The 288,358-nt window shown below is 42.7% G+C and overlaps 2 protein-coding genes across 13 annotated transcripts; one reads left to right on the forward strand and one right to left on the reverse strand.

Moving 5' to 3' along the window:
- The first annotated feature begins 29,361 nt into the window (after positions 1-29,361).
- Positions 29,362-78,676, forward strand: DPL1 (dihydrosphingosine phosphate lyase). 5 transcript variants are annotated; one of them, XM_087699088.1, is made up of 17 exons: positions 29,362-29,702; positions 29,788-29,830; positions 29,923-29,968; positions 48,107-48,258; positions 48,785-48,844; positions 55,369-55,593; positions 55,683-55,824; positions 56,009-56,059; positions 56,533-56,624; positions 56,828-56,954; positions 57,314-57,329; positions 59,123-59,230; positions 59,335-59,389; positions 74,604-74,750; positions 77,565-77,643; positions 77,761-77,895; positions 78,249-78,676. In XM_087699088.1, the coding sequence occupies exons 1-16, from the start codon at positions 29,549-29,551 to the stop codon at positions 77,881-77,883; spliced, it is 1,620 nt and encodes a 539-aa protein (XP_087555214.1). In that variant the 5' UTR covers positions 29,362-29,548; the 3' UTR covers positions 77,884-77,895; positions 78,249-78,676. The 5 variants fall into 5 exon arrangements, with proteins under 5 accessions (XP_087555214.1, XP_087555216.1, XP_087555213.1 ...); XM_087699090.1 differs by having other exon boundaries at positions 77,761-77,890; XM_087699087.1 differs by having other exon boundaries at positions 78,305-78,675.
- Positions 78,677-97,008: 18,332 nt separating this feature from the next.
- On the reverse strand, positions 97,009-242,496 carry LOC148021248 (ABC transporter B family member 1-like). Of its 8 annotated transcripts, XM_087699091.1 has the most exons (11): positions 241,969-242,496; positions 234,409-234,463; positions 198,676-198,851; positions 198,124-198,324; positions 190,653-190,912; positions 173,675-173,988; positions 158,887-159,110; positions 128,284-128,627; positions 127,609-128,138; positions 98,747-98,988; positions 97,009-98,596 (listed from the first exon to the last, which is right to left on the reverse strand). In XM_087699091.1, the coding sequence occupies exons 1-11, from the start codon at positions 242,299-242,301 to the stop codon at positions 97,352-97,354; spliced, it is 3,924 nt and encodes a 1,307-aa protein (XP_087555217.1). In that variant the 5' UTR covers positions 242,302-242,496; the 3' UTR covers positions 97,009-97,351. The 8 variants fall into 8 exon arrangements, with proteins under 8 accessions (XP_087555217.1, XP_087555220.1, XP_087555219.1 ...); XM_087699094.1 differs by lacking the exons at positions 234,409-234,463; positions 241,969-242,496 and adding an exon at positions 231,057-231,492; XM_087699093.1 differs by lacking the exons at positions 234,409-234,463; positions 241,969-242,496 and adding an exon at positions 230,153-231,491 and having other exon boundaries at positions 198,676-198,807.
- Between the last annotated feature and the right edge of the window lie 45,862 nt (positions 242,497-288,358).

Genomic DNA, 288,358 nt, shown 5'->3' on the forward strand with positions numbered 1-288,358 from the left:
TCTAATGTTGATTTGCAAGTAAGCTAGCAACTATAGTGTGGAAAGCTACTAGCAACAAGTATCTATACATGGTAACTACTGTTCTCAAGTTTTAAAAGTGTAATCAACAACGTGTTTTTAAAAGCATACCAAAGCACTTTTGGCATTGAACTAGATTAGAATGTAGTTTTATGTAGGATATCTTTCATTAGGGCTCATATAGTTGCAAGCGATTGGTGCCTTGAAGACTTTCAATAGCCTATGATGCACCCTCATGTACACTTTCATCATATCTTACTATGGCTTTACAAGCATAGTCTACACTTGAAACATTCCAACATGAACAAACCATTGAATTTCTTCTACAAATGATTCCCAATATAGAGGATGTGCAAAAGTGCATCACACATTCGGAAACTATAAATATAACAACTCTTTCGGGCTAAATGGAAACTATTATAAAACTAGCTCCACCAAATCCTCCATCATCTTACCAAATAATGGACAACTTTTTGTACTCTTTCCTAAACTTATAGCACCAACCCTCAATTCTGGTGAATTTGATGCCAAGTCCAACCCTCTTAGTTCAAGCAACAATAACCCCAATATCAAATTTGGCTTTAGAGATCATGCCTAAGTGAGCTCTCTCTCTCTCTCTCTCTCTCTCTCTCTCTCTCTCTCTCTCTCTCTCTCTCTCTCTCTCTCTCTCTCTCTCTCTCTCTCTCTCTCTCTCTCTCTCTCTCTCTCTCTCTCTCTCTCTCTCTCTCTCTCTCTCTCTCTCTCTCTCTCTCTCTCTCTCTCTCTCTCTCTCTCTCTCTCTCTCTCTCTCTCTCTCTCTCTCTCTCTCTCTCTCTCTATCTCTCTCTCTCTCTCTCTCTCTCTCTCTCTCTTTGTGATGTGCCTTATGCTTTTAAGGCTCTCTCTCTCTCTCTCTCTCTCTCTCTCTCTCTCTCTCTCTCTCTCTCTCTCTCTCTCTCTCTCTCTCTCTCTCTCTCTCTCTCTCTCTCTCTCTCTCTCTCTCTCTCTCTCTCTCTCTCTCTCTCTCTCTCTCTCTCTCTCTCTCTCTCTCTCTCTCTCTCTCTCTCTCTCTCTCTTTGTGATGTGCCTTATGCTTTTAAGGTAGAGGAAAAAAGGGCTAGGATGCTAGAGATGGTGCTGGTTGATCAAGCCATTGGGCATCTCTAAACTTCAGGAATCTTATGCTTCATCTGAGCAATCTCTCGTATAATTGTATGTTGGTCCATTTTGAGTTGTTTGATCTTATGTCAACATATCACTTGCCTAAACTCACTTTCTATACGTTGTTCTTTAAGCTCATAAGATTTCATAACTACAACTTGAAATGTTCGCATAAAGCTTATCATTAACCTAATCTCCATTTCAAATGTGCAATGTTTAAATACAATGGTTAGTACTTTTATAAATCATTAATCATTTGATTTTTAATGTAATAAGTGTTATCTTCTACAATTTATTTTAGAAAATACATAACTAATTCTAAAAAGTTCCAAACCAATAACAGCATATACTTATATGAGATATACGTATAACAATCGTATACCTCTTCTTTCTTATTCATACTAAGAGAAATTCCATATTTTGAACTTGTATTTAGTGAGAATATTGTCAAGGTTTTGAAATTTAATGTTTAGAGTGGCAAAACAAGGCTATGAGGCCATTGGAGCACATCAAGAAGGTTGCACAACTATTGCCAACTTGAGACTCAATATACATGTATCTTGTGGTATATTAAACAAAGTGAGGGCCACATATACTCATCTATATAAGGAAAGGAAGAAAGAGAACCTTGAAGGACTACAAATAACTAACATGGAGAAACTTAAAAGAGGCACCATTTAAACCTTTTCCTCAAAAGATATGTCATATTGTCATAACCAAATGCCATCTTCTGTGACATGGGTGGCTCCACTACAAATAAGCAAATCTATGGAAGAATATCTCTTAATAAAATGCTTTGCAAATCCTATAGTCAGTATCTCATCCATCATTACCACACAAATAATGGAAAAATTGCTAGCAAAAACTTTGGGCAATTCAAAGAAAAAGATAATTTGAACAAGTTAGATAAAGACACCTTAAATGGTTTCCTCTACATAGTTTGATAATGACCTTACAATTCAATATGTTTTTAAGCTCTTTATTTTCCTACTGTACTACATTATAGTCTCCAAAAATGATTAATAATATTGCAGTAATGATTCAAACCATAATTGTAATGGATGATTTTTGTCACTCATCAACGTTATGGTGCTTATAGTCATTCCCTCTTTGCAAGTCCAAAAATTCTAACAACTATTGATGACATTTCATTTTAATGGAAGAACTAAAGCCAAAGGTCATAGGGTAGATGGGCCAACTATATCATACCTTATGTATCCTAGGTCTTTAGCTCTTATCATGTGTGAAAATTATGATGATGAAAACCATGCTACAACTACCCTTAACAAAAATATGTCTCTAGTTCTTTGATGGCTTTTACTAACATACTTCTATCCCACTTCTAGAAGTCATTCATTTGTAATTCCAAAAAAGTGAGTCTCCTTTTCAGTACAAACAAGATTCCAAAAGACATAATTGACATCATAATTATGGCAAGGTGATGTCATATCATCTCAATAATATGGTGGAGATGATTGCATAACACTTCATGGATGTGCATGTTGATGCATGATTTGGTAACATAGTGCAACTTCATGAATCTATGTAGACTCATTCATACATATAAGCAATATGGAGACATAAAAGTGCTCTATACTCGTACTATTGTCTCTTGATAGACCCAAAAAAGTGTCATTAGGCTAACCCTTTTAATGATGTTTTTGCACATGGCATAGGGTGGGCTTCCAACATTTCATGGTGAAGAAATTCAGGAACCTTTCTTGTTGTTGTGTCGCAGTATCCTTGTGCAAAAGGCATGCCTAGAGTAGATGCAAATGAATCCAACAAGGGGATAGTTGGTTCATTTTCTTTTTGTTTTCTCCTTTGAGTATTTGATGTTGTTTGACTGGACTTTACTTTTTATGTATAATAACCACCTCCATACAATTATAATTAACATAATAATAAAATATTAAAGAATGTTAATGTGCAAATAAGCTGTATATTCAACTCCTCTTGCCATGACATGTGACTACGCAAACAGAAAACCAATTATGATAATAGCTGGTATGATTCTCTCCAAATTCCATAATACTTGTTGTAAGAGAGTGCAAATTTCTCTTATTTGAGAAAACTCTTACAATGTCCGAACTAGTGTATGAGTGGACACGTCATGTATGGTGGAATACATGGATATAAAGATTTATTAATAAGCCAATGTCTATATGCAAAGTCATGGATGATTGGCTCGGTATTAAATATTTATATATGAAATTTCTTAGATGAACTTAAATTCAAGTATGATTTCCTCAAAGTTCCACAAAAAATAATCATGCTTATGTATCCAACACTTATATACAATAAATGTAGTACAATTATATTTTGTTTCTTATTGAGACTAGAAGAGATTCACATTTTGGGCTTGTTATCAATTAACAACTCTAATTATTAAGGTTTATAGTGGCATACTAGGATTGTGGCAATCATAAGTGATTCCACATGAAGATATTGCATAATTGTTGCCATCTTAATGCAGACTGGCATGGTATTTAGTGGTACACAAAATAAATTGAGGGCCACTTATACTCATTTGTATAAGGAAAGAGAGAAAAGATGCATTGAAGGAAGTCAAAAACCAATTGCCCATAATAATGATAGGATAAAATCACACTTAAACATTATCATTTATATGAGTTCCTTTGCTACAAAAGATGAATAAAGATATGTGGAAATACTTTTCAATTGAGTTTGCACAACCCAACAACATTATGGGAAAAACTTGGGAATAAAACAAATTAAAATATTTGGAAGCTCATAGAAGAAGAGAGTTTTAAAAACAATTAACTAAATGACCTCTACAAGGAGTATCTATCTCTTTTGAAATTTTTACTCTTAAATTATTATATAATAATCCCAAATAAGTTCAATATTACTATAGTGAGCATTATTGATCTTAACTTTGGCTGATATCTTTGGCTAATCTAAATCAATAGCACAATCTACTTCTCATTCTTTGATAGAATTTAATACTATACTTCTAAACATAATTATTGTAATTCTAGAAAGTAACACTCACCACACGTGACACATCAATGCATGATTAGAGTTACTACAACAATTGGTGACCTCAATTTATTTCGTTAATATCAATTAGCGTTCCTTATGCACTTCGCCAACATAGAACACTATGCTACTTTGTGAAGTGGTGTTGTGAGGGAAGCAAAGTTGCAACACGCCTTCGTTTTTCTCTCTCCCTCTTTTTCCTTCCCTCTCCCTCTCCTCTTTTCCTTTTTTTTCTTCTCTTTCTTGTTTTTTCCTTCTCTCTTTTATTCTCTCCCGCCCCCGCTTCTCTCTCTCTCTCTCTCTAACCTCTCTCTTCTTGAAACATACACACACTCTCCTCTGTACCTTCTTTTTTGTTCTCTCTCTCTCTCTCTCCGTGGCTACTTTTTTTTGTCTAATACTATCTAACCACTCACTCTCTCTACTTGCTTTTTTTCTCTCCTCTCTCACTATTTGTCTCTCTCTAATTTTTCTTTTTTCCTTCTTTCTCTCTCTCTCTCTCTCTCTCTCTCTCTCTCTCTCTCTCTCTCTCTCTCTCTAAATTTCTCTCCTCTCTCTCTTAATTTTTGTCCTCTCGCTAAGTTTGTCTTTCCTTCTCTCTCTTTGTCCCTTTCTATTCTCTTTCTACTCTCTCCCCATAATACTATTATAAACTCTCTCTTTTCGTTTTAAAAAACACCCTTTTTATAAATAATAAATCTCTCTCTCTCTCTCTCTCTCTCTCTCTCTCTTGCCGTTCAATCATCGGTCATCTGTCCTCGATGCCTCTCTGCCGTTCAATCACCCGTCTGTCTGTTGCCTTCTCACCCATTTGTGCCACCTCGCTGATCCGTCTATGCCAGCTGACCCACTAAGCACAAAGGCGCCTGCCAGCCGGCTCGCCAACTTAGCACAGAGCCACCCGCTACCTAAGCTCAAAGGTGACCGCCTTGCTCGTCCATCAATTCACCCGCCAACTCCTGGCTCACTGCTATCCTCCTATGAGCCGCTATCCTCCACGCTACTTGTCTCCACTAGCTATTTTAGAGAGAGAGAGAGAGAGAGAGAGAGCACCTCATCGGCTGAGGATAAATATGAACATGGGCCCCCCTCTTTGATCGACGTGGAAGGGGGGGGCCCTGCTGATCAGCGCCCGCTCAGGAAAGATGATCTTTCCTCTGCGCCCCCACGGTCCCACCCCTCCCGTTTCCAGCACATACATGTCAGCAGTTAATACCCACACAGGGCCCTCTTCTTCTCCCTCGTACTCCGCATCCCCTTATTCTTCCGGGACAGCGCCTTTCTCCTTCTTCGGATCCACTTAACCCATTTCCTTCATTCTTGCTGGCTTCGCACCGCATCTCACCATTGCGTGCAGCGGTTTGATCCCTACCATACCTTCCCCTTGCCTCATTGAGTTCACATTCACTTCATTTGTTTGCTTGTTATCGACGTCCTCCCATGATGATCACATGTTCATTGATCGGTGTTTGCTGCAGGCAAAGGATGGTTTGGTGCCGTCCTCCCTGTCTGTCCTCAGTACCGCCCCCACATGCTAGTGTGTCTTGCCGCCAAGGACGATGTGATTGCGTTGCCCAAGGGCACTATCTCTGCTCTTCAGAGAAAACTTTCGACTCGAAACCAAGACAGATGTAGGTGATGTACTGCCTAATGCGGAATGTATACACATCCACGCCCTTGGAGCTCCACTAGTATAGACTAAATTATGATTTTTTTCAGAGGCACACTCTCTAGAAAAGCGCAGTCTTCAAAAACAGCTTTGTCCTCCCTGTCCGTCCTGAGTACCACCCCCACATGCTAGTGCGTCACGCCGCCAGGGACGATGTGATTGCGTTGCCAAAGGGCACTGTCTATTGGTGGTACAATGATGGCAACCATTGCCATCGTGTGCTCTGCTCTTCAAAGGCAACCTTCGACTCGAAACCAGGATAGACGTAGGTGATGTAATGCCTAATGTGGAATGTATACACATCCACGCCCTCGGAGCTCCACTAGTATAGACTAAATTACGATTTTTTTCAAAGGCACACTCTTTAGAAAAGCGCAATCTTCAAAAACAGCTTCGTCCTCCCAGTCTGTCCTGAGTACCGCCCCCACATGCTAGTGCGTTGCGCCACTAGGGACGATGTGATTGCGTTGCCCAAGGGCATTGTCTATTGGTGTTACAATGATGGCAACCGTTGCCATCGTGTGCTCTGCTCTTCAGAGACAACCTTCGACTCGAAACCAAGATAGACGTAGGTGATGTAATGCCTAATGCGGAATGTATACACATCCACGCCCTTGAAGCTCCACTGGTATAGACTAAATTACGATTTTTTCAGAGGCACCCTCTCTAGAAAAGTGCAATCTTCAAAAACAACTTCACCACATCCTCTTCCCTTAGCAACTCCAGCTCCTAACGCAGGTAGCCCTACATGTCTGCTCCAACTATCTCATCACATCCTGAGAGCGAGAAGTGGTCACAATACAACTCCCACCCGGAAGCACATTGGGGAGCTTCTTTGGCAACAGCTCCTCCAAATGCTTACGCTCTCAGACACTATCTAGGAAGTTGCAAACCGACTTCTTGTCTGATTGTTGTTTTGCAAAGAGGTCTTTCAATCCAGATTGTTATTCAGAATGGTCAATTACTGAAAATAAATGTATAATTTATGTACAATTTTTTTAAAAAAGGAGTGATATTGACTCTAATGTGTTTTGCAATACATTTTCCTTCCATTTCAATTGAGCTCTCAAAGTACCTCTAAATATGGATGTACCTTTTAAAATACACTGTCCAACTTCAGGGCCTTTTAATGCATCGGCTCTAACATGGATGATCAAATTAGATCCAATGAGACAATACCATGTTCAAGCATATGCGCACATTTACTGGGATCGAGTGAGTGATTTCATTTCTGGGGAGAGTAGTTCAGAAGGCACACTGTTCTCATGGAAACACAAACATTAGAGTGTGTTAGTTGTATTTTTCAGAATACACACATGGCACCATCCTTTTTGAAAGTAAACCTATGCATTTCGCCCAAAATACATCCTTCACATATATGGGGAGGTGGGATCTCCACAGGAGGCAATGCATCTACCATCTGACACCATTGAAGCATCAAACTTCAAGAGACAAATTTCTCAGAGGCGGGAACAAGGAACCTTAGCAGAACCCATTGAATTCTCATGGATAGAGCAAATATAGTATGTATACAAATTTCATGTTCTTGTTGACTTCTAGAGGCTTGATTATTCATATGTACAAACTGATTCTCATAGATATCATTTGCTTCATATGCCTAGTTTTTTGTGTGCTTTTGGACCAAAAGACTTGCGTAGTAAACCACAAGTGACTGCTCGTGAAAAGCGACCAAATGCTAAAGGTGGCAAACATTTATTGGGTTGTAGATGTCATTTCTATGTGTATAGACTCTATTTATGGCCAACTATAGCTCAAATAAATTATGTGGAGCATAATCATGTGGATTGGGAAGGCCATATTTACCATGGGATACATTGTGAAGGTTTGTTTGATTCAAGGTTGCTTGTTGCACCTTGGTTATCTGAAGAGAAAAGAACATGGGTCAAAAACTTGCTTCATAGTGGGTTTACCCCACTACAAGTATTCCAACAACATATTCCATTGGTGGAGAGACATGCAATGCAAGACTTGAATATAAAGTTAGGAAGGGATGCATTTATGACAATGCGGGATATTTTGAATATAGCATCAAAGATGGAATTCCTTATCTTCAAGTCCAATAAGGATGATGCATGCAGTGTGCATAATTGGGTGCTAGAGAACATTTGTAGAACTTTCATCTACTAGCAGTATAATGCTTCTATTGGTCAACCTTTCATCTTGGGTATCCAAACAGAGTGGCAGCTACATATGCTTGATAAGTATGGAAAGGATGGTATACTTTCTATGGATGCTACATTCTGTACCAATAAATACAAGGTAAGAAGTTTATATGTTTTTCACTTGTATATTTGCAAATACAATGTATTTTTAGAGTTTTTTTTAATGCATCTTTGTTTTCACCCTCCTATTTTATGTTTGATTTGGTGCATGTTTGAATGCAGTTCTCTCTATATTCTATACTTGTATTTAATGCACATAGAAATGGGGTGCCAATAGCATGGATCATTGCCTCCTCAATGGACACTACATGCTTGATCACTTGGCTAAAAGCATTTCGAAATCGCATATTGGATTTTAATTCTTCTTGGGAGGCAAGTGTGTGGATGGTAGACAATGCACAAGCGGAAATTAATGCCATACAGTATACATGCTTCTCATTATATTAACTAAAAATTGCATGGGAATATTTTTAATGCTTCTTTTCAATGTACAATTGAATCTCACTCAATGAATCATTGGTTAAATTGTACGGCTATTTTTGGATCTCCTATATATCTTTGTATATGGCATGTTAGAAGATGTTGGTTAAAGAATTTGATAAAGAAAGTTCCAGATCATCAAGTATGGGCTAATATGTTTCTAGATCTTGGTCACATTAAGAACATGAAGTGTAGAGGATTGAGTAGTGAGGCCAAAAGAAAGGAGGATGCTACATCTCTTATTGATCAGTTCTTCAAAACTTATGCTAGTGAGAAAAACTTCCTCACATACTTCAAGGAAAATTGGGTTCCCAAACTAGGTAAGGCTTTCTAATTTATAAATTCATCTATTCTTGAATTCATAGGAATGTTGATCCTGTAAGTTATTTTATATTATAGGAATGTGGGTTAGAGCCACGCGAATAATTCCACATGCCAACCAAGATACAAATGGATTGATTGAATCTTACCATGGATTGCTGAAGTCTCGATTCTTGATTGGAAGGTGCACAATTCATGGCCGTAGAGTAGATTGACTAATCCACAAGCTCCTCACATTTTGCCATGATCCATATTATTGGTATCTAGAGGCTATGAAAGAGGCAGGCTTTAGACAAAGCTTCAATGTTCAAAAGATTGTATTGTCATCTCTTATACGTGCAAGAGGCATTCTAGATCAATTTTTCAAATTTATTGGAGATGATCATAGTCTTGCAAAGGTTAAGAGCATGAGCAATGCAAAGCTCTAGTATACAATACACAATGCACATTGTGAGTGGGCATGTTGCAACTGTGATTGGGCCATGTGAGGAAATATATGCAAACATCAAATGAAGGTCTTAATATTGTCAGGTTTTGATATTGACACCATTGTGTCAAAGAGCATGGATATATATTACAAGAATTTGAAGGTACATGGACTTATTTTTGTGAGCCATCTTTTGTGAATACATTTATTCGATGCTATTATCAATTCTTATCAAATAGGATCTTCTCTAAGTATGAATATGGAACAACCTACCAACATTGTTGAGAGTAGTCTTACACCTATACAGAATGATGCAAATACGCTAGACGACACTTATAGTGACATACAAGATCATGGTAAGTCAATCAAAACTTTAGTATATATGGTATTTGCTATATTCTATATATATATATATATGTATATCATATCTATCTCAATTTGCAGGCCAAGCATTGCAAGGTGCTAAAGAAAAGTTTTGTGAAGTAATGGCTTTGGCAGGTAAAATATAGTTATAATAGAATACACCTTGATTTCTTATATTTGAAGTATTAAAACATATACTAAAGATGTTCTCTTTATGATAGAGAAAGATCCTGAATTAGCAATGCATCTTGAGCGCTTGAGTAGTCATTTGCTTGCCTCCTTGAAACAAATCAAGTCTAGCTTACAAGGACAAAGATCCTATCCCTTAGCTCCCTTGCAAAGGATCAATGATGGATTTAGTAATTCTATCCAACGTGCCAAGCCATTCATTGAGAGACAACTCTCCAAAACACCACGACAACCACAACCCAAAGATGTCACACCATTTCCAATTCCTCCAAAGCATAAGAGGGTATCTATGCAAGCACGCCTTGATTCAAACGCAACTTCTGAGGCAAATGTTGTGCCTGATACAAATTGAAAAGAGCCTCACTAACACTACCCATTTTGTGATTGATTTTGGATTGTTGTTCTTTATTTTTTTTCATTGTGATAGCAAATTATATGAAGTACGTGGAACAATAGTTGTGAGATGGAGGGTTTGATACAACACTGCAAACTATCTTCTTGGAAATGATACAACATTTTGTGATTGATGGTGCATTATTCTTTTCAATAGTGTTTTCATTGTAAAAGTAACTTGTATGAAATACTTAGAAAGGCCACTTTTGACTTAATACTTAGATGGGCCACTTGTGAGGGATGGAGGATTTGATATAGTATTGCAAACTATCTTCTTGGCAATGCATTTTCAACTCCTTGTTTTTAGAAAGGGTATTTGTTGCGTTAACTGATATATGCCCACATAAAGTCTAGCTTGCAAGGACAAGACCATGTCCCTCAACTCCCTTGCAAAGGATCAATGATGGATTCAATAATTCTATCCAACGAGCCAAGCTATTCATTGAGAGAGAAATCTCTATTAAACCACAACAACCACAACCAAAAGATGTGACACCATTTTCCACATTGGCAAGAAGATTATTAACGCTTTACTATTTCGCACACTTAGATGCTTGATTGTTGCTCATAATTAATTGAGAGAAGGTTTGTTCAAAAAGAGTGGGAGATAACATTGTGATTGCATGATAATTGTTTTTCACCACTTTTTACATCCTACATAGCTTTCTTTATAGTTAGAGTATATACTAAGATGACTTTCAAATAACATTCTACATCCACATCAAACATGAATTTATTGAATAAGTTCTTAAAGACTAACTTGTATGTTTTTTTCTCTCAAATATACCAATTCCAAATGGACATCATGCCTCATCAAAAGGATAATCATTGAAAGGCATAATGCCATAAAATAGTTGCTAACACCATTTCCATTTATTCAAAAAACTTTCCACATAATGCCAATTGATCTCTACTTTCCACATAGCATTGTGGTTCTAGAGTAGGGATATACCTCTTCTTCTGCCAAGTTTGCACCTTATCTCTCCTTCCTATACCTAGATCTCTACTTTCCATGTGCCAGAGTCAAACTAGGTTCCTTTATGATATAGATAGAAGAGCAATGTTGCCCATAGCTAATTAAGGGTATTTCAAAATATGCAATCAACACAGCAAAAGCATCTTGCCCATAGTCTAATGCCCCAAGCCTCCATTTTGCAAAGTTATTTGCATCCACACTACATTTTGCAAAGTAACCTCCATTTTGCATCCACATCCTAGGATAGAAAAGTCCTACTTATCTTGAAGTGGGTACCCACACCACAAGTAGATTATTGCTTACCTTAATGCTAATGAATCCAATCATTTTGGGACTAGTTAAGTCTCATCTCCCCAACTACACATTCCAATCCAAACTAGCAGCTACAACATCCTTCCAAACATTGGGCAATATATGTCCTGCTTTCTATACCTAGAAAGCTCACTCCATGAAACTTTTTATGGACAATGTATGTCCAACTTTCTACTACTACTGTTGTAGTTTTAGTAGGCCTTATGAGCCATGATAGCACGAGGTACGTTTGTGTCTATTTTCCTTCTCCTTGTATATTCTGTAAAGAACACATATTTGAGCTAAATTTCTCCAAAGTCATTGACAAGTTATGTGATGACTAACTTGTAGAATAAACAAGTATAATGTATATTGTAGCAGAATGACATCATAAATGAATTAAAATCTCCAAGTATACACAAAAAATATCTATTTTTTGTGGAATATCAAACATCAACCAACATGGAGTAGCATTTAATCAAATGAAACCCAAAGAGGCAACCTTCCGTGGGGAAAAAGGGAGAATGAGAAACATGTGTGACAATGAAGACAATATGATTAACATCTTGGCAAGCAAGATCAAAATTGAACTACCATCCATGGTTGAGGTAGTGTAGACAATAAAGTGAACATATTCTTTACCTACCATCAATGGTGTAAACACGAAGAGGGATGACAAAATGTTGCCACATAAGAACATGGTTGCATGTGCAAGTGGCCATAAACATTTCCATAACTCAATCATGGGAAGTTTTGTTTTTCAACTCTACAAATTTTATCATGTATACTTCATTAACCAGTGGAAGTTTTCCATGTAGATATACTTAGTAACATATTAACAATTCCATATTAACAATTCCATGTAGATATCCCATATTAACAATTCCATGATGTACATAGCGAGAGAGAGAGAGAGAGAGAGCGCTACCTCCCTCAACTCTTACTTAGTGTTTCCCTCTCGCTCCTAGACACAATCCACTTCGTGACTCCTCTTCATGGCGTGCGGGGAGAGAGAGTGTGTATGCGCACGGGTGCTCCACTTTTGAGAGAGAGAGAGAGAGAGAGAGAAGAGAGAGAATTTCAAGATGGCTATAGAGATGTTAGAGGGAATTTTGATAGGCTTGGTGGATGTTTAAAGTTCACGAGGCTTGTAGAGGTCTTGAGGCAACCCCAACCAATAACCAAAATAATATATAGTATAGATATATATATAGATTGACATAATCAATAGTGGATCAAGATGATGGAAAATAAATCAACACAATGAACAATGTCTAGACAATGGAATGTATTTGTATTATTTTGACTATGGGAAACTATATGTTAATTGTGTCAACATAAGCTCTTATGGTTTTGTTTACTACAATAATCAGTATTGTACTACATTGGAGTTAGTATAACTAAGAAAATCTCAAAAAACATTGATGTGCAAATGAGATCTACATTCACATACTCTTGCCACAGCAAGCGAGTAAATAAACATAGAACCAAACATGATGCTAATAACTAGTAAAATTCTCTCAAACATTTCTAAAGTTGTAGGGGAGTGCATATTTTCTCTATTTAGAAATGCTATTGTAGTTGTTGGAAGTACAGTATAAGTGGACTCATTGTGCATGCATCTGCATGTGACCATCACCCTCAACCTGCACCTCTCTTTTGGCCCCTTGGACTATCCACATGCCACATTTTATATGTTGCTCTCTCACTCAAGAGGAGCTCTCTTCCACCATTAAATAGCCTATACCTTCAATTTCTTGCCTACCTCCTCCCTTCCTTCTCCTCCATTGATTGCACCCACTCTAGTAATTCCTAGTAGCATTCTTTTGATTCCTATCAATGGCCTCCACCCTTTGCTCCTCGATCCTTCCTCCCCCCTTGATGATTCCACAATCTTATCAAGTCTTTAAAAAATCAAGAAATGTAGAAACTTCACAATAACAAATTAAGGGGAGAACTCAATTTGCAAGATAACAACCATTGATGCCTACCCCAAGGGACTTTAGTACAACCCCCATTGTTTGGACAATTGGTGGTTCGCTACTAATCGAGTTTAACATCGACATGGAGCTAGACATAAAATACATTGCCATCATATAATATAATTCCCACTCTATCATTAGATTTCTTCCTTGGGTCATTAAGATCCCCAATCTACATTGGAGACATATGATTGATCTAGTCTACTACATAGATTTCCCATGGTAATGCTTTGCCTCAAGCCCACTTACAATAGATTATCCCAAGACACACCAATATGGCAACATCTTAGCAAGTCTCCTTGTAGAGTGGAGGAGGATTCCAAGCATGCAGATGCACATGCATTGCTAGACAATGGAGGAGATAATGATAGATGCAATGAGAGAAATGCCAATATGAATAGTGATACGAGTGCTATGCAAAGGAAAGGTAGTCATAGATATGGTGGAGAGTTCTTAGAACCTCAACCCAACTACCTATGAAAAGGTAATAGAAATTGTATCGCCTTAGTCAACTCCGCCCCCCCAATCATTAGCATAGCATATATAGTTGTTCTTGGACTATCATCTCACCCCAATCACAAATAATTGAGACAACTGCACCCACCCCTCCATCTTTCTCCCAATAATTAGTGTCCAAGGTAGATACACTTGCCCCCACACCTCCATCTTCCCCTAACCACCATCAATGGCCCTAATAGATGCATTTGCACCTCTAGCGTCCCCATCTACTAATGATTGAGATTGTTGTACCTACACTTCACTTCCTACCCCTCAAAACATTGTAGCTAGCCTAGTCCCCACAAATGTTGCTTCCACAAATAAAGAGTTATTAGCTTCATAGGTCCATGGCACTCACTAAGTGGAAGGGACTCTAGAGAGGGAAACATGAGGAGTTGGAGCATGTGCCTTTGGAGTTTATTTCACATATGATGACCACTCAGTAGAAGGTGGGATGTTGCCTCATAACAGAGAGAGAAGCATGATAGAATCTAAATAAAAGTATGGTCTATGGAGCCACGTTGATTTGAGACACTTAGAAGTTCCCCATAAGGATCCTCTCATAAAGACATTGGCATGTGTTTATTTCATTAAGTTCAAAACCTTATGAAACATGATCTTCATAGAGAACTATTTTGAGAATCGATTCATTTTTTATGAGCCACGAGCATCCCCTCTTGGTAAAGAGCATGTCCTCATTATAGTGGGAAGTCACTACTAGGACAAATTTAGATTGGGGCTTCCTAGGTTTAGGCAAAACAATAGACGAGGCACGCATTGAATCACCAGACCCGAAATGGCCAAAGTTGATATTTGCCCCATGTTGATCACTTGGTTCATAATTTGGTTGACCTTTAGGATCTATTTAGTTCTCTAGGAGAGACATGGAAATAGGGCTAGGATATTCTCTAGGATATATTGTTATCTAAACAATTGGGCTTGCAATAGAGGGGGCATAGTTGGCATTATTGTTGGCTCCATTTTATCAGAGTGTTCAAACACATAGCTACTTCTCCTCGAGGGAGTCAAGTGACCTGCTACTAGTGTCGTGGTTTCTAATCCATTTATTACGAGATGGATCTCAAATGGCTCATTATCAAAATTTGAGGGGCAAGGCCCTTTTTGGCTAGTAGGATAGTTAGAAATGAGATAAGTGACTTCAAGAGAACAACTCTATATTAATAGTGAAATCCTAGAGGACAAGAAAGGGCGCGCGCACGCATGCGCACACACACACACACACACACACACACACACACACACACACACACACACACACACACACACACACACACACACACACACACACACACACACACACACACACACACACACACACACACACACACACACACACACACACACACAGAAGGGGGGAGGGAGGGACACACACACACACACATCCTCTAAGACACCTCAAGAGGTGTATAGGACAAAGCACATAACTCTAAAATTTAGATATAATCTACTTTAGGGTGCCATTGGCACAAATGAAAATGAACTACTAACATTATAAGAATTTTTAGGTAAGTTAATTACCCTAAATTAGCCTAATCCTCAGGGTTTTTGAACTCTTCTATGATGGCTTTGCCACCGTGATAGATTTCCCATTTTCCATCTTTGGCAGCCACTTTCATCTTGGCAATCTCACTTGGTCATGCTTTGAGTTGCACTAGTGTGAACTCATTTACCATTCACATTTTGGTTCCCTTGAAACCTCAATGAATTCACTATATGTATATCCTCTATATCACATGTGTTCAAGTCTTATTTATATATACCCTTATCTACGAATTTTCCTTTAAAAAAATACATCCTTTTCTTTTTAATTTGTAAATAATCCCTTTATATGGCACCCTTCTTTATGTAAAAAATTGTGTAAAAATGATATTTTAAAAATCCCTTATGTTGAACCAATGTGATATGTATAATATTTATGAGTAACACCCCCTCGCAAAATGAGTTTGAAACATTTTTATTACTTTATTACTTCGGCTTTACCTTATGTAACTTCAAACTCCAAAGTTGCTTTTATTACTTTATTACTTCAACTTTACCTTATGTATCTTCAAAGTCCAAAGTTGCTTTGTTATTCCCTTGTTTTGTGACACTTCATGGCAACACCTAATTGAACCCTTGATTTTCCAATATTGGCCATAGTTTGATTTCTAGTATGCATGACTCCAAACATTCTTTGCGGTTTCTTTGTACCATCCGATAGTAAAAAGTCATGCATGAGATTCACTTTTCTTTTGCAATATAGCTTCATTAACTATTTAAAAAGTACTATTTGTCATTCATTGTTGATCTTCTTGTTTCTTTGTTTTAATTTCCTTCTTTACCTCCTCCTTCACTCTTGTTCTCATGTCCTTGACTTCATCTTCAATCTTCTTATTAGTTGTAGTTAACTCCATAGTCAACTTCTTATTAGTTGTAGTCAACTTCCCCTCTAGTTGAATTAAGTGCACATGTACCTTGGAAAATAAGTCCTTCAAAGCCATGTTTTTTTCTTATAAGGTGTAAACTCATCGACATAGGTATTCCTCTCATGAGCTTGGATCTTGGGTTGGCTTGGGTGGTTCTACCAATATGTTTAAGAAAGTCTTTGGGTGCACCATGCTATTAGGGCAAGAATCCAAGTCTAATCCTCTCCCCTATGTGTTCTCTATGTGTTGCCCTTGCACTACAAGGGAAGTTGATGAAAGGATTGAAAGAACTCCTCTTCTATGCATGTAAACAAACTCTTATGCTATGTTCGGTGCACACACACACACACACACACACACACACACACACACACACACACACACACACACACACACACACACACACACACACACACACACACACACACACACACACACACACACACACACACACATGCACGCACACACATAATGTTGCTTACCTTCATTACATAATAGCCAATAATTGAAAGAAATATACAAAGAGAACAATTTGCACAAGAGAATAAAATTTCAAAACTTGCATAACACATGAATGGATACAATCTCGCAGCATGCATGGATGAGCACCTCCCCCATGCATGTATTTATAATATCGAATTAAACTTTTGTGCTTAAAATACATTAAAAGCATCCTTTTAAGACTTATTACTCTTTTTTTTACACGACTTGCTTTTGTGAAAATAAATCAAGCATATCCTATTCTAAATAGCTTTAAAATAAATAATATGTTATCTCTTCTAATAAATACATCTAAAATAAATCTATTATGCGTGTGCGTCCTTGTGCTTGACACATACAAAACATAATATTTTTATAATATGTTTTCACATTGTGCAGTGCATAAATTTCATACATTTAAATACACACTCTAAAATAATAATTTCGCCTAACTCCATCTAATTATCTACTCACCACAACACAAACACATTAGTATCCTTCCATCTATCTGCCAAGCATAATGCAGCCAATATCACGTGTGTACTCGCATGATAAGTCACAAATCATGTGGTAAATAAATAAAATTAAAATTAAATAAATAAAATTTCCTAACATTTTCTAAGGGCTAAAAAACGATTGTCCTAAGTTGATGACTCAAAGAAATATATACAAGGGTAGTCAATCACATGTCAATTGTACTACCTCTTGTGATGAATTTGCATTGTATACTAGTGTCACCTCCCATGGCAAATCTACACTATAAGATTCCATGAATTTTACATGAAACGTCACCTATTGCGGTGAATCTGTGGCCATGGAATATTTAATGTGATTGTGAGTTGTAGGCCACATCAATTAGATCGGAGTTAGCACTGATTTTTAAATCCATTATGATTCTTCGATAGTATGATTTTTGTACCTAACTAAATACCTATGGTATTGATTGCTTGTTCTAATGGTGGTTTGGTTTTGGGCAAGGATTACTTCACGAACTAAAATTTTAGTATTGGCCTCTAATAAAAGAGGGTCATCAACTCTGGGAGTAAGTGGAGGTGTTCCCTTGAATGGTTTCAACAGAGTAATGTGAAAAGAATTATGCATTTGCTAGTGTGGAGAGATGCCCAATCTGAATTTGAATTTTGAAACTAAATTGAACTTTGGATGCCTTTCAATGTTTTGTAGTCTCTTATTTTAATCAAAAGTCACAATAAAGCTATATTCATAAGAAAATGTAAGGATAGGATCTATCAAGACATGGTGATAAAAGAATATAAGGATAGGATCTATCAAGACATGGTGATATTACTTCAATTGGACAATAGTTTCAATTCAATTTTGATATTCTTTATCATAAAGTAAAGAGAGATTATTAAATTTGAATATTAATTCTTCTAGAATGTGTCATGGTTGATGGCTAAAACATTAGTTGCTAGAATACAAATGGCCATAACAATTTGAAAATAATAAATTTCTTAGCCTAAACTTCCTTATGGATGCTTTGCGAGTATTTGATAGACAAATGGTGATAGTTAGATACCTAGAGACATATGGACATTGGTCACTTAAATATCTAAACTTCTTGGATGTATCCTCTTAATAGTAAGCATTAATCATAGCACAAAGACTCAATCCCTCAAATACATATAACCTATACTTTGTTCTAGCAATGTATCAATGTTAGATCACAATAATAATTTTTTGACAAGCACCCTAATAAATAAATGATTAAATCTCTCAAAGCAACACAATTACATAGAAAGAGATGCAATGTAACCACAAACTACACACCACAACTTTTACATGCTAACAATGAAAGCAAGAGAGTAAAACAAGCATTAGACCCCCTTTGGGAATAAAACAACCACTAAAGCTCAATCACAAATTTTGAGTAATTATTATTATTACCAAATTTTTTTAATGGATTAAGCTTCTTAGTTGAACAATTCTCTTGCATGTATTTAATAGTTGGTAGTAGCAACCATCTCCTAAACTTGCGGTAAACTTAACACTACAAGTTTGTTGGGTAAGAAACCAAATTTTAGTAGCGGCCAATTTTTAAGGTCATAAAGATCATGATATCAAATATAACTAAGGGGTATTCTTTCTTATGAAGCTATAATAAATTCCAAATATGTTAGACAAATGAAAATATAATGTAGATATGCATAAGTATTATATTTTATTGAAAGAAATATAAGGAAATATAGGATTAAAGACTATAATGATAGGAATCAGTGTAATGTTTAACAGATTACATGCCCTAACTTCTGAAGAAAATAAGACAACAAAATATCCTTGAGAATAAGAAGATCACTCAATCACAATGTGATTTTTAAATCCTAAATTTATATACCTAGAAACCAAATGTTCAATATTTTATTTTATGAAATCGAAGTAATTTTAATCTAAAAAAGCTAGATCTTAAGGTTATCTTGGGAGTATAATGCATGCACATGTACACACTTACATACATGTACATGTAGACATACATTTATGCATATTTCTAAGATAAAGTTGTATGGTCTACCATGTTAGGCAATATGCTAACTGTAAAATGTCTTAGAAATACTTCTTTTTATTTTAAATTAATGATTTCTCTATTATTCGCTTAGGAGTTTTTAGTGACATTGAAGGTCTTAGCAATACCTCGAAGTTGAATTCAAACCTGGACTTGTTTGGATTAGAAGGGATGGTTGACTTGTCATTTGTGTCCCCTCAATCACCTTTGTAACTTCTCCTCCATAGTATTACACATTCCCAACATATTGAGATTGGTTTCTTTACATAGAAACAAAGTCTAAATGGTCATAGAAGACAAAGTCAACTCCCATGCAAACTAATAGTCTCTTGGAGGGTTTTTAATTCATTACACAGGAATAGACATTAAGGTATTACTGCATACAAACATGACCTTGCTGGTAATCAATGGTGGTTTCAAGGTTTGCAATCATGGAGATGGACATCATGAGTGGCAGCAAGCTAGGAGAAAATCGTCGTCGAGTTGCTGAGGCCGAGAGTGAGGGGGTAATAACGATTGCTCCCCTCCCTATCTTTTGGAATAATCAGTTGCCCCCTAATGAATGGTTATAAAGTTTTTTAAGCTTTATAACAAAGCTTAACAAGCTTTCATGGTGTCAAACTGCATAGGTGTAGATTAAACAACGGCCATCCAACAAATCTGTCGGCTCCAACAGCATCAATTTGGAGGTATAATGGCAGTTTTGGATGCAAATTTCTTGCCCGATCAGATCGATCAAGGGTTGTTGGTTTGGTCCTCCCTCTTCATAGGCGAAAATCACATTCTCTCCCAAAACCACTATCTTTCCCGTGTCATGGGTTTTGGACTTAAAACAAAAGCCTTTGAGAATTCCACTTTACTAATAAATTATAAAGATTCTAATAAAGGTTTAAATGTTGATAGGAGGTTTTTCCTTCAAATCCTTGGAATAGAGTCTTTAGCCAGTAAGTAAAAGAAGGATGTTTGATGATGAAGATGATGTAGATAATGTAGAGGTCAAAGTATAGTTGATAGCTCTTTCTCAATGTTGACATGTAGACCAATCACCTTGCTTCAATACCAATGTTGCTTGCCTTTACCATAAGCCAATAATTAATGGCTCTTCCTGAATGTTGACGTGTACACCAATCACCTTGCTCCAATACCAATGTTGCTTACCTTTACCATATAATAGGCAATAATTTTGAAAGAAAAACAAAAAGAGATCAAATTGCATAAGAGAAGAGAATTTCAAAACTTGCACAACACAAGAATGGGTACAATCTCCCCCCATGCATGGGTGATCACCTCCCCCCTGCATGTATTTATGATATTGAATTAAGCGTTTGTGCTCAAAATACATTGAAAGCATCCTTTTTTGAGTTGTCGCTTTTCCTTTTCTTGTACAACTTGTTTTTGTGGAAATAAATCAAACATAGCCTATTCTAAATAGCTTTATAGCCAATAATACTTTATAGCTTTTAATAAATACATAAAAAATAAATATATTGTATACGTGCACATTTAAAGTCCTTGCACTAATAGGCCATATAAAATATAAAATTTTTCGATAATATTTTCATGCCATGAAGTGCATAAATTCCACGCATTAAAATGTAGACTTCAAAATAATAATTCCACTTAACTCCATCTAATTATCTCCTCACCACAACACGAAACACATTATATCCTTTCGTCTATTTGCCAAGCATAATGCGACTAGTGTCACATGTGTGCACTCGTGCAATAAGTCACATATCATATATAAATTTAAAAACATTCACAATAAATAAATATAATTCCATAACACACACACACACACACACACACATAGAGAGAGAGAGAGAGAGAGAGAGAGAGAGAGAGAGAGAGAGAGAGAGATGTGGCTTATTGTGAAGGGAGTGAGCCCTGATGTGAAAGCACAGAGCAGAAGCAAGAGCTATGGTGGAAGGAATAAGAGCAAGAGAGAGAGAGAGACACAAGATGGGGAAACTCGAACAATCGCAATGTGTGTCCAACCTTCCCTTTATTTGAATGTCATTGAAAGAATAAAGAATGAAGTGACAATGCTAGGCACCCGCCACCTGCAATGTACAGGTGTGCGGATTCTGTTAGTGTAACTAATACATGGGCAACTAGGCAATGGCACCTTTGCTCCCAACAACCTCCCACTTAAAGGCGAATGTGCCCCTAGTGAGGAGAGAATAAGAAAAAGAAGTGACAAAGTACAAATATGCATAAGTACAACAAGATAAGGAAATACATCATCTCATCCAACACCTATCAACTTCCTAAGGAAGGCAAAATGCTCCGCTGAGAGACTTTTAATAAGCAAATCTGTAGGATTATGGTCTATTGAGATCTGACAAGCTTAATGGACTTGTCCTCAACAACGACTTCTCAAATAAAGTGGTAAGACACCTCAATGTGCTTCATCTTTGCATGGAAGACCATTCTTGGCTAACTGAATAGCACTCATAGAATTCGAATGCAGTGTAGGGATCACATTAGTAATGCCAAGGTCTACCACCATATGGACTAACTAGAGAGTCTCCTTGCAAGCCCCAATGGCTACAACATACTCTACCTTTGTAGTAGATAGGACCGTGCATTTCTACACCATGGACATCCAAGAAACATTACCTCTAGCAAAGGTGAAGACATAGACAGAGGTGGACTTCCTACTGTTTGCATGTGCTGCATAATTAGAGTCAGTGTATCCCACGACTCTTGTATCCTAGCCACCATAAGAGATGCACATAGCTATTGTGCCCTTTAGGTACCTCATCATACCCTTGATGGTATCCCAATGTCGTTGGCTAGGTGTAGCCATATAGCGTGCCACAACTTGCACTGCAAACACTATGTCAAGACGAGTGGCTATCATTGCATACATCAAGTTGCCCACTACATATGCATAAGGGATCTTGGCATCTCGGCTTCTACTCATCGGACTATAGACAATCACCCTGACTAACCTTCACGTGAGAAGGTAAAGGACAGCCAATAGGATTAATATCCTACAGATGAAACCACTCAAGGATCTTTTGGATGTACCCCCTCTGTGATAACTAGAGAAGCTTGCGTAATGGGCATCCCAAGAATATGTGAGGCCTGTCCCATGTCCTTCGTCTTAGAGCTCTTCTTGAGCTGACCTTTCAAGGCATCCAACTCATCATGAGCACTCCCAGCAATCAACATATCATCCACATAGAGGATCAAAATCATAAGGCTACCATCACAAGCCTTCTTCATGTATAAAGACGAATCCATATCACTATGGGAATATCTTTGCAAGTGCATAAAATCATCAAACTTGTGATACCATTCCCTAGGTGCCTACTTAAGGCCATAAAGGCTCTTCCTCAATCTACACACTAGGTGTTCCCTACCATGTTCTGCAAAGCCCTTAGGTTGCTCCATGTAAATCTCATCATGCAAGTCCATGTAAAGCTATCTAGCTAGCTGTACAGTAGCAAGAGGCTCCTCCGCAAAATATCACCATGCACACCTTAACAACATGCTCAGACGGCTTATACATTTTCTCTTCATGGAAAACAACATCATGGTTATGGATAACCTTCTGAGCAGCGTGCGGATCCCATAGGTGATAGCTCATCTCACCTACATCTCCATAACCAAGAAAGATGCATTTCTTAGACTTAGGATCTAGGTTATTGCGCTTGTCTTTGGGTGCATGGTAGAAAGCCTCACAACCAAAGATGTGCAAATGAGCATATGAGGGAGGTTTTCTAGACCATACCTCATTTGCAACATGATAATAAGAGCAGTACATGGGGACCGATTGATCAAGTGTATGGCAGCACTAACTACCTCAGCCCAAAAATGTTGTGGTAAGCCTATCTGGCGAAGCATATTCCAAACTCACTCCTGAATTGTTGTGTTCATGCACTCAACCATACCAATTTGGAGTGGGGTGTATGGGGCGGTGGTCAACTAATGCTTAATATCCCTCTCATCACAAAACTGCTCAAAGGCTTTAGAGACATACTCACCCCCATTATCTAACCTTAGGCATTTCAACTTAGAGCCATATTGGTTCTCAACCAAAGCAAGCCAACGCTACAATGTAGCTAAGACTTTCAATTTCTGCTTAATAAGAAATGCCCAAGCATGCGCCTAGTCATCAATGAAGGTAACGAAATACTTCGTGCCACCTAATGACTTGCAAGGCATGGGATTGCATACATCCAAATGAACAAGAGAAAATGGCTCACCGATGCATATCATACCATACTTTTTATGCATATTACGTGTCTTCTTGCCATATAAACAATGATCACAATACTCAAAGCACTTATAGTCAAAGGGCAGAAGATACTATAAACGAGTAAGCATTTTTATTTCTTTCAAGGACATGTGTCCAAGGTGACAATACTATAGGGATACGTATGGAACTGTATCCACTGCCAAAACATAGTTAATTGACCAAGATACAAGGAAAGGGTAGAGAGTATTGGACTTAACACCATGTGCAATGACAAGATTCCCATGGGTAATCTTCCATGAGGAATCATCAAAAGAAACTAGATAACATGTATCATCCAAAGTGCCAGCAGAGATAAGGCTCTTCGTGAGAGTTGATACATGACCTACATAATGAAGAGTAAATATACAACCTGAACCAAAGTACAACTGGACATCACTAATACCAACTATCTCCAATGCCAAGTCATTACCGAGACGAATAGATCGAGTCAAACTACGATAGGAGTGAAACCACTCTCTATGAGAGGTCACATGAAAATAAGCCTCTAAATCTATCAACCAACACTGAGTATACCCTGACAAAGCATCAATCAGTTGTGAAGTATCAAGAGAAGAAGTTGCAAGTGTGAAATCATCATCTAAATCAGTCTTCATAACATTCATCTCTTCAATCTTAACACAACTTGCTAGGGACAATGTTACAATCATCATTTTTGTCGTGTGCTACCCTTGTCCTTTTCTTTGCACTTGTCTTCACGTATTTTATGGCATTGTGGCTGAATATGCCTTGCTTTTCCACAATAATGATAAGTTAATGAGGGCTTATGGCCATGAGACTTACTACAAGATTGTCCATGTGACTAAGAGTGAGACTGCTGAGAGTTTTTGCCATGACGATCATTATCGCCCTTACCACTATTGCCTCTAACTGTCAAAGCATGAGAGGACCAAGAAGCATTGGCATTCTTCTTATTAACCTCTTCAGTCCAAGAGTGCACCCTCTACGTCCTACAACTATAACCCATTAGTAGGTATATTGGCACACATAACAATATGAAATGTATCTCCCATGATTTAGCATTGTAACTAAGAAGAACAAGGGAAGAAGAGTGCCCTTGAATTCAATTCCCCATGAAGATAAATGGCTGATAATGGAGTGAAACTCATTTAATTGGACTAACATGGAAGTACCCTCCTTCATGTGAAGGTCCATGAGTTGCTTCAACCAATAAATTTGAGAAGCAGAGCTTTGCTTGTCATAGACATTGCGAATATTTTCCCATAATTCCCACATGTGGACTGCCCATTAGAGACAACATTATAGAACAGCTCCTTAGAGAGAGATAATATGATGGTGGACTTACATAGCTCATCTAATTCAGCCCAATCATCTGCATCAATAAGTTTGGACTTGACACCCTTATGTTTCAACAAGGGCTAACCCGCATTTTTTGCACTAAAACTTGCCAAATTTGGGCCTTTCAATAGCTGTAGTTGGTGCCATCCAACTTGTCAATATTAAAGGTAGCACTATTAGTTAAGCCACTAGTCATAATGAAAGCAAACAAGTGTATAAGCTGTCAAAACATACTACTGTAATTACTACAAATAGCCCTAAAACAATTGCTAGATTAGGCTAAAAACAAGGGTGCAAGTAATGAACTATCCACAAACTCAATGCAAAGAACTGTCAAATGAAGGTGATTGCTTGCATAAACAATGCAGTAAATTGCAATTATGACATGCTGAAGATAAAGTATATTAGTAAGAGATCAATGCAAAAGAGGGCAATCACTGATATGAGTCAAATTGCGATTGCCAGGGGATAACTCCAACTAATAGTGAGTGAATATGCGGCTAACACTAAGAACTGTCAAAAAATCAGTGTGTCAGACTAAGATATATCCCATAGGCATAACCATCATGCATAGAGTGGATCTCATGGGTAACAAAAGAGACCAACTAGAGGCACAATGGATTGAGCAATGTAACAAAAGCTCAATACATAACCAACCAAGATGTATACATCACTAACAACATCATGATAGAGATAGGTGTCAGTCTAGAAGTAATGTCAGATCAGCCCACTAAGCATCAATTGCATACATAAAGCATGACAAGAGCATATATATGTCACCAAGTCCCACAGTCTCACTGTAAGAACCTCAAGCTTAGCTCCGTAACCAAAAGCTCAATGTAATATCCAAATGTCAAGAAGTGGCACCCAATAGAACAAAAACTGATTTGCTAGACAAGCAAACAAAGCTCAACACATCATGTGGAAGGCATCCATACATTCAAGATCCAAGTAGCATATATCCGAGAGTATCCAACCCAAATATCTTGCAAAGCTCTTATTGGAGCATCAAATAACCATACATAACAATGAATAACAGCCAACGTCAAGATTCAAGGGCTCCAATCTCAGTTCAAAGGCAATCCAGAAGTATAACCAAGTATATAACATAAGCAATAAGCATTAGTGCATCACCAAAAATAATCAGTAAAGCACTCATGAGCAATAATCATATGCTTTCACTAATAAAATAGGCTTTAGCCCTGGTTATTATAGTAGTAAACAACCTTTGTAAAACAAAGCACATGAGTACTCAAATCAATCCCAAAGCATTCCAATACATTAGCATAACATCCCCAAATGATCAGGCATCAAATAAACGTCCCAGGAAGCATAACCGACCTCCAAACAATGAATGAAGTGCTATCCTGAACTATATGACAACAAATAGTCACAAAATTTGGATCAATGGTTGATCTCGGGATCTTCAAATGATGCCTAGAATCACAAGACCAATGCTGGGGAAGAGTTCACAAGGTTGCCAGGTGCCGAGAGCAATGCCTTCAACTGGGAAGAGGTGGGATGAAGTTAGAGAAGGAGTAGGACATCCAGGCACAAATCACAATGGTTGTCCCTGCTATTGTGGCTACTACTGTTGATGATACTAAGGTCTTGGGGAAGCTCAATAGGTCTTCGGAAAGCCTTGGGATAAAGCCTTAGCTAATAGGAAGAAATCAGGGAGAAGGTAGAGCTATATGTATATATCGGGGTGAAAAGCCATGGCTACCATTGAAACTATGAGCTAAAGCTTTTCTCCACAACTTGAAGCCATATTGGGTTGGGTTCAAGCTCTTGGGGAAGATGGCTTTGATACCAATTGAAGGGAACGAGCCCTGATGTGGAAGCATCGAGCAGAAGCTAGAGCTATGGTGGGGAGAGAGAGAGAGAGAGAGAGAGAGAGAGAGAGAGAGAGAGAGAGAGAGCGAGAGAGAGAGAGAGAGAGAGAGAGAGAGAGAGAGAGAGAGAGAGAGAGAGAGAAGATGTGGGAACTCCAAGAGCCACAATGTGTGATGGTCTTCTCTTTATTCAAATATCATTGAAAGAATAGAGAATGAAGTGACAGTGATGGGCGTCAGCCACTTGCAATTTATAGGTGTGCGAGTATGCGGGTACTATCAGTGTAACTAATACACAGGTGGCTAGGCACAAGTGCCTTTATCCCCAACAAGTTGAGGGGGTGCACTGTACCAAAGTAGAGATTGAAATGACAAAGAGAACCATATTGGAGTATAAGTATGTGCGAGCTTCCTTTTGGACTTAGGGAGCAGGGGATATGATGAACATAAATTTCTTTTGCACTTATATATATATATATATATATACCACCCCGGTAAAATCCATGAAAAATCCTCCAAGATATGAGAGATAAAGAGACCATTGGCCCTGAGGGGTCCACCTATAAGAAATCATCTACACAACGTACGTTCAAATGATATTAAGAAATACCCTTTCTTTACATGCTATAAGACCTTAAAATGACCCCTTTTACTTTACAAAACTTATGGATTTTTCAAATTGGAATTAAAAAGCCCCTTTTGTAAATATAATCTTATAAATTTTACTAAATATATACCCTTTCTTTTTCAATTCAGGTGGTATCTTACATGTTCTATAAGGTGGACCCCTGGGGCCATTGGCAAATTCTCAATGGTCTCTTTCTCAAAAGGAGCTTGCAAAAGCTCTACTTGCCTGTCCTCAAGCAATTGCTCAGGCTACTTGAGTTATTGTGATTTCATCGATGTAGGACTCCTTATAACCTTCCAATAGATTATGGTGTTAGGCAATACGACAAAGAGGCTATTTGAGCATTCATTCACCTCACTCCCAAAGGCAATGGAGACAAATCGGAGATCACACATAAGAAACTAATTATCTTGTTAGGCCACACATAGGATCCCTGTAAAGTGATCAGTCTCAGATTATCTCTTCTCATGCCAAATACTATCCAATCCACCTATTCTTTCTTTGTCATATAGAAATAGAGCTACCTCCTTGCCTCTTTACACTTTATTTTCCAAGCAAAGGCCATGAGCTATTTTTTAGGGATAATCTATAGGTATTCAAGGCACTAGGTTGCATATCATAGATTTCAAGTCCTTTTAGATGTGGCATTTGTGCAGATAATGTAGCTATTTACTTAAATAGAGATGAATATAACTTTTGGGTCTATGGATATAATAGAGACTTTTTGTTGAGTCTTAGGAGCTCACACTTGCCAATAACCTATTGATTTTGGGTTTCTAACCCCCAATAATTGGATTGGGGGCCATGTGAACACTTTACTTGGGGTTCCCTATGGGACTTCGAGGAGGTATCTTGGATGTCATGTAAGCATTCACATTACCTTTGCGGAGTAGAAAGCACCTACTCCAGAGAAGTAGGCATAAGTTCCTATATTGGAGCATGACAAGACTCTTTGTAGCATGGCAGATGGTGGTGGCCAATTAAGTTCTACTCTTCACCATACGGTATGTCACTTCTTGTTGGGCCTCAAGTCATGCATTGGCTATGTGAAGCATTGCCGCATTAGGAATTTTATGTGGCTAGGTTGTAATGGCAGTCTAGTTGCGATCAAAGTAACTTGGGTTCCTTCTCTCTACCTTTTGCTTAGTAGTGTGGTATTTCCTCACTTCATTGAATGGTAAGTGCAGTTGCAACTAATGTGCATCTTAAATAAGCAAAATTTATGTGAACTACTTGTCCTCAAGCATAATATTGTGAATTGACATAGATGAACTGTTCATGACCACATTCAAATTAAAAAATTACTAAATGCCCAATTCCATATGTCTTACTATTTTCGAAGTGTTGAATGACATTTCACAAACATATAATTCTATAGTGGACGAAACTTCATCGAACCTTCTTTTGCAAAAGTTTAAACTATTTTCTTGTGGACTTTGCATTTTACTAGTCAATGAACCTCAAAAATTTCAGAGCCTCCATTCCAATCTGCTATTGCAATAGGCTAGGACCTAGGTATTTGGGGTGGTAGCTCTCTTGTAATGTTCTTTGCAATGCGTTTTGGTGATTAGGCCCGGTTCAGACGGCCACATAAGTGCAGGCTCGTGATGCTGACGTGTTGAAAAGGGATTCATCAAGATGATTTCAGCGCGAAGACATACATGTCCGACCTTAATGTACCAGACAAGGCTCATTACCTTTTCGGAATAAAAAGGAGCCATGAGATTTGAACTCCCGCCAACATCGTGCAAGCTCTATCTAGTCACATAAACCAACAATCCAACCAAGATTCTTATGGCCGGCCGTTAGATATATTCACACACAGTGCAAAAAAAGCGTGCATCCGTCCGCCATTGTCTGAACCGGGCCTTAGGGTACCATGCAACATCAATAAACGCATGGCCACTACCCGAATCCGCCATTGGAGGAGGAGGCTAGGTACTTTGGGGTATTTCATAAAGAAATTCTGTAACACCCCAAGTACATTTGCAGGAGGGTGCCCGGTGCCAGGCAGGCGATATCGAGGCGAGGGTTGGCGGGCAGCACAAGGAAAAGCAGAGTAGACGAAGTCGAAGAAGAAGAAAAAGAAGAAAAACAAAGAGAGAGAGAGCGTGAGAGTCAGTCTTCCATCGCAAGCTCCCTTCTTCAGCATCGTCGTGGCTATGGAGTTTCAGGCGCAGGCCCGGTCTTCGATCAACCAATTCCTGTCTCATTACGAGCCTTTTACCCTCGTCCTCACCCCCATCGTTGCTTCCCTCGTCATCTTCGTCATCGCACCTCACTTCCTCTCTCTCCTCTCTGAGTTACAGCAACACGGTAAAGGCTTTTGCAGCTAGCATCTAGTCAAACAAGTTTGGATCACTGGCTGCTTAATGCTTTTTTAAAAAATGTTTTTGGACAGGTCTAAAATCAGCCATCGCCTCCGTTGCGATGACGCTTTTGCAGTACGTCGCTCTGTATTTTGTTCATGGATTCCTATTCAATTGGACTTTCAAGGGTCATGTGAGCTCATAGATGTGTCCCTTTTTTGTGGCAGAAAGATACCGGCTGTCAATGCACGCATTCAAAAACAAAAGCAGGAGGTGAGAGAGAGAGAGAGAGAGAGAGAGAGAGAGAGAGAGAGAGAGAGAGAGAGAGAGAGAGAGAAGTCATCAGATAGTATGTTACATGAACAGATGTAAATGCAAAAGCTAGGGCAATTGGTCAGGTTTTTAGGGGTACGTCCGGATATGGGGTATAATTCCCTTTTATCCAGGGTATTGCTCAGCTAGGGAGTAGGATCATCTTTACTAGCGGATATGTTGAGAATTGAGAATGAGACCAGAAGGAAGTCTCTATGGGCAGGTCTACAGGTAGAGGAGGTCCTTCTTTGGCATCCCATTTTTGCAACTTGCACTATGATGCCTGCCAAGCAAGTGTGCTGCTTACCAGTTGTTAGATTGCGCTTATTGACTACTTGTTTAGTTTTCTATGATACGAGCATGATCGAGAACATTTTTGATGAAAAATGCTACTCACAAAGCTATTGCTTCTCTTGTGCTTGTCCACATGGATTTGTGTGGCCCCAGGCGCATACTCCATTTTTGGGTAATACTATCTACTTGTAACATTGTGTTGAGTGTTGTCGCCTTCTATAAATATGGTGCTATATTATTCTCTTTGGGTTAAGGAAATTTTCATTGCAGTATACATCCACAACCAATCTCTAACCATGGTTATTCTAAGTGCGGCTCATTTTGTGGCTTGTTTTGAGCATAGGTTGCATGTTGCTCAATTTAAGGCCTTTGAATGGAATGTCTTCACGCATATCCCAAAGGCTGAGATGGCAATTGGATACAAAGTCCAATCGCTAGATTGTGTTGGTTACAACACAAAGACTGGATATTTTTGAATCAAATCAACTTTGACTCCATCGATAAGACAACACTTTGGGCCTCTTTTAAGAAAAGGAAATTGTAGGTAACTCTCACTTCCAAAGATCTATCTATAAAACCATGCTTAGTAGAAATTGTCTACACGACCAACTTAAAGGTTTTCACCATACCTTTAGAGAGCGCTCTCGCAATGTTTACTCTTAGCAACAAGTTTAAAGTTTCTTGAAATTTGAAGTATTTTTTGAAACAACTCAACACAATGATGTGTACTGTCTTATACAAGAAATACGCAAGTAGCTTAGACCTGTTCAATATGTAGAAATCCACAAGTAGCTTAGATCTCATGTCCAATATTTCTATCCATCAAGTTCGGATGTTGGATTATTTTGCAATAAGTGCGTATGTGACTTAACAAAAAGACTCTCATAGTAGCAAAGTCAAGACAAAGCAAGTAGGATGCACAAGTTGAGTTTTTGTGGGGAAGTTAGAGTGTATAGAATGCCCAAGGGTAGAGCAATGAAGTGTCGAAGAGTGACGTCCACCAGAGACGAATCCCAAGTGTTGTGACCACTAGTTGGAGTGTGGAAGATGAGGGAAACACTAAATGCTGATCACGAGGGAGTTAGAAGATGGAGGAAACAACTGAGATGATGCTTGGAGCAGAGGATGGCGGTAGGAAGTTGCAAATGCAGCAATAGAGCTGCTCCTTGAAGGAGAAAGACCACGACCAGCTGTCGCCTGCAAAGGGGAGGGCCAAACACAAGCTTTAGAAGATTGCTCGGAGGAGTGGAGGGTTGTCACTTGATGCTTGGGATTGTAGAGTCCAAATGCAAGCAACAGGAGGGACTAGCGATGATAGGGATATTGAATGCAGCCAAGTGTGGGGTGCCAAATAGTGGGCGACAGCAATGGATGTATATGCCAGGCGTTGGAGGAACTACGGAAGGAGTGGCAGCAGTCTTGAAGAGTAGACCTCCATGTGGGTGAAAGCTGATGGTTGAAATCTGCACAAAAAGAATGAGGCTGAATGGTAGGTAGTTGTCTATTTGTAGATATTAAAGGGTGTCCAAAAAAATTAGGATTTTGGGGACCATTGAAAGTCTCCTGAACCATGCATTAATTTTGCATTTTCATTAATTAAGTGTGTTTTGGGGCTGTTTAAAGATGCTAATCAAATGTAAAATACCACCTTTGAAGACCAAAATCGAGCCTAAAAGAGAAGGTTGACAATGTTTATCCCAAGGCATCCCACCCCAAAGCAGTTAGGTCATTGGACAAAGAGTGCATGTCGGCTGCCTAGTGGCCTGCCAAGACTATAGAGGCGATGGTTATCTTACCAAGCGAGTCCCAGTAGTCACCCTAGAGAGGATAGGGCATCGGATAAAGGGTACTTGTCGGTTATCCAATAGCCTATCAAGCCCTACAAAGATGAATGGAACCAAATTGAACTTTTTTTTTTTGGGATGGAAAGTTAATTTTAGGGGTGGCGATCGATTAAGTAATAGTGACCCAGAAGATGAGAGGAGGGATGGTGCACCCAACACATTGCAAAATAGTACAAGCTTACCCATCCACTCGACGATGCTCATGATGAGAGAAAGGTGATGAAGTAGAATGTGAAGAAGGATGGTGGTGTAATTTGTCGATGGAAATAGCTTGGGATCTGTCCAATGGTGCTTTGCACAATGGGATGCATAGTATGCTACATGTTGAAGAATGCTCATGCAGTAGGTGTCACTTGGACAATGTCCCTCGTGGAAAAATTATTCACTTGTCCAAGTGCCCTTTACAAAGATGATAAATTCATGCAATGCAAAGGATAAGGTACAATAAGGGGGAGGCCGATGTCAAAGACAAGTGTCGAAATCTATAGAATACCAAGAAGGGTAGGAACCCCCTCTCAACTTGGATGTCGATGCCAAAGAAGGAAAAGGAGCCTGAGGATGTTGGTCTTTGTGTGGTGTTGAGAACCATGTGAATAAAGATAATGAAGCATTCTTATTGGAAGAGCAAGGATAGAAGACACCGCCATGATAGCATCAAGAAAGATGCTATATGATTTGCTGCAGGAGGGGAAGTCTCCATGTTGGTAGAAGAGCAAAACTCCAAGTAGATGGAACCATGAAGGGAACAGTGTGTAGCTTTTGTCTCCAGCTCAGCAAGGATGGGTGCAAACTTGAATGCTAGCCCTACATTGAAATACAAAAACCTGCAAAAGAGATCAAAATCTGCAACCAGAGAGGCGAGTAGTGAGATACTCTAAAAAACAAAACTGAAAATAACGAAAAGCAAAGCTAAGTGCAATGCAATGAATATGTAAGTATGCAACAGAAGTCTAAAGAAGAGAAAAGCTAAATGTGGGGCCATCATTACGTATGCTGCCCACTAGCAGGGCTTTGCTAATGAAACACCTGATGAGGTAGTGAAGTGGTCCTACAAAGTGCAGTGGATGCCCTAGGAATGGATGCATAAAGTGCAATAGATGAGCCACTAGCAGACCGATCAGCTAATCCTTCAGGAATAGTAAAAGATAGAGGTTGCTGAGGTTGTCCCCGTGCCACATGTTGTAAAGAAAAATACCTAACACAGAAACATAAACAGAAACCGTACGACAAAGCACAGACTGATAAAAAGAACACAGTTAGGGTTAGGGTTAGAGTAACTCAGAGACAATGAACACAATGAATAAATGAAATGATATGACTACTAATAATATGATGCTCATGCAGCAAACACACTATGCAATGAATGAATACTGAACCTCGAACTTCTGTATCTCTAGGATTAGGACAGAGGTAATGAGCTGGAGAGTGTCATACTCCGAACGGATCTCAAATCGCAGCAAGGCAGTCTCCGGATGTCGAACACCAGCAAACGCAGCAGTGAGAAGGTGGATCTGATGCAGACAGCAGCGAGGAGAGAGACTAAAAACGGAGTCTGTAGGAGAGAGAAAGACAAAACGGAGCTTGCAGGAGAGAGACTGAAAACGCAGACAAGGCAGCCTGCAGGAGAGAGAAATACTAAAAACGGAGCCTGCAGGAGAGAAAAAGACTAAAAACGCAGGCATGACAGCTTGCAGGAGAGAGAAAGACTGCAGACTGTAGATAGGAGAGAGAAAACTGTTAGGGCGGTAGCTGGAGCCTGCAAATGCAGTAGTTTGCTGGCGTGGCAGGCAGTACGATAGCAATGTAGATGAATAACAGTCAGTCGCCAGGCAAAAACAGCAGCAATTAGCGTGTGGAGGACTGGAAACAGGCGCTAGACTGTAGGGAACAGTGATGGACAACAAGGGCTGAGATGTCCTCCGTGATCGGGGTGTGGGCAGCAAGCTGGTAACACCTGAAACTTGGAAAAACGAGATTGTGAAAGAGTGGAGGGCTGGCTGCCAATTTATAGAAAATTAGGGTTTTAAATCCTCTCCCACTTAACTTTCTCGATCCGCTCCTCGTTTTAGGGTTTTGGCTAAAATAAGCCTAAAATAAGCATGTTTTGGGGTTGTTTAAGTGGCTAAGTGCATTTCTTAGCACAACACCTCCTCTCAAGCCCAAAATAGGGCGAGAAAAGTAGGCCAATCTAAATTTTGATTTACCCCAAGGCGTCCCACCCCAAAGCAGCCAAGCCATCGGACAAAAGGTGCACGTCGGCTGCCCAGTAGCCTACCAAGACTATAGAGACGATGGATATCTTACCAAGGGAGCCCAAGTGATCACCCCAGAGAGGTCAGGGCATCGGACCAAGGGTGCTTGTCGGCTGCCGAAGGGCCTACCAAGGCCTACAAAGGCGGATGGAATCAACAATGGACTTGTTTGTTTTGTTTTGTTTTGTTTTTGTTTTTTTTTGAAAAGTGTTTTGAAAATACATAAGTAATATAAGGGCAGCGGCCGATAAAGTGACAGATAGGAAAAGATAAAGAGAGTTTTAAACCCAAGTTATTCACAAAACTAGCAAGCCAATCCCTTGCACTGACGAGGATAAGTGCCTAAGGATGATAAAAGTGAGTGTATGTGCCAATCATGTGTTGAATATGTGAGAGGCAAAAAAAACGGTGGGCTTAGCAACACAAGCAAAGCAAGCAAGCAAGGTTAGGGAAACTGCCTTTAGGAGAACTGCCATGTGTTATGCTACGAATATGGTGGATCCTAGAGTCGACCGCTCCAAAAGACCGAAAAGGGATAAATGTGCACAGATGCATGTTGACACGAACAGAATGCCAATGCATAGGGTAATGCAAAGGGAGATGTAAGATGTCATTCTCATGCAATATGCTATGCAACGGTGCCACTTGGACAGTGCCCTCGCAGGGAAAGTGTTCACTTGTCCAAGTGCCCTTTTATAATCAGGTCATCCTGATAGTGTGGATGAAGTTACAAATGCCCATAATACAATACAAAAGAATAAGTGAATGTAATGTCTAAAAAACTGTAAGCATCATCACTATCACGATCAAGAGTAGGAGCTACCCCTTCTCAAACTGGAAGGGAAAGCAAGAGGGAAGCACCCTCTCCCCGTCAAGTTGAAGAAGTAGGGGAGGGTGTACCCAAGCTGATCTTGGGTAGCAGGGACTGAAGAACCGGCCGGTTGACCACTTTGGTCAAGATATTTGCAAAATTATCTGATGAAGGCACAAACTCTAGGTGAATAGTGTCTAGCTCAACCTGCTCTTTGGAAAAGTGGAAGTGGACTCCCACATGCCGTGTCTGTGGTGTGATGATCGGATTGCCCGCAAGGGCAATGGCACTTTGGTTATCGCAGTAGACAACTATGGGAGAGCCACGTGGAAAATGAAGTGCCACAAGTAAACTTCTCAGATAGATGGCCTCAGTGGTGCCATCGAAGAGAGCCCGATACTTAGCCTCGGCCATGGAAGCTGCCACCGTCTCTTGCTTACGGCTGGACCAAGAAATGGGAGCCGTGCCCTAGGTAAAGAGGTAGCCGCCATGGGAACACCAGGTGTCAGGATCTCTTGCCCAATCAGAATCAGTGTACCCTTGCAAACATAAACCAGAACCATATGTCAAGCCATAATAAAAAGTACACCGCAAATAACGCAACACACAAAGACATGCAATCCAATGTGACATCCTAGGTGATGTGAAATACTGACTGAGTATGCTAACTGAGTAAGCTAAATCTGGCCTAGTATGAATTAACCAAAGAAGTTTTCCTACAACAGAATGATAGGTGTGTGCATTTAAGGGCTGTCCTAGGGTATCCCTCTCGTCAAAAACATCCCGCCTAACGATCACCTTGTTTGTGCGAGGATCGAACAAACGATAGGCTTTTGCTTTAGAGGAATATCCCACAAAAATAAGGAGATTAGCTCGGAGAGTACACTTACCTATCTTGTCATCAGACGTGTGTGTGTACGCACGACACCCGAAGACTCTGAAATGGAAAATAACAGACCGAGAGCCAAAAAATGCCTTATACGAGGTCTTCTGAGAAAGAGCCGCAGTCGCGTATCAGTTGAGGATGTACACCGAAGTGTTAATAGCCTCGATCCAAAGGCGTCAAGGTTGCGTAATTTTTGCCACTGATAAGGGTCCGGATTTGGCTTCGTTGGACAATGTATATTATGTCCCTCAGCTTGAGGTGAACTTGTTATTTGTTCAGCAGCTTTGCCGGTTGGGGCGAGCAGTTTTCTTTACAGCGACCACATTCGAGGTCCTAGACTCTTTGACTGGTTTAGTGATTGCTCGCGGTGAGGCACAGTCTAATGGCCTATACCACAGGACACACTTTCTGACCGAGCCGACCGCCGAAGGTTGCGTGTTCCATAGCTTCCATGCCTTAGCCACATCTCGAGAGCCTATGCAAAATGAGTGTCTTTGGCATTTTTGCTTAGGGCATCTTGGTTATGACTCACTTTATCAGTTGTCACGCCGCGAGCTGGTTGAGGGCCTTCCACGGTTGAAGCTAGCTCGAGATGTCTGTAAAGCCTGTCAGCTCGGGAAGCAGCACCGTACCCCATTTCCTCAGCAGTCTACACATAGAGTTGAGGAGCCTCTTAGATTGATTCACGTTGATCTTTGTGGGCCGACATCCACTGCTGCTTTGAACGACGCGCTGTACTTCTTTTTTATAGTGGATGATCATTCTCGATGTGGCTAAAAGTCGTTCAACAGGGATAGGAATCCAAGTCTTGGAAAGAGTTTAAGGAGATGTTCAACAAGAAGTTTTTGCCTTCATCCTTTGAAGTTGATGTGCAACAAGAATGGGATAAGCTGAAGCAAAGCCATGGATTAAAATATATACCAATAGGTTTGTAGTTGCTTCTCTTAAATTTATCTCTCTTAATGAAGTTCCTTTCAATATGGAGATAAGAAAGTTTATCCATGGATTGTATCCAACAGTATGGCTTCATACTTCAGAAGTAGCCTAAGATGCGGCCCTAGAAGTTGAAGGACTACATATGCCATGGATGCTTGGTAAAGCTTCCAATGGAAGGAAACTCTATTTTCATCTTATCCCATGTACAAATCTATAAAGCAATGGAAAAACCTATTTTCTCGTACTTGATTTTTGTCAAAGATTCTAACAAAGGCTCTAAAATCGAAGAGTTCATCTTAGATACAAACGAGGAGCAAATGGGTTTCTTAAAGGAGTATGAAGATTGTTTTGTAGACACTTAACCTAATGAGTTACCACCAGAGAGGCCAGAAGACTATCATATTGATCTCATTCTTGGAAACTCACCTCCAAGTAGGCTACCCTATTGTTTGAGTCCAACACAACAAAAGGAGATTATGAAGCAAGTGAATGAGCTCTTGGAGAAGGGTCTATCCAGTCCTCTTAGTGCAAAAGAAAGATGGATCTTAGCATATGTGTGTAGACTACAGGGGCCCTTATCAAGATTACAATTCGGAATAGGTCTTCCATTCCGAGAATTGATGATATCTTGGATAGATTGGATAGATCCAAAGTATTCAGCTGGATTGACGTGAAGAACGGCTACCATCAGATAAGGATTGCTCCTCAAGATATTCATAAAACAATATTCAAGACAACTTTTGGTTTGTATGAGTTTCTTGTGCTACCATTTGGTCTCACCAATGCTCTCTTGCACTGAACTGAATGAAAGTTGAATGCAAAATAGGACTAATTAGTCTTTGCATACAGCCCAAGGTGTGGCACTGGATTGGGCTGATGATGGAAGGCAGCACAAGGAGATGGAGAAGTGTCCTTCTACATTGGAGTGTGCAAACCTGCAAAGGGGGAACTTAAGAATGACCAGCCAAGTGTGGAGGACAGCTATAAATAGCTGAAATATGCCAAATCTGGCCGACTTGCTCTAGGAGGGGCAAAAAATGTTGGCTGATTGATCAACATGAATGAAATAATCAAGAAAATGTTGATCGCCATAATAAATGCTAGTTGCCCCATCCTGGCTAGTGTGAAGGCAGTCCAAACCCACTGAAAAAGAAATGCATTGAGCTGGAAAATAACCAGCTAGTGTGAACACTCCTAAATCCGATTGAAAAAGAAATGCATGCTCTAGAAAGAGCAGCTGCCTCTGTTAAAACATAGGACAGACAATGTCAAAGCTCCTAATGTTCCCATTCGAGGCTTACAAGCAAGAGATGACTATGCATAACACATGACTGCTAATAAATTATTTGAATAAAAATTAAAGCAACATATGATTCACCAATATTTGAATCATATTCCAATCGTACTTTCTTACCTGTCTACATTTTTGTACGGAAATGTATGGAAAAAACTATGATTGCTTTTGTAAGGTAACCCAATGAGGAAAATTTGATTTGTAGGGACTCACAAATCCTAGCAAAATCTCACGAACAAGATATCCACTTAAACACAAATATGGAGTGCTCCTCTGAGGCTGAAAATGCAGTTTTCTAGCATCACCAGTCTGCTGGGTGGAGAAATAAGTTGCCTAGAAGATGTCAAGGCATGTGTAGTGAGCAAAGTTGGTCAATAAAGTTTATACAAAGGCAGCCCCTGCATGACAGAGTGTGTATCAGCAATGAGGGCATTGGAGAAATAAGTTGCCTAGGAATTGTCAAGGCATGTGTAGCCAGCAAATTGGTCAAGAAAGTTTATACAAAGGCAGCCCCTGCATGACATAGAGTGTGTACCAGCAGTGAAGGCATTGGGAATGGAAAAGACTAGAAGCATTCAATATAGATTTGCTGCAGTTGTGCTGCCCAAGTATTCATATGCACATGACGTAGTGACTTTGAGTAGCGTCCTAGGCCCAAAATAAAGTGGATTGGCCAAAAAGTGGACAGTGACCTGAATTGGATCGAACTGGACAGAACTCCAATGTCCCTTGCTTATTCAGTGTAGAGCTCACAAGGAGGATGATTATAACTGCTAACATGCAGCACATAGTGTAGGCAACGATTCCAGAAGTGGTTCTGCCTGCATGTACTTGTTTTGGAAACTGCAACTTCTTCAGCATTTGATTCTTGGGACAATCCTTACATTTCACGGGCATGCTTGCCATAGTGGAAGCAATCACTTACTTTTTTGGCTTTATCCAGGGAGAGCACTTACACTGCGTGATTTGAGAAGTCCTCAAGATTATTCATTCCATTAGTAGGAATGCTGACATTACCTTCTTATATAATAAAAATGTCTAACCTCCAAGAACTGCTTCTTCATGTATTGGAACTCGAGATTATCAATTTCAAACTACAGCTATCTCAATATTTCGTGTTACACACATTACAGATAATGTAACCGGTCTATGACTCACATAAAGCAGTAGTCCCTTCAATTAATACCTAGTCTTTTCACATACACACACAACCAGAGACCTCAGTCCCTCGCTCAACACCAGATTGGCCCCGAAGTCCGGCGCCCCTTTCGGTATTTCTTTATCAATTAAAAGATAGAAGTTACCAAAAAAAAAAAAAAGAAATGTTCCAAGTACAAAGCCTGTGAACACTTGGCTTTCATATTTTGTGAGTAAATTTCAGCTGCGTAAGGATAGTACAACATATCCAGAACAACGTCCCAAGTAGGAATACACTTTCTGTGACCATAACTCAATAATTCAAGTGTAGAATTGCAATATGCAAAACTCTGTATTTACTGTTTTTCACCTGTTTCTTGACTTGTTCTCAGCCTATTCCAGATCTGTTCCATACGAGTTGGACTGCAAACCCTTTGATCCTGGCATCATTCCAGCAGTAAAATAGTTCCACAAACAACACTAAATCAGAGCTGAAAATCCTGTTCTTGTATGGTGTGGTCATTATTTTCTTTAGTTCCTGCATTGGAGAAGCAACAAGCTGCTCCTGAACCTGGACAGTGAGGCTCTTGCCTCAGCAGTAGAGAAGAGCAAAGAAAACACAGAACTGTACATTCGATTGAATCAGCCCATCATGTAGAGCATTTCCTCTGAGAATAGAGAGAGAGTTGACTAGAGGGAGCAAGCTCTACTTGCGTACATGAGTCAGAGACGAATAAATACTCTCCATAGCTGATGTACTTGCAGCAATTTGCCCTCAGCCCCCATGAATTTTCATGCTCAGATCTGCCCCTCTTGCATTCAATGTTTGTTGCTCTCTCTCTTTTTGGGAATTTATGCCCAAATTGTGACACATGGCATACACGTAACAATTTTCCTGTTTAAACCTTCTGATCTAAAATTCTTCATGATCGGTGCAGAATTTGACCTCGGCACAGACCAAAGCATTAATCTTCGTGCAAAAACGAAGATAATGACATGAACAGATTTCGGGGTCCAAAAATAGTAACTCCTTAAATTTTAGGGTCGGTGACCCTTGCATTTCTCAAGTTGTTATGAGCAACTTTTATCATTGCAACCACATTAAAAAGTGTAATGTGGCTCAGTTACGATGACTTTTATTTCGTGGGCATTCTCACATGTCCATCTTTTGTCTTGGCCAGGCTCATTGTCCTGCACCATCTCTAGTGGCTAAGCACATAGTCCCAAACCATTGGCATTCTATTCTTCAGTGCCTATTCAATCTGGTCCCAAGGCTTAGACAAACCATTAGTCCAATTTGTCTCAATGGTTGCCTCTTCTGGCCATGCAAAGATCCTGGCTTAATCCAAGAGAACTCTGGGGGTAAAAAGCAACAACTAAAGAAAAGAAAAATAAAATATTTATATAAGTAAATAAGGAAAGCAATTGCAAAAAGTATCACTATCTAGTGACATATCTCCCTCTTGAAAGAAGCAAGCGACCTCGATTGCATGCCACATATGCTAATGGATGACACAAGACGATAACAAGATTCTCCATGTTATTAGTACCTTGGCATGTTTCACTTGCTAACAGATGACACGGGGTGATGGTAGAACTTTCCCCACTACCATTTGTGCCATTGCAAGTTCAAGTCTCACATAGGTGGAGGATCACATCGTGTATCCAACTATGGTTACTAGGAGTCTTTCCAATATACATGTTTCCGGATGCAACATAGGGTAATAGCACATATCCTCGAACTATTAGTGTCACAACATGTATAATCATTCAATTGAAGTGTAACGAATACAACTTCAAAGCACTGAGATTTCATTCAATGATACACATGTTAATACTAAGTGTAAACCATACATTGTGCACTTTTCAATGATATGCAGAATTCAACTGTACAATAGAGAATGTACATTGCTTCAAAAAGCATTCTAAGTCACTGTAGGTTCCAGCAAGAAAGCTTCTCAGTAAAGCTACAATAATTGAGGCGAATCTGCCAATTCAGCCTTTTCCATCCTTTTGGCATCCATTTGTGAATAGTTCTTGATCTTCACCAAAAATCTTCTTATAACTCTATCTTTCACTTTCCTATCCTTATGTGTCAGGATCTGCTCAAGAACTAGAATCTCATCTAATTCCTCTACTTCAGGCTGTTCCTCTTGAACCATATCTTCTGGCACTTCACCAATAAAAGGCCTCAATAGGCTCACATCGAATGCATTATGAATTTTCCAATTCTCTGGCAATTTCAGTCTATATGCCACATCATTGATTTTCTATGAGATTTGAAAAGGGCCATAGTAATGCATGCTTAGCTTTGGAAACAAATATTCCTTGCCCTTCTGTTTTCTCAAACGTGCCTTTTCAAAATGAAATAAGACCCAATCATCCTTTTTGAACAAGAGTTCTCGACTATGACTATCTGCAGCTCTTTTCTGTTTAGATTGTGATTTTTCTAAGGCATACTTCATCTTTTTATATGCTTCTTCCCATTCTTTTACATAATGATACGCTTTAAAAATGTTATCTTTTGTCTGCAAAATGGGAGGCAGTTTCTTTCCACCTTCCACAGTCTCAAAATGTGCTTTGCTAGTAGATGAGTGCATTGTATTATTGTATGCATACTCAACCAATGGCAAGTAGTGTTTCCAAGAAGTCTTATGGTATGAAACATAACACTTCAATAGATCTGAAACAATCGAATTTGCTTCTTCAGACTGTCCATCAGTTTGTGGATAAAAAGAAGATGAAAATTTCAGTGTAGTGCTCATGTTTTCAAAAAATGCTTTCCAAAATAAGCTAGTCATTCTTGGGTCTCTATCATTGACAATTGACCGTGACATTCCATGGTACTTGAAGATATTATGCAAAAATATCTTTACTATATGTTTTGACTTAACCTTTTTCCTTATGGGAATGAAATGTGCATGTTTGCTGAATTTGCAAATGATAGTCCAAATTCCATCATTCCTCGAATAAGTTCTTGAAAGATAAAAAATGAAATCCATGGCAATACTTTCCCATGGCCTTTTCTGGAATAGGCAGTGGTTGCAATAACCTTGGTGCTTTAAGTCTATCAAATTTGACCTTTTGGCACACAAGGCAAGAGCTGACATATGCATCAACATTAGATCTCAAGGCTGGCCAATAGAAGAAAGTCTCTACCACTTTGGTTGTAGCATCTATACCACGATGTTCTACATACGGTGGAGCATGACTTTCTAATAAAACTTTTGACTTTAACTGTTTTGTAATGCATAGTCTTTCGTGCATCATGACAAAGCCTTCTTTGAACACATAATGATCATGATGTTGGCCATTGATCAACTGTTCATAGATCTCATATCATTCAATTCATGGTGATAAGAAATTGAAATAGCTGACACTTGTGGTTTGCGAGATAAAGCATTTGCAACTACATTTTTCTTGCCTTCCACATGCACTATTTGAAAATGAAACATAGATAGGAAATTTGCCCAACGCATGTGTTTCTCTTACAATTTAGCTTGTGTGAGAAAGTATCTAAGTGTTTGATGATCCGTTTGCACTACAAAATCAGCACCAAGCAAATAGTGCTTCCAACTAGAAAGTGCATGAATCACAGCCAATAACTGTTTCTCATAAATTTGGTAAGTCCTTTCAATGACAGAGAGTACTCTACCCTCGTATGCCACAACTCGGCCATTCTGCTTTAATACAACACCAATGCTGTTTCCACATGCATCACATTGCACTACGAATGGCTTAGATAGATCTGGCAAAATAAGTATTAGGAATGTAGTCATTTTCCCCTTCAAACATCTAAATGCTGATTTCTCTTTGTCAGTCCATTGCCATTTGACATTCTTCTTTTCAAGCGCATGTAAAGGAGAAGCAATTTCTACAAAGTGTCTTATAAATCTTTTGTAGTAAGAGCATAGGCCAAGGAAATTGCGGACATTATGAACAGTTTTTAAGTCTGGCCAAGAGACAATTGCTTCTATATTTGCAGGATCCATCTTCACATCATCTTTAGAAACTATATGCCCAAGGAAGTGAATCTCTTTCAAAAAGAATTCACTTTTCTTTCCATTAATGAGCAATCTGTTACGCTTAAGCTCATTAAAGACTGTTTAGGCACCTGGCTCAAAAAACAAAAACAAAACAAAGCAATCTGTTACGCTTAAGCTCATTAAAGACTGTAACTAAGTGTTTTCTATGCTCCTCTTCATTCTTTGAAAAGATAATCATATCATCAAAAAATGTGCCAATGAAACTTCGATAAGGGTGGAAAGCTCTATCCATCATCTTGTTAAACGTGGCAAGAGCATTGGTCAATCCAAACGACATGACTACAAATTCATAGAGACCAAATGTTGTTCTAAAAGCAGCCTTATGGATATCCTGTGGCCTGATTTTGATCTGATGGTACCCTCTTTTCAAATCTATCCTACTAAACATTTCTGCTCCTTGTAATTGATCAAGAATGTCATCTATCTTTAGGATCGGAAATCTATTCTTGATCGTGTTCTTATTTAAGGCTTTGTAGTCAATACACATTCGCCAAGAGCTGTCCTTTTTCTGAACTAGCAACATAGGTGAACAAAACGAAGAACTACTCGGCTGAATTAGTCCCTTCGCTAAAAGCTCATTAACCTGTGTCATAATCTCTTTTTGCTGCGCTGCATTGACCCTGTACGGTGGCCTATTGGGCGGACTAGTCCTTGGCATGAAATCTATGGTATGATCTTTAGGCCTCTCAGGGGGTTACTCTCCTGGTAAGGAATCCGAGAAATAGACACTGAATTTATCCAAGAAAGCCCTTCTACTTTCTACTAGTACAAATACATTACTGTCAACTTCATTAACTTGGTTTGCAAAAACCAAACACATAAAAATATGATTTTTCATTACAGAAGTAATTGCAGAAGTAGAAACAATTGGGACAAACTCTCCTTTAAGCTTCGTATCTAATACGTGAGTCTTGCCCCTATGTACAAGAGTAATGGTTTTGTTGTAAGTATCCAAGATAGTATGCTTTCTGTGGCACCATGGAATACCCAACAGAACATCACAGCCCTCTAAAGGCATAATATGGAACTCCTTTGTGTCCACATAGCTTTGAATGTGCATACAGAGTTTCCCAAGAATGGGGGTGACAGGTTTAATATGTCATGGGCATGCCAAATCAGCCTGTCCAACTGGTCCCATTTTCTCGGGACGTATATCTAGCTTAGTTGCCAATGCCGGTGAGATAAAGTTTGCACGAGCTCCAGGATCAATGAAAATAAGCATTGTGGAATCTCCGATCTTTCCCCAAGCTCTACACAATTCTGTAGCATCATCAGCTGATTGATCTCCCACCATATCAAGCACTAAGCCAATGTTGGGCTTCTTTTTACTTAGCGCATCTTTATCCTCCGCATCTTTAGAAGATTGCTGTGGGCACTTAGAAGCAATATGGCCTTTCTGTTCACATATAAAGCATTTCCTTTCTTTCTTCAAATGATTTGCCAAAAAGGGGTCTTTGTTGTCCTTTGCCCTGTTGAAAAGAAGTCTGAGGTTGTTGCTCAAAACTTTTTTTCCAAAAAGTCTTCTTTGTAAAGCTGGTCTTTTTTGAAAATTACTTCTTCTTCTTGCCAAGATCCTGCTTAGACTGAGAATCCTTCTTTTCAATGCCTTTAAAGTTGTCAGCTTTTCCTTTCAACAATGCATTTGCCACACCAACATTTTCAATTAGCTGTACCATATTTGTAACCTTGGTCTTGGTACAATAATCCCTGATGGCTTCGGGCAAACCGCAACAGTACTTTTCAATTTGTTCTGACATGGGCACTGTCCTATAAGAACTCACGGCCTTAGAAGTCTCAGTAAAATTCCCTCTAGTGTAAGCTACATCAAACTGCCGTATAAATGTCAAAGCTTTCAACTTATCTTGCATACCACTAAAGGTTTCAAACTTTAATGTCAGACCACCCTCTTTATAGTCTTTAGGCTTTGCACTTTTTGGTGTCAGGCTGTCATAGACAGGTGGCTGTAAAAAGGGGAGTCCCTTAGGCGCATTATCGACATTAATTTCACCAGTCTTAGCTGCCATATGTCCACTAGGCTGAGAAAAACCAGCCGTTGCATTTTGTACTCTAGGCATCAAATAAGGACTCTGCAAGTCTGATAATTGGGCTATAGACCAATATTAGTCTAAAGTGGGTTCACTGCCTCAATAGGCATCATTCTTGATGGCCCTATGTGCAAGTATCCTTGATAACCAATGGGTAATCCAACCATTGCTTGAAAAATGACCCACCACCAAAGTAACCAAGATAGACAGCAAATTGAGGAGGAATAAATTGCTGTGCCACTTGTGCATTATTGCCTTGACTATTCACTCCTTGGTCGTGTGCTTGTGCTTCTTGTTGCACTGGACGTGTCTCCATGCTTGCTGTCTTTTCCACATGCTCACGCACATTAGAGGTTTGCCTTTTTGAGCGCTCCATGGTATGATGTGATGACTCAGCCTGAGAATCCTCATTACGTGACTTTAAAATTTTTTGCATCCGAGGATTCTTTACAAGCTGTTTGAAAGAGTGAACCATACTAAGGAGTTGTGCCATAAACAAGTCCTCCTATTCTTGCTCATCATCCTGTGGTTCAATCTCGGTTCTAGAAGGTGCTGACACCTGTGCGTCAATAGTCTCTCTTCGGCGTCTATGAGCAGAAGAAGAACTCTCTTCTTCATGAGGGAGTTTTCCTTTGCCTTTGTCCATGTTTGCCATCTCTCTAGTCCTGTATCCAGCAAATACTGTATCCAAGAAAAATCTCGTAGTCTTTCTCACATGTAATCTCTGTAAAACCTATGTATGGCCTTTTCACCCAAAACTGTTCGAGCTTAAATTCTTATAGAAAAGAATTCAAATCCCGGGGATGAAACCATGTAACCGGTCTATGCCTCACATAAATCGATAGTCCCTTCAATTAATACCTGGTCTTTTCTCACACACATACAAACATAGACCTCACTCCCTTGCTCAACACTAGATGGGCCCCCAAGTTCGGTGCCCCTTTTGGTATTTCTTTATCAATTAAAAGATGGGAAGTTACAAATAAAAAAAAAAAGAAATGTTCCAAAGTACAAAGCCTGCGAGTAGTTGGCTTTCATCTTTTCTGAGTAAATTTCAGCTGCATAAGGACAATACAACATATCCAGAACAACATCCCAAGTAGGAATACACTTTCTGTGACTAACTCAATAATTCAAGTGTAGAATTGCAATCTGCAGAACTTTGTATTTACTGCTTTTCACCCGTTTCTTGACCTTTTCTCAGCCTTATTCCATTCCAGAGCTGTTCCATACCAGTTGGACTGCAAACCCTTTGAATCTGGCATCATTCTAGCAAGAAAACAGTCCCACAAACAGCACTAAATCAGAGCTGAAAACCTTGTTTCTGTGTGGCGTGGTCATCACTTTCTTTAGTTCCTGCATTGGAGAAGCAATTAGCTGCTCTTGAAGTTGGACAGTGAGGCTCTTGCCTCAGCAACAGAGAAGAGCAAAGAAAACACAGAACCGTACATTCGATTGAATTGGCCCATCATGTAGAGCATTTCCTTTGAGAATAGAGAGAGAGTTGACCAGAGGGAGTAAGCTCTACCTTCGTACATGAGTCAGAGACGAAGAAGTACTCTCCATACCTGATGTACTTGTAGCAATCTACCCTCAGTCCCCATGAATTTTCACGCTCAGATCTGCCCCTCCTGCATTCAACATTTGTTGCTCTCTCTCTTTTTGGGAATTTATACCCAAATTGTGACACATGGCATACACGTAACAATTTTCCCGTTTAAACCTTCTGATCTAAAATTCTCCATGATCGGTGCAAAATTTGACCTCGGCATAGACCGGAGCATTAATCCTCGTGCAAAAACGAAGATAATAACGCGAACAAATTTTGGGGTCCAAAAATAGTAGCTCCCTAAATTTTAGGGATGGTGACCCTTGCATTTCTCAAGTTGTTCTGAGCAACTTTTATCATTGCAACCACATCAAAAAGTGTAATGTGGCTCAGTTACGGTGACTTTTATTTCGTGGGCATTCTCACATGTGCATCTTCTGTCTTGGCTAGGCTCATTGTCCTGCACCATCTCTAGTGGCTAAGCACACAATCCCAAACCATTGGCATTCTATTCTTCAGTTCCCATTCAATGTGGTCCCAAGGCTCAGACAAACCATTAGTCCAATTTGTCCCAATGGCTGCCTCTTTTGGCCATGCCCAGATTAATCCAAGAGAACTCTGGGAGTAAAAAGCAACAGCAACTAAAGAAAAGAAAAATAAAATATTTATATAAGTAAATAAGGAAAGCAACTGCAAAAAATAAGGAAAGCAATTGCAAAAAGTATCACCACGTGGTGACAAATAATTTTATAAGTTAGGGATGCAAGATTACTGAAAAGAATATACGGAAGTTTATAAGGATTATTTGCACTGTTGAGAGCAGCGGTCTCACAGCTTGAATTGAATATGAGTGCTCAATAATCTCCATATAAATTCTTCTCTTTTCACTATTAAGTTCTCTCTTTTTTGCTATAGAAAAAAGCTCTCTTTCGTAAAGCTAAGTCTAGGTAAACTTTCAAGTTTGGCAAAGCCTCTGCATGGTTCCAACTTCCAAATGTTTTGTAGGTGGTAAACAAACTTCAATCAGGGGGAAAGTCTGGAAAGGAAAGTTGGTTGTCAGAACTCCCTCAGACAGGATTGGGGAGTGAAGTTCTCCATAAGTTGACACAAGAGAAATCAAAAGATGGAGCCTGGCAGGGCAAAAGTTCTGGTGCAGTGTAGGTACTACAATTTAGCTTTCTTTTGTGGGGTACTTGCATGTATGATAAGTTTGAGATGACTCGAAGTCCTTCAGTGGCTGTCTTATGGGACATTTTCTTTTTTTTTAATGTGCCATCATTTTCCTCTGTCCCAAAAGAGTGATCTTTCTATTAGTTAGAAAGGAAATGCTTTACTTCCTAGTTCAAGATCAACAGAGTGCACCAAACTTTGCAGAATAAGGAAAACTAATCTCAGAACTTGTCTATGTCTCAACTAAGATGGTGGCTCTTTGATCTTATTTTCTAATTGAAAGTTAGCAGTGTTTTAGAAGAGCGAATGACGTTTGGGACTGATGCAAATAATAGAATTGTGGAAATAAATTGCTTTAAGTATATGTAATTCACATCTACTATCATTACGTGTGCTGTCCTGATGTGTGATAGTTAGAAGTAATCAATTGGGGTCCATGAGATCTTTGGTTCTTTAATAAAATGCCATTTAATAAACAGGAAGTTAATTGTTGCTATTATGGAAATTGTTCAGGTACATTGGGGGGGACGAAACTGAAGGTCATTTCAATATATTGAGTACAGCTTATGCAATGTAAGGCACTTCAGAATGAGTATCACTGCTTTAAACTTCTGGCACTTCCTTCTCTATAGTATGTTGGCAGGCACTACATCTGCTCTTTTTCTGCAACATTTTATACTTTTTTGATTCTGTGGCAACTGTCATCTTCTCTTACGTTTTTGGCTTTGTATGATTGTGAGTTGAGATGTACTGTCAAGGGCTTGTTCATGATTGCTGTTATTCCAGTCCTAATCTAGAGAGCAAGTCAGTTTATTTTACCAGCACATATGTATGAAAGTCTCAACGCATACAGTGGGAGTGCTTATCCAAAAGAAGAGAGCTAACATGGCTAGGCTGGCTGCTGTCTTTCTAAGTATGGCACTGTAGTGATCGTGGTCTGCATTAACAAGTTCATGAGCATTTGGATTTTGCTAGCCATCTGCATCTGGCACATTGTTTACTCTTTTCACTTGCAGATCGCTATTAAAGGTGAATAACATGACTGGGACTTCTGATTCTTGCGATACTTTGATGGCTTGAGGTGTGACCCAGATTACTGCTCTACTTTGCCCACCACATACTAGTATCAGCAGGAATTGCATCAAACATTAAGGCTTTACAGTTACTGTCAGGGCAGAGACAATCTCTGCAAGAGGTAGCTGTCATGTCATAGCTTGGCAATCTCTGCAGGAGCAATTGAATCAATTGGGGGACTGTCCTGCCTCTCCTTTACTGAAAGAACAGGCTGCTGGAATTCACTCTGTTATGCTCCAGAGGTGGGGCAGGGTGGGAGGAGGCTTATCTGTATTCCATAATAGGTACAAGTTACTGTGATTGTCCAACAAAGTGGTGTAAAGATTAGTGAAATTGGCTAAGCATCACCAAAGTTATCTGGGAAATCTGCTACCTCTTGATGTCTTTGAAAGGGAAGTCATGCAGCATCTCATAAAATAGTGGCAATTTAAGCAATATTGTCCTTGTTTCCTGTCTTTTAAAAAACCGAGCAATGTATGAATACATTCAGCAAAACAACCAAGCAACAGAACTTGCAGAGGCATTGTCAGTTTTTGGGTGGATCCTATGTAGACTGAGTAGCTTGAAAATCCTTATGACATATGAGCATTGAGCATTATGCGATAACAAGATGCACGAAATTTTAACCTTTATGTCTGCAGGCTCATCCTATGATTGAAAGTTTTGTTGGAACATCTGATTGCATGAATGACTCGAAAAGGAGATGCCTCTTTTGTGTAGTAGTTTGAATCTCTTTCTTTAGTAAGATGAGCTTTCTTTTTAATGCTTAAGATGTCTTAAGTAGCAATGACACTTTGTCTGTGTTTGAACTTATGGAAATAAAAAATGAAGTATACTAGGTCTCAACAGAGGTATTGGCACTTGATTTCTAAGTGTGGTCATGGCTAGTATCTATCCATGATGTACCATGGGCAAGGCGTAATGGTGATCCATCTTGTCACCATAAGTGTCATCCATAAAGCCCAACCTTAAGAACCTCCCTCAATCACCATCCGGGTAACCCTTCTTGTACTTGAAATTGCTTTCTCTAACAGTTAACTAAGTGGCTTAAACCACATTGTGCAAGCGCTATGAACTAGAATCTCCATTGGTTAGAAGCTTAGGAAGAGGTACTGTACTCAAGTCATGTGAGAAAACGAATATCAAACTCTTGCTTTTGGTGGATGAAACAGAAGAGATGTAGTTCATGAATGTGTAACGATGACAAGGCAGAATAATACATGCCTGTGGTACTTGTAAATACTGTAGGGTGTTCACATAGTTCCAAGACGGCTTCTAACGCAAAAGAAAGCGCAGGTTGGGTTTGTTGTGATATGAAAGCATAGGGCTGTCCCACATACTGCTCTGCAGATTCAGCTCCTTTTTACTCATAAATGACCTTTAATATGTTGCCTACATACTGCCTTGATTGCTGCCTCTCCTTGATGGAAATGAACATCTGCTATAGAATGCTTTCCCTATAAAGGCGTAAATCTGGCTGCTTCTGGGTGACTGTCCACCCAAAATGGAAATCTGGCCACTCCAATGCTAAAAACACAGCTGTTTGGTAGCAGAACGGGCAACAAAAAGTTCCCTTGGGGATTTCAACCTTGACCTAGTAGCAAATGCAAATCGTTCAGCAGGCAGTGTGCTGAAACACAAATGTACAGGCCTGACCAGGTGACTGGAAATTGCTCAAGCTAATGGAAATCACTGACAGGAGACCAGTTATGCTGAGCAGGACCTCATCCGAGACAGTAGACACCTTGCCTAGATGAACCCAAGCTCATCCAGGTTGAGGGAAGACGAAATGTGGCAGCAAACAAACGCAAGTTTTGGTGATGGTACCATGTCAAATTGTATTTTAATTTAAGGAGGAATGAACACATGAAGGCATGAAGCTATGGAACTACATAGATGCCAAAACAGTGAGACATGGCAGCCCTGAGCTTGTGTAGCATGCACATGTGAGGGTGATGCAGAGCGAGAGCATGACAGACTGGCCACATGATTTGTGAGTTCCTTATCCTTTCATTCTTATCTTTGTGCATTCATTTATTAGTTGTGTTGTTTGTACATTATGTCTCTTTGCTAGCCCTACTGTTATCTCACACAACCCTTCCGTAACTGGATTCTTGTTAGAGCTTTTCTGAAAAGGCAAATGATTTAATTTTTGTTAGTGCCAATTTGTGTGTGTTGGTAGTGCCGCTTTTTGTAGTGGGAGAAAGTAGGAGAAAAGCAGGAGTTTGGAGAAGAGTTAGAATTGAATTTTCAAAGTAGGAGAGGCTTCGGAAGTACTTATGGTATGAGTTGTTGAAGGACAAGAGATCCTTGAGGCGTGGGAGCCTAGGAATGTTGGTATTATATGCACAAGAGGAAGATTGTTGGAGAAACAACTCATGAAGGACAAGGAGCAATCCAGGAGTGAGTAGATGTGCTAGCTAAATTCTGTTTTTTGAGGTGTGAAGCTGCCACATGGCAGATTTCTGGCTATTTGATTTGGACTTTCTCTTCCGTTCCGCAAGAAGCTATATCTTCAAGATTTGCATAAACTTTTACCGACTTACTAATGAGTCCAAGGTAACCATGAAATGCGTTTCACCAGGGATGAAATACAAAACACTGTTCCCTAATGAAACATTTCAGTATACAGTGTCTTGTCTACCCTGTCAGTCTGAGAAAAAAGAAGATAATTCCTAATAAAATACTGCTAAATATATATATTTTGATGTGACATCTTGCCATTTCATGTGGCATCTCACTTAGAGCCTACTGAAATGTTTCATGCTGAAATGCAACGATTTGGGTATGAAATGTTTCAGGGGCAAAGTGACACCTTGCCATTTCATGTTGCATCTCATGTAGAGCCTATACAAGGGTGAAACATTTCATGCTGAGATGCAATGTTTTGGGTATGAAATGTTTCAGGGGCAAAGTGTTTCGCAGTTATCTTGCTAATGACTTATTTTCAAAATCTGATTGATTAGGAGCGAGTAAGCTCTCCTTCTCCAGCCTTATTGTTTCACTTTTAACTAGTAGAACAAGGTTTCATGGGAAATGAATGTTGCCATAGTACCTATGTAGCTTTTGTGAGATCAATGTAGCCAAAGGAATCTTCTGCCTATCACTGCATTTGTATGTGAGGAAGTAAGCTGGAAGTATGGGAAAAAGGATTATCAAGGGTCAATCTTACCTTCAAACTTACTTGGATGGTAAGGCATGGAGTGTGTCCTCTTGGCTAGTAACTACCTCCTCACACAGACTGAGTTGCTGCCCATTAAGTATGCTCGGCAGCCTTCAACCTTAGCTTTCTCCTTGCAGTACCTGTTCCAAGCCTCACACTCATGTTGTAGGGCAGCTAGTGTTAGCAGAGTATGTTAGCTCATGTGTGAGTCTGAGCATGTATTATGGCTGGGCACTTTATGTAGTTATTTTAGGCATTTAAAGTGTGTAGCATTTTATGCTATTGTGGCATTTATTGTTGCTAGTCAGCCAACATTAAATGCTGGTCGACCTGACATATTTTATGGCATTATTCATGCCTATATATATTTTGGGCTCCTCCTCTTTAGTCAATTCAATTCACCACTTGGAGGTCCCGTGGAGAGAGGAGCTGGTGCCAGTGTCCACGCACCCAATGACTCACTGCCGTATGCGATAGTCTCATGTCTGATATATGGATTCCATTTCCTAAGCATACATCCGAGTTCTCATCTGTATTGTGTTCTTTCTTTCCCTTTCTCTTATGTCTTGTATTTCAGCAGTTTATTACAGCTTATGTTTGCGCTTCCATTGCTGCACCACTTCTGACATGGTATCAGATTTCAGGATTTGTGCTCTTTTTGTGTTTTCTTACTGATTTCAAGACTGTTTTCACCCTTCCTGATTAGGTGACTGTTGCTCCATACAGGCGACCTGTTTTATTTGCGTTTTCTGCAGATTTGCCATCGCTTGTTGTCTACAACCCCTTTGCTGCCTGTGTTTTCAGTTTTCAGGCTGTTGCAACAGTTTTCCAGCCTATTTGTGGCGGTACTCAGTTTGCGTTTTGGTGTTCCTGACTCCTTCCTAGCTGGGCAACTGTACCTTCAGGCTGTTTTTGGCAGTTTTGGCTTGGTTTTTTGACTTTTTGCAGCAGCTTTTGTCTTCTTTTGGCCAGATTTTGGGTTACACTGCATGTGAACTCTTGTTTTTTGCAATTTGTGCTTGTGTTTTGACTGTGTTCCCTCTCCAAATACCTTTTTTTCTCTACTCCTCTTCTAAATCCTCTACAGATGGCTCCTCCGTACACATCCATTGATGATACATTACATGGAGGTTCAGGTGAGGCTCTTGCCGCTTCAAAGAGGGGTTCGAAGACGAAGAAGTTGAAGGCCCTGTGTTACCATTGTGGCAAGAAGGGCTGTTTACGGAAGGACTACAAAGAGTTAGCGGCTTCTAGGAAGAAAAAGGAGCAGAGATGAAGCGGGATGTGGACTCCTCCGACGAGCCATCATTTGCCTCAGATTTTGACTCCAATCCTCTGGCCAAGATGAAGTCCAAGGCGTGAAAGGCCCCTTCTTCAGATCGTGGGAAGGGCTTGGTGGCCCCTTCCCTAGCTGCTTTCTAGTGGTGGTGATGAGGTCATCCTTCATGACTCTCCAGTGCCAAAGAGGGAGTGTGAGAGGGTGGTGAGATGGGGCAGCTTTGCCTCATCTATAGTTCTATATAGATGCACAGAATCTAGAGAGGGACATCCCTGACGCATCGATCGAAGTTTGGCATTACAAATCCTGAAGCTAGGATTGCCATCTAGGTTCATGATGGGTTGGTTCTTTGAGAGAGAGTGGGTGGCTTTCGTCTGGAGCTCACACGAGGGGACACTTTGGCGGTTTAGCCAAAGAAGGGGAATCCATGGTCATTTATGCGCTGCGGCATAGGTGACAGGATGGTCACATGTGCTACATCAGAGGCATCGTTGACAGACATTGAGAGTTGCTATGATCTTTTCTATCTTCAGGAGCTGGTACGATCGACATCGACATCAGGTTCTCTCCGAGGCACCTTAGTTGTGGCTTGATCACCCAGCACTTGGGTATCCATGGTTCTACTTGGTGGTTCTATGTTGTATGGTTTCTAATTCATTCTCATTGTACCATTGTATTGTATCAGATCACCCATGATCTGAGAGAGGGTGTTAGTAGAGTATGTTAGCTCCTTCTCCTTAGTCAGTTCAGTTCACCACTCGGAGGTCTCGTGGAGAGAGGAGCTGGTGCCGGTGCCCACACAGCCAGTGACTCACTGTTGAATGCGACAGTCTCGTGTCTGATATATGGATTCCATTTCCTGAGCATACATTTGAGTTCTCATCTGTAATGTGTTCTTTCTTTCCCTTTCTCTTATGTCTTGTATTTCAGCAGCTTATTACAGCTTATGTTTATGCTTCCAATGCTGCACCACTTCTGACAGCTAGCTACTTTGGTTAGGCTGTTTTGGTGCCACACTAGTGCAATCAAACCCTTTCCAAAGGCAGACTTCAGGGTTCTCTTTTGGTCTCCTTTTCTTTAAAAGGCACTTAACTTTTTATGGTTTCCTCAGGTTGCTTTCATCAACTGTTCCATTTGTATCATAGCGTGGATCTTTGTTGTTTTGATTTGGGGTAGAGAGGGCACTTGTATCCATTATGAAAGCAGATGTACTGTCCATGAAAAAAACATCTTGCACTTTGGGGTGACCTTATTGTTCCTGGTTTATTAATTCTCTAAGGTTGCCTCCTTAGAGCCCCTTGTTGTATCTCTGATATCAGTAACTGAGTTCATCAGCATAGTTTTCCAACAACACCTTCCCAATTCTTTGTAGACACAAATATATGCACATTTTGACAATATATATGCTAGCTTCTCTAATAATATACTCGAGTTCTCAATTTAAGCCATTTTTAGTGATGTTGTACTCAATCAACTTACTGATTTGTGACATGTATGAAAATATTGCTTTTGATCTTTGTCATGTTTTGAATTAACTGGATTACTTGGATTTCTCACACCATATTCTTGCCAATCTTGAAGGTTTGCGCACACAAACCCCTTGCATGCTGATATCTTTCCAAGCATAGCAAAATTTGAGGCAGAAGTGGTCGCAATCACAGCATCCTTGCTTGGTGCGAAAGATAAATTATCTGGGGGCCAAATCTGTGGAAACATGACCTCGGGGGGTACTGAGAGTATTTTGATGGCTGTTAAGTCCACTCGAGATTACATGAAGTCAGTGAAGGGGATTACAAAGCCTGAAATGTTCGGATCCCTTCTTACTCAACTTGTTTACATTCAGCGATGTGACAAATAGTTCTCTAACTTTATGTTACACTGTTTTTCATTTGCAGGGTTATTCCTGAATCTGCACATTCTGCTTATGATAAAGCAGCCCAATACTTTCAAATCAAGTTATGGCGTGCAGCTGTAAATAAAGATTTTCAAGCAGACATTCGAAGCATTAAGCAGCTAATGAACAGAAACACTATTCTAGTAGGGTTGTTTCTATATTCCCTTTGCACATGCTTGCTGTTAGTACTTATATGTCTGATAAGAGATTTTCACTGAAATATTGACATGTTAAATTAGATGCTTGTGGAAGCTGCAGTTAGGTTTGCAAGTTTAGCGATTGTCCTTAACATGAGCTTTACCTTTGGTTGTGAAATGTGCTTTGCAGATTGTGGGCTCCGCACCTGGTTTTCCTCATGGAATTATAGATCCTATTGAGGTAATGTCAAGTAGTATGAGCTGAAAGGCTACAGAGTTATCAAGTTAGTTTTTGTTAGTCACAAGTTCAAAGGCTTATTAAAGCGTTTTTCTTGGGCTGGAGAAATATGAAAAACCATGGACAATAATGGTTTATATTGAAAGTGTGCACAGCCTGTCTTAAGTACTTCACCTCAAATAGCTAAGATTCATTACCATCAGAAATTCTTGTAGATTGTTTTGCAAACTTGACATAATCTACGGCCCCATTGGGTTATTATGCAGAAATTGGCAGGATGTTTCTGCTTTTGTATTTACCTAATTGTTTAATTGTCTCATTAATCTCCTTGTTATAATGGTATTTGCCTGAGTATTTGATGTTTCTGCTTTTTTATTTACCAAACTACTTAAGTAAATAATTATTAATGCATTATTTATCTGAGGATTTAACTCTCTCACAATACTATCACAAGCTCAGCTTTTTGTTGGTGGCAGGAATTAGGTGCACTAGCCCAGAAGTGTGGTATATGCTTTCATGTTGACCTTTGCCTTGGAGGCTTTGTGCTGCCATTTGCACGAAAATTGGGGTAAATATAGTTTGAAGTCTTGGTTTTGCTGCAGAAAGAATGAATGCACCTATTTTAGCAATAATATTTAATGTTAAGGTTGGTTAATTTAAATTCGAACCTTCCTTCCTTTTGCATAAACAACAGAGATGATAGGATGGTGTATGTTAAGTACAGTTACAGTAGTAGGCTTGATTATTTGCGTTTGGTCTTGGCTTTTCCAGATATCCAATTCCACCATTTGATTTCAGAGTGCCAGGTGTGACATCTATATCAGCTGATGTACACAAGTATGGGCTAGGACCAAAAGGAACAAGCATTGTACTTTACAGGAATCATGAAATACGAAGGGTGCCTCTCTTAGCTCCAGCTTCTTCCCTTCCATTAATACTTTGTCTCTTCCATTTATACTTGGTTCATATGTTTTTTAATTAAGACACAAGTATCTGCTGTGACATGAGCTATGATTGAGTGGGTGCAATTAGCAGTACAAACAAAGTTTTATTTTCGAATGCTTTTATATTAAATCTGCTTGTCAAGGCTTTACTGAGCTCTTAATGCATAAGATGTCGGCTTGGTCAATTAGTTTGTACAATTTTTGCAAATCCTAACAGAACAGATGGCGAGCATTGCTTTTTGGCTTAATCTTCCTTTACTCTTTGTTGCATGGTTGCTCGGGGTTGTTAATTGTTGCCATTATCCTACTTCAGCACCAGTTTGTGGCTGGTAAGTTGTATAACATAGCTTTGGTTCAATTGAATGGTTCTTATCTTGTGAAGAACTGGTTTATGAAAGAGCAATTTTGTTTTCTATGTCTCCTTTTAAGTAGAAGACTAGGTATGTACACATTACTCAATTTGTACCTCACAGGCACCAGCACTGACATAGCTGCACATAAAGGCACTTGGCAACCATTCCAATGAGTAAACTCTATGAGTAGGTCAGACTCTAAGCCAGCCCTTGTGCAGGTGCTGGGTGGCAGCTAGCAGTGATGCCTGTGATATAACCATTGTCATCTAATGACTAAACTTTGGCTGTGCATACCTAGTTTGACCAGTTTCTCATGTTATTGCAATTATGGGGCTTATGAAATAATCTACCACCCAATGGCCTTAACATTACTGAGAGTGAGAAGGCTTGTATGTGCTTCAGTATTGAGGTTTCTGGTCTCCATGCATGTATAGGTCCCTTACATGATATCTCACGTGATCAAGTGCTATGTTGTTTCTCTCTAGATGCATGGAGGAGAACATCTCTTACTTCCTAACTTTGACACTCATTCTTGCATTCTAGGCTTTGAGGATGTATTTGCCTGTGTTTTGGATCTGATTGAAGTTTCGGATGCTGCGTAATCATTAATGCTTGCATGCGTGCTCCCAAAACAACTAGGGGATAGAATTCGTTTTGCATCTTGTAATTTGCATAATTAGGGGGTAGATTTCGTTTCGCTTGTGACTAAGTTCAACTAGGAACCACTTAGCGGTGTGATTTGCATCACTCACTATGCCACCTATCCAAACCGTAAGGAAATGATTGGACTACCTATCCTTGTTGGAGACTAAAATAAAGGCTTGACTTTTGCACAAGAATTTGAAGAGTATTGTTCAAAGTTTAGATCAGAAGCCAGTGAGACCTAACAAGAGGACGACTAAAGTCCAGCAAGAGTTGTTCGAAGGCTTAGAGAAGTGGGTAGAGATGGATATTTTGGTTTATTCTACTTTGGTTTTGAGATGACACCTGTTGTTTGGTCTTTGGGGACACCTCTTGAGGTATGGGCAGATTTAAGATCATCCTGCACCATTACCCCTGGAGTCCAATTCTACAACCTACGTTTCAAATCTTTATTCCTCTCCCATTTAGCTACTCTATCGAGCTTCCCAGCCTTCTTAGTATTTACCATCACAGATGCACATTTGGCCCTGTTTCTTGCTAGTTCTCCTGACATACAGTTGATGGGTTTTGAGTTGCACCTCTCAAACTTTTCTCTTCTCCCATGTACTCCTAAATCCACAGTCGTAGGTGTCCAAGCCAGAGGACCCACTGTAGCTCTCAGCTTCCCTTCTGTAAGTCCCAATAAGTCTGCCCTTTTTGATCTGTTTTTAAGGCTTCATTTGTGCCATGGCTGCCTTCAATTACTCTCCAGGCCTAAAAGCCCATTTGCAACAAACTGCATCACCATGTTTTTTGTTGCTTTGTGATCTTCGCCACCACAATCCCTAGGAGTTAGGTGGTGTACATATGATATGATCACATAGGCAATAATGGGTCGAGTTAAGTGCCCAAGGGATCCTATGTCAAGAACAAGTCTCTCATCAATGATATTGGAGCTTTTCAAAGCCAGCCTCATGCTACCTGATGCTCAGAAAGTATTCCTCAATGCACCACCTATTTGTTTGACCAACTTTAAATTTCATAATTCTGTGGACAAATTATGACTTTTGCTTTTCTTTGAAGCTGTGGATTGATGATTTCTGTATGGGGCTAAAATTTATGATCTTTTTCGTTTTGGTTCATGAAAGTAACGGAGTGGTCTGGTGGACTCTATATTTCTCCCTCCATGGCTGGTAGCAGACCCGGTGCTTTGATTGCTGGGGCTTGGGCTTCTTTGATGTCTCTTGGAATGAATGGTGATCATGTGCATTTGGATTAAATGTTCATTACACATCTTAAATATGCATAACTTTGTTGTTTAGAATGGTGATTAATTAGAAGCATCCTGTTGGCCTTGTAGGATATATGGATGCTACACGACAGGTCATGGAAGCAACAGAGAAGCTTAAAGAAGGGTAAGCTTATGGCTATTTTCTTAAAGGCAGTTTTTAGAACAGCAGTCCAGGCAAATACAATGATGATTGTAGAGATTTGGTTTTGGATTGATAGTGACCTGTGTTAACTCAGAATCTTGTTTCATGTGTTTTTGTTTGCGGATTGTGTTCTGTGTGTGTCAAAATTATGAGAATTGTGTATAGTTGTAGGATACTGGTTAATTTAAAGGGATCTGAAACTTAACAGTTTATGCTGACCATTACGGAATTTTGATAATCATGGAGTGGAAACAGATAAAAGGTATTCTGGGTATTCGTGCCTATCTGAAACCAACCTACAGTGTCATAAAATTTTGCCTTACTAAGTTTTTGCAATTTCTCATGCCATGCAATTTAGTGCATGCCGTGGACTTAGATGCATGCATGCAAGAGTTATATTTGAACTGATTGAACTGTAGTTATTTAGCATGCTAGTCAGTTCTATTCCTGGTAGTGGTGCATGCATCTGAACCAAGGATTGTCAGGTGCACAGTTCTTAGTAGAATAAACTTTGGCTGTCACAAGTTTGCATGTCTTTCGTGCAACATTTTTTGATTATATCAAATGCTTGGAAATGTAAACTTGCATAGGAGCTGTATAGCTTTGCATCATGGTCCATACTTCTACTGCATGTACATATATGAACTGAACGAGTTTGTTTGTGTTTTAATAAAATTGAGTGATTGTCAGTTGTTTAAAAAGTCAAAGTTCAAGATTCACTTGTCATCCACTTTGGCTTATTCTCACCCACTATGTTAAAACTCTTTGTAGCAATGAGCCTTGTTCAAATTGTCATTCTGAATTTTTCTTTTTGTCAGTATATTGTAGTTCAAAACAGCCCAATGGCCTAAATAAATTTTGAAAAGGGTCCAAAGGGTGCAAAAGGCTCCTACAATAATATACAACAGGCAACAAGAGCTCCTAGGCAAGCTGATCTTAATGTAGCATGCATGCCTATTCGAATTTGTTTTTTGGGTTTCTTTCCAGGGAGAGGGCAGACTGGTGGCTTGTAGAGCAACTCAATCACCCCTCCTTTGGCAGTGGGAAAAGGAATTGGCTACCAAGCGCTTCTCAGCTTTCCCTCATCTAGAGCTTACCCAGTTAACCTACTAATGAACAGATAATATCAAACAGATCAAACAGGACGGTTGAGATGCTGTTTCTAGGACAAGTCTTTTGCTGCTCAATGGCATGTCTGCATCTCTCTGTTTAGATATGTCACACCACTATGCTGCTACTGGTCTTCCATCTTTGGTTAATTTACCACTTCCATTGTGGAAAAGTCCAGAGCAGCTGCGATATCCATGGAATCTCTAGAGACTTTGATGGCTATATGATTGGCATGGTCCTTATAACACTGGGCTGGTGTTAGAGTAGATGACCATGCAACTGCTCCACAACTAGTGATCAACTCTCCATCCCATATCACCTGAGCTAGGGTAGGGGGTAGTGAAACCAGCCTTCCTTCAGTGGATGGTGGTAAATCCCTGATTACAACTTAATTACAGTAGCAAACAATAAATGCAAATCTGAAAATACAAATTTACCTACTGATCTTGGACAATGCACATCTGATTGGCCCCAAAATTGGCGCCCCTTTCGCTATTTCTTTAGCTTTATTGAAAAAGAAGTTGATTTACAATGGGATTCTCCCAATCCCATTCACAATCCAAACTCCCCTTGCTGTCCAAAGTGACCAGCTTGCCCTTTGATTCGGGCACCTAATTGGCTTTCATCCACTTCATAGACGATGGAAATGCCCCAAATTCAATGGTTGGCTAGTCCTCCACTTGAATTTAGCTGAAATTCACCTTTAGCATTGAAAAATCCAAGTCTTGGAGCTTTCAATTTTTGGCACGTCTCCTGAGGCTAATGCCAAGCCCTAATTTCTATTGTAAATTAGGGTTTACAGGAGAGAAATTTGCAATTTCTTAGCCTCCAAGGGTCCAAATGTTGAGATCTTCGAAGCAAGGTTGTGAAATGGCTGGGAGATGAGAGAGAAAGTTGTAGAGAGAAAATTCAGAGTTTTATCTCGAAGAATGATTGAGAATCAGTCAAATGCAGCGGCTATCGTGCCACAACAACATTAAATGCTATTGCCTACAGTTGAGACATCCAAATCAGCTGTCACCTTGTACCTGGATGCAATCGCCCAACTGCGGAGGGTCCGAATTTGCAATCGCCACCTCAAAACTCACTCGTGGCTGGCTGCAATGGCTGAAAATAGGTCGGCCATGGTTATTCACAGCTCTCCCGCTTTTGTTCCAGGCAGAATGATCTCGTGTTTTTTTCTTCTTCAGCCTTTAACCAGCCTGTATGGGCAAGTTTGCCAAAGTGGGAGTCTTTCTAAATGGTTTTTCCAACATTATCCATCATTAAATATTAATTTTCAGTCTTTAATTACTAAGAATTAATATAATAATTATTTCGGTGCTCAGAAAAATAATGTGACTCGCCTATAATTAAATTGGCTAGGCATCTTCCACTCCTGAGTCTCTCTGTGCCATCTTTGACCATTAGATCGGTGTGAGGTACTATGAAATGCCACTTCTCTAGTGTCACCAACTAATACTCATGGCCAAATGAATGATCTAGACCATACTTGTGCAACATAACTTATAGTAACTTTTGCCTTTGACATCCCGTGATTTTCTCGGGTCTCGGGTTCGTAAATTTACTCTAACCCCTGTTGCACCTCACATGTGCAGCATTTACTCTAATCATGTGATTAAAAATTAATCCACATGTTAAGTGAGGTTTCAAAAATACATGTCCTCATGATAGGCAGTCAGTCCAAATGCTGGTCTGCAGCCTCAGAGAGATACTCACATCTGAGTTAGGTGGCCTCTTGCTAGTCAAGCAGGTATTTCCTTTGGGCCCTTGGCAGTAAGCATAAAGTCATACTCCAGGGTATAAAATGGGTTCTGATTTCTCCAATGCTAATTAGAAACTAGGTTGGCCATCTTGCATCTTTTTCCTATGTGAGTTGAGTACGAGATGAATAGTCTGCTTGGAACATTTGGGTGTCTCAAAACTATTCTCTTAGATCACAACGGGGTTTACAAAAAGATCTCGACACCAAATGTCAGTCTAAGATATCATCATTGCATTAAGAAATCAATATTCTTTTGCCATGGTGTCATGCAGATTGCCAGTTTTTGGGTGAGAGCAGTGTATTGCTTTAGAAGTTTTATCACCTACACATGGTAGTGTGAAACTGGCCCTTGGGTGAATCAAAGGGCAGTGAATCTTAACCTTGAAAGCACTTAATCTTAACCCCAAAGCAACAGGAAAACAGAATAAACAGTGGATCTAGAATTCTCCTACACCAGAACATGAAGACAGATTTTCCCCAAAGCTTGGCACCCCTTGCGGTATTTCTTTATTGCTATTGAAAGACCAATACAATTGTTTATGGATGTTTTGTGCTTCTACACCTGTGTACAACTGTTCTCACTAGCTGAGACTGAAAACACCAGGTTTGTATTAAACTGGCTAGGATTCCATGGAGGCATGTGAAGACCAGCCTCCCTGACACCAGATCCTGTGGTAGTAACAGCCCTGACAATGCACATGCATCTCCAGAACAGCTTTGCCTTGCTGTAATCAGCTTTCTCCCAGCTTAAACAGCCTTTGCCCAAGTTCCAGATGCCTTTGCCCAGCTTAGGACACTTTTGCCCAACCTTGGATAATTCCAACTAGGCTAAGCACACCTCTGCCTAAACTGGTATTGGCTGCACCAGGTCTTTATACAATATGAACAGCAATGGAGAACTCTTGATAGCTTTTGTAGGTGATGGGAGTTGCTTTTGCTGGTGATAGACTTGCTCTTGCTGGTGATGGATCCTCATGGACAGCCCTGTCCAACTTTATAATGGTTCTTGTCAGTGGCAAAGCTGCATTCTCCCTTTTCTCTTGTGTTTCCAACTTTTCCTTGCATTAATACAGTTTTTCAAAATAATAATCAAATGACTATTACCATTTAATTCTTGAGCCGTTAATTCATTAGATTTAGGCATCCTAGCTTGAAAGGTTAACCTGTGTGGTGTGTAAAGAAAATACCCTAACAAGAAGCATAAACAGAAACCGTACGACAAAGCACAGACTGAAAAAAGAACACAGTTAGGGTTAGGGTAACTCAGAGACAATGAACACAGTGAATAAATGAAATGATATGACTACTAATAATATGATGCTCATGCAGCAAACACACTATGTAGTGAATGAATACTGTACCTCAAACTCCTGTATCTCAAGGATTACGGTAGGGGTAATGAGGTGGAGAGTGTGTTGTACTCCGAACAGATCCCGAATCGCGGCAAGGCTGTAACCGGCCTGTTCACTGGAAAGAGCGGTAGTGTACAACTAAAATATATAAATGCTTTCACCCAATTTACAGTCGTCCACTTTACCTGAACTTAAAGACACAGAATCAAGAAGAAAAACAGGAAGCTAAAATGCTCATGTTGCCACACAGACACCCTGTTGGTCCCTAAGTTAGGCGCTCCTTGCGGTATTTCTTTATCTTTAGAAAGAGAAAGTACAACGGGCTGTCTTTCACCTATTTTGGGTGAAATTTGACAACATAACAGTACAATTACTGACCCAAAACAAGTTGATCAGGAGGGGAAACTTTGCCCAAGTCTGAAACATCTGGTTGGAGTGCAGAACTGACCATTTCAGCCTGCTGTAATTACTGGTTGATACCTGTTTTGAGACCTGTTTACATCTCAAACTGTTCCCTGTACTGTTCAGCCCACTGTAATTACTGGTTCAGACCTGTTCTGAAACCTGTTTTCAGTTCATACTGCTCCCTGCACAGTCCTGCATCATCTGTGCCAAGTGCCCCTTGACTCTGACATCAATTGGGCTCTGAATTACCCACTGAACAGCCCAAAATCTGTACTGATTTAGTGCAGATTCAGACACTTTCTTAGTGAGGTTACCACCCTCACCTGTTCCTGCTTGTGGGCAGCAAACAACTGCTCCTGTTCTTGGAGAAAAGAGGCTCTTGCCTCATGCAAAAACAACATATTCCACAGAGCTGTACTTGAATCAGAAGAAAGGCCCTTGATTCTGCAGCATAACCATAATGTCAGGGAGAGAAAACACATCAATTAAATTTGTTTTTAAATTATCATCTTAATTATTGATGGGCCTACACATGTCCAACACATGTAATTTCTTGGACATGCTATTAGAGAGTGCCAAGATAAATCACGTACCATTGACATACCCCCCTCTTGAAATATCGTAACTGGCCTTGATTGCACCTAAATGTGATTGAAATGTGGTGGCCATAGATTGCCAAATCAAGTGACCAAGTGATCTAGGGAACATTTCCAACTAAAATGACCCGACAAAAAATAAAAATAACACTTTCTTTAACATTTGTTCAGTATGGTACTCAGATTTTTAATAACTGTTACAATTGGAGTGTCATGACAACTTAATATAAAATTCTCAAGACAGTCTATTTGCTTATGAGGAAGTTGAAGACCTACCCCTCTCTTGAGTACTAGGCAACTTCCCTACTTTGGTACTTGTCTTAGCCCCAACTAACGTGAGTTCCAGCTGAAATGCCTTTAGATAAAGTTTTAATAACTTGGATGAATCTACTAAATCATCTTCTTCCATCCACTTTGCATTTCTTAGTGAGTAATTCTGAAGCTTCACCAAGTAGGGGAACTTTATCTTTGATCTTCCTTTCGTTATGTGCCAATATTTGGTCAGGAACCAAGATTGCGTCAAGTTTCTCAACAGCTGGCTAAATGTCATCAGGCATTTTCTTTGCCGCACCCCCCTGCAAAGCTCAGAGAATATTCAAATGGAATGCATTATGAATCTTCTAGTGATTTGGTGGCTTTTACTTGGGGAATAAGCACTTTTTTTCTTCATCTTTTCAAGCATTACTTTTTTCTAGGACATGAGAATCCAAACACTCTCAGCGAACTCCAATAACTGAGGGGTCTTCAAGGGATTATGTACTTGGTACTTATGAGTGGACATAGGGGACAATGACCTTTTTTTGTCGAATAGGTATTATGCTCCCATGGTCCTCCCAACACACTAGTGCACCCATGAGTCTATGGTGCAACTCCTCCTTCTAATGTTTGGCTCCTGGAAGGAGTGCCCTTTGTCTCCTGGAAGGAGTGCCCTGATGACAAGCTTGCAAGCAGTACAACAATGATTTGCTTTGCTGCCTCCCTCCCTTTAGTGAACAATCACCATGTAAGTTACTGTGGCTCTGGTCGCTGGACCTCTATATATGCTTGACCAATTACAATCTCTAATGAGATGCTCCCTTTGATTTATGGAAAATCTGCGAGATTGCTCAACAGAATTGAAGAAGTTGGTTGGCCATTGCCATAATCTCACACATAATAGCAAGGGCTTGGTTTGCCTTCGCCCTTGTACCTGCAAGAGAGAGCTTCAATGAGCTCCAATATATCAACTTGATCTTGATAATTCTGGGAGAAAGGTACTATCTACTGCCTCACAATTTATCTATCATGACATGGCAGTCAAGATATTTTAATTGCAGCTCTCTAGGAATCTATTAAAAACGATCTATTGATTGAGCTTGGGTTGGGAGAGGGGCCAATCACAACCTTCAAGACTTGTGCCAGTTAATGAAGATTTTCATAGCTGCTGCAAATCTTGAGAGGTCTCTTTTGGAGTAAAAAACTGTATTATATGCAAACTCTATGTCCAAGTTCCAACATCTCCTCAAGGGAGATGGGTAACTGATTTCAACCTCTTGGCTGGGTAGGAAGCTACTGGTAGGCTTAGCCACAGCTGCTAGGTCCCTTTGGTAGTAAAGAAGCATAATGTCTGCAAATTCTACATCCAAGTTCCAATCTCTCCTCAATGGTGATGGGTAACAAGAATGCCTCTGATCTCAACCTCTCGGGTTTTTAGAAAGGTGCACATAGCCTTAGCCAGTAAGAGAAAAGGGTGAGAGCAAGTGGGCAGTCGTGTCTCATCAATCTATAGATACTACATTCTCTCCTTTATGAGCAGCTGCTTAAAAGGCTAGAACCCCCCTGATCCAGTTAGTTCTATCCTTGGCACTGACCTCCTTGAAGTTGATACTCATCACTGCAAGATCCTTGTGCCTTGGATGCACAAAGCCATATAGTCCAAACTATTGAAGATACTGAATATTTTCACTGCAAAAAATCATTGTGCCTCAGCTGCGGAGTGCCACACAGTCCCAAACAGTGAGGATATTATTGATACACTGCTTGGTGATTGATTCCATTCTGAGAGGTACGAAGAAATTCTGAAAGGTGAGCCAGAAGACTCAAAGTGATGGCTGTGGCTGGACTATCCCCTAACATGTGATGGTCCTCTATTGCCTAGTTTTGGATTACACGGATCAAACCCTTTGATAAACTCCGTGGCATACTAGTATCTATGGTATCTTTAAAAGCAACGTCTCCATGTGAAAGTCTCCCATGTGGCATGATCTATGAAGCAATGCTCCAGGCAAGCATCCTGTGAAGGGCACTTCTGTTGTGAGAGTGCTTGGAGTGTTCTTTTTTTTGTTCCAAAGAAGAGAAATTATATTAATGAATCCCGTAGAACAAATTATACCAAGGCAAAGTACAAGATTAGCCCTATAATGGGCTTTAAAGATATAACAAATGTATAAGACGGAAAATGGAGAATCTATTACAGGGCCTCAGCAGCTTCCCCATTGTGAAAGGAACCATATGGCATAAGGGAACTGCCATGAGTTTGAAACCAACTTTGTCTTTACAAACTGTCTTCAAAATGGAGCTAGGGAGTGAAAGGTGAGAAGGATCGAAGCTTGCACGCGAGCTATGGCGGGAGAGCAAGAGCAAGAAAGAGAGAGACAAGAAATGGGAACTCCAACAGTCACAATGTGTGACCGGGCCTTCCTTTATTCAAACTGTCACTAAAAGAATAAAGAATAAAGTGACGTGACGGGCGTCCGCCACCTGCAATGTGCAGTGGCGGGTACTGTCAGTGTAGTAATACACGGGGCGGCACGGCGGAGGCGCCTTTACCCCCAACAACCTCCCACTTAAAGGCGAATCTGCCCTAGTGAGAGAGAAAAGAAAAAAAAAAAAAGACAGTACAAATGTACATAGGTGAGGAAAGGTGACATCTCATCCAACGCCCATCAACCTCCTGAGGAAGGCAAAGCGCTCAGTAGTGAGGCTCTTCGTGAGCAAATCTGCAGGATTCTCGTCAGTGGAGATCTTGACAAGGTCAACAGACCTGTCCTCCACGACACCACGTATGAAGTGATACCTCATCTCAATGTGTTTCGTCTTCGCATGGAAGACCGGATTCTTAGCCAACTGAATGGCACTCATAGAATCCGAATGCAGTGTAGGTGTAGCATCAATCCCAAGGTCAGCAACTAGACGGCCTAACCATATGGCCTCCTTGCAAGCCTCAGTGGCTGCAACATACTCGGCCTCAGTGGTAGACAAAGCCGTACACTTCTGAACCCTGGACATCCAAGAGATAGCCCCTCCAGCATAGGTGAATACATAGCCAGAAGTGGACTTCCTACTATCTGCATGTCCTGCATAATCGGAGTCAGTGTACCCCACGACCCCTGTATCCTGGCTGCCATAGCAAATACACATATCTGCTGTGCCCTTCAGGTACCTCATGATACCCTTCACGGCATCCCAATGTCTGCTGCCAGGTGTAGCCATATAGCGTGCCACAACACCAACTGCATGTGCAATATCTGGACGAGTGGCTATCATGGCATACATCAAACTGCCCACGGCTGATGCATAAGGGATCTTGGCCATCTCGGCCCTCTGCTCATCTGTCTGTGGACAATCGGCCTGTGATACCTTCACATAAGAAGGTAATGGACAGCCAATAGGCTTTACGTCCTGCATGCGGAAGCGCTCAAGGACTTTATGAATGTACTCCCGCTGTGAGAGATACAAAAGTCCCTGATGCCTATCGCGCTTAATGCGCATCCCAAGTATATGTGAGGCCTGTCCCAAATCCTTCATCTCAAAGCTCTTCTTTAGCTGAGATTTAAGAGCATCTAGCTCATCATGAGCTTTCCCTACTATCAGCATATCATCAACATAGAGTACCAAGATAAGCAAACTGCCATCACGGGCTTTCTTCGTGTAAAGACACGGATCCATAGCACTCCTGCTGTAGCCCTGTGACTGCATAAAGGCATCAAACTTATGATACCATTCCCTAGGTGCCTGCTTCAAGCCATACAAGCTCTTCTTCAACTTGCACACTAGGTGCTCCCTGCCAGGTTCTGCAAAGCCCTTAGGCTGATCCATATAGATCTCATCATGCAAGTCCCCATGTAGAAAAGCCGTCTTGACATCCATCTGATATAGATCTAAGTCAAGCTGTGCAACCAAAGCCAAGACTAAGCGCAGGGTGATCATCTTAACCACAGGAGAGAAGACCTCATCAAAGTCCACACCATGTTCCTGCTTAAAACCCTTTGCTACCAATCTAGCCTTGTATGCCGGCTTGGGGTGTCCAGGGGTACTTTTCAGCTTGTACACCCACTTGCATGGCAAAGCCTTCTTGCCCTTAGGCAAGGCAACCAAATCCCAAGTCTCATTCTTATGCAGGGAGTCTATCTCAGACTGCATAGCCCTCTCCCAGGAGTGACTGTCACCCCTGCGCATAGCCTCATCATAAGTGAAAGGCTCTCCTGCATCTGTAACCAAAACATAATGCATAGAGGGCTGAAATCTGTCAGGTGGACGTCTATCTCTAGCAGACCGTCTCACCGCAGGCTCTGCTGCCTGTCTAACTACTTGTCCAACATCCTGGCCCTGTGGAGGAACTGCTGCAGGCTGTACTACTGGCTGTGCTGGAGCTTTAGGCTCCTCCTGAAAGATCACTCTGCGGATCTCAACCACCTTCTCAGGCTGCCTGTGCATCTTGTCTTCATGGAAGACGACATCATGGCTGCGTACTATTTTCCGCGCCTGCGGATCCCATAGGCGATAGCCCATCTCTCCTGACTCACCATAGCCAAGGAATATGCATTTAATGCTCTTTGGATCCAATTTACTCCTCTTATCCTTGGGCACATGGCAGAATGCCTCACATCCAAAGACACGGAGATGCGCATAAGAGGGTGGCTTACCAGCCCAAACTTCCTCTGCAACCTGGAAATCCAATCCACTGGAAGGCGATCGGTTTATGACATGCACTGACGTACTAACTGCCTCAGCCCAAAAACTCGGGGGTAGGCCTGCATGGCTAAGCATAGAGCGCACACGCTCCTGAATAGTCCTGTTCATGCGCTCAGCCAAACCATTCTGGGGTGGGGTGTAAGGGGCGGTCAACTGACGCTTAATACCCCTGTCATCACAAAACTGCTCAAAAGCATGCGAGACATATTCTCCCCCATTATCTGTCCTAAGGCATTTCAGCCTATACCCAGTCTGGTTCTCAACAAGAGCAAGCCATCTCTGAAAAACTGCCAAGACATCGGACTTCTGCTTTATGGGATAAGCCCACACTTTCCTAGAAAAATCATCAATGAAGGTAACGAAGTACTTCGCGCCACCCATAGACATGCAAGGCATAGGCCCACAAACATCGGAATGCACCAATGCCAAGGGCTCACTCATGCGTGGCCTACCCGATTTCTTATGCGTAGACCTATTCTGCTTACCATAAAGACAATGATCACACGAGTCAAAACATGCATAATCCAAAGGCGGAAGATACTGCAAACCAGATAACATTTTCATTCCTTTCAAAGACATATGCCCCAAACGGGCATGCCAAAGTGATACATGTGGGATAGAGCCCACTGCCAAAACATGGTCTACAGAAGACCCAGATACAACAAGAGGATAGAGGCTGCCAGCCTTGGCGCCTCTAGCAAGCACAAGTCTGCCTTTGGTAATCTTCCAGGTAGAATCCCCAAAACAGACATGAAATCCTGCATCATCCAACTGTCCTGCAGACATAAGACTACGCGTAAGCGCAGGTACATGACGTACATCCCTGAGCAAAAAGGAACTGCCAGTGGAAAACTGCAACTGAATATCTCCACAGCCCACAATATCAAGAGACCTGTCATCTCCAAGTTTGACTGATCCAGATACAGTACGGTAAGAGTGAAACCACTCACGGTAAGGCGTCACATGGAAGGACGCACCTGAATCCAATAACCAGCACTGTGCATACATACTAGGTGTCTCAGTCAAGTGTGAAGCATCAGAAGAACTAGTTGCAAGTATAAACTCATCACCACCATCGGACTCTTCAGTCTGCGTGACATTAATTTCCTCAATCTTGACGTTGGACTTCGCAGGTACTATGCTGCGATCAGAGGACTTCTCCTGCACTTTATCTTTCCCCTTATCCTTGCGCTTCTCATTGCGCAACTCATGACACTGTGGTCTAATATGGCCCTTTTTCCCACAATGATGACAAGTGACATTTGCATTGCGTCCACGCGACTTACTACGCGACTTGCCACCACGAGATTTAGACCGACCCTTCTGCGAGTCACGGCCTCGGCCATTACCACGGTCATACCTGTCATTCCTGCCTCTAACTGTCAAAGCATGACTACCACGAGAGGCATCCAAGTTTTTGCGATTCACCTCTTCCTGAAGAAGAGCACTCTCAACATCTGCCAATTTTAGAGTAGCACTAGAGGCACAAAGAGCAGTGCGGAATACATCCCATGACTCATTCAGAGTTCCAAGCAAGAAAAGAGGAGTTACTTCCTCTCCAAAGGTGATATCCTGCGAAGTCAGGTTCTTCAGTATAGCATGGAACTGGCTCAAGTGAGCAGACATAGTCGCATTATCCTTCATGCGCAGATCCATAAGCTGCTTCAACCAGTACATCTGACTCGCCGGACTTTTCTTATCATAAAGATTCTTGATCTTATTCCATAGATCCCATGCACTCTGTGCTTCCTCAAATACATTATAATGTACCTGTTCAGTGAGAGACAATACAATCGTGGACTTGCATAGCTCATCAAGTTCAAGCCAGTCGTCAATGTCCATAGTTTCAGGCTGCTCCCCACTCAACCGAAGTGGCTTAATCTGAGATTTCTGCACCAAAACCTGCCATATTTGACTCTTCCAGTAAGAGTAGTTGGTACCATCCAACTTTGTAATGTTAAAGATGGCACTATCATGCGAAGATGACGCCATTATGCAGGCTGGAAATGCCCAAACAGTCCAAAACTGCTTGCTGTTTTACTGCAGAAACTGCCCAAAAATGACCAAAACGGGGTCCAAAGGGTGAGCAAAGTGTGCCAAAAGTTGCTGCCCACTTAGTACTAGGTGCGGTACACCAAATCAGGATATTTCAGCATGAAAAGTACACCTCAGTCCACCAATAACTGCTTGCTGTAATAAATTGCAGGTATGCAGTCTAGAGAGCAAACTGTCCCAAAATAGGATCCAATGTCAAGCAAACAATGCTAGGTCCAAATCCGGCATGAAACGGACATAAGCAAGGCCAATGACAGTGAAAAGAACATGAGCTCAACACCAAGCATGTCAAAATAACATTTGCCAGTGAAAGGCACACCCCCAGACACTCTAGGCAAAGTGTTCCTGTAACTGCCAAAACCTGACACAAATAGGTATCTGCTCAAAGAGAAAGATCCAAATATGAGACTCAGCTCATAAGCATCCTGTGAACCAAGAGTACATCAATGCATATCCATAAAGATCGGAGTATGATCCCAAAGTCTCAATGTGTATGTAGCGGCTCAAGACATAAACTGCTTCAAATACATGTAAGTGCTCCAATAGCATGCAACTGTCAAAGGTCAAGAAAGCATGTAAAATGCTCCCACTGGCACAAAAGGCATACAAAGCGAGCTCAGAAGCTCAAACAACCCAAGAGAAAGCACCAGTGATAAGTGACCCTGTCAATGCATCAAGCGCATCCGAGAGAGCATGACATACATGAAGCACCGGTCGTATTAACCATGAAGCAATACATAAGCCCAAATAAGCTCTCGGTCAACTCAATGACATCCAAATAGCAACCAAGATCAGTGATCAAGTAAGCCGGGAATGCTCAAATACATCCAAATCCAAGCTCCAAATGTCGGTATGGCATACACGAACCAAATAGCATATGTCACGAACCAAAGCATGTAATGCAAAAGCCTAACTGTCAAGCAGAGACATGAGGCATAGGTGGTCCACGAGCATGCCGAGTCGGTCCAAATGCCAGTGAAGACGGAGCTAATGCGAAGCTCAAAAGCATCCCATAATCTCATACATATGCTCCAAGTCGTCCCCAAATGTCAGAGATATCATGCCAAAGCTCAAAGCATACATCCGGTATCGGTAGGTAAGTGCCAAAGCATGTAAAGTACCTTCAGCCCACTGTTATTCCAGCATGTATTTACTGTTCTAAACAGTAGATTTCAGCCCCAAATTCAAGCCAAAATCATGGTCAAACCAAATGCATACATCCCCAATACATCCGGGTAGGAAGTAGACCGCATACGGGCATCAAACAAGGTAACCGGAGTAGAGTATAAGCATTAAATGCCAATGCCAAGTGTGGCTGCCCTGTTTCCAGCACTGTATAACAGTAAATAACAGTCCCAAATCAGCCAATATTTCAAGCCAAAATCATGGCATAATCATGTGCATACATTCCCAAGGCACTAGGCATCATGTAGACCGCATACGGGCATCAAATAGCACAACCGGAATGGAGTATAAGCAACAAATGCTAATGCCAATGGTGCTGCCCTGTTTTCAGCCTGTTATGACAGTTTATAACAGTCCCAAATCTGAAGAAATCAGCCCCAAATGATCAAGACCAATGCCCAAAGCTTGAATGACATCAAACATGAAGTCTATAGCCCTCTTGATCAAGGTAGAGAGCAAGAAGCAATGGCCAAGTGTAGAGCTGAAGTAGATGAGTGCTCACAGCTTGGAAAAAAATGATGCAATCTGCCCTGTTGGTGCTGAACTTGCTGCTGCTCCACATGGGCTGAAAAGGGGGTAATGGGGGGCTCAAGAAGGGCCTATCAAAGGCCTATGACAAGCCTCTTTGAGCTTTGATAGGTGTAAGGCACAATATGAGGAGAATAAGCTTCACGGGTTTGAAGCCATGGCTGCCCTTGTTGTTTGCAACCTGTAGACTGAAATAAAACCTTGAAAGAATGATCAAATACCTCAGTATCAATGCCTTGAAGGTGCCTCAATAGGCTAGGAAGGTGCTCGGGAAGCCGGGGAGTGACGGGAGCTCGGGGAGATCGGATATGGCTGCCGGGATGGAGACCCAATGCGTGAAGTGAGTCGATGCGAAGGTCGGGAAGCACCGAGTCGAGCTCGAGCAAGAGAATGCCAAGCTCTGATACCAGTTGAAAGGTGAGAAGGATCGAAGCTTGCACGCGAGCTATGGCGGGAGAGCAAGAGCAAGAAAGAGAGAGACAAGAAATGGGAACTCCAACAGTCACAATGTGTGACCGGGCCTTCCTTTATTCAAACTGTCACTAAAAGAATAAAGAATAAAGTGACGTGACGGGCGTCCGCCACCTGCAATGTGCAGTGGCGGGTACTGTCAGTGTAGTAATACACGGGGCGGCACGGCGGAGGCGCCTTTACCCCCAACAGGGAGAGAGGTGGCCATGAGATGGGAGAGGTCTAGAAGGAGCGGGGAGGCAACTTAAAAGAAAAATTGTTGCAAAATCAAGTTTGGCTAATTATACTATGTGGAAGGAACTCAGAGAAGAACAAGTTCTTAACAGCCTAGCAAGTATTAGAGCCCTTGGCATCACGAATGGAGGTGTGGGGGCTTATTGGGAGCTTCACTCTCTTTGTTGGCTCTGGGAGCAGCTTCAATGAGAAAACCTTGGTGGTGTTACTTTCCCTCACTTTAGCTTCTCTCCCCCATCCCCCTTTCATTAGTAGCTTACACTTGACTTAATAATGGGGCCATCAACAATTATTCTTCAGGATCTGGAAAGTGGAAATATAGCAGTAGCTGCTCATATGTGTTGACTCTTAAAGACCAGTCGTGGTAGCTTTTGTTCTGGTTTTGGAAAAGTGTGATTTAGTTGATCTTTTCGAAAAAAGTATTGATTTAAGATCTCACAAAGGTTCCCTTTATTTCAAGAATCAAACTTCTAAGGCAGGACAGTATTCTGAAAACAGCTTGGCTTTATAGTATAATCAATTTTCAAATTACATTTTTCCAGGATTGATGCAATCACAGATCTTTATGTGCTGGGAAAACCAGACATGACAGTTGTAGCCTTTTCCTCTGACACAGTCGACATCTACAAGGTCAATGATGCAATGACTGCTAAAGGATGGAGTCTCAATGCATTGCATAAACCAAGCAGGTACTCTCAGCTAAGCAAGGTTTTGCAGTTTAAACTATTAACGACTTAGATTTTTTGTTATCTGAAATTGCTGCTTGTAGCATGTGCACTGAGTACTTCAACTTTTTTGTTCTCAGGCTTCGAAAGCTTCTGAATTAATGCATGGAGTAAAATATTTTTCTATGGAGACCTAAGTTTTGATGTTGAACTCAGCTTAAGTTTTTAGTTTCCCTCTTAGAGCTTTGCATGTAAAGGCTTATATGGATCTTGTATGAAGCTTGTCTTATTGCAATCAGATCATTAGAAAAACAGATTTGCCTTAAATATACGTCTTCAGGTGTATTTGCAGATTTCAAGAGAGATTACGAAGACACTGTAAGAAGCGGGATACATAGAAACTAGGGTTTAGATACCCAGTCACACTGACCGGGGTATATAAGGAGTAAGAGTCCCAGATTAGGGCAACCGGTTATTATCAAGAACATACTCTTCACCTTCGTCTTCAGCTTCCATGGCTTCCTCCTTCTTCCTCCCCTCTTTTCTGTCTTTCTCTGTCTTCTAATTTTCCTTTCCCTTCTTCTTGCCCTCTTTCTCTCTCTTCAGTTCTTTCTCCTTTCTCCTCTTAGCTTCATTCATTACAAGTGATATAAGAGCATCAAGCTTTGGTCTTTTTCTTCTTTCCCCTTTCTCTATTTCTATTTTCAAATCCCAAAACCCTAGTTACTTAGGTTACATGTATAAGTATAGCAAGAAAGACTACAAAAATCTCAGCTTTATGAAGCAAGTAGGAGCTATGGTTAGAGACTCAGACACATCTGGAGGTAAAATGGCTAAACTAGCAGGTTGTCACTCCTTTTCATACAAATTTTAAGGGTTCCGGGCCAAGTTTGGAGTCTTCGGGGTTAGAGGACAAAAACTCAGCTACTTTTTGCTTCAGCCCCTTTCTCTCTCCTCTCAAGCAAACTGCCATAGCCACACAGTAGAGAAGAACCCTTCTTTTTTCCGAGAGCAGCCATGGAAGTGCCCAGTTGAAGCCTTAGAAGCCTTTCCCACTTTCCCCTGACCAAGGGTAATACCCTTGTGAAGGCTTATTGCTAGGGAGAGAGCCTAGGGAACAGCTCGCAATTTGCGGTGCATTTTGGGCTGTTGTTCCTTGCTCTGCGTGCTCTTCCCTAGCCCTAATCTAGCCCTTTTGTGCCTTCCCCATGGCATTGACAGCCCCCCCTGCTCTTTGACCAGGTCTGGATCTCCTCGCTCAACATTTGAACTCCCACCCCTAACAATATGATAGGATTACCAAGAGTTTTTATTAGAAAGGTTTAAAAGAAGGCAGTAGTAACAAGTTGGCCCGCCACTTCTATGGTCCCTACCAGATTTTGAAGAGAGTTGGTGACTTTGCCTACCGATTAGAGCTTTCCCCCACTACCAAAATCCACAATGTGTTTTATGTCAGCCAATTGAAACCCTTCATGGGCACCTCAGTGGACTATGTGGAAGAACTTTCCCCCATAGATGAAGAAGGTATCATTCAGTATATCCTTGAGGCAATAATTGGGCAACGAGATAAACACTTAAGGTCTCGATCCATCAAGGAATACCTCATCAAATGGCAAGGCCTGGGGCATATAAGGTGTAAGAGTCCCAGATTAGGGCAACCAGTTATTATCAAGAACACACTCTTCACCTTCATCTTCAGCTTCGATGGCTTCCTCCTTCCTCCCTTCTTTTTTGTCTTTCTCTTTCCTCTTCTAGTCTTCCTTTCCCTTCTTCTTACTCTCCTTCTATCTCTTCAGTTCTTTTTCTCTCTCCTCTCAGCTTCATTCATCACCCACACAGACTCTCTCAAATATATTCATGCAGCACAAATTGAGACCAAATGTGACCATTGTTTAGTGAAAAAAAAAGCTTTCTAGTTTATGTGTATGTCACGAAGTACAATTTACAAAATAGAAATCTCATGAAATTTGTTAAGGTGGCTGAGGATACATGTTTAAGGCAGGTTTGTGTGTCTATTCATTGCAGAGAGAGAGAGATTCTAGCCTCAGGCAAGTGCTCAATATCCTCGTGAATTCAAGATACTTATTTTACTACTTCTGATAGAAACCATGACAGTCCCCCTAGACAGATTGTACAGGATCTTATGTGACTATTTGCTTGGTGCATATGCCACAAAAGTCTACACACTGTTTAGGGAAGTTAATTGTTAACAAGTAAGAGTATGCACATAGAATTACTGAATGTAATCTTTTTATCCTGAGGCTTAGTGGATGCATGGAAGGGCACCACAAGCTTTGTACAAATTTTGGGATGCTCCATTTGTAAAATTGCTGAATTGTGTGGATGGCCTATAATGGGCCATGACTTGTCTGATAATGGAGGTTCAACTAGAAGTCAACCTCTTCTGCTTTGGCATTGCCCAATCAGGTGGGTAATTTGGGGGTAGTGCTACTTCCATGTGGATTCTGTTTCTCATCTCAATACACAAGACTCCAGGTCAAGAATGCTTTGTTAGACAAGTTGCTGTTATGGGCTGACACCCTGAATGTAGGTTGTGGATAAGAATGACTCATGACTTGTGGATCGATTTGTTTGCTAGTACTCGTGGATATAGCTCATGACTTGTGGATCGATTTGTTTATTAAGTTTCAAGCAAGTGAAACTTGAATATTGTCATTGCTGTTTTGGCCATTTAAGTAAGAGAAGTTTCAATTGAAATAAATGCGTATTTTTGTGCCTTGAAAAGTAGCTTCACATGTATTTTCATGTTAGGGGGGCAAACTTCTTCCCCCCCACACATAAACCATGATTGGAGTCTTAAAAACATGTTTGCCGCAGTATACATATATGTGTTACATTGCAACATGTCAACATGATTGAGGAGTTCTTGAATGATTTGGAAGCAGCTGTTTTGATGGTAAGACAATCAATTATATCACTTGACATAAATTACCATTTTTCCTGACTAGTACCATCCAAAATTAAGCTGCTTCTTCAAGAAACTTATATTCTGTGTATATGGTTCGATGATCAGGTGAAAGATGATCCTGTTAAATTTGAGCATGGCATGGCACCAATTTATGGAGCAGCAGCAAAGATGCCAGATAGGGGGACTGTGAAGGATCTTCTGCTTGCTTACATGGATGGCACATGCTGAACAAGTGGTGAGGTACCAAAGCAAATAATAAATGAATGGACTGGCAGGCATACAACCATGATTGCATGATCGCAGAGCTGTACTACTGCAGGAATGGCTGCAAATAATTTCTAATTCTTTCAGATACACATTATTTTGCTGAATAGAAACAAATCACCTGAAACTTTTCTTGGAAGCACAAGTTGGACCAATCATTTGCAATGGAATTCAGAAATCATAATCATTATCATACCAATATCTTGATTTTGTATGTTGTGGGATTATGATGCTTAGCATAGAAATGTTTTTGGCAAATTCCTGGTTTCAGAGTACAATGTGCAATATGGTTACCTGTGCATTGTTTGAGTGATCTAATTTTTGGGCAGGACATAAAGTAGTCTCAATGATTATGTGGACTGATGCCTTCGGTATGTGGCTGTAGCATGAAGCTATGCTGTTAAAGTAACTGTTGGTGGAAAAGAGGTTTGTGCAGAAGAAGACATGGACACCGGAAGCTCTTGGGGCACAAGCCCTTGGTCTCCTCTTTCTGGAAGGATCACTCTATTCGATGCATGAATTAAGTCTATTATTTTGGGCCTGGAAATGCTACCTCATATGAGGACAAAGGGCATTAACATCCACACTACCTGTAGGGTTGATGACACAAACACTCATGTTCACTCACAATTTGAAATTGATGAGGGAAATCGATGATGATGTGTGCTGATGACTTGATCTCAATGTTAGTGCAAGTATGGTGTGAGTGGTGTCGACCAATGTCTTGATCAGACATGGCCACATCGATAGATGCTTAGTATAATTCATATGTGTCTAATTCATATGTAACGATATGTGTCTAATTCATATGATATAGTTGTGAGCATCAATATTTACCCGAAGTGTATAACTTGAGAGCATATCAAGTCTCATGCACATGGCGAATCTTTCTAAAGGCTATGAATAGGGGGGTGACCACTTGGGCTACGCAGTGGAGGGAATGATTACTCCATTAAACTTTTTGAAGAATAGAATGAAGGCCTAGGAGTTGAGCTTTAGACGAGTTTCTCAATAACATGGTAGAGGAGGTGATGGATTATGTGCTTGGCTTTGGTACTCAAGGCATTGAAATCATCAACAAAATATGTGTGTATGAACCTATGAGGTAGTCATAGAATGGTGTTATTTATTAGAAAAGAGGAGAGAGTAGACATTTTTAAGGCTTAAGATTACAAATGATCCCATGCAACTGCCCCTTTTTGTGACACGTAATCATTTTTAAGGCTTAAGATTACAAATGATCCCACGTAATCATTTGTGGCCAATTTACTTGATGGTAGCATTGGAATTTGTTGGAGTAGTATCAACTTAGGTCCCCATACATCTACTTAGAGCAGTTGTGAATGAGAGGAGAAATCAACATTATGCTTATGATGTCCTCACCACATAGGCACGTACGCATGTCTACACGTGCTACATGCACGGGTGTGTGCGTGTGCACATACTCTCTAGTTGCACGTTCACACATAGAGTTGTGCTTCATGGGATCAATGACAATGTGTAGACACAGTCTTTGGGAGCAATGACAATGATAGAATTGACTTTGCATGTGACAATGATAGAACCCACTTTTCATGGTCCACATGGATAATGGATCAAGCATAGATTGTCTTGGTTTATGTTGGGTCATGCAATAATGGCTTAGTTGGACATGACTTGCATAACGAATACATTGCCCTTGCATTCCATTGTTGATGTTATCCATCTCATTAGAGTGCTATCTTCATAATTGCTTCATATAGAATTTGAATTTGAATTGGATGTTTAGGTTCTTGTCATGTTCTTTCCATTTTTACTTTGACAATTTGCTATTGTATTGGCATTGTGCTTGAGGTGCACCCTCCCCCCAACCAAAAAAAAAAGCAATCACCACAAACACACACACACACACACACACATGCATGCATGCATGCACAAACATGTACACAAATGTTTGCCATGCTTTGGATCGATGACAGTGTGTAAACACATAGTTTGCCATGCTTCTTGGGACCAATGAAAATGATAGAGCCCATTCTACATGGTCCACATGGACAATGAATCGGGCACAAGTTGTTTTGGCATATATTGGGTCATGTAATAATGGCTTAGTTGGATATGACTTGATAGGTGAATAAATTGCCCTTGCGTTCCATCTTTGATGATGACTATCTCATTAGAGTGCCACCTCCATAATTTTTCATAAAGGATTTAAGTTTGATTTGGATATTTAGGTGCTTATTTTGCTTCCAATTTTTACCTTGACTTGCACAAAAACTTCTCTCTAATGTACAAAACCCTTATACATACTATATCATCATCAATTTCAACTTGCTCCAACTCTCTATAATTGCATCCCAGATAGCTTCTATGTAGTTTAAGGTTAGTTTAAAAAAAAAACAAAGTGCTTTTGAGTTGATGTATGACACATGACAAAAGGAAATTGATGACATGTGACTTAATAAGAGTTCAAGGATTAAAAATCTATTAGGCTAACCAAGGAAAAAGTCTTTTGTTATGTGTGCATCCTCAAAAAAGCCATTTTTTGTTTTCCTATGTTTGGAGCTATTTGTACACAATCAACAAAATATATTGATAGAGCTATCTTAAAGTATTAAAAATTGTTAATTTTAGAATATTTTTGTACTAGTTAGTATGCTGTCCTAACACAAATGTATGTTGTAAACTTGGTAACTACAGTATCACTCCTAGTTTGGACGTGTAAAGTTCAAGAGTCAATGATTTGATGCACTTTGATCACATAAATTATGAGAGAAAGAAACACATCTAACACTCATTTTTGTTACATGTCCATGATGCTTGTTGTACTCATGTCTCCCTTCTAGCCCATGTGGCCTACATGATGGTCTTGTATTTGAGTTGTTATCCTTTCCTTTTTGGCTTAGAAGTGTTCTTAGGCAATGAATGGTGTAGGTTGCGGTTGCATCACTCTAGTAAACGCTTGCTTGATCAATTTTGTTGATGGCCTTTTAAGAAACTCCGTAGTAGTAGGTGTTCCAATCCATTGTTTCTGTTGCATGATGATTTTCCTTGGTTCCACTCATTTGTGTTGGAAAGATTTGGCTAGATATTTTTCCCTTGCCAAAGGCTAAATTATTGTGTACATTCTTGGGGTTTCTCAATGTTTTTGTGACTACAAGGTACTTTTGAAATGAAAGAAGTTTGATATAGTTGATTGGAAATTTACAACATCTATTATAAAGTAATGATGATGGCATGCATTTGTCATCTTTGATAAGACTTGTTTGATATCATCCCACCCCCCCCCCCCCCCCCCCCCCAATTTTTTAAATTTTTTTTCTACATGCTCATAGATAGGTACATGAGATAGTATCTTTTCCTCTCATTACAAAGTCTATTGACTCTTAACATTCAACTACATGAACTATCTCTTAGAGCATATGGGTAGCAAATACTTTCTTTTTAAATGAAGAGGATACTAATAAAAGGTAGTATCTTTAATAAAAGGAATGCAAGGTATTGCATCACAAAATAGAGGAGAAGAATATTGAGATATCCAAGCTATAAAAGCAATGTTGAGAAAAGGAAACAACCATTGGTCCAAGACTTAGAAAAAAAAATCATGGATGTCTTCAAAGGAGGTAGTGGCTATACTTAGTACAATCAATTTCACACACACACACACACACACACACACACACACACACACACACACACACACACACACACACACACACACACATGGACTCATAATTTCTTCAAAAGAGATGGGGCAATTTTACAACTTTCACTAATGAAGAGACAAGAGGCATGCTCCAATTTGTTATAAAATTCAATGAGTGTGAAATAATCAAAGGAGAGGAAGAAGTAGGTAGAAAGGGTCACCATAATGTTAATGAAGAGGGTTCTAACCCAACTATCAAATCTAATGACTCAAAGTATTATAAAGTTCAATCAAAAGCACACATACAATGGTTGGGGTCATTGGAGGGAAGATTCTTAGATGAATTGACATATAGCATGGCAATTTCTTGTCTAAAACTATTATCTATGTATCATTTTAGGTGAAGGAGGAGGACCACAATACATTATATTAGGTGTTTCATCACACACCTAATTTGAACTTAATTAGCTAGTAGAAAGGTGTTAGGACATTGGAGGTTGACAAGAGGGCATGCTTTTAGGTACAATGATACTAGAGATGCGATCTAAAAACCCTTAAGTGTTTGTATAGTTGTAGAAAGGGTGCGAATGAAAAGTTACCTTGCATGTATTCTATGGAGGCTACTAAATGCTTGGATTCCTAGAACAAACCACAAACATGTTTTGGATGATAAATTTTATCTTCTATTTGACATACCACTTTTAATGCCCACATATGTGTTGCATAATAAATAAATTGGTGTTTCTTTACGTTGGCTTTGCATGGAAGATTAAGAACATTGCAAAGTGGAGAACAATGCTCTTAGCATTGGAACATGATGCTCTCCTAGATTGCTCTACACGGTGATAATGTCAGAATTATGAAAGAAACAAAGAAGGCTATGAATGAGAAAGATGTCCCAATGAAACCATCTATTGGTGATGTGAACGTGAGACCATTGCTATCAAAACCCTTACATTACCGATTAGGTAAAAAAGACTAAGAGTAGAAGGATATATCACATAACATATGTCAATAGAAGTGAGTACCAACAATGGAGAAAAGTGCATACTGTAGTAAAGGATCATACCATGTAGTGATATTTTTCTAGGTCTCAAGTATTCCAAATACTTAGATCTCCATGCTTGTGGATGAAGAACTATAGATGGTTGTGAATTATATGTTGGAGTTTTAAAATCAAATCAATGTAGAATTATTAATATTAAATTTAAAATGTGCATGATTATTACCAGGGAGTGTACAATGTTGCAATCAATCCATGTACTATTGAATGCCTTCTTGAACTAGTGAAGGCTATCTTGAAACTCCTTGTCTTGCTGCATCCAACATTTTTTTAAAAAAATGGCACATTTGAAAGATGCCACCAATACATCACTAAACATCTACCTTTTTAAAAAAATGGCACATATGAAAGATGGCACCAATACATCACTAAACATCTACCTTTGCATTTCTAGAAGAAATGCATACTTGAAGCATACACAACATGGTGGGGGAAGGAGCAAGGCAAATAGTATGTTGGAAGTCTTTCAGTGGTTCTATTGTAGAAAATTTTAACAACTTTATAAGAGAGACACCTTGAAATCCTCCAAGCTCATACAAGCTCTCAGAGATATACAATGAAAAAAAGGAAGCAATCTATTTCATTTAGAATTTCAAATGCTATTGAAGCACCAAATACCTGATGACACATCATACCTTGGCAACATGTAACCATATTTGATATTGGTCATATTATTGTCTTGAATAGTTGGGTAGTTCCACATTTTAAACCTCATTTTTAACTCTCATTTTTAAGGTCTTGATGTAAATACCCTTTTCTTGCTTTGCGTGTTCTTAGGTTGAAGCTCAACAACTACCTCTATGTCTTCTAGCTTGAGGGTGTCAATGTCTTCTCTAGACTTGGATGAATCTTCATTGTCATCATGCAAGATAACCTCCACGAATGGAAGAGTTGACTAAAGATAATGAAGATAGCAAAGCAATTACAAGTACTCCTCCACATTCCTATACTTCTTTGGGTGCACAAAGCATATTGCTCTCCATGAATTTGGTGGCTATATATATTTGTTTTGGATGTTGTTTTAGTTATTCTTGCTTATTGTGCAATCAAGCAAGTAAAGAATTTGCACCCCATTGATTTTATTTTGGTCATGTGCAAGCAATATCTCAAAAATTTCCATTTCTTTTGTAAGCTAGTCACTATGCTCTTGCAAAATGGAAGTAATGTTACATGGATGATTGAAAATTTTATTGAGAAGATGAAAGTATTCATTACAACTTGATCCATATGCAAATTCAAATAGCTTTTCTTTAGGAAGACATATTTGTAAGAGTTGATTGTACTAGAAGCTTGCTTACTCTTGGACTTTCTAGTGAAATCCACAAGTCTATTGACTAAAAAAACTCATTGATCTCCACATGGAGAAGGGGGACTTTGATGTCTCATTACCTCAATGAGTTCAACACTATTTTTATCCAATTGAGATCTTAAAAGATTATCTTGCATGATTCAGTGAAGCCTATGTTCTTGTTAGTTAGCTTGCTTGAGAGTTCGAATACATTCAAGATTCCCATTAGTAACTCTGCACCTATAGATGGTTTTACAAGTGCTAATGCCGAGAGTAGTTTGCTTACTAAGGAGGTGAACATAAAGAACACTATATAGTCAAAGAGCTCTAGTGCACTTATGGTGGGAAACTCTCATAAGAGAGGCACGTCAAAAAGCAAGTCACATAGCAAAAAGGTTGTGAAATGTTTCTTTTGCAACAAGAAGGAAAACATGAAAAGGGATAACTTCAAATGGAAGAATAAGCAAAAAAAAGAAAGAAGGCAAATGAAAATGATGGCAAAGAGAAAAGCAAGGCAAAGATTAAGGAGACTAATGCACGTGGCAACTATGATGGTGATGTTTTGTTTGTATCCTCTTTTAGTGATGCATTCTTGGTTGCCATTGATAATGTCATGTCTCAAAATCGGCTTATAGATTCTGGAGCATCGTTTCATGTTACTCCACGTAGAGAGTGGTTCTCTATTGTGATGATGCTTAAAAGAGAGGATATATTTGCCTTGAAAATAACTATGCATGTAATAATATTGGCATTGGAGATGTATACTTGTTAGTGCCAAATTGTTCTTTTATCTTACGAAATATATAGTAGTTTTTAGACTTGGCAAAAAGTTTGATCAATATAGGACATCTTGATGATCAAGGTTATAGAGTGATTTTTGGTAATCATTTGTGAAAGATTTATTAGTGATATCATATTGTGGCCAAAGGGCTAAAATTTGATACTTTGTATCATTTACATGTTTCTAGTGTTAAATACAATGTTGCAGCTCTCATCGAATAACCATTTGTTATCATTGTTTGGGACATCTATTAGTCCTTGGAATGAAATCTTTGTGCCATTTGTACTATCTTCCTTGTTCAAATTTTATTGATCTTGGCTTTTGTGAGCATTGTCTCTTTGGAAAGCAAATTAAAATGTTGTATAAGACAGATAGTTGGAGTAAAAGATCAAAATGTCTTAATTTGGCTCATAGTGATTTGTATAAGCCAATGCCTATAGTTTCATTGGGTGAAGCATTATACTTTGTCACTTTTAAAAATTATAAATGATCCCACAAGGAAGGTTTGTGCTTATCCTGTTCACAAGAAGAGTGATGTATTGGATGCATTTCAAAAGCAATTGGCATTTGGAGAGAATTAGTTAAGTAAGAAGCCTAAGTGCTTGAGGATTGATAATGGTGAAGCGTACATCTCGTATGCCTTTACAGACTTTCATACAAGCCATGGTATCACGAGAGAGTTAATAGCTCTTGAAAATCCAACTCAAAATAATATGGCTAAGAAAATGAATAGGACCATTTAAGAAAGAGTTCATAGTATACTTTCTAATGTGGTCTCACTAATGGATTTTTGGTTGAAGCTATGAAGACAACAAAGTATTTGATCAAGAGATCTCCTAGCCAGCCATTGGATGGCAAGATAGCATGGGAGCTATTGTATAACAAGAGACCTAGTTATGATCAATGCAATTTTCTTGGTTGTAGAAAATCAAGTGAAATTAATGTTAACCCTCAGACGAACAAGGTGGAAAATATGAAAAATCTAAAGCGGAAGACAAGTCCAAGGTAAAAGTGTAACGAAGGACGAAGGCGCGCCAATAAAAATATGGAAATGCAAGAAGTGTAAAAAAGTCCTAAATCAAGGAGAAAGGCACACAACAATACTTTTGTAAATGAGCACAAGGCGCACCATGATTTATTTTAAGAACGCCGGGCTCTCACTCGGGCTCTCACTCGTGCAAATTGTAAAGGTAGATGGGCGGTAAGAAGGAAGCTAGGAAGATAGGAGGACAATAGGAAAAAGGACCTCCAGCCACGTAAAAAAGGGAATAAGGGGATGACCACCCAAAAGGGATTTAGGGTTTTGTATATAAAGTTGAAAAGTGAACGAGAAGCTCATTCTTGTGTATGGCCAAAGGTAGCTCTTATCTTATTCTTATTCTTCTTTGTTCTTGCTTGCTTGAGCTTGTGCTTGAGAGAGGGAGTGTGAGAGTGTGAGGGAGTGAGTGTGTGAGGGTGAGGGACCGTGGTGAAGAAGCTCTCTACCATCTCCTCTATTCTTCTTCTCTTCTCTTCTCTTCTCTTGTCTTGCTCGCAGCAATGGAGCTTGGAGCGTGAAGCTTGAGGATCGAGCTCACTTGAAGCTTACACTTGGATCGTGGAGCTACCAGATTGCTCAGGAGAGGAGGCAACTTGATCGGGCATGGAGATAAAGCTCACTACACTCGTAGAGAGAGATAACGCGTCGGCTATGTGAGAGGTAGCCATTAGTGCTTGGGTTGGAACGCTTGAACAATAAGCGATCCGTGGGTCTTGGCGGTTGAGCGTGAGCTCCAAATATTTTGGTTCGGTTGCCACGATCAACGAATTCAAGCCTTGAGTGCTTCCACGTTTCGAATCGAGCATTGAAGTAGGGTTTTCCCTCAGCCGGTACTTGAGGTAGATAGGTAGGAAGCAAGGGAGTTTGAAGATGTATTCAATCTCCTTAGCAAGTAAGTTTTTGGTTTTTTGGATTTGGAAAAGCATGTTGGAGTAGTGTAGGTAATCGCTTTGTGATTTATAAGCATTAGGGTAGGAAAAACAAAGAAAAAGAAGAAAAACAAGCATTAGGGTTTCTGCTGTCATAACAGGGTAAGAGGGTTTGATTTGTTTGCCGATTTGCATTTTGGAGTTTATTTTCTATTCTAGGTATATACAACTCTTCCCCTCTATCCATAGCTTTGACGACCTGGAGATGTGTGCGATAGTGGAGCCCCAAGAGGAACACCAAGGAAAAGGGAATTCTCTTACAAGAAAATCCATCTTGTAACATCAACAAGCTTTTATTTCATTCTTTTAATCATCAAAACAAAGAAAACAACAATTCTTCACGCAGCATTATAGTAGAGATCTCCCATGGATTTGATAAAATCAACCATAATCTTCAACATCTTCATAGAATACTTCAATAGAACAAGGAACATAGAAGAATACATCATCTTTTAATGGAAATCAATCACATAGTATTCATCTTCAATGTCTTCATAGTTTTCTCTCTCAATCTCTCATATACAGTTACATTGTTTTGATAGAATTGACTATCTCTGGCTCTCTCTCTCTCTCTCCATCAATAGTACATCATATCCTCACTACAATGCTCTCATAATAACCCTCAATAATCCTTCTTAGGTCGTGGATGCACCTCCCAAGAGGTATGTCTGATATGAAGAGTCACCAGAGCCACTACAGTGTCTTTTCACAGCTCACTACTATCATTGTCACTTAGTCTTCTCTTCAGTCTTCAGCAGGCAGCTGCTTCTTCCACTTGTTTTAGCTCTTTTGAACTTAGATTTATCCTTTCCAAAGGTTAGAAAACTTTTCCAAAGTCACACATACTTTCTACAGAACACTTACAGAAGGTCTACAGAACAGTTACAGTACAACACCAGAACAGCTACAATACAGAGACAGAGCAGAGATAGAGGCTCTACAGAGGGTCTACAGACGGTTATAGAAGGTCATCAGAACCTCATAACTCATACTCAAACCATTCCAAACTATAAAAAAATATTCAATAAACTTTCAAAAGATCTCAATCTTTATTAATAATCAATCCATGCTTCATACAGAAGACAATCAGAACAAAACAGAAGCTATACAGAACCAATTAGAACCTATTAGAACATCATAAAGCTTCATATCTCCACTGAGAATCATCATGAACTTCCAAAACATAATCAATATCATCCAAAACACTCTCAAATACTTCCATTATCACCATACATTACTCTAAATCCATCAAAAATCAATCATTCAAAAACAACAAAAATCAGTCAAAAATTCATTCTTTTTCCACTCTCAACAGATAGGCCGTGGCCTAAATCGTGTGATTTGACCATTCGGACCAATTGGGCATTCAGCCCACCTGATTTGACCCTCTGCTCTGCCAACTCGGCCCAACCTACTCGGACAAGCTAACATTCTGGCCGAATTCACCATTCGAACCAACTTTGCATTTAGTCCACTTGACTCGGCCCTCAGCCATTCGGCCCAAATCCATTCAGACGAACCACTCAGCCCTCAGCCCAATCCATTCGGCCCACTACCATTTGGCCATTCTAGCCCTCGAACAACCACATTTGGACTCGCCGAATTTGACATTCGGACCAGTTGCATTTGGCACTCGGCGATTTGGACGGTGGGCCGAATCGGGGCATTCTGTCCCTGGAATTTGGACCTATTGGGCTAAATTTGGATTTTTTAAAAATATTAACCTGTAGACCGTGAAACCAACCCAGAGACCATATAGAGACAAAAGCACGTCATAGATCTATCACTAGAATGAAATCTAGAGCAAATAGTTCAAAACTTGGCTACGAACGGTCCTTCAAATCGCGCATGGTATTTAGTATAACGGCCATGAGGGCCGGGGGGAACTACCTTCCCTCCCGGCCCCCCATGGACCTCGCAGAGGGGGCTACCCCCTCCTCACCTCCGCACCTCCTCTAAGTAGACTGGAGAGAAAACACGCGCCATGATAGGTCCTCCAAATTAGATCCTAGTGTAGTAATGGCTCTGCACAAGCATAGAGTCTCACTTGAAAAACAACAAGCAAAAGCGCATACCTGAACAAAAACAAACAGAGACCTAGAATCTCAATGGGCCAATCTAGCCAATAGGGAAAAAAAGGCCACACCACAAAAACATGTATGTGTTGCATTCTAACTGTATCTAGTCAAAGCGGAATGAAACAACATCAAGCTACAACTGCAAGGCTGACTAGACATGAGAGTCCTGAGGATAGATGCACCTTGAATGGCACTGTTGCACAAACGACCTAAGATATCATTGGATAATCCACATCTAGTTGTGCAGTTGGGGACTCAAAGGCATGTATTAGAAGGCTTGAATTTATAAGCCAAGACCCGGAAGATAAAGACATAGTATTGCTTGCTTATCTTAAGATCAAACTCACCGCAAAAAGAGAGCATAGTGTCGATTCTCTCGTCGATGAAGGAGTAGATTTTAATATCTTGACCTATGAAGCATGAACCCTACTGGACCAACCAGAGCTCACACCGACTAATGCAACTCTTAGTCCTTACTGGGGACACCCAGAAGCAGTTATAGGGAAGTGTAGAATCCTTGTAACTATTGAAACTGAAAGCTTGCCTAACCTATTCCATGTTTCTCCAAATAGTGCTAATTGTGGAAAGGAAACCCTCCTAGGATGACCCTTCAAAAGGGCGATGAAGTGTGAGGCCGATTATGTAGCACAGAGGATACACTTGACACAAGCAGGTGTGAGGATAATCACAACCTGGGTGATCTCATCGAACCTCGAGGGAAAGACAAGGAACATTCTGACATAGAAGGCAAGCCTCATAACAAGAGCAAGGACTTGTTGAAAGAGTTGATACAAGCACATGCTGAACAGAGAGAATCAGTGAGCGAGGCCATGCTTAAAACAAAAAGGTCGGGAGACAATGCCAAGGACAGGCTTTGGACTTACAAATATCATAGAAGACCACAAAAGAAGCCCAAGTCTCATAGACGAAGGTATCGATGGAGAGCCAACACAACACCTTGATGGATATCCAAAGCCTTGCTACATGCTCAAGGGTATTGCGTAGGTAACCAATGGATTTGGGTACCAAAACCCCCTACTAAACCATCTCTGTTAGTTGAAGGCCAGGCCATATCAAAAGCAAAGAAGCGCATGAGGAAATCTAAACGGAAATCCAAGTCTCGAGTCAAAAACATTGGAGTGAGTGAGCCCCTCATGATTGAAATCAAGAAACCAAACATGAATGTTCAAAAGGTAGATCCTTAGCCTAGTATGCTTAACAAACAAATGTCAGATATCATCGTCGAGTGTGCACAAAGACCACTAGTGCCCAAGGAGTCTTCGACTTCCCAAGAGGATGAGAAGCACCACTGGCACAATATTGCTCATGATAAGGTTGATTGCTCAACAAAGCAAATGGTAGGATTGTCTAATAGCCATGAGCAAATCTTTCAGCTAGTTCCAAGTCCACCTAGGAGTCCTAAATCTCGTACACCCTCTTTCCCTAAATGGACACAGGAAGCACAACAACAATCGTCAAGTGCAGTTGCTCAATCCCAATCTTTATCTCCATCTAAGCTTCCAAATGTCCAAGATGCGGGACATGATACCACCCTTAGCTCTCAGCCTAAGGATATGCCTATGCAATCCACTATGACTAGCTCAACTGATGCTGCTCGATTTCCACAAGTGAATGTGCAAAGGGCAACAAAAGACATGACCACTTCTAATCTGTTTAAGGACTTGACACCGCAATCTACCAATATTGGCAAGTCCATTGAACTAGCCGCTACTACTTTCAATAAAAAATCACAGCAACACAGTTGACGCCCCTTGCGAAACTTGTCCTTAGCAATTCACCTGTGGAAGAGGTTTCACAACCAACATCCTTGACACCTCTAGAACTTTCAAAGCACCTAAAGCCTAGGCTTGAGGAGAAATCTCTTGAATATCTTGCTAAGGAGATGGCGCATCTTACCAATGAACCAAAGATGAAGTGTATGATGAAGCTTGATCACAAGCTGACAGCCATCACACGTGCATACATCCATGTGGATATTGGAAGGCCAACACCAGAGCACACAAAGCTCATAGCCGAACCCCTGACTTGGAAGGAGCAACAACGTGTTTACTCCCACTATGTAGCTATTGCCGAGGAAGTCATAAAGGACATCCTAAAGGCCACAGCTAGAGAATTGCGCTTGATACCCTCACTTTATACTGCTCAATGTGAGACAAACAAGGAAAATCTTGAAGCAATCAAACGAAAAGGGAAAGGACAAGGTAACTTTGTGCAAAAATGGTACTCCAACCAAAGTTTGGCAGAACAACCAAAATTGGTCTTTGACTAATGACGCTTGCTGAGCAAAAGAAGGCCCTTGGACATCAATACATGATCCCACGTACGTTACCCCAACCTCATTACGAGTGTTCGCAGCAGTCCATGAGGTCCAGCTTTCCACTGTCCAAAAACATCCCTTATACAATAAACTGCTTCTAGAAGAAGATCTACATGTGCCTAGCAGGCTAGGAGTAGGAAGCATGGTTCTTGATGTTAGTGCATATGTCTTTTGCCTTACTCAAGAGCCTGCAATCCTAGATCTCTATGCTTAAATCAATACAACCCTAACTTCTTCAGCTGGTTTCATCCAAGCCTACATGACAGGAATCCTAAACCATCTCTTGGTTCTACACTAGAGTTACTCGAACCTCGTGAGCAAGAGAAAAACAACTCTAAACACAACACCTGCTCTGATAAGAAGCAACGGAGGCATGTTTCTATGGGTAAGGACAAGAGTCTAGAGAAAATGCCCGACCAAGAGCAACTGGTAATGCAATTGGATGAGGCCATGAGGTTGTTAAGCAAGCCACGGCTATGCCCCATCAGGACACACTAGAAAAAGAGAATGGTAAGGCCCAACCAAGCACATCAACGACTGATCTAGTTCAGAGTTCTAAGTGTTTAAAGGATACACCTCAATTGTCCAAGAAAAAGAGAAGAAAACAACGAAAACAATGGCAATTGCAAGTGGTTGTGGACACCAAGAAGATTGAGACCAAGAGTGTTGAATAGCTAAGGAATAAAGCATCGAGTCCATCCACCAATGAATCCATTGCCATCTCTCCTAACGACGGAGAAACCTCAGACACATCCATGTATACTAATAAATTGAAGCAACCATTACCATCAACGGTTGCTTGCAACACTCAATCCACCGATAGCAGGACTTACATTGACCAATCAAGAGTGGATACAACACTGTCACAATAGGTTGACAAAACTATACCAGTCACATCTGAGGAGAACCTTGACACAATAGCAACAAAGCCTTAGGAGAAACATGAAAGCCCCGAGCATTGACCAATCTTTCTCATCTAGGCATGAGCCCTCAGTTATGCTAAAGCCTAGGGAAACTCTCAGAACCTTGCATGAGATAGCAAGTGAGCAAACCTTCATAGAACATAGAAGTGTCACAGAGTGCTTGACCGAGTTAGAGGCTAAACTCAAATTATTCGCACGTGCTTAGGTCCTTGCGGACATGGGCACATTCCCTAGGGAGCAACTTGAGGAATATTTGTCATATCCACTATCCTAGGAAGAGCAAGAATATCTTAACGAGCGCTATGACAAGCTCTTATATGAACACATGCAACTCATCTTTGACGAGGAAGCTGACGAACTACGCTTAACTGTGACATTCAACGAAGTTCTTTGCCAACCAAACCTCTTTCAGATAGAGCAACTAAAGCAACAATCAGAGGGTCGAAGTCAATTTGAGAAACGTTGCTTTGAAAATCGTGCTACAGTGTTTGAACTTGGAGCCCAAATTAGTCTCAAAGAAGCCTGGCCCAATGGCGGTCTCAAAGAGACCCAACCTATGTGGCGCCAACTTCCTTTCGAGTACTAACTATCGTTCGGGGTATGGACTTAGCCAGAGCTAGCCAAGAGAACTCTCTGATTGACAAAATTCTCATTGAGGAGGAGCTACATGTTGCCAGTAGACTCGGACAAGGTACCATACTACTCGATGTTGCAAAATGTATGTTGTTATTGAGTAGGCTACCATGAGTACTATATGCGTGTGCCACACTCCAGTACAATCTTGAGTTCTACAATTGGTTTTTATCCTCACGAAGTGACATGGATTTATAAACGTGTATATAAATAAACAATGTGTTTTGTGACTGTGTATAGATAATACCAAAAAAGCAAAGCCAGCACACACACAAGCAATGATAATCAATCGCAGGTGATATGCATCGAAGTCAACACCATGGGATTTAGATAAGTGATGCTTCTCTGAGAGCTGCACCCGTTCATTATGGTTGAAGCATATGACTTGCATGTACTCACACGAGTTGCCGAGTGAATGTAGAATGATACAAGTCTCTGTATGAAAGCGTTCAATATCCTAGTCACTACAAGACCACCAACCCCACAAAGAACCATTATGGAGAAAGCGACAGAAATACCAAGAACAAAGAGCCATGATGGAATCCCCACCGGAAGAGAAAATCACCCCTACAGAAAGCACACATTGCATTTGAGCATGGCCCAAAAGCATAGGCATCGGCTACTCTCTCTTTCTTGGCCAAACTCTACATCTAGGTAGGAGTCACACTCTCAGCAATGACAAATGTTTCTTCATCAACCGGGATTTAATTCGCCAGATGCTCTGTTCCTTGTCCATGCACGAATTACTCCAGTTGCTACCTCAATTGTACCGATGTCTCACATGTTACAAAGAGGTTTGAAAAATCTCAAGTGTATCTCTCCATCTCAACAATTGTTTCTCTAGCATTGAGGTTAGTAACACAATCATCTTTGTAATATCCATTTTTCATAGCCTTTGGATCTCGACGTTTATAGCACTCAGCATCACATCACAACACCTAGGGGTCCTCAAATTAGGTACCTCAAATTAGGTACGTCTAGTGACCTTGGTCAGCTGGCTCTGTCCCTAGTCCCCTAGCTCCTTACACATCCCCCACAATTGTTCAAGGCACATCAAGGGCATGACATACCTAGGGAGCTTGTCTCGCCTATGGTTAGACCTGTTACCCTGACCCATTTGCACAATTCTTTTTCACATGCAATCTCAGTACCATTGCAATTAATAGTGATGAGCAAGGCACGAAATGCCATGGAAAGTACACCCTACTCTTCAAATAATACACATAGCTACCAGCACCAAAATCTCAGGTATCAATAAGTCAATTATGCTACATCGTGTTGTCAAAATCACAAATGATGTCTCAAGAAGCCTTGGAGTGTACTTCTCCTCAACATCAATTTTTTTTTTCACCCCATTGAACCCTTGCTTCATCCATACATTGCTATGAGGAACCAGACCAACAGTCTAACTACGTAGTATCTAAGTATGCACGTGCACTCACATAATATCAACAACACAATCTATACACAATTTGGGTCCTCAAGTGCAGGACATTACTCTTGGCTCGCCTCGCCTTGAACTCAACCTGTCTCCCAAACTAATCAAACTATGTCTTATGCACAATAAGAAGACTAGCACTATCCCCAGGGAGAGACCACATATGAGAGGTTTTCAATTGCAGGTATTGAAGACTCTAATGAAAGTACCGTCAGCTCTTCATCGACACTCAACTTTGAATTCTTATCCTTTATCATCCTGCGATTCCACCAAATAATTGATGCCCGTCGAATCCCTAGAACATCAACACCTGTGCCAGCTATGAGTGCAACTCCCAACAAAAACGAGCCCTATCACCAACTTCAACAATCCTATCACCAGCCAATTAGGCCAACAACGTACCCCCAACGACCGTCATCCACACCACTACCAAAACTCCTCCATCACAAACCACAGATGTCCCTTCCACCCACGTTTTCGGTGCATGCCAAAGCCTGCTACCTATGACGGTGAGTGCCATGGGACTTGCACTCGTCTACTAGGAGGGGGTAATTTTAACCCTCAGAAGAACAAGGTGGAAAATCCAAAAAATCTAAAGTAGAAGACAAGTCCAAGGCAAAAGTGAAGTGAAAGACGAAGGCACGCCATGAAAAATATGAAAACACAAGAAGTGCAAAAAAGTCCTAAATCAAGGAGAAATATATACAAGAAAAAGCACAAGTCAATACTTTTGTAAAAGAGCGCAAGGCACACCATGATTTATTTTAAGAGCACAGGGCTCTCACTCGTGCAATTTGTAAAGGTAGATGGGCAGTAAGAAGGAAGTTAGGAAGATAGGAGGACAATGGGAAAAAGGGCCTAGAGGCCACGGCCGTCCATGTAAAAAAGGGGATATGGGGTCCAAAAGGGATTTAGGGTTTTATATATAAAGTCAAAAAGTGAATGAGAAGCTCATTCTTGTGTATGGCCAAAAGTAGCTCTCCTCTTCTTGTTCTTGCTTGCTTGAGCTTGCGCTTGAGAGAGGGAATGTGAGAGTGAGGGAGTGAGTGTGTGAGGGTGAGGAACTGTGGTGGAGAATCTCTCCACCATCTCCTCTCTTCTTCTTCTCTTCTCTTCTTTTACTCGCGGCAATGGAGCTTGGAGTGTGGAGCTTGAGGATCGAGCTCACTTGAAGCTTGTACTTAGATCGTGGAGCTACTGGAGTGTTCGAGAGAGGAGGCAACTCGATCGGGCATGGAGGTAAGCTTATTACACTCATAGAGAGAGATAGCGCGTCGGCTATGTGAGAGGTAGCCAGTAGTGCTTGGCTTGGAATGCTTGAACAATAAGCAATTTGTGGGTCTTGGCGGTTGAGCGTGAGCTCCGAACAATGAGTTATAGCTTATGGAAAGGCTCATGTTGACCTAGTTTTACATAGGTCTACAAGGGTTTGTAGACCACCAAATAGATACATTTCATCTCTAGACTATACCATGTTCATTGCTAAAATCCTAATTTGTAGTAGCCATTATGATTTTTCAACCATCTTAGTATCCTATGCCTAATAATTGAAGACTCTATGCTCAAAATAGCAACTATGAATTAACAATCTATTCCCACTTGGGTTGGCCCACTTGCAATAGCTTGAAGATCAATTTGTGTCCATATTGTAGTCCAATTGAGGGGACAAATTGATTTTAAATGTTGTTGGTAATTTATGATAGCAATTTGTATCAAGGATTGAAGGCGACCATTCTATATCTTGAAGTAGTTGAACTTCGAGTGATACAAGATACTATTTAATATTAATTGGTAAAGTATAAGTTTTATATTTATAAATTTTATTAATTGCCTTAATTTTTGTTAAATCAAGTCATCTACCACCCTTTTTTAAGAAGAAAGGTCGATTTTATGGTTCCATTGTCAAGATATATCAACTCCTTCGAGTAGGTGGGCCCATGATACCTAATTGCAAGCCAAAGTTGTTGTACTTTGCTAAGTTTGTGATATTGTTAGCCCAATACAATTCAACAAGCATATCATCATACTCTAGCAAAATGGATTTAAGTCATGATGATTCACATTTTGAAGGTCCACAAAGCATTGGGAGAAATGCAATGCCTAATCTTGGAATAAACACATAACATGGGCAAAAATACTGAGAATGTGGATTTTGACTATGAAGCAAGTCCCTCAAGGCTTCAAAATGTTAATGATGAGCAAGATGAAGAAAATGATGATGATCAATTTAAGATATAGGAAAGGAAAACAACTGGTCTACTTGCATAATGGGCAAAGAAGCCTTGCAATTTGTGCAAAACTTCTTGAGCTTTGCAACAATATAATGTTCCGAAAGAAGAGTCACTTCAACCACTAGATGCACATAATATTGGTGATGCCCAAAAGTAACTCATGCTAGCTGATCAAGTACTACAAATGCAATGCCAACTAGTAGTATCAATCTAATGACTTTAGGACAGGTTGGGGTGGCATCTCTAGCCCCGCATGCAGGGCTTTGCGTGTGATGCTCAGTTTCTTCTGCACCACCTCCAACGACAGGGTCACCGAGGGCTAAAGCCCTCACCCGCAGCATATACTGCCCTCTTGCTTCACCGCGAAGGGCGTCTCAAGATATATGTGCTACTATAGGGTACCAACGATACTTTATGATGGATCTATCTATATAATGGCTAGTTGAGGACTATCTATGGATATATCACTACAGTGCATAGTCAATCGAGAACAATTGCAAAGATTTCGAGGGAGGGGTTTATCACAAGGATGTGTATTTAGATTTGACATTATTAAGTTATGCAGATGTGAGGTTAGAGGTATACATGTGAAGTGCAAGTCACTTAAATCATGGTGATAGTCTAAATACCCAAGTATGCATAAGAAATTAATGCTAGTCTAAGGGCACAAAAAGAGAGAGAGAGAGAGAGAGAGAGAGAGAGAGCCTGTGTGTATTCCTAGAGGCCATTTGCATAAAGAACATATAACACTATTCATTCGACTTTTAAATAGTTGCTTTTAAACACTACACTTCTGTAAATAGTTTGTTGGGTGAGAGACACCGACACGTGCCAAGTGTGTTTGCGATAGATTTTAGGATCCCAACTTGCGACTCCTGATTCATTGTCCCCAGAACCCCCATAAGCGTTGACGAACGACCGCCTTAAGGGCTTCCTGGTTTATCCCACAGTGTGTGTGCGTTCCGACATGTGCCAAGTGTTGCTAATAATGGACCGTGGATGGTGCTCGAGAGTGGACGTTAACGATGGTACATGTGAGAGAGAGCCATATGTGCACAGAGTATTACTAATTCGAAGCGGAGTTGGCAGTGACAGGTGCTGTGCTGCCTGCTTGAAGATGAACAAGGTGTGCGTATAGCCCATGGGGTCGTTGCTGCAAAAGCTGCTGGTGGGAGCCCATTTCAGAGACATGACCTTTGTCCAGCACCACAATGATATCAGCAGAACGGACAGTGGCTAGGCGGTGAGCTACCATTATCACAGTGGCATGCGAGTGAGCAACTACTTTCTCAAGGGCTTCCTGAACGAGTGCTTCAGACTGAGTATCAAGTGCACTGGTTGCTTCATCCAGCAACAGAATTTTGGGCTTTTTCAGGATTGCCCTGGCTATGGCAATTCTCTGCTTTTGTCCTCCAGACAGTTGGACTCCCCTGTTCCCTACACGTGTATCATACCCTTGTGGAAGGGCGCTCACAAACCCGTCTGCATTCGATATCTGTGCAGCTTCCCTTACCTCTGCCTCTGTCGCATTCTCTCTGCCATACCTGATGTTCTCTCTCACACTTGTTGTAAACAAAACAGGTTCTTGCTGCACTAATGCCATGTGACTCCTCAACCAATGCAAATCTAGCTGACGGATGTCCCGCTTGTCCACCCTCACAATGCCATCCTGTGGGTTATAGAAACGTTGTAGCAATGCAATGACGGAACTCTTTCCTGACCCGCTTCTTCCCACTAGTGCCACAGTCTTCCCAGCCGAAATTTTCAAGCTGAAATCTTTCAAGACAGTAATGTCAGGCCTTGATGGGTATGCAAAGCCCACCTTAATGAACTCCACACGACCCTCAATTGAATCAGGTCGATCAGCTTCTTCATTGCTCTTCTGTTCTTGCACCCCTGTCATGTAAAATGCTGTGCCAAATGCAGCCTTTGCACTGTAAAGAATAGGAGTGACAGAAACGGCCTCAGCAAACGTTTCAGAGAAATAGTGGAGGACATTGAATACTTGCAAACAGGGCATAAAGCTTGCAATTCGGTACTCCACGAACAGCCCTGCCACATACATAGCTAAGCACACACACACATGAACAACAGTGTGGCCAATTGCTGTTATCATGCCAACTTGGATACTCCTCTTGCAGTTGAGTTTAAATGATCCACTGAGGTTATCTAAATAGCTTTTAAGAAATTTTTCTTCTGCAGCAAATGATGCAACAGTTTTCATGTTGTTAACAGCCTCTGCAGCAATCATGTTGGCACACTCGCTGGCTCGTTTCATCTCAAGAGAGTTAGCACCGGTAGCATCCTTGACCTGTGAAAAATATCTGAAAACACTAATTATCTGGCCGAACAGCACGAATCATGCATAGTAGTTGATATTTTAATTCAATCATATCCACAGGCTTACTACATGCATCCAGTTGAAACTTTTAACAGGTCTTCAGAGGAAGAAAATAATTACTCTTTGAGCTGTTCCCAATATGAGAATTGGCAAGATAGCCAACATCATCAAAGCCATTGGCCAGGTTCTAACACATGCCAATGTGACGCATACACAGAACGTGCACACGGTCTGGAATATAGTTGCAGCACACTCTGTCACTACTTTTCTGAATGGACCTGCTGAGGTTGAAAACCTGTCAACCATAGCCCCTGTATTGTTCTCTTCCTTGTCATACCAATCCACTTCTTTATGCATAAGACCTGCATTGCAGAGGCAATCCTCTCTTTTTTTGTGCGTGTGTGCATGTGTGTGTGTGTGTGTCTCTCTCTCTCTCTCTCAAATGTTGCTGAAGGCAAAGAATAATCAGATGTACAAGAGGCTGTCTCGTCAGCATGCCAAAGCCATCCTCACCATGGGATCATCAGAGCTGAGCTAGGCACTGCATCTATAGTCACAGAGGTCCTCTTCAAGGTAGTGACGTTCCTCCAAAGACTATGGTGTTGGAAATGGAGAGAGAGAGAGAGAGAGAGAGAGAGAGAGAGAGAGAGAGAGAACCCAAGATAGTGATCCGGAGTGGGCAGCAGTCCCACACTCAAAAGGTGCAAGTATTAGAATGATAGAATGAAAGTACAATCGGCCTAAAGTATGTTAGATGTATCCTTAGCTTGACTAGAGTTAAACTAACTCTAATAAAAGTAATGACATAACTTACAAAAAAAGTTGTGTTCACACCACACTAAAACATTGGTTACTGCCCATAGAACTGACCATTCTAACACCCCCTTGCACTGCCAACGTGATGATGTACAAGGAGTGAATCAATCATCAAAAGGTAGTAAGTTCAAGGATTTTGACATTCCTCAAGTTTCACATGATTGTGCCTTGGAGAAAAATATTTGTAATACCTGTGTGGGATTGTAGATCATGCTGATCTCCCTTGCATGTGATCTCTCTCTGACATAGTGATAATGTATCTCAATGTGTTTCATATGAGCATTAAACATTGGATTTTGTGCTATTGCAATGGCACATTGACTATGAAAAGAATAGGAGTGGGTCCCCTGAAATGAAGATGAAGATTAGCCAATACATGTTGCTTGTTTTAAGCCATACAAGGCTTTATTCAGCTTGCAAACTTGGTGCTCTTGGCCTTGCACAACAAATTGTGGAGGTTGTGCAACATACACATCCTCTTCCAAATCTCCATTCAAAAATGCTTTCCTTATATCTAAATGATGTACATGCCAATTGAAATGTGCAGCCATAGCAATCATACATCTAATGCTAGTCATCCTAGATGTAGGAACAAATGTCTCTTCGTAGTCAATGCCCTTTTTTTGAGTATCTCTTTGCAACTAGCCTTTTTTCCCAAAGAAAAGAGAATTCTATTAATAACCCTTCGAGAAAACCCTCCCTGAGCTAAATACAAAGTACAAGGAACTCTATGAAGAGTACTAAAAAATATAATATTTGTGTGGACAACCAATTTGGTGGGCTAAGATGCTAGACCATTTGAGGGGTAGTATGAAAGAAGGTGTCCGAATCCCAAATCTGTAGGACAGCCTCTCTTTTCTTCCTCATCCTCTCAGAGCTGCCTTGCATCTTCTCGCATCTCCCATAGAGAGCGTGGACTAAATTTGTCCAAATCCTCAATAAAGACTACCTAGTGGATGGATCTTGAAGATCAATGACCTAACTACATCTCATAGTTCATATGAATCGAGCTATAATATTGGAAATCAGCTCCCATCTATGACAATGTCCCCGAGTCTATTGTGTCTGTGAGCAATATGGGGTAGGAACCTTGCTCAAATGCTGTCCAATGATGAGAAAATAATTGCTCCCTTGAATGTCCTTACAGCCAAATGCTGGGGACCTTTGTCTGTCACCCAAGCTACGGCCCCCTATGTCACCACTATGGACTCCACAATGCCATGAAATACTATCCCGAGAACTCTTTGCCCAACCTCTTGGGCTCTAGGACAATCCCATAGGCAATGTCTCCGTGTCTCCTCTGGCTCACCACATCGCACATATGCCAATAGGTCCTTGCCATATCCAAGCCAAGTGCAATTGCTAAACTCCTATGGGCTAGAAGCCATAGAAAGAGAGAGAGCTTCCTAGGTTTGAAGTTGTCATGTAGCCACCTCCAAAAGTCGTGTAGGAACTCATTTGAGATTCCTTTGTGCCAATGGGGGATTGTTGCTGGCTGTGCTCCAATCCTGCTTGTTTGTATCCTCTGCTCCAATCTAGTAGTGTAGCCAAAAAGGCTACGTCACATGGTTTGTCAAGGAAGCGGTCCCTCCACGCCCACTCTCCCAGATCCCATTGAAGTCTTTGTAGAGGCCTCCTCTTGTATGCCCAGTATCTCCATCCATCTATAAGACAAGTGGTTGGGTTTGGGTCTATGTGCCACGTCCTCTAGAAGTGCGCCACTACTTTGATCCTTTGCTTGGAGCCACCATTAAGTGCTATAAGGTCAAGTTTCTCTCGATGGCCTGTCTTCGCTAGATGCAATAACTGCTAGAAGGATATCCCCTCTAGAGAAAAGACCCATCTAAGTTTGGAACATAGGTATTTGTTTGCCAATCTAGTGGAACTCCCTCCATCACGACCTCAATCATAGCCATGGCTCCCCTAAGACCTTGTAATCTTTGCCTCTGAGTCTCTTGTGGCAACTCCTAACATGGAAACCAATCCTCCATTGACGTAATGACCTGTATAGAGAATCTCCCCCATGACAGGTGTGTCTGCTGTCCAATAGTATGGCCCGACTCTGATCTCAAAGAATGATTAAAGAGAAGAGGTCTCCTCTTCTCTTCAATAGTAGGGAGGGAGCTGGTGAAGTCTTGAAGATATAGATCTCCATGCTCTAATAATGGCGGCTAAAAATCTGACCTCAAAGCTTTTCCCTAAATCTTGTGTTGATCTCTTGAAATTTCTAGTGAATATTGGGCTGCCATGGTTTTCCATTTGTAGATGTTATATCCTGTAGCCTCCCCATCAAAAGTTTCTTCCAAGGCTTCTTGTTTGGACGTAGACCTGTAACAATGAGCTTAACCAATAAGGCTTTGCTCTAGCTATCTGGGTCTATGATCCTTGATCCTCCTCTAGATCTAGGTTGTGTGATGACATCCTAGGCCACCTTCACTTTGGCCGGGTTCCCATCTCCTCATGACCAAATGAAGTTCATGATGAGGCACTTCACTTGACAAGAAGTGATGTACTATATGGTTGCTAGAAGAACTTGGTTGGCGACCACTACTCTCCCTACTAATGAGAATCTTGCCTAGCTCCAATATAGAAGCTTTTGTTTAATGCTCAGAAGGAGAGGTGCCAATTGCTACTATGAGGTAATGTCAATCCCCCTCACAACTGTCTTGTGGGGAACCCACATGAAATTTTTATGTGGTTGCCACTCTAGTGGTCTAGTGTTGCATGGAACTAGTCTTTCTATTACAGCAATTAATAACTGAACATAAACTGAAATACAAACATTACTATCATAATCTTGAACCTTAGACACCCCGTTGGCCCCAAATTTGGTGCCCCTTGTGGTATTTCTTTAAATTGAATTGCCAATGGATTGAGTATAAGCTGAGATTTCACAATTTCCTTTGCTGATCTATAAGCCCCTTTCTATACAAACAATCAACAAGCAATTTGGGCCAATTCCCCTTGAATTTCACCCAAGGCTTGTACAAATGGAACCACCAACTAGCCAAATGCTGTCCTAATTCACAATGAATGAGTTGGCACTTGAAATCCCAAACAATTCCTTGAATTTTAAGTGTTGATTTCAGTGTACAATACCCTTGAATGATGGCATGGGTCCCAGGGTGGTTACTAAACCCTAATTATAGTAAAGTTCTCCTTGTTGTCTAGCAAATCTGGCTGAGATGTGCTTCAAATGGCTGGAAAATGTTGAGATCTTTAGAGAATAGGCTAGGGAAGGTGAGAGAATACTGAGATGAGAGATAAATCTGAGCTTCTTCGTGGGAAATTGCCCCAACCTCGTTGTTGCCCTGTCCAAATTTCTCAAAATGCGATCTCCTGCTGTCTAGCTACCTAGAATGGCTGTTGTTATAGTTGCCTCCATACAACGTACGGAACCGTCCGCACGGTACTGTACAGTACGAATTCGTATGTTAAAACGGGCCTATTTGGGCCACATGGCCTGTGGGTCCTCAATTCCATGTCCCGCGTTTCTTGCGCCTCCGCGTTCCACATTTCCTACACTTTTTGGGGGAGGGGGAAGCCTTGTATACCTCATCCCACCCCCTTTTCCAGCCATGCACTCCCCCGTTTCCCCTCCCCTTTGGATTCCTACCAGATAGCAGCTCTCTCTTTGACCGTTGACCCCTCTCTCTTTGACTGTTTGAACTTTGACCCTTCTCTCATCTACAAAAGGTGCTCCTCTCCTCCATGCTTCCACAATTCAGCAAGCACTTACCATTCTCATCTTCCTCTCTTGGATCTTGATTCTTGAATGGACTTGTGATTTGTCATTCTCAAATCTCACCTCCAATCCCCTCTTTCCCCTACCCTATCGAAGCATTTGCCATTCTCAAATCTCATCTCCCATTCCCTCTATCCTATACCCTATCAAAGCATTTGCCATTCTCATCTCCCATCCCCTCTCTCTCACTCTTGCTCTTTCAACTTTACCCCAACCCTCGGGCCTCTCGAGTCTCCCTCCCTTTCATTTTCAAGACTCAAGTTTCAAGATTCGAGACTTAAGCATCTCTCTCTCTCTCTCTCTCTCTCTCTCTCACAGGTCTCTTTATCTGTCATCAATACCATGACTCATGAGAAGTACGAGGCCTTCAATTTGCATGCGATCCATGTGGAGAGGGACACAAAGAAGTCTAACTCCCACCATTGGACATGTAAGTATTGCGGGAAGCGCTATACAAGTGGTGCAACTCGGCTTCTCCAACATCTTTCCAAGACGAGAGGCAAGTTGCTCCATGCAAGGAGATCCCTCAAAACATTGCGAAGGAGATTCTTGCCAAGATGAGAGGGGGATCCACAAGAGGAGGAGGAAGTGGCTTATCGGCATCAACTCCTATGCCTACTAACAAAGCATCAAATGTGGGCGTATCTTCAACCTATACGGGAGAGGCCTCTACCATTGGTGGTGGGGGCTCCACATCCATATCCAGCTCTAGTAAAAGACAGAGAGTGGAGGATCATGCGGTGCCGGAGAGAGAATTTTCTCTCTCTCAAGCTCTTAGTCATGTGCGTGGATCGGTTGTCTTTCTTAGAGAAAGGCAACAACTTGTGGACATTGAAATTGCACGCACGGTGATTGAGTGCAATCTTGCTTTCAATGTCCTAAAGCAAGAGCAATGAAAGAAGATGGTAAAAGGCATTGCTAATGTGGGTCCATGTGAAGGATGGACCGGTGTTACATACAATGACATGAGAACGAAAAAGATTGATGAAGAGAAGGAGAGGATTGATAGAGCCCTTGATCCTATTTGGGCCGCATGGATAAAATATGGTTGCTCCATTCTCACCGACGGATGAAGTGATCGATTGTAAGAAACGGGGCATCATCAACATACTCGTCTCATGTCCACTCGGCACTTACTTTTTGCGGGCCATAGATACCGGCAAGAGGGGAGGAAAACGACGGGCGCATTCATCTACCGCCACATTCGACAAGCTATCATTGAGGTATACATTGCAATTTGCCTTTTAAATTTATTTCACTTTCTTTCATTATGATAATATCATGATTCATAATTGAAATTTGATTTATGCATAATTGTCTATCTCCCTATTCTAATAATTAATTTTTCTCTAGTATCTATGATCTATCTCGATTATCTCTTTCCCCCAGGTCGCAAGGTTTCCAACCCCTGGGCCCCACCTCTCTTCATTCTTGAATCTTGAAAGTTGAAAGTTGAAACTTGAAAGGCTCAAGTTTCAACTCTCTCTAGACTCTTTCTCTCTCTAACCTCCAATTTCCAAGTATTGTTAATAATAAGTATACTTACTTGTAATTTGTAAATTGTGGTTGTAGGTGGGTCCCTCAAATGTGGTGCAAGTTGTTACCGACAATGCATCGAATTGTCGGCGCATGGGCCGTTTGCTTGAGGCCAAGTTCCCTACAATTGTGTGGACTCCATGTGCAAGTCATTGTTTGGACTTGCTCATGGAGGACATTGGGAAGCTCAAGTGGGTGAAGAGGGTGGTCTGCAAAGCTACATCCATTGTCACATTCTTCATGGTAAAGGTAAAGGTGCTTGCGATGTATCATGAGCATAGAACACTGGAGTTGAAGAAGCCTTCTTCAACTCGCTTTGCTTACGTGTGGTTATTGCTGGAGTGCCTTTATGAGATGCGGTCCAGACAGTGGTGTCCACTTTATGGAATGAGTGGGATGAGCATGAGATAGAGGAGGCCAAAACCATACAGCATTTGTGCCTTAATGAGAAGTTTTGGCAAAAAGTCCCTGCTGTTGTCATTGTCGTGACTCCCTTTTATAGGGTGTTACGTATGAGTGATTGCGAGGGGTCCACCATGGGCCTTCTCATTCATTTCTTTAGAGCGGCATTGGTGGAGGCACGTGCTTGTACAGTGATCACAGAGACACAGTGTGCATATGTTTTAGAGATAGCAAAGAGGAGATGGGCGTGGATGCATAAGCCATTCATGGTTTTGCCGCATTGGTACATCCAACCTACAAGTCATTGGCGGTCATGGATGATAGAGAGTTCCATTCGGACTAGCTTGCTTATTTGCCTCGTGTGGTCTCTGTGGATGAATACAATGCAGCGTTGGAGAAGCTAGGATGCTATGCAGATCAAAGAGGGCATGTGGCTTTTGCTTCTCCCACTTGTTGGAGAAGAGAGTCACTTGTGAAGCCTTTATTTTGGTGGCAAAACTTTGGATACGCATTGGAGACCCTTCAGCCCTTAGCCATGAGGGTCCTTGCCCAGGATTGCTCTTCGGGTGCATGTGAGAGAAATTGGAGTGTCTATTCTCTCATTCACACAAAGATTCGCAATTGGCTTAGCACACGACAATTAAAGCGGCTAGTCTATTGCCGCACTAACTTACGCATGATGAGGGCTATGATGAGCATGGGTAGTCCGAAGCAGGTAAAGTTTAAATACTTGACCATAACATTTAAAATTTGTTGTTTTAACTTTTAAACTTTGAACTTTGAAGTTTATACTTTATAATTTAGACTTTAGAATTTACAATGATCAATCTTACGTGCATCACCATGTCACAACTCTATAGAAACAGAATTTGTATCCTTTTTCATTAATTTGTCTATATAATGATTTATTAAATTTATTTCCTTTGCACTAATTAGATATAAAGAAAAGTGCATTGGAGCTGGCCACTGATGAGTGGTCACAAGTTATGGTGGACCCACGCGGTGGGTTAGAGAAAAGATAGTTCACACTTCCACCTATATGACCCGATTGGGCGCCTGTGACTAGAACTCACGCATATCAGGGTTAGACTCGCACACAGAAAGGATTGATGCCTTGAAGTGTGGGCTAGATCCACCAGAACAGACAGTTACAATCAACAAGATGGCATGATCATGAAATGCTTGTATAATGTGCATGTGTGGGCTGAAAGCTTGAAATGCACATTTCTTTGCATAGGAAAGTCACATGAAGATTCGGATACCATTTTTGCGATGTACACGGAAAAAGCTTTCATATGATACTCATATTGGGGGGGTCCCTAAATTTTAGGAGATCCCTAAATTTTAGGAGGTCCCTAAATTTTAGGAGCCTCGAATTAGCCTAAAAATGCTAGTCCTAAAAAATAGGGATGTCATTCTAAAAATAGTAAGTTCTGTACTCTGACTGTGCTTACTAAATTTGGTTGTTTCTATTCTTGACAGTATTCAACCCAAAAAGGAAGGCCATAGAGAAGAGACAAGTGTCAAGACACTTGTCACACAAGTTTCCAAGTGTCCCACCACTTGTCACATCTCATGACATGTGGCTGGACACTTGTCTTGTGCTACTCCACTTTCCCCTTTTGTACTAGCTCTCCCCTCTCCTATAAATAAGAGCTCGTTTTTCTTCATTCATCATCATTTTTCTTTGCTGTAAACTCATGTACAACACCCACAGATAGCCAGAAACTGGCCCCATCCATCCCCATCATCATCCCCCACTTCTCCATTATCAAATTCCTCCATATTTCCTCTTCTATCACTGCTGTTTTACAAGACAGCAAGCCTGTAAATTCATTACAGCACCTCCTTCTCGAGCTCTTTCTTCCATTTTAGCTACAAGAAGCAAGCCCTATCCATGTACTGCTGATCAACGATAGAGAAAGGCTGAATTCCCCTTTTTCTTCTCTCATACTATAAAGAAATCAGTTCTTATCATTGCATAATAGATAATGCATGTGTGTTTGTACATCTTTGCATGATCTTGTGAGAGTGAGAATTACTTCTTCTCACTCTCAGGTTGATTGTAACCGAGCTCTTCCCTAAGGGACTTGGGTTGAGCAGAAATACATTCCTTCGGGGGGGGTTGCCCATCTTCAACCCTCAATCTTGTCTCCATTACTTTTACATTTTCATAGCTGTAATTTTGTGAGTAATTTTCATTTTCAGCTTTAAGTATTCATTCTCTTTTATATTAAATCTCGAAAACAAGCGAATATCATAATTGTTAAGCATACTACGTTGTTCGGGGCGTTTACAGTGGTATCAGAGCTTTGGCTCGGTCCTCACCCCCAACACTGGTAGTGCTTACAACTATAAGTTTTTTTGTTTTCAGCCCTTGCATTGAGTGCTTGAGCATATATTTTTTTTCTTTAGTCTCAATGGATCAATCGAGTGCTATCCTTCAAGCCATTCAAAGTCTTAGAGAGGAGAATCAGCAAATTCGTGAGCAACTTCTCAAACTAGAAAAAGTTGAGAATCCCAAAGAATTCAAGGAAAGAAGCCCCTCTACTTCAAGGAGACAAAGCCATACCAATGAAAGGAGCCAATCAAGAAGTCCAACTACTTCTAAGAGGCAGTCCCATTCTACTTCAAGACAAAGAAAGAGATCGCGTCGAAGCTCATCCTCTTCTTCAAAGTCATCTGGCGCCTATTCTGATGGATCCTCTTCTAGTAATGAAGAGTCACACCCTTCTCGTGGAAGACCTCATCATCGTCAAAGGCGTCGACATTCTTCACCCTCGTCTCCATCTCCATCCCCATCAAGCACTTCATCATCTTCAACCTCAAGATCCGAGCATGGACGAAGGCATAAGAAGAAGAAGAAGACTAAGTCACTATCTCAACTTGAAAAGAAGATCAAGTTCAGTATGTATGATGGTTCCCGAAATCCTGATCTTCTTCTGAAGTTTATTCGTCAATTTCAAATTTTGTATGGTCGTGACAAGTATAAAGAAAAAGAAAAGATTAAGTTTGCAGCTTTACATTTAACCGACTTAGCCCATACTTGGTGGACGGGGTTGGAATATGATCATGCTGCCCCAAAATCATGGCGGTCCTTTGTTCGCCTGATACAAAGCCAATTTCTTCCTGTTCATTTCAAAAGAGATGTAAAAATGGAATGGGATCGGCTTTGGCAAAGGAAAAATGAGTCACTTGGTGACTATACCAAGAGATTTTGGGAGCTACTTTTGAAGGTCCAACATTTCAAGAAGATTAGCAGTTCGGAAAAGCTTAGGAAGTTTCAAGGAGGTTTGCATTTTAAACTTCGTACTGCTCTTAATCATTATCATTGTTCTAGTCTCAGGGAACTCATTGACCATGCTGAGACATGGGAAATGGAGCACAATGGCAACAAATCATTCCAAAAGAATGATAAGAAGAGAGTAGCTGATGATGAGGAGTATTCAGCCCCAAATGAAGGACAAAAACAGTTGCAAAAGCAGCCATCAAATCAAAAGAAGATGAAGCCCTATGCACCTCCTAATGCTCCTCAATTTCACTCCAATCTATACCCACAAGCAAAGCAACTTTCCGAAGAAGAAAAGCAACGCTTCATGAAAGAAGGAAAGTGCTTTAAATGTGGAAAAACAGGCCACATAGCGAAGCAATGTCCAAACAAGGGACAAAGCAAGGTTTCTGACAACAAGCCTAAGTCGCCAGTGAAAATCAATGCTATCAGTGATGTAGTTGCAAACACAACTCACACTCCAGAGACGCGCAAATTATTAAAAGCTTGGGGACAGTTACAAGGTAAGCAAGCACTATTCTTGATAGATCTTGGGGCGAATGAAAATATCATTTCCTTGCAATTAGCTAAAGAGCTTGGATTAAAGAATGAAGAGATGGACACTCCGGCAGAAGTTCGCCAAGCTTTAAATGCTGATGAAGGTGACACAGTGAAGACTGTGATACCCTACATTGGCAAGCTCAAGTTTCAAATTCAAGGCTACAGTGACGAAGATACCTTCTGTATCGGAGACCTTGATGGTTGCGATGTGATTCTTGGCATGCCCTGGAATCATAGAGTAGATTCAACCATCTTCTCTCAGAAAAAGAAGGTAGAACTCACCAACAAAGGCAAGAAGTACGAGATCCAAGCTGGAGTTTCTGGAGACACCATACCTATGGTAAGCCATATGCAAGTCTCTAGAGCAATTAAGGATTGTGTTCAATGTTGTCTGCTTTATGTCACTGATGTAAAAGATAATATGAATGCTGAAAACCAAGAGCAACTTCAGCTCTTGGAAAAGTATAAAGATTGTTTTTCGGAAGATCTTCCTTATCAGCTTCCCCCAGAAAGGCCAGAAGACCATCATATTGATATTATCCCGGGCAGTTCTCCTCCTAATATAGCACCATACCGTGTGAGCCGTCCTCAACAAGAAGAAATTAGAAAGCAAGTCGAAGACCTACTCAACCGTGGGCTAATTAGGCCAAGTAGCTCACCATTTTGTTCACCAGTTCTTCTTGTTCAAAAGAAAGATGGCACATTCAGGATGTGCATTGATTATCGAGCCCTCAACAAAATCACTGTGAAGAATCGGTTTCCTATTCCTAGAATTGACGACATTTTGGATCGTCTAGGAGGCTCAAAGGTTTTCAGCCGCATTGATCTAAAGAGTGGTTATCATCAAATTAGGGTAATACCACAAGATGTACACAAAACTGCTTTCCGCACTTCATACGGTCTTTATGAATTCTTGGTGGTTCCTTTCGGATTAACCAATGCACCAGCCACCTTTAATCGAATGATGGAGCGCATCTTTAGAGAGCATCGACAATATGTCGGTACTTTCTTTGATGATATTCTTGTCTTTAGCAAGAATGAAGAGGAGCATCATCAACACTAGGAAATTGTTCTACAATTACTACAACAAAATCAACTATTGGTAAATGGTAAAAAGAGTGAATTTTTCATGCATAAAATAAATTACCTTGGGCATGTCATCTCTTCTGAAGGGATTCAGATGGATCCTGAAAAGATCAGGATAATCCAAGAATGGCCTCATCTTCGTGATGTACATGAGGTGCGATCGTTTCTTGGCTTATGTTCTTATTACCGCCGCTTCATCAAGCATTTTGCACATATGGCTTCTCCACTTCATGACCTTACAAAGAAGAAGATCTCTTTCCAATGGAAGGAAAAAGAGAAGGCAGCCTTTACAAGGCTGAAAGCAGCTCTTACTTCTGGACCTGTTCTTATCATTCCAGATCTGGTAAAACCATTTGTGGTGGAAGCAGATGCTTGCGGTGATTGTATTGGTGCAGTGCTAAATCAAGAAGGCCATGCCGTAGCCTTTGAAAGCCGCCGTCTAAATGATGTGGAGAAAAGGTATGACATTTATGAAAAGGAGCTCTTAGCAGTGGTTCATGCTTTAAAGATATGGAAACATTATCTTTTAGGCAATGAATTCCTTATTAAAACCGATCATCAAAGCTTGAAGTATTTCAAGACTCAAAAGCATTTGCAGGAGAAACATGCAAGATGGGAAAATTTCTTGTCTATGTTTCATTTTCAAATTATGTACACTCCAGGGAAACAAAATGTAGTTGCTGATGCACTTTCTAGAGTGCCTCGCATTGCAACTATTACAGTGGCTCATCATGAAGATTTTCAAACGATGAAGAATACTTATGATGAAGATATTGATTTTGCAGCAATTTGGTCAAATTTACAGCAAGGAGATTCTCATCCAGATTATTCCATCAAAGACGGTTACCTTCTCATGAACAATCGCCTTTGTGTCACTCTTCCTGTTCGACAAAAGGTGCTTAAAGAAAGTCATGAACCCCCTTATGCAGGGCATAGAGGGAGGGCAGCCACTCTAAGTGCAATTGAGCGCTACTTTTATTGGCCAACATTACGAAAAGATACACATAACTTCATTGAGGCTTGTCTGGTATGCCAAAAATCCAAATATGATAGGCAGAAGATTCCAGGATTGTTACAACCTCTTCCAGTGCCCAAAGATCCATGGGAATCTATCACAATGGATTTCATCTCAGGTATTCCAAGAACACCTCAAGGTCATGATATGATTTGGGTCATAATTGATAGATTCAGCAAACAATCACATTTTATTCCATGTCATAAAACATTGAAATCCGCACAAGCTGCAAGACTTTTCATTCAACATATCTTCAGATTACATGGTATGCCTTCTGAGATCATTTCAGATAGAGACTCCAAATTCACAAGTAACTTTTGGCATGCTTTATTTGAGAATTTGGGAACCACTTTAAAGTTCTCTTCAGCTTTTCATCCTCAAACTGACGGCCAAACAGAGGTGATGAATCTCACTCTTTTGGATATGTTGAAAGCTTATGTTAGTGAACATAAGTCACAATGGGAGAAATATCTTCCATTATTGGAGTTTGCTTACAACAATACAGTGCACTCATCCACAGGGAAAGCTCCAAATGAAATAGTACAGGGTAAAGTGATTCCTCCTCCAATTATTCGCACTAAAGATAAGATTTTTGCTGCTGATGAGTTTGCTTCAGATTTAAAAACAACAATGGATCAAGTTCGAGCCACTATCAAAGTGGCCCAAGAGCGACAAAAGAAGCAAGCAGATAAACGAAGAAGACATTTGGCTTTTGAAAAAGGTCAATATGTCTTGCTAAAGTTTGATAAAAGCAGGCTCAAACAAGGTTCTGGTCAAAATTCATCTTTTCCAAAGCTCTCCAGTAGATACTTTGGACCCTTCAAAGTGATTGAGAAAATAAATGAAGTTTCTTATCGACTTGAGCTTCCTACTCATTGGAAAATACACAATGCTTTTCATGTAAGTTTGCTAAAACCTTACATAGGACCAGAACCAAAGGAACCCATTACTGAAGATCCCCCAGAAGTTGAAGAAACAGAGCAACTCTTGGAACCTGAAAAGATTTTGTTTCTCAAGGATCGAACCACGAGAAGTGGCCTTGTGACACGAAAATTCTTACTAAAATTCAAGAATCTACCCACAACAGATGCACAGTGGGTAGATGAAAAATTCATGAAGGATTACCCAAATATTCTACAGCAATATCAAGAAGCTTTTCAGCTGAGGACAGCTGAATAAAAGCCAGAGGGCTGTCACAACTCTATAGAAACAGAATTTGTATCCTTTTTCATTAATTTGTCTATATAATGATTTATTAAATTTATTTCCTTTGCACTAATTAGATATAAAGAAAAGTGCATTGGAGCTGGCCACTGATGAGTGGTCACAAGTTATGGTGGACCCACGCGGTGGGTTAGAGAAAAGATAGTTCACACTTCCACCTATATGACCCGATTGGGCGCCTGTGACTAAAACTCACGCATATCAGGGTTAGACTCGCACACAGAAAGGATTGATGCCTTGAAGTGTGGGCTAGATCCACCAGAACAGACAGTTACAATCAACAAGATGGCATGATCATGAAATGCTTGTATAATGTGCATGTGTGGGCTGAAAGCTTGAAATGCACATTTCTTTGCATAGGAAAGTCACATGAAGATTCGGATACCATTTTTGCGATGTACACGGAAAAAGCTTTCATATGATACCCATATTGGGGGGGTCCCTAAATTTTAGGAGATCCCTAAATTTTAGGAGGTCCCTAAATTTTAGGAGCCTCGAATTAGCCTAAAAATGCTAGTCCTAAAAAATAGGGATGTCATTCTAAAAATAGTAAGTTCTGTACTCTGACTGTGCTTACTAAATTTGGTTGTTTCTATTCTTGACAGTATTCAACCCAAAAAGGAAGGCCATAGAGAAGAGACAAGTGTCAAGACACTTGTCACACAAGTTTCCAAGTGTCCCACCACTTGTCACATCTCATGACATGTGGCTGGACACTTGTCTTGTGCTACTCCACTTTCCCCTTTTGTACTAGCTCTCCCCTCTCCTATAAATAAGAGCTCGTTTTTCTTCATTCATCATCATTTTTCTTTGCTGTAAACTCATGTACAACACCCACAGATAGCCAGAAACTGGCCCCATCCATCCCCATCATCATCCCCCACTTCTCCATTATCAAATTCCTCCATATTTCCTCTTCTATCACTGCTGTTTTACAAGACAGCAAGCCTGTAAATTCATTACAGCACCTCCTTCTCGAGCTCTTTCTTCCATTTTAGCTACAAGAAGCAAGCCCTATCCATGTACTGCTGATCAACGATAGAGAAAGGCTGAATTCCCCTTTTTCTTCTCTCATACTATAAAGAAATCAGTTCTTATCATTGCATAATAGATAATGCATGTGTGTTTGTACATCTTTGCATGATCTTGTGAGAGTGAGAATTACTTCTTCTCACTCTCAGGTTGATTGTAACCGAGCTCTTCCCTAAGGGACTTGGGTTGAGCAGAAATACATTCCTTCGGGGGGGGTTGCCCATCTTCAACCCTCAATCTTGTCTCCATTACTTTTACATTTTCATAGCTGTAATTTTGTGAGTAATTTTCATTTTCAGCTTTAAGTATTCATTCTCTTTTATATTAAATCTCGAAAACAAGCGAATATCATAATTGTTAAGCATACTACGTTGTTCGGGGCGTTTACACACCACATTGTGTAGGTGAATGTTGATACATTCAAGTTGACGGGCAACACTCTTTTGAGTATACATAAGGAGGTGGACGAGGAGGAGGAGATGATTTTTGCAGAGCTTTATAGAGAGCTTATAGCAGCAGATACTCGTGACACTCGCAGTCAGTGTGCTCGTGGGCGAGGAGTTCGAGTAGGTGGTAGCAGGGGCATGGTCATTCGACGCCCTCCATCATTGAGGAGGGGTGGTTCGAGTGGCTTGCAGACATATGTAAGGCTGGGCTCTAGTAGCTCATATCCTGTGCCTCATGATGACATCTCTCCCTTGCCTACATAGCCATTTGCATCCTGGAGTAGTCCCCAACCTCAATTGACCCTTAGACTGGCATTAATTAATTAATTAATACCTAGTCCCTAGTGTCATTGGTGACACTTAATGATCAATTAACTGTCCTAGGGTCAAAACTGACACCAAATCTGACAACCAAAATTTACTTGGTATAACTTGTCACAACTTTTTCCTTTGACATCCACTGACTTCTTGGGGTCCTTGGCCTGTTATCATGAAATAATTATCATGTGCATCACGTGTGCCTTAGAACCTTGCACATTTGATTATTAAATTAATCAAACATTACTAGCAAGATTAAAGCCTTTCACAAATTTCACGTCCTCGTGATAGATCTCCCCCTTGAAATCCTTGCAATTGTCCGCGATTGCATTGCACTATGCCAAAGGAAAAGCATACTGCATTGGAACTTGCAAAAGGCATTAGAGTCACAACATTGACCACTATTGTCTAACCATGCCATATGTCCAAAACTTGCAGAAAATTTCCAGCCAGCATAAACATCAGATAAAACTAAAAAATAGTCCAAAAGTGTTGCTAAAAACTTGTTGGATGCATCCATAACTCATGTTTCCCAATAGTTTTGACTTCACAACCATAGTAAAGAATAAACTCAGCATAAACCATGGCTGAAATTGTCAATGGCATTCACTAACATGCTGCTGTCCATGGAACCAGTTGTAAACTATTGAAAACTAAGCATAATTTGATCATAAACTGATATGAAAACTGGTTACTAACTGTTGCAAATGTGATCCCAAGTTGATCACAAAGTGAGTGTAAAAATTGATCAAAAAGTGATACAAAACTGATCCCAAAAGTGACCATAATTTGATCTCTAACTGATAAAAAATTAAGCTGAAAATGATCCCAAACTGATCACAAACTTATGCAAAATTCATGTCAAACTGATCATAAGCTGATGCAAATGTATAATTTCAGTCCTGGGTGAAACTCATACTCATTTGCATATATCACACCATGACTAGTACACTAAGTAATGACCTCATGGTAGACATACTGCTAGCATAGTACCTTGGATGTATGCTGAATACATTCGAGATCCACTACATACGAGAGCTGTCCATAATTGGTGGAGTGGAAGTTCTACCTCTTGTTGAGAAACCACTTCTTTAGTTTACACATTTCATTTAGGGTTTTGTACTAACAGCCCCAAAAAGGGCTAGTGTCCACATTTTGGCCATTTTTCAATGGATGTCCAGACACTGGTGCACCGCCCTAGACAACTTATGCCTATAAATAGATAGTCAATTCATTCATTCTTTACCATCCTCTTCAGTCTCACCAACCCCACTTCAGACATTCTTCACCCCTCTTCCTTTGTCACTTCGACATCCTTCTCTCTCCTTGCCATTGCTGCTCACACCTCTATTGGAGGACATTGCGGTTCGTGGCCACCTTTCACCTTCCATTCATTCCTACTGCTGCGTTTTACTGCAGCATTCTAGTGTTGTGTTCTACTGCAGCATTCTATTGTGGTGTTCTATTGCTTGGTTTTACTGTGGCATTCTACTACTGTGTTTTGCAGCCTGGTCCTTTTTTTGGCGTTCGAGGACTGCGCTTCGCTCCCTCGACAGCTAGTGATATCTTCTTCATCCCTGATGGCATCGGAGGACTGTGCTTCGCTCCCATTCCCTCGACAGTTGTCCTTCACCTTCCAGTGATTACTTCGATTACCCACTGCCGAGAGAATTGCGTTTCGCTCCCTTTACTGTGCAGATTCCCCACAAGTGTTGCCACCTGATTCAAATAGGACAATGTAGTCATCTTCTGAGCTTCGGCTCTGTTGTATCATCTTTTCTTCTCATAGCATGATTCAGTGTATCATCACCGTATTCTTCTTGTGTTGCTAAGTTTCTCTTCTCTCTTAGTGTTTTCCGTACACAATCTGTGTTTCTCCCCATAAACTCTAGTGTCTCTCTGGTCCCTTTGTCATTTTCTTGACATGGTATTAGAGCCATAGGCGCTCAATGAGCCAAAAGATCCTCTACATTAGAGAAGGCCAAGACAGGTTGCGAATTTGGCATCGTCTACTAATTTTTTCCCTTCATTTCTGTTGCATCACCAAGAGACAGAGATACCCTTGTCTTCCTCTCCCACCTACCCTCCCTTTTCCAGGTTGACACTCCAATGCTATGACTTCTCCACAAGAAGATGGATAGACCACTGAGTGCCCCTCTTCTGGCATCACCGGATCATGTCCATGATACTATGCTCCACCTAGTGCCTACTACACAAGGGTGCCCAATCCATCTCCTCCTACATCAACACACATCTGCAGATCATAGCTATATAGGCCAAGAAGCTCTGTAGGTTCTTGGCAATTGCTGGCCAGCCAAAGCCACTCTCTAGGATCCCACTTCAGCTCATCTAGAGGCCAACTCTCCTAGATCTAGAGGGGCCATTGTCAGAACTTAGAAATGGCATATAAAGGTTCAGCTCCCATGTCTTCCCTTGGCAGAGCTGCCGATGACAGGGATCCTCCTCCAATGGATGGCTAGTAACTCCTCATCCTGCTGTCCTTTGTCAATGACTAGCCGGCGATCAAGCTGAATTGCAAAGAGGACACGGTAGGGAGCACCACCCAATCTAGCTGCCACCTGTAGGAGGATGCCCATCGGCAAGAACTAAGCAGCCTACACCTACCTCTCTAGGCTACACAAGCTCTCTGAAGAGAGGATCTAGCCACTCGGATAGGATTGTTGCATCAATCTCTCTCCTGTTGGCCTCAATCCCTCTCTGATATCATGCTGCCTACTACAGAATCTCCTGATCTGCCATCTTGTAAACATCCCACCATAGCCTCACAATGCGGACAAAGCCGGCCTCCCAACTAGCCCGTTGGATACAAGGGCACTCTCCAAGCTGTAACCTATCATAGTCATGAACTTGAGGGTTCCAAACAATAGGCCAATGATCAATCTCCTCTTGGCAAGTTGCGGACCTCTGTACGAGGGCCTTACATAGGCCCTACCAAACCCGTAACAAGTTGTGAAGGAAAGAGAATTTGGATGGTATGATTTGCACTGCAGTGAAGATCTACCTTAGGACGGTCTCCACTCCCCACCTATTCATGGTTTGCACTCCTGGAAGCCATCTTGGAGGACTTTGCATGTCTGTGGGTTAGCCCTCCGACAACTAGCTTGCCTAGTAGAGCTAGACTCTAAAACTCTAAGTCAATGATCCCCAACCAGTCCTTGGAGCAATGACGGATGATAGTCTTCTAGGCCACCTTGGCACAGGAATCCTTGGACCCATCTAAACTATCCCAAAGGAAATTCCACACCAAATGGTGTATTTAAACTGCACATACCGAAGAAAACACTAGCAAGAAGTATGTACCTAGCTGTCATCACCAAGAGAACCTAGTTGTGTGAAAAGCATGGATCTAGAGCATGGCAGGAGCTATGGAGGATGGAAGATGAATACACAACTCATGATGACATAGACTTAGACTAACTGTTACACAAGTGAATTAGGTTCCAAGATGGAAGCTTGGACTCATAAACACGTTCTTGTGTAAGATGGACAATGACACTAACGATGACTCAAACTGACAGCTCCATTACTTTGAAATCAGTGTCAAGTACATGCCTTTATAGCTTCTAGATAGTATCACTCTCCCTCACTGTGCTTATGGGACTCTGAACATCTCTTTCTAGAGCATACGCTATTGACAATCCCCAGGCAATAATTCCAAGAGCTTTGTTGTTCATATTTTTTCACTCATTTGTCTTGAGCTGGATTTCTTCAACCCGTCTTCATCATCTTCCTTCTTGCTATCTGCATCTCCTGCATCATCCTCAAATAGATCCCAAAGGTCCTTCCTCATGAGATGGTACATTGTCTTTTCTTTCCAAGCATGAAAGCCTTCACTATTGAATTTGGCTATTTGCTCAAGTTCAGACATTTTAAAGGAGGTATTGTTAGCAGATATGTCAGTTCATGTGTGAGTTTGAGATGCAGAGGCTTGGGCACATTATTTAGGCTATTTGGAAAATTTTTATTGTGTCATTTTATGGTCATATTGGGCATTTATTGCTGGCCGACCAGCATTAAATGTTGGCCGACCTAGCATTATTCATGCCTATTTATTTTGGGCTCCTCCTCCTCAGTTGGTCAGTTCACCACCTGGAGGTCCCATGGAGAGAGGAGGCGGTGCCGGTGCCGATGCCCACGCAGCCAGTGACTTACTGTTGTATGTGACAGTCTCGTGTCAAATATATGGATTCCATTCCCCGAGCATACATCTGAGTTCTCATCTGTATTGTGTTCTTTCTTTCCCTTTCTCTCGTCTTGTGTTTCAGTAGTTTATTACAGCTTATGTTTACGCTTCCAGTGCTGCACCACTTTTGACATAGTATCAGATTTCAGGATTTGTGTTCGTGCTGTGTTTTCTTGCTGATTACAGCTGTTTTCACCCTTGCTGATCAGGTGACTGTTGCTCCATACATGCGAGCTGTTTTACCTGCGTTTTCTGCAGATTTGCCATCGCTTGCTGTCTACAGTCCCTCTGCTGCCTGCGTTTTCAGTTTTCATGCTGTTGCAATAGTTTTCCAGCCTATTTGTGGCAGTACTCAGTATGCGTTTTGGTGTTCCCGACTCCTTGGCTGGGAGATTGTACCTTCAGGCCGTTTTTGACTGATTTGTTGATTTTTTGTAGCAGCTTTTGTCTTCTTTTGGTCAGATTTTGGGTTATATTGTATGTGAACTCTTGGTTTTTGCAGTCTGTGCTCGTGTTTTGGCTGTGTTCCCTCTCCAAATACCTTCTTTTCTCTACTTTTATTCTAAATCCTCTACAAATGGCTCCTCCATACACATCCACTAATGACAAGCTCCATGGACTTGATTATTACACGTGGAGTGCGGTGATGAAGGCCTGGTTTATCCAAAGGTAGTTATGGTACGTGGTTGGCGGAGCTATTGCATATCCTCAACAGCCCTTTCCTGTTCCAGCTGATTTAAGAAAACCATGAGGAAGCAATGCTTACATGGGATTTAGATGATGCCCGTGCTTATTCAGACTTACTTCTGTATATTTCCAAAGAACTCCTACCGGTAGTCACCTCCTGCAGAACAGCTTCAGACGTATGGTCGAAGTTGCAGTTGATGTACGAGGCTCCTTCCACCATGAGGGCCATTACTCTTTATGGCCAACTCCAGCAACTGAAGTTTGAAACCAAAGATACGATCCAATCATTCCTACTTCGAGTTACCAAAATCTAGGATCAGCTTCGCATTATGTAGTCTGCCCTATCAGAGGCACATATTGTTGGTACGGTACTCTATAAGCTTTCTCGGGAGTTTGATGGAGTGGCGAATGTTTTATGGGCGCAGACATCTACGACTCCTGTCAGTTTTCTTCATATGTCCTTGATGCTACTTGAGCATGAGGCGACTTTGCGACTATAGGGAAACTTCCGTCAAATTATGGAGGTTCAGGTGAGGCTCTTGCAGCTTCAGAGAGGGGTTTGAAGATGAAAAAGTCGAAGGTCCAGTGTTATCACTGTGGCAAGAAGGGTCACTTGCGGAATGAGATGCACAAGATCTAGAGAGGGACATCCCTGACTCATCGACCGCAATCTGGCAGGTACAAATCATGGAGTAAGGATTGACATGCAGGTTCATGATTGACAGAGAGTGGGTGGCTTTCGTTTGGAGCTCATATGAGGGGACACTTTGGCGGTTTAGCCAAAGGAGGGGGATCCATGGTTATTTATGTACAGTGGCATTGGTAACAAGATGGTTGAGAGCTACTATGATCTTCTCTATCTTGAGGAGCTGGTACGATCGACATTGACATCAGGTTCTCTCCGAGGCACCTTGGTGGTGACTTGATCACCCACTGCTTGGGTATTCATGGTTCTACTTGGTGGTTACATGTTGTATGGTTTATGATTCATTCTCATTGTACAATTGTATTGTATCAGATCACCCATGATCTGAGAGAGGGTGTTAGTAGATATGTCACCTCATGTGTGAGTCTGAGCTGCAGAGGCTTGGGTACATTATTTATGCTATTTAGGCATTTTTTATTGTGTCATTTTATGGTCATATTGGGCATTTATTGCTGGCCGACCTGACATATTTTATGGCATTATTCATGCCTATTTATTTTGGGCTCCTTCTCCTTAGTTGGTCAATTCACCACCTAGAGGTCCCGTGGAGAGGGGAGCCGGTGCCGGTGCCCATATAGCTAGTGAATCACTGTTGTATGTGACAGTCTTGTGTCTGATATATAGATTCCATTTTCCGAGCATACATTTCAGTTCTCATCTGTATTGTGTTCTTTCTTTCCCTTTCTCTCTTGTCTTGTGTTTCAACAGTTTATTACAGCTTATGTTTATGCTTCCATTGCTACACCACTTCTGAGAGGTCTTACCGCGAGTATACTCGGGCAGTGTCTATCCCTTTACAAATAATGAGGCTTTTAATACATGGATTTTAATTTCAGATCTGATCTAGGTCAGTAGACAAATGACTAAAAGTTTATGCTTAGTGCTTACAAGCACTAGTTTTATCGCTTATGCCTCGTCTATTGATTTCTCACGAACTTTGTGGATGACTTCTGAGCTTCCTCGGGCACTTCCAGATCTACAGTGAACTTCAGAGAGTGTAGCTTAGTGATTAAAATCACTGTTGATAGCTTCAGTGAGAAGAAACAGTGAAAATGTCAAGCTTTTGAAGCTTTGGCTATGGTTGCCCACAGAGATGATAGTTAGGGTGTCACAGATTGTGATAGATAGAGAGAGAACTTTGGGGAGCCCTTTCATCCTGAGATTGCCCACTTGGGGATCTTTAAATGCCCCACAAAGATTTGGAGAATCGTGCCTTGTGCTGGATGCTAGATCAAGTCGAATCCCTGCTTGTGAAATCCACACCAGATTCTCGTATTTCTGCAATGCCGGGTCCTGTAGGACACGATGTTGACATCTGATGTAACAAGAAGGAGCACCTCAAGCCGGGGAACAACTCTCTTGAAGAGAGCAAGAGCTAAGATGCCTTAGTTTGCTCACACTATCTCCTCCAAGGTTAGTAAGTATGACAGTCTACAGGTGCAGTTAGGATAGGGAGTGACAATTTTCACAATGCTGGGGCTGAGAGAGGCCAATGTCAAGCTTTGATGTGACAGTAAGTTACCTAGGGAGTCAAGGGAGAGATGTCCAGAAGAGAGCTTGAAGAGATATGCTCTAGTTTGAAAGATCTAAGTGCTCAAACAGAGGTGGGTGCAGGCTGGCTATGGCAGACACAAGGTCAAGATGAAGGTGAAGTTGAAAATGGAGTCATGAGGATGTGAGCTGGATAGAGATGACCAAAGGTGAAGAGAGACTAGAGAAGCAGTGTATGGAGCTATGCCATGCTCAGATGATCTCTGATATCGTGTGAAAAGCATGGATCTAGAGCATGGCAAGAGCTATGGAGGATGGAAGATGAATACACAACTCATGATGACATAGACTTAGATAGACTAACTGTTACACAAGTGAATTAGGTTCCAAGATGGAAGGTTGGACTCATAAACACATTCTTGTGTAAGATGGACAATGACTCAAATTGATAGTTCCATTACTTGAAATGAGTGTCAAGTACATGCCTTTATAGCTTTTGGATAGTACCACTCTCCCTCACTCTGCTTATGGGATTCTGAACATCTCTTCCTAGAGCATACATTATTTGTCTATCTTCCAGCCTCTTCAGGGCATACATCTGGTCATACATCATTTGATTTTCTCAACGAGTTGACCACTAGGGACCTACCCAGCAAGGAGAGGTGACCTGTGCTCCAGTAATTCAGCTTCTGTCTAATGGAGTCTAAGTACCAGGATGAACTGCTAGGCTAGAGGAATGTCAAGTCCTACATGGAGCCCAAGGTATTTGACTATGTGCTTACCCATTTGAAACCTAGATGGACACCCCACTCAGTGTAGGAATCTAGGTTCGTAAGATAATCAATTTACGTGAGTTGATTTTAGCATCTACAGCTGTGTAAAATATCTCCAGTGCCAGTCTCACTACCTCCAAACACTTGGCTTTGCAGGGGTGGCACTCATTGCGGGTATGTGCAAAAGAGCACATGGCCGACCTCACATGCGATGAAGACAGATGCTCTACAGCCTTCCAATTACAGCCTTTATTGCTCCCACTTTCACACAACCACTCAAAGTGGAACAAGGTGATTAAGATGGACCATAGTACAAGTAGACACTAAGAGGACTTGGGTGAACCCAATGCAACCACTTGGTAGGAAGATGCTACAATATCAGACATATTCTTCACCTTTCCTAAGGATGGTTTTATCAGACGACCAGCATACATGGAGACCCACCTTCCACATAGTCTTAGATGCTTGATTATTTAGCTTCACAATTGACAAGGAGGTACAAGAATATAGCCCCAAAGGGCCCTATGTGCCAACAACATAGGACGGAGGTTGAGTGAGAGGAGCAATACAATTGCTGATGCACAATGCGCTACAAGATTAGAGGGAGATATGACTAGATCCTTAGAGAGGGCTTTAGATCCCCCACGGCAAGTCATGGAGTATGAGGACCAACAATGTTTGTGATTATCCTTACTAGAGCTTTGGTGACATACGGAGAGACTTTAGAGATGCAAAAAAGAAGATGCCTCCTCAGGTCCATCTAGACAAAGATAATTAACAAACTCCTTTACTAGGATGAGTAGCATGGCTATCACCCCCTACCTCCATGAGTGATAGTACCCCTATGCCAGACCTGATCTTCATTTTGAGGTCTTATGTTGGAGTGAGCCACGGCTCTTCACAAGGTGAGATTCACCAAACCTCTCTAGGAGAGGACTACGCCCTCCTTACCACCAACAAATCTAGGCCATCATCACCTGCCATAGGTGTCCATTGAGACACCTCACCCTAGATAGTGTGGAGTAGATACTACAACAACCCATGAGATGAATACTAGAGGCTAGGCCAGCCTTGTAATGCCATAATTTTGGTCCTTTTAGTCCTTGAGAGAGAATTGTATCAAATCGTTTTACTCATCAATGATTACTTTGCTTCGTAGCTTTCGTTTTCATTTTCTTATCATGGTTTACATAGTTTCATAATGCCCTTTCCATATGAACTGTTTTAAGCATTTGTATACCTTTTGATGAGATCTCATCACACTTACATTACATGGTTGGGTCTCATAGTCCATTGTAGCCTTTGTAGATGTTAATATCTCTTTTCTTTTCGTGAAGAAGCTTAAATTAACTGAAGCTATTTATATTAAACCTTTTGGGAAACCAAAAAAAACCTTGAAAATCCCAGCGATCCAAGTCAAACCATAAGGCTACCAAAACATAGCATACAAATATCATGTAGGCAGCACAATAAAAGTAGAGCAAACAATTTCCAACCAAGGAGTAATCACACCTGGGAGGGCCAAGTTTGCCGAAACCATGGAAGAGATCTATCATAATAGTAATTCTCAAACATGGGCCACATGACCACAGATACCCAAGGCCGAATAAAAAATGAAGGCATTGCAAGTATGCCAAATGTGCCAGAGAGTTGTCTGTCTGAGAAAATGGAAGAGATAGGGATTATTTGATTATACAATGGACAAAGAAGGCATCTTGCTCAAGACCCAAGAACAGATTGGTGTCCGTTGGTGAGTTATGGAGGTGCACACAAGGGAAACAAAGCTTCAAATCTATCTCGTTACAAGGTAGAAGATGGAGCAGTGAATCGATGTCCTATCACATGTAGTGCAAAAGATACATCGACCATATGAGATCTTGCAAGCACATGGCACATTCCTAGTGGGGAGACCCCCCAAATAAGTAGCCTCCACATAAAAAGTTTCCCTTGGTAAGGAATCTTGGACTTCCACAATTGGAGAAATCTATCCTGCCATTTCCCTTTGGAAAGATGGACATGCCATGCTTTATTGGCTTTCTTAGTGACCCATCTCCTGTCCTCTACCATCTTATGGTAGATCTGAGTAGCTGATCTTTTGTGGAAATCATCAGGTTTCACAAACATCCAATCCTGCCAGGGTGAAGAAGGTTGAAAAGCAAGCAATGGAGTATACTATTGAAGCTCCTCCGGTAAGGACAACCAAATCTAGCTATAGCCTCTAGCACTTGAAAGTATTGGCAAATGCAATAGAATCCCTTCAGGCCAGCCAAGCCCAAATTGGAAGCAAACACTCATGAAACCAAAAGGCTATCAAAACAGCACTCTTTAGGAACAAAAGAAGAGGATCACGAAGAGGGCACAACAGGAGTGGAGCGAACAATATCCATGTATAGTGCAGCCACCTCTCCAATTATGAAGGCAACCGAAATCATGGAAGAAATCTTCCATAATAGCAAGCCTCGCACATGACCTGCATGACCATAGATACCCGAGGCTCAATCAAAGATAAAAGCATTGCGAGTCTGCGAAATGTGCCAAAGACCAGTCCATTGCATGGATTGAAAGAGGCAAAGATGGTGAGGCTACAACCTGGCCACACGCGGCATCTTGTATAAGACCTAGGAATAGATGGGCATTCTCTAACCTATTACTGAGGTCCACACTCTGGAGAGGAAGTCCCAAACCTATTTGGGAACCAAACAAGAAATGAAAAGATGAGCAAGGGTCTCATCACAAGTCGTACAAAAAATACATTTGCCACACGATATCTTGCGAGCCCACAACACATTGTCAATGGGCAAACCCCCAATAAGAAGTTTCCATATAAATACTTTCCCTTGATAGGGAAGCTTTGAATTCCATAGATGAAGCAAGCGAGTGCATCACTTAGCTATATTGTCCCAAACAGATTAAATTTCCTAGCTTTCTCAATAATCCATCTCTTATCCTCTACCATCTTGTGATAGATCTGATTAGCTAAGAAGCTGGTCCTCCAAGGTCGGCCAGATCAGCTTGTAACCTCAAGGTATTTGGAAGTACTGGCAAATACGGTGGAAAGAATAAATCCTCGCCTAACCCGGAGTAGTCCTCTCTCTCTCTCTCTCTCTGGTAATGGGTTGTTATATTATATCATGTCATAGTATAAAAGAAAGTACAAAAGTCAGGGCAAGGTCACTAAAGAGACTGCTCAACACCAAGAAACTAGATCACCTTTAGTTAGGATATCCACATGCTAGATAAGATCAACCATTGAAGAAGTCCCTTTAGCTTCACCACATGATGCTTGGTGCCCGAAGCAATATAAAAAATGAAGGCATTGCAAGTGACCCAAATATGCCAGCAACCCCAAAATTGGAGAAAGTGAAACAAGATCTTCATACGAGGTTGTGGTTTTTTTGATTAACTGAGGAAGACTGAAGGGTCAAACAGGCTGCAAGGTCCCAATCCAGTAGCCATGAGAGACTTGAAATACCCATCTGATAGTCTGAAAGGACATGAGTATGCCTCAAGACAAGAGAGTGGCATCAGCCACTGAGACCAATCCAAGATGAGCCATGAGATTAAACTTGGGTATCTCCCCTGATTTGCCCTTCCAAGAAAGTAGGCAAGACATTGCTAGAATTTCTATCTGCAACGAATTGGCAGCCAATTTATCCTCTTCTGGATGCCATTGGACTTTGGAAAGCACCATTTTCCATGAACATGCTAGATGGTTGAGAAGCAGATGAAGAGAATAGAATCCCAGCATTAAGCACATGCCACCATGAACCCTAAATTTTCATATTACCATGCCAAAGACCACATTCCTCAAGAAAAGCACAGGCAATAATAGTCCAGGTTTGCTGGCCAGTGCACATTGCTTGAATGTTGAAAAAGAGACCAGCAAAGGGCTGCCATATGGGTCTCAACATCCAAAACAACCCCACCACCCATTGATTTCGGAGTGCAAACATGAGTCCAAGATATCCATGAGATGCCAGCATGCACCGAATCTTTCTTCCATAGCATAAAATAGAAGTGCCAAGTGAGATCCTTCAAGGCAACATTAGTTTAAGGCAACAATGGCAAAAAGTAAGTGAGCATAGGGACCATAATGACTTGAGCCACTTTCAAACGTACATGAAAAGATGAAGCTTGAGATTTCCAATAAACAATCTTGGCTTCCAATTTTTGTGATATTTCAGCAAGAGTTGGTTGTACATTCACACCGAAGGTATAACCAAGATGCATGACAATGTTTCCCTGCTGAACCACCACACCCCACCACCCCAATTCAGGAAAATGTGAGCCAGTCCAAGCAATACGGAAAGATTTGGCAGCATTGATATGGAGACTTGACGCATGTCCAAATGATTCCCAAACATCTAAAGCTTTGCAAAGATTAGAGGTGTCTACTTTCAGAACCATAAATGTATCATCTGCCACTGCCTAACCAACAAAATGTTGTTGTGAAAGGAGAGAGAAACCAGCTAATTATCCCGTATCCACAAGATGTGACGACATTGATAAAATGGGGCAAGTCGCCAAGGCAAAGAAGACAGGGCTCAAAGGGAAGCCCTATTAGACCAAGTGCACAAGGAAAAAGGGCCCAATGGCTCCACCATGTAGCATGACATGAGAAATAGTGTCCATACTAATGGTGTAAATCAAGCTGGACATACAAGGCCCAAAGCCCATGGCTTGCACGAGATCCGCTAAAAAAGACCATGCCACAAAATCAAATGCCTTCTCTGGTTCCAACTATACCAGAACAACTTCATATTGCATGTGTCAAGCATGATCAACGGCCACCTGCGCATTTAGGATATTATGGAGAATGTTTCTACCCTTAATGAACCCATAGTGATGCGGATGTATAAGCCCCAGTAAATGTTTACATTATGTAGTAGATGGTTTGCTAACACCTTTGCAAAGATCTTATACATTGTGTCCATTAATGAAATGGGTCTCCACTGCGTAAGTTTGGAAGGGGAGGATGTTGAGCAACCACTTCTTCAGTTCACACACTTCATTTTAGGGTTTTGCACTGACAGCCCCAAAAAGGGCTGGTGTCCATTTTGGTCACTTTTTCGCTGGGTGCCCACATAGTGGTGCACCACCCTAGATAGCTTATGTCTATAAATAGGCAACCACTTCATTCATTACCACCTCTCTCTTCAATCATTCTTGACCACCTTCTTCGGTCACCACCACCACTTCCCTTCTCTCACCAACCCCTTCCACTGCCCTTACATCCCCTCAGGAGGGCATTGTGGTTCTAGGCTCGTAGCTTCCTTCATCCTTCCTCTTCTGCTTCAAACGCCTAGTCAAGCAGCTTCAGCCCGAGAAAGTAGATTAGTTTTGTCGTTGTATCTGTATGTATATAAAGGCTATTCAAGTTGAGGACTTTCAGAGTTCTTGAAAGTCACAGAAACAGTGCTTTAAAGAAAAAATTTCTGTTTATCAATGTGGACAAGTGTCAAAATAACCATAATGCATCCTCTTATGTTTTCATTTGTTCAGTTCCATATGATAGCACACACCCTAATAATATTAAGCCATACCTTGGAACATATTGCTGAGTACATTTGTTGTCAGGAATTCCCTAATAATCTTAATCATCATGCATCCTCTTATGTTTCATTTGTTCAGTTCCATATGATAGCACACCCCCTAATAATCTTATGCCATACCTTGGAACATATTGCTGAGTACATTTGTTGTCAGGAATTCCCCAAGATTTGCCAAGTTGAAGTGTTGCACAATGTTTGATAAGATTGTGATGATGGATAGACAAACCATTATAAGCACGGTATGGTTTATTCTACGGTTCCTCTGAGATTGGTCTTTCTCAATGTAGGCATTGGCCACATCATACAAGAAGAAGATAAAAAGTGGCATCACTGCTCCACTGAACATTGATGAGAACATAACCATTGTTATTTGTCTCTTCTTTGGTGCAAAAAGGTCCTTGACAGTTCGAATCATCATCCATAAGCTCAGATCAGGTTTCTTATCAATATCCTGTGTAAATTGAGCTGGCCGCTCAATCTTTTGTTCTATGCTAGTAGGAGATATTGGAGTTCCTACCACAGCAGGAGAGATAGGCATGAAAGCATTTATATATTGATCGAAGTCAGAAGATTTTCTTGTTCCTGGTGATGGTGTGTGAGCAGAGGATTTGGACCAATATTTTGTTTGCTGGCCCAACATACGTGCTTTTCTGCATAAAACTTGCCTAAAGTCAAAAGATATAATAAACAGCAACAGTAAATTTTCTCTGAGGTATCATGAACATAATATTTTTTTTTCTGGAAAGAAAAAAAACAGCAATGATAACAAAAGTTGGTTTCTTATACATATTATACCTTTGATCTGAGTCCAAGCTTTGCAAGTGAACAAGAGAGTGGTATCCACCGCATGGTCCTATTTTCATCAATGAATCATGAGATCCTATCTCTAAAACTTGTCCCTTTTGAAGCACAACAATTTTATCTGCATTACAGATAGTTGATAATCGATGTGCAACAACCACTGTGGTACGGCTGAGCATAAACTCATCAATTGCCTGTTGAACAAGTCTTTCAGATTCTGTGTCAAGAGCACTAGTGGCTTCATCAAGAAGTAAGATAGTTGGATTTTTAAGGATAGCGCGTGCAATAGCCAGACGTTGTTTCTGTCCTCCTGAAAGCTGTATCCCTCTTTCTCCAACCTGTAGAATATTTGTCAATGCGTCTAAGCACTTGTGTGAATGCCATTTCTGAAGCTTTTACCAGTCCACCAAAAGAACTCTTTATTTAGCAAAAGTTATTGACTTGCTCTAAGCTGCATCCATATCACTTCAGACTTGGTTAAACATTTCTTAACCCTTGAATCAAAACACTAATCTTCTTTTGGAGCTCAATTCAAATTGACATACTTATGCAATCCCTTCCTCCTGGTGTTGTCATTTTCAGTCATGTATAGCATGCCATAGCTTGTAACCATAACAGGGGTGATAATGTTGCCTACCTCCCTGGCTCCCTCTATCCCTGCTTCAGTTACTCAACTCATGCACTTCACATTTTTCAGCAGAAGTTGCAATTATCTTGGTTCTTGTTGATGAACCCTGAAATCATGCAAATTCAGGACTTGAAAACCAAAGGTTGGGTTAATATTTCATTGGAAAACCAAAAAGTCTCAAACAATGTAAGTCAAGGAAGAAAATTCGAAAATCCACTCGGGATGGATGGTTTGCATTGGAGCAGAGCATTCAATCCTCCTTTGGCCATTGTAGAGCCAATGAAGTCTCATTGTTAGTGAGAGAAAGGAGAGAGAGTGAGAGTGAGAAAGAGAAAGAAAAAGAAATGCCAAAAAAGGCAACAGGATTGGTGCTGGCATGGAGAGTACTGTGCCTACTACCTCACAAGACTCCATGCGAACATATATGCGCAAGAAGGAAATGATGTCTTCCGAGCGCTCTGCTCCTGCTATGGTTTCCTCAGCTCCCCGTCATCAGCCCGCCAAGAAAATGTATTCGGATCGTCTAAAGGGTCCACCTGCACAGCTGGCTTTTGATACCAGAGGCAACGTCATTACTCCGTGGGACCGTCGTTACCCACGTTCCAACCCCAAGCAAGCAGATATGCCGTCTACTTCCAAATCTGGTCCTCAGAACTCTTTTGTGGTGTTGGCGGATTTCTTGGATGAGGGAGTCCTGGACATTCTTGCCAACAAAGTCAAATCGAGGCAAGCTGTGCCTCGTACCTGATTGTGTTTTGTATACACATGAAAATAGCCACGTGGAATGTGCGAGGAATTTGTTCTCGCCACAAGCAACATGCCATGTGGACTGCATTGTATGAGAATCAGTGGAATGTCCTGTGCGCTGTTGAGCACAAGAGTCACGGTGACGCCGGTAAAGTTGTGGATTGCCATGGCTTTCGTTTGTTCTATGCAGGAACACCGGCCATGCATTATTCGGGTGTGCTCATGATTGTACATGCCAAATATCAGCCTGTTCTTATTAAAAAAGATGTTCATGGCCGCTTTTTGGTGGTTGAAATCTTATTCGAAGGGGAAATCCTATGGTTACTTGGCCTTTATGCTCCGAATGATTCGTTATCTCGCCGGGAGCTTTGGCAGACTTCCTTGTCACTTGGCAGACGGGGCTTCTTCATGGGGGATTTCAATATGTGTGTTGATTCTTCCCAGTCTACATCGGAGCACTCGGTCATGGATGCGCCGGAAAGTCGTATGTGGCAAGAGTTGGCTCTTGCTGTTCTTAAGCAAGATCTTTGGTCCTGGCTACACCCGTCTTCTCCAGGCTTTACTTTCCATTCGGCCCAGTATGCCACAACATGGTCGCGGTTGGACCGTATATATATCATGCAGAATGATGATTTTCTGCCTGAGATGCTCGAAATAAAAGTGTTGCAGCAATATGTCTTGTCGGACCATTTCCCTCTGCAGTTCGAGTTGCTTGCACAACCCATTGCCCCTTTCAAGCAATTTCTGGAGAGACTCCCTTTGCGTTTCAACTCGTCCTACTTAAAGCATACAATTTTTCAGGGCTATATGCAGCAATTGCTTGACAGATTCTTCTTGGACTTTTCCTCTCAGGGCACTGCGTCATTTGAAAGATTGCTCTCTAATGTGCAGCGGGTTGCTCGGCAATATGGGATCTATCATGCCTCTCTTTGTCGGCGCCGTCGACAGGCAGCGGAGGACCTGCTGGTTTTGGTTCGCTCCCTGCTGGTGGACACTCCGGATGATGCATTTCTGCTTGCACTGGCCATGCGGGTGGTCGATCTTATTAAAGAATTCCAGTTAAAATCGTATCAGCAGGCCAAATTGCAACATCTGACAGAGACTTTGCAAGATAGTGCATGTCAGACCCATAAGTTCTTTCGAGCTCTCCATGCCTCTCCTGCTCGAGAGAATATGACCAGACTCGAGGATGCACAAGGCCACCTTATCCTGGATCCACAGACTATTGTGCATATGTGCAGGAATTATTTCCGTGACCTTCTCGGTTCCGCTTCTCCACCTTCAGCCCAAATTACTCAGGCCCGTTCGGTTTTTTATGACCTGGTCCGCAATCAGCTTCCGCACGACATGCAAGCTACTCTGGAGTCAGATATTGGTGAAGCAGAGGTTATGGATGTCTTGTTACACTTGCCCAAAGATAAAAGTCCGGGTTGGGATGGTCTCACCAATGAGTTCTTTGAAGCTTTCGCTACCCAACTGGCGAAACCATTGCAGGCTTTGTTTCAGCAGGTGTGGGAAACGGGGATCATGCCTCCCTCATGGAAACAAGGACTTATTAAACTGCTTCCAAAAGTTCCTTCGCCATCTAAGTTGACACAGTGGCGCCCAATTTCTTTGATGGGTTCAATGTACAAAATCTTCTCCAAAATAATGGCGAATCGGCTCCATAAGCATCTCCCTACCCTTGTGCACCCTCTCCAGTATGGTTTCATTAAGGGCCGAAATATTCTACACAATGTTTTGAATGCCCAATTGGCCATTGATTATGCCCGGCATTCTAATCAGGAGGTGGTACTGATTCAACTGGACCTGGAAAAGGCTTTTGACTATCTGGACTGGTCTTTCGTGGCTGACCTTATGTCTGCTATGGGCTTTGGTGCTCGGATGTCTCGTCTGATCTACACCATTAGTGCTGCGGCGTCTTCGCGAGTCATGCTGAACGGAGGTGTTACTGAGCCATTTGTCCTTGCCCGTTCTGTCCGACAGGGGTGCCCTTTGAGCCCTTTATTCTTTGCCCTTGCGACACATCCAGTTCTTTCCATGTTATCACATATGGCCGCCTCTTCCCAGTTGGCCGGACTGTCGCTTCCTACAGGACAACACTTCATTGGCCAATCCCTGGCGGATGATACTTTTATGATTTTGCGTGCGGACAAGGATAACCTTCGAAAAGCATTGGATGTTTGGGGTCTCTTTGGTCAGGCGTCAGGCCTTTGTATCAATGCGCTCAAATCAGCCATTCTAAGCTGCACGGAGTCGGATTTGCAGTCCTTGGACTGGCAGGGTCTGGTTGTTCCTCGAGGTTCCATTGTCAGGCATCTTGGATACCCTTTGGGTGTTGATGTTCCCCCAAAGCAGCTTCTGCAGTGGATTTCTCAGAAAATGGTGGCCAAGTTTATGTATTGGAAGTCTCAGGCCTGGCCCTTTCATGTTCGCCTCAAAGTAGCCCAGATAATTATGTTGCCAATGCTCACATATTTCTTGCCATTGTTGCCCTGGACTCCTACGACTCTGAATGCTATCACTCAGTCTATTCGCTTCATGCTATGGAAGAAGGACTCATTGCATGCAGGTATTTCCTGGATCTCGTGGTCGCATGCGAGCACCCCCAAACGCATGGGTGGCGGAGCTATTTTAGATGCCCAAACTCACATGCAGGCACTTCGTTGGTCCCTTTTCCGCGCCATGTGCTCCGATGATCATCATCCGTGGGTTGCTATCGCCCGTTATTTCCTCGAGGGCCATGGGATTTGGCATGGCAATACCCAACTCCGGAGTTCTTGGTGGCACGTTCTTAATGCTGATTCGCGGTTTTCCAGTTCTTCTTCATCGCTGCTTACTCATTTGGTGTGTTCCTGGAAACACGTCCTTCAAAAGGCTCAGTGGCACCCAACGGAGGATCGCTTGGCTACTAACTCTTTTCAATTGGAATTACTGGCAGTCTCGCGTTTACTTTCGTGGGAAGGTAAACATGAGCTTAGACCACAATTCAACCGGATGGCACGTTTGGGCTTGTCTTCAGTTGCGGATGCCACCCTTGCCAGTCGCAATGTGCTTATATCGTTTCGTACTGCTAGGAGGCTTTTCAGGATCCCTCGTGGATATAGGCCTTTATGGGAACAGCTTTTGACGGTGCTCCAGAGCAGACAACCCTTTCCTGCTCTTGCTTCGGATCAGCCCTGGCAGGATTGGGACCTACAAGGCCGGCTGCATTTGAGCAAAGCTTCTGCTAACCAAGTGTATCATCTTCTGATTAAAGATAATCAATGGCTAGTTACTAAAGCGAATGCTTTATGGGGATTGCGTAAATCCCGGTCATGGTGGAGGGCAACTGTGATGGAGGGCTGGGTCAACAAGACACCCTTTAAATACAAAGTCTTTCTTTGGAGAGTGATGATTGGGGGTCTTCCGCTTGCTTCGGCTCTTTCCAAGCGACGAATCTCCAATGGCACCTGTTTCTTTTGCACCACTACTATGGAATCCGCCCACCACCGATTTATTTCTTGCCCCGTCGCTAAGAAAGTCTGGTTATTTTTATCGGCCGTTTGGCGAGGGGTGGTTGGTATCACACTGCGCCCCTTTGATTGGGTTTTGGGCCAGCCCAAATACCCTACTCCCGCACAGCCACATATGAAGCTCATGTATCACTTTCTTCGATACTGGGGCTGTTGGCATAACTGGACCATTCGGAATGCTTTTCTGTTTGACTCGGCCCATAATGTTCAGCGGCATATTGTGAGGCTTAAGGGCCTCTTGTATTGGCAGTTAGCTCTTCTCCATCGTTCTGATTTGCTCTCTACGGAGGACTTCTGTCCTTGGCATATGGCAATTTCCTCTGCTTCCTTGCCATGACATTGTAACCTGTAGTACTTAGCACCTCTTCACATGATGGCTTGGATTGTCGTCATGTATCTTGTAATCAAGTAATCTTGTATTTTTTTCGTAATTAATACAATTACCTTTTACGAAAAAAAAAAAGAAAAAGAAAGAAAAAGAAAGAAAGATGTTTCGGTGGACCTTGTCCTCCCTGATGTGGCTGTGCCTTGGCTGCATATTGTTTGCTCCCATCTTATTGTGCAGCCTACGTGATATTTGTGTGCTTTGTTTTGGTAGCCTTTTGGCTTGATTTATGCTATGATTTGATGGCCTTTTGGCTTCACTCGTGATTGTTGGGATTTTCCTAGACCAGCTAGAAGGCTTGATGTAAATACTTTCATTTAACGTAAGATTCTTCACAAAAAGAAAGAAAGAAAGAAAGATATATTAATGTCTACAAAAGACCAGTATGGCCTAGGAGACAAAACCTAAATATCTATATGTCTAAAAATTGTATGTACAACACCCTTTGCTCCTTACCCACCGGAGTACATGTGTCTACCCCCTGGCACTCCTTGTGCCACCTCACCGTTCTAGTCAACAGAGATTGTTCTGCATTGGCTATTAGATTTGTATGCTCAAGGCAATAAAGGCGCACACAATGTGTACTAAGCCCTTCTAGCAAAATGAGGCTAGGGTTAAAAAGAAGGGATCCCCATGATTTTTAGTTTGTAGATAGATGGGCAAACATTTGATTGATTAATATTGAAGAGTTTAGAAAATTGGGAAAATCTTAAGAGAAAATCCTACTTTTTAGCTATTTTTGAAAAATTTTAGGTCCTCCGAAGTGTATTTTTTTGCAAATAAAGTGTGGCTAATTATATTGCTTCAGAAAAAACCTAAATACAAAGAAGTGCTCATGCTCAACAGACTAGCTAGAGCTGATGCAGAGTCACAGATATATCAAGTATACAAGCCTCTCAGGGTGGTCTAGGGGGGATGGGGGCAAGAAGCCATGGAGAGGGGGCATATCGCCATCTAGGGTTGCCTGCTTGCATCACGAAAAACAGGTCCTGGCCGCCCCAAGTGCGTATGAAATGAAAACGGAGCTCCTGACGAGCTCGAGACTCGTCCTGCACCTGGTCCCATTGGCCGCGAAGGGAGTGGATGATGGAGGTCCAGAGCTCTGCTAAAGTCGCTTGTACAGAAAGTCTCTCCCCGCCAAAAACCTCCTGACACTGTGCCTTCCAGATATGCCATCCAGTGAGACTTCCTATGATCTCTCATACCTCAGAGCGGTTTGCTGTGGGCTCCACCTGGCGGATGGGTAGAGCCTCTAAGCCGACCATTGCGCACGACTCAGTCTCAATATTGAATATCGTGTTGTCTTGGATCCCAGCCTCATACAGAAGGTGACGGCCCTGGTTGATTGCCTGCCAGCATAAAGCTCCCCATGAGATACATCCAAGGATGGGTGCTATATGGCAAAGGATGCGACATGCTCCTCTCCACACAAGCTGCGCTGCCTCACACGACAAAAGGTAGTGCCAAGAAGCCACCGAGGTTCCTGGAGTACAGCCAGGATTGACAGACACGTACTGATGCAGGAGGACATGGACTGGGCGCCGTCACGTAGCAGTACTGGGCGGAGCACAGCATCACGGATGCTTTCCGACAGACTTTTTGGCGCCACCTATGGGACAGCTGGAGGCCGAGGAGGATATCGTATTTCTTATGGTTGGTGGCACATGGAGGCTTGGTGGTGGGGGTTTGGTTAGTCTAAATCCAGAGGCGCCACTCTCGGAGCTCCTCCCAGAAAACATAGGGGTCTAGCCACCATGTCTTCCCCTGAAGGCCAACCACCCGAATCCTACCCTACGAGAGGACAACTATCCCCTCATCTTGCTGCCCTCTTTCAAGGGCCAGACACCGCCCCCCATGCACGGTAAGAAAAGCCCCATGTGGGGTGCCGCCCACTCTACTTGCTACTTATAGGGGGATACCTGTTGGTGAAAACTTAGCGGTCCATATCTCCCCGGGCTCTACCGGCTCTCGTATCGGGGGGCCAAGCCACTTCTGTCAATCTCCCTTCTCCTCAACTCAACTCCTCTTTGGCAACCTGATGCCCGCTGCAACATCTCCTCGTCCACCATCCTGTACACCTCCCGCCAAGTCATGATGGTGCGAGCCGGGACGACAGCCCACTGGATGTGGGGGCGCTCGCCAATTTGTATCCCATCCCGATCTCTGACCTGGGGGTTCCAGATCACCGGCTGGCGGTCTATCTGGCAGCTTGGGGGAGTTTGAATTAGGGCCTTAAGGAGGCCCTGCCACACACGAAGTAAGCTGCGTAGGAAGGGGGATCTGGGGGGTGTGATCTCGGCCGTCGTGAAGATCCATCTCAAGGACGGTCTCCAATCACCGCCAAGCCTTGGTCTACACTTTCGGAGACCCTCTTGCAGTAGGACCTTCCAGGTCTGCCCTCTTGGTGTGAGACCATAGACTACTGGCTTGCCCAAAAGGGCCAGACTCTGATAGTCTACGTCTATGATCCCAAGCCCTCCCTTTGACAGATGCTGGATGATGGTCGCCCACACCACCTTGGCCCGAGAGTCCCTAGAACCGTTTGACTCGGCCCAGAGGAAATTCCGCACTAGGCGGCGAAGCTGAACTACACAGGACGAGGAGAAGCACCAACACGAGACGATGTACCAAGCCGTCGCTAGGAGGATGTGGTTAACCACTAGGGCTCGGCCCGCTAGGGAAAGGTGAGTAGTACTCTAGTAGTTAGCTTCCTCCGAATAGAGTCAAGGATTGGAAGAAACTGTTGGACAGGAGTAATGTGGAGTCCCACCTGGAACCCTAGGTAACGGACGGTTTGCCCTCTGCACACCCATCTAAATCCTAAGTGGACCCCCCACTCCGTGCTAGAGTCCGGGTCTGTAAGGAAACCAACCGACTTTCGCTAGTTGATTTTCGCTCTCGGTGCAATACAAAACACCTCGAGAGCTAGTCTCACTCTCTCTAGTATCAACTCATCGTCCTCTATGTAAAGTGCTGTATCATCTGCATACTCTGAGTCCAAGAGCTCCATCTCCTCTCTTAGCGGAAGTTGGAAGCCACGTAACCCGCTCATGCGTGATTTGAGGAAGTGAGATATCGCCTCTGCAACGAGTAGGAACAGATACGGGGCCAGAGGGCAGCCCTGCCGTACCAATCTCTCCAGCCGAAACTCATCCCCTCAATTGCCACCTATGAGAATCCTGTTGGTAGCTGATCTGTAAAGTGCGGAGACCCCACGGATCCATGCTTGGGGGAATCCCAACCTCACCATGGTGCCCTCCAAGAAGTCCCAGATCACCCTGTCATAGGCTTTCTGGAAGTCTAGGAGTAGTACAACCAATCCCTGACCACTGTGCTGGGCCTCAAAGAAGGTAAAGACATTGTCTAGGATGCTCCTATCCTGGACAAAGCTTGTGTGTGTGTCATGAATGATGTCTGGAAGCACCGGGCGGAGTCGCCTACCAATCATCTTTGCCAGTGCCTTATAGGCCACTGACAACAGGGCGATTGGTCTCCATTGGGATAGCTCCAACCGGTCTCCCCCTTTGGGAAGGAGACTGATAAGACTTGTCGATAGACTCCCTAGCATCCGTCCCGAGCTGAAAATCTCCTGGAAAGGCAGCAGTAAGGGGTCCTTCACCACCTCCCAGTAGGTGGTGAAGAAGGCCTTAGAGAGGCCATTCTCTCCTGGGCATTTCCGCCCATCCTGTGTATGGAAAGCCTCCTCTATTCCTTCTCTGTGAAGGGTCTAGGAGGGAGTGTCCTATCTCCTTTGTGATGAGGGACGGGATGTGATCCCAGACCTACTGTCTACATCACTGTCCCTCGGCTGAGGCTGTCTCCTCTTGCTGGAAAAGGCGTCTGTAGTAGTTGGTTTGTCATGAGGACATGTATTTTTGAAACCTCACTTAACATGTGGATTAATTTTTAATCACATGATTAAGTAAATGTTGCACATGTGAGGTGCAACTGGGGTTAAAGTAAATTTACAAGCCTGGGATCCGAGGAAATCATGGGATGTCAAAGGCAAAAGTTACTATAAGTTGTGCCGCACAGGTACTTGGTGGTATCTGGTGCTAGTTGTTGGCTTAGGTCATTCATTTGGCCATAAGTGTCAATTGGTGACACTAGAGAAGTGGCGTTTAATGGTACCTAATGCCAATTTGATGGTCAAAGATGGCGCAGAGACACTTAGGAATGGAAGTTGCTTAGCCAATTTAATTATTGGCCAATCAGATTATTTTTCAGGGCATTGAAATAATTATTAGATTAATTTTCAGTATATTCGAAGACTGAAAAGTAATATTTAATTATGGAAAATGCTAGAAAAACCATTTGGGAAGGTTGCCACTTGTCAAAAATGTCCATGCAAGACTGAAAAACGTCTTTAGAGGCTGGAGAGAGGCATTTTTTGTGTATTCGGCCTACAATAGAGAGGAAGGAGGTGTTGCTCGTTTGATTGGCAGCCATTGGAGGATCTTTTTGAGGCAGCCAGGGGCAGGAGAAGACCAATCAATAGCAGGTGATAGTATCTATAGGCTGTTGAGACAAGGCAATAGCAGTAAATGACTGATTTTCTTCAATCCTTTGCATCTACAAGCCGTTGTGGCAAGGCAACAGCTGCATTTGACTGATTTTCAGTCATTTTTCACGACAAAACTCTGAAATTTCTCTCTCTACAACTGTCTCTCTCATCTCCCAGCCATTTCAGAGCCTTGCTCCGAAGATCTCAGCATTTGGATCCTTGGAGGTTGAGAAATTGCAGATTTCTCTGCTGTAAACCCTAATTTACAGCAGAAATTAGGGTTGAGCAGCAGCCTCGAGAAGCGTGCCAGAAATTGGAAGCTCCAAGACTTGGAGTTTTTGAAGGTGAATTTCAGCTAAATTTAGGTGGAGGACTAGCTAGCCATTGAATTTGGGGCATTTCCATCGTCTATGAAGTGCGTGAAGGCCAATCAAGTGCCCCGATCAAGTGCCCAAATCAAGGAGCAAATCAGATTGAAGACTTGCTGGTCACTTTGGACAGCAAGGGGAGTTTGGATTGCGAAGGGGATCGGGAGAATCCCATTGTAAATCAACTTTTTCTTCAATAAAGCTAAAGAAATACCAAAAGGGGCGCCAAGTTTGGGGCCAATTGGGTGTGCATTGTCCAAGATCAGTAGGTAAATTTGTATTTTCAAATTTGCATTAACTGTTTGATGCTGTAATTAAGTTGTAATCAAGGATTTACCACCCATCCACAGATGGAAGGCTGGTTACACGGTGGCAATCTCCATCACCTCGTCTGGGCTAGAGCGAATCCTCCCATACTGATCCCGAAGGCTGCGTATCTGCTCTCTTGAGGTGTGGGGCTGATGTACCTGGAAAAACTCCCTGCACATTGTGTGGGGTTGAGGTGCGGAATGAGAACTCTGAGCGCCTGTCCTCTAGGCCGGCGATGGCTGCTCGTGCACGCACCTCCTGTGCGTGGAGGATGAGATCCCCTGGTGTCTCCTGTAGTAATCTCTGCATGGCTGCTAGGTCCCGCCGGAGTGCTCTCTCCTCCTCTCCCAGCTTTGCTACCAGGCTTGTAGGGTTGCCTACTAGCAGATGCTGTTCGACTCGACCAGGACCTTTGCAACCTCCTCTGCGATCTAGTCTCTCTTGTCCCACTCCCTATAGTCCAAATCAGCTCAATCTGTCTCTTCACCTCCTCCCTCCTGTAGATCAAGTCAGGATTGTGTGTCTAGGGAAGATGCTAGGGGATCAAGTGTCAGAAGAACCGGGCAGTGATCGGATAAAGTGGTGCCAGCCAACTGCCCTACCTGGCCTCTGTGAGAGTATCCCCACTCTTCCACATAGAATCCGTCCAACCGCTCCAGCAAGACTCTGCCTAGCCCCCTGTATCCCCACGAGAAGTCCAACGATCTCTCCCTCCTGTGGAAAGCTGGGTCTCTCCAAGCATCGCGTGCTCCTACTACCACTCAGAAGACCTCCCATGCCTCCTGCTCCTCCCCAACCACATGCCCTGGTAGTTTTTGCCTTTGCCTTGCTAGTCCTCTAAGGCCTCCGAGTTGTTGAAGTCTCCTCCAACAATCCAGGAGTCCACCTCTCGGAGTCTTGTTGCAATGTCCACCTAGAACCTGCTGCGTGCCCTGACCTCAATAGGGGCATTGACATTGAGGACTCCAAGGCACGAGTCCCCAATATCCAATCTGATCCATAGAACCCTCCCTGCCACAATCGTCCCATGGTCTTATACACAGGCGGTGAGGCTCGGGCCAATAGAGATGCATACACCTCCACTCCTACTGTGGGCACCGATGGCATGCTCCCAGTAAGTGTGTGAAATTGCCTAGGAGTACCTTCCCTACTTGTTGGGCCTGGGCGGGAGTGAGCTTGTGCTCCTGTAACAGTAAGATGTCGATCCATTCGCATCCTGCCAAACAATCAACTTCTTGGAACCACGTGCTCCACTATAGTGGAGCCTGTTTACATTCCAAGATGCAAGGTGTAAGCTTATAGGGAAACCTGTGACTGACCGAACAAGCATCTATTCGGTGTGGATTCTGCTGACGAAGAAGAGGAGCTATGAGGCATGCAGATACGCTTCATTGCTGGATTGGACGGTGAACTCAATCCCCCCATGGTAGCCGACCATGGGGGTGATGGATGCGCCTGGTGGTACCACTAGAGCATCTATCAGCCAGGCTGAGAGAGGCGGGACTATGCATTGGTAGAAACGGGCCGCCTGTGCCAGGGGCCACTCGATCACATCCATCGGAGCTCTCCACTGCAGAGGGGCTTGAAAGATAATGCTTAGATGTGGGACCTCGGCCCCAACCCACCAGTTAATGTCCATCATGCAACCTAGCCACTGCTAGGAAAAAAGTGCTAGTCCTCCTCCCATCCATTGGGAGATGTGGTTTGCCACCTGGCTCTTCACCTCCTCTATCTCTGTCATCATCCTGTCTCCTATGTGAGAGGTTTGAAGGAAGAAAGCCTAGTTTGGTCCATTCGGTGGTGCTAGTAGATGGACCTTGCCGCTCCTTGCCTTGTGTACCACGAATATTTCCACTTCCAGGGGTAGTGGGAACTCTCCGCGCTCTGCAACTCTTAGGTAGAACCACGGCCCATTGCGAAAAAACTCCCGTGGTAGCAGCTGCGCCTGTCTCGGGAAGGTGTGACGGGCGGCATGGGTAGATGAACTGGTAGCTGTGTGGGGAGGGGGGAGGCTAGGCTGCCTGTGAGTGGAGGATGTCTGCGTATGGGACTCCTCACCTCTTGTGGAGGGGGATGGGTGGGGGGTTCACCTGTATTGGGTGGGGATTGGGGGGGTGGTCGGTGGGGGTGATTGAGGGGAGGGGGGAGCGGTAGCTCTGGAGGGGGGGGCTGTGGGCTAGGGTTGGGGGGGCACTGTGGGGAGGAGGGGGGGGAGGGAGGGTGTGGGCCCTCGAGTGACGTAACCTGTGACACCTCCGTGGGGGGTGGATGTGTAGGCTTGTGGTCCTGCTGGGTGGGGCGAGGAGGGGGGGCCGCGTGGTGCTTTGCTGGGGGGGGGGGGGGGGGGGGGGGGCGCTCGCCCTTCTGCTCCCTGCTGTTGTGGCTATGTCTGAGGGGTTGAATGCGGCCCCCCATGCCGTCTCCCTCTCTGTCGTCTTTGGACCCGTGTAAAGCCGTCCGTGTCCACCTATGGGCCTATTAGCGAAGCCGCCTTGGCTCCGAAGCGCGTGCACTCTGCTGCCTAATGCCCAAAGTCATGGCAATGCAGACACTGCCCTGGCTGCCCAGCCACAATAACGTGCTGCCTGAAAGAGTGTGCGCCTGCCTCGATCTCTAGAAACTGTGGTATATTATTTGTCTCTTTCACTGCCACCCGTACCTTTGGGACTCCTGTGACTGTCCTTGGGCCCGCAAAAGAGGTGGGAAGGACAGTACCGAAGAGCCGTCCAAAGTCTTCCACTAATTGGCGATACTCTATCACCAGTTCGGGGAAGAGTAGGGTGACCGGGTGTCTAAGGAACCTGCTGTGGAGCGCGAATGCCTCCACTGTGAAGCCACTGTACTAGGGAATATGTAGATGACCCCCTTTGTGGAAGCATAGGGTGAGCTGGCCAGTAGCTCACGGGCTGCGTCTGCCGAGGTGAATCGTACCATGAAGATTCCTTGACCCATTAGAACTGCCTCATCTGCTCTGTGCCGATGCGCAGCGTGGAGTGAAGCCAATGCCGAAGCTAGGCCTTGGATGTGGGGAGTGTCCTACTATCTTGCTGTTTCTTTTAGCTCCAGCTTTGTGGCACAGACGGCTAAGAGCTGTACCTCAGAGAGGACGATGCGCAAGGTGTTTGACTGGGGGACACTCACAGAAAGCACCGGCATCTGACCAGAGGTTTCCATTGTGCGTCCCTGCTGAGAATCTACCAAACACGCTGCTGTGCTACCGGAAGAGGGGGGGGGGGGAAGTTACTATAGAGGGAGGGAGCAACTGGAGGGGAGGAGGGGTCGATGGCGAGGAGGGGGGGGTGCTTTTCCGACTGTGGGGGAGGTGCTAGACACCATTGTAGGCCGGCTCATAATGAGCACTGCGCGGGTGTTGGGCCTGTTGTTGTGGAGGGGCCAGGGCTACAGGACGGCAGAGGTGGGGGATCAGGGCGGAGGAGGCGGGGGGACAAGGCGGAGGAGGCCGGGGGACAAGGCAGAGGAGGCGGGGGATCAGGCCATCAGGTGGGAGAAAAGGGGCAGGTTCATGCGGGGGAGAGCTGGCGGGAGGTGAAAAAGCAGGCGGGCATGGGTGAGGCGGAGGCAGCGCAGGGGGGGGAGGGGGGGGGCCACGCTAGGGAGCAACGCTCCATAGGGGAGGGGGAGTAGGAGTGGGGGTAAACGGAGCAGAGGCGGGGGAGAAGGCGGCGGACAGTCAGTGCGCCACGAGTAGTAGGCGGGGAAGGGGGGGGAGAGCTGGAACAATGGCGGGGGGCGGAGTAGCACCGCACACGACGGCAGGGAGCTGAGAAACATCAGTGACAATGCTTTCCTTTGAAGTGTATACTTTATCTTTGTATAGATTACATCCAAGTTTTCCACATAACGATTAGCCTCAAAGATCTTATCCTTAGTCTGCAAGATGGGTGGTACCTTCTTGCCACCCACCACCTCAAATGGAGCTTTGCCAGTGGAGCTATACATTGTATTGTTGTAAGCAAACTCAACTAAGGGCAAATATTGCTCCCACTATGTCTTGTGGTCTAAGACATAGCACCTCAAAAGATCTAATGCCATGGATTTTGCTTCCTCAAACTGAACATCTGTTTGCGGAAGGAAGAATGATGAGAATTTCAGTGTGGTACCCATATTCTCAAACAACCCCTTCCAAAATAGACTGGTCATCCAAGGGTCTTGATCACTGACGATTGACTCTGGCATACCATGATACTTAAAGATATGCTACAGAAACAAGTATGCCATATGATCAGCCTTTATTTTCTTCCTTGTCGGAATGAAATGGGCTTGTTTTCTAAACTGGCAAATGATAGTCCATATCCCATCATTCCCTATAGGTGTCCTAGAAAGCTCAAAAATAAAATCCATTGCAATGTTCTACCAAGGTCTATCTAGAATAGGCAAGGGCTGCAACAAACTCGACATCTTTTACTTATCATGCTTTACCTTTTGACATACAATGCATGCCTTGACAAATTGCTCTACATCATGCCTCAAAGTTGACCAACAAAATAAATGTTCCACTTCCTTGATTGTGGCATTAATGCCTCTATGTCCTCCATATGGAAGAGCATGACTTTCAATGATAACTCTAGGTCCCAACTACTTTGTGATACACAATCGTCCATGCATAATAAAAAATCCTTCTCTTAACACAAAGTGTTCATGCCTTTGGCCATTGCACAAGTAATCATAAACATTAGCAAAGTCCAAATTAGCAACATATTGCTCTTTCATGGTATCCAACTCAGTGTGATGAACCATGCTGACGGCTGAAATTTGTGGCTTATGTGACAGTGCATCAACCACAACATTATTTTTACCATCAATATATACAATTTGAAAATAAAACATAGAAAGAAAATTTGCCCATCTCATATGCTTCTCTAACAACTTTGTCTGCGTTAGAAAGTACCTCAAAGTTTGATGGTTTGTCTGCATTGTAAAATCAGTCCCCAACAAATAATGTTTCCACGTAGACAGTGCATGAATTATAGCCAAGAGCTATTTCTCATAGACCTGTAAATTATTTTCTGCACTGTGGAGAAGTCGGCTCTCGTAAGCCACAACTCGGCTATCCTATATAAGAACAGCCCCAATGCTGTTTTTTTTGCAAGTAAAATGTGGCTGATTATATTACAAAAAAAAAAACCGATTATAACAGAGTGCTCATGCTCAATAGACTAACTGGAGCTGATGCAAAGTCACAAATACATCATGTATACAAGCCTTTCAAGGCGGTTTGGGGGGGATGGGGGCAAGAAGCCATGGAGGGGGGGGTGTATCGCCATCTGGGGCCGCTTGTCTGCATCACGAAAAACAGGTCATGGCCGCCCCAAGTACGCATGAAGTGACAACGGAGCTCCTGGCGAGCCCTGGACTTGCCCTGTACCTGCTCCCAACGGCCGCGGAGAGAGTGGATGATGGAGGTCCAGAGCTCTGCTAAGGTCACCTGTATCAAAAGTCTCTCTCCGCCGAAAGCCTCCTAACACTGCGCCTTCTAGATATACCATCCAGTTAGACTTCCTATGATCTCCCATACCTCAGAGTGGTTTGCTGTGGGCTCAAGTACCTGGTGGATGGGTAGAGTCTCCAAACCGACCACTGCGCATGACCCTGCCTCGATGATGAATATCGTGTCCTGCATCCCGACCTCATATAGAAGGTGACGGCCCTGGCTGACTGCCTGCCAGCAGAAAGATCCCCATGAGAAACATCCAAGGCTAGGTGCTATACGGCGAAGGATGCGGCATGCTCCTCTCCACACGAGCTGTGCCACCTTGCAAGACCAAAGGCAGTGCTTTGGGGTTTTCAAGGGCTACTGTGTGCAACGCTTACAACCTCCCTCCTGCATTTGGGCAAGCCAACTTCCCACCACCAAGCCTCCGTGTGCTATTTGCGTAAGAAATACGATACCCTCCTCCGCCTCCAGTTGTCCCATAGGCGGCGCCAGAAGGTCCGTCGGAACGGCTTCGTGATGCTGTGCTCCACCCAGTGCCTGCTACGTGACGACGCCCAATCCATATCCTCCTGCATCAGTATGTGTCTGCCAATCCTGGCAGTGTACTCCAGGAACCGCAGTGGTTTCTTGGGGACTGCAATGGCCGGCCATAGCCACTCTCTTGGATCCCACTCCAGCTCATCAAGTGGTCTGCCCTCCCAGATCCAAAAGGCGCCACTCCCTGAGCTCCTCCCAAAAAACATAGGGGTCCAGTTGCCATGTCTTCCCCTGAAGGCCCACCACCCGAATCCTCCTCCACGATAGGGCAGCTATGCTGCCCTTTGTCAAGGGCCAAACACCCCCTTTCCTGGACGGTGAAGAAAGTCCCTTGCGGGGCGCCGCCCACTCTACCTGCCACCTGTAGGGAGATGCCACTCTACCTGCCACCTGAAGGCCCACCACCCGAATCCTCCTCCACGATAGGGCAGCTATGCTGCCCTTTGTCAAGGGCCAGACACCCCCTTTCCTGGACGGTGAAGAAAGTCCCTTGCGGGGCGCCGCCCACTCTACCTGCCACCTGTAGGGAGATGCTTGCTGGTGGTGAAAACCTAGCGGTCCAAACCTCCCCGGGCTCTATCGGCTCTCGTATTGGGAGAGCAAGCCACTCTAGAGGTATTGCTACATCTATCTCTCTTCTCCTCAACTCTACTCCTCTCTAGCAGCTTGTTACTCGCTGCAACACCTACTCGTCCGCCATCCAGTACACCTCCCGCCATGTCCTGATGGTACGAGTCGGACGGGCCTCCCAACCAGCCCATTGGATGTGGGGGCGCTCGCCATTCTGTGCCCTATCCCAATCTTTGACCTGTGGGTTCCAGATCACCGGCTGACGGTCTATCTCCTCTTGGCATCCTGGGGGGCTCTGGATTAGGGCCTTACATAAGCCTTGCCACACGCAGAGCTTGCTGCGTAGGAAAGGTGATTTGGGGGGGGGGGATTTGGGCTGACGTGAAGATCCATCTCAGGGATGGCCTCCACTCACCGCCAAGCCTCGGTCTATAATCTTGAAGACCCTTCTGCAATAAAACCTTCCAGGTCTGCCTGCCTGGTGTGAGGCAGCGAACAACTAGCTTGCCCAAGAGGGCCATACTCTGATACTCTGGGTCTATGATCCCAAGCCTTCCCACTGATCGATGCCGTATAATGGTCGCCCATGCTACCTTGGCCCTGGAATCCTTGGAGCCATCTGACCTTGACCAAAGGAAATTCCGCACTAGGCGGCAAAGCTGCACTATGCAAGAAGAAAAGAAGCACCAACATGAGGCGATATACCAGGCCGTCGCTAGGAGGACCTAGTTAACCACTAAGGCTCGGCCGGCTAGTGAGAGGTGCCGTGCTCCAATAGGTCAGCTTCCTCCGAATAGAATCAAGGACATGAAGAAACTGCTGGGTAGGCGTGATGTCGAGTCCCACTTGGAACCCTAGGTACCGAACGGTCTACCCTCTACTCACCCATCTAAATCCCAGGTGGACACCCCACTCCGTGCTAGAGTTCTGTTTGTGAGGAAACCAACTGACTTTCGCCAGTTGATTTTCGCTCCTGCAGCAAGACAGAGCACCTCAAGAGCCATCCTCACTCTCTCCAACATCACCTGAGGAAATGGGACATTGCCTCTGCAAAGAGTAGGAACAGGTATGGGGCTAGGGGCAGCCCTACCGTACCGATCTCTCTAGCGGAAACTCCTCCCCACTCCTCTATCACCAATGAGAACCCTGCTGCTGACCGATTTGTAAAGTGCGGAGACCTCACGAATCCAAGCTTGAGGGAAACCCAACTTCACCATGGTGCCCTCTAGAAAGTCCCAGTCCACCCTGTCATAAGCTTTCTCAAAATCCAAGAGTAGTACGGCCAGTCTCTGCCCACTATGCTGAGCCCACTCTGTCGCCTCAAAGAAGGTGAATACATTGTCCATGATGCTCCTATCCTAGACAAAGCCTATTTGTGTGTCATGGATGATGTCTGGAAGCACAGGGCATAGTCGCCTACCAATCATCTTTGCCAGTGCCTTATAGGCCACTGACAAAAGTGTGATCGGTCTCCATTGGGAAAGCTCCAAACGGTCTCCCCCTTTGGGGAGAATACTGATAAGGCCTGCCGAAAGACTCCTTGGCATCTGTCCTGAAGTGAAGATCTCTTGGAAAGCCATTAGTAGGGAGTCCTTCACTACTTCCCAGTAGGGTAGTGAAGAAGGCCTTAGAGAGGCCATCCTCTCCCGGGCATTTCTGCCCATCGTCCTGTGCATGGAAAGCCTCCTCTAGTTTCTGAGATGAGGGACGGGATGTGATCCCAGAACTGCTGTCTACATCATTGCCCTCTAGCTGAGGCTATCTCTTGCTGGAATAGGCGACTGTAGTAGTCGGTGGCAATCTCCATCACCTCGTCTGGGCTAGAACGAGTCCTCCCATACTGATCTCGAAGGTTGCGTATTTGCTCTCTTGAGGAGTGAGCTTGGTGCACCTGGAAAAACTCCTTGCACATCGTATCTCCTTTCTGCGCCCAGAAAGCTGCTGAGGTGCCGAACTCCTGTAATAATCTCTGCGTGGCTGCAAGGTCTCGTCGGAGTCCTCTCTTCTCCTCCCAGCTTTGCTGCCTCTTGGCAGATTTTACTCGACTCAGCTAGGGCCTCTGCAACATCCTCTGCTATCCGGTCCCTCCTGCCCCACTCCTTGGTCCAAACCTACTCTATCTGTCTTGTCACCTCCTCCCTCCCATACATCGAGTCAGGGTTACGACAGGCTCGTGAGTCTAGGGCATAGGTTGGGGGATCTAGTGTCAGGAGAACCGGGCAATGATCGGACAACGTGGTGCTTGCCAACTGCCCAATCTGGCCTCCCTAAGAGCCACTCCATTATCCCACATAAAACCTATCCAACCGCTCTAGCAGGACTCCACCTAGCCGCCTGTATCCCCAAGAGAAGTCTAGCGATCTCTCCCTCTTGTGGAAGGCAGGGTCTCTCCAGGCATCGCGTGCTCCTTTTGCCAGTAGAAAGACCTCCCATGCCTCTTGCTCCTCCCCAGCCATGCCATGGTAGTTTCTACCTCTGCCTTGCTGGTCCTCCAAAGCTTCCAGGTTGTTGAAGTCTCCTCCAACGATCCAGGAGTCCACCTCTGGGAGTCCATCCGCAATCTCCACCTAGAATCTGCTACGTGTCCTGACCTCCATAGGGGCATAGACATTGAGAACTCCAAGGCACGAGTCCCCAATATCCAATCTGATCCAGACAACCCTCCCTGCCACTATCGTTCCGTGGTCTCGTACACAGGCAGTGAGACTCGGGCGTGGGTGTGGGAGTGAGCTTGTGCTCCTGTAGAAGTAAGATATCGATCCGTCCGCCGGCAAGGGCAGAGACTGTAGCTCCTGCTGAACAATCAACTTCCTAGAACCCCGTGCCCCACTGTAGTGGAGGCTTTTCACATTCCAGGATGCAAGGTATAAGCTCATGGGGAAACCTGCAAACTGAACGAACAGACATCTGTTCGATGTAGAGGCTGCTGATGAGGAGGAGAAACTATGGGGCATGCAAGTACGTTTTCCTACAGGTCTGGACGGCAAACTCCAATCTCCCATGGTGGCCCTCGGTCGAGAACCAAAGGGGTGATAGATGCACCAGGTGGTACTATCAATGCATCTATCAGCCAAGCTGGAGTCGTGACTCTGTACACTGGTAGAAACGGACCGCTTGTGCTAGGGGCCACTCGATCACATCCCTCGGAGCTTTCCACTGTGGGGGGGCTCAAAAGATCATGCTCAAGTGTGGTACCTCGGTTCCAGCCCACCAGTTAATGTCCATCATGCAATCAGACCACCGCTGTGCAAACAGTGCTAGTCCTTCGTCTCCCATCCATTGGGAGATGTGGTCCGCCACCTGACTCTTCAACTCCTCAATCTGTGACATCGTCCAATCCTCTGAGTGAGAGGACTGAAGGAAGAAAGAGTAGTTAGGTCCATCCGGTGGTACTAGTAGATGGACCTTGTCCCTCCTTGACTTATGAACCATGAAGATCCCCACCTCTAGAGGTAGTGGGAACTCTCCACGCTCCGCAACTCTCAGGTAGGACCATGGGCCACTGCGGAAGAACTCTTGTGGCAACAACTTTACTTGTCTTGGAAAAGTGTGACGGGTGGCAAGGGTAGATGAGTTGGTGGCTGTGTGGGAGGGGGAACACTGCTAGTGCGAGGAGGATGTGGGCGTGTGTGGCTCATCGCCACCTGTGGGAGAAGGGGAGGTGGGTCTAGGGGGGATCTCCTGAAACGGGTGTGGATCAGGGGGGGTGCTTAATAGGAGGGTGGTGGGGGGGAAGAGGGGGGTCGGGGGATGGAGGGATGGTCGGAGGTACGTGTTGGGTGTGGGGGGGGGACTGGTGGCCCTCGAAGGGGGGGGCTGTGGACCAGGGTTAGTGGGGTGGGCATGGGAAATGGGGGGGAGGGGTGTGGGGGTTGTGGGATCTCAAGTGAAGTAGTCTGTGGTGCATGTGATGGATGTGGGGGACTGCGGTCCTGTCGGGTGGGGCGGGCAGGGGGGGCCTACAGAGTGCTCTATCGAGGGGGTGTTGCACGCCCTCTTGCCCCCTGTTGTCGAGGCTGGGTTTGAGGGGCTGTCTACGGCCCCCTGCCTTCTCCCTCTCTGTTGTCTTTGGACCTGTGTGAAGCCGTTAGTGTTCACCTGTGGGTCTGTCGACGGAGCTGCCTTGGCCCCAAAACGCGTACAATATGCTGCCTAATACCCTAAGTCGTGGCAATGCAAGTATTGCCCTGGTTGCCCAGTCACAATGACCTACTGCCTAAAGGAGTGACCTCCAGCCTCAATCTCCAGGAAATTTGGTATGCTTTCTGTGTCTTTCACGGCCACTCGTACCTTTGGGACACCTACAGCTGTCACTGCATCTGTGAAGGAAGCAGGAAGAACCGTGCCAAAGAGCCGACCAAAGTCCTCCACTAATTGGCGGTACTCTACTGTCAGTCCAGGGAAAAGTAGGGTGACTGGGTGTCTGAGAAAACTGTTGTGGAGTGCAAAAGACTCCACTGTGAAGCTGCCATATTAGGGAACCATATAGATGACCCCCTTCGTGGAGGCATAGGGCGAGCTCTCCACTAACTCACTGGATGCGTCCGCAGAGGTGAGTCGAACCATGAAGATCCCTCAGCCCATGAGGACTGCCTCCCTGATCTGCGCTGTGCCAATGCGCAACGTGGAGTGTTGCCAATTCCCCAACTAGGCCCTCGATGGGGAGTGTTCAACGACCTTACCAAAGATTGCTGTTTCTTTCAGCTCCAACTCTGTGGCCCGGACGGCCAAGAGCTGTTTGTTAGAAAGGATGATCCACAAGGTGTTTGACTAGGGGGCACTCGTGGAATGCACTGGCGTCTGACTAGAGGTTTCCATCGCGCATCCCTGCTGAGGACCTACCACTCACTCTGTTGCGTTGTTGGAGGTGGTGGGGATGTTGCTGCAGGGGAAGGGAGCAACAAGAGGGGAGAAGGGCCGATGGGGAGGAGGAGAGGGGGAGGGTGGGGGGATGCTTGTTTATATGGTGGGGGGGAGCATTGGACACCGCCATAGTCCAGCTCGCGTCTATTTGTTCGTCCTGATGGTGTGTAGTTTAGTTAAGCACCACTCAGTTTTCTTTTTTCATTTTTCAGCCTATGACAGGAAGGCAGGGGGATCAGGCCAAGAGGTAGAAGAAGAGGGGCGGTTTTAGGCAGGGGGGAGAGTTGGCGAAAGGTGGGAAAGTAGGCAAGCATGGGAGATGCAGAGACAACGGTTGGGGGGGGGGGGGCACGCCAAGGAGTAGAGCTCCCCAACGAGGGGAGTCGGTGGGGGGAGTAGACGGAGTAGAGGCAGAGTAGAAGGAGTAGAGGCGGGGGAGGAGGCAGAGTAGAGGCGAGGGAGGAGGAGGCGGCGGGCAGTTAGTGCCGGGGGGGGGGGGGGGGTAGACGGGGCAGAGGCGGGGGAGTAGACGGGATCAGAGGCGGGGGGGAAGGCGACGGGCAGTCTGTGCTGGGGAGAGAGCGGGGGAGTAGATTGTGCAGAGGCGGGACCACGAGCAGTAGACGGGGGGGAGGGGAGAGCAGAAACGATGACGGGCGAAGTAGTAGCAGCTTACGTGACGGCAGGGAGCGATTTTCGGGCACTAATAAGTTAGAGTTAAAATGTGTGTGATTCACATAGTCCCAATGCTGTTACCACATGCATCACACTGAACCATGAATGACTTCCTTAGATCGGGCAAAACGAGCACCTTGAACTTTTCAAATGCTGAAATTTTCACTATTGTCCATCTAATGGCGCACCCTTCTTCTACAAGGCATGCAATGTAGATGCAATTTCAGTAAACCCATGCACATACTTCCTATAGTAAGAACATAAACCCAAGAAGCTGCGAATCTCATACACATTTCTCAAAGGTGGCCATGATTGTATTGTCTCAACCTTTGCAGGGTCTATGTGAATACCATCAGCCGGTACCATATGTCCCAAAAAGTACATTTCATAAAAAGAGAATTCACTTTTCTTATCATTGATAACTAGCCTATGCTCACGCAATTCATTGAAACACAATGTCTAAGTGTCTTCTATGCTCTGTCTCATTCTTTCAATAGACAATCATGTCATCAAAGAAAGTGCCCACAAATTCTCTATGTGGCATCAAGATGCAATCCATCATGCGATTAAAAGTGGAAGGAGCATTCGTAAGTCCAAAAGGCATAACAAGAAACTCATACAACCCAAAAGATATCCTGAAAGTTGTCTTAGGCACATCTTCCGATCTAATGCGTATCTGATGATACCCACTTTTCAAATCTATACGGTCGAATATGGTTGCCCCTTGCAATCTATCCATAACATCATTGATTTGAGGAATTGGAAAGTGATTCTTTATCGTGATCTTATTTAGAGCACGATAATCGATGCATATATGCCATCATGAACTGTCCTTTTTCTGCACCAAAAGCACTGGAGAACAAAAAGGAGATAAGCTCGGTTGAATAAACTCTTTTTCTAATAGCTCACTCACCTGACTTAATCTCGTCCTGCTAGGCTGCACTAACTCTGTAGGATGACTTATTAGATAGGCTACTTCTAGGGATAAGATCTATGCCATGATCTTTATGTCGTTTAGGCGGTAGTTGCCCTGAAAGTAACTAAGAAAAGCAATCCACATACATTTTCAGAAATGACATGCAATCCTTCTCTAACTTAGATATGTTCCCAACATTCTCACTATCATCTTTATCCTTAGTAAAAATTGAGTATGCTGAAAGATGATGTTTCGTGACAATTGCAAATAAAACAGGGGTAGATTTCCCTTTTAGTTTTACATGAAGTGTGAGTGTCTTTCCCTTATGCTGAATAGTGATCTCTTTTGCACGTGAATTAATCACAACATGCATAGAGTGACACCATGGCATACTAAGCAATACATCACAACCCTCAAGTGGAGAAATGAAAAACTCTTTGCTGTCCACATATCCCTGTATGTGCAACTGAAGCTTTCCATTGAACGGTATGACCAGCTCTACATAGCCTTTACATGCCATTTTAACTTTCTTCATGGGTCCCATCTCATCCTCTTTGATGCCTAGATGGGCTGCCATATCTACAAAGATAAAGTTGGCTGGTGCACCATTATCAAAGAAAATCAATGCATGTTGATTCCTAATTTTGCCCCATTCTCTGCACAACTCAATAGCATCATCATTGGGCTAATCATGAACAACATCAGGCACCAATCCCATTGATGTTTTAGGCTTCTCTCCTTTAGAATCTCCTTGATTTTTTGATTTTCCAGCTTGCTACCTATTGGAACAGTCCCTTGCAATGTGACCCTCCTCTTCATAAATTAAAAATTTATCTGCAGCCATCAATTCCCTACGTTGTGCCAATGCTTTCGAGCCCTTTCTTTGCTGTTTTGGCCTCTTTTCAGGCTGATTTTCAGATCTTTCCCTTTTCTTAGTCTTAAACAAATTTTAATTTGGCTTCTTCTCACTCTCTAGGAAGATCGACTCCTTCCCACGTAGCAAAACATCTGTTGTAGCAGCAATCTCTATGAGCTGAGACATGCTAGAGACAATGGATTTAATATAAAAATCCCTGATTCCTTTAGGCAGCCCACAAACATATTTTTCCGCTTGCTCATAAAGAGGTACGGGGCGATAAGAAGTGACGAGCAGCAATGCATCCCAAAACTTCTTGTTGTATTGCTTCAAATTCTTACATTCCTTAGCATCCAACTTATTCCAAGCTATCATGATGTCCACCTCAAAGGTACTTGTCAACCAATTCAATGCAAATATTTGCTTGAATTGAATCCTTGTTGATAGTGCTCTACCTTGCATCAAAAGAGTGGACCACCATTGCAATGCATTTCCCTTCGAAAGAGTGATTGCCTTTCGAATCTTCGAGGACTCGGTGAAGTTTTCCCCTGAATAGGTTGTACCAAATTGCTAAATGAAAGTCAAAGCTTTTAGCCTATCTTGTGCACCATTGAAGGACTCAAACTTCATAGCTTTTCCACCCTCATCATAGTCTTTTACTGCCCCTTTGGGTGCCAAGTTGTCATACATTGGCTGCTATAGAAAGAATGAATTTGCTGAATTTACATCAAAACCAACATCAAATGGAGCATTTGCATGACCAACATTTATTCCTTGAGCCCCATAAGCATTTGGGGGTATAGATGCATTACCAAACATGCTACTTTGTGCCCTAGGCATCAAGCCAATGCTACCATACATAGGGTTTTACATATTTCCAACCATATCTGAATACATTGGGCCTTGCATACCATGCATTAGCTGCTGCATATCATAGGGATTTGTGTCGTACATTCCCGTATGCAGTCCCTGTCCAACCATTGCATGAAAAATCGTGCTTCCACCAAAGTATCCTAGCTGCCCCATCATAGTATACATGCCCGCCGACTGTCCAAAATCCATTGGATTGGCACTTCTATGATGGCCTTGTATTTGCATTCCTTGCTCCGTAGGTACCAACTGTTTTGCTTCATTAGCATCTTTGGAAGCTTCAAGTGAAGGCTTTGGCATTACCTTTGGTATACCTTGCTGTCTCGAAGATGCAGAAGATGTCTTCTTTTCCTTGCTGGAAAAATCACGTAAATTGAGGACCCTTTGCCAATTCAGCAAAGAGATTTGTTGTTGTTCTCATCCGATTCTTGAATTGGTCATCAAATTCCTCTTCACTTTGTTGGGATCATCAGTCTCATTAACCCTTGAAGGCCCTGCATCTTGCCCAATAGCAACATTTTCAGCTTGTTATCCATGGTTTGAGCCTTGTCCAAGGTCAAACATTGCATTTTCTTCATTTCCTTGTGAATCTTCATACTGAGAGGTATCATCACTACTTGAGTCCATCTCACTGTATGAAGACATATTGTTGTAATTTCTCAGCTGAGAGCAAAAATCAGCTAGCACAAAGCTTTGGCTTGCCACCATTAGGTGCCTCAGGTTCACCAAATCAAGGGACTGAGTGGTATCCCAACAATGGAACCATGAAACCAGCCTTCCTTCTTGGAGAGGGTGGTAATTCTCTGATTAAGCACTTAATTACAGCAATCAACAAACAAACATAAATTGAAATGCACAATTTACCTTAATAATCTTGGACAATAGACACCCGATTGGCTCCAAAACCGGTGCCCCTTTCGGTATTTCTTTAACTTTAATTGCTAATGGATTGAATACAAGTTGAGATTCCATAATCTCCTTTGCTGATCCCAAAGCCCTTTGCTGTACATACAATCAGCAAAGCAAATTGGGCCAGTTACCCCTTGATTTTCACCTAGGGATTGCACAAATGGAACCAGGAATTGGCCAAATGTTGTCCCAATTCACAATGGATGGCCTGACATGTGAAATCCCTATCAATTCCACAAATTTCAGGTGCTGATTTTAGTGTAGATGCCTTCTCCTGTTGGCACGAGTCCCAAGGTGGCTAGTAAACCTAATTTTTGCAAAAATTTAGGGTTTAGAGCCACCAAATTTTGGCTCAAATCTGCTCAAAATGGCTAAGAAATGCTGAGGATGGGTTGGAGAAGGTGAGAGAAAGCCAAGATGACAGAAAAATCTGATTTTCTTCGCGAGAAAACCCTAAATTTTGCTTGCTACCTGCTCCAACCTGCATTTAATGCAATCACCTACTGCCAAGCACCTCCAAAATTCTGTCACCTAATCACTAATGTTGTTGTCAGCACGTGGAAGGTAACTCCCTACTGTACCCTGCTTGCTAAGGCCCCCAGATGATTGTCTTCTGTAGCAAATTGCTATTCTCTGATCAGAATAGGGACCAACAACTCCCTCTCTCTCTCCCAAGCTGTAAACTAATTGAATGGCTGAGATCCAGACCCAAAAAAGTTTTCTCAGTTTGCATGGCCATTTTTGTCGAGTAGTAGCCTTCTGAATCCATTTTTAAGCATTATCTAATCATTTAATTAATTTTCAGAATTAAATAATCTTGAAAATTAATTCTAGCCCTTCTTAAATGTGCCCATCCTTCCATAATTAAATTGGCCCTTACACTGTTGACCCTTACACTGGCATTAATTAATTAATTAATGCTAGTTCCTAGTATCACCACTGACACTTATTGGCCAAATGACTGTCCTAGGTTCAAAATTGACACCAACTAATCCCCAAAGCCTAGGTGGCATAACTTATTATAACTTTTGCCTTTGTCACGCACTGCATCCTCGGGGTGCTTGGCTTGTTACCATGAAATAACTGCCATGTGCATCACACCTTGCACATTTAATTAACACTAACTGAATGGCTGAGACCCAGTCCCAAAAACGTTTTCTCAGTTTGCATGGGCATTTTTGTGGAGTGGTAGTCTTCTAAATCCATTTTTCAGCATTATTCAATTGTTTAATTAATTTTTAGAATTAAATAATCTTGGAAATTAATTCCATCCCTTCTCATCTTGCCCAAAATTAAATGTGCCCAGCCATAAACTGGCTAGGTCATTTGCAACCTGGAGTGGTCCCCAACCTCTGTTGACCCTTAGACCCTAGTATCTCCACTGACACTTATTGGCCAAATAACTATCCTAGAGTCAAAATTGACACCAACTAACCCCCAAAGCTCAAGTGGCATAACTTATCACAACTTTTGCCTTTGACATGCATTGCATCCCTGGGGCCCTTGGCCTGTTACCATGAAATAATGGCCATGTGTATCATATGTACTAAACAAGCTTGCACATTTGATTAATAACTTAATCAAATGTTATCAGCAATCTTAAAGATCTCAAAAGTTCACGTCCTTGTGATAGCGAACCCTACTGTTTCTTTACGGTAACTCTAGTAAAACTCCGTCTATGGTTGTAGAGGGAGAGGTGGCTTGATCCAAATTCTCCCGATTTCAACTCTCAGGACACTAACCTTGATGATTGGATTCAACTTAGATCAGTTGAGGAGGAGTGTAGGGAAGTGCAAGCTATGTCAAAGGGCAAGAGCCCAGACTATGTCAAAGGGCGAGAGCTAGTTGATGTCGAACTCACATAATCTCATCCAAGTTTCCATCTGTGAGCACCAACATCCCCTCTCACTTGTCTCTCCTAGTTATCTAGAGAAAATCAATGCCAATTTGGAGATTTTGTGGCACGAGAGCTCCCACATCCTATGTAAGAAAATCACTACTCTAAAGAGTGCCTCCACAACCATAGGTGTTGCCCCTAACTCTTCTATGATGATAGGGTGGGTGGAGGGCTTACTCTGTGATGTCATCATCGTCAATGACGTCTCTATATGGTCCTAGCCATCATAATGGTCTCTCTCTAGGCTAGCTTGGTCAGCCAGCGGGCTCAATCCTTTGTGGTATGGACTACAACCTCAAACCTCAACTCCATAGAGAAGAGTAGGTGTGACTAGAGTGTTGACTAACTATAGTTTGGTGTGACGTTCCAAGGGAGTTGATTGACTCTCAAGGTCCCCTAGGACTGTATAGCCTCACACCAACCGGGCCTCAACTCCCTCCTACAGTGCAAATCTCCGGCCAAAGAAAGTGACTCCCAAGAATACATATTCTCTCACATGATCCACTACATCTCCTCCAAATGTGAACTGATATATAGATCGGGTCACCCATGCTGCTGAAGGGTTGAATTCCATGACGTTGGCTTTTCCAAGATTCATTGTGAGATCTATATTTGTGCAAAAGGTCTAGAGTGCATCCAAGTAATGCTGCAAGCCCTCCGGTGAGTTTGAAATGAGTACACTATCATCAGCATATAATAGTATTGAGTATTAACACTCTAGTTAGGCTAGTTCTAGCTCCACCTCCCTCCTTAATTAGTCGAACACCTTGTCTATGTATAGTCCAAATAGTGTGGATGAATGCAGGCATCCCTATTTTCCTCCCATGGTGCTGTCAATCCTCTTAGACATCCCCCTAGGTGTGCGCATACAGCCTATCATTCTCTCATACAATGCATAAATGCCCCATTGCATACCCTCTGACACTCCAATCTCTTGCAGTCTCTACATGGAAATGTGCTCGAACTGTGTCAAATGCCTTACAAAAATCCACAAATCAACAATAAATCCTCCTATCTTGAGCTCAGTCCTCAATGATCACCTTGAGGATATGGTCTAATGTGGTGTATCCACATCTAAAACCAGCCTGTTCATGTGCTCTCTTGTTCCTTGCATCTCAGGCTATGCATTGAGCTCATACTCCAATATCAATCCGTTTATCTTAGCCAATGTGTGGTGGATCATGATGGTCTTGTAGTTACTGGGGACCAGAGGGTTGCCACTCTTAAAGAGTAGGATGACAATATGGTTTGGCCATATTTCAAGGAATCCCTCACACATTGCTCTATCAAACATACATGCCAATATGGGTGCCAATGTGTCATATGCATGTGAGAAGTGCTCTGCCACTAGACCATCCTCATCTTATGTCCTCCCATTCTATAGTCTTAAGATCACCTCTTGGATCATCATACTCGTGAAGAAGAACCACTATGTTGGCTTGTGGTCCTATAGAGGCTACATGGGTGTCTATCCCAGTACATTATACAATTGTTCCCTAGAATGGAGCCAACCATTAGGTGATGTAATGTGTGTATACTCTCTATGTATGTTGTGGTCAAATCACTACCTATCTTGAATAGATATGCAATAAAATACTCATCAAGGCCAGGAAAAGAGATATTGATGGCAACACCACTCTCAATTGATGACTAATCCTAGTCCTCCACTCATTTGTCAAAGTATGCCATTGAGGACCTAACATTGAGCGGAGGAATGGCGAGTGCCACCTCCATCTGCTCTAGTGATCTGAAGTGTGACCTAGAACACCCCTTTCTCAGGGGTACCACTTGAGTGACCCTAGCTAGGGTGCCAATGAGAGCTGCCTGGATGGAGTCCTTCAAAAAGTGAATGGTGTGCTGGTTTTTGGGGGTTTCGTGTTGCGGGGGGGGGGGGGGGGTTTGTTGTGCACCTGGCTGAAGTGTTTATGGTGCACTCTAGAAAGGGCTTTTGGCAGCTTGTGAAAATAATGCTTAAGCAACTTCTGCTGCCTTTGGCAGCTTCATTCACACTTTTGGACCTCATCAATACTACTAGCAACTGCCATTTTTAGCAGTTCTTGAAATCAGTTAACTCACAGGGGAGGGGCAAGCAGAAAGGAGGTAGAGTGGTGGAGTGACACATGAATGTGGGAGAGAAGCAAGAGGGGAGGTGGAGGCTAGGGGAGCTAGCGTGCAGATCCCAGGGCCTGAGAAGAAGGAAAAGTGGGGAGTGATGGTTGGTTTTGCTGGAATTGGGAAGAAGGGCTGAGAATGGTACAGGGGGGATGGCACATTGGCAGCCACTCAGCCAGGGGTGGCGCAGTAGCATGTCTCCGCTCTTGCTGCAGGTCTCCCACAAGCTGTCAAGTGGCAACTTCTGATTGTCAAATTTGGTATGGGAAGTCTCAATGTTTCATTACTTTGTTAGACATTTGAATTTTAGGAAACTTTTCATAGTGCTTAGCTTCGCAGGACAAAACGTGCTTGAAACTGATGGAATATGATTGGAAAGGAAGACATTATAGAATTAATTGAAAAAAACCAAAACCCAACTAAAAAGCTAACATGCCCTTCATAATTAGTCCAACTGGGTCAGATAATAGAATTTTCTTACTTGAGTTTGATACCCATCAGGCAGTTGAATGATGAATGAATGAATGTTTGCTGCTTTGGCTGCAGCTTCAATCTCACTCATTACAGCATCCTCTCTACCATATTTTATGTTTTCAAGTATAGTTGTCCCAAACAGAGCAGGCTCTTGCCCAACAAGGCCAACTTGAGTTCGCAGCCATTTCAAATTTAAGCACTTTAAGTTCACACCATCTAGTAAAATTTCACCTGCAGTTTCCAATAAAATTGTTGTAAGACAACTTAGAAAGGGTAAAAAGCATTTATGTTTTGAACAGCCTCACATTATAATCTGTTATAAAATCAGAGATACACGCTCGACTTTCTTATATAATTAAAATATATATAGCGAATATTATGTTGGCACAGAGGGAGAATAGATGAGAGAAAAGAAAGATGTAGAGAGAGAGGTAGAGAAATTGGCAACACACTAGGGACTGGAAGATGGGCCAGTCCCCCCCCTTGTGGAGTTATATTATTGACAAGGAGCAAGCTCCTCCGTTACACATAAGCCAGTTCTTACTTGTAGATCTTGGAAACAAGATCACGGTTCCTTGCACGGTATACAACCGGCTAACACTTGCACAACTTGGAAGTTGGCACCTTTTGATCCTTCTTGAGTCTCCTCCTCTCCTACACAATATGTGCAGGGCTCTCCTCTTCGTGCTTGATTTCAGCAGAGCTTCCGCAGCACTTGCATCTTCTCTTCTCCTCTTGGAACTTGATTTCAACAAAGCTTCCGTAGCACTTGCACCTTCTCTTCTCCTCTTGGAACTTGATTTCAGTAGAGCTTCCGCAACACTTGATTTCAGCAGGGCTTCCCCAGCACTTGTACCTTCTCATCTCCTCTTGGATACATGCAAAGTGATGCTTCCTTCACCTCTCTCTTACACCCAAGGAGAGCCTCCTCTTTTATAGACTTTCAAGAGCTTCTATTCTTGGAGAGAGAGTTGAGTTGATCTTCATGCAAGATGTGGTTGTTCCACTCTGCAGCGCTAATTTCGAGATATCTCTTTGTGTGTTGTTTGGATGAAAAAACGTCCAACACGAAAATTGTAGATCTCATTGTTTCTGATAACTCACGCGGCCCGTTCTTAGAGATCGTTTTTCTATTGTGAGATATTTTTAAAATGGAATTTCCAAAAAACAGCTTTTTAAATTGTACTCTTAACTTGTGGTCCATGCAACCACCGTGAGTCATAGATAAGGAGAGTTGAAAAAGTCTGTTTATTCCGGTTCATAAATAAGCGACGTGTCGATATGAGAGCCCAATGCTTTGAAAGGGGATACTGAACGATGAGTTCATGTACTCAGACACAAATTCATCAGGATTTATATCTATATAATCAACATCTGATAGCAATCTAGCATTTATTAGTTTCTTATTTCAAACTTTTAAAAAACATTATTGCTATACAATTCTTCTAATTCACTCTATAAGACGTGAAACACCCGATGCCATTTTGACCTCGATGTGTGAAAAGCGCCTTTTTCTGGAATTGGAAGTATTGATATGAGAGGTATAATAAGAACGCAACAGCTATCTGCTAAGTTAGATTCAAGCGACAAGGCTTTGCTAGCCTTATTATTGTCGACATTACTTTTGTTGATTAGCTGGCCCCAGTCGGCATCGTAAGCTCAGGTAAATCCTTTAGACGACGTACTATTTTCAAGCAAGATGCTCGATATCGAGACGTAGGGGCTCCTTTTTGTTGCTTAAATTGGCTTTTATCTAAAGCTTTTATAGGGGGTTCCGCAAAAGCAACAGGAAAAATTGCGCAAATACCAGTTAGTAATTCTTTCTTAGGCCAGTGGTTTCAACCGGGAAAGTGATTATTGGTAGTTTATGTAATTTAAGTGTTCCTAGCCCCAGTGGACATCTCAGTGAATGTCTTAAAGAGGGCCTCTCCAGCCGATGAAATAGATATCCATTCGCTTCGACCATTCCATTAGATTGCCTTGGGCCTCAACCTTAAGATTGAATTCCACACAAAAGCTTGTGTCATTTTAGACCTTAGAAAGAGAAAATCACTTCTCTCCTCAATTCCAGAGGATCACGTCTCTCGTCTTTCTTAGTGAGAGAATTCCCTCTCTCGTTTTTCTTAATGAAAGAAAAGACTTTAAACCTTGACTTGTAGGGGAGAGGATGACCCCAAATGAATGCAATGCTCATTACACACAAGTAAACATTCCCATGCGTCCCTGGATGCACACATAAATACATAACACAATGCTAATGCACTTCCTCTTCTTAGAACTCAATCCATCTTCATTTATGTGTAACTCCTTGATTCTGGTGTACACTCTTACACTTGGCAGACACTTCTTTCCCCCTTCATAACTTGTACTGCATGTACCAGATATCCCTGATCACCCCACTAAGTGATGCACTAGGAATACTGATCTCTAAATGGTCTCATGGCCATGCCAGATCATCATCAACACTTAAAGAAAAGTGAGTCATTAATTTATTGAAATGAATTTATTAAATAAGCAATTAATTTAGTGACATCCCTCTGGCTTCTAAACAGTTGACCTCAACTGTAGAGGGGATACATAGTCCTTAAGGATCTGGAAAGTCTTGTAGTTCTCTCTCAGTCATAAACTGAGCGTCCAATGGGGGATAATTCTTAAACTTAACTAGATACTTCCGTAATACCTTACCTGACCTTAGAGTATTGTCTTGATGGTGTAAAATTCTTTCAAGCACAAGGAACTCTTCTGTTTCTTCTATGTCAGGTAAATCTTCCTTGATTGGTTCCATTAGAGGTTCTCCAATATAGGGATGTAGCAAACTTATATGAAAAGCATTATGAATGTTCCAATGACTTGGTAGATTCAAACAAAAAGTCACATCGTTTATCTTATCTGTGATCTTGAAAGGGCCATAATAGCGATTAGAAAGCTTAACCACTTTACCCTTTTGACCTTTCTGCTTCTTCAAGTAAGTCTTCTCAAACTTAAGAAGAACATATTGTCCCAACTTGAGATCTAACTTACGACGATGCTTATCTGCTTCGCGTTTATGCTTCTCTTGTGTCCTTTGGATAGCAGCTTTTACTTGAGTGAAAGTTGTATCAATGTCTCTAACAAACTCATGTGCTGCAAAGATCTTATCCTTCGTAAGAAGAATGGGTAGTAAATGAGACTTACCATAGATGATCTCAAAGGGTGCCTTACCAGTACTAGAGTGCACCATATTATTGTATGCAAACTCTACTAAAGGCAAATACTTTTTCCATTCTCTTTGATTATCAGAGACATAGGATCTCAAAAGGTCCAAAGCAGTAGAATTAGCACTTTCACTCTTTCCATCCGTTTGAGGATGATAAGAGGATGAAAACTTTAACTTTGTCTTGAGGTTCTCGAAGAGAGCTTGCCAAAAGAGGCTGGTCATGCGGGGATCTTGATCACTTATAATGGACTTAGGCATGCCATGATACTTGAAAATATGAGCAATGAATAGCTTAGCCATATGATTGGCTTTGGTTGTCTTTCACATAAGTATAAAGTGAGCTTGCTTACTGAATCTATCAATGATAGTCCAGATTGCATCATTGCCTGCTTGTGTGCAAGGAAGCTCCATGATAAAGTCCATGGCTATACTTTCCCAAGGCTCATTGGGAATAGGTAATGGCTTGAGTAGACCAGGTGGTTTATGCCTGTCATACTTTACTTTTTGGCATATCTTGCACTCACGGACATATCTTTTAATGTCAGCTCTAAGAGTGGGCCAAAAGAAATATCTTTCCAATGCTTGAGTAGTGGGTAGAATATCTCTATGTCCAACATATGGAGATGCATGTGGTTCATCCATTACCTTGTGTCGCAATGGTAATGCTTACAAATAACCATCTCGAATCGAGTACGGTGTAATTGACTGACCTGAGTTAAGCTGATCCCATATGGTTGAGAAGTCGGAATCAGTTGCATACATTTTTGGTAAATCCATGAACTCGTTATGGTAAACAATTGTGATTGCATTGAGGTCGCCGTGATAGAGCATCTGCTACCACATTCTTAGTTCTAGACGTGTGAAGGATTTGAAAATGAAACATAGATAAGAAATTTTCCCAACGCATCTGTTTCTCTAAGAGCTTCTTCTGAGTGAGGAAGTATCTTAGACTTTGGTGATCTGTTTTAATAACAAAATCTGCACCAAGTAAATAGTGTTTCCGTACTTGAAGAGCATGTACCACCGCCGTAAGCTCTTTCTCATATACTGGAGCATGTAGCTCATGGTCCTTGAGGCATCGGCTCTCAAATGCTACTGTATGATGCTCTTGGCAAAGCACAGCTCCAATGCAATCCCCAAAAGCATCGCAGTGAACTTCAAAAGGTTTTTGAAGATCCGAAACTATGAGAACTGGTTCTTGAGTCACAAGAAACTTAATTCTTTCAAAGGCTTGTAGTTGCTTTGATCCCCAGCAAAAAGGTATTCGCTTCTTAGTAAGGTCATGTAGAGGAGATGCAACATACGCAAAATCTCGTATGAGCCTCCTATAGTATGAACATAGGCCCAAGAAACTTTTAACTTCATGTACGGAAGTAGGTGTAGGACATTCAACAATGGCTCGAATCTTCTCAGGATCCATTCTCACCAAATTTTGAGAAACAATATAGTCTAAGTAATGAATTTCCGAAAGAAAAAATTCACTCTTCTTAGCATTGACCTGTAGTCTATGCTTGCGAAGCTCTTGAAAAACAATAGATATATGTTTTCTATGCTCTTTTTCAGATCGTGAAAATATTAGAATGTCATCAAAGGAGACACCTGTGAACTTTGAGTGAGGTCTGAAAATTCTCTCCATCATTCGATTGAATGTGGCGGGTACATTAGTCAAACCAAATGCCATGACTAAGAACTCGTATAGTCCAAATGTCGTACGAAAAGCTATCTTATGAACATCTTCAGGTGCTATCCGTATCTGGTGATAGCCGTTCTTGAGATTAATGCGACTAAAGATACTAGCCCCTTGCAACTTATCCAAGATATCATCTATCCTTGGGATAGGAAAACAATTCTTGATTGTGATCTTGTTCAAAGATCTGTAGTCTATTCACATACGGAAAGAATCGTCTTTCTTTTGAACAAGTAAGACTGAAGAGCAGTATGGAGAAAAGCTAGGTTGAACTAACCCTTTTTCCAACAATTCGTTTACTTATGTTAGGATCTCCTCTTGCTGACTTGCACTTACTCGGTAAGGCGGTTGGCTAGGTGGTGAAATGCCTGGGATAAGATCAATTGTGTGATCTTCTGGGCGCTTAGGAGGTAACTCTCCTGGGAGTGAATCACTAAAACAATCTTCATATTGTTTAACAAAATCATGTCTAGCTTAATCAATTAAAGAGAGGGGTTCTTTTAAAGTCTGAGACTTAGAAGCATTAGTTGGTATTGTGTGTTCATTAGAGGCGCCAAGTGCCCTTGAATCATTAGTTTCTTTTGACTCTCTCACAAAAATCATGTACGCAGAAATAGCTTTCTTCATTTCTTTAGAAATGCTAACATGACTAACCATTGGCACAGGCCAATCTCTAGCATCAGCAATGCATACTATGTTTCGACCCTTGAATTGAAATGTAAGGGTCTTCTTAACAAAATCAGGAAGAGATCTAATCTTGTAATGCCAAGGCATGCCTAAGATAACATCACAGTTACCTATGGGTGCAAGTAGAAAAGATTCTTGGTCGCGGCAATTCCCAATTCTAAGATTCAACATCCCTTGAATAGGAGTAAAATTGGTTGTAAGTCCTTCAAATGCCCAACTTGATCCAATTGGTGTTCCCAATCGATCCGGTGGAATTTGTAGCCTTTCAACAATATTTGCTGATACAAAATTATCTGTGGACCCTGAATCAAAGAGTATCAAAACTTGTTGATTGTTGAGTGTCCCCCAATCCTTTAAGAGTTGTCTTTTCTTCTCATTTGAATGAGTGTTAGCTTGCACATCTAGAACGGAATTTGAGGATAGCGGAGGAGGATCTTTAACCACATTTGCTTCCCTCCTTTTGTGAGGACAATCAGGCTTCATATGCTCTAACTCACCACAAAGAAAGCACCTTCCTTCCTCTTTGTACTTTTGTATCTCAGAGGGTGAGAGATACTTGCGCTTTTTCTTGTTACCCTCTGGCTTTGAATATTGGTCATGGGTAAAGGTAGGTCTTCTTTGATTAGTCCTGTATCTTGGTTGATCATAGAGCTGCTCTTGTCTAGCTCTATAAGAACTCATCTCCAACTTTTGAGATGTACCAGGTGTATGCAAACTTTCAGCTATGATGGCAGACTCCATCATGCGAGATAAGGTTTCATGTGGATACACCTTCATGGTTCTGTGTAAATGAGGGAATAGGCCAGCTTCAAACTTCCTTTTCTTCTCTTCATCGTTGATCTCCATGAAAGGAGTAACCTTGAGAAGAGTAGACCAAAACTTGTCCACATAACTAGTGACCTTTTCATGCTCTTTCTAGCCTAGCCAATTCCACTCCTTCTTGACATCATTCTCAAAATCAGGATGCAAGAACTGAGCATAAAACTTCTTCTTGAACTTTTTCCAAGTCGTAGGTTTCCGTCCCTTCAAAATGAGAGTCAACCACCAATTGCTAGCCGTGTCTTTCAACTGCATGCCTACATGCCTTAGCTTGGACTTTTCTGAGAAATTACCATCAGAAAAAGCAACTTTAAATTGCCTGACAAAGGCTAACGCCTTAGCAGGATCCCTCTTACTGGAGTAAAAGCCAAACTTTATGTCCTTATCCCCAGACTTGAAAGTCTTAGTCTTCTTAAGCTTGCTCCTCTTATGGTCCCTCTTTGTCCGTTTGCGGATTGCATGAGACTTAGAACCAAGAGAGTAGAAACTAGAAGATGATGAGGAGGAGGAGGAACTTGAGTAATCAAGGGAGTAGCTAGTTGCTGAGGGAGATGACTTCCTCCTTATCTGCCTCACTCGAGGTGAGATCTTTTTACCCGACTTTCTTATATACTTAAAATATATATGACGAATATTATGTTGGCACAGAGGGAGAATAGATGAGAGAAAATAAAGATATAGAGAGAGAGGTAGAGAAATTGGCAACACACTAGGGACTCGAAGATGGGCTAGTCCCCCCCCCCTTGTGGAGTTATATTATTGACAAGGAGCAAGCTCCTCCGTTACACATAAGCTAGTTCTTACTTGTAGATCTTAGAAACAAGATCACGGTTCCTTGCACGGTATACAACCGGCTAACACTTGCACAACTTGGGGTCTCCTCTTCGCGGTTGATTTCAGCAGAGCTTCCGCAGCACTTGCATCTTCTCTTCTCCTCTTGGAACTTGATTTCAACAAAGCTTCCGTAGCACTTGCACCTTCTCTTCTCCTCTTGGAACTTGATTTCGGCAGAGCTTCCGCAGCACTTGATTTCAGCAGGGCTTCCCCAGCACTTGCACCTTCTCATCTCCTCTTGGATACATGCAAAGTGATGCTTCCTTCACCTCTCTCTTACACCCAAGGAGAGCCTCCTCTTTTATAGGCTTTCAAGAGCTTCGATTCTTGGAGAGAGAGTTGAGTTGATCTTCATGCAAGATGTGGTTGTTCCACTCTGCAGTGCTAATTTCGAGATATCTCTTTGTGCGTTGTTTGGATGAAAAAACATCCAACACGAAAGTTGTAGATCTCGTTGTTTTCGATAACTCTCGCGGCTATTTTTAGATATCGTTTTTTCATTGTGAGATATTTTAAAAATGGATTTTTCAAAAAATAGCTTTTTAAATTATACTCTTAACTTGTGGTCCATGCAACCACCTTGAGTCATAGATAAGGAGAGTTCATTAGATTGCCTTGGGCCTCAACCTTAAGATTGAATTCCACACAAAAGCTTCTCAATAAGAATAATCACAGACACCTATAGTCTTTACCATTTTACTCTTCCAAAGTCCTCATGGAGGAGACCTTGGTGTCTCCCCTTGATCTCATAATAAGAAGGGCAATGATATGATACATAATTGAAACTCCAATTTTCAAAAAAAAAAATCTTAAAGAGGTTTTCTCTTTTTGATGTGCATAGAGAAAATGGGTTATTTTTTCAAAAGGTACTGGTTTGTACCCTAATACAGTGGAAAAAGGCATATAGGTGTTTGAAAAAAGAAAAGCAACAAAAAGCAAGGTAGGCTTTTAGACCTTAGAAAGAGAAAATCACTTCTCTCCTCAAATCCAGAGGATCACGTCTCTCGTCTTTCTTAGTGAGAGAATTCCCTCTCTCGTATTTCTTAATGAAAGAAAAGACTTTAAACCTTGACTTGTAGGGGAGAGGATGACCCCAAATGAATGCAATGCTCATTACACACAAGTAAACATTCCCATGCATCCCTAGATGCACACATAAATACATAACACAATGTTAATGCACTTCCTCTTCTTAGAACTCAATCCATCTTCATTTATATGTAACTCCTTGGTTCTTGTGTACACTCTTACACTTGGCAGACACTTCTTTCCCCCTTCATAACTTGTACTGCCTGTACCAGATATATCCCATCACAGTGCTCTGATCACCCCATTAAGTGATGCACTAGGAATACTGATCTCTAAATGGTCTCATGGCCATGCTAGATCATCATCAACACTTAAAGTGAGTCATTAATTTATTGACATGAATTTATTAAATAGAGAATACGTAATAAGAGATTAATTTAGTGACATAATCTGTTTTTTAAATGAGAAGAGAAAAATTTATTCAAAGGACCCCCTTGAGACACTTATCACTAGTATACGCAGCCAAACAGAATACTTTAAATCTGTAGAGAAACTATTCTATTACACAGATAGCCAAACAAAATATTTTAAATCTGTAGAGAAACTATTCTATTACATAGATAGATATACACATGAAAATATATACCAACTAATTATAGATGAATGTTCACTTCTTAAAACAGATGGTCTCTTTCTATATAATCTCCATTTTGTTGGGAGTATGTAGATCATCTCTTTATATAATCACCAAGTCAAGGACACATGTCATATTGGAAGGGAGAATAAATGTTTGAGATGGTTGCAAACCCTCTGGGATTTGCTTAGACAATCAGGCAGTTAAATTGAGATAAGCTAGACACCAACTGCAACTAGGGAATTCTGTTAAATGAGGCCTCCTAATGATCAAAGCTTAGTTGCCGAACCTCACAGTGATCACCCCAAGAAAATCTACAAATGAAAGTGTTCTAAGATTTTTGAGCATGTTGCAGGATTTCGTATAAATTCCAAAAATCTAGGTCAGTGCCCCTGGGATAAATGGATAGGTGTATGCTTGGTTGTTTGATACACTGGGATACCAGAGTTCTAAGCTTTTTGAGCATGTTGCAGGACTTCACATAAATTTCAAAAACTCTAGATCAGCTTTTGTGGAACAAATAGGTAGGTGTATGCTTGGTGGTTTCCAAGACACTGGGATACCCTTAGGGTGGGATATAGCTGGAAAGCAGCCCTCCAACGGATCATGAACAAATTTGGCTTATATTGGAATTTGGAACACTAGAGCTATATACACTGGCACATACCTTGATAGCATATTTCAGTTATCCATTGTCTTTGTTGGTGTAGACTAAAAAGCAGTTAAGAGCATTTATGTCAGGAGGTCTCTTTCAGCACTGAGTATCGAACTCAGCTCCAGATTCAGGCCGATCCAGCAACTCTTCAAGCGGAAAAAGTAATGATAGGATTACAGCTTCTAAAATCCAAAGCCTATTTTGTTCCATAAATAATATTAGCAGCTGTCAGCAGGTGGTCATAGATACAAAATAAATACTTCATTTTCTGAATTCAGATACACCAGGCTCTCTTTCCATCAAGCTCAGTAAAACTTTATTCTCCTCAGAGACTATGAGCCTTCTCTAAAAGAAGGGAGGATCTGGTTTTAATTGACAACAGCAAAATTATACATCTCATTGTTTCCTTCTCCACGGTTTGTTACATATCGGACAAAGAACATCATGAAAAATGTGGTGAAAGAAGATCTAAGAAAGTTTGGGTAAAAGCCATTGAAGAAGGATGGGTTGCCTCCAAGAGGTCAGGACCAGAGATCTTGAAGGAGATTCAAGGTTAGATTTGGAGCTGCCATCATCAAAGCCTAAAGATTCATTTCATCTGGCCTCTGCCCACTGGCCTCTGCCCAGTAGCAGCAATCATAGTTGAAGAGAACATGGGGCAGCCTCTACTCTTCAACCATCACTTGAGATTGATCACACATTGGTAATATCCTCAAACGGAGAACTCCTAGGGGGAGATTCTCCACACAAGTTGCCTCCACACTGAGAGAGTGGTTTGGTTTTCAGAATTTACCACATGCAACTTACAGACAGACACTACAAGACCTTAGGGTGCTAGAGTTATGATAAAGACCATGACTGTTGAGATATTGGAAATCACACCCAGCTTAGCCTCTTTGTATGGAGTAGTGTGGGATCAAGATGCAAAATCCCATGTGCACAGTGGTGGAAAGCATTGTACTTGCTCTCTTTTTTAATGCAATGTCATAGTACTTTTGTCCTTCCAATAAAGTGTCTGTGTCATTGTCAACACACAAGATTGTGTTTATGAGTCTAAGTCTCAATCTTAGAACCTAATTCACTTGTGTGACAGTCAGTCTTAATATCTATGTCCTCATGAGCTCACTCTTCCTCTTTCAACCTCCATAGCCATGTCCTAGATCCATGCATTTTAACATGGTATTAGAGCCCAGTCGTGCATGGCCTAGCTCATCTCAGCTTACTTCTCTGCTCTTCCAGCTCCTCTTCATCATTGCTTAGCTCAAGTCCAGCTGAAGGTCTCATCTTCCACCTCTATCTCCACTTGACCTTTCTTGGCAGCCATAGCCAGCCTGTATCTACCTTGCTTGGAGCTTTCACATCTCTCAAACCAGGCCATATCTCATTGAGATTCCTTCTAAAGATATCTTCCTCTGCTCAAGGTGCTCCTCCCTGGCACATCACGGTATGACATTGTTGATCAGAGAGCTCAGCATTGTGTGAATTCCAGCTCGTTGCCTATTTGCGCGTGCAGTCCGATCGTACAGCCCGTATAGTCCGTACGTGCAACGATGCTGACCATTATCATAGGGAATTTGAAGCTATAAATCTAAACTCTCTCCCCCTCAGAGGGTTTCTCAAATGGCTACCTCTGTGAGAAGCAATAAGCAAAATACAAGTCGCCTGTTCTTGAAAACCCTAAAACTCCATAGCCAACTCACTTTAAGCTTCATCTTTCCTTCATTTTCTCTCTCCTGACACTCAAACCAAACCTTTGCCACTCTGATCCACTGAGTTATTAAGGTTCCTAGTGAGATTTTCCCTCTAAGTGAGCAAGAAAAAGATTCAAGAAAAGATCAAGCATCCATAGCCACCAAGTTCAAGCTCTTTTTCACTCCATATTCTAACTCCTCCAAACACACTGAAGATCCCAACACTCTGATTTGACACAGCACTGAATTTTCCAGTATCAAATCAAGGAGGGGAAGATTTGGTTTCAGAAGATCTTGAAGGATTTTGAAGATTTGGAAGACTCAAGGAAGAAGACTCAAACACGGTGTCTATTGACACTAATCTAGTGCTCTTAGCACTTGGGTCTTTTGCCCCCATCAAACTCATCCTGATGAAGAAGGGCCTATGGGCCATTACCAATGGACAAGAAAAGAAGCCCCGAGATGCAACTCTTACACCTACTTGGCAGAAGAATGATGACAAAGCATAGACCATCATCAAATTGGAGTTGGTTGACGGTTACATCCATCATGTAGATGCCTGTGATACGTCCCATGACACTTGGGATAGATTAGATACCTCGTTTGGTGCACAATTCAAATCCTCAAAGTATGGTTTACTGATTGAATTTCTACGACTTGATATGAAATCTCATCTGAACTACATGGAAAGTCTCCTAACCCAACTTGCAAGGATAAATCTCAAGATGGATAAAGATATTTGTATTGGTGTGTTGTTAAAAAGCCTGCCTCCTGACTATAATAATGTGTCAACTACATTAATCAACATACCTAGTCCTAAACTGATTGACATTAAGGCCTCCCTGCTAGAAGAAGAAAAGAAGATAAAATCCAAAGAAGAACCAAGCACCTCTAAAGACCACCAGGATAAGGACAAGCCTCATCAGTCCTTCTACTCCTATTCTAATAGACTTTTTTAGCCTTGTATTGCCTAGCCCTAATGCTTCTAGATAAGCTTGTAAACTCCTCATGTAACCTTGTACTACAGCCTCTGTACATTTTGTGAGGCCCTTGTTTGAGGAGGGGTGTTGAGATATTGGTAATCACACCCAGCTTAGCCTCTTGTATGGAGCAATATGGGCTCAGGATGCAGAATCCCATGTGCACAGTGGTGGAAAGTGCAGCCTAGTCTATCCCTATAAAGCATTGTACTTGCTCTCTTTTTTAATGCAATGTCATAGTACTTTTATCCTTCCAGTAAAGTGTCTGTGTCATTGTCAACACACAAGATTCTATTTATGAGTCCAAGTCTCAATCTTGGAACCTAATTCACTTGTGTGACAGTCAGTCTTAATGTCTATGTCCTCATGAGCTCACTCTTCCTCTTTCAACCTCCATAGCCATGTCCTAGAACCATGCATTTTAACAATGACAGAGGGAGTACCTTCTGAGTGTAGGACAGATGCAAATGCTTCTTAGACTTGGATAGGTCTCACCGTGTTGTCCATTGATAGTGCCCATATGCCTTTCATGACATGCCCATAGGTTTTTATAATGTGCACAAAAACCAGGTCAGCTCTCAGATTTATAATTTTGTGCACATCAGTCTTTTGCAAAAATTTACCCCTATTGTGGAGAATGACTGACTTGGAGAGAGGACTTGGATGAAGCACAGTTCAGAGGCTGCTCCTAACAAGGGATTAGAGTGTTGGCTCATTGCAATAGGAGATGGAACATTGACCTAGACCCAACTACTTGCACATTGAAGGGTTGGAGGCACTTGTTCACTAGAGAAGGCCATACAAAGATTATAGTGCAGTCCACAAGAGAAATTTTGGAGAGATCTATTCCTCCACAAACCTTGTGACATGGCATCCTTGAGTTATGCCATCAAACTAGGGAGAAGGATACAAATGAGCATGATCAAAGTAAAGCTAGCTGCTAGGAAGTTCTCACTCTTCCCGTGGCTTGTACCACATTGGATTTTGGCAATTGGCACTTGGTTAGCTATGACAAGGTTCCTCTAGCATGCATGAGATGTTGATAAGCCAGAGGAGACTCAGAGACATCACCTATGTCCCCAAGGTCCAAAAGGTGTGGATGAGAGCCCTCAAGATGGTCTTCCATGGTACAACTGGTTTTTTTTTTCTTTCTTTTTTTTGGGGGGGGGGAGGGGAGCAGGGGTTTCGGTTACAGCTTGAGGCCCCTCATGGAGGTATGAGGACGTGTCAGTATGAAGATTTTAAGGGGAGTCACTCCTTTCTCATTATTGGCCAACACTAGAATATGATTCCCATGCTAAACTGCTCACAAGCAGAGTGGACTGAAGGGCAATGCTACACATGGGAGTTGATTCCTAGCATTAGGGTAAATGGACTGGTTTAATAACACCCCCCAAAGCCAATCTGCAAGGATTTATGCTAGATGAGCATCGCATCCATACAACTAGCTTTGGAGCATGTAAACACACTGCAAGAAAATTTTAGACTCTCCCATTTATGTCAGAGCCTTCCCTGGTTGCACTCACAGAGTTGGAATGGTGCAGAGCTTTGAAAAAAGGCATGAAGACAGTCTGCAATCGCTCTTTAACCAATCAAGACACTCCACCTCATTACCTTTTAATGAAAGACATCAGCAAGCATCTCAAAATTCGTCGGTAGACGATACATAAAATATCACTAATCTGGGGCCATGACTTTATTGGCCCCCATACCCTATTGCTTGGCTCATTTGGACCATGATCCACACAGCCCGTGGGAGATGGAGGTGACTCTGGGCATATGAGGAGTACAGATTTTTTTACGTAGACATGGGACTCTTGCACCTTCTTCCACTTTCAGTCACATATGGTCTGACATTACAGCCCACTAGAATTGTCGTTTACCCAATATTTGTACTTATGATGTATTTAGTAATCCCTCATAGAGTTTATTTTGTACTTGTAATTTACCTCAGGGATTCTTTCCAAGGTGTTACCAATAGAATTTTCTCTTTTTTGAAGAAAAATTTGGAATTTAAACGTCTTTTTGGGCTGTCATCCTGCAAACCAACTTTCTAGGTGTTGGAATCCTGCAAAGCAACTTTCCAACTTTGTATAATCAAGCTCATCAGATACTCTCCCGGGATCTGTGTCATGTGATATATGAATGTTAGGGCTCTTTTACATTTTTGTGGGCTATGCAGACTGACCAGCATTTGAAAAACCAGGCCCTCACATGAATTTTACTTTTTAAGGTTCATTAGTTATGCTTCCGCTACACAATTGTCTAGAAGTGAGTCAGCCCATTACACTTTGGAAAGGTCTGTTACTATGGGGAGAGGTAAAGCTCCTAGTTATCCATTCATCTGACAACTATACCGTGATCACATAATTAAATCTTTGCTCTCAAGATTTACAAGCAGTAATACAGTCACTATTCACAAATTGGCACATCTCAGTCAAAACTAAAACTGAGGAATTGCTATGTTATAGCTGAGGTTGATGTAACCTGTAGATTGATATTTTGCAGGCACATGTTCAAGGCACATGTTCATGTAACTATAAATGTTCACACATAGAGAGATTGAAGGTTTGCTGCATGTACCAGTTTCTGGGTCATAGTACCTCTCAATCAGAGAGATGATAGTACTTTTTCCACATCCACTGCCCCCCACAAGTGCAGTTACTTTTCCTGGCAGAATCTCTATGGAGACATTTTCCAAGGCCAACATATTAGGGCGAGATGGATATCTGAAGCTGACATTTTTTAAACTTAGCGCTCCAGTTATGGAAGGCAGCGTGCTTCCCTCTTCTCCATTGCAAACTAGAGGCTCTCTTTCGATAAGTGCAAAGATCTTGCCCGCTGAGACTCGTGCCTCAGGAAAGCTCTGAAAGCACAGAATTGCTAATGATAATGCTCTGCAAATAGATGCAAACTGTAAGACATTTATATTTTTTACAATTATGACAAGAACAATAGAATAAAAAGCAGTAAATTAATGTACACAGACACAATCGATTAATCTGATCATGGAACACAGATATCTTCAGCAATCGAGAGCAGATTTTGAGTTTTCAGCACCTTTTGCGGTGAAGAAGATCCAATGATCAAGTGGAGGAGTTCCTAGCCAGCTGTGTTTTGGAGTTAGAGGAGGGCTAGAGATGAAGTGCAACACTCCAGAGGAAGAAGAAGGACATTTACTGATTTGGACATGGATTTCCAGGTCCTAATGGACCGTAAATACGCTTCCTTGTTGGGTCAATGCTCAGCTGCACACGCATACACTTGTTGACAATGAACAGTGAATAGCAAGAGAGGAGAGATTGCTAGAAGGTCACATCCAATGTGAGAATGATAGAATAAAAGTACAATTCCTAAGGTACTGTAGTACAACACTCAAAGTGGATGTTCACACAAGGAAAAACCCTTCTCCAGCTAGAAGGTGAAAAGTGCCCATGGATAAGGGAGTGTTCACACTAGAACAACATAAGAACATAATTGTCAATACCCCTAGAGTGAATGATGTCACCTATATAAGGAATGGCAAATCAATCTCCAAATGGTAGTAAGCCTAAAGACTTGTGGAAGGCTTCAAACTTTTCTCTCAAAAGAGCCTTAGTAAATACTTTGCTGATCCTTGGATACTCTACTAGGCTAGCGAGGAGGACCAATGACTAGGATTAGAGCACAACTAGCAGTTACCTCCTACTACCATAGAAAGAGCATCTAAGGTCAGTTCTTATTTGATTTTTGGAGGAGGGTACACAACAACTTCCTAGGAAAACATCCCTCTTCCTATTGTTATTATCTCACATGAGCTTAGCAATTGGCACTTTGCTTGGATACTGTAGGGATCCGATGGCATGTGCGAGGTGTGGTGAGCTAGAGGAGACACAAAAACAATGCTTATGGGATTGTCCCAAAGCTCAAGAGGTATGGAGAAGAGCCCTTAGGATGATATTCCACAGCATGGCACAGACCATGGTGGTGACATGGGGGGCTATAGCTTGGGTCATAAACAGAGCAACATATGGCTATAAGGATGTTCAAAAGGATCCCCACCCCTGACTACTCGCAGTCACAATGGGCCCAAGGATACTATCACAAATGGGAGCTGATTGCCAATATCATAGCGTGGTAAGTTTGGACTGCGAGTTGCAGTCATGTTGTAGATCTTTTGGATGTATGCACAATAGAGACTCTTTTGAGGATTTGGTCAGAGATCATCCATGGTTTCCGAGGGAGATGGGAGAGGATGCAAGGTAGCTCTAAGAGGATGAGGAGAAGAGGCTTTTTCCACACTGCACCTCATATGATCTAGCATTAAAGCCATCAAATTGGTTATTCACCCAACCATTGTATTTACAATGTACTTAGATACTCTTTACAGAATTCCTTGTACTTTGTACTTTGCCCTAGGGGGTTTCCATCTAAGGTGCTATTAATAGAATTTCTTTCTTGGGAAAGAATAGTACATTTGCAAAATTATCCTACATAGGAAAATTAACCAAGTCAATCTCTCTTTCTTGGAGTCTCTCTCTAACATAATGATAATGCACCTCAATGTGCTTAGTGCAAGCATGAAACACTAGGTTCTTCGCAAATACCATAGCAATCTAACTATCAAAATAGATAGGAGAGGGTGAGCACTACCCCAGATTGAGATCAACCAAAAGGTGTCCGAGCCATTCATTCCAATTTAAGTACAATGCTGCCCTGTATTCAGCCTCACAATTAGATGTGGCCACTATAGACTTTCTTGCTGAACCAAGAGATGCATGAACCACCAAGCATCATACAATTATCACTAGTGACTAATCACTAGTCTGATCACTATTTGTGAATGCATGCAAGCAAAGAGAATTGCCTTGAGGGTAGAAGAGGCTCAATGATCCTTTGAGATATCGAAAGACACATTTGAATTGTTATCTATGCTAAGTACCAAGGTTATACATAAAGTGTGCCAATTGAGAAATTCCAAACTAAATCTTAACATGTGCATTGCATAAGGTACACAAAGGCAGCCAAGAGCCTGCTGATAGAGAGATAGGCGATTGCAAACTACACCTTTCCCAACTGCCGCATGCTGCCACATGGACTATTGCTGTGTTTGCTGCACTGTACAACCAGCCTGACTGTTCTGGGAGCTGCATGACCTACCACATCATCATCCACATCTGGGATTGCTGCTTTTGGAGCTGCTTGATCTGCCACATCATCATTTGGGCCTGTGTTTACCTGATTTGCTGCATTTCCAAGCTGCCACATCATCAATACATGCTGCACTTGCTATCTTGCTCCGACTGCCTGTTCTATCACTAATCCAGTCATCACAGGCTGCATTTGTTGCTGCTGCCAAACACATTTGGAGGCTGCCTACTACATTTGGGGATCTGTCAGAGTACAACACACTCTTTCGCTCATACTCTTTGCCTCATTCCTCAAGACACAAGAGTTTGGGGTCAATTTTCCCCTTGTATAGTGTGTTTGTTACATTGAGCATTGTACTTATTCATTCATTATTCATATTTCACCATCTTCTATGTTCATTGTCTTTGTGTTAACCCTAATCCTAATGTGTCTCTTTATTGATCTATGAGTTTGTCACACGATTGTGTTTGTATCTTGTAGACAAGCATTTTTTTACACTCCCCCTCCATTTAACCTCAAGCACTTAACTTTCAAGCATGATTCTGTTTCAATTACAAACTTAAAGTTTTGAATGCTCGAACACTTCACTCTTTTTCTTCATAAAATATACCCATAGCTTTCTATAGCAATCATCAATAAATGTAACAAAATAACAAAATATTTGTTGCCACCAAGAGATACATTCTATATAGGCCACTAAACATTAGTATGCACAACATCAAGTATATTCTTGCTTATATCTTTGTCATGCAAAAAATGTTATCTTGCTTGCGTTCCAAACTGACATGCTTCATACACCCTATGTAATTCTGCAACTCTTAATGCAAGCAAATCTGTAACCAACCCATTGGAGTGCATCAATTTTAGTCTTTGTATATTTGTATGCCCAATATGTTTGTGCCAAATTTCAATGTTTGCAATTGCACCTTTATCTTTGGCATATACAATAGCATTTATAGAAAGAGATCTAGCATCCAAGGTAAACATATGGCTAGGTTTACTTCCTTTTGTAACTAATCTACACTTATCATTAAAGTTCTCCACAAAACAACCCTTGCATTAAATCGAACTTGCAACCCTTACTCTACTATTTAACCAATAGACACCAAATTCCTTGTGATGGATAGCATATGTAATACATTTGACAAACACTTTGTCTGACCATCATACAAGGACAAAGGAACTTTCCCAATGGTGTGAGATCGGATGGCATGAATTTTTCATCTCTTCAAAACATTCAGTACAACTGATCATATGATTAGATGCACTTGAACCAACATACCATACATAATCACATGTCTCCTTTCCTATAACAACATTCATCATATGTTGTATGACAAGCAAACACTCAAATTTATCATCACTCTATCTTAAAGACGATGCATAATTTCCTTAATGTAATGTACCACTATGAATGCTATTTTTCCTATCATAACGATGGGTAGCAATATGGCCTGTTCTTCCATAATAATGAAAGACAATACTAGAATCGCTAGAATCTCTATTCTGCCATCCCCCTCTTTCTCTAGAGTTACCACAACCTCTTGAAATCTACACGTCACCAAATTATTAATTTAACCAATTTTGCTGGTTACCGCCCATACATCCCATACCATGGCCTCTAAATGAGGATCTACCCCACGTCCCCTTCTTGAACTTGAGTGAATTCTTTGACTTGTTCACCATTTATTTTTGACAATTCATCTGCATCTTGATCTCTTCAATCATCATGAGAGTGATCAACTTATCAAAATCTAAAAATGGCTTTCATATATATATATATATATATTTGCAAATAAAGTGTGGCTAACTATATTACTTTAAAAAATACAAGGAAGTGCTTATGCTCAACAGACTAGCTGGAGCCGATGCAAAGTCACAGATATATCAAATATACAAGCCTCTCAAGGCAGTGTAGGGGGGATGGGGCCAAGAAGCCATGGAGGGGGGGTGTATCGCCATCTGGGGCTGCCTGTCTGCATCACGAAAAACAGGTCCTGGCCGCCCCAAATGCCCATGAAATGAAAACAGAGCTCCTGACGAGCTCTAGACTCGCCCTGCACCTAGTCCCATCGGCCGTAGAGGGAGTGGATGATGGAGGTCCAGAGCTCTGCTAAGGTCGCCTATACTGAAAGTCTCTCTCCACCAAAAGCCTTCTGGCACCGCGCCTTCCAAATATGGCATCCAGTAAGACTCCCTATGATCTCCCATACCTTAGAGCGGTCTGCTGTGGGCCCCAGTACCTAGCGGATGGGTAGAGCCTCCAAACCGACCATTGCGCACGACCCTGCCTCAATAGTGAATATCGCGTCCTGCATCTCGACCTCATACAGAAGGTGACGGCCCTGGCTGATTGTCTACCAGTAGAAAGCTCCCCATGAGATACATCCAAGGATGGGTGCTATACGGCGGAGGATGCGGTATGCTCCTCTCCACACGAGCTGCGCCGCCTCACACGACCAAAGGCAGTGCTTTGGAGTTTCCAAAGGCTGCTGTGTGCAGCGCTTACAACCTCCCTCCTTTTGCATCTGGGCTAGCCAACTTCCCACTGCCAGGCCTCCATGTGCCACCAGCCATAAGAAATATGATACCCTCCTCGGCCTCCAGCTATCCCATAGTAGGCAGCGCCAAAAGGTCTATCGGAAAGCCTCCGTGATGCTGTTCTCCACCCAGTGCTTGCTACGTGACGGTGTCAAATTCATGTCCACTTGTATCAGTTTGTGTTTGCCAATCTTGGCAGTGTACTCTAGGAACCTTAGTGTTTTCTTGGCAACCACAGTGGCTGACCATAGCTACTCTTCCGGATCCCACTCCAGCTCATCAAGTGGCCTGCCCTCCCAGATCCAGAGGTGCCACTCCCTCAGCTCCTCCCAGAAGACATAAGGGTCTAGCCACCATGTCTTCCCTTGAAGGCCAATCACCCGAATCCTCCTCCATGAAAGGACCGGTATCCCTCATCATCATGCTGCCCTCTATCAAGGGCTAGACACCTCCCCTCCTACACAGTGAAGAAAGTCCCATGTGGAGCGCCGTCCACTCTACCTGCCACCTGTAGGGGGATATTTGCTGGTGAAAACCTAGCGGCCCATACCTCCCTGGGCTCTATCGGCTCTCGTAGGCAAGCCACTCCTGAGGTATTGATGCATCTATCTCCCTTCTCCTTAACTCAACTCCTCTCTGGTAGCCTGATGCTCGCTGCAACATCTCCTCGTTCACCATCCTGTACACCTTCCGCCATGTCCTGATGGTACGAGCCGGGCCAGCCTCCCAGCCAGTCCACTAGATGTGGGGGCGCTCGCCAATCTATATCCCATCCCAATCTCTGACCTGGGGGTTCCAGATCATCGGCGGCTGACGGTCTATCTCCTCCTAGCAGCCTGGGGGCTCTGAATTAGGGCCTTACAGAAGCCTTGCCACACACGAAACAAGCTACGTAGGAAGGGGGATCTAGGGAGGGGGTGATTTGGGCCGTCGTAAAGATCCATCTCAGGGACGGCCTCCAATCACCGTCAAGCATCGATCTACAATCTTGGAGACCCTCCTACAGTAGGACCTTCCAGGTTTGCCCTCCTGATGTGAGGACGCGGACTACTAGCTTGCTCAAGAGGGCCATACTCTGATACTCTGGGTCTATGATCCCAAGTTCTCCCTTTGATCGATGCCAGATGATGGTCACCCACGCCACCTTGGCCCGGAATCCCTGGAACTGTGTGACCCAGACCAAAGGAAGTTCCATATTAGGTGGCGAAGCTGAACTACACAGGATGAGGAAAAGTACCAATACGAGGCGATGTATCAAGCCGTCGCTAGGAGGACCTGGTTAACCACGAGGGCTCGACCTACTAGAGAAAGGCGAGCAATACTCCAGTAGGTCGACCCTTCCAAATAGAGTCAAGGACTCGAAGAAATTGCTAGGTGGGAGTGATGTCGAGTCCCACCTGGAACCCTAAGTAATGGACGGTCCGCCCACCTTGAACCCTAAGTAATGGACGGTCTGTCCTCTGCACACCCATCTAAATCCCAGGTGGATACCCCACTCTGTGCTAGAGTCCGGGTTTGTAAGAAATCCAACCGACTTTCGCTAGTTGATTTTCGCTCCCGCTGCAGTACAGGACGCCTCAAGAGCTAGTCTCACTCTCTCCAGCATCAACTCATCATCCTCTATGTAGAGTATTGTATCATCTGCATACTCTGAGTCTAACAACTCTGTCTCCTCTCTCACTGGAAGTCGTAGGCTGCGTAACCCGCTCATACGTGACCTAAGGAAGTGAGACATCGCCTCTGCAAAGAGTAAGAATAGATACGGGGCCAGGGGGCAGCCCTGCCGAACCAATCTCTCCAGTCGAAACTCCACCCCTCGCCTACCACCTATGAGAACCCTGCTGGTAGCCGATCTGTAAAGTGCCGAGACCCCATGGATCCATGCCTAGGAAGCCTAGCCTCAACATGGTGCCCTCTAAGGAGTCCCAGTCCACCCTGTCATAGGCTTTCTCGAAGTCCAGGAGTAGTATGGCCAGTCCCACCTCCAAGAGTAGTGGGAACTCTCCGCGCTTCACAACTCAGGTAAGACCATGGCCCACTGCAAAAAACTGTTGTGGTAGCAGCTGTGCCTGTCTCGGGAAAGTGTGACGGGCGACATGGACGGATGAGCTGGTGGCTATGTGGGGAGGGCAGGGGGGGATAGACTGCGAGCGAGTGGAGGATGTCGGCGTATGGGGCTCCTCCCCTCCCATAGGGGGATGGGTATGGGGGGGGGTCACTTATGCTGGGTGGGGATCAGGGGGGCTATTCAGTGGGGGTGATGATGGGGAGGGGGAGGATCGAGGGATGGTGGGGTGGTCGGAGGCACACGGTGGATGTGGGGGGGGCCGGTAACTCTGGAGGAGGGGGGCTATGGACTAGGGTGGGTGGGGGCGGGGGAAGAGACCGTGGGGGAGGGGGTGGGGGATGTGGGCCCTCGGGTGAGGTGGCTTGTGGTGCCTCCATGGAGGGTGGATGTGTAGGACTGTGGTCTTGTTGGGTAGGGCGAGAAGGGGGGGGGGCCGTGTGGTGCTCTTCCGGGGGGGCGACACTCGCCCTCCTGCTCCTTGCTGCCGTGGCTGTGTCTGAGGGGCTGTTTGTGGCCCTCCTTACCGTCTCCCTCTCTGTCGTCTCTAGACCCATGTAAAGCCGTCCGCGTCCACCTGTGGACCTATCGACGAAGCTGCCTTAGCTCCAAAGCGCATGCACTCTGCTGCTAGGTGCCCAAAGTCATGGCAATATAGGCATTGCCCTAGCTGCCCGGTAACAATGACCTATTGCCCAAAGGAGTGTTTGCATGCCTCAATCTCTAGAAACTGTGGTATATTCTGTCTCTTTCATTGCCACTCGTACCTTTGGGACTCCTGCGGCTATCACTGCGTTCACGAAAGAGGTGGGAAGGACAGTACTGAAGAGCCATCCAAAGTCTTCCACAACCTCGCGATACTCTATCACCAGTCCGGGAAAGAGTAGGGTGACCGGGTGTCTAAGGAAACTGTTGTGGAGCGCGAATGCCTCTACTATAAAGTCACTGTACCAGGGAACCATATGGATGACTCCCTTCGTGGAGGCATAGGGTGAGCTAGCCAGTAGTTCCCATGCTGCGTTTGCTAAGGTGAGTCGTATCATGAAGATCCCTTGACCCAATAGAACCGCATCCACTATCTGGGCTGTGCCGATGCGCAGCGTGTGGAGTGAAGCCAATCCCAAAGCTGGGCCCTGGATGGGGAGTGTCCTACTACCTAACCAAAGATCGCTCTCTCTTTAAGCTCTAGCTCTGTGGCACGAACGGCTAAGAGCTGTTCCTCAGAGAGGACGACGTGCAAGGTGTTTGATTGGGGGGCACTCGTAGAATGCACCAGCGTCTGACCAGAGGTTTCCATTGCGCGTCCCTACTAAGGATCTACCACTCACGCTGCTGCGCTGCCGGAGGGGGGGGGGATGCTGCCGCAAAGGGAGGGAATAACTGGAGGGGAGGAGGGCCGATGGCGAGGGGGGGGTGGGGAATGCTTTTTACATGGTGGGGGAGGTGTTGGGGGACACCGCTGTAGGCCGGCTCACAACAGGATGACGCGTGCATTAGGCCTGTCGGATAGGGCTGGCCCGCAGTACAGAGAAAGGCGGAGGGACAAGCGGTGAAGGCGGGGGGGTCAGGGAGGAGGGGCGGGGAGTCAGATCCTTAGATGGGAGGACAGGGTAGGTTCATGCGCAGGGGGGGGGGGGGGGGGGGGGGGAGGTTTAGGCGGGGGAGAGTAGGCAGCGTGGGTGAGGCAGAGAAGGCGAGGCACGCTAGGGAGCAGGTGGAGTGGCGGTGAGCAGAGGCAGAAGCGGTGCTGGGGGGGGGGTCGCGCTAGGGCGAAGGCGGGGGAGAGACGGAGCAGAAGGCGGGGGAGAGACGGAGCAGAAGGTGGGGGAGTAGTGGGATAGAAGGCGGGGGGAGCTAGCGCAATGGCGGGGGTGGAGCAACAGCGTGTGCGACAGCAGGAGCAACTAGCTTCCATATATACACAGAAGTAACAAAAGGTTTCTAGGCCTTCTCATTATTAAGACCACCCCAAGTAGACCAAACTAAATTATCATCATCAAACATTGCATCAATAGCTGCTAAAGCATTTGCAATGCTCATCACCTTCAAAACATACTCATTTATAAACATTTTTCTCTTCTTTAAAGTGTTAAACTCTTGCTTAATCTGAATCTTTCGTGCCTTTGTATTTATTAAAGACATATTTTGGAATGTAGTGCAAGCTGTATGTGAACTCTTTGCATTTCTAATATGCCCCAGGATAGTGTTATCAATGACTCTAGATAACTAATACATCATCTTTCTGTCTTTTACATTCCATTCTCCTTCCGCACCTTTAATTCTTCTGCAATCAGAGGATCACTTGGCTCTGGCTCCTTTTCCTCACCTGAAACAAACTCGTAGACACCTTTTCCATAAGAAAGTTCGTCACATGGAACTTCCATGATGGGTAGTTATTCTTGTCCAGCTTTTGAATAATAGGATTTCCATTGTGCTTAGTCATTATGATAAAAGTGAATACAAAACAACAAGCAAGTCTTTTGCAACCTTTTACAAGAAGTGTACATCAATAAATCAGATAGCCTTTTTCATCGACTAGTCAATAATATATATATGTGCGACCTGTTTGCAAGTAAAACTTATGTTTGATTCCTAAAAAGTACCTAAGAATTTACAAATTTGAAATCTATAACATGTACTTGAGAACATTTGACACACCTAAAATTACACTGTATCCTAAAATTGTTGTTTGCAACCTTGCAAAGTTAATACGGGTTCTGAGACGCCCTCAAACGGCCAAAAATAGTGGATGAGCCTGAAATATTTGCAAAATATACACCGTTTTACTTGCACACAAATCTCAAAGCAAAATGAAATTTTTTTCTCTGATTTGGTTCCAATGCCTCCATAGGCACTATCCAAGGGAAAGAGTGACAGAATAAGAGAGCTTCTTATCCAATGCTTGCTTACTCGAATCCTTGCTTCTTCTCCTTTACTTTAGTCTCCAAAGCCAACCACTCTTAGTGGTGCAATTCTAATATCTTGTCACAAATCATATGGTGGGAAAATTTGCTTGAGTTGTTGTGCAGAACACGCACAATACATGCAAGAAGAAGCTCACTTAAGAACACAAGAAAAGAGATGGAGGCCAAAATATTTTCTTGCTAGTTTTTCTTTCTTCTTCCTTGCATTGTACAATGTACATAAAGTATAGATAAAATATGACATAAAGGAAAGTGGTCTACTAAGTCAAATAGTGCATAAATAACTATACTAATTGATTGGTGTTATAACTATGCCAACTGTGGATAGGTGTAACTAACCAAATATAATAAGTGATGAGCCCATAGCCTTTTGAGGATCATAATGACCACCGACATGCCAAGTGTAGACGTGCGGATCCATCTAACTAGGCAGTCCATCATCAATGTCCACACGTGTTGAGATTGAATTCTCAACAATGAGTAAGCATCTAATGGCTCTTTTTACAGAAGAAGAGTTGCAAAAGGGGCTTATGGTACTGCCCTAAGGCAAGCATCTAGGAGAAGATGTACAAGATAAGCCCTCCTAGAAGTACTGGGATCTTATCATAGCATGTCTTATCTCAGCTTTCTAGAAAATATGACATCAAGGGATATGGCAAATACACTTTTCAAGGGACTCATTGATCTCATTACTACTCTTGCTTAATCCATGAACCATGATCTTATTGTGCTTTTTCTTGACTTTGAGAACACATATGATAGTGTGGATTGGTAATTCTTGGAGAACATGATGCTAAGAATGAGATTAACAGAGGGGATCATAAACCTACATAGTCAGAGCAAAGCTTAACAGCTAAGCTCATTGTTAAGGGTCTTCTTCCAAGCATAGAAACTTGGAAGAAAATTCTAATAGAGAGGCTATAGGATATCACACCTACACAGGGAGGATCATGGCAGCCTAGCATTCTTTGGATCTTTCATGAGTTTAGGACTCAAAGACTAAGGGAGGATTTTTAAGGTCAAATTTGCAGTTGTTATCAAAGCATGGAGATATATTTCAATTGGTCTCCATCAGCTACCACCAACTATAGCCATAGAGAAGAGGAGGCAACCTCTTCTCTTCAATGACTATTTGCGATTAGGTTAATGACACACTCTTGGAGAAAGAACTTACCTACCTTGGGGAAGTTTCTCTATGCAAGTATCTACATTAATAGGAGACAGGTTTGCATTTCAGGAGCTACTACAAGAGATTCAGAGGCAGAGAATATGAGGTCTTAGGGGAACCACAACTATGATTGAGGCCATGATAGAGGGAGTACCTACTGATTGGATGGATACAAGCACTTCCCAAACTTGGGTTTGTTGAGAAATGACAAATGATATATGCTCCAAGAAGAGATGTCCTAAATCCCATATGCATAACGAGGAGAGTGGAACAACCCAACTACTATAAAGCATTGTACTTGACTATCACTTTCAAGATGAGTAATGCAATATCATGATGCTGTGTACTTTCGGTTAGTATCATTGTCATTATCAATCTCTTATACAAGATTGTGTTTATGAGTCCAAGCTTCCATCTTGGAACCTAATTCACTTGTGTAACATTTGTTCTGGTCATTATCCATGCCACTATGAACTTAGTCTTCATCTTCCAACCTCCATACCTGCCATGCTCTACATCCATGTTTTCAACATGGTATCAGAGCCCAGCTGAGCATGGCACAAATCCATACACTGCTTCTCTAGTCTCTCTTCACCTCTGGTCATCTCTGTCCAGCTCACATTCAGCTCATGAATCCATTTCCAACTTCACCTTCAGCTTGACCTTGTGTCTGCCATAGCCAGCTTGCACCCACCTCTGTTTGAGCTCTTGGATCTCCTCAACCAGAGCCTATCTGAGCTAGCTCTCTTCTAGAGACTTTTTCTCTTGCTCAGGACGCAACTACCTGGCATGTCAGATCCCGACATTGGCGACCTGTAGCTCCAGCATTGATGAAATTTGAGCTCGCTGCTGAAACTGCACCTGCCGGTTGTCCATATGCCTATTCTCCCTACACGCGACGCAATCTTTGATGCCACCATAGGGCTTTGGTAGCCCTCCAAGTGGGCTAACCTCACCCAAGAGGGTTTCCCAAAATTCTTGCTCTGTTGCTCACACAGAGCAAAACCCTAGCTTTCTGTCTGTTGGCAGCCATAGCCAAAAAACTGAGAGCTTGAATTTCTCTTACTATTATCATCAACAGTGTTTTTAATCATTGAGCTACACACTCTGGAGCTCAACACAGATCTGGAAGTGTTTTTAATCCACAAAGATTCAAGAGAAGACCAAGACTCCATACCCATCTTACCTCAAGCTCTCTTTTCACTTCATTTTCACACCTGTCTTAGCTCAAGGAAGTTCCTGTAACTCTGATTTGGTGATTCACTCAGGGACCTGTTTGAGAATGATACAGATAGCAAGAAGGAAGATGATGAAGACGGGTTCATTGAAGAAGATCAACTCAAGACAAAGGAGTGAAAAAAGATGAACAACAAGGCTCTAGGCATCATTCCTGGGGACTATCTGATGATGTATTGCACCATATCTCTGGCATCAGAGATGCTAAAAAGGCTTGGGATGAGCTTGACAGGATCTTTGGAAGTCAAGCTCAAAACTCTAAGGTCAAGTTGTCAAGGCAATTCTATAAGCTTGACATAAAAAACAACACTTCAATGACTATGCATATTAACAAATTCAAAAGTCTAAAAACTCAACTTGCCACTCTAAAGAAAACAATAGATGAAGATGAAGCTATTGTTGTACTCCTTGCTAGTGTAAACTAGGATCCTTATGAAAATCTTGTCTCTACTCTCGGCAATGTACCTAATTTGTCACAGAAAGATAATGAGTACTCTCTTCTTGATGAAGAGAATAAATAGAGAACAAGAATGCAAAAGATGGTGTCCCATCATCTAGGGAAAATCTCTTATACACCAAAGGAGCTGCTGGAGCAAAAGGCCGAGGCCGAGGATTCAACTCCGACAACAAAGATTGGATGACATATCATTATTGTGGTAAGACTGGCCATATAGCTAGTAAATGTTTCCACCGTAAAAGAGCACAATAGATGCAGAATGGTAACCACTAGAATCAGTTCTTGAATGAAAGAGAAGAAGAAGAAGAAGATGCTCCCGCCATCAACAACTCTCACAGATTGTTTTGAAGAAATTATCTTTCCCATAGTGGATTTTTGTTTCCCTTAGTGGATTTGCCTTGTTAAAAAAAACCCTTATCAAAGATGTAAAGTTTCAAGCTTTAACTTGACTAGGCTGCCTATGAGCTAGTCTCCCGGGCCATGTCGTCATGTAGGGGGGGCGAAAGCCAGCAAGTGTAGAAACTCATCATTTGAGGGGGGGTGTTGAGAAATGACAAATGATGTATGCACCAGGAAGAGATGTCCTGAATCCCATATGCACAGTGAGGAGAGTGGAACAACCCAACTACTATAAAGCATTGTACTTGACTATCACTTTCAAGATGAGTGACGCAATATCATGATGTTGTGTACTTTCAATTAGTGTCATTGTCATTATCAGTCTCTTATACAAGATTGTGTTTATGAGTCCAAGTTTCCATCTTGGAACCTAATTCACTTGTGTAACATTTAGTCTGATCATTATCCATGCCACTATGAACTTAGTCTTCATCTTCTAACCTCCATAGCTGCCATGCTTTGGATCCGTGTTTTCAACAGGGTTGGTCTCTTATCTGGAGGAGACATTTTGGTGGTCATTGTGACTTGCAAAGACATGACATTTACTTCTATGATCGAGAAGGATAGCCACCTCCAACATGAAGACTTGGATCAGACAGTTCACAAGATGTTGTAGACACAGGATTAGAGTAGTGCACAATATAAAAGGAAGTGATAGATCAACCCAAACCTAGCCACCTACCTGTTAGATGGATGGAGACATTGGGCTTAGTAGAGGAGGCCTCACCAAATATTGCAGTTGGAACCAAAATTTCAAAAATGAGTGAAACAGAAATGGGAAAAAACAGAGTGTTAGAGTTTTGGCTAGTTTTGGAACTGGGGTGAGGTGTTTCAAATTTTAGCATTAAATCCATATATAGGTACTTTAATATATCAATGCACATAACACCACTTACTCAATTTGTGCACAAAAGTCCAAGCCTTCATGTGACATGAACTTGTCTTCATCTTGTCTCCATCTCTTTTATGTCTCCATATCCAATATCAAAAGAACTATGACAAGTTGAGGGTTTCAAGCCAATGTCAATATTTAGTAGCTACACGTTGCTAGCAAGAGTTGAGAGCTAGTACTACCTTCTTAGTTATGCAAATCTTTGTATGACTACTTCCATCCTCTCACTATAGATGGTTTTAATGAAGAGAAAGAGGCATGCAAACACATGCAATAAAAGTGTACTTTGAAGGCTAGATAAAAACTTTTTTCACTCTTTTTTGAAAAAACCAATCGATGCTAAACACATTTCAGAGTTTTAGAAACATTTCCCAAACGGTGTTTCCACAATAGGGATCCCGAACATCATGTCAAGATGCTATGGCAAGGACCTAGTGGCATGTGTGAGATGTGGTGAGCCAAAGGAGCACAGAGATGCTGCCTATGGCATTATCCCAGAGCACAATAGAGACCATGGTTGTGACCTGGGGCCTATAGCTTGGGTCACAGATAGAGGCCCAACATGTGGATTGGCTATTCAAGGAAGCCTTTCTTTCCCCAACATTGGCATTTGAGCAAGATCCCTACTCCAGATTACTCACAGGCATAGTGAATCTAGGGACACTGTCATAGATGGGAGTTAATTGCTGGTATTATTGCCTGGTACATTGACCATGAGGTGCAGCCATGCTATAGACCTTTAGGATGTATCTACAGCGCAAAGACTCTTTCAATGAATTGGCTAGAGATCATCCACTCTCTATAGGAGATGGGAAAGGATGCAAGGTGGCTCTAGAAGGATGAGGAGGAGAGGGATCTTCCAGCAGACCGGGGACTCTGGCACCTCTTTCCATACTACCTTTTAGATGGCCTGGCATTCTAGCTTACTAGATTTATTCTTCACATAACCATTGGATTTGTGATGTACTTAGTTGCTCTTTATAGAGTTTCTTGTATTTAGTATTTTACCTTGGGGGAATTTCTCCAAGGTGTTGTAAGTAGAATTTCTCTTCTCTGAAAAACATAGAAAAGACATTAAGGCTTCTATTGTTCTACAATAAGATTAGTCTAACACTTGGTCTTTGGGATGATAATGCAACATGGTTTCCCTTTACATGTCTTCATTACATGTAGTGGCCATGTCTACAGTTCTCAAACATACAACATTTGACATCCATTGATAATTTGCATGGGATGGAGCCTGGTATTACCTCATGATCCACGTTTTTGGACACAAGCATATGCTGGCAATTTCCTTTTCATGCCCGAAATTGATCAGCAGGATGTTAGGAGTTTGATCGAAGCATTGAAAACTTTTGGGTTGGCTGCTGGTCTGAAAGATTGATTTCTCTATATCAAAACTGCTTACAGTGTCAAAATGTCAATGGCATAGTTTGTTTTTGGAATGTTCAAATCCAACTATGGATCATACTATTCATCATTTGGAATTTTCTTTGGGACAAATACGTCTCTTAGAAGATGTCTGAATGGGTTGTGCACAGGTGGTGTATTATATGTGATTTTTTGGAAGTAATCGACATGCCCTTTTTGTGTCCATAATAATGGCATATCTATTTATGAGTTGGTGAAAAGCAGATATTGATGCATTCGTGTCTATGGCGACTGACTACTTCTAAAAAACTAGACCACAGAAGAAAGACCTTAGACTGCTAACTGTTGATAAGTTGAGCTCTTTGAAAAATGCATGAATGTCCTAATATTTTGGACACCTATTGTCATATGCTGGCAAGGAAAGTTTTCCTGTTAGTAGAATTTCTGCAGCAAGGTCAACCTTGATCTTGAATATTGGCTGCAATGTTTGATGGTTGGTCAACTAGAGTCTTTGGAAGTTGAACCGTATACATTGGGAAGTCATTTTTGAACATTTCTGAGGTAAAACAGATGGATGTCTTTTGTCTAGCAAGCTGATTATGAATTGGAAATGGATTTTGGTGAATCTAAAATGGACAAGTGAGCAGGCTCAACAAGGTAATTCTATGCATCTTGAAAGTATACATTATAGTAGGTTGTTCAAAACCCATTCTGCTATCAAGACCCACAGAGAGCTTACATTCTTGCTGAGAAGGGAATTGCTTGAGAGCAAGATGCACCATATGATGATGGTTATTTTATCTCCTTTGTTGCCACTAGTACTTGCTATGATTTGGGCATGCATTAAAAGCCAGGTCGAAGAATAACCATCAGGCCTTTTGAACCACTTCCTCCAATTGATCCACGTTCAGGTAAGAAAAAAATGTAGTTTTGCAGCATGATTCAGCTATCTTTACCAATTGTACCTGCCAAATTGGTTTGTCAACATACCTTTTGACTGTTTGAAATCATCCCTGCTCCTTTGAGGGGATTCTCTCAGTTCCTTTCTTGCATCATAGTTTGGGAACTCTGGACCATTTGGAAATGCCGCAATCATCTGGTCAGTGATGCTGTTGTCTCTTTTAGTTTCCTTAGGAGATCTCTACGACAGTCTTTATGACTACTGTAGACTTCAGGATATTGACCTGAATCAATATTTTCTGTTTTGGAATGCTTTAATATTGGATGTGTTCACACTAAGCATAGCCTTCTTTGCACATTAACATAATTAAATAGTATGGTCTCACCCAAAAGAAAGAGCGTGCATGTGTGAAAAAACTTTCTGTTGTGCTGAATATTCACACCAAGAATATGAAAATTAGATGATGTAAAAACTTACCGGCCACCATACACTATGCTTAATATTGCTGTCATGACATAACCAGGTAGAAGGTCAATGTTTGTAATTAGTACTCCTCCAAACCAAAGCAACAATGCCCATGAGAGGTGTACTGTAGCTGTCATTCCACCTATTCCCAATCCCTTCACTAGTCCCAATTTCTTACTGAGCTTTGTACTCTCTGCTAAAGCGTGCTTAAACCTCTGAGTCTGCTTATCTTCACAATTGTAAGAGTGAACAGTCCTGATTTGTGATGCAGTCTGAAACCACCAAAATTTCTTAGTTGTTTGATGTGCCTAGTATGAGAGAAAAGTATGGCTTCAAGAAGAGCAAGCACTCTAGTCGTTAATATGCCTTTTAGAGGTACATATTTTGGGCACATACAGACAAATTCAAACTTTGAGTTTATGTTTCTTTTATCAGTTATCTAAGATGCAACTCTCCCACAATAATGACAGTGCAGATGCTGTAGCATGTCATGAACAATCTCACAATCGCAAATGGAAACTCACTATCATAGCCACATGCATCCCAAATAGCATCAAATCCAATAAAACCTCAACTTGCATACCAATCACAGTTAGTGTTTGAAATTTGTCCTTTGCTGAGAATTGAAATTTCTGCCAAGACTCCAACAAGCTAATGACCTTAGCTATTCTCTGGGGGACTTTCATTTTAGTTGCAGTCCATTGTGGTGTTTCATGATCTGTTGCAGTCCATTCCAGCTTGTTATCCTAAGATCTGCTACCACAAAGCTTCAAAACCTCCACATTCAAAAGGCAGTGACTTTTGCAGCCTACAGCTTTCATGGAGCAATGTAGCTTAGTTATGCTTGTGAATTCAGTTCCATAAGAACAACTGATTTGAATACCCACTCTCCAGGTCTGCAACAGCTTCCATAACAAGGGCAACTACTAAAGACTTGAACCTTGGATTATGGTAATCTATTTTCACTGTTAGGCTTAAACTATAAGCATACATTGTTAGACGTGTTGTTGAAGCCAATCTTCCTTCTTGGATAGGGCAGTAAACAACTTGATTTAACACTAATTACCACTTTAATCTTGGACAATGGATAGCCTCTTGGCCCCAAAACTGGCACCCCTTTCAATATTTATTTATCATTCATTGCAAATAGATGGAGAATAACTGAGATTCACCAATCTCCTCTGCTAATCCAATTGCCTCTTGCTGTCAAAACTGACCAGCAAGGCTTCAAACAAATTTTCCCCTTGGTTTGCTTGGGGATTGGTCTTCACCCTACCTCTTGAAAAACAAATTAAGCCCCAGATCTGGTAAGGGCTGGCTAGCCTCTTGAATTTCCTTGAAATTCTTTAATTTTAGCTACTGGAATTCAAATGTTAGGCCTTCAATTTTAAGTACACATCCCGAGGTGGCTGTCAAAACCTAGTTTCTGCTATGAATTAGGATCTGCTGTGAATTAGGATTTACAGCAGAGATTTTCCTCTCTCTCCACCTATGATGACTCAAATGGCTAGAATTTTTTTGAAACAACTTGAGAGATGGCTATAGGATGAGAGAGAATACTGTACAATGAGAAATTTTAGAGTTTCATCACAAGAAAGGTTGAAAACTGCTACTGTCCTGCTCAAACAACCATGAAAGCTATCACCTACAACTTAGGACAACCAGAACGGCTAGTGTCCCCTCCTGTATGATGTCACCTACACAAGGATCTTGGACTGCTGTCACCTATTATAGGACTAGTCCCTAGTGGTTGTAAATCACATCAGTAGCTTCTCCTTGCTCTCTACAACCTCCTCTCACAATGGTTGAAATAGACTTCCACAAGGCCCCAAAAACATTTTTTCCACTTGCATAGGTAAGTTTTGTCAAGTGGCAACCTTCTACTTTCATTTTTCCGAATTATCTGGCTTATTAAATTAAATTTTAAATTTTAATTTTAAAAATAAATTGAATAAATATTCTAGTGTCCAAAAATTTAGTTTCACCAGTCAATAATGAAAATGCCGAGGCTAATTTGTCTTCGAAGTATCCATGAGCAGTTATTAGTCCTTGAATTGATATTAATTAATTAATTAATGCCTAGTCTTTAATGTCACCATTCATATTAGTGGCCAATATGTTGGTCTAGGCCAAAATGTGATATTGGGTACCACCTAGTACTTGTCAGACATAAGTTATTACAACTTTTTCCTTTAGCATCAATTGACATTTTGGGATCCTAGGTTCCACATTGTGAAATAATTAACTTGCACCTCACATGTGCAAGTCACATTAGCACATTTGATTAACTTTTAACCAAATGCTAAGCAAAGCAATAAAATTTCATGTCCTCATGACAACCTCCCCCCCCCCCCCTTGAAATCCTTGCAATCGTCCTCAATTGCACTACAATGTGCCAAGCATCCGTTGTTACTACTAAAAATACATGTTAGCATCATAGTCAAACAACATATACACCTATTGCTTAACCATAGTCATGCCCTTTGCATGTGAAATTCCAGTCACTTAAACCAATTACAATCCACACACATGAATTATAATCATTATCAAAACCATAAGGGATGCATCCACATGCCGAAACCCAATACTATTTTGACCTCCAAGGCATTGTAATGCATAAACTGAGCATAAACAACACCTCATAGCAATGATGTACCACATGATAGTCATGTAGCATCAACTATAAATGTACATTGCATACAATCCTTGTATTCCATATATGTCTTGCATGTACATCACATCTAAATGTACATTGTGTTTTGTACATACTAGTAATCTTGGAAATGTATAGTTTTAGAGTCTAGGTGCAAACCATATCATATGCATGCCGACTCACAATGACTAGTATACTCAACACTCAATAGTGATTCCAATGACAGAAGTACCATCAGCATACGTTACCCTAGATGCAAACCAAGTACATCCAATATCCACTACAAAAACTAAGTTGTTCATCACTAGGGGAGTGGAGGTGCAACCTTCTACTCGAGTATCAAGAGATAATCTGGACCTTCTATGCTCTACTGAGCCTGAAAGAGCTCGATCCAAAATCGGCTCTAACTAAAATACATCAAGGTAAAGTGCATCACTGAGGATGATCTGCCAAGTCACCCTCCTCCATCCAATTGCATTATTCCCTAGTTGAAATAATGATGAAGCTTCACCAAGAAGCACATGGAAACTTTACCTCTAACTTCACTTGCCTTGAAACATGCACTAGGTTTTAGGCCTTTGTCTCTTTGGAGCACATAGATCCTTGAAACTTTCACAATGTTTCAATTCTATCTTAACAAACATGAAATCTCACATTTGTTGAGCTAAAATATGCATTACTTGCTGATTAGCCTCTTAAACAGCCCCAAAACACACTAAAAATGCTCTTTTAGAGTAAAACCCTAAAATGGGAAGCGGTTCGAGAGAGTTCAATGGAACCCCTAAAACGGGGACCGGTTCGAGAAAGTTTAGTGGAAACCCTAATTTTTGGGGCACCCTTCCACATCTATAAATAGACAGACTGCCCCCATTTGGCCATCATCCTTGTTTGCAGGTTATACCAGCCCACACACCCTCTGCTATTGTTGGCGCCCAGTTTCCAGTCTGCAGCCCGTCTCCATCTGCTGTCCAGCCATCATCAACTGTAGTCACATCATCTTCAACCTGTCCATTGGTGTAGGCGATAGCTCTCAGTTGTTGGCGACTGCTCCAGACTGTTCCAGACTGCTGTTCAGCCTGCTGTCCATCATCTCCAGGGTCAACCAGCCTGCGTTTTCAGCATTGCAGGCCCTAACACTCTCAGACATTGTTTCAGCCTGTTGTTTACAGCAGACTGTACACAGTTTCTAGCCCCCGATCGGTGGTACACTACTACGTTTACCAGTTGGGCCAGCCTCCAGACTGTTGCGTTTTGGTGACCAACCTGCTGCCATTCACTATTAAGCACTCCTACACTCCGACTGGTGGTCACAGACTTGGGATCCGTCTTCGGTGGATGTCACACTCTGACATTGCTCTGCCCTTGAGCACACTGTACACTCTTACATTCATTTACAGCATTCATTCACTTCAGAGTTGTGTTCTCTCTCTCCCCTCTTCTGTTTGTGTTTGAGTTTTTGTGTTTGAGTTTTGCGTTTAGGGTTTGAGTTTTGAGTTTTTTGTTTAGGGTTTGAGTTTTGCCCTCTGTGTCTGTGTCTGTGTCTTTGTGTTTCTGTAGTGGTCGTACACTCTGTGTGTCCTCAGTGCAAATCCTAGCACTCTTCTTAACAACATCTAGTTGACTAGCCCCTCATATATACCTGACATGACATGCTAGAAACACCAAATGCATTAGGAAACATTGCATGCATTAATAGCTGCATTTTCCTCATGACCAACATTATACGGAGCATTTGCATAACCAACATTAATACCATGATTTTCAAACATAGTCGGCTACATATGCATTGTCAAACTTGCCACTTTGTGTCCCAGCATCATGCCAACATTGCTATATATGGGATTAAGCATATTACCAACCATACCCAGATACATTGGGCCTCGCACATCATGCAATGGTTGTTGCATACCATAAGGAGTTGTGCCATACATCCATATATGTAGTCCCTGACCCCCATAGCATGAAAAAGAGTGACACTACCAAAGTATCCTAGCTGGCCCATCATTGCATGCATGCCATGCTATCCAAAAAGCATTGGATTGACACTTCCAAGTTGGCCTTAATGCATCAACTGCCGCCCCACTACCATCATTTTCTTACGCTCACTATCTACATTTGGAACATCATGCTACTGTATTGGCCCTTCCTTTGCTGCATCTTGATGTTTCAAATCTCTTAAGGATGATTTCCTCTTCTTACCTTTGCTACCCTCCCCTTAAGGGGTTCAAAAAGAGCATGAATTGAGGACCATTTGCCAATTGCACAAACATTTCAACTGCTGTCCTAAGCTGGTCTTTAAAATTGGTCATAAAATTCCTCTCCCTCTTGCAAAGCCATCAACTTCTAAAGGCCTACAAGGACCCACATTTATGTCTAAACAAACATTATCAGCTTGTTGCCTATGCTGTGTGCCTTGTCTAAGATCAGAAATTGGATTTCGCGTAACACTTTATGAATTTCTCAAATTGAGAGGCATCATCTCTACTTGATCTCATCTCACTATCTGAGGATATTCTTGCTGTAATGCTCAATTGAATACAATTTCAACACTAGAGCAGAGCTTTTGGCATTCAATTAGGTGCCTCAGGTCCACCAAGTCAAGGGACTTGATGATATCTCAGTGATCGAACCAAGCCAAGGTGAAACTCTAGCAAAGCTTTAGCACAACTCTAGCGATAGGCAGAGCACAGGTCTAGCGATCCTGCAATGGAGCTCTAGCAACACCATGGAAACAAGCTTTCTACTTTCACTACAAGCACCTTTATCTTTATTGTTGGGGTCTTAGCCTTACTCAACAACATGTCCTTTTGTAGACAACCACTTTTGTAGCTCTAGCAAGAGTAGTTACTATGGCCTTGGAAGAAGTAGTTACCCTGCCTACCGTACTCAGTTATCTACTTTATGGGTTCTACAAGGTCATGATGGCTTAGTAGGGTGATGATGACAAACGCAACGGCTCACCTAGGTTCATTTGTATATAAGATTATCATAGAGGCACTTCTAGTATGTTTATTATATTTGCTAAGGTTTTGCTAGAGATTTCCTTTGAAAAGAGTTGTATCTTTTTATTTCACTAATACAAGTTTTTTTCCCAAGAAATTTTCATTAATATGAGTTGCTTGGTGTGTTCTGGAGCTTAACTTATCTTGGTGTCTTTCTAACCTTGTCTCTCCTCTTTCCCCACCCCTACACACCTCACTTGCTCTATTGCAATCCGACATACTCTAATTCGATTATGTGCATTACTCAGTCTACAGTCTCTCTTTCTCACACACACACACTCTCTCTTGGCCACTTCTCTCTCACTCTCCCTCGGGCTCATTCTTCCTCCCTCCCTTTGTTCTCTAGTTCAAAGTCACTCAACACTACACAAGACTCTAGGACACCACCCAAGGATCAAGAGGAGTGGCAGTGTTGATGAAACAAAAGCTATAGGATAGTCTGCATGGCATGAGACCCTAATGCACAATACACGCGGATTAGAGTGGAGATCTCATGTGATGAGATGCTATACATCAACCTCTGCTACTTTCCCTTGTAGGGGTTGGGATATGCCACAGGGTAGCCCCAACAAGAGGAGAGAGAGGGAGATGGAGGAGGAGAATCCCCTTTCACAGACCTCTTAGATGAGATTGTACACTACTCCAGATAGATTCTCTTGGTAGGAGATTTCAATGCTCGAAGAGCAGACAATATGACTAAGATGCCCAGGAGGACTTTTGGGTCTATAGCAACAGCTCCATGCCCTCCATGACTTTTACACACAACATGGATGGACAGTCAATCTTGGGAAACCAAGATCCTGATCTTTCACACATTAGCCCCAATGAGGAGATCAGTCTTCACCCTAGGAGCAAGACAAGTGTTACGGATTCATATGTCCACTTGGGAGTCACACTCACTGCATCTGTTGGGCGATTCCCCATGGCACAAGAAGCTAGAGATCGACCCACACAAGGATACGCAACATTGGCCATGATGGAGAGACAATGCCATGAAACATTCTTCTAGAAGCCTTGCACATGGAGGTGGCTATTTGACAAGTTGGTCACACTAGCCATGATGTGTGGTGTACTTGTCTAGACTCCTGGCTTGGCTACATAACTATGGACACATTTTGAGAGACCACAGATCATCATGCTCTTGCGATGATCCACAACAAAGCATCAGTACCATATGAGATCATCAGAGCCGAGTTTGCTACACCCCCATGATGATGGAGGCCCTTTTTCAAACAATTAGCTTCATACACAAAATATGTGATATGCACCCAAATAGACTACCTAGGAGAGCCTTTGAGGCCTCTAGGCAGCTAGCTCAAGCAAGACATGAGACTTTATGGTATGCACAAGTCAAGCACTGGCTTGCCCCTTTGCTAAAACGTTTGAGTAACATTAGGTGGGGATGCATGCACAAGAGCCGATCAGGATTCTTAGCAAACATCGAGCATGATGCTTCACCACAGTCACCCAAGGATATTCCTTTGAAGCTTGTTCATGATAGGAAGGACAAGGATCATCCTTAGGAAAAGGCTCATCCTCGGGCAGCCATCATACAAATCCTTATTTCTAGTTTGTACCACGTTCCACTCTAGTCTGCCGGCCATAACTTTTCCTTAGCACCTCCCTGGTGGAACTGCGGTCAAGAAGAAGAGAGCATACTGAGTCATCCAAACCCGGCACACACCTTGTGCCACTACAAGTACTTGATTATAAAGCCTTATGTTCTCAATATATGTAGTTACATCTTCTAAATGGAAGACATAATGTAGTGCTTTGTGACATCTTTGTTTGAAAGTTAGATTATCAAGAAAGGAAATCGTCAAGCTACCTCCTCCACAATACTGGAGCATGTCGTACTTGCATGTTGCATTCCAGCAGCAAGTTTTACAGCAGTCTTGTTGTAGACTGCAGCCACTATCATTGTGATGGGTACAGTGCCCATAGTGAGCAACGACAACTGCCAACTGTAATATAAGCCCACAGCTAATGCAGCCAGAAATGTAGTTGTGAATCTAACAAGTTTTCCCATCTGTTACAAACCACAAAACGACCAGTAATAATGTGGTATTAGTCATAAAACCTTTTTGGATTCCAACTTAAGTTCTATACTCAAGAATCTTTATATTTGTCACTTTCGGAGTCAGAAATATCTTTAAACAAAAATGTGTGTTCAGTGATAAAAACCTTACATTCTATGCTCAGGTATCTTTATATTAATAATGTGCATTCGGTGATAAACCTCTTACTCAAGTATCTTTATATTTTTCACTTTATGAATCAAAATATTATAATATCTCAGGACTTGGGTGCTCAAATCTTTATGCTTTCCAATGTCAATACTGACAATCTAAGCACTAGAGGTTTAGAAGTTTGCATGTACCTTAAAACTGATAACCTCATAAATGGTAGAGATGTCGCTAGATATGGTTGAAATGATTTCAGCTGTTTTTGATTCTGCATCAAAGAAGCCCACATCCTGGTGCAGCACTGCTTCTAAATATTTGGATCTCATCTGAAATATCTGTCGCTCCCCAGTGAGCATCCAACATGTGGACTCTACCATAATATAGGATTATTTTAAGTTCACCATGATTCTAGTTACTTTTTCAAGAAGAATGTTTTTATTTTGAATGAAATAACTTGATTAAAGCTTAACTCTTTGTTGATGTTTAAAATGAGCAGCTGGTCATGGCTTGTTGATTTCCATAGCATTACACAAGAAGATGTACAAAATACAAACAATAGAGCAGCTGATCACTTTCCTACTCATGGTCAGGTTCTATAACAGTGAGTGTGATAAACAGCCATGTTAGCAGTTAGCAATGGCACGTAAGTAGGGGTCAGGCTGCTTAACAAGATATGAATTGGTGTATCTGTGGGTTGTTTTGCTCCATTAGGACCTGCCTGCAACAAGCTGTATTTAATGGATCCAATAATCTCCCATCCCAAACAAACATTATATCCATCTAGATGTGCTGAAATCAGGGGCAGAATTCGTGAAACAGTGTGTTGAGACCTGAAATGCAAGGATGTCAGTAGCACCCTTGTAAATCAAAAGGGTGGACCCTGACAAGTAAGCCATGCTAGTTAGTGCTCCCCAGATTATGATGTTTAGTGGGCCAAAGAGTAGTGATGATTAAATATAGTCAAAAATATCTGAGAAAATCATATAGTGAAAACTTTAGCTTCAAATACAAAAGTGGGGGTGTTCTACATGACCGTGTCTTGCTGCAGCAACTTCAAATACCATTGACCCGGATCTTTTACTGCAATCTGATGAATGGCTAACAATCTAGTGACATCAAGGTAGGTAGGATGGCAGCCTATTGGTCTATGCTCGGTCTATGCTCCATACGTTATTGAGTCAGCAGGCCACTCTGATAGGTAAGAGGAGCATCCTAAAAATCTGAAAGATCTAGTTTCCTGGAAATCTCTTTGTCCTAGGCACACACTGGTAGGTAAGACAAGGCATCACTGAAGGTCTGAACGATCTAGTTTTCTGGAAACCTTTTTGTCCTAGGCGCCAACCACAATCAGTGTTTCAAATTAGGAGAATATGTTTGCTATGGTGAGTATCTTGAGGGATGTTAACCATCTCATGGCCTGATTGCACGTGAATTCAACTAAATGGCAGAATGTATTCAATCCAGTAGATGACCCCCTCACTGCATAAATGGGTCAGCTTGAGACTAGCTTTCAGCCTCACCCCTAGAAAATGTCTCCATTCCTTCAGTGCATATCAAAGGTGGAGACTCCAGCTCTATAACAGAATATTCATGCTTCAATAGGTCACTGATGGAGGACTTGTATATGGCCTTTAGCTCCTACAAACTAGCTTGTTCTTTGAGTTGCCACATAGGCAAAATGCACTCAAGAGAAACTTGAACTCTTCTTGCTGATGGGAAGATTATTAACGCTACCACACATGTGCCAAATGCTCTTGATGCTCCTCCCTTAGAAGCACTGCACCCAAACTGTCATCAAGAAAAACAATGACAAACGTCCCAATTTAAGGTTGAGAATAGAAATTGGGATTTATGTTTTCTGCTTTGTGAGATATAGGCATTCCTTGGAAGTTTACCTATTGAATATTCAGGATTGCGAGGACATCTTAGGAAAAACCTAAGCATGTTTATTGTCTATACTCATGTTTAATCAAGGTGTTGTTTGGTGGGCTTTTCATTCATGTCAACTTCAGGTTATAAGCACTAAATTATGGCATTTTGACTTACTAATGTTTCATCAAAAGCATTCAATAGGAATGATCTTCAATACTTGCAAATAAAGTGTGGCTAATTATATTACTTCAGAAAAAAACCTGAATACAAAGAAGTGCTCATGCTCAACACACCAAGCTAGAGCTGGTGAGAGTCACAGATACATCATATATACAAGCCTCTCAAGGCGGTTTGGGGGGGGATAGGGGCAAGAAGCCATGGAGGGGGGGTTGTATTGCCATCTGGGGCTGCCTACCTGCATCACGAAGAACAGGTCTTGGCTGCCCCAAGTGTGCATGAAACGACCTCGGAGCTCCTGAGGAGCCCTGGACTCGCCCTGCACCTGATCCCATCGGCTTCGAAGGGAGTGGATGATGGAGGTCCAGAGCTCCGCTAGGGTCGCCTGTACTGAAGGTCTCTCTCTGCCGAAAGCCACCTGACACTGCGCCTTCCAGATATGCCAACCAGTAAGACTCCCTATGATTTCCCATACCTCAGAGCGGTCTGCTGTAGGCTCCAGCACCTGGAGGATGGCTAGAGCCTCTAAACCCACCACTACGCACGACCCTGCCTCGATCATGAATATCGTGTCTTGCATCCCGGCCTCATACAGAAGGTGATGGCCCTAGCTGACCACTTGCCAACAGAAAACACCCCAAGAGATACATCCAAGGCTGGGTGCTATGCCGTGCAGGATGCGGCATACTCCTCTCCACACGAGCTATGCCACCTCACATGACCAAAGGCAATGCTTTGGGGTTTCCATCGACTGCTGTGTGCAGCACTTACAAACTCCCTCCTGTTGCATCTGGGCAAGCCAGCTTCCCACCGCCAAGCCTCCATGTGCCACCAGCCATAAAAAGTACGAAACCCTCCTCGGCCTCCAGCTGTCCCATAGGCGACGACAAAAGGTCCGTCGGAATGGCTCCGTGATGCTGTGCTCCGCCCAGTGCCTGCTACGTGATGGCGCCCAATCCATGTCCTCCTGCATCAGTACGTGTGTACCAATCCTGGAGGTGTACTCCAGGAACCTCGGTGGCTTCTTGGCGACCGCAGTGGCCGGCCAAAGCCACTCTCCCAGATCCCACTCCAGCTCATCAAGTGCTTCCTTCCTAGATCTAGAGGCGCCACTCCCTGAGCTCCTGCCAAAAGGCCAAAGGGTCTAGCCGCCATGTCTTCCCCTAAAGGCCAACCACCCGGATCCTCTTCCATGAAAGGACAGCTATCACCTCGTCCTGCTGCCCTCTATCAAGAGCCAGACGCCCCCCCTCTTGCACTATGAAAAAGGTCCCACGTGGAGTGCCACCCACTCTTCCTACCACCTGTAAGGGGATGCCTGCTGGTGAAAACCTAGCGGCCTATACCTCCACGGGCTCTATCGGCTCTCGGATCGGAGGAGCAAGCCACTCCTAAGGTATCGCTGCGTCTATCTCCCTCGTCCTCAGCTCCACTCCTTGCTAGCAGCCTGATGCTTGCTTCAGCACCTCCTCGTCCGCCATCCTGTACACCTCCCGCCATGTCCTGATTGTACGAGCCGAGCCAGCCTCCCAACTAGCCCACTGGATGTGGGGATGCTCGTTGATCTGTGCCCCTTCTCGGTCCCTGACCTGGGGGTTCCAAATCACCAGCTGACGGTCTATCTTCTCCTGGTAGCTTGGGGGGCTCTGGATAAAGGTCTTACGGAGGCCCTGCCACACACGGAGCAAGCTGCGTAGGAAGGATGATCGGGGGGGGTGATCTGGGCTGTCGTGAAGATCCATCTCACGGACGGCCTCCACTCACCGCCAAGCCTCGGTCTACAGTCCTAAAGACCCTCCTGGAATAGGACCTTCTAGGTCTGCCCTCCCGGTGTGAGACCGCGGACAACTAGCTTGCCCAGGAGGGCCATACTCTAATACTCTAGGTCTATGATCCCAAGCCCTCCCTCTAACCGACTTACTGGAAGTCGGAGGCCACGTAAACCGCTCACACATGACCTAAGGAAGTGAGACATCGCCTCTGCAAAGAGAAGGAACGGGTACGGGGCCAGGGGGCAGCCATGTCGGACCGATCTCTCCAGCCGAAACTCCTCCCCTCGCCTCCCTCCTATGAGAACCCTACTAGTGGCCGATCTGTAGAGTGCGGAGACCTCGGAAATCCAAGCCTGGGGGAAACCAACCTCACCATGGTGCCCTCTAGGAAATCCCAATCCACCCTATCATAGGCTTTCTCAAAATCCAAGAGTAGTACGACCAGTCTCTGCTGACTGTACTGGGCCCACTCTGTCGCCTCAAAGAAGGTGAATACATTGTCCAGGATGCTCCTATCCTGGACAAAGCCTGTCTGTGTGTCATGGATGATGTCTGGAAGCAAAGGGTGTAGTCGCCTACCAATCATCTTTGCCAGTGCCTTATAGGCCACTGACAGTAAGGTGATCGGTCTCCACTGGTAAAGCTCCAACCGGTTTCCACCTTTGGGGAGAAGACTGATAAGGCCTGCCGATAGACTCCCTAGCATCTATCCTGAAGTGAAAATCTCCTCAAAGGCCAACAGTAGGGGGTCCTTCACCACTTCCCAGAAGGTAGTGAAGAAAGCCTTAGAGAGGCCATCCTCTCCCGGGTATTTCTGTCCGTCTTGTGTATGGAAAGCCTCCTCTAATTCCTTCTCTGTGAAGGGGGCTAGGAGGGAGCGTCCCATCTCCTCTGTGACGAGGGACGGGATATTATCCCAAACTTGCTGTCTACATCAATGTCCTCTAGTTGAGGCTGTCTCTTTGCTGGAAGAGGCGACTATAGTAGTCGGTGGCAATCTCCATCACCTCGTCTGGGCTAGAACGGGTCCTCCCATACTGATCTCAGAGGCTGCGTATCTGCTCTCAAGAGGTGCGAGGTTGGTGCACCTGAAAAAACTCCCTGCACATCGTGTCCCCCTTCCCCGCCCAGAAAGCTGCTGAGATGCGGAAAGAGAACTCAGAGCGCCTGTCCTCTAGGCCAACAATGGCTACTCGCGCACGCACCTCTTGTGCGTGGAGAGTGGGATCCCCTGGTGCCACCTGTAATAATCTCTGTGTGGCTGCAAAGTCCTGCCGGAATGCTCTCTCCTCCTCCTAGCTCTGTTGCCTGGCCTGTATGGCTGCCTCTTGGCAGATTCTGCTCGACTCAGCTAGGGCCTCTGCAATCTTCTCTGCGATCTAGCTCCTCTTGCCCCACTCTCTAGTCCAAATCTGCTCTATCTGTCTCGTCACCTCCTCCCTCTTGTAGATCGAGTCAGAGATCCTACAAGATCGTGAGTCTAGGGCAGATGTTGGGGGATCTAGTGTCAAGAGAACCGGGCAATGATCGGACAACGTGGTGCCTGCCAACTACCCAATCTGGCCTCCCCGAGAGCCTCCCCACTCTCCCACATAAAACCTGTCCATCCGCTCTAGCAGAACTCCACCTAGCCGCCTGTATCCCCAAGAGAAATCGAGCGACCTCTCCCTCCTATGGAAGGCAGGGTCTCTCAAGGCATCGCGTGCTCCTACTGCCAGTAGAAACACCTCCTATGCCTCCTCCTGCTCCTCCCCGGCCATGCCCTGGTAGTTTCTCCCTCTCCCTGTTGGTCCTCCAAAGCCTCCAGGTTGTTGAAGTCTCCTCCAACAATCCAGGAGTCCACCTCTGGGAGTCCTTCCGCAATCTCCACCCAAAACCTGCTGCGTGCCCTAACCTCCGTAGGGGCATAGATATTAAGGACTCCAAGGCATGAGTTCCCAATATACAATCTGATCCATAGCACCCTCCCTGCCACTATCGTCTCGTAGTCTCGAACACAAGCGGTAAGACTCAGCGGTAAGACTCGAACCAATAGAGGTGCATATGCCTCCACTCCTACCGTGGGCACCTATGGCGTGCTCCCAGTAAGTGTGCGAGCTGCGTGGGAGTACCTTTCCTACCTACTGGGCCTGGGTGGGGGTGAGCTTGTGCTCCTGTAGAAGTAAGATGTCGATCCATCTAGCAAGGGCAGGCTACAACTCCTGCCGAACAATCAATTTCCTAGAACCACGTGCCCCACTGTAGTGTGGAGGCTATTCACATTCCAGGATGCAAGATGTAAGCTCATCGGGAAACCTGTGACTGCCCGAACACGCATCTGTTCGGTGTGGAAGCTGCTGATGACAAGGAGGAGCTATGAGGCATGCAGGTACGCTTTGCCGCCAGTCTGGACGGCGAGCTCCATTCCCCCATGGTGGCCCTCAACCGGACTAACGGGTATAGAAGTTCCAGGTGGTACTATCAATGCATCTATCAACCATGCTGAGAGTCGAGACTTTGTGCAATGGTAGAAACGGGCTGCCTGTGCCAGGGGTCACTCAATCACATCCCTCAGAGCTCTCCACTGTGGACGGGCTCAAAAGATAATGCTCAAGTGAGGGACCTCGGCACCAACCCACCAGTTAATGTCCATCATGCAACCAAGCCACTGCTGTGCAAACAGTGCTAGTCCTTCTTCTCCCATCCACTGGGAGGTGTGGTCCACTACCTGACTTTTCAACTCTTCCTCTGTCTGTGTTGTCGTCCACTCCCCTGAGTGAGAGGACTGAAGAAAAAAGGCGTAGTTTGGTCCATTCGGTGGTGCTAGTAGATGGACCTTGCCCCTCCTTGACTTACGAACCACAAAGATCCCCACCTCTAGAGGTAATGGGAACTCTCCACGCTCCACAACTCTCAACTAGGACCATGGGCCACTGCGGAAGAACTCCTGTGGCAACAGGTGTGCTTGTCTCGGGAAGGTGTGACAGGCAACAGGGATGGATGAGCTGGTGGCTGTGTGGGAGGGGGAGGACTGCTGGTGCGAAGAGGATGTAGGCGTGTGTGGCTCATCACCTCTTGTGGGAGGTGGGGGGTGGGTCTGGGGGGGATCGCCTGAACCACGTGCGGATCAGGGAGGTGCTCAGTACGGAAGGTGGTGGGGGGGAGGATGATCGAGGGATGGTGGGGTGGACGGAAGTACATGGTGGGTGTGGGGGGGGGGCTGGGATGTGGAGAGAGGTGGGTATGGGGGATGTGGGGACTCAGGAGAGGTAGTCTGTGGCGCGGGTGGTGAATGTGGGGGGTTGCGGTCCTGCCGGGTGGGGGGGGCAGGAGGGGGCTGTGGAGTGCTCTGCCGAGGGGGCGTCGCACGGCCACCTGCTCCCTGCTGCCGAGGCTAGGTCTGAGACACAGGCTGCGTCCCCCCTTGCTATCTCCCTCTCTATGTCGTCTCTAGACCCGTATGAAGCCATCAGCGTCCACCTATGGGCTTGTCGGTGGAGCCACCTTGGCTCCGAAACGCGTGCAACCTACTGCCTGATGCCCAAAGTCGTGATAGCATAGGCACTGCCTTGGTTGCCCCGTCACAATGACCTGCTGTCTAAAGGAGTGCCCGCCCGCCTCAATCTCTAGGAGCTGTGGGATATTCTTGACCTCTTTCACTGCCACCCGTACCTTTGGGACTCCTGCAGCTGTCACTGCATCTGCGAAGGACGCGGAAAGGATAGTGCCGAAAAGCCTTCCAAAGTCTTCCACCAACTAGCAATACTCACTCGCCAGGCCGGGAAAAAGAAGAGTGACCGGGTGCTGAAGAAACCTGTTGTGGAGTGCAAATGCCTCCACAGTAAAGCCCCTGTACCAAGGGACCACGTGTATGACCCCCTTCGTGGATGCATATGGTGAACTAGCGAGTAACTCGCAAGCTGCATCCGCCGAGCTGAGCCGGACCATGAAGATCCCTTGGCCCAATAGGACCGCCTCCTCAATCTGCACCTTCTCGATGCACAGCGTGGAGTGTAGCCAGTCCCAAAGCTGGGCCCTGGCTGGGGAATGTCCTACTACCTAACCATAAATCGTTGTTTCCATTAACTCCAGCTCCTTAGCTCGGACGGCTAAGAGTTGTTTCTCAGAGAGGACTACGTGCAAGTTGACTGGGGGGCACTCGCTGAGTGCGCCGGCGTTTGACCAGGCATTTCCATTGCGCGTCCCTACTGAGAGGACTAACAATCACGTCGCGGTATTACCGGGGGGGGGTGTTGCTACAGATGGGGGGAGCAAGTGGAGGGTGGGGAAATCGATGGCAAGGGAGGGAAACACTGCTGTGTTTGCTACGGATGGGTCCGAGGTTACGGACGGGGGAAGCGCGCGCGGGGGGGGGGGGGGGAACGGGCATGATGATGGACAAGGCGAGGGGACGGGAACCAAGAGAGGAAAACAAATGCCATGTCTATGCAAATGCCAGATAGTAGCTGGTACTGCAATGATCCTACTCATGGATCCTCTGCCCTAACTTGGTGGTATATCAAGAAAGGAGCCATTGCAGGCTCTAGCAAGAAAGGATCCCTCTGTATCCACTTCTCATAGTAATCTCTGAAGAGGCCTTCTCAAATAGGCTATTGTCTCCATCCATCCATCATGCAAGAAACTGAGTTCGAGTCAATATATCCTCTCCTATCACCATGAGCCACTACACTAATCCTCTGACAAGAATATAATATGAACTCAAACTGATCTAGGTTCTCTCATAAGTCTGTCATCCTCCTCCAGTGTGAAAGCGAAGACTCTCTGCTGATCCCAATCATGTCTCCTATGAAAAAGCAACCAATCCAAGTCTGAGAAGTATCAATTTAATTGCCTTCCACTCAAGAGGCACTCCCTTCAACACAGTCTCAATCATAGTCCCTGGATACCTTGGTTCAAAAAAGCAAACCACTCTCCATTGTAAAAGCAGTGGAAAACCTTCCCACATGAAAGATGTGTCCTCTATCCTAGGTATGGCCAAACTCTAACCTCAAGTGATAATTGAAGAGAAGAGGCTATCCTCGATTGAGGCCAGGGCTAACCAATGAAAGCTGAATGATACAGATCTCCATGCTCCTATAACAGCAGCTGCAAATCTGACCTTGGATCCTCTCAAAATCTATGGTTCTAATCTATTGAAAAATCCAATGTATGGTAAACTGCCATGGTCATCCAAGAGTAGGAGAAATGGTCTCTAGTCTCTATGCAGTAACTTTTTCCACAGCTCCCTACTTGGAAGGACTCCAAAAGTAAGCTTCACCAATAAGGCTTTGCTCTGGCAATCTGAGTCTATGATCCTCAAACCACCTCTAGGTCTAGGTTGTAGTATGATGCCTCATGTTACCTAAGCCCTGCCTGAGCTCCAATCTCCTCCTAACCAAATAAATTTCCAAATAAAGCACTTCATCTTGCCAATTGATGATCTGAAAAAGGACTGACAAGAAGTAATATATCACATGGTCATCTGAGCAGCAACCATCCCTCCCTCTTCCAAAAGAGAATCTTGTTGGACTCCAACACAGGAGCTTCTATCTGATCCTCAAAAGTGGTGGTGCCAATCATGGCTTCTCCAAGGTAATGTTGATCCCTAAATGGCATCCAAGATACCTCCCCAAGATTCGACAAGGAATCCAAGTGAAGTTATCATGATGTCTCCAAACCAACTTGGATATCACCATAAGGTTTATACTAATGAAGGAGAGCATGCAAGGCTTTGCCAAAGATCTCCATCACTACCACCAAAGCCCTTGAGTTTCTTACATCTCCGGCTAAGTACATCGATGTGTTGACTATTAGAGTAACCATGAAAGTTTTCGCCCCTTAAAGTTTTCACCCTTGGAATGTTGCATCTCAATAGGCGTAGAGAGGCCCAAAGCAACAAAGACAAGCTGAGGGACAAGGGCAAGTGGACAAAGACCTCAGACCCGCAACCAGGTCCCCTACAAACAATTACTCTGGCCACCCAAGAGGCAGAGGTTCCACAGCCCCAGTTAGTAGTAGCCCCTACAAACAGATGTGGCATGGCCCTTTGACCTTGAGGTTGTCCACACACCGGAAGCCCCCTATGAGATGCCACAAGTTGTTGTTGTGTCGATGTCTCTAGCATCCTCTGGTCACCAAGGTGAGCCCTCATAACTGATTCCATCACGTGTCCCGACACCTAATAGGTGGGGGACATGGACGTTGCACAAGAGAGCAAGCAAGAGGCGGATGACTCAGTTGCATACTCTGAGGACTTCTCCTTTTGCATGCAGCAATAGAGGTGGCAGAAAGGAGGGTTGGCTGGGTGTAATGTTGGAAACAACACAGACAAGCATGGATTGTAAAGCCATGACAAACTTAAAGACTCAGACACACCCCATAAGGATTCTCTCATGGTATGCACGAGGCTTTGGAGGACAACTTTTTAGGCAAGGTGGAAGCCTCATGAGACAGGACCTGCACAAAGCATTAGAGGGAGGATCAATAGATTTTCTCTTATTATCGAAGCACCACCTCTTAGTAGAGAGAATATCCCGATATTGTGGAAAGCTTTGAATTGGGCAAAACTACACTTATTGGGCAGCAAATTTCGGTGTCACTAAGATATGGGCACGTGTTTGCATTTGTTGGAGAGCAGTGGGACTCGAGCACTACAGGTTTGGGCATCTTGGTTATTGGGAGAACCATGTAGGTAGGGATGGCACAACAAGACGTCATTCAAATGTCAAGTATTCATTTGGCACATGCTGGTGGATGGTCTTCCCCTTGCTTCGTCTCTTTGCCACAGGGGTATTTCCAATGGGAATTATTTCTTCTATACTATTGCAGTTGAATCTTCCTGTCATAGATTTATCTCATGTCCCTTTGCTCGGAAAATTTGGCTCCTCCTTTCTGACATTTGGCATGTTGTGGTGGGCACTAGGATGCATCCTTTTGATTGGGGTCTTTGGCAAGCCTAAACATCATGGTCTGGCACAACCCCATTAAGGGACTTCTTCAGTGGAAGCTTGATCTTATTCAGCATGCTAATATCTTGACTAGAGATGATTTAGTACATTGGGTTAGGCGGTCTCTTCAATGACCCTGCCCTGACTTTTGTACTCCTTTGTGCTCTTTCTCATGTGACTTTCGTAGTCTTTTAGTCATTTGATATAATACAAGCAAATAGGTCTTTGTGAGAGTGGAGGGCGCACTTACTGTTCTACTAGCCATGTATGGCCCAAATGCCTAGTGAGACGAGAAAATACCATACTTAAGTCAAACATTGGATAGTAGGGGGGGACTTCAACATGTGGAGGTCTTGAGGATGGGAGTGGAAGATGCACAGAGACCTCTAAAGGAGGTGAGTAGGCTGCACATGAGGATCTCTTATTCCAAATTAAAGGACAAGACCGATGGTTCACAACAAATTTTGGTAGATCCACATGTTAGAGTTTAGCATTCCCTGGACACACAGTTTCAGATCGGAGCAGTTTTGCAGCAGTTTCTCCATGCAGTCCACATGGATTCAGTCCGTAAAGCAGGCATCAGAGAGCGAAGGTGCCACATGGCACAGTTGGCCAGTCTGTTGCAGTCGAACAATGCAGTCTGACAGCTGCTGTCCAGTCGGCTGCATTAAATGCAACAAACCTGCAATATTTTTGGCATTTTTCCTGGCCTATTTATTGGCCTCGATTTCAGCAGTCTCCAACAGTTGTTCTCATAGATTTCAGGCTGTAGACCATGGAGACTGCCCTTGAGGCTGACGGAGACTGAGATCTTCGAGGTGGAGACATACACAGATATTCTCTCTGCACCCATGTATATTTCTGCATCCTTATATAACATTCTTCACTGCAGATTTTCTGCATTTCTCTCTCTCTCTCTCTCTCTTTTTTTTTCGTAAAAGGTAATTATATTAATTACGAAAAAGGTACAAGATTACATGATTACATGATTACAAGAGACTCTCTCTCTCTGTCTCTCGGGAAGACCAAAACCATGGTTTTCAATACTTCAGCAGCATGGGTGACTAGATCTATGTAGCACTTCACATTTGGGGGAGACATACTGGAGCATGTGAGGGAATATGTCTATTTGGGAGTCACCTTCTCTGGCCCACGTTTTTCGTTGAGAGGGGCATCAGAGACACGTCTGGCACGTGGATACGCAGCACTAGGGGCACTCGAGAGTCAATGTGCTCACATACAGTTCTAGGAGCCCCGCACCAAACTCTGGTTGTTTGACACCCTAGTCACACCTACATTACTATATGGAGCAGAGGTATGGGGTTGCAGCTTGTACCACAAGCGTCTTAGCCCACTCACCGATCAAATTGGAGTAGAGAGGGATTATTATGATGACTGGGATAGCATGGAAAGGCCATTGATCATGATGATAGCATGCATGATTAGGAGTAAGCCCTCCACCACACATCCCATTGTCAGAGCAGAGCTAGGGGAAACACCTATAGTTACGGAGGCACTCTTCAGGGCAGTGACCTTTTGGCACAGACTATGTGAACTTCTACGCCATAGATACTCTAGATTGGCACTAACCTCATCTAGACAACTAGCAGTAAGAGGTGAGAAGAACTATTGGTTTTCACAGATGGCTATTTGGATGAGCCTACATGGTTTGGATATTGACCGTTTTCCACCTTTGGATTATAGCCTTGACTGCCCTACACTTTCTCTCAACCGATCAAAGCTGAACTAGGTGATCTGAGCTTATATCTTGAGGATTGAGATAACAAGGACATGGATCCATCCACCACTCCCTCTAGGATCGAGGATGGAGTTCTACAGGAGTCATTTCTTGTCTCTCTCTGATGATGGTTTCTCTATTCGGCCAGCATATATGGACACCCATCTCTCCCATAGCGTACGGGTTGCTATCAGACAGATTCGTACCTCCTCACATAGGCTTCAGATGGAGATAGGCAGATGGAAAAATACCCTAGTAGAGGATAGGAACGGTCCCACTGCCTCTTCCGTGATGGATTTGGACCCCTTCATTGCTTCATGGAGTACGAGGACCAGAGATGCCTAGGTCTTTTCCTCCTCGAGCTCGAGAGGCGCCGAACTGCACTACTATGAGATAGGAGGCTAGCTCATCCAGAGGGACACACACAGAGAGCAATGACAGACTTCTTCTATAGAGCCAACCCTACTGACACTACCAGCCTAGCAGAGACAGAGCCACCCCACCAGACACCTTACAGGCCATGCAATGGAGTCACATTGGATAGAGCCATTTCCCTTCGTCGAGCATGATAACCCCGTCTACCAGGATCACGTTCAAGGAGGACACACTACAGTCGGATTTGAGCCATTATCACGAGACACCGAAGACTCACCACCAGGCATATCAGTGAAGCAACTAGGGACTGCATCATAGCTGAGATCATGTGCAGATCTTGAGATCAGCTACTACAACCCATAGTCTCCACCACACTTTTGTACATGGTTCTATCAAATATAGTTCTCCTTTCCTTTCCTTTTCTTTTCTTTTCTATCGATGGAACAACACTACACATGGTTCAACCCTAGTGTAGTCTCATCGTATAGTTATTTTCAGTATTGTTTCATAGGCCATCCACTTATTTGTAATGTTATCTTTGCCTTACTGATGAGATGACATTAGACATGGATGTACTCTGGATTTTGTCTCATAGGCCACATTGGCCTTAAGTAGACATTAATATATCTTTCTTTCTTTCTTTCTTTCTCTTCATCGAGCACGACGACCCCGTCTACCAGGACCACGTCCGAGGAGGCCACACCACAGTCGGATTAGAGCCATTATCACGAGACACCATAGACTCACCACAAGGCATATCAGTGAAGCAGCTAGGGACCGCCTCATAGCTGAGATCATGTGCAGATCTTGAGATCACCTACAGTCCATAGTCCCCATCACACTTTTGTACATGGTTCTATCAGATCTGGTTCTCCTTTCCTTTTCTTTTCTATTGATGGAATAACACTACACATGGTTCAACCCTAGTATAGTCCCATCATATAGTTATTTTCAATATTGTTTCATAGGCCACCCACTTATTTGTAATGTTATCTTTACCTTACTAATGAGATGACATTAGACATGGATGTACTCTGGATTTTGTCTCATAGGCCACATTGGCCTTATGTAGATGTTAATATATCTTTCTTTCTTTCTTTCTTTCTCTGTGTTCACTCTTTATCTTGGTCATCTGAAAAGGAGATTTCAGCATGACACAAGGCTACGTTTTCAGCATTAAAGTGCCAGCATGAGGGTTGCACATAAGAACAAGGCTGAGGTGAGTATGGGCATGCGAGAAAGGAGAAGATTTGCTAAAGCCGCTGCTGGTTTTTGCTGTTAGAGAAGGAAGAAGGCTGCATTTTGGGCCTTCAAGTGCAGATTTTACCTTTTCATCGCCTTCGGTGTGTGAAGGAGCGGGACGAGCGAACAAGAGTCCTTGTAGGCTGTATTCTCAAAGTCAAAGTGGGCTTCTCTTTGTGTTTTGTGCAGCCATTGTAGGTGAATATGTCTTTTCTGAGGCCAAGTCAGAGTTTCAGGGTGATCATGGATTGGAAGGTGCCCTCTTACCGGCTCTTCCATCAGATCAAAAGCTCGATGGCAAGAATTACGTATCTAGTGGGTCATGATGCTTGCCATTTCGAAGTCGTATGATTTGGCAAAGCTTGTTAAGGAGGCTATTCATCGTCCTTCTTCACGAGACCTCATGTACTACAAATGTTATCTCATATTGAGCATTTGATAATGGCCCGAGAGATATGGCTGGAGCTTGATCAGATGTACAATCAGATGGCCGTCATGAAGCGCGTTTCTTTGGAAGTGCAGATGGGGACCATGAGTGTCACCAAGTCATCCTCTATGCGGGAGCATATCAACAAGCTAAGGCAGGTTCAAAACGCAAGGAAGGTGATCACTTCTAAAGACATGGTGATAACTCTTCAGTTACCACCCCATTTGAGTGGTTTTTATTCCGCCTTGATTGCTTTAGGGCAGTGTGAGACTCTTTGGTGGGAAGAGTTGGTTCCTATGGTCTTGGACCAAGAGGAGCAATTGAAAGGGACCAATGTTTCTAAATCTGAGGCCTTGGTTGGTCAATCCTCTTAGAAGAAGGGGAAGGACCAAAAGAAGAAGGACAAATCTAAGAAGGACAAAGAAAAGGAGTCTACTTGTCACATTTGTGGCAAAACAAGTCACTAGAAGAAGGATTGTTCCGACAAGGAGAAGAAGAAGAAGAAGAAATCTTCAAAGGATTCCGGAGTGGTGGCTGCTCCCTCATCAACTGCTTTCCTCCACTTGGAGGTGGTTTAGGATTCGACCTTGATGGCTTTTGATGCTGCGTTGATGGCCCCATACACTCGGGAGTGGATTGTTGACAGTGGTGCCTCCCGGCACATGACTCCTCCTTCAACAGGTGTTGCTCATTTACGGCCTTTGCATAGCTAGCTTCTCATTGGCGACAATTCCTCTATTCCTATACAGGGAGGGGGCAACATGCATCTTATTTCAGATGGATGTGGTGGTGCCCATACATCCGAGGTACTTTATGTGCCGGCCTTAGGGTACCATCTACTTTCAATGCACAAGATTTATGCCCTCGGCCTTTTGGTCAAATTTGATGAGGATTCTTTTTGGATTCTTGATCGATGATCGAGACAGGTTTTTTCTTCAGGTTATGAGGAGAATGAAGTCTACAAGTTGCGGTCTCCTTTTGCCTTGACTTCTCTTCTTCTTACCTCACAAACTTAGTCTGAGCTTTGGCATGCTCGATTTGGCCACCTCAATTATGATTACCTTCAGAAGGCGTCCAAGGGACAACTCGTTTGAGGTTTACCGAATAATATAGTGAGCCACCAGCCTTGTGTATCTTGCATCCGTGGGAAGCAGACTCGTGATATGATGTTCGTCGAGGAGGACTTCAGCAACCTTGGAGCTTGTTTCTACCGATCTTTGTGGACCGATGAGGACAAAGTCCCTTCGAGGGAGCTTATATTTCATGCTAATTGTGGATGATTACAGCAGGATGACATGGGCTTATTTCTTGAAGCTAAAGTTGGGGGCTTTCTCCAACTTTAAGAATTGGTTGCTCTTTGAGGAGGACCGATCGGATTGGAAGCTAAAGACCTTACGATCGGATAAGGCCGGAGAATTTGTTTCTAATGAGCTTGCTCATTTTTGTGCGAATTGTGGTATTCACTAGAAGTTTGCCAATTAACAAAACCCCTCAGGAGAATGGCATCTTGGAGCAAAAGAATCACAGTGTGATCGAGATGGCCTGTACCATGATGGAGCATCGTCAGACACCTCAATTTCTATGGGCTGAGGCTGTGTGGCTACTGCAATTCACATCCTTAATTGTATGAGGTGTACTTTGGGTCTAAGCCAGATGTTTCTTATTTCAAGGTGTTTGCGTGTGATGCCTATGTTCACATCCTGAAGACACAGCGTGACAAATTTGAAGCGGCTTCCAAACAACAGGTGTTTGTGGGCTATAGCTTGCAGTCTCAAGGCTATCGATTGTATAATCCTATTAAGTGGGATGCCTACACGAGCTATGATATTCGGTTCGTGGAAGTTCCAGCCTCAAAGGGGGTGAGGAACACCTTGTTCTTGGAGATCCCAGTGATAGTTGGGTGCCAATAACTTTTCCTCTGGAGCCTGTGCCTCTTGAGGATTCTTCTTTAGATTAGGAGCTTAGTTCTCAGCCACCGGATTCACCAATTGCTCCCTCACCATTGGTGGACCTTCCAAAAACTTCAACAGATGGAGAGCAACGAGGTGAGATCCATCCTCCTCCTCGTTGGGCTTGTGAAACTCTTCATGATGCAAGGATTGAGGCGGTCCCTAAGGAGTGGCAGCCACAGGATGGCCCGCGGCATTCTTTGAGGAACCAAGCACATTACACTGAGCTGGTTTACACTAATTACTGTTTGATGACTTGTGTCATGCAGGATTGAGAGCCCACTTCCATCAAGGAGACTTCACAGCATGATCATTGGCGGCAAGCAATGGAGCAGGAGCTAGAGTCAATTGAGAGGAATGGCACTTGGTATCTCGTGCCGAAGCCTCCTCATAAGAAGATCATTGGGATCAAATGGGTCTTCAAGACCAAGTACCACAGTGATGACGCATTGGACAAGCACAAGGCCCACCTTATTGCTAAAGGTTTTGCACAACGCCCAGGCATTGATTTCCATGATACTTTTGCCCCTACAACTCCAATGCCCACTATTCGTGTAGTTCTTGCCTTGGCTAGACATAGAAGATGGTCGATCTATCAGTTGGATGTGAAGTCTGCCTTCCTAAATGGGGAGTTAAAGAAGGAGATCTATATTGAGCAACCTCCACGCTTCGATTCTTCTGATGGTAAGGTGTACAAATTGTAGAAGGCTCTCTATGGCCTTAAGTAGGCTCCCTGTGCTTGGAATGAGAAGATTGACTCATTCCTCCAGGAGAAATTAGGGTATCGGCGTTCCAAACCCAACCCCTAGTTGTATGTACACACCTCAGGTGGAGGTCATGTGTTGTTTGTCCTTGATGTGGACGACTTGATTGTGATAGGTGACCATACTCAAATGGTCAAGCAGACGAAGCCAGCACTTCATGAGAAGTTTGAGATGATGGATATGGGGCTTCCTCACTTCTTTCTAGGTCATGAGATCTATCAAACTCCATGGGGATCTTTATTTCCTAACAACGGTATGTACAAGAGCTCTTGAGACTATGTGTGAGATGGAGGGATACAAGTCTCTTACAACTCCTATGGATCCGAATTGGAAGGCTATAGCTTATTCCGATTCTCCTTTGGCAGATACTACCCGATATAGACAACCGATTGGCTCGTTGATCTAGCTTCTTAATACCCATAAGTTATGTTGTAGGTGTACTCGTCGGGTTCATGAGTGAACCCAAGATGGTGCATTGGCAGGCTGCTCAGAGGATTTTGCAGTTTCTACAGGGGACTCCTGATCTTGGGATCTATTATCCCACTAGTACAGGTGCTACGGACTTGGTACTTACACGTTGGAGTGATTCAGATTGGGCTAGTGATGTGGATCATCGTTTGGAGGTCTGCGATAGGTTATTGTTTTACCTTGGGTGCTAGTGTTGTTTCAGGAGTAGCAAGAAGCAACCCACAGTTGCCCTCTCTTCGTTTGGAGGTCCACGATAGGTTATTGTTTTACCTTGGGTGCTAGTGCTGTTTCATGGAGTAGCAAGAAGCAACCCATAGTTGCCCTCTCTTCGACTAAGGTGGAGTATCGGCGGCATCCTCTACTACATGTGAGACAGTGTGGCTTCGCAGGATCTTGGAGGAGCTTGGCTGCCCACAGACAGGTCCTATTGTTCTACAATGTGACAATGAGAGCTGCATTGCCTTGCCCAGGAATCTTGTGTTTCATGCTCGGACGAAGCATATTGAGATCCAATACCATTGCATTCGGGAGAAGATCTTGGATGAGACCATTTCCCTAGTCTATTGCAAGACAAAGGACAATCTTGCAGATTTGTTTACCAAGGTGCTTTCCCATGCTTTACTTCGACAGCACTCCAGATCCCTTAGCCTTCTACCATGTCCAGGATTTGAGAGGGGGTGTTAGAGTTTAGCATTCCCTGGACACACAGTTTCAGATCTGAGCAGTTTTGCAGCAGTTTCTCCAGGCAGTCCACGTGGATTCAGTCCGTACAGCAGGCGTTGCCCTTTATTCCTCACAACAAAGCCAGGTTCTTGTTGGAGAGGCCACATGAGATAGATTTAGCATCAAGATATCAATGAGACAAAGCTGCATATTAGTCCACTTCCTATTTCTAATTGCAGCACAGTCCATGAGCACTTTCTTGACAAGCAGATCGACAAGTATCACAAGCATCAAGTTGCTCATCATTGAGCTGAAGGAGCTCCTTGATGTGGAGTTTGTAGATGCTACAACAATTTATTTAGAGGGGAGAGCAACATCAGGCCTTTGTAGCAGCCATGGAGATATTTTGTAGAGCAATTGGTGCCTTAATTAATAGGCACAAATCCTACGGATTTTGGATATGCAACACTAGGCAGCCGGAATGGTGACTACGTGAGAACCGAGAACCACATGGTGGACCTAAGGACATTATGATAGATGGAAGCTGATTGCCACCATTATTGCTTGGCACGTTTGGACTATGAAGTGCAGCCACAATATAGATCTCCTGGATGTCTCCATATAGAGACTCTTTCAAGGATTTAGATAGGGTCATCCATACTCTCTATGGTAGATTGCAAAATGGGCTTGAAAGGATGAGGAGGAGGAAAGAGGCCATCTTGCATATCTTGGAGTCCACAATCTTTCTTACACACAGCCCCTTAGATGGTTTGTCATTATAGCCCACTAGATTGGTTGCTCACATGTGCACTTAGCTACTCTCTATAGGATTCTTTGTACTTTGTATTTTACCTCATGGGGATATTAACCAAGTTGTTATCAAAAAAATTTTCTTTTCCTTGAAAAATAAAGATTTTTCACCCCTAGGTAGGTCCTAAGTAAAATGCCGCATGAAAGGGCATGATAATACATTTAAAATACATACGTTCAATAGTTTTCTAATAGAAATTCTTTTTTTTTCTCTTGAAGTGAAACAGGAAGGTGAAACACCGCATATTGAAATGTTTCATTAGTGAAACAAATTCTGCATTTCAACTATAGTGAAATGTGTTTCATGGTTACCATGATTCCAACCAAATATGATCTGAGTGTTCTGGATGATATTTGGTATTAGAGGAGACAAACTAAGATTCATCGCCCTAGCAAGGATCTTAAATGCAGTTTCTAGCAAGGTGATCAGTCTCCAACGAGTGATTTCCAACATGTTTGCACTACCTTCAAGAAGGAGGTGAATCACTCCTCAAACAATCCCTCTAGCATGTCTCTTGATGCCAAAGCTCCGAGAAGGTGTGTGCTAATAAGATCCCAATATCTCAAAAAGGTCATGTTCAATCATCTCCTAGGCACTTATATGAAGGCAAGCCCTGAGAGCTTTCACAAGATCCTCTAGATGAAAGGGGTCATCAAATTCTCCCTATGCTCTCAATGACCACCCTCCTGGAGCTCAACTGTCATACTTTTATAGCACTCTCGTCAACTCGTGTGATTTTGTTGGGCTAAACGAGCATTACTGAGTTTATTAAGTATTTTTTAGTGGTCACTAGTATGACTATTTTGGCATTTTATGCTGGCCGACTTGCTGCCATTTATGGCATTCTTTTGGTCTATTTATTCAGGCTCCTCCTCCACACTCAATCATTCATCACTTGCAAATCTAGTTTGTGCCCGGTCGAGAGAGGGAGCCGGTGACAATGTCCACTCAGCCAATGACTCGTTGTTGTACGCGACTATCTCATGTTTGGTATATGAATTCCATTTCCCAAACACATCTCTAAGTTCTCCTTTGCAGTGTTCTTGTGTTCTCTCTTCTATCTTGTGTTCAACATTCTTTCATGCTTCCATCGTTGCATCCACTTCTGACATGGTATTAGGTTTCAGGATCGACACTCCTGCTGTTCATTTTTTGCTGATTACTGGTCTTCTACTGCTGATCACTGATTTACCCCGACTGCTGCCACCTTCTTTCAGCCTTGTGACACCTGTCTGCTGCAAATCGCCCTGTATCTAGCCTCCTGCAGTCTGCATTTACTGCATTAATTGCTCCTGCTGCTTGCGTTTTGTCTCCAGCAGTCTGTGTTTTCAATTTCTGCATTATTTTATTGAGGTACTGCTGTGTGTAATGCCTGTTTTGTCTGCGTTTTAACTCCTACAGGCTGGGTGACTGTATGTTCAGGTTCTGTTGGCTGTAATCTTCAACTTCTGACTGTGTTTGATCAGATTTTGTCCTTTTTCTAGCAGTTATTTTGTGATCAGCTCTCTACATTGTGTGAACCCCCATTAGTGTAGTCTGTGCTATGCTTTGGCTGTAATTTCTCTTTCCTCCTCTTCTTTCCTTTATTTTCTCTTCCTATCCTCTCTCTCCCTCTTGCTATTCTACTAATGACAAACTTCATGCCCCTGATTACCTAACACACACAGAGTGCTGTTATGAAAGCATGGTTTGTGCAAAAGCAATTATGGTACATTGTTTCTAGAGATTTTGGGCATCTTGAGCACCCCACTCCTCTTCCAGGTGATTTTGACGAGGAAAACTATGAAGAAGCTTTGCTTACATGGGATTCTGATGATGTCCGAGCCTATTTAACTCTTCTTCGTTGTATCTCCAAAGCAATTCTTCCAGAAGTCACCTTCCACAAGACTTCTTCTAAGATTTGGGTGAAGCTTCAAACGTTGCATGAGACCCCTTCAACCATGCATGCCGGTCCCCTTTATGGACAGCTCTAGCAAATAAAGTTTGAGCCAAAGGATACGTCATTCTTGCTTCGTATTTCATGGGTACATAACCAACTTCAACACATGCAATCCACCCTTCAAGAGACTCATCTTGTGGGGACTGTGCTCTACAAGCTCCCTCCAAAGCTTGATGGAGTGGCCAATGCTTTGCGAGCCCAAACATCTTCGACACCAGTGAGCTTTAGACATATGTCCTCAATGCTACTTGAGCATGAGGCGTCTTTGCAATTACAAGGGAGGCTTCCATCCCACTATAGTGGCTCCAATGAAGCCTTTGCAACTTCTAAGAGGGGTGACAGGAAGAGAAGTCGAAGGTCCAGTGCTATCACTGTGGGAAGAAGGGATATTTTCACAAGGATTGCAAAAAATTAACAGCTTCGAGGAAGAAGAAGGAGAAGAAGTAGCAGGATACGGACTCCTTCGCCAAGTCATTCACCTCCTCTAACTTCGACTCAGATCCTCCAGCCCAAGCCAAGGTCAAGGCATGGAAAGGATCATCTTCTTCCCACCGCAAGGGAAGGACTTGGCAACCCTCCTTGTGCTTTCTAGTACTCATGATGCAATCATCTCTCACAACTCTCGAATGCTAGAGAGAAAGTGAGAGAGGGTGGTGAGGTGGGGCAGGTGAGCCTCATCTATATAGGTATATGGGTGCATAGATTCCAAAGAGGGACTTCCTTGACACATTGATTGAAGTTTGGTAGGATTAAAATCTTGGAGCTGGGATTAACTCCTAGGTTCACAATGGGTTGTTACTTGACAGAGAGCAGGATTGGCTCCTAGTACAAGCTCACATGATGGAACACTTTGGCGGTCTTGTCCAAAGGTGGGAAATCCATATTCATGTAAGCTCAGAGGCATTTTTTACAAGACAATCATGTATGCTACTGGGAGGCATTGATGAAAGACAAAGAGAGGTGCTATGATTCTTCTCTATTTTCAGGAGCTGGTACGATTGACATTGACATCACGTTCTCTCGGAGACACCTTGGTGGCTTAATCATCCACTTTTTGGGTATCCATGGTTCTATTTTGGTGGTCTTTGGACTATGATGAGTCATTATCATTGTATTGTATCATATCACCTATGATCTAAGAGAGTATGTTAGTAGTCTGGTCAGCTCATGTGTGAGTTTGTGGGCTATGTTGGGCATTACTGAGTTTATTAGGCATTTTTTAGTTGTAACTAGTGTGATTATTTTGGCATTTTATGCTGGCCAATTTACTGCCATTTATGGCATTCTTTTGGTCTATAAGATTTAGCAGACTCCGAGAGGGATTTTCGTCTCACAGCAATGGTATGTGCAGGAGCTTTTGGCTACATTTGAGATGGGGGGATGTAAGGCCATTTCTACTCCTATGGATCCGAACTGGAAGGCTACTCTCCATAACGATTCACCAACGGTGGATGCTTCCCGCTATCGGCCGTTGATTGGGTCCTTGATATGGCTTCTTAAAACTCGGGTTAATTTGTGCTTTCCAGTTCATGAGTGAACCCGAGGTGGTTCATTGGAAGGTTGCTATGAGGATTTTGCAATTCCTAAGGGGGACCCCCAATCTTGGTATTCATTATCTAGTAGGTATTGGAGATTCAACTTTGGTTCTTATAGAGTGGATAGATTCAGATTGGGCTGGAGATGTTGACCAATGATGGTCAACAACAAGATATTGCTTTAATTTCAATGCAAGTGTTATCTTGTGGAGTAGCAAGAAGCATCCCACATTTGCCCTTTCTTCTACAGAAGCAGAGTATAGAGTGGCATCTTCTACCAAATGTGAGACAGTGTGACTTCAGAGGTTACTAGGAGAGCTTGGCTGCCCATACCACAAACAGGTCCTACAACACTTCATTGCAACAATGAGAGTTGCGTTGCTTTGGCATGGATCCCTATGTTTCATGCTATGTTTTTTTTTTTTTTAATACAATACCATTTCATACGAGAGAAGATCTTGGTTGAGACTATTGATGTGGTTTACTACAAGACACAGGATAGATTTGTTTACCAAGGCGCTTCATCTGATTGTTCTATGACAACATTCTAGACCCCTGATCCTTATGCTGCGTCTAGGATCTAAGAGGGGGTGTTAAAGATTTAGTCATCCCTTGGACTAGCATTCACAAGCTATAGTTGGTGCAATTAGTTCTCTCACGTAGAGTTAACACATTTTTTCAGTCAGTTCTGGGCACCTTGAGCAATCACCATTTCCCGGGCAGAACACACAAGTAGGCAGCTGTGCCACCTGGCAGCCAAAGGCTGATCACTGATTATTTTATTGTTTTTGGCAGCAGTTGGCAGCATTTATGACCTGGTCAGCCAGTTTTCTGGCCACCCTGATTTTCTTATTGAATTATTTCATGCTATGTATTGTAGCCAGCCTGTCTACCCTCATCGCTTGTGTCTTCAGGTGGTGGAGAGAGAGATTGTCTCAAGGAGATACTTCGACAGCCCATTGTATATCTGCCTTCTTCATTTCAGCATTCATTGAGTGCAGATTTCTGCGTTCTTCTATCTCTTTTTTCTCTGCCTCTTGTCTCCCGTTCATTGTCTTTCAGTCTTGTCCATACGCTTCCATATTCGCTGCACTCTCACAAGTATCGCATATCCAAAATCTGGACTTGGGCCAATTGATTTAGGCACCTGCTGCTCTACAAAACATCTCCATGACCATTACAAAGGCCCTAAAGTTACCCTTATTCCCGTCTAGATAGACTAATGTGTCATCTGCAAACTCCACATCCAGAAGCTCCTCAAACTCAAGGATGGATAATCTGATGTCTCTGATACCTGTAGATCTGTCTCTCAAGAAGAAGCTCATGGCCTTTACTACAAACAAGAACAAGAAGGGGGCTAGTGGGCAGCCCTGTCTAACTGATTTTTGAATGATGAATCTATCTCCTCATGCCCCACCAGTCATAGCCTGAGGCAGATCCAAGCAAAGTGATCAATCTGCACAATGTGATCTCCAATATGTCTCCACTTCCTCTGGCAATGAGGTGAATCAATCCCTTCGAAAGTCTCTCTGGCATGACTCTTCTCCCCTTTGTAGGGAAGCCAATGATGCTTTGGCAGATCTCTCCTTCTCTAGAAGGCCCTCTCCACTCCTCGTGGCCTCCTCCTTGAAGAAGGAACTAATCTCCTATAAGCTCTCATCCAAGTCACTACCTACTCATCCAACGGAGAGAAGGGTCTGGATCTCCACATCTATGTGAGTGAATCTCTAAGATCGTCCTCATACAATAATTGCTTTGGAATCGTGACACTAAAGTGGGTTCCTCAAATACTCTCAAAGAGAAGTAACTGAATCGGTGAGTTGTCTGAGAGGGTCATGCCAGGTATAATGCCCGCTAAGCCACACCCAATCGCAAGCCCAATCATCCATATAAAATCGTCAATCCCAGAGAAAGTATTGGCCCCTACTACCCTGTCTCTCCTGAAATATTGGAGCGAGCTTCTGGACCTACCAAACTGTGCTATGAACCATGGGTCCTAGCCTTTGATCTAAAATAGTATCTCCTCCCAAGCAACCTACTCTCCTCTTCTAATAGTTTCCATGCATCTGACTCTCTTATCCTCAAGAGCCTCCACCATATTAAAGTCACCCCCTACTATCCAATGATCCACCTATCGTAGAGACTAAGGGTAGTCCACAATTGTCTCCTATCTCACTGGCCATTGGGAGCATAAATGACCAACAGACCAATAAGTAACTCCTCCACTCTCATTGAGACCCACATAGCCCTCCCTCCAATCACAATACCCTAGCCTTGCACCAATTGGGCTTACTGCTCTCCAACACATATGCATACTCCGGCCTGCATCTTTGGACCTCCCAATAAGTGAGATTCACGCCTAGTAGTAGCTTCCCGCAACATCGGGATATCCTCTCTACTAAGAGATAGTGCTCCTTCAACATGAGAAAGTCAGTTGCTCCCACTAACACACTGCAAATCCTGCCTCATGCGGCTCTAGCCTTATGTGAAGTGTCATCCTCCGAAGGCTCATACAATTCCATGAGAGTATCTTCATGGAGTGCATCCCCAACCTTTCAGACCGGTGTGGCTCTACTACACATGCCTGTCTCTATTGTCTCAAGATGTAGTAGGGAATAGTCCTCGAAGTATGCATCAGAGTACTCTACCTCTTGCTCACTCTTCTATGTCTCCTCACCCTCTTCACCCTATTGGGTGTCGAGTACCTAAGATGGGATCAGCTCTAGGATCTCCACTTGGCGAGGTAGAGATTTGAGAGATGGTGGCAGCTTGCTACATCTCCTAGGTCACTACAAGTATCACTCCCTCTGCGGGGTATGTCTCATTTATCTACTATGTTGTTGTAATCTGTGGTGTTGCCATAATCAAGTGTTCTGGAGTCTCTAGCCCTTGGATAACCAAGGGAGTGGTTGTGGAAGCCATAGGAGACTGAGGTGGTGCCATATGGGCTGGTGGTCTAAGGTCTCTAACCACTCTCCATTGTCCCTCCTTGTCTCAGCTCTAGGCCTCTCTACCTCTGCCCCTATCCTTCATCACGCTCTCGTTGTTGCTCACACAATTTCCTCCTCTATCTAGCATTGTGCCGTCTCTAGCGCTCTATGTCACTCCTCCGTGCCCTAGGTCCACCACCTCCTTCATCTTTAAAGGTTCTGGCATTGGTGAGTCCTACGACATGTTAGAAGTCAAGCTCTCCCGTCTGTCCGTCTTTATGTATGACCGACATCTGTGACAGCTAGTGTGCAGCTGTCTGCATGTGACTACATTGAATAAGTCGGTTTAGCTAGTCGGTGACCTGACTAGAGTTAGTCAGTGAGTTAGTCAGTCTAGTTACACTTACACTAGGTTACTCTTTGTAGTGTGGATATTACTCTAGTGTTGAATAATAAAAGAGAAGAAGAAGAACCTGATGATTCTCGGTTAGCTCCATCCCTGCCTCTCTCTCCCCTCTTTCAACATGGTATCAGAGCGGGACTTGGTGGACACCGTGAAGCTGGAGGAAGTGAAGAGGACACTTAGGTTTTTCCCTGCATTAAACAAGCTGCCATTGTGGGCTGCAGGTGAGCATTTGTTCATTGCATACTCCAGGGTGAAGATCAGTGCTTGTGCCTTGTTGGGAGCCTTGAGGAGGCCAAGAAGACCACATCAAAGTGTGTATCACTCACTACCATCATCATCATCTTTAGAAGCGTGCTGTAATCTAGGTTTGCAGGCAGCGTGAACTGCGCCTGTTTGCTGTTATCATTTGTTGGGCTGCACTTCATCAAATGCTAGTGTCTTTGGTCATCAAATGCTTGGTTATGTCATGTATGAAGTGCTTTGAGATTGCAAGAAGCAAATGCTTGACTTTGAGCTTTGACATGAGTTGAGATCAGAGTGGGCAGATCTGAAAAAAAAGGCCTGCACTGCTGTATACACAGCATACATGGTATATGCAACACATTGAAGAGCTTTGGAAGCTCTCTGACAAGCCCAGAAGCACTCTTGGAGCATAGGTATATGCTGGAGGTCATATGTACCTGTTGTGATCCACTGCAAGCTGATTTTGGTAACTGAAATACTTAGATGTGGAGCATTTCAGACAGGCTGAAAACTGTCATTCAACATGGACAGCAAGCATTTGTTCTTTACTGAAGCATAGTGTGACATTTGGTGACATCTATGAGATGTATGTACTGACATATGTATGTCAGAATGTTCATGGGTTGAGAAAAGCATTAAGTGCTACTGAATGCTGAAATTTTTGGAGCTGAAGCAAATGCAATCTTGTTTTTTTGGCTGAATACAAATTGCAGAAGTAATGTATGACTTTGCTCATTAGAGACAGACAGTCTATGGTCACTACATAGTCATGCATTGACCTTGTCATACTGGAGCAAATGTATGGTTTGGTTGAAGACACTTTGAAGCGGTTTGAAGCTGGTTATGCTGTTTTTTGGTTGACTGCAACCTGCAAACAAAACTGTTGACACTTGTACTTGCTGATTATGCACTGGTTCGTGCTTCTATGCTCATGTCTGGAGTGACATATATACTTGCAGTCATCTGAGAAGACTTGGGACATATATGACATGTGTGCATGTTGTTTTTGGCATTGAAAGTGCTGCTGTTAATCACAGTTTACAGGTTTAGACTGCATGTTTTTGGACCCTGGCAGTGGATTTGCAGGAGTTCAATCTGAAGCAAGTACACGGCATATGTATTGACAGTTATTTCTACGAGCTGGACCACTTGATTGTGGACTATTTTGGGCTGATACTGGGCTGAAATTTACTGGTTTTTTACTGCAATAATTGCAGAAAACTGTCATCAACTGTAGTGGACTGAACTTAGTCAGTCGGACTTATTGACTTGCAGGGAGTCAGGCATTTGACATACAGTCTGTTGCATCATGGCTAATGCACATGGGACTGATAATATCACGCAAATAGTTGGAGAAAAGACAACAAAAACTTTGCATTATGGAAATTCAGAATGAAAATTTTCTGGTTGGCAGAGGATATTGGGACTTATGCACAGGAGATGAAGCAGCTCCTGAATTGTCTGAAGCAAATGCAACAAATGAACAGAAGAGAGCTCACAGGTTATGGATTGAAAGAGCATGTAAGGTACTGCATTGGTTTTCACTATGTATATCCGATGCTATGGCTATTCAAATCACTGGCTGTGAGTCTCCAAAGGATGCTTGGGATATACTAATGAGAAATTATGGAACCATGACACATGCACGGAAGATCCAGTTGAAACAGCAGTTCAATAATATGTCTAGAAATGGCAGGAGCATCCAGGTGTATACCACGGAGATCAAGACCATAGCTGATCAGTTAGCTACCATTGGTTCAAGGGTATCAGAAGATGATATGATTGTTGTTGCATTGAATGGTTTAGGGAAAGAATACAAAGCATTTGACACTTCCATCTCAGTTAGAGTAGATCCCCCTGACTGGGAAGAACTGGTTGCATTGTTGCTGCATGAGGAGGTCAAACTTGGCCTAAATACAGGTCCCAGTGCCTCTCACAGCAGAGACACTGTGTTATACTCTAGCCAGCGTGGCAGAGGAGGCAGCGGCCGTGGTTCATATCGAGGTCGTGGCGACACTCGTAATGCCTATGGACAGCAGCAGCAGCAAGGAAATTGGCATGGTGCCAATACACAGGGCCAGCGAGGATCTGGTGGTTTTAGAGGCAGGGGGAGATCACCTCGAGGAAGAGGAGGTGGATCTGGATCTTGGCAGTTTTCTGATCGGTCCAACAGGGACAAAGATTGCCATTATTGTGGCAGGTATGGGCACATAGCGAAGGAATGTTACAAAAAGCAGAATGACATGAAGGCAAAAGGGAAACAGCATGGGCATTATGCATCCTCTAGTGGTGGTCAGGATGATTAGGTTGATAGACTCTTTGCCATGCAGCATGTGTCCAAGACTGCGTCAAGGCAGAACAGAGATGACAGGTGGTACATTGACTCTAGTGCGTCAAACCACATGACTCAGCATGGAGAGTGGTTTAATGAGATGGTTGCAGGTACACATGGTCATGTATGTACTGGGGATAACACCCAACATGACATAAAGCATAAAGGGATTGTTCCATTGATGATGCCTGATGGCAAGAAGAAAGGCCTGCATGATGTCTTACATGTACCGACCATAACGAAGAATTTGTTGTTTGTGGGTCAAATGGCAGAACAGAATCTGCAAGTGAGGTTTAACAAGGATGGATGTTTCATTGAGGAGTATGGAAATGACTGCAAGCTAATTGCCAAGGGCAGAAGGGATGGCAGGATGTTTACTTTGGAAGCGACCATTCCTGAACTTAAAGCAGCTATGTTTGCTCATGATGAGAGTGCCATCAGAGATGTAGAGATTTGGCACAAGAGAATTGGACAAATAAATGTACAGAAGCTGAAATCCATGCAGCAGAAGGCAGTCGCACTTGGATTACCGAAATTCAAGTATAATGACTTTGGGCATGTGTGTCCTGCATGTCAGTTTGGGAAGCAGGCACGATTTCCTTTCATGAGACATGTACAAAACAGCACTAGGCCTTTGCAGTTGGTGCACTCTGATGTCTGGGGACCGTCGCATAATGCGTCTTTTGGAGGTGCACGGTACTATGTCTCATTTATTGATGATTTCAGCAGGTACACTTGGCTGTACATTTTGAAGCATAAAGATGAGGTGTTTGAAGTCTTTAGAGACTTTAAAAAACATACTGAAAATGAACTTGGTTGCTACATATCAGACTTGCGATCAGATGGAGGAGATGAATATGTATCCAAAGAATTTGACAGATATCTTGCCAAGTATGGGATCAGAAGGCAGCTCACATGTAGCTATACACCGCAGCAGAACGGTGTTGCAGAACGGAAGAACAGAGTCTTAATGGAGTCAGCAAGAGCTATGCTAAATGAGAAGTGTTTGCCTAATGCCTATTGGGCTGAAGCAGTAATGACTGCAGTTTATGTGCTGAATCCCACTCCTATAGCAGGAATACATGCAGTCACCCCTTATGAGAAACTGTAAGGTCATAGACCTGACATTAGGCACTTGAAAGTCTTTGGATGTATTGCGTATGTGCATATACCGGATGAGAAGAGGAAGAAATTGGATCCTAAGGCAGTGAAGAGTGTATTTTTGGGATATGCACAGGAACGAAAAGCATACAAGTGTTATGTACCTTCTACGCATGAGACACTCATCAGCAGAGATGTAGTCTTTGATGAGTTAGCATCGTGGTATGGGAATCCGGTTGTGGTACCTACTGATGGAGCACCTAGTATGAATCATGCTGAAAATACTCCTGCAGAGAGTACTTCTATGAGTGGTCAGACAGCAGATGTATCTTCCGCAGTGAGTCCTTGGTTAGGATGCTTACGGAACCGTAATTCTATGTCCACTGACACGGACATGTCAGTGAGGGGGAGAAATGATAAGGAAAAAAGAAAAGAAAAGGTTTTTGAGGATGTGACAGGACCACTCACAGCAAGCTATGAGTCATCGAGTAGTGACAGCTTAGATAGCGAACTGGGGATTCCGTCTGTTATGACGTCAGGTGCTAGGCAGAGCCGTTATGTGCCGCCTCATGAGAGGCAAGCTCAGAGTGAGCCACAGCTCAGGAGATCAGAGATGATCAGGAGACCTGTTGACAGGTTTACGTACACTGGTTACGCTGCAACGCACTATGCTTACATAACAAGGCTCCGAGAGCCTGGTATGCTAGGATCAGCAGCTACTTGCAGAGCCTTGGATTTGTTGTTGGCAGGGCTGATCACAGCCTGTTCACAAAGAAGACTGACAGTGGCTTGGTAGTGCTGGTCATATATGTTGATGACCTGATAATTACTAGAGATGATGACATGGGAATTCAGCATGCAATGAAGATGCTGAAATCTGAATTTGACATGAAAGATCTAGGAGATCTGAAGTATTTCTTGGGTATTGAGGTTGTACCAGCTGAAAATGGTTTATGGCTGATGCAGAAGCACTATGCCATGGAAATGCTTAAGAAGTATGGCATGGCTGAATACAAACCACTGGATACACCTCTGGATCAGAATGTAAAGCTAGACATGAACACTGGGGCTGAAGTTGAAGATGTGACTATGTACAGGCAGATGGTTGGCAGTCTGATTTACTTAACCATCACTAGGCCTGACTTGAGCTATGTTGTAGGGCTGATAAGCCAGTTTATGCAGAAGCTCAGGAAGCCGCACTTGGATGCAATTAGATGCATCATGAGATATGTTAAGTCCATTGTAGACTATGGGCTGTTCTATGTCGGAGATAAGCCCTTGACACTGATTGGATACACAGATGCAGATTGGGCAGGATGCTCATTTGACAGACGGTCTACGAGTGGCTATGCTTTTGGCTTTGGTAGCGGCATGATCAGCTGGAGCAGCAAGAAGCAGCCTACGGTTGCTTTATCCAGTACTGAGGCTGAGTACAGGGGAGCTGCATTGGCAGCATGTGAGATTGCATGGCTGCTCAAGCTTATGGCTGACTTGAATATACAGATTGATGCTCCAGTGACACTGTTATGCGACAATCTCAGTAGTGTACTCCTGGCCATGAATCCAATTTACCATGCCAGGACAAAACACATAGAGATACACTACCACTTCATTCGAGAGATGGTTCTTGCAGGAAAGGTTGATCTCATGCATGTGAGGACTGATGAGCAAGTTGCAAATATCTTTACCAAGTCTTTGGGTAAAGATAAGTTTTGTGGTTTTAGACAGCTACTTGGTGTGCAGATGCTGTCTTGAGCTTAAGGGGGAGTGTTAGAAGTCAAGCTCTCCCGTCGGTCCGTCTTTATGTATGATCGACATCTGTGACAACTAATGTGCAGCTGTCTGCATGTGACTACATTGAATAAGTCGGTTTAGCTAGTCGGTGACTTGACTAGAGTTAGTCAGTGAGTTAGTCAGTCTAGTTACACTTACACTAGGTTACTCTTTGTAGTGTGGGTATTACTCTAGTATTGAATAATAAAAGAGAAGAAGAAGAATAACCTGATGGTTCTCGGTTAGCTCCATCCCTGTCTCTCTCTCCCCTCTTTCAACACGACACTCCGCTGCAAGATGTCCAATCATCCTGCATGTGAAGCACTGGCCCAAGGGTCCGGACTCGGTGAGAAAACCAACGTAGACGGAGGGAATCCTAATGGTCCAAGGGAGGGAATGTAGGGACTCTGTGGGATTGATAACTTGAACTAATGGGCATCTGTGTGGGCCTTCTGAGACTGCGTTGGCAAATGTCCTCTCTCCCTTATGATGTGAACAAATGTGCTACCAATCTCGGAAAGGTATGGCATGAAGTACTCATCAAGGCCAAGAAAAATGGTGATGGCAATGCCATCTCCGAGCGATGAGTAGTCCCGACCCTCCATCCATCTATCAAAGTATGCCACTAAAGATCTAACATCAAGCAGACTGGTAGCAAGCACTGCCTCCATCTGCTCAAGAAAGCTGAACTGGAGCATGGAGCACCCTTTCTCCCTAAGGGTACCATTCGTGTGACCCTGGCTAGGGTGCCAGTAACAGTTGACGGGATGGAGTCCTTGGGAATGCAAACAGACGGGTGGTCTCCAACCAATCTACAGGCTAGAGAAGACACCTCAACGGCCACCACTCTATCCCTAAGTGCTAGCTCTGTATCCAGAGCAAAGCGGATCGGGAGCATCGGCCAAGTGTGTGCCAGGGGATGCACCAGAGCCCCCTAGTGGTGGTGGGCGAGTGGCTGCTATCTCGTGCGACACACTAGCTCCATGTGACTGTGGTGTTAGCTCTGATAAGATGACTGGTGCCCAGCTCTGCTCTGGCAATTCTAGCCTCCGAGGTAGATGAGCCAAAATAGGGGAGATGGATGCAGCTTGGGTGAGGAACCAGACAAAGACTGCAAGGGTGGATGGGGAACCTAAAGATGCATCCATGTGTGTTGCAAAATAGTGGCGTTGGAGGGAGGGCTGGCGAGGGCAAGATGGTAGCAGGCAGGGATGGTGGCAGGCAAGGCTGCTTTTTAGCGGGTAAGCAGGTGGGAGGGCAGTGGTGGTGAAGGGAGGGTTGACGCCTGTGCAGGTTGCGGTAACGAGCAGGGTTAGCGGCGGGCAGGCAAGTGGAAGCCGGGCAAGGTGGGCGTTAGCTACGCAAGTGAAAAGGCAGCTGTGCAAAGAGCGTAAACGTGACAGGCGGGAAACGTGCGCAAGCGCCAATGTCGTCCGGGCTATTGGATTAGTCGAGATAGGCGGAGTCAACAGCGGGGTGCGTGTCTCGTCAAACTCCGTCGTCAACGACGTTCGTTGACTTGTCGGGCAGGGGGCCTGCTTGAAGCAAGGACGGTGCTTCCCAGAGTAGGGGGACTTTGGCCTTTGTGTGTTAGTAATTTAGTTCTATCTGTGAGACCTCTCTCCCATCTCCCATTCTCTCCCAGATTCTGCTCAGCTACCATATTATCACTCTATCTCTCACATATCTCATGGGTTTGGTCACAGATCCTAGTAGCAATGCTTCACAATGTCTAATCACTTTTCCAACCTCTTGTGGGCTTCGAGCTATGGATCCATCTACTCTTCTAAGTCTCACGACTACCTGTCTATAGTGTCTGGGTGCCGTAGCATAAAAGAATTCTCTATTGAACCTACCTCATGCGTGTCCAATAGAAAGATTTGGCATGATATTCCAATCTAGCTTCTTTCATGGCACCTAACTCTGCTTTGGTAGTGTCATCCTCATAGCCACCATCTACACCCTGAGCGTCCGTCTCTCCTCTCTTAGTGCTACCAGCAATGCTCTTCGTGAGGCCTCCTCTCTAAAGAAAATTTTCATCTCTTGGAGATACTTGTCCATATCTCTAGCTGCCTGATCATCTGACAATGGTCTAGACCCCCAAATTTGTGCAATGTGCTGATTAAGATCATCACCAAAGGCTATCCCAAATGCTAATGTTGGAAGAGAGCCAAGTGATTCTCTCAAGGAGAATTAGCTGAATAGGGGAGCCATCCAAACGAGTAGTGCCCAAAATAAGGCCAGCTAGGTCTTGTCTATCAAAAGCCCAATCATCTACATAAATTCATCGACCCCACAAAAGGTCATGGATAGTGCTGCCGTATCTCTCCTAGAACACTAGATAGAACTTGTGGGTCTACAAAACTTTGTTGTACCATGGCCCCCAATCTACAAGATAAACCCCCAAGATACTTGCTCTCCTGCTCTAATGATATAGATGCATTTGCGTCTCCTATCCTCCAAAGTGTCATTCCATATTAAAATCTCCACCTACTATCCAATCATGAACCCGAGGCAGAAACAGATAGTCCCAAACTATCTCCTATCCCATTGACCATTTTGGGGCATAAACAGCCAGCAATCCAATGAGTGCATCAGTAACTCTCAGGGAGACTAAAATCTCCCTCCCTAGGACCAAGAATGCCCTGGTCATGCACTGTATGTGTACACTAGTCTTCTATACATGTAGAGACTCTTGTTTTGATCTCCATATCACCAATTATAGTTGGGGCCCAATAACTGAAACCATATCTTGATAGTAGCTTCCCACCCAATGGTAAACCAATAGTCATTACCCCCAATGCATTTATTAACAACCATTAATCCATCATTGTACAAGAAGTCCTTGCCGCCCTCGATCCAGCTATCAAAGAATGTCTAGTGGTTTGGTAGCAAGTGCTGCCTTGCACTATTCCGAGTGATGAATTGAACCTGAAGCACCCCTTTTCAAAGGATACTACTGTTGAAGCTTGTTGTATCCCTAGGTAGGGTATCCATAAGAGCTGCTTGAATGGTGTCCTTCAAGGTTTGAAATGGTGGTCAATCTCTCACTTGTTGATAGGCCAGAAATCATGCTTTGAGGGCCACCACTCTAGTATCCTTAATGGCAAGCTTCATGTCAAGAGAGAAACAAATAAGTGGGAAGGCATCAGCTGAGGAAGCAGGAGAAGAGAGGGAAGTAGGACAGAGGGGACTCGCCATGCGGAGGGCAGGGGGGAAGTCCCTTCTGGATGATAGAGGACCAGCTGCTAACCTGGACATCACCTTCACTTCTTCATTTTGTTGGGATTGAACCGCAATAGGGGAGTGAGGAGCTATCACAAGGGAAGGGGGAGTAATCCATGAAGAAAATAGGAACATGGAGTAGGCTTTTTCTTTTTTGGTTGTGTGTGATGTGTTACTACACTAGGGTCCCCTGTAGATGATGAAGACTCGCCGCTATTCTGCAAATCACCTTCACTTCTTTATTTTGCTGTGATGTCCTTTTGGACATCATTTGCTCCTGAGTTTTACCAAGGGAATTCTATTGTGATGGTGACTGAAGGACTGAGGAAGAAAGGGATGAGGCTCCAAAGAGAAGTGAAAAAGGACCACAAGAGAGGAGTGAGTAGCTGCCACGAGGGGAGGGGGGAGCATGCAAGAAGAGCGTAGGAAGATGGACTGCTGAGGCTGGCTGTAGGTGGGGAGAAAGCTGATGAGGCAGAATGCAGGCTGAGAAGTGACGAGAGAAGGATGGAGGGTGCTGGGATGCAGCACACAGAGCCAAGGCAGCATGCAAGCTAGGGGAGGAAGGCGACTAGGCACATTTTAATGTGCGTGTGTTTTGGGGTCTTTTTTGGTTTGGTGGTGTTTTCCACAAACTGGGAGAGGGCACAGCCCAGAAGAGGAGGCTGGAGCAAAGCACATGCTGAAGTGGCAGGCAAAGCTGGCTGAGAGGTGGGTAGGAGACAAGGTAACTAGGGGGGCAGCGGATGTCAGCTCAGCTGGCTATCAGAGCAGGGTTCAGCTTGACACTAGTATATCATTGCTACTTTTTCTTGCAGAACAAAACAGCGGTTCCAACAAAAAGTTGAAGCAGAAGTACAGGAAGAGACTCACTAAGACTTTGAATGATATTTTTGTGAGATAAATGTAAAGGTAGCTGAAGCAACCAGTAGCCAAAAGAAGGAGAGAATAAGAAATCTTTGGAGATGACCATTGACCAAGTAGTTGAAAAACATAGTGAAAAGCAACAAAGCTACCACACTGCTAGTTCTCAATTTCATACCAGGATAGAAGAAGACAAAACACACTCATAGCACGAAAATAGCTTGTACAACTAATCAACTGACCCTTAACCTATCTATGGTGCACAGACTTTACATACTTTTGAAGCAAACAGAGAATGCAAGTTATTTATAATAGCATTGACATTGGCACATTATACTGGTTGATTTTAATAAGAGCAAGTGATCATAGAGCAAATTGAGAAAGAATGTCCATACCAGCCCATGCAGAAGGTATGCTAGATGCCGACACTAAAAACAAGTATAGAGTAATCTGCACATTAACTCAGGAAACCCAGAGGGTTGTCAAAGAGGCAGCTTTTCAAACAATGCAAAATAAACTGATTAATGTTAACATTCATAGCATCTGCAACATGTAAAATAAAAGATTGCCATACAATAATAACTAAATGCAAAACCAACAATGCATTCCTGCTAATAACTTGCAAAAATAGCATATGTCCCTTCTGTATGGGCAGTAAGGATATTAGCTCACAACTACATTTCTTCCATTGCATTTGGAACCCATGCTTAGCATAGACAAGTACCCAGAAAAAATCTTGATGGCCTATGGCAGCCCGCTTATAGATATGTATTATGGGCATGCTCAAGCTATTAAAAAGGTGGCTTCATGCCTCAGAATGATATCAAAGAAAAGAGGTTCTAGGCTTTATGCCTCAGAATGATGTCAAAGAAAAGAGGTTCTATTTATACAAGATTAATCAAAGCTTCTCGTCTTGCTTACTTCTTCCATGTGGCTCATCCTTACATTGCTCAGTTTATAATGCTTGCCTGTCAACATATCCTCACAGTTCTTTCCTAGGTATCAATAAATCAACTCTTGAGAATTTATTTTCCCTTTTCAACAAGCAGCGAAACCTCTACTGGCATATGCAAGCAGAATTCCTGGATTGCAAGTTTCAATGACATACTTTCATCAGTAATGGAGCATTGAGGTCAATGGACAGGAATCAAGACTGTTCCTGAGACTGACTGACCTGTCTACAGCAAGTTTGACCAGTCTAATCATCAGGTTTGACTGCTCGGTCAACATGTTTTGAACAGTTATCAGACAAGTTTAACTGATCCAACAAAGCCAAACCCATTCATTTTTTATAGCATATATACCATCATGCACAGGTCCAGTCAGCAAACAAGTAGATAGTGGGTACTTCTTTGGCATTACTGATGAAATTATTCAAAACTGAGTAAAAGGGCTCAATAGCTGGACTGAAGCAAACCTAGGAGCAAAAGTGCCTATGAAAGCCTAGCTGAATGGAATTTAGGAGCAAGGATACCTGGAACCAGTCATCACCGGAGCTCAAACTGTCAGAAAGAGTGTATAGCAATCCTGTTAAAACCTGCAGTCTCCCAGTATTTCCTGATACCTCATGCTGGTGAGAACACATGATAAGCTACCACTGTAGTAAAGATCAGTTACAATGTTAATTGAGAAGGATACTTCGGTGCATTTTTCTATACACACACCCTCCTATTTTTATCCTAGAAATATAATGCTTTTGTTTTCTTTCCACAGACCACAGATGGAAGCATCGTGCACAATGTAAAATGATTTGTATAGACACTTTATGGTCTACCAATACATCAGCATGAAGTGTGGGATTTTCTTGTGTTAAAGCTTCGATAATTGTGGTTACTGCTGAAAAGGCAGCAAAAGCTTTAACACGAGAATCCGACAGTTCATGCTGTAGTGATGGCAGACTATAAAATAACTACAGACATCATTTTACATCACCTATGTGGCTGTCAGGGTAGGAAAATTCAGTCAGTCCGCATGGGCTATCATTGCAACTCACACGAAGCCTGCTTGGTCCTCATAAAGAACCAAGGAACGTTAAAGGCTTGGGGGTAACAGCAGGCTATTCAGACTCTGGACCAGTGGTTGCCATTGCAAATACTAGGCGGAGGTGAACTCAACCCTTCTTCCATCAACCTCCAACAAGGATTGAAGACAGCCACTACATGGAAAATGACAGAGGCTGCTACCATGCGTAAAATGTCAAGAACCAACTGGAAAAAGGAGGGAAGGGAAGAAGCAGAGGATGAGAAGATTCAGCATTTCACTGTTGTGGGAAGATTCAGCAGTGGGTAGTATGACTATACAACAGCCCATTGAGGAAACTGTTAAAAGATGAGTGCACGGAGCAGCAGTGCTGTATGCATACATGCTGCATAAAAAATCAGCCCCACATTCCAGGCAACAATCTGACAGGCAAATACAGATTCACAGTCTCACTCTCTCACAAGCCCATGCACACAACAGCTGTCAACCTGGCTGGTCCCATTTATAGATATACATGCCCCCGGCTACCGGGTTCCCCTTACCTCAGTGGATGGTACACTGGACCAATAAAAATAATTCTCTGGAGTATTTTTCTACATAAGGCTTTCAACCCACAGTCCAAGTAGCATGTAATAAGCCCATCCTCTCAAGTGAGTTAGAATCATGGACTGACAAACTGCGTAATGGCTCATGAAGACTGCTAGCCAAGGACCACCACAGTAGCAGCTGTTCACAAAAATGTGCTAAGTTTGCATGATCTCCTCCTATACAATCGATTCACCATGACTACAAAGCTGCACATAACATCCTCTCACGTGTAGCTTGTTTGTAAGAGGGCCTTTCCACCAGCCCAAGTAAAAAGCATGCAGTTCATGTACCCTTCCTTGTCACATCAGCACCCTGCCACTTTACTCTTCCTGGGCCTTGACATGGCAAAGTACTGCCCATTGATGAAGGACCTTGATCACCTATTCGACACCATGTTGCCCACATCCTTCATAGACGCAATGACAGAAGTAGGGATTCTGAAGGTACGGGTAGTAGTGGCAAATGTCAAAATGATACCTAAAGTGTTGGACATAGTAGCCTGTAACTCTATAGTGAATCAGCAGATTATTGTCATGGTGCAGCTTAGGCAGTCTCAGATGCCATGTCTTTGGTTAACATGCTTTGTTATCAGTCATGTGTATCATGCATAGTCATCTCCTGCCTGTGAGCCTCAATCTGAGTCAGAGGCAGGGACATTAGGAGCTCTAACATTCAGCCTGTCGTGTGTTTTGGCATTCAGAATTTTCTTTCTCCGTCAGGTTTTAGGTGTGTTCACACTGGCTGCTTAGTTTCCAGCCTCTGCATTTTTTTTGAATGATTTTTGTCTGCGTTCACACTGGCCTGATGAGACAACCAGCATTTATGATGGTGATCAGCATATTTCCCTGTTTTTTATGCAGTCAGCCAGTATTTATGGCCACTACAGGAGCAGGTCAGCGAGTTTTGGGCTGATGCTACTATTTATCTGCAACCCCCAAGGTTAGCAGATTATTTTGTCTTGCAAGTTTTCAGCACACTCCGTCATCTCGGTCATTCCTCTACCTTCCAATGCTGTCATCCATCATCAGCCTGATCCGGTGACCTCACTGACACCTTTGGCATGCAGGGACAGATCAATCCTCCATGTATTCAGCTTTCTTTCAGAGTTCAGTGCAGATTTTCTTCTTCCATTCTCTTCTTTCATTGTAGTCTTTCTCTTTTCTTCTCTCTCTGTGTTCGTGTTTCCTCTATTAGTAGATTAGTCATCTCATGAGCGAGTCTATGTATGTGTATTTGTGGGCTAGGCAAACAAATTATTTTAGGCATTTTTCCAGTGCTTGTTTAAATTGGGGTTTCTAGCATTATTTTATGGCCAACCAGCATTTTATGATTATTTTATTGCTGGCTGACCTGATGCATTTTGGGCATTATTTCATGCCTATCTATTCATGCTCCCTCCTCGGCCATTATTATTCACTTGCAATCTTCCAGAGCAAGTCCTGTTGGAGAGAAGAATCTCATGTTTGGTATATGAATTCCATTTCTTGAGTCTATCTCTGAGTTCTCCCTTTGCAATGTTCTTCTATTCCTCTATTTTCTATTTTCTCTTCAATTGTGCAGTCTATTACAATAGTCTTCTACACTTCCATCACTACACCCACTTCTGGCATGGTATCAGACATCCTTGTTCGGGTCTTGGGTGCTGTTTTTTGCTGTGGACAGTCTGCCCTCAACACCTTCGTGCTACTACTGATCAGCCTTCTAGTATCTGCTTCTACCTAGGCGATCTGTCACTAATCAAAATCAGCATGTTTCAGTCATCTAATACCTGTGTTTTGTCTACAGCTGGCTGCATTTTGATTTTCTGCATTATTTTATTGTTGTACGGCTGCATTTAATGCTTGGATTGACTATGTTTTTCATTCAGTTGTCTATCTTTTTCTGTTTCTGACCTTATGTGATGCCAGGAGGCATATTCCACGGTGGATTCCGTGCCACGGTGGATTCCGTGAGGTTTTACGGTGGATTCCGTAAACTTAGATGACCGGGGCTCATACACAAAGAGGATTCTTTGTGAGAAGTTGATGGGGACGCCTGTCCTTTTCGGGCGTTTCATTAATTTAGTGTGTACATGGGTGATTCCATAGCGGGTGATTCCGCAAAATGCATATTAAATTAATAAACGGTGGATTCCGTGAGGTTTTACGGTGGATTCCGTAAACTTAGATGACCGGGGCTCATACACAAAGAGGATTCTTTGTGCGAGAAGTTGATGGGGACGCCTGTCCTTTTCGGGCGTTTCATTAATTTAGTGTGTACATGGGTGATTCCATAGCGGGTGATTCCGCAAAATGCATATTAAATTAATAAACGTTTATGAGTTTAGAGTGCGCACTCATAATAAATTAAGGTTAGGATTTATTTCTAACCAGTTGATTTATTTATGTAGCTGAAGACTGCTAGGTATTCACTTTTGTCGGTTTAATTGTATTATTTTACTAACGATTGTGAATGCTTCAGTTGATGTGTAGAGATAGCAGCAGTGGCGGAGGAAAGCATTGGAGTCTAGCGGGTATTCGACATTTGGACTATATTTTGATAGGCGCCACGCCTATATTTTGTTATGTCTATTGAGACATTGATTATTGATTATTATTTTGTATGCGCTTATGCGCCCGGATATGTTATTTCTATTTGGACATTGAGATTGGGCGTGCTAGACTCTATGGGCACCGTCCACTAGCTTTATTTTCCTATTTTTGTAGAAAGCAAACTCAAAAGCTAAAAAGCTTGTCATATTTTTGTAATTGGGCTATTATTGAGCATGAAGATTGGAAATATACATTAAATACATGCTTTGTGAAGCGCTCACACAAGGGCATGGGGGAAATTGAACCCAATTTGTCTCTTGCCTCTTGTCGTGCATGCTTTTACATGGTTTTTTGTGCAAAAAGGTAGAGTTCTTTGTTCTTGGGGACCTTCCGGGATTCACCACGTGAGCTATCTGCGACCGATCTGCGCACCATTATGCAAGCTAGATGATAGCATTTTCAGGTCTTTTTGGCTGTAATCTTTATCTTCTAGCTATATTTGATCTGATTTTCCCTATTTCAGCAGTTGTTTGTGACCCGCTGTCTATATACTGCGTGTGAACTCGTGTCAAGTGCAATCTGTGTTGTGTTTGGATGAACTCTCTCTCTGCTTCTCTTCTTTTCTTTATCTTCTCATCCTATCCTCTCCAAATGGCACCTCCTTGTTGCTCTTCTGATGATAAAGTTCACGGTGCTGACTATCTCACATGACGTGCTACCATGAAAGGTTGGTTCGTGCAAAAGCAATTATGGTATTTGGTTACAAGAGCTATCGAGTGTCCCCAACCTCCCACTCTTCTTCCAGATGATTGGGACCATTTCAACCACAAGGAAGCTGCGCTTAAATGGGATTATGATGATGCTTGTGCTTGTTTTGCTCTTCTTTGATATATCTCTAATTTAGAGGTTCTACTGATCACCTTCTGCACAATAGCTTCAACAATATGGGAGAAGCTTTAGATGTTATACAAGGTTCCCTCAACCAAGCGTGTAGTTACCCTCCATGGCCAACTCCAGCACATGAAGTTCGAGCTAGAGGATACTATCCAGTCTTTCTTACTAAATTGTGTTACACAGGTACAGAATCAGCTTGACTTCCGTTTCTATCAGCGTCACATTCCACTCAAACTGGATGTAGTCCTAGTCCAAATGCAAAGACATAGAACAAACCCACACATGGCAAAGCTGGTTAAAATGGAGTTAGACAGATTGCTTGGTGTAGGATTCATTGCTATAGTTCATCGAGTAGAATGGATCTCTGCTATTTCCAAAAAGGAATAAGAAGATCAGAATCTATGTGGATTACTGGAAGCTAAATGAAGCAACATTCTAGATCCTTTCCCCTGCCATTTTTGGATAGTATCCTGGATGAAATAGCTGATCACAAGATGTACTCCTTTCTCAATGGTTTAAGTGGTACATCTTATAGGGTTTGCCTGTTTGCTGTGGTCACTCCCTATTTATAGCTGCCCAGTCCATACCTCTCATACCATTCAGACCAGATTATCATTCCTTCCAGCCATCACTCTCACTCGTCTTCCTAAGACAAATTTTCTACCATCATAACAGTACCCTCACTGATAGATCTCCACATCATGCAGGAGGGGGGCCAATTGTGTGCAGCCTCGCATCAATTATTTCAGATCAGTGTTCCTTCTGCTCTTTGTGTTTTATCTGTGTACATTATCTTCTCTTTGTGTTCCTTTTCCATTGCGCACTCTCCCAGCCATAGCCTGTTTTTCACCCTACAATACCGTAAATTCCAGTGGTGCTACACTCCTCATCCATGGCTTCTTTGCCCCCCTCCCACCGCGCCCCGCCCCCCCAAATCCCCCAAACAAAAAAGAACTGCCCTGACAGGCCTTCTATAGATGTGATGTGATGTGATCTGCACCCAGCTCTAGAGCATTTGTACTCCCTTGTATTTTCTTCTGCATAATATAATTAGCCACAATTTTTTCACAAAAAAAAAAGGTTGTCTGGACTGATCTGATCCGAAATGCATGGCTGCATGGTCTGCCGGCTTGGTGTTTGGGATTAGGACTGGAAAACTCATCCTTTCAAGAGTAATCTGAAGAAAAGTGTGCATAGAACTTGGAAAGGAGCTACCTGCTGAAATCAGGGACCACAGATGCATTGCCAATGCATGCGTGCAGGAGAATGATTAAGAGTGGAAGGAAGAAAGTTGATGTTCAAAATCTGATGTACACTGAGTCTGGGACTGAAAGTCTAATACTGAATCTTGAGAAGAAGAACAAGCTCCTTCAGCCCCACTAAGGGGATCTGTCAGAATATCTGAAAATATTGAACTGGTCAGACCAGCAACATAAATGCTGGTCAGCCTAATGATGGATAGATAGGTCAGTCAGTGTAAATTAATATTGGTCAGACCCTCTCTGAGTGTTGAAGCAACTACAGCTGGTCAGCCTTATAACGAATAGATAGGTAAGTCGGTGTAAATTAATATTGGTCAGACCCTCTCCGAGTATTGAAACAACTACAACCAGTGCAGAATAGTGCGCTAGGACAGCTGAACAATAAAAGCAACCCGCATTGCTAGATCAGCAGTTAGACCAATGATTTTACACTAACATTGTAGTCTAGTGATCCATCCTAAGCTACATAGTGGGAATAATTCACAGAGAAACCTCTCAACTGCTTAATTCATGCGGTCAAAGCAGAATCTGAACATAAGAAGCTTGATTGTGATTAATTTACTGGTAGAAACAGTGTCCTCGTGCCAAGCTCAGCGATAGCTGGGCTGGTCTGCACTCTCAAGGAAATCTTTGGACTGCAACTTAACTAGTCGACATGTGCCATTAATGAGGGAACGCTCTCCGAATGCTTCTGGCTCACCTTTGTAATCTCCTTGCCCAAGGCCTTGGGTTCGTAGGCAAGGGATGCAGAGGCATTGATCAGCCTCCCGAACAGGATGAAGAAAGCGGGCTGAATGAGACCGAAGCAAATACCACCAAGAGTCCCACCTGCCATAAGGAGGAAGTCCAGCCCTTGTGCATAAGTAAAGAGCCTCCACAAGGGGGTTGCAGTGATCACCACCGATTCTTCCTCCTGACTTGCTGCTGTGCCAATGGCCTTAACCTCTGCAGGCAGTGCGTCCTCTTTGTGATCATGATGAGAGGCTTCAACACGAGCTAGGTCATGCTCAGGGCTGCTGGCTGGGCTGGCCATAGCTGAAGCCAAGCAAATGAAAGATGTTTGCTGTGTCTCTCTGGGGGTGACGGGTCGTGAATGATGTTTGTGCTGTCTCTCTCTGGATGACGGGTGTGTAGACAATGGTGCGGCTTATACTGAGAAGCCGGGTGCAAGGGCAAGACACTGGCGCAAGAGCAGTCGTGACTGTGATGCCGGGCCGGCCAGCTCGCGTCTATTTTCTTTCGCCCCTAATACGCAAACCCTCATGCATGATGCATGCATGAGATTTGTCGAGATGCTCCCTTGGCCTTTTGGATAAATTCCTTGTGGATAAATTCCTCATGCATGATGCATGCATGAGAATTGTCTCGATTCTCCCTTGGCCTTTTGGATAAATTCCTTGTGCTCTGCTTTGTCTTATCGACAGCGTGTCGGTTGGATAACCGGCAGATGCCAGTTTTGGGGGTCCCCAATATCCGAACGTTTATATTTTAATAGATAATGAATATTTTATATTTACAATAATAAGTACAATATAGGAGATTTTAACGTACTGATGATATTGTAATGGAAGTATATTGGTATTGCTGAGATCATGGTGAGAGGTTCAAACCTTGAACTAGGGTTCACCATATTAGATTTGGGTTTTATTGTTTTATACAAAAAAAAATTAACTAACTTCAAATTGCAAAAAAAATTTCTAAGGCATGATGGGCAACATCACCGGCGCCTCCAAGTGGCCTGTCATAAACGACAAACCTGACACCAAGTTTTTTATCCTAACCCCTCCCTTGGGTTCCTAAGGTCCTCTGTCACTCAGGCAAGGGCAACGTTCATGAAAATTCGAGGTTTAATATGAAATGAATTGCAAAAGTTTCAAAAATACTATTAAAATCTAAAAAATAAAGTTTAAAATCATGGACTTGACTACAAATTTTAGTTGCAAAAATGACTAATGCATTTAATTTGATACAAAAATCTCATAAAAAATTTTAGGTAAAGGTTTAAATTTGAGTTAAAGGTTTTGAATCTACTAAAAAAATGTTTTTCATGAACACTGGGTGAAGGAGATGGGATCAACATCCAAAAGGTAGTGTGTGTATATTTGGACAATCCAATTACCTAGGCAAAAGCACTAACCCAGCACCATGCAACCCCTAACCCATGCAAAAGCACTAACCCAATGTCATGTGACCTTGTAACCTATACACAATGAACTCAGGATCCAAACTCATGGCCACCTCATTTGCACACTACTATTTATCCATTGAGCTATAGTTTCTTGTGAAAATTTGTAGCCCTTTTTAAAGCAAATAGTAATTTCAAACCATTTTTCTACTAATATATCACATCAAGTCATCACATCACACAAGCATTATTACTTTTGCACAAGTTACTCTTTTTGACACATGGACAGGAGATACGTGCCTTTGAAATGCGTATGTGATTCCCAAGTCATTGATCCCGTCACTTTGGGGAGAGTTTGGGGATCTCTCCCATGTGCAAGATAGTCAACAAAACACATACTAATGCACATGCTGCAAGCGCCCACATGGCACCCACCAAGTATTAGCTAAGAGAGAGGATAGGAACCATGCTTGGGTCTCTTCCATGGCTCAATTAGGATAGCTCACAAGGCCAATGAATACTGGAGCAACGAGCTTGATTATAGTATAACCCTCCTCCTTGAAGGAGAAATATCAAAGCTTAATTAGAGTCTAACCTTCCTCCTCGATGGACTCTCGAAGGAGCAACAAGCTTGATTAGAGTATAACCCTCCTCCTCGAAGGAGAAATAGCATAGCTTAATTGTACTAGGACCATCCTCTTCGATGACAATCCCAAGGAGGATGACCAACCAAGCATTCTAAGCGAGTAATAGCCCAATCTTTAACAAACACATCATATGAGCATAAATGTCCAACAAAATGAGGCACCTGGCAAGACTTTAACTCACAAACTTACAACCATGAACCCAAGTTTCAACCGTTAGGCCATCAGCCTTTGTGATAAGCATTGTCATACTTAGATATAGCTTCTTAGAAGTAGGATGAAATTAGAGTTATGTAGTACAATGATATAACAATGGAATGAGATGTGTGTTCACCCCCACTATTGCTCACTACTAGTCACACACACAAAGCATGATCAATTATATGTAGAGATGTAGACAAAACAATAGATAATGTGAGACTTAAAGTGATATAAGATAAAGATAGCAAGTGCAAACCTCACTAAAAGATAGATAGGTGCCAATGATTAAGAAGTGAAACAAATATCAATTCTTGTTTTTTAAAGTAGTAACATTCTCCCAAAAGGGAAAACGTAGAGGTAGCCAAAAAAACGAATAGCATAACACAATAAGGTGTTTTTTTACACATCGAGGTCAAAATGCCATTGAGTGTTTCATGTCTTAGAAGAGTGTTGGAAGTTTTTTGACTTAGTATCACAATGGTTCAGACCAAATTGAAACTCTCTAAGTTAACTAAAATCTATCAAGACACATAAAGCATTAATTTATCTTCTCTTTTGTATAGCTTTTCATTAACTAGTTATTTTCTCATTCTCTCTCCTCTTTTCATTCTATTTTTAAGATCTCTCTCTCTCTCTCTCTCTCTCTCTCTCTCTCTCTCTCTCTCTCTCTCTCTCTCTCTCTCTCTCTCTCTCTCTCTCTCTCTCTCTCTCTCTCTCTCTGCTATGGTTGAAGTACACTCTTGGTTAGAGAAAATTGAATCACTTGGAGTTGACCTAGTCCCTAAGAAATGTAAGGTTTTGCTTTTCTTTCTCCCGTGTTCACATTTCCTCAATAAATACATCATCTCCTCTATTTGTTTTCTTTCTAGAATTATGCAGGCATCCTCAAGTGTGTTCCTTTAGGTTTATTGCTCAAGTACACTCTCTTTACCTTTGCTTATTTATCTAGGAGATACATATCTTACCTTCTCTTTTTCAATGTTCACAAAAATCAAGGTTTTGTGTCAAATGAGTTAAAAACTTTCTAAAAGAATCCTTCAAAACTTTAAGCGGAGCATCTAAAACTTCAAAATGGAGAAAAACATTAGGTGTATGACACATAATGCATATACATGTGTTAAGGATACCATTAACCTTCACAGTCCAACAAAATGTCAATCGTTCCGATCTAATAATGTAAATTGAAAAAAAAGGGTGTCATGGATGATGCCTTATGAGCGACTCGGGGGATTCACTATATATATATTCTCTATATAACGTGCGTTCATGGCCTATTTATAAATATCCTACTCTATGAATTTTTCATGAATAAAACACAACCCTTTTCTATTCAATCTGTAAGTAACCCCTTTATATGGCACCCTTCTGTATGTAAAAAATGTATAAAATCAGTGTTTTAAAGACCCCTTATTTTGAACTCACGTTATATATACATATATTCATGAGTGATCCCCCGGAGATGAGCGAGCACACACACACACACACACACACACACACACACACACACACACACACACACACACACACACACACACACACACACACACACAGAGAACAAAGACTTAACAAAGTCTCGTGGAGAGAAAGGTCCACAAAAGACATGCTAAACATTTTTTATCTCCAAGTATTGTATTATATCGATAGCTTTAGTTGAGTATTGGATCTCCATTAAATATCCATTGGTATATAATCTTGCAATTAAACAAATTTGACTTAAGTTTGATAATGCATAAATCTAGTTTGTTTTGGGCATGTCAAAATATTCTATTAGTTTTAGACCAAACAAAGGAATAAGAATCTTGATGAGGCATTTCTCTAAACTTTTGCTATTTTGTCTTTTCAACTTCTAGTGTTTAGATATTGGCTTAGAAACATGTAACATCTCAGCATCCAAGTGGCTTAATCATAGCCAACCTAGAACCTTAATCTTAGCCACATATAATGATTTTTTTTAAAAGAGAAGAGCTCAACAATGAAGTAAAGAGTTTTTGACAACATATATGTTTTTGCTTGTTTATAATTAATTATGTGGGCAATTTTCTTTCTTTGCCCAATTTTGTAGTAAGTTATGATAAAAATGACTTATGGTAATCAAATTGAGCCTTGAAAAGTAAGAATTCAACTTGAATAATGATATAGAGTCCATTTTCACCCATGAGTTTTTCTTTCCACTTTCAAACAACTCGAAATATGTATTGAGCCTATCATATATGTGATGTTATGCTTATTATAGTAACTAACATTGTCTTTAAAATTATGAGACTAGATTCATAAATTCCATCATTATTAAATGAAGTTAGTATGAGGTTAGTATACAATGTAATTAGTGTGATGCCATCAAGATATTTCAAAACAACTTCATTCATTGAGCATTCAACCATATCCAACTAAGTGGAAAACCATTCTTTAACTTAAGTTTGATATTAGATTAATCTACTTTGTTTTGGGCATGTAAGAAGATTCTATTAGTTTTAGACCAAACAAAGGAAACAAGAATCTTGATGAGGTATTTCTCTAAGCTTTTGTTGCTTTGTCTTTTTGACTTCTAGTGTTTCGATATTAGCCCAAAAACATGTTAGATCTCAGCATCCAAGTGGTCTAGAACCTTAATCTTTGCCACAATTGATTATTAGAAAACAAAGAGAAGAGCTCAATAATGAAGTAAAGAGTGGTTGACAAGAGATATGTTCTTGCTTGTTTATTGATGTGAGCAATTTTCTTTTTGCCCAATTTTTATTGAAAGTTATGGCAAAAATGACTTATGTCAATCAAATTGAGCCTTGAAAAGTAAGAATTCAACTAGAATAATGATAAAAAGTCCATTTTCACCCATGAGTTTTTCTTTCTACTTTCAAATAACAAGAAATGAGTATTGAGCCTATCATGTATGTGTTGTTATGCTTATTATAGAGACTAACATTGTCTTTAAACTTATGATTCATAAATTCCATCATTATTAAATGAAGTTGATATATAATGTAACTACTAAGCATGATTCCATCAAGAGATGTTAAAAAAATTTCATTCATTAAGCATTCAACCATGTCCGACCAAGTGCAAAATCTTTCTAATGAATTGAAATGCATGTCAAATGATCTAATGTAACATGCCAATAATGTAGTACTATAACAAGTGCATCATTAGGGCCAAAAACGCTTCAAAAATGGCACTTGTAAGAAAGTGATTAAGTTGCTAATTAGTTGAGGTTTAGGATGAATAAAACCTCTAAATTTGGTTGTCCAGATGTGATTAATGAGAGAATATTTGGTTCATTGAAGAGGTCGGCCATTAATTGCCCTCATCTTTTAATCCAGGTCAGGGGTCACCTTTTCGGCCGTTTATTGTCTTGGAACTCGAGAGATTTTGTATTTTCGAGATTTTCATATGAACTTCGCATTTGTTTGCTCCCGCGTTTTCTTTCTACACACTATTCTCTTTTACCATTCCTTTTGTTGCACTTGCTTCCTATCACTGTGAGATTCTTGCTCGGTTCATTTGCTAGAATGTCTAGCAATACTACTTCAAATAACACAGGCGCAAGCACACGTAAATAAAGCTATCTATTCAGCTAGATCCGATTTACACATCTTGGAGAAGTATACATCATCGAGTATTGATAGATGAGATTGAAGCCAACAGGTTGCGAACACAAGGAATGAAGCATATAGATTTGTGGGTGGATGGAAATATTTATCCCAGGGATCCTTCTACAGGTAAACCACCTCCTTTTTTGAATGTCCATGACTATATAAGATATGCTGGAAAAGGTTACAATGGAATGCTTGGCTACTGTATGAGGTTATACTCTGCATCTTACACATATATAGCTCAAATGCACGAAATGAAAAAAGCACTAGAAACTACACAAACAAATATTTTAGAGTTGACAAGTCAGATTGATATTTTGAAAAATGTTAACAAGTCATTGCAGGATAAGCTAACACGCTTGAGAGAAACTCCAGCAGGATTTAGAGAGAGGAAGAGACCATTAAAAAATATAACCAACTTGTGTGAGAGAGCAAAGAAAAGGAGACTAAATCTTACAAAGAAATATGTCTCTAACATACTAGGCATAAATATCCGAGAGAATGAGTAAAGAATCAAACTTTTGAAGGAAACCATGAATAAGAAAGATATTTTGAGGATTCTTAAGTCATCCGAAAATGTGGATTTGAGAGGTCCAACTCTCAAAGAGTTAGTGAAGGATTTAAAAGGCACAGTGAAAGCAAATGAAATCGTAGAGACATGTGATACTGTGGGTATAAGTCGAAAAGGTTATCGTGCTATCTCTGGATTATGGTTTAAAAATCTTAAACGCAATAGGGTAACTATATTTGGATTGCCCCGAGCCCTTGCAGTTTCGACTGCAAGAATTGCCATGAATCGCAAGATTCCACATGTTTTTGGAGATTACATTCACATTGAAAGGTCTATGTCCTATGAAAAACAAAAAAAACAGGCAGTTTTTTATTACAATGAGTTTAACAATATATGGGTTGATCTAAAAAAGGTGCAAATTGCAATGGTTCACATGTATAAAATCACAGTAGAAGAAAGTTATGGTGTTCTAAAGTTTGCCTTGAAGTTGGATGAAGCACAGATTCAAAAGGGACAGAAGATGGAAATAATTAGCATTTGCCTCATGAACATGGCATTGGACCATGGCAATGGTGAGGGCCAAGCTCCATTGCATAAGAACCCAATCCGAGATGGAGATTTGGTGGATTGGTGCAGCCCAGGTACCAATTGAAAATCATCAAACGTTGAAATGGTTGTTCAACCATACAGGTATTCCAAATATCATTAAGTCTCAAAGTGAAGGCGAAATGTTGGTAGTTGATGGGGTTGGTAAATTTAATGTGGAATGGCATATGAGTGCTGATTTGAAAACTATCAAATGTATGCTTGGAATATGTAATGGTGCAAATGCAAAATATCCTTGCATTTATTGCATGGAAAGTATTGGATCCAAAGATTGGAGTAGTTTGCGACCAGTAAGAAGAGCCCCAAATAGAGACTCTATAGATTTGAGTAAATTTAAAAACATAGAAGACATCTGGGATCCCATTCTTTCCATCTCTCTTAAGAATGTTCATATTTGTACTTTGCATGCAGAGATTAGAATAATCGATAAGCTTCTCAGGTTGCATCTTGACTACGCATATTCCATTAAGCCATTATCTTTATCAGATGAGTGTATTGATAAATGCGAGGCATTGCTATCGAAAATGGGATTTCATGGGGGGCAAGTTCACTTGAGAAAGGATCCAATACTTTCAGGAAAAACAAGAGATATCTTGGCCGATGTCTCTATGGGAGGCTCAAAAGCTAGACGATTCTTAGGAAACCATTCAGGAAGGCAGGTGAATGCGGCTTGGGAGTGTTGAAGAGAGCTATGTGAGATCACAACAAATGTTGCAAGCACGCCGAGGCTTGCGTTTCTTAGAATGGAGGTCTGGATACACCTTGATGTTTTTCTGAAACTCCTCATGCAACATAAGACAACATATACATATGCGGAAGAGTTCAAAAGATCAATCACAAAGCTTGTTCAGGCGATAAAAGAGGCATGGGGAGAAAAAGATATCACTTTTTATCTGGTAAAGTAATAATTATTTAATATGGGCTTATTTTGATAGGTTTTTCAATTGGTATAAAATTAGTGTTACTTTGTATTGCAGCATATTCTTCATATTCATGGACCTTACTTTGTGGAGGAGCATGGCCCCTTAGCAAGTTATAGTAACCAAGGCATGGAAAAATCCCACTATCAAGCACGCACAAGTTATTTTCGAAGCACAAGGCATGAGGGAGGAGTTACAAAAAGCAATGCTTTGGAGGAGCTATTCAATTGGTTTTTTCGACGACAACTTCAAAGAATGCAGATAAAAGACGGCAATGACACATGAGCAATCGCACTTTTATATATAAGAAAGAATATATACAAATCTAGTTTTCCAAAACTCTCACATTCTCTTCCTCCTCAGGAATCTTTCCTCTATAACGTAGAAATTTTTTTCTCTTGTAGCCAGCTATAGATTTTACATCAGTTCGGTTTGCAGCTAAGGCGTAGGATGAAAACGCCAAAAAGTATCCTGCTCTAGAAGCAGAGTAACCTGGACCGTAGCCAAAAATCCTAATTGCTGCAGTCTTTTCCAAAAACATTACTTTGTGGGCATTATATTGTAATCCTGAGAAACCTAAAAGCCTTGTAAGAGCTTTAATACAAAGTATGGGCCATGCTGCATCCTCTGAGAAACTACTATGAAGTACTAAAAAGGAATCAGGCTCAATCCTAGCCAAGTAGTGGCCGAGTGCAACGTCTTTGAATGTGTTACTAGCAGCTCTCGATCCTTTGCCACGCCCCAAGAAGTTATCTGTATCAGCAATCTCCAACTGCAAATAAAACCCATACTGAATGAGCATGAAATGTAAACCTACCAATGTGTAAAAGCAAATTCAAAATTATCTTACCACTTGATTTTCATCGTACTCCAATTTAAATGGATTCCATAAATTAATTGATGATGCTGTCTCATTGGTGTTAATCAATTCTTTAACATATTCAGACTCCTCTCTTCCAAAATTGGAAATCCCAAGTTCGCTTTGAATGCGATCGAAGTCCTCATCAGTAATACTCAACTCTTTCTCAGCTTCTTTGGCCTTTTCAAAACAAAGAGAGAGGGCCTCACCAGCATCAATAAACTTATCGTCTAGAGTTTCTTTATCAAGTTTGAGAATTTCTTCCTCTGATTCATTCTCTGTGTCAATTATCCCATTTGCAGCATCAGAAGCCTCTGCAATAATTGCTAGACAATAATCTTCCCTGAGATTAAAAAGTTTTTGAATATCTGACAGTAAAATGTACTCCTTGTCCTTGAAAGGTATAGATGGTAGAGAAGGAACAATATGGTGAGAACTCTCATCAGTTGGAGGGTTTGTATCTCCTTGGCTCTCCTCAATGATAGTCTCAGCTTTGAAGTGAGCAACATCCAAATTCTCAGCAATAGAAGCCTCAAAATCTGCATCTACAACCTCCTCTGTTTCCTTTTCATCTACCAGATCATCTAACATGCAAAAGCTGGCAGACTTTGCTCCTTCCAACTGTTGCTCCTCAGCTTTCACAGGGTATTTGACAAGGGTGAAAACAATAAAAGCAGCAGATTTTCTCATCATCTTGCAGTTTTTGGAATGAGTGGAGCAAAATATATCTCTTGAATAAAACCTCTCTAGAGAGTGGGCACCACACTTCTTAGTAAATACTGACTTTTCATTTCCTATTGACCCAATGGGAACATGGACGTATTCAATTGTGTCAACTTCAACAGAAGGACCTGCAAGATTTTCAAACTCCAAAAAGTCCTCCAAAATATATTTTTCACAAGATTTCAAAACACTGTCAAGGTCCCAATCAGGATTAAAGACATTTTTCACAACTCCATAGAATGAGAGATCCATTCCATTCTGAAGGATAAAATCAAGTAGCCTCTCTGATGGAGTGATATCAGTAAGCTCTGATACTCCTTGACCTCTCATTACCGACGTTCGCTTCCCTGGAGATGTACTTGGCATTCTCACACTGGTGGCAGAGCATGGAGAAGAAAAAGAATGCACAGGCTCATCACATGTTGATGCCCTTGAGCCTTTTGAAAGCCTTCTTCTTTTACCAGTTCCTGGAGAAACCTTGGAGCCTAGGAATTTTGTGGGTTCAGACATGTTTATAGCTTCTGCCGATCCAGCGCGATAAGAGTGAAACGATTCAAACGGATGTGCCCCCTCGCGCCGTATCGGTGATTCCAGCAAGAACCTTAACGAAAGAGCCACAACGGTGGTCACACGAGCTTGGGCACTATGAGCTTGGGAGGAAAGCTGAAGGAAGACTCTGCAGAACCTCCAAAACGACGCGAACAGACGAAAGCAAAGAAGGCAAACACTCGCTCTCGCGCCGTATTAGGATAAGAGACAGAGGTCTAGAAAAAACCAAAAAAAACCGTACGGATTAGGGACACACCCTTATGTAGGCACGGAATTACGCCACCTGGCACTATCCGTTGGTCTTCGACACGTGGCAGTAGCCGTTGGCCAACACGTGGCTGATAACCACGTGGCAAACATGTGGACCGATCGTTTGTTCACACGTAGCATATGCACGATATGTGCAAACACGTGGCACAATCAGCGTCGGACACGTGTCTGACACGTGTCATGATTGACGTGGGTATATAAGGGGTTATTTTTCCTACGTGTACACTTTACATTTCTCGAGCTCTCCCGCCTTGCTTGCCGATTCGGTGCGATCCAAGTCTTGCGTCTTCTGCGTTTCTAATCTCTCGCGTTGTATCGGTGGTCTTTTTGCTGAGTCCTTTGCTTCGCTGGTCAAAACGAGGTGTGCCGATACGGAGCGAGTACGTTCATTCGAGGCTTTCGTAACCTCCCCCTCGCGTCATATCGGCCTTGTGTCATTGCCAATACGGAGCGAGGGCGTCTCTACGCTGTCTTCGTTTCCTCCATATCGCGTCGTATCAGCATTTTCGTTTCCTCCATATCACGTCGTATCAGCATTCCTCCTATCGCGCCATTTCGGAATTTCTCCTCTTGTATTCTCCAATACGGAGCGAGGGCACGGTTCCATTCTCATCGTTTTGTTCATATCGCGCCGTATCGGAATTTCTCATTTCGTCCCTTTTCGCACCGATTAGCCTGTTGGGTTTACAGATTTTGGCTATTTCAGTTATTGTCCTTCTGGTTGTTGTATTTGCTTTTCTGGATGGCAAGGACAAAGCAAACTGCAAGAAGAGTGTATCTGGATGGGAAGGACAGTGGGGGTAGAAGAAAGTTACAATTTGATGAATCTGAGGAGGAGCTCTCTTCAAAGTTCCCTGAAGTTGGGCCATCACAGGCCCCAGAGCATTTTTTACCACAGAAATCCCCCCTACACCAGGTGTTGGCCTAACATCTTCCATGGAGTTAAAGAATTTGAGTGCAGTGAATGTTTCTTCTCCTGAAGTTGAGGAAGCAAAGGGTGAGGCTTGCCCTGTGAAAGATTCATCCCCTACAATTGCACCTGAGCCTACATCTGCTAAAGCCACTGAACCTCCCAAGCCACAAAAGAGAAAGAAGAAGTCCAGGTTCTTCTATATGCAGAGATGTTTCAGTGAGATCAGGAAAGCCCAGAGAGCTACAGAGCATGTCATTCCAAAGGCTGCTTTTATAAGAGTCGTTAAAGAGATCTCTGATAGATTGTCTCAAGTGGCAACTGTCTCTGGTCTAAATAAGAAGTGGCAACTCTCAGCCATTCTTGCCCTGCAAGAGGCCGCAGAAGATTTTGTTATTGATTTCATGAACGATGCTTACATTGCTGCCGCCCATGCTCATAGAATCACTCTTATGAATAAAGATTTCAGCATTATCAGCAGAATCAGGTATAGGTTTGACAAAGTGCTGAGGCCCTTGCCTTCCAACGATCAAAAAGCCCTTGAAATCCTTAACATTCCCCCAAAATTGTCCAGGAAAGAGAAAAAGCTAAAGGTTGAGGATGTAACTCACCTTTACTCTACAAGGGGTGCCACCCAGCAGGAGTCTTTCTTGAGTGAAAAAAATCAGGAGGTGTTTGAAACTGAAGACGAAATTTACAAGAGGAAAGGCGCATCACTTGCTCCCGTCAACAGCGAGAGGATGGGCAAAGTGTATGGGCAGATTCTTGTGAATGTTTCTGCGGAACCTGAGGAGGAATATCTTAGTATATCTCCCGAGGACAAGCCCATGTTGGAAAAAAGGGATGTCCAACTATCTGACTCAGTTGTTTTTTGTTGCATAAGGTAAGGCTTATATTTATATATTTTTTTGCGTAAGTAAAGTCTTATAGGTTCAAGTATATTTTGGATGAAATTTGTATTGAATAGCTTTTGCTATTGACTGCAGGGCATTGGTCTCCTCTCTCACTTTCGATATCCGTAGAACCATATATATTGTTGATCCACTTCTCTCTGTGGAACTATTTGCAAAATCTGGTTCTAATATTTCACCGTTTTTCCGTAGCTTCGATAGTATGACAAATTACCACATCTTTTTTCCTTATGTAGAAAGGTATTTTTCATTTTCTGTAGAGGAAAATTTATATTCATTTGCTTTCACCCTTCTACTCACCTCTTTTATGAATTTGCAGAGGGCATTGGAGTCTCATCTACATTAATTGTCTTTCAAGAGAAATTATCTTTATGAATTCTCTCAGCGGTGTTCATGGTCAAGCACGAATGTATGTTGAAAGAAAATTACTTACTTTGATTTTATTTATAAAAAATATTTTGAACTTACAAAGCTTCCTTTTGCAGTGCTGGTAGACTCGTTTCTACATTTTTGGATACAACATACGAGGATCTTGCTGATCCTCAAAGGCCTTATACTTTTCTTCTACAAGAAGTTCCATTGCAAAGCGATGCGCATTCTTGTGGATGGAGAGTTATCTCAAATATTTGCAGAACAGTGGATTCAAAGTTGTTACAAATAGAAGGAGTGAATGTAAGTTAATTTCATTTGATGTTTGTGTAACCCTTATCATGATTTCTTTTCACTAACTTATAACATTTATTCTTATAGTGTAGAGACTATCCTGATTCATATGTTTGGTGGATAAGGGAGAGATGCATTGAGCTGATTCTGGACAAGGCAATCACACCATATGATCCTGACTCCCCTCTTCCTCCCAAAACTTCAATGGCCAAGGGCACAAGCAAGGGAAAGGGCAATGGAAAGGGTAAGGACAATGGCAATGGTAAAGGCAAGGGCAAGGGCAAAGGCAATGGGACCACTGCTGCAGAGTCTAAAAAAAAAAGGAATGCCAATGCTCTCTCCTCTGAAATTTGATCCATCCCCTCTTAAGCCCCAAGAAAAGAGACTACCTATAAAGGTGAAATTTTTTCAACAATCAAAGAAAGGCCCTGTGAGAAAAAATATCTTTGAAGAAATCGATAAAGAATCAAAATAGCAAACATAAGCATATACGAGCCTTATTATTTTGGCTTTGTACATTTATATGAAATTTTTGTACCTCATAGTGTAATGAAAATTTTCACTTATAAATCGAATGTAATGTACATTTTATTTATATACATTCGAAAGGCAACTTGCTTCATGATACCTTATGAGTTCCCACTAAAAAATATCTTAAGGACAGTCTATTAAGATAAATTCCTGCAAAGTTTTCATTCTCAAGGCTCAAAACTCACAATTGTGAGAGACAAACAACTCGTACAAGAGAAAGAGCGCTCGGCTCTTTTACCAATTGTTACGCCATTCACTTTGAACTTATATCTAGGGGATGTATTGTCTAGCAATTCCAAGGTATCCCTCACATCTTTCAGACTCCAATTGGAAGTAACATTCACCTTCTTTACTTCTTCATGCGGCAAAACGTGCACCGCAAGTTTATATGGTGTGTAATCTGTATCGGAATCCAAGGGAACCCAAATACCCAATCTTAGTTTGTATCTCCTGTAATCAAAGCCCAAAGCAAGAGTTTGGCGAGGGATACTGTAAGCCAAAGCCAAGGATTGAGGGCATGCACTGCACCTCAAGATATCACCCTTATGGTCGCACTCTCTAGATTTCCAATGCGTCCCTATAGTGTTGTCCAAATCCTCTTCCGAAAAGTTTCTACTTAGCCAGGATACCTTCGTTCTTTGTAAATTTGCTATTTTGAAGCAAGCCACGAAGATATGGAGGGGTACAAACCCCAGCTGTCATGGACTTTTTAATATCCTGAGATATTTTGAATTTGAAACTCTGCACCGTTACCTTGTCAGGAATCTCCCAGTTTAGAGATGAAAGACTTGGCAATGGCAAATCTTCGATATTCCCATACCTATCCGCTTTAGAGGGAACTACATACTGTGCATAATATATAAAAACCTTGCATTCACTAAAAAAAGACACAGTTTGATCGGCATAAATAATGTCTGCCAATACCTTATGAATGGCATGGAAAGTCCCACTTAGGCTTTCCACAGGTTGCCATTCAATACTTGTTGACGGAAAGATATCTACAATGACGAACCCTTTGTTAGAACTTGCATAAATGGAAAAGAATTATATACGTTATTCAACTAATAACTTACAATGTGTTTGTTGGGGAACACGTTCATTTGGAGGCAAGTGCATATCCTTGGCCATGTAAACATGTTACACCTTGACAAACCAGCCTTCGGGCATAATTTTGAAGGCAATGATACGCCCCTTCCAGTGATGTTTTATGTCATCTCGTTTTCTTCTTTTCACCTTATGAGAGCCCTTGCAAGATGGCAGCATGGTAACCCAATCGTTTACAGCAAAGGTTTTGGGCTCAAAATTTCCATCTGCTCCCTGGCTATAGACTGTGCAAGAGTGTATTAAACGAGAAGGGCGCCTAGAGGAAGCCATGAAAAGAATGAAAGCACAGAGAAAGAAGCTCAAAGAGGGGTGAATGAACTAAAAAGTAGCGCCAAGAATACAAATGAGTATGTATTGGGCGCCAAAAACAATATTGAAAGATCTCCCGACTTTCAAAAAACTCATTATTAATTTCATCACATCTTTGTCACATATTTTGTCAGATTTGTAAGTAAATAATGTCTTTGGGACTCCAAAACATGTCAGACTTTAGGGGTTTTGGCTAAAAAAGAAGAGAGAATCACGAAATGGACTCCACTATCTCTAAAAAAGAGGAGACAAGAATACCATATTCTTGCACACGTGACGAACTCTCTTTGGCCCTTTCCTTAATCCCGTGATTAACAAAAGTGCATTTTTGGAAGCGTTTTTGGCCCTAATGGATCCTTAAACCACCAATATCAGAACAACATTTTGTCTATTCATATGTATTGCATTAGCCCCAATAAGAAAATAGCATTCACATAACACTAGGAAGAATGTTTATTTTTTGTTATACAAAGATTAGGCTTCAACATCTAGGGCTTGAAAATCAATGCTTGAGGTGAAAAGTGTAAAATAATGGTTAATAAGTAAGTTTTTTTTTAGATTATATTATTTGAAAATATGTACATATGTCAAGTATGCTATCTACTCTTAGGTAGACTCTTAAATGTTTGTAGACTTGCTCCCTTGGTCTCAGAACTCTCAACATGGCTAACAGTTCTTCACATTTCTTTGCCACCTCAACTCTAGAAATTCTATTTTCCTTTTTCATGAGAATATGATTATTGTTATATATCTTATCACTACAACCTTTTTTAAGTTCCAAAATTTGGAACTCTCTTCATCCATCTTCTCTCTATCTCCTAATAGTGCTCCATACATACTGATTGCCTCATTGAATCCAACTATTTGAAACTGCTCCTTCATGTTGCTCCAAATCCATCTAGCCTCTTTTGCAATGCCAAAGTGGTTTGTCACAATTTTAGTAACATAGAAACCGTAGTATTGGCTCAATTTCTTGAATTTGGTGACCTTATCCTTGGCGGGGATCTTTCTGCCTATCACCTTCCACAGCATCATATTCAACTACCTACTTGGAGTGGCATGATAGGCTTTAAAAAGTAGCTTTCTATGCCAAGTGTGTACATGAGTGTGTGGGTAGTTGCCCTTCAAAGAGTTGTAAACCTTTGTAGCTATCTCCTTCCTGGCTCACTAAAGTCTCTCTCTTAAGATAGCTTGGAGGCTTTCCTTTGTCATTGATAAGGCATTTGAAGGCTTCACATGGGCCATTAGTTAGTGAGCTCTCCTTCTTCTTGTTAGTATTGTTGTGGTCTAGATGGGAAAAAAGGGGAAAGGGGGCATCCTCTTGCTTCCTTACCCAACGGTGTTGAGACGATATTGGTAGCGTGTTGCGCCATCTTCAAATTGCCCATTCCTTTGTAAAGCTTTCTCAATCTAATACATCTTCTCACTTTCATTCTCAAAACTCTCTTCACTCTCTTTCCTTGCAATCATGTCGTGTCGTGCCGTGTCGTGCCGTATTAAGAATCTTTATGGGACTTCAAGTGGAAACCTATCACAAGGCACAAAAATGGCATAGTGAAAAGAAACACATAATATATCAATAAGGAATCCTTGTATTCATGAAATACAAAGGTACAACATGTAGGCACATCTCAAAACTACACCCTCATGATACCACACATGTCAAGATTCACCATTGAGCATAGGGAATCACATGTAGAGCACATCTCATAACTACACCCTCATGACACCACACATGTCAGGATTCCCCATTGAGCATAGAGAATCACATGTAGAGCACATCCCAACAACAAGTAGTGCTTGAGTGACTACTCCCTAGGTGGGTGCTGCGAAAAACCATTCCTTGACCCCTATTTTGGAGTGGCCCCGAGGAGACTAGTCAATTCTAGGTTAGGCCCGCTACTTCTCCTTGCATGGTTCATGGGGCCACACAATCACAATAGCAGAATCCCCTTGGAGGGCTTTGAACACAAGGCCATAGCATGGTCACCGTGCACAAAAGGCACACAGAGGTGTAACATGTCATAGAAGCAATTGCATTGGCACAAGAGAGCAATAGTAGGCAAAGAGAGTATAACCATCCCTCAACTCCCATTTCGGGGTGGCCTCAAGGGGGGACTAGTTCATCACACAAGTTAGGCTTGCTACTCCTCCAACACGGTTCGTGGGGCCATAGAGTTATAGTAGTGGAATGGGAGAGAATCCTCTTGGAGGGGTCTCAACACAGGGCCATAACATTTTCATTCAACACAAAAGGCACATGAAAGTGTAACACAACTAGGAAGCAAGTATGTAGGCACAAAAGCAATAGTAGGCAAAGAGAGTATGGCCCTTCTTTGGGGGCTATCATATTATGCAAAGAGGTTACAAGCCAAAGGCACTTGCATAGAGTGACGACTTAGAATTAGGGCTTATTGGTGAGGGAGGCGCTATCAATGGGCATTTGTCTCATGACTCAGCACTATGGAGAGGAACTGGCTCATAGATAAACTAAAGTTAGCACTTTTCCTTTCGGGGTGGCCTACTACAATATCGCCCCCACTATGCTTTCCAAAAACCATGCTTGCTACTGACGGGATCTTTTGCCTTCTTGACTTAGGCTTTTGGGGCGTGCAATTTCTTTGATGAGAATCAACTTCACTTGACTTGTTTTTAAAAATTGGGATTGGGATAAGCTCACTTCACAGCCTTGCTTGGAGCTTCAAGCTTGCACTTCTCACTTGGCATCATGTCAATAGCCACACCGACTCCATACTCCTTCTTTTATGTTTGAGGTCACTTTTCACCTCCAACACATCAAAATTGCCACATTCCATGGCTTTCTCTACCCATATCTCAATTCGGGCATTTGCAGTATGGAGCTACTCCTTGACATAGTCTTGTTGTAACTTGATATTCTCAATCCTCCTATCTAGCTCACAAAGAGCTTTTTCATGTGGGGGCCAAACTATCTTCTTGATTCAATAGGACTAGTGGTCGTATTCCAACACAAAGTAGCTTTCTAGCACATGCCTCTTCTTGGCATAGATTTCCTCAATCTCAACTTTCAAGTTCACTTTGGAACATCATGGAACATGTTCCATCATCCTAGGTCTAGGCTCCAAGCTCTTAGAAGTTGCGCACAGCTCGCAAGCTCTTTGCTATGATACCAAGTGTGACGAACCATCCCTTGATCCCCATTTTGAGGTGACCTCGAGGGGACTAGTCTATCGTGGACTAGGCCTGCTACTCCTCCTAGCACAATTCATAGGTCCATAGAGTCACATTAGTGGAATCCTCATAGAAGGGTCTCAATGCAAGGTTGCAACATGGTCACCCTACACAAAAGGCCCATGGAAGCATAACATGGCATGGAAGCAAGCATGCACGCACAAGAGAGCAACAATAGGCAAAGAGAGTAGAATGGCCCTTCTTGGGTTCTATTACATTATGCAAAGAGGTTACAAATCAAAGCCACTCACATAGAGGGGTAACTTGGGATCGAGACTCATGGGTGAGGGAGGATCTATCAATGTGCATTCGTCACCACAATTCTACACCATGGGTGAGGGACTGGATCATATCCCTCATAGGTGCATTCCTAGGCAATGCCATGGTACACCTACAAAGCCCTTTGAGGTTCCCACACTCACCCTTGCATAATGGATTGCTCTATCAAGCTAGTTAGTGTCTATTGCTCTATCACTTGGAGATCTTAATGTAGCTTTTTCTATCAAGCTAGTTAGTGTTTGCCCATCTGGCCTCTTTTCTTTGCTTTTCATTCCAATCCACCCTCGACTCAATTACATTTGAGGAGTGGAGACTTCAAATTCCTAACTTTATTTAGCTTGGCTCTCCTGTGGCTTTGTATGCCAAGCTTTGTAGTAGGTACAATCCCAGGTTATTACGCTATTGGGATCAAGGTACGGTGGCTCGATTGTCACCATGTTGTGCCATGTGTTAAGGGAGGCAGTCCATTGGATTGATCCTTGTGCAATTCCTCCCTTTGGTTCTATCTTCATCACAAGGCTTGGGGACTTGGGTCTCTTGGCTCATTTGCCAATGTTTTTTGCCCTTATTGCCAAGTCAAGTACTTGGACTTTCTTTCTTGGCATCTTCACCCCACGGATCTTTCTTTGTTATCTTTATCTTGGACAAGCAGGTTGGTGTAGCTTGTCTCTTTGCATGGAAGGTGCAGTCCCATTCCATAGCACCTTTCCTTTGGCCCTTTTCAACTTCATTTAGAGTTGAAGTTCTTTGGGGAGTATGGAATAAGCTGTTAGAATTAGACCAAATTCTTGGCATTAGAAGTAGAGGTATCAAGTTGGGATCTAAGGGTGATGCCCATGTTTGAAGTGCTTGGAGTATCACAGATCCATAAGACCAAAATGACATTGGATGTTCACCTTAAGAGTGAGCTAGATGGTTCTTCGAGGCTTAACTAGCAAGGTTTCCTTCCATGAGACTAAGTTACCCTAATCAAACCATCTTGTCAACACTCCCTTAGGCTTCATCCTCTAACTCATTCTCTATAAGCTCATAAAGGTTCACCTCATTGGGTCCAAAGTTGTAGCCAATGACTTCATTGCTAACCACAAGCTTAGCTTGGGGGCTTTGGAGGCATTCTCATTCTCATCTGTCATCTATCTCCACTTCTTAGCCTTTTGTTTTGCCTTGCTCTTCTCTTTCTCTTCTTACTTTCTCTCTTTTTCTATCTTTCCTTCTTCTTCTCGACCTTATTTTCCTAAGTCTATATTTTTCTCCTCTTCTTCCTTCACCTTGTTGTCTAAGTCTAGGTCATTTTCCATTTTCTCTTCTTTGGCATTCATGCCTAGCTCTATCTTGACTTGCTCTTCTTGCTCTAACTTATTTTCTTCCTCCTCCTCATCTTCTTCCATTGGCTTTCTAGCTCTCCATGCTTGTTCTTCCAAGTTAGTTCCTCCACCTCTTTCTACTTGATCTTTCTTCTTCCTAACTTTCTTCTTTTTACCTTCTTCTACTTGCCGACTCTTTCTCTCATCCTTCTCACCTTGTTATATCTTCTCTTCTTTGTCTATCTTCTTCCTTACCAACTCTATCTTCTTTCTTCTCTTTCCTTACCTCATCTTTTCTTCTATCTTGCCTATGGCTCCATCTAACAAATGTTTCTCTTCTTCCTATCATCTTCTTCTATCTCTTTCCATTTACTCATAATTATATCTTTGAACTCTCCCTCTATCCTATAATAGTTGAACTTGTTAGGTTTGGTTTCTCATTGGGATTTGGGTTGTTAGGACAAGGTGTTTCTTGATTGGGATCAAGCATCTCCTCTCCCTTGTCTTCTTCTTTGCCTAACTCTTCTTTTCTAGATTTGGGTTCATCTCTTGTTCATTCTCTTTTTCTTCATCTATTTCATCTTCTAAAGTTTGGTTCTCATCCCTACACAATGAAGTGTTGGCTCTATGTGGAGGATTCTGATGGGACCTAAAATGGGCCGACACTGGCTATGGCACTAGCCGGACCTCATGCACACAACAGACAACCCCACCACACGGCCTCACGGGCCAGGAGCATCTATAATACATTAATGTACACTATATAGACTTAATCATGCGTTTGTAGCTGCTATATAGTCCAACGGCCCTTTCCCCAAACTCCAACAAATGGAGTATCCCAAACATATCGGTAATAAATACCACGAAGAACATACATAGGAGGCATCCCATTGGCTAATTGACATGGCCCCACTACAACTCTCCTACACCTTGGGGATTGGCCCCAAGATGCGTTACTCCAACATAAAGTACACATGATACAAGCTCCACTCTTTCATTTTGAACGTATTCCAAGAGATACCATGTGTCCTTACCAAACAATTCCTCAAGAAAATGATCGACTAGCCTATAGCTTAGGTCGTCTCACACACTCAAGCATAGGTCATCATAACGGAAAACATGTGCTATGCAATCAATTCTTTGTATTTTGATACCATGGTTGATATGCACATGCAAAAGTGGATGATCCTAAAGTGCTTAAACATAATTTTCAATCAGAAACATTTCGTGCACAACCAGGCTTTCCAATGCTCATTTACTAACTCGTTGCGACGATGTAAGGATAGCACCGAGACAATGCTTATGCCTCTATCCCATCGCATCATTCAAACATCCCACCCCCTACTTTTAGGTAGTGCTTATGTTGCATAGGTGTAGGGGTTCATTTTGTCATGTTTTGATGTATGAAAAGTGATAAATTATACAATTTAACAAAGAGATAGGGCAAACTAAGGCTAAACCTCATACTTCACCACTACTATACATTCACAAACACTCATTATGTTTTTCTTTATTTTTATGAAGCATATTTTTATTTTTTCTTTATTTTTTCTTATTTTTTAGTATTTATTTGTCAATAATCACTATTATTTTTTATTTTTCCATACCAATCATTTCAACATACTGAAATTCAATTTATTTTCCATTTTTTCCAATAAGAATACATTTCACCCACCCGAAATGACAAAACTATCATTTTACCCTTAAAAATCGCATTTTGAGTTTTACGGGATTTAAATAGCGCATGTAAACCATTATGAAATCATAATTTTCTGATTATTAGCAATTAAACATGATGCAACCAGCACTCAAATAATTTTTCATCGAATAAAAACATTCTTTCTATCATAAAATATAAAAAAACCTTCATTTCCTTCATAAAAAATAGTCATACCATGTTTCTACGAAACTCGAGATGCATTGAATGACTGTGTGACCAGTGGACGGAGCCTCCATCTCTCTCGATTCCATGATGCACATCAACCTTCAGCGTCTCCATTAATCTCCATGTCACTAAATTGAAAACTTATTATGCATTCTCTATTTAATAAATTCATGTCAATAAATTATTGACTCACTTTTCTTTAAGTGTTGATGATGATCTAGCATGGCCATGAGACCATTTAGAGACCAGTATTCCTAGTGCATCACTTAATGGGATGATCAGAGCATTGTGACGGGGATATCTAGTACAGGCAGTACAAGTTATGAAGGGGGAAAGAAGTGTCTGCCAAGTGTAAGAGTGTACACATAAATGAAGATGGATTGAGTTCTAAGAAGAGAAAGTGCATTAGCATTGTGTATATGTATTTATGTGTGCATCCAGGGACGCCTGGGAATGTTTACTTGTGCGTAATGAGCATTGTATTTATTTGGGGTCCCTTACAATTCAAGGTTTAAGGTCTTTTCTTTTATTAAGAAAGACGAGAGAGGGAATTCTCTCACTAAGAAAGACGAGAGACGTGATCCTCTGGAAGTGAGGAGAGGAGTGATTTTCTCTTTCTAAGGTTTAAAATGACACAAGCTTTTGTGTGGAATTCAATCTTAAGGTTGAGGCCCAAGGCAATCTAATGAACTCTCCTTATCTATGACTCAAGGTGGTTGCATGGACCACAAGTTAAGAGTACTGTTTAAAAAGCTGTTTTTTGGAAAATCCATTTTTAAAATATCTCACAATAGAAAAATGATATCTAAAAACGGGCTGCAAGGGTTATCGAAAACAGCGAGATCTACAACTTTCGTTATGGACGTTTTTTCATCCAAGCAACGCACAAAGAGATATCTCGAAATTAGTGCTGCAGAGTGGAACAACCACATCTTGCATGAAGATCAACTCAACTCTCTCTCCAAGAAGAGAAGCTCTTGAAAGCCTATAAAAGAGAAGGCTCTCCTTGGGTATAAGGGAGAGGGGAAGGAAGCATCACTTTGCATGTATCCAAGAGGAGAAGAGAAGGTGCAAGTGCTGCGGAAGTCGTGCTGAAATCAAGTGTTACGGAAGCTCTGCTGAAAATGAGAAGGTGCAAGTGCTACGGAAGCCGTGCTGAAATCAAGTGTTGTGGAAGCTCTGCTGAAATCAAGTTCCAAAAGGAGAAGAGAAGGTGCAAGTGTTGCGGAAGCTCTACTGAAATCAAGCGCCAAGAGGAGAGCTCTACACATATTGTGTAGGAGAGAAGGAGACTCAAGAAGGATCAAAAGGTGCCAACTTCCAAGTTATGCAAGTGTTAGCCGGTTGTGCAAGTATTAGCCGATTGTATACTATGCAAGGAACCATGATCTTGTTTCCAAGATCTATAAGTAAGAATTGGCTTATGTGTAACGGAGGAGCTTGCTCCTTGTCACTAATATAACTCCACAAGGGGTGGAGCCCCAAGAGGAACACCAAGGAAAAGGGAATTCTCTTGCAAGAAAATCTATCTTGTAACATCAACAAGCTTTCATTTCATTCTCTTGATCATCAAAACAAAGAAAACAATAATTCTTCACGCAGCATCATAGTAGATATCTCCCACGGATTTGATAGAATCAACCATAATCTTCAACATCTTCATAGAATCCATCAATATAACAAAGAACACAAAGGAATACACCATCTTTGAATGGAAATCAATCACATATTATTCATCTTCAATATCTTCATAGTTCTCTTTCTCAATCTCTCATATACAGTTACACTATTTTGATAGAATTGACTATCTCTGATTCTCTCTCTCTCTCTCTCCATCAATAGTACATCATATCCTCACTACAATCACTCAATAATCACTCTCAATAATCCTCATTAGGTCGTGGATGCACCTCCCAAAAGGTATGTCAGATATGAAGGGTCACCAGAGACTTCATAGTGTCCTATGAGATCTGGCTTCTGTCACTGTCCTTCTGTAACCTTCTGTAAATCTTCTGTAAATCTTCTTCACTTCTTTTAGCTTGGATAGAGCTTCCATTCATCCTTTTCCTAAGACAAAAACACTTCCCAAAATATCCACACGTTCAACATAACACTCAACAGAAACAATAGAACAGAACCACAGAACAACAGAGCAACAGGACTACAGAGCTACAGAACTTTACAGAAGATCAACAGAACTCATAAAAATCATAAAAACCAAAACAAAACCAATTCAATCTCTCATAAACATTTTCACACCACTTCAATCATCTCTCAAAACATCCATTCAACTATCTCTACTACCAAAACAGAACCAAAACAGAACAAAATAGAAGAAAATCAGGCCTTACAAAACCATATAGAGAGAATTACAAAACTCTTTAGAACAACATATTTCATCAAAAACCAACATAAACCCTTTCAAACATACTCAAACCACTCCAAACACTTCAAAATATCTTCAAACTCAAATAATCAACCACCAAAAACAACCATTCAGCAACAAAAACAACAAAAAAATCAGCCCAAAAACCAATCATTTCCACACTCAACAAGGGGGGGGGGGGGGGGGGGATTGGCCCATCTTCCAGTCCCTAGTGTGTTGCCAATTTCTCTACATCTTTCTTTTCTCTCATCTATTCTCCCTCTCTGCCAACATAATATTCGCCATATATATTTTGGAAAGTTGAGCGTGTATCTCGGATTCTATAACACTCCATCATCATTTTCTTCAATCTCCTTCCTGATTCCTCCTTCAAAGTAGTGCGCATGAACATGCCATAGAGAGGAGAGAGAGAGAGAGGAGAGGAGAGAGAAAGACTATTTTTCATTCTTTGTACATAGTGCATCAATTCTTGATTAGATTCTGGTGATGGAGAGAGAAGGATTCTTGCAACTCAGTGTCCTCTCCATTTCCCATGCCTCAAACGACTGCAAAATGCCAATTTTTTAAGGCCAAAAATGGCCGCGTGAAAAACTGCGCCCCCATGTCATTTCATTATTCGAGCTTAGCTCCTTACTAATCAAGGTTGAAACTTAACCTTGCAAATAACTAGTTCCTATTTTCTTTTTCACATTGCCGACAAATGGATATTTTGATTTTAAAGACCCTAATGAACTTGGAATTAAAATCCGACTGGCTAGGCGGCGTCATGCCATCGAGCTCCATCGTCTTGGCCTTTCCCACGCACTTTTTGGTATCCGGATCGAGTAGCTGCTTCATAACGCCAGCCCTTGCAAGGATTAAATGGGGGGTCAAACGACCTCCGATCGACAAACTGAGACTTGCGTTGGATTCCTGGAGTCAGAATGCACCTAGGAAAACTCCAGCTCGGCCATCCGCCACCATTTAATATTTCATGAAAATTCACTCTTTGGCGTCTCTTGGGCACTTTTCTGCTCCAGAAAAGTGCCCAAGAACTGGTCTTAAATTCACTCTTTTGGCATCTCTTGGGCACTTTTTTGCTCCAGAACTGGTCTTAAATGCTTCAAAGTTGGCTCCTAAAATGGAGCTCTCATTGGTGATCACGAGATAGGGCAACTCAGCCCGTCGAATCCCACGAACAGATCTGCACATACAAAATCACAAAGAGCATCAAGCTTATACAAAAAATAGTCAACAAAACACATAATAGATCTCACCCTACCCCCTATTAAAACCAAGACATGAAATCCACAAGGAGTAGGTCTAGCATACTCTATTAGAAAGCCTAAAGCTAGTCACTAACCAACTGTTCCAACACAGCCAAGCTAAAAATAACTATCAAAGAGGTAATCCTGAGTACTACCTTCCTTACTGAGGACAACTCAACTAGGAGCTCCTCCTAGGCAAGGACTCCTATAGCTTGATCAAGTGATATTATCTTTTAGCACATTTTTCCTCTTAGGCCTTTATTTTCCATACTCGGGCGTGTAAAAAGGAGGGAGCTGAGTGGAGTGACCCAAGGAGAACAGGGCATCCGCCTCAGGTCCTCTCTCGGTACCCAAGAACCTACCAAGCCCTCGCAAGGCGACACTTAATCCTTTTCTGACTCTCACTTTTTATTTTTGCGCCAACCTTCTCTTATTTCTATTTTTAGCTAGATGCTACCCCTAGCAAGACAAGGCATCGGCCCCAGGTTGACGCGTCCCCAGGAACCTACCAGGCCTTCGCAAGGCAATGAACCATTGTGCAAGGATTTTTCTTTCTTTCCTTTTCTATTTTTAAAGAGGGGTTAGAACCCCTTTTTACACACCTCCGTATATGTATTTTTAGATAGGTTTAGAACTTGCTCTTCTCTTGATATTTAAAGGCAGGCTTCTCTAGCTGCCTCACACTAATAGGAACTCCTAGAACAGTTGCCTAGCAGGTCAGTAGAACAGGGTCACTAGGACTGCTTTCTAAAACAGATCTTTCAATGCCTAACAATGCCTTTTCATGAGGCAATGACTACTTAGACCTCCCTCAGATATTCCTAACCTAACTTTTGAGACTTCATGCCTTGATTGTCGGTCCCCAACAACCAAAAAGAAAGGAACCCTTACATACACATATATCATTATTTGCTCAAGAGAAAAGACTCGAGAAGGGGACGAAACCACCTGGAATGGCCACAAGAAGCTCCTTTGCAGCAAAGATTCACAGCTTTGTGCTCATTCGAACCTTCCCTATTTGGGTTTTGGCATAGGTTAATGTTGCAACCCAAACTAGGTCGGGTTTCAATCCGAGACCCATCACATGACTGTATCCTAGAGCAGTGCATATTGTCAGACATATCATTATGGCCTTTTATCACACCTACGTGGGATTTGATCACAATATATCCACATGGTGTTATTGACCTTGTATCTAATGCACCAGCCACATTTTGAGAGATCTTGGGTTTCCAAACCCATCTCACATCCCTTCTTACATTCTTAGGTTGCCTCAACTGCCCACATTGGTCCAATGGACTCAAAGCAAACTTATTGCTATAGCCATATGGCCTCACATCCTTAGGGATTCTACTCAGCATAAGTGGACCTTGGGCATGGTACATCTTCTTCATATGAGATGTTTTCCCTTTCCTTTGTCCACTCTACAACTACTTAGCCATAGGAACCATGCTTTTACTAAAAGGAATAGCATCTACTCGAAAGCATGATTCATCCATAAATTGAAAAGGCTTCTCAAGAGTCTTACTAGCAACACAATGAGGACCACTCATAGCATGCTTATCCATACTCATAGCCCACTCATAGTGTGGGAGCTTTCACTCAACCGCCAAGACCCATGGACCACTTATTGTTTCAAGCGTTAATGGCTACCTCTCACATAGCTGACGCGCCATCCATATCTACGGGTGTAGTGAGCTTATCTCCATGCCGATCGAGTTACCTCCTCTCTTGTGTACTCCGGTAGCTCCACGATCCAAGTGCAAGTTTCAAGCAAGCTCCATCCTCAAGCTCCATGCTCCAAGCTCCATCGCTGCGAGCAAGACAAGAGAAGAGAAGAGAAGAGAAGAAGAGAGGAGAAGATGGAGAGCTTCTTCTCCTCGGTCCCTCACCCTCACACACTCACTCCCTCATACTCTCACACTCCCTCTCTCAAGCACAAGCTCAAGCAAGCCAGAACAAGAAGAAGAAGAAGATGAAGAGAAGAGCCACTTTTGGCCACACACAAGAATGAGCTTCTCATTCACTTTTCAACTTTATATACAAAACCCTAAATCCCTTTTGGACGGTCGTCCCCTTATCCCCTTTTTTACATGGCCGACCGTGGCCTAGGCCCTTTTTCCCATTGTCCTTTTATCTTCCTAGCTTCTTTTCCACCGCCCGTCTACATTTACAAATTGCATGGGTGAGAGCCCGGCACTATTAAAATAAATCATGGTGCCCTTGCACTTTTTTACAAAAGTATTGACTTGCGCCTTTCCTTGTGTACCTTTTTCCTCTATTTAGGACTTTTCTGCACTTCTTGTGTTTCTAGATTTTCCTTGCGTGCCTTTGTCTTCCGTTTCACTTTGCCTTGGCCTTTGTCTTCTGCTTTAGTTTTTCCAGATTTTCCACCTTGTTCGTCTACCGGTTAACATTACCCCCCTCCTAGACGAGTGCCAATCCCATGGCACTCACCCTCATAGGTAGTGGGCTTTGGCATGCACTGAAGACGTGGGTGGAAGGGACATCGGTGGTTGCCATGGAGGAGTGTTGGTGGTGGGGCTGTTCTTTGTTAGGGATAGCACTGATGGCCAGCACAAGTGTTGGTTTGTTGGGGATTCTACACATGACGATTCTTGGCGGGCTTGCAGGATGGTAAAGGATAAGAATTCAGAGTTGGGTGTCGATGAAGAGTGAACCACACTTTCGTTGGAGTATTCAATACCTGCAATTGAAAACCTCTCGTAGGTGGTCTCTCCCTAAGGGTAGTGCTAGTATTCTCTATCGTGCACAAGACATAGTTCAATTAGTTTGGGAGACAGGTCGAACTCTAAGCAAGCTGAGAGTATTGTCCTGCACTTAAGGACCCAAATTGTGTATATATTTTGGTGCAGATATTATGTGAGCGCTCGTGCATACTTAGATATTACGTAGTTAGAAGACCGCGGGCTGGTTTCTCGTAACAATGTGTGGATGAAGCAAAGTTGTCCATGTTGAGAAGTACACGTGAAGGTGTATGAGACATCCTTTGCATTGTGACTGTACGACGTAGCATAATTGAACACAGGGACACCGCACTTTCAGTAGTGGGAGCTATTGGACTTGCTTGATAAGGACGGTGTACTTTTCATGGCCAATCGTGCGGTGCTTACCACAATTGATTGCAATGGTATTAAGGCAAAGTGCAAGAGGGAATCGTGCGAATGGGTTAGGGTGACAGGTCTAACCATAGGCGAGACAAGCTCCCTAGGTATGTCCTGCCCTTGATGTGCCCTGAATAATTGTGGGTGATGCTAAAGGGCTAGGGGACTAGGGATGGAGCCAGTCGACCAAGGTCACTGGACATACCTAATTTGAGAACCCCTAGGTGCTGTGTTGTGATCGTGGGTGCTTCTTATCTTTCCGTTTGTTTCTTTTTTTTCCTTTTCTATTTTCTTTTTTGTTTCCTTTTCTTGTGCCTTTTTTCTTTCTTTCTCTTCTCTTTTCTCCTCTCTTTTTTTTTTTGACTTGCCTGAGTACAACCATTGCAATATGTTGAGGCTATCAGCCTTTCAATGGGTTGGGAAATGTCAAGCTTCGAAGGCTCAGGAAATGGATATTACAGTGATGATCGTGTCCTAGCCTCATTGTTAGAGAAGCAGTTGTTGAGATGGGGAGATACACTTGAGATATTGAAACCTCTTTGCGACATGCGATGTCGGTACAATTGAGGTAACAACTGCCATGAGCCAACTATAGAGCTTGACCCAGAAAGAGAGCGTAGCCCATAACTATGCTTTGGGCCATGCGATGTGGGCGGTTGGCAAGGGTGATTTTCACTTTCGATAGCGTGGCTTTGTCACAGCTCTTTGTGGGGTCGATGGTCTTGCGGTGATCGGGCATTGAACACTTTCGCACAAAGACCTGTATCATCTTGCATCCACTTGTCACTTCATGAGAGTACATGCATGGTATATGCCGCAACTATAATAAACCAGTGCAACGCAAGGAGACATCACTTATCTGAATTCCATGGTGTTGACTTAGATATTTATCACCTGTGCTTGATTAGCTTTTTCTTTTGCTAAAGACGTAAAATATATTAAACGCAGATATGAAAAGTTTGTACAATTGGGAAACATGTCAACACTTAACCATTTAAAGACAAAAAGTCATGGTCAGGTAGCATTTGATAAGCCTTTTATAAAGCAAAGAGGCGTAGGAGGAAACCTAAACTATGTCAAAAGCAAAGAGGCGTACGAGCAAACAGGACCTGTCAAAAATTAGATCCTCAGCCTACCGTGCTTAGGAAGCAGATATCGGAGGTAACCGTCGGGCTTGCACGAGGTCCACTAGTGGCCAAGGAGCCTTTGACTTCCCAAGAGGATAATGAGCACCACATGCACAACATCGCTCATGATAAGGATGATTGCTCAACAAAGCTAATGACAAAATTGTCTAACAACCATGAGCAACCCATTCAGCCAGTGCCAAGTCCACCTAAGAGTCCTGGATCTCCTACATCCTCTTTTTCCAAATGGACACAAGAAGCACAACAGCCGTCGTCAATGGCGGCTGCTCACTCCCAACCTCTATCTCCATCAAAGCTTCCAGATGTCCAAGAGGGAAAACATGACACTAGCCGTAGCTCTCGGCCCAAGGATATGCCCGTGCAACCCAATGCGACTAGATCAACTCATGATCGATCTATACAAGTGAATGCTCAAAGGGCAACAAAAGACACAACCACTTCCGATTGCCCTAGGGACTTGACACTGCAATCCACCAAGAGTAACCAGCCCGTTGGACTAGACGCTACTACTTCCAATCAGGGATCACAGCAGTCACAGCCCTTGGCCGTGACTACGTCCCTTGCGGAATGTGTCCTTAGCAATTCACCTGTGGAGGAGGTGCCGCAACCAGTATCCTTGACAACTCCAGCCCTTCCAAAGCACCTAAAGCCTAGGCTTGAGGAGAAACCTCTCAAAGGTGTGGCCAAGGAGATGGTGCATCGAACCACTCAGCCTAGCAAGGCTATTCAGTAGGCCACGGCTACGCCCCATGAGGACACACTAGAGAAAGGAAATGCCAAGGCCCTACCAAGCACGACAATGGTTGACCTAGTCCAGGGCCCTGAGTCGTTGAGAGACGCACCTTCACTGACCAAGAAAAAGAGGAGAAAATAGCGAAAACAACAACAATTGTAGGTGGTTGGGGACCCCAAGAACATTGGGATGAAGAGTGCTGGAGAGCTGATGAATAAAGCATCGATTCCATCCACCAATGAATCCATGGACACCTCCCTTAATAGCGGTGATACCTCAGACACATCTGTGTGCTCTGAAAAATCAAAGCAGTCGTTACCATCAATAGCTGCTTGCAACACTCAATCCACCGACAATAGAACTTGCATTGACCAGTCAAGAGTAGATATAACACTGTCACAACAGGGTGACAAACCTATACCAGTCACATCCAAGGAAAACCATGACGCAATAACGAAGCCTCAGCAGAAATAGGGAAACCCCAAGGGCGTCAAACATCCTAGCGTTGACCGATCCTGCTCATTTAGGCCTGAGCCCCCAGCTACGCTAAAGCCCAGGCAAACTCCTAGAACCTTGCATGAGATGGCAACCGAGCAAGCCCTCGTTGAACATAGAAGTGTCGTAGAATGCTTAACTGAGTTGGATTCCAAGCTCAAGGTGTTCGCACATGTCTATGTCCTGGCAGACATGCACGCATTCCCTAAAGAGTAGCTCGGAGAATACTTGCCATTCCCCTTATCTTGGGAAGAGCAAGAACATCTTGACGAGCACTATAGCAGGCTCCTACATGAATGCATGCTACTCATCTCAGGCGAGGAAGCCGACAAACTACACCTAACTGTCACATTCAATGATGCGCTCTGCCGACCAAATCTCCTAGAAATAGAGCAATTAAAGCGACTGTTAGAGGGCCGAAGTCAATTTGAGCAGCGATGGTGTGAAAACTGCGTTGCAATGGCCAAACTAGGAGCTCAGATTATGACAGTCTCTGAGGAGCGATTGGCCAAATGGCGATCTCAAAGAGACCCAACCTATGTGGCACCAACCTCCCTTCGAGTGTGCTGACTACCATTCGGGGTACGGACTTGGCTGAACCTAGCCAAGAAAACTCTCTATTTGATAAGGTTCTCACTGAGGAGGAGTTATATGTTGCCAACAGACTCGGGCAAGGTTCCATGCTACTCGATGTGGCAAAATATCTATCGGTATTGAGTAAGCTGCCACGAATATTAGATGCATGTGCCACGCTTCAATACAATCCGGAGTTCTACAATTGGTTTCTATCCTCGTGAAGTGACATGGATTCGTAAATATGTATATATATAAACAATGATTTTTGTGTCACCCTGTATAGACTCTATCAACACACACAAGCAATAAAAAGTTAAGCGCAGATAAAAGAGTTGGGATCAACAGGCTAGACTCGTCCGGTCCCCCTCTCACATGACCATTTCCACGTCCGGGCGAAGGGCATGCACCCCGCATTGCCACTGTGGAAAGCCCTGACCAACATCTCTGATAATGTGAGCAGGGCGCAGTCCCTCTCTATGTACCTTTTCCTTTCCGGCCTATCCTTCCGAGGATGAGCCCTGCCACATGACCACCAACCGATGTAACTCGGCGTGAGCCAAGATCTGCTAATGGCGAGGGGCTAAGTCGACATCATCACAGCGGCCATTCTGCTACAACGAGCACAGCACGTTTCACCCCTCCTCTTCTAGTACTATGTGTTTGATAACCCACACTGAAATCCCTCCTATGTGAATGATCTTATTCCGTATCAAGGCATAACCCTTGGGTTGCATCTTGCAGGCCCCCCACAAGGAAAACATGGAGAACCACGGGTAGCTGGCTTGCAGAGACGCTATTCGCGAACGACGGGAACATGCAGCATACGCCCCTTCGCCGGTGCGCTATGTGCCCACCCTCAAAAGGTATGCTAAGAAACGGGGCCCTAAGTGACACCGCCCCGGACGAAGGCCAAAAAATCCTCGGACTAGGAAAGTCGAAGCTCAACAAAGCGCGCACGACGTGGCAACACCAGTTGCACAAACCCCCAACGTACGCTCAAGCACCAGATGCTCAAGGGCAGAAAAGGCGGCCTGGGATAGAGAAGAGTTCAATGAATTATTTAAAGGCATTTTGGAAATAGTGGCGGCCCGAGACTACACCATTCATGTCTCGGCCGACATGTGCCCTGCCCGACCTCACAAGAGTCCCGCACCAGCACCAGCCCAGTCGCCTAACCAATCAGACTCGCCTCGCCTAGTACAAATCGACTAAGCCCCTATGATGTACAAGTAGCTTGACAAGTTATCAGGACATAACTTTTTGTCTTTGGATGGGTAAAAGGGCAACTCCCCACTTGTAAAACTTCTTTTGCCTACCGCTAATGTATGACATGTCTTTGACAAGCAATCGCATGGGCATTGCAATTAACATTTGTTGAATTACTTAACAAAATCAAGCATGTGCTCTCACGACGTGACAACTGGATGCAGGGTAACACAGGTCTTCGTGTAAACATGTTCAATGCCAGGGTCACCGCAAAACCACAACCGTGCACGAACCGCAATAGAGTCACGCTACTGAATGCAAACAATCACCCTTGCGAGTGCCCACATCGCACGAACCCACGCATAGTCATGGGCTACACTCTCTTCTTGGGCCAAGCTCTACACTCACGATGGGTGTCGCTGCAATCGTACCAATATCGCAACAACGGCTCCCCTAACAACGAGGCTAGGGCAAAATCATCACGGTCATATCCATTTCCTGAGCCTCCGAGGCTTTACATTCCCGAGTCCCTCACCCTCACACACTCACTCCCTCACACTCTCACACTCCCTCTCTCAAGCATAAGCTTCAAGCAAGCAAGAACAAGAAGAAGAAGAAGAGGAGAGCTACTTTTGGCCACACACAAGAATGAGCTTCTCATTCCACTTTTGGCTTTTATACATGCCCTACTCCTCCTTGGGCGGTCTTTCCCTTTTTACATAACCGGCCATTGGCCTAGGTCCTCTTTTTATATTTTCTTCCTATCCTTCTTGCTTTTTCTCCACCGCCCATCTATCTTTACAATTTGCATAGGAGAGAGCCTGGCACTCTTTTACAAGATTTCAGGGTGTGCCTTTCTATTTTAAAATGCACATTTTCCCTTTTGCATTTGCCTTGGACTTTTAAGGTTGCCCTTGCGCTTTTGGCATTTTCTCCTCTTCTTTCTTCAGTCGGGCTACCTTTTTTTCCGCCTTTGCCCTATGTCTTTTTAATTTCCTTTTGCTTTCTTAGTGTTGGGGTTAACACCACCCCCTACTTTTAGATAGTGCTTCCATTGCATAGGTATAGGGGTTCGTTTTGTCATGTTTTGATGTATGAAAAGTGATAAATCATGAACTTTGACAAAGAGATAGGGCAAATTGAGTCTAAACCTCATGCTTCACCACTACCATACATTTACAAACACTCATTATGTTTTCCTTATTCTTATGAAGCATATTTCTATTTTTTTCCTTATTTTTTAGTATTTATTTGTCAATAATCACTATTATTTTTTTATTTTTCCATACCAATCATTTTAGCATACTGAAATTCAGTTTTAATTTTCATTTTTCTCCATAAGAACACATTTCACCCACCCAAAACGACAAAACTATCATTTTATCCTTAAAAATCACATTTTGGGTTTTACGATATTTAAATAGCGCATGTAAACCATTACAAAATCAGAATTTTCTGATAATCAAAAATTAAACATGATACAACCAGCACTCAAATAATTTTTCATCGAATAAGAACATCATTTCTCTCATAAAATGTCAAAAAACCTTCATTTCCTTCATAAAAAATAGTCATACCGTGTTTCTACAAAACTTGAGATGCATTGAATGACTACGTGACTAGCAAATGGAGCCTCCATTGTTCTTGATTCCATGTTGCACATCAACCTTCAGCATCTCCATTAATCTCCATCATCATTTTCTTCAATCTCCTTCTCGATTCCTCCTTCAAAGTAGTGCACATGAACAACCCATAGAGAGGAGAGAGAGAGAGAGAGAGAGAGAGGAGAGAGAAATACTAGTTTTCATTCTTTCTGCATAGTGCATCGATTCTTGATCAGATTCTAGCGATGGAGAGCGAAGGATTCTTGCAACTCAGTGCCCTCTACATATTCCATGCCTCAAACAATTGCAAAATGCTGATTTGTTTGGGCCAAAAATGGCCGCGCGAAAAACTACTCCCCCACGTCATTTCATTTTTGGAGCTTAGCTCCTTACTAATCAAGGTTTAAACTTAACCTTGCAAATAACTAGTTCCTATTTTCCTTTTCACACTACCGGCAAATGGACATTTTGATTTTGAAGACCCTAACAAACTCAGAATTGAAATCCGACTGGCCAAGCGACTTCGTGCCATCGAGCTCAATTATATTGGCCTTTCTCGCACACTTTTCGGTATCTGGATCCAGTAGTCGCTTCATAATGCCAACCCTTGCGGGGATAAAATGGGGGGTCAAACGACCTCCGATTGACGAATCGAGACTTGCATTAGATTCCTAGCGTCAAAATGCACCTAGGAAAACTCTAGCTCTCGGCCATCTGCCACCATTAATTTTTCATGAAAATTCACTCTTTGGCGTCTCTTGGGCACTTTTCTGCTCCAGAACCGGCCTTAAATGCTTCAATAATGCTTCAAAGTTGGCTCCTAAAATGCAACTCTCAAATTCCTTGCCCATTTCACCTACCCTCTTCATCTACCCCCTCCTCATCATCATCAAAGGTATCCCATGCCTCAAAGGAGGGTGATACATTGGCCTTACCCTCAACCTCAATGGGCAAAGGTTTTTCTTGATTTATATCAAGCATCTCCTCCCTCTTCTCAAGCTTTATCTCTTTTAACATCGGTTCATCTTCAAGTTGCGTTTCAACCTTTGGGCACAAAAGCTCATCCTTCTCACATGTCCACCTATCTTCATCTTCTTTCGTATAGCCTAACTCATTCATGATGGTTTGTAACTTTGATCTAACATCCACCTTCCATCCTTCTCCTTTTACATAGTATTATATCTCTTCTTCTTCTTCTTCTTCTTCTTTGACTCCTCTAGGTTGGCATTCTTTTGGATCTTGCTTGGGATGGCATTATTTTCTTTCAGGGTGGTAGTCGTTGTAGAGGTATTTGCTTCTAGGTGGTAGTCAATGGGATATCATCCTAGGTAGTAACATTCACCTTCTTTGGGGTAGTAGTCGATGGGGTAATCTTTAGGGTACCCCCCAAGATGTCCTTGGTAGTAGTCTACTTTTGGCTATTGGTAGTCTTTTTATTCTGCTTTTGACTTGGTTTCATCTTCAAATGTCAACTCTTCCATGTCTTGCTTTGGCTACTCTTTAGCTTTGTGATCTTGTTTGGTTGGCTTCACTTCCCTCTTCAACTCTTGGACCTTATTAGATTTCATTTGCTTCATGTACGACTTAGTTTGCTCTTGTGGTTCTTCAAATGCAAAGGTAGTCTCCCAATCCCACCTTATGGCTATATCTCCTTGTTGGAGAGCTACACATCGAGGTCTTGAGCGACCTTAACTTGCCACAATCTAGGTCTTTCTCACACCATGAACAATTGTTGGTAGTTGACCTCATCCATGTTCTCATCTAGATGTTTTGTGTATTCCTTTATATTTCACTGTAGCTCAATTCCTTTGTGAGTCTTCTTCAATTTCCTGATTTTCTTTCATGTTTACTTGATCTATTTGAGAAGTAGCCCCTTTGTCTTGTATGCAGCTTTGAGCCAACGACATAGCTCAAGTTCCTCTTCAAATGAGGAATCCTTCCATATCTTGAGGCCTTTTCAAGTGTTTGTCATCTCAAATAGTATACCACATGTCCCTATCATGTCATGGCTCCTTTGCAACTTGGTTGGTACATATGGGTTAGCTTTCCATTTTACTAGGATCTCTTATGTGACCATGAGCCTACTCCCCTATCAAGCTAGTTTGCTCTATGATATAGAGTTGCTCTTATACAAAGTGTTATGAACCTTCACGAGACTTCAAGTGGAAACCTATCAAAAGGCACAGAAATGACACATCAAGAAAGGACACATAATCAATAAGGAATCATTGTATTCATGAAATATAAAGGTACAACATATAGGCACATCTTAGGACTACACCCTCGTAACATTGCACATGTGAGGGAACACCATTGAACATAGGGAATCATATGTAGCACACATCCCAAGTAGCACTTGAGTGACTACTACTTCATATACAAGTACATCTGTAATCAATACCTAGGTATATACAAGGCCCTTTAGAGTTCCCATTAGGGGGGTTGGCCATGCAATTTTATGGGCCACACTACATTGGAGGTTGGTGATTTTGCTTCTAAATAAAGTCACTAGATTAAGAGGAAAAATAATTAAATAATTTCAATAATCTTTTTGTCATCATAATGCTTTATCAAAACTTATAGCTTTGACTGCTTCTGGTGTCATTCATGGTTTTTGATGGCAAGTTTGAAGCCTTGAGGGCCAGCATGTATACATTGACATATTCCAATCGGACTCTTTCTTTCCCCATGACAAAACCACTCTCCCCTCCAATACTATTGTTTTCAATGTTTTTCTTGTCTTGTTGATGTATGGTTTTGTGGATGATGGTTGGAGTTAAAGCTCATGAGAGGGTTGTTCTCACTAGTCGTTTTTCTAAAGGGACCATAGAGTATCTCTCTATCGAGGGGGCAAAAAGGATGTTTTGAAGTAGTAAAAAGGGGTTTCTAGCCCTTAAAGAGAGTACTTGCACACCTTTTAATGCTTGAAGAATAAGATTTAGCATGCTTAAAGGCATCGTCCCCCCCCAATGTTAATGCTAATATCTAGTGGATAGAAGGTTTTTACTTGATATTGATGTTGATGAATATGAATTCAACGGTGTATGTGGGAGATTGTACCCAATGATTATGCCATGCATTTTTTTTGTTTTATGAGTCAATCATGCACAAAAAGTTGTGCAACCACTATCACAAGGCCAAACCCTTATCCTTTTGGTTTTGTTGGACATGTTCACTTATTTCTTCTTTGATTGTAAGCTCCAAGAAGACTAGCATTGCTTTTTTAAAGGGATTTGGGAGAGGATAACTCTAATCCTCACCTAGTAAAACACCTTATCCCAAAAGGTTCCTACAAAAGGAGTGTTGTGCCCATCCTAGATGTCGACTTGTATGTCATGCATTCTTTCTCTATTTTCCCTCTTCTTGCAATTTGTGAGTTCTCTCAATTTCTTGTTGATTCAAGTTATTGTATGGTGATTCTCACAAAAATGAAGAGACTTTTGTGTGCTATACACCTTTTAACCATGGTGAAAGAAGGCTAAAATTTGTGTGAGGATCTCCATAGTGCAATTCTTATTTGAGTAGAAGTTACAAAGTGCAATTCTCTTCCCTTCTTGCCTATCAAGGAATGTTGTGGGCACACCTTCTTAATGGGATGCTAGAAGAAGAAGTCCATGCACCTATTAGAGAACCAAACAATTTAGTACTTATTCGTTCTTTGTTACACAAGTATGAGTGTCTGAGAATGGTACAGTGGCATTTGGTGTTGAGATATCGAGCTCCACTCGTGATACGCCAGGGTGACCGTTGTATATTTATGTCACCGACTTGTCAGTTGCAGACGCGGTTGGTACACCGCCCATGAATAATAGCTACATGATAGCTATCCTTATCTACTCTAGTTCGTGGCTCAGTTAGTATGCCACCTTAGTTAGTTGGGTTTGGTTTGAGACCCATATCTAGGGTTCTTCTATTTCTTTGTACTTGAGTTATTTTGGCTTACACAACTAAGAAGAGAAAAACTGTTTTCAGCCTCCACCCTTGTGTGTATTCCCCCATTGTGCAAGCAAGAAAGCTTCAAGTGAGACTCCTTCCTTCTCTCCCACAATCTTGACATGGTATCAGAGCCTTGTTCGTGGTAAGGAGCTCAAGAAAGCAAGCCAAGATCGCGGTGTTCTGGTAAGAGGAGCAGTGTTGCTTTCATTTTCTGTTTTGGGAGCAGATCTTTGCAGGTAGCACAGCCGGAAAGTGCAGGAGTGCATTGTCTCAGGTTGAGACACCCTTCGCGGTGAAGCAAGAGGGCAGTATATGCTGCGGGTGAGGGCTTTAGCCCTCGGCAACCTTGTTTTTTTTATTTGAGGCCATTTCGGGGCCTGTTTTGGAGGCGGAAGTTTTCTGCACGCACTCAGGAAAAGTCCCAGTTTTATGCTGTGCGACCACTGTTCTACAGGTCGGTGAAAAGTTACCACAGAAATTGCATCGTATGCTTATGTGCAGAGACATTGGGAGTTACAGAATCATCCTTGATTCCTGTTTATGCAAAATCGTCACTAGAAAGTGACTGTGTGGTCAAATACCACTTTCACCAGTTTTGCAAATTTGCCCTTGTGAGGGTGAAGCTGTGTTTTTTGCAGTGACAGAATTTTTTTGCAGTATTCTGTAATGGCGTCTGATTCTCTTTCACAGATTGTCACTGAAAAGCTTGACAAGAACAACTTCCAGGCATGGAAGTTTAGAATGACGAATTTCCTTATGGGAAAAGGATATTGGGAATTTGTTGCAGGAAATGAAGAAGAACCAGTTCTTCCTGATGTTCCCAATCAACAGCAAATGCAGGCATTCAAAGCATGGCATGAGAGAGCCAGGAAAGTTATGTACTGGCTGTCTATCAGCATTTCAGACTCTATGATTGTGCATATTCAGGATGCAAGTACGCCAAAGGAGGCATGGGATACTCTGTCAAAAATGTATAGTACAAATATGCAAGCGAGGAAAATGCAGCTCAAGCAAGAGTTGCATAATGTGCAAAGAGAAAATATGAGCATCAATGACTACCACATGAAGGTGAAGAAGATTGCAGATGCACTTGCTTCCATTGGGTCGCCAGTGGAAGATGATGATTTAGTTTCCGTGACCTTGAATGGTCTAGGAAAGGATTATGCACAGTTTCGGACATCCATTTCAGTTCGTGAAAGATTTCCTGATTTTGAGGAGTTGATTGCTCTTCTAATTTCTGAGGAGCAGAGAAATGGTGGTGCATCTTCTTCAGGAGGAACTTCAAAAGAAGCTGTCTTCTACTCAAATGCTGGAAGAGGTAGAGGCAGAGGTAGAGGAGGCCGATTTGGAGGCCGTGGTAGAAATCAGAATATGCAGCAAACTCAAGAAAACCAGTCCTATGGAGGAGGACGTGGTAACTCTAGAGGCAGGGGGAGCCAAAGAGGTCGTGGTGGATGGCAAAGAGGTCAAAATGCAAACAGTAATGTTGAATGCTACTACTGTGGTAAAATGGGTCATATGGCTAAAGACTGCTATAAAAAGCAGAATGGCATCATGAATGAAAAACTGCAACAAGGGAATTATGCATCTTCTAGCAGACAGGGTGTTGACAGAAATGAGCATTTGTTCATGGTGCAGCACATGAACAATTCTGTGACAAGTGCAGAAGAAAGCAATGATGTATGGTATGTTGACTCAGGTGCATCAAACCACATGACAGGTCATGCAGAATGGATGGAGGATGCAAGGAAAATGGAAAAACCAGGATTTGTGGAGACTGGTGATGATACTGCACATCCGATTGTGCAGATTGGAAAAATTCATTTGTCTATGCAGGATGGGAAAAAGAAATACCTGTCCGATGTATTTCATGTCCCGAATATCACCAAGAATCTGGTTTCTGTCGGTCAAATGGTTGAGCAGGGCTTGCAGGTCAGATTTAATCCTCATGGATGCTTTGTTGAGGATATGAAAAATAAAGGTCGCTTGATAGCAAAAGGAAAGAAGAATGGCAGAATGTTTACGTTGGATGCAGACATGTCTGAATTGAGTGCAGCAATGTTTGCACATGGGACCGGTGTAGTTGCAGATATTGATATCTGGCATAAACGCATTGGTCATGTTAATGTACAGCGACTTAAATCAATGCAGGCCCAAAATATTGTTGCAGGATTGCCAAAATTCAAGGTTGCAGAAATGCATAAGGTATGTGAAGCCTGTCAGTTTGGAAAACAGGCAAGGAAACCATTTCCTAGACATGTTCAAGAGAGTGAGAAGCCATTGGAATTAATCCACTCTGATGTGTGGACTACTAAAGCTGCATCTCTTGGAGGCTATCATTATTTTGTCACTTTTATTGATGACTATAGCAGAAAAGTTTGGGTATATTTTATGAAAAAGAAAAGTGAAGTTTTTGGGCATTTCAAAACTCTTAAAGCTATGGTTGAAAAAGAAACAGGTCTGCAAATAAAATGCCTAAGGTCAGATGGAGGGGGAGAGTACCTCTCAAATGAGTTTGCAAAGTTCTTGCCGGAGCATGGTATAAAGCAGCAATATTCATGCAGTTATACCCCACAACAAAATGGAATTGCAGAAAGGAAAAACATGCATATTGGAGAGGTATCTCGTGCCATGCTCAATGAAAAAGACTTGCCAGATTTTTATTGGGCTGAAGCAGTTGCTACAGCAGTCTACATAATGAACAGGACTCCCACTGCAGCAATACATGGAATGACTCCAGAGGAGAGGTATACTGGTAGGAAACCAGATATTTCTCATTTGAAAATTTTTGGTTGCATTGCCTATGTACATGTGCCAGATGAGTTGAGATCCAAGTTGGATCCAAAAGCTGAGAAGTGCATCTTTATTGGTTACTCTCTACAGCAAAAAGGGTATAGATGCTATAACCCTTCTACTCATAAGTTTACAGTGAGCAGAGATGTTGTTTTTTATGAGATGAGTAGCTGGTATAAACCAGTAAATGTGATTGATGATGTAGATGCACAAAATGGTAATGCTGCACAGAATTCACAGCAGCAGTCACAAAATATTAGTGGACCTGGAGCGTCCTCTAGCAGTGGTTCACATTCTTCGCCATGGACAGGCAGATTGAGATCAGGAGAATCTTCTCAAAGCAATGCAGATAGTGGTATGCAGGTATCACGAAAAGAAAAAGAGAAGGTTGATTAGCCCATGTTTGATGTGAATGCAGGTCACTCTTATGTGGATGGTGAATCCAGTGGCTCAGAACAGAGCATTGATGATGAGTTGGGTATTCCTTCTATTGTTACACCTGGAGTAAGGAAGACCAGGGATGTTTTGAGAGCACCTGGGAGTGAACCCACTTTGCGCAGGTCTACCAGAGTTAGGTATCCTGTGGATAGGCTGAAATATGATGGATTTACAGCCATTCACTATGCATATATGGTCAAGGTGATACAGGAACCAGAACCCACTTCTTTTGAGCAAGCCATGGGAAAAGAAAAATGGGAGAAAGCCATGGATGAAGAAATGGATGCCTTGGAAGCAAACGCTACATGGGAATTGGTACCTTTGCCTAAAGGTAAGAATGCAATTGGCTGTAAGTGGGTTTATAAGGTGAAGCACAATGTTGATGGTTCTGTGAACAGATACAAGGCAAGATTAGTAGTCAAGGGGTATGCACAAACATATGGCATTGACTATGAAGAAACATTCAGTCCGGTTGCAAGGATGGCAACCGTAAGAGCAGTCATTGCTATGGCTGCATCAAAGGGATGGTCTTTACATCAGATGGATGTAAAGAATGCCTTCTTGCATGGTGATTTGCAAGAAGAGGTCTATATGGAGTAGCCACCAGGTTATGTGCATGCTGTTCATCCTGAGTTTGTTTGCAGGTTGAAGAAAGCCTTGTATGGCTTGAAGCAAGCACCTAGAGCATGGTCTGACAAGATAGGACAGTATCTTGTCACTATTGGCTTTCAGATTTCCAAGGCAGATTTCTCACTTTATGTGAGAAAAACAGAGAAAGGTATTATGCTGCTTGTCATTTATGTTGATGATTTGATTATGACAGGTGACAGTGATGAAGATATCCTTCATGTGAAAATGCTATTGAAGCAGAAGTTTGAGATGAAGGATTTGGGAGAGCTGCATTATTTCTTGGGCATTGAGGTGATTAGATCACCAAGTGGGATACAGCTCTTGCAGAGGCAGTATGGATTGGACATGCTGTCCAAATATGGGATGACAGGCTGTAAGCCTATTTCAGTTCCTTTGGAGCAGAATGTGAAGCTGAGCACAGATACAGGTGGGCTTCTAGAAGACCCTACTATGTACAGACGCATAGTAGGAAGTTTGATTTATATGACTATTACCAGGCCAGATTTGAGCTATGCTGTTGGATTGGTAAGTCAGTTTATGCAGGCTCCAAGGAAACCACATTTGGATGCGGCTAGACGCATACTCAGGTATGTGAAGTCCACATTGCAGTTTGGACTATTTTATGAGACTGGGGTTCAGATACAGTTGCATGGATACACTGATGCTGACTGGGCTGGTAGTATTTCTGATAGATGATCTACCAATGGATATGTGTTCTCTTTTGGGAGTGCTGCAGTCACTTGGAGCAGCAAGAAACAGCCTACAGTTGCCTTGTCGAGCACAGAGGCTGAGTACAGGGGTACAGCAATGGCTGCATGTGAGGTAGCTTGGTTGCATAAGCTACTTTATGATATGCATCAGTCTACAGATGGGCCAGTTGTCATTTATTGTGACAACATGAGTAGTATACACTTGGCAAATAACCCAGTCTATCATGCTAGAACAAAGCACATTGAGGTGCATTATCACTATGTGTGAGAGAGGGTTTTACTAGGTCTTATTGATCTAGTTTATGTCAGCACAGAGGATCAGGTAGCTGACATATTCACGAAGGCATTGGGCGCAGAGAAGCTGCGCAAGTTCAGAGACCTGCTTGGTGTGCAGGAATTGGGATTGAGCTCGAGGGGGAGTGTTGAGATATCGAGCTCCACTCGTGATACGCCAGGGTGACCGTTGTATATTTATGTCACCGACTTGTCAGTTGCAGACGCGGTTGGTACACCGCCCATGAATAATAGCTACATGATAGCTATCCTTATCTACTCTAGTTCATGGCTCAGTTAGTATGCCACCTTAGTTAGTTGAGTTTGGTTTGAGACCCATATCTAGGGTTCTTCTATTTCTTTGTACTTGAGTTCTTTTGGCTTACACAACTAAGAAGAGAAAAATTGTTTTCAGCCTCCACCCTTGTGTGTATTCCCCCATTGTGCAAGCAAGAAAGCTTCAAGTGAGACTCCTTCCTTCTCTCCCACAATCTTGACATTTGGTTCACATCTGTTATTGTCAAGGTTTAGAATGTTGTATCTTAGATCCACCCATTGTAGTGTATGCTAGAGCTTCAAAAACACTTTCTTTATGTGTTCAAGACAGAGAAAAAGAAGTCCAAGAAAACTCCAAATGCGGACACAAAGGAATAAGCAGGAAGGGAAATGGCCAAAAGTGCAAGGGCAGCCTCAAAAGCTAAGTCAAAGGTAAAAGCACATTTTTAAATGCAAGGCGTCCCTAAAACTTTTGTAAAAGAGCACCAGGCTCCCTCCTGTGAAAATTGTAAAGAGCAACTAGAAGGGAATGGGAAAAGGGGGACCTTGCCACAATGGCCGGTCATGTAAAAGGGATGGGTGCCCAAAGGGATAAGGGTTTTGTATATAAACTCAAAAGTGAATGAGAAGCTCATACTTTGGTGTGTGGCTAAAGTGGACTCTTCTTCTTCCCTTCTTCTCTCCTTCTTGCTTGCTTGTGTGTGCTTGAGAGAGGGACTGTGAGAGTATGAGGGAGTGAGTGTGTGAGGGTGTGAGGGTGAGGGATCTTGGAGAAGAAACTCTCCATCATCTCCTCTCTTCTTCTTCTCTTCTCTTGTCTCGCACGCAACTATGAAGGATGGAGCTTGGAGGTGGAGGCTTGAGGATACTTGAGCTCGTCATGAATTGTGGAACTACCAGCTTGCTTGAGGGAGGAGGCTAGTCATTTGGGCATCAAGGTAAGCTCACTACACCCCAGTAGGATTGAAGGCGCATTGGCTAGGTGAGAGATAGCCATTTGTGCTCGCTTGAAATACTTGGAGCACAATTGAGCATGCGTTCCCTCTACATTTTGGTTCCATTGCTATGACAAAGGGATTCAAGCTTGAGCACTTGCATGCCTCAAATTGAGCAATGAGAAGTAAGGGCTTCATCCCCGAACCCGAGCTTGAGATAGGTAGGAGATTTTGGGGTTCCATAACTACCAAATGGTCTACCTGTCAAAGACAATATTAAAGTAGACTTTCTTAGAGAGTGACAATATGATTGTAGATTTACATAACTCAGTCCAATTCTTTCCATCAATGTGCTTAGTCTTTACATCCTCATGTCTCAATGGCTTAATCTACAAATTTTGCACTAGAACACCTGTCAAATTTGTGCCTTCCAATAGTTGTAATTTGTGCCATCTAACTTTTTAATGATAAAGATAGCACTGTCATTTGAGCCACTGGCTAGCCAACCACAATGCAAGAGATAAAAGCACAATCAAACACAAACAGGTTGCTATAAATGACAACAAAATAGTCGCAAAATCACAAACAAATTAAGGGCTGAGCAAGAGAAACTGCCAGAAGGATTTTAATATTCGCAACAAGTAAGTATTTTGGTTTTTTTATGATTAGGCAAGTAGGAGGAATCATTTCAGTATTTGGATTTTGATTTTTGTTGTATTTAGAGAAGGATAGGATCGAGAACTTGAAGTGGAAAGCTTTAGGGTTGCTACTATAAAACATGTCCAAACAGGGCACAAATAAGGAAGAAATGGAAAAAAAGAGCGCTTAGACGTGTTAATGTCACAAGGGGAGTGATCGGGAAGGTCACTTGGGCAAGGGTTTAAAACCCAAGAGGTCAAGGGAGAGCTCATTTGCAACAGTAGCATTGAGAGAGAGAGAGAGGGAGAGAGCCTGGAGAAACCAAACCTTTACAACGGATCGATCGATTCGTTCCGGAGGTTTTTGAGCATGTCAAGTATATGCAAACCTTGATCTTTGTCCATTGATCTATTCTGGAAATGCATGTGACCTAGGATGATAGGAATCAATTGATTCAAGCCAAAATCGTCGCCCCTACCAACACGCGTCATCGCACTCGGCCTATCCAAGTCCCAAACTTGGACGGCCACTCTGGGTCGAGCCCCAGAATCGGCCCTCGGCTTGCTTACATTCGGCCCAACTAGACTCCGGGCCACCTGAAATTCAACTCACCTAATTCGGCCTAACTACCATTTGGCCCACTCGGCCCTATCCACTCGGACCACCATATTCAGCCCGATTGAATCGGACAATCGAGCACTCGGCCCAACTTGCCACATGGCATTTGAACGGCCTTCCGTTTGGCCCTCAAACACTTGGCCCTCAGATTCAGCCCTGATGTCATTCGGTCCTCGGCCACTCGGATGGGCCGAATCTGACACTTGAACCCTGCAATTTCGGACCAATTGGGCCTAATCTAGAATTTGTCAAATTTGACATCTGCAGACCCTGACTGACTTGGACGATAGCCATACAAACCCGTGAGAGTGATACAGGCGAATAGAACACCTTTCTAGCAGCAAGAAATGAGAGAACCAGTGAATTGCAGACCTAGAAGCAATGTCAACCAACCTACTAGCTGTCCACCTTGCTAAGAGTGCCAAACTAAACCATAGACCCTGAGTTGGACCTTGACTAAGCGAAAAGACGCACCACAGACCCTAGAGACCAGTGAGAATAGCTAGCGACCAAGCTTAAAGCCCTAGTAGGCCGAGAACATAGATGGGAGTGTTGAAGCTGCTTTTACCATTCTGCATTGCACCTCACATTGTTCTTCCTAGTTTCGCCTCCACGACCAAAATCGAGAGATGCAACGACACCACAAGCAGTGCCGCTTAGGCGGAGTTTAAATGCTATGGGGGCCAGCAAACCAATCAAGGCCATTGGCTAAGAAGCACTGGATTAGGAGAAAAGCAAGCAGTTAGCAATCTTTTTACAACGCTAGTGACCACCGGAGTGACTCTAAGCTTAGGAGATCTGCTTAGACGGCATCCAATGCTATGGCAAGAACTGAAGTAGTGGATACAAGGATCAATAGAGCATACTATAGCGAATTTATACGAGTATGACATAGTACTGTAGATACCAAGTCTGACGTTACACTCAATGCCCAAGTCCTTGCACATTAACACTTTCTAGGAAGGCACAAAAATGCATGCAGTCTTACCGGTCCTAACTATAGGCGATACCATGAGAAGGAGAATCCTAGACACGGGGGCAAGAATCAGTGTGCTTAGCCATGCAGTACTCCAAGCTTGGGGTAACCCGCCTATTGTGAATGCTAGACTTAATGTTACACTAGCTAAGAAAATGAAAGTAAAGCCATTTGGAGTACTAAAGAATTGGCCATTAAAGATCGTGGGAGTCCAGTTCTCCGTAGACTTCATCATCATGAAAGGA

Source organism: Lygodium microphyllum, chromosome 18, assembly GCF_053477565.2.
Source record: "Lygodium microphyllum isolate KBCC chromosome 18, Lygodium_microphyllum_v1.1.10, whole genome shotgun sequence".
Classification (NCBI taxonomy): Eukaryota; Viridiplantae; Streptophyta; class Polypodiopsida; order Schizaeales; family Lygodiaceae; genus Lygodium; species Lygodium microphyllum.

Coding starts and splice junctions, on each gene's coding strand:
- DPL1 (XM_087699088.1), top strand. CDS start 29,549: ATGGAGTTTCAGGCGCAGGCCCGGTCTTCGATCAACCAATTCCTGTCT. Junction 29,831..29,922: donor GTTGCGATGACGCTTTTGCA/GTACGTCGCTCT, acceptor TTTTTGTGGCAG/AAAGATACCGGCTGTCAATG. Junction 59,231..59,334: donor GATGTCTCTTGGAATGAATG/GTGATCATGTGC, acceptor TTGGCCTTGTAG/GATATATGGATGCTACACGA.
- LOC148021248 (XM_087699091.1), bottom strand. CDS start 242,301: ATGGCCAGCCCAGCCAGCAGCCCTGAGCATGACCTAGCTCGTGTTGAA. Junction 198,852..234,408: donor CATACCTTCTGCATGGGCTG/GTATGGACATTC, acceptor ATATTATGGTAG/AGTCCACATGTTGGATGCTC. Junction 173,989..190,652: donor AGCATAGTGTATGGTGGCCG/GTAAGTTTTTAC, acceptor ATCTATTTGCAG/AGCATTATCATTAGCAATTC.